At 37.2% G+C, this 279,697-nt stretch overlaps 6 protein-coding genes across 16 annotated transcripts in view; 2 read left to right on the forward strand and 4 right to left on the reverse strand.

The window, feature by feature from the left end:
* Positions 1-14,678, forward strand: part of COCH (cochlin) — a 20,618-nt gene extending 5,940 nt beyond the window's left edge. The window contains exons 3-11 of the mRNA XM_062494801.1: positions 142-298; positions 6,508-6,641; positions 7,807-7,872; positions 8,724-8,768; positions 8,856-9,003; positions 9,911-10,014; positions 11,392-11,618; positions 13,296-13,812; positions 14,503-14,678. Coding sequence (XP_062350785.1) covers positions 142-298; positions 6,508-6,641; positions 7,807-7,872; positions 8,724-8,768; positions 8,856-9,003; positions 9,911-10,014; positions 11,392-11,618; positions 13,296-13,812; positions 14,503-14,678 — 1,574 coding nt within the window. The remainder of the gene's footprint in view (positions 1-141; positions 299-6,507; positions 6,642-7,806; positions 7,873-8,723; positions 8,769-8,855; positions 9,004-9,910; positions 10,015-11,391; positions 11,619-13,295; positions 13,813-14,502) is intronic.
* Positions 14,679-24,800: 10,122 nt separating this feature from the next.
* Positions 24,801-84,154, reverse strand: STRN3 (striatin 3). 5 transcript variants are annotated; one of them, XM_062494645.1, is made up of 18 exons: positions 83,774-84,154; positions 64,506-64,609; positions 58,485-58,558; positions 57,778-57,859; positions 57,311-57,490; positions 56,737-56,844; positions 55,266-55,429; positions 49,959-50,069; positions 45,068-45,208; positions 40,084-40,217; positions 34,564-34,739; positions 34,384-34,431; positions 32,556-32,677; positions 31,340-31,507; positions 30,962-31,102; positions 28,916-29,023; positions 26,609-26,695; positions 24,801-26,490 (listed from the first exon to the last, which is right to left on the reverse strand). In XM_062494645.1, the coding sequence occupies exons 1-18, from the start codon at positions 84,092-84,094 to the stop codon at positions 26,321-26,323; spliced, it is 2,439 nt and encodes an 812-aa protein (XP_062350629.1). In that variant the 5' UTR covers positions 84,095-84,154; the 3' UTR covers positions 24,801-26,320. The 5 variants fall into 5 exon arrangements, with proteins under 5 accessions (XP_062350629.1, XP_062350628.1, XP_062350632.1 ...); XM_062494644.1 differs by having other exon boundaries at positions 55,266-55,407; positions 56,712-56,844; XM_062494648.1 differs by lacking the exon at positions 83,774-84,154 and adding an exon at positions 83,148-83,242 and having other exon boundaries at positions 55,266-55,407; positions 56,712-56,844.
* A 6,709-nt stretch (positions 84,155-90,863) lies between these two features.
* On the forward strand, positions 90,864-106,364 carry AP4S1 (adaptor related protein complex 4 subunit sigma 1). The gene is made up of 5 exons (XM_062494776.1): positions 90,864-91,541; positions 93,045-93,131; positions 94,084-94,152; positions 97,263-97,274; positions 105,970-106,364. The coding sequence occupies exons 1-5, from the start codon at positions 91,404-91,406 to the stop codon at positions 106,096-106,098; spliced, it is 435 nt and encodes a 144-aa protein (XP_062350760.1). The 5' UTR covers positions 90,864-91,403; the 3' UTR covers positions 106,099-106,364.
* A 1,540-nt stretch (positions 106,365-107,904) lies between these two features.
* HECTD1 (HECT domain E3 ubiquitin protein ligase 1) lies at positions 107,905-173,796 on the reverse strand. Of its 6 annotated transcripts, none has more exons than XM_062494668.1 (43): positions 171,026-173,795; positions 169,373-169,476; positions 166,442-166,719; positions 150,891-151,125; positions 149,734-149,961; positions 146,897-147,178; positions 146,345-146,615; positions 145,944-146,020; positions 145,757-145,855; positions 145,316-145,430; positions 144,580-144,754; positions 143,038-143,176; positions 142,676-142,846; positions 141,373-141,595; positions 138,625-138,888; positions 138,432-138,508; positions 136,460-136,594; positions 136,093-136,239; positions 135,644-135,738; positions 135,155-135,260; positions 134,164-134,298; positions 133,939-134,078; positions 133,108-133,431; positions 132,522-132,688; positions 132,169-132,345; positions 128,583-129,419; positions 124,770-124,991; positions 122,927-123,060; positions 120,669-120,825; positions 119,617-119,839; positions 117,121-117,175; positions 116,699-116,881; positions 116,138-116,348; positions 115,968-116,053; positions 114,254-114,381; positions 113,696-113,897; positions 113,414-113,551; positions 112,533-113,140; positions 110,949-111,027; positions 110,745-110,838; positions 110,282-110,432; positions 109,277-109,421; positions 107,906-108,884 (listed from the first exon to the last, which is right to left on the reverse strand). In XM_062494668.1, the coding sequence occupies exons 3-43, from the start codon at positions 166,579-166,581 to the stop codon at positions 108,747-108,749; spliced, it is 7,713 nt and encodes a 2,570-aa protein (XP_062350652.1). In that variant the 5' UTR covers positions 166,582-166,719; positions 169,373-169,476; positions 171,026-173,795; the 3' UTR covers positions 107,906-108,746. The 6 variants fall into 6 exon arrangements, with proteins under 6 accessions (XP_062350654.1, XP_062350652.1, XP_062350651.1 ...); XM_062494667.1 differs by having other exon boundaries at positions 146,345-146,633; XM_062494666.1 differs by having other exon boundaries at positions 138,613-138,888; positions 146,345-146,633.
* A 15,625-nt stretch (positions 173,797-189,421) lies between these two features.
* Positions 189,422-242,092, reverse strand: HEATR5A (HEAT repeat containing 5A). The gene is made up of 35 exons (XM_062494344.1): positions 241,967-242,092; positions 240,741-240,952; positions 237,911-238,019; positions 237,242-237,391; positions 236,810-236,981; positions 234,650-234,810; positions 231,906-232,161; positions 230,635-230,790; positions 229,679-229,929; positions 227,177-227,288; positions 226,197-226,349; positions 224,813-224,912; positions 224,036-224,145; positions 219,626-219,789; positions 219,324-219,499; positions 217,849-217,954; positions 215,395-215,585; positions 214,808-214,967; positions 213,537-213,726; positions 212,806-212,975; positions 207,700-207,838; positions 206,681-206,860; positions 205,615-205,854; positions 204,721-204,902; positions 202,972-203,040; positions 202,369-202,548; positions 200,189-200,423; positions 199,552-199,800; positions 197,808-197,935; positions 196,765-196,912; positions 195,797-196,069; positions 193,195-193,419; positions 191,604-191,758; positions 190,001-190,214; positions 189,422-189,723 (listed from the first exon to the last, which is right to left on the reverse strand). The coding sequence occupies exons 1-35, from the start codon at positions 242,090-242,092 to the stop codon at positions 189,422-189,424; spliced, it is 6,144 nt and encodes a 2,047-aa protein (XP_062350328.1).
* A 17,749-nt stretch (positions 242,093-259,841) lies between these two features.
* DTD2 (D-aminoacyl-tRNA deacylase 2) lies at positions 259,842-267,758 on the reverse strand. 2 transcript variants are annotated; one of them, XM_062495215.1, is made up of 3 exons: positions 267,603-267,758; positions 262,117-262,186; positions 259,842-260,167 (listed from the first exon to the last, which is right to left on the reverse strand). In XM_062495215.1, exons 1-3 carry the CDS (start codon positions 267,657-267,659, stop codon positions 259,842-259,844), a joined length of 453 nt encoding a protein of 150 aa, XP_062351199.1. In that variant the 5' UTR covers positions 267,660-267,758. The 2 variants fall into 2 exon arrangements, with proteins under 2 accessions (XP_062351199.1, XP_062351198.1); XM_062495214.1 differs by having other exon boundaries at positions 267,561-267,758.
* Between the last annotated feature and the right edge of the window lie 11,939 nt (positions 267,759-279,697).

Below are 279,697 nucleotides of genomic sequence, written 5' to 3' on the forward strand. Positions count from 1 at the left end.
AGAGACATCTTTGTAGGCAGTGTACCTAATATCAAATTCAGATATTGCTTTAAACTTGGAAACTGTAGTGATACTAAAAAAAGAAACGCCAGCAACAAACCCTTAAGATTTTCAGGTCAAAAGTTCTTCTTTTCTCTTTAGCTTCTACTGCTATTACATGCTTTACAAGAGGACTTGACCTTAGAAAGGGAACAGAAGATGTCCTTTGCCCAGCTAACTGCCCTCTGTGGCAGTTTTATGTCTTTGGGGATGGAGTTTATGCCTCTCTTTCAAGTGTCTGTGGAGCTGCTATACACAGGTAAGTCAGATCACTGCTAATCCATGTGCTGAGCGAGTTTATGTAGTCTTTGCCACACAAAGCAAATCTTAGCCTTTTTATGACATCATAGTAAATATCTCTCTGGACTCTGGGTCTTATTATCTCAGTAGGAATGCCACTGGGAGAAGAGAAAACAAGGAAAAAGAAGAATGTCTGTGCAGCTCACAAATTACTTGAGTTGTGTTTGAGTGTTCCTGGAAACCACTTAAACATTCTCTGAAATGGCCCAACATTGTCCACAGATGGACTTACACTGTAAAATCACTGGTATCAGCAGCAGTTATGGAGGAAGGATGCAGTATAAACAGTAACTGAATATAAGAATGCAGTATAAGCAGTACCTAATTGAAGAATAAAAGCAGATTAATTTTATGACTTGATTAAAAGCTTGCATCAAACAAACTGTAAAAGAAATGGAGGAAAAGTGGTTTCAATATTTATTTTTTGCATCAAGCAACAGATAAAAGCTCTTTTAGAATATATTGATGTGATGCTGCAGCTATCAGAGTATTTTTTTATGTTAAAATACCCACAACTATAAACTTAAAATTTTACAGAAACATAAATGGCTGGACAATGAGGAAAATAAAGTGTTCTTGAATTAGTATTCATTGCTTGACACTTTAAATGCCATAAAAAACTGTGCCAAGCATTTGAAATAAAATCTAGGGGCTGTCATTACCATCTAGAATTTTATTTAAAGTGTCAATTAAAATTTTATAACTTTTAACAGGATTTATAAAATTTGGGCTACATGTACCTGTATTTAAATGCTTAAGCAAGCTAATTTTTTTTTTTTTTCAAAAATTTTCCTAAGGAGGGGTTTTGAGTAGAAGCTCTAGAGTTTATCAAATGCTGTAAAAGAATCTAAGGGCCAAGGTACTATAGGAGTTAGAAGGAGCTTCGGAGGATTTATGGGTGTCTCTTTCTACTTGTTTTTAAAGCCAAAGAGTTTGTCTCATGCATGTTTCCATGTGTATTTTATTGCTAGACAGGCTTCCTTCTGATGCTCCTGTAAAAAGAATTAAAGTTTCCATTTGATGTGTTTTAAGAGTCTTCATGGGTATTTAAAAAAATATATACTTCAGTACTTCACTCTTCCTATTTAAGGTATATAAAGAAAGTTTGTGAAAGAATGTCTAGATCAAATGCAGGTAGTGAATTTGGATTTGCTTTTTTAATTGTTTTTCTTTATTTGAACTGAAGAAAACTGAGATTTCTTTCCATTGTCTTTTTTTTTTTTTTGAAGAAATGGATTTGTATTTAGTGATGTAGCCATTTATTTTAACATACCACTTATTTTCACATTTTATTTCTTGCAAAAGGTATCTTTAAAGATAGAAAAGCTTTTGCTGTCTAGACTTTTTTCTAAAGAGATTAAAGACTTAAGCATTTTGAAAAGACATGGAAGTTTATGACCAGTTCAACTAGGCAGTGCTCTTGAACCTCCCATGCCAGGGCTGTCTGTGTCTGTTAGCAAAGTCCCACCACGAAAGCTGCTGGGGCTCAGTTTTGTCACAGCTGGGAAATACTTCCACAAAAGGAAGAGGCACAAGAAATGGCAGATGCCTATTTCTTTCCATGATTTGCATAGTCTTGCCCTAGATAATAAAGCACAAGCTTTATTTTATGTTACATCGCTTAGCTCTGCATGAAGTCTGTACCTTAGAAACAAACTATGCATACTGCTATTCTCCAGCCCAGAAATGAGGCTATAGAAAAATCTGTACTTTCCCATTAAAATATACTCACCTTTCTAATCTGTCTTCCAGACTGGATTTAAATTAATCTTGTTTAAGTCTTTGAGTATGGTAGACTGTAGTAAGGTGTTTTGAAAAAGCAGACTTAAGGTGAGAAATTATCTGTTTAGGAGAGCTGCTGTTTGTTTCTTTAACTTGGGGGTTATTAGTTCTGCTGGCCTTTCATACTCAGAATAGAATTTGCTGTGTGAGAATATTCTGATGGTTTTGCTGCAACTGTTAACAGCTGTAACTAGTCTTGGCAAAAAAGGATTGATGTATGGAGGAGAAACAATAGCTGTTTAGTTCTCAGCTAATCTCAGTGCAGGCTGCAAAAATCCAACAGAAACACAGAAAACATTTGCTCCTTTTTGCCCTGTATTGCAATGCCTAAAATCCATATTGGCATGGAAGAAACTTCAAGAAGATATTCCCAATAGGTGATGGGAGTTTGCAGTTGTTGTGACATAAGTAGATCTGTGCTTTGAAAATTTTGTAAATTTCTTCCAAATAACCAAACTAACCCCTCATTTCAATCCAGGTGTACCCTCCATTTCACTGCCTGGTGAGGGCAGGTAGCTCTGTACCCTTAGCACTGTTGGGTCCTAGCCCTGTGTCACCTACCATGTGTCAGACAACCACTCAGCATTTCAGGAAACATCAGTCAGGGGAGCAAGGCTCTTTTAGTTTTTTAAACTGAAAATGGTTGTGTGAGCATGGGTCTCTTCCTCTTTCCACATACACGTCAGTTTATATGCCAGGTCTATATTGAGGCTGGAATCCTTAACTTTGTATCAATCAAATAGTGTTTAGTCCTATGAGTAATTCCACTGCTGTGAAACAGTTATTAATGCAAGAAAATACTATGTAATGCATGAAAACAATTTAGCAAAATTCAGCTACAAATAATTGCGTACTACAGATGAATAATCTTTCTGCCTCTTTTAGATTGTTATATTTGGCTTTTTCTTTCATTATATATGTAATTACTCTCAGGAAACAAAATATTTGTTTCATATTTTTCTGGGCAGAAGGATAAAATATTTATTTGCTGAGGGAAGAATGGAGAACCTCCTACCAGGCTGACACCATGTAGGCATGAAGAACTGAGTTAAAACTACCACTGAGTGATTAATTGGATTAATAATCAGAAGGTTAAATGAAGGCCTAGGTTCTCAGCTTGCCAATTCCACTAAATTGGAGACCTAGTCCAATGTGGTAGTATTGAGATGTTAAATAGGCATGTAAATTTTTTTTCATAACCTTCCTAACTTGTTCTAACCTGAGGGTGAAACCAGTCCTCATTAAGCATTTGGGTTCCAGAGCTAGAGTTGAACAAAAGCATATCATGGTATTACCGAGCTGGCCAGAAAGTGCCCATAAACACAAATGGCACCTGAGCTGCCCCAGTGTTTGCTAGAAGAATATTGACAAAAAGGTTGTCTGGCCAAAGGGATTTCTGAGCAGCTGTAGATCCCTGGGAAATTTTGGTACCGTGCCTGCTTCTGCTGCTGAACTTCTTTCCTGCCAAAAGCAGCAGGGATGCAGAGAAAGCAAGCAAGAAAGGACACTGCTTAGGGGTCCAGAGGATGCTGGCATGAAATCCTGAGCAGCTCTGTGTTGGTGATTGTTGACAATCACTGTGATGGTGACTGAGGCAGCAGCAGGAGACCAGTTTAGAGATGAGGAGATAGGCTTGTTATTTGGAAGGAGTTTGCAGTTGGTGATAGTAGGAAGGAAAGATGGGAATTCAGGCAAGTCAACTGTCTTGTCTGAAGTCCCTGAGGATAAACTGATGCAAGTTTATATATAAGGCTCACCTCCCATGGCCAGAAGACACTTTGTGGTCTAGGCATCAGTTTTGATGTACAGACTCCTTGAAAAATTCATTCAAAATTCAGCAACACCCTGTATCTCTTACTCCAAGAGTGCAAATAAACAGTTCTTGCACACTGAGTGCATGGAGATCTTAAAAAGCTTCCGTTTAATCTGGTGATTTTCCTCAATTCAGTTCAGATTTTAAAGTATGTTTTAGCTGAAATTGCTCTATTTTATAAGGGCTTTCTGCTACCTTTGGCTGGTATACTTCCTTTCATGAGCAACTGTGCAGTGAGGCACTGGATTACTGCCTTGTGTATCTGCTTTTCTGTTTGTGTCCATTTTTGAGTGAAAAAATCATTTGGGTATAAATTGCAGGTTGTTATTAACAAGCTAGGCAGGAGAATGGACTGAAAGCTTTTGCATGAAGTCCCTGTTAAGCAGCGCTGACAGTAGCATATAACATAATGAGTAGGGATGTGAAAGCTGTTCCTGAAAAATCTGCTGAGTTCCAGTTTAATCAAAACAGCCATGGCATGCAAGTCAGTCACACAGGAGCAAAGCACAGCAATGAAAGCAAAGCAGACTGCAGTAACATAAGTAATTCTGAGTAATGCATAGGCACTTCTTCACTCTAAAAACCATTGCAGACCCACACAGGATGAATCTTGCTTTAAAAGTCAATCATAAACCATTGCAGAAAGGAATTTGCCAGTCTGGTTCAGAACACAAAGGTAGACTGGCAATATATGGTTTGTTCCACATCAGCATATATAAACATGCACTCTGAGTAGACTTACCTGAAGAAACATCCCAGATAAAACAGATGAGATTGTAAAACATGGCTTTAAACCATTAACTCACCTACAGAAAAAAATGGCAAGAAAGAAGGAATAACTTACATAAGGCTATGGGTCATCTTACATTCACATGTAATATCAGCCCCCACTTACATTAAGAATAGCAGAGTTGTTGTAAGGAAAGTGTGTACCTTCAGAAGGTAGCATGGAATTTTGACTTGTGTTCAAATACAGAATCAAGTATTTTCAACAAGGATAAGGAGCAAATAAATCTACTCCAGCTTCACTGTGACGCTTTCAAATTTAGTGGAGATTATAATTTTTCCTCTAGTATTATCAATGACATTTTACTAATTATTACTGTTGCAATTAAAATGTAAGGACCAATAGACAAAATGGAGTACTTTAGCCAACATTGATCACAGGGTGTCTAAAATAATCTGAAATCATTGTTTCCAGGAATACTTCTTAGGCTGAGCTTTCATTCTGAATGTTTTTCTTGAGTTCAGTTCAGCATTCAAAGTTGAGTCCACAAACAAGAAAGTGGGAAAAGATATTGAGCTCTTCTTAGGAGCTAACATGGACATGGATCAGGTTTGCTTTTGTAAGCCCAAAGTCTCTTCACTAAAATTGACAGTACAAACTTAAAATAGAAACTCTTCCAATTAAACACATTCTATTTGACACATTTCCTTATCCATTAAGACTGAGACACTAGTGAAGGCTTCAATGCCTAAGAGAAGCAGGTACTGGAGAAGAAATTCATATTCTAAATAGACTGAAATACTCTAAGTACATTTATGTGTCATTTTTCTCAAACATAATTTTGACTTACTGTATTTTCCTGTCATTTAAAACTAACCAATTAATTGCTCTCATCTGATTTTTCTCTCATTGTTTTTTTGAAGAACTATAAGGTGCACTTTGTATTTGCCAACTTTATAATCTGATTTTAAATTCATTTGGGGTAACCTTACTAAAGCTCTTTTGTCTATATACTCTATGAAGTATTCCTAGATGAGGACATATCTGTAAATTTTGAAACTGTTCCAAGCTACAATAATTAAAATTATATAATCTCAGGTCAATTTAGAAATGCAAGTCATATCCATGAAGAATGTATTTTAACAGCAATCCACATAGAATTTTATGTGGAAGTTGCCTTTGCCACAGATATCCAGATCTCATGTTATCAGAAACCTATGTAAAACTTTCTAAACTCTGGTCTTGATTATTCTACTTTCACAATCTCCTAAATCAGATTAGGCCAAGTTGTCTTTTCAAGCAGGAGGCCAAACAGAATCAAAAAGTAAGCACCAAAGCACACATTGCTCTGTTTAAATTATTGAAGTGATTGCTTCATCTGCCCATGGACTGCAAGGCATCAAATTTTCAAGTTTTGCTCTCTCTTAGAGAAGTTCAGCTTTGATTATTGGCCTCTAAAAAGAACTGTTCTTTCAGTAGTACATAAAAAGAGATCTGACAGTTCTGATGCTTCTTACTGTCACTTAGGAATTGATATGGCCTGAAGCATCACTGTTCTGCATTAGTCTAAATGACAGAATTTTAGGCTTTCCTCAGTTTTTTTTGTTGTTTTTTTTTTTTTGTTGTTGTTTTTTTGTTTTTTAATGAATCTGTGTGATGATCTGTTGAATAGTTTCTTTGAAAGTCTTTTCAGCAACTTACAGATTGTTCTAGCCTGAACACAACTGCCTGCCTCTATTGCATCTTTTTGAGAAGGCTGCTGGCAAACATTTTAATGATGGTATTACCTGTATTTCATTTTTGTGAGTGAAATGTCTGATTTATACTAATTCTGTTTGAATCTTAGCGGGGTGATTACCAACACAGGAGGAGCTGTAAGAGTACAGACTCTCCCAGGACAGGAAACCTACCCTGCTGTAAATGCCAATGGGATCCAGTCTCAGGTGCTCTCTAGATGGGCTTCATCTTTCTCAGTGACTGGTAGGTGGATCACACTTGCTGTTTTACAACCTGTATTTGTAGCTCTGGCAGAACTGTAGGATGCTTCCTCAGTGCTTCTGTATGCATAAAGAAAGTGATTGTTATCTGGTGTGTAGCAACAGAAGTTTTCACTTCTAATTATTTTAACTTCATTTTCTCTCAGTTACCTAAAGAAGAACTATTCCAACTAGACCAGCTAGTCTCTAACAGAAGCTGATACCTAAAAATGAATCAGTTATTTAGAACATAATGACATGATAGCAGGCAGTTGACAGCTCCATGACAGCTTAAGCTGATCAGTCAATGCTTCAGTCCTGCCATTGCAGTCCAGTCCTCCTGCCACTTCCAGCCATTTAGTTTTATCCCTTCTCTCCCTCTGCCTGTATTGGTGCAGGCAACAGCACTTTGTCAGGCCCTTCAAATACCTTGTGCAGCGTTCCATGCAAAGAGAAAACTGACCCTCCTAAAAGAGTAATAACATCCACTTACACGTGATGTGGTCATTAAGCTAAAGTGTTAGTGGTTTTGTCCAAAAGTTTGTCCTCATTGTTGAGATAGTTGTTAATTATTAATTGTCTAATTCATGCCTTGCCACTCAGGTGAGGCTAAACTGCCCTCATAAAATATTATGCAGAAATATATTGATTGTATATGCTGTGGTTTCAAAAATATTGAAGTGTGTGTTTGCTGGTATAGAAAGTTTGTGAAGCAGATCTGTGTAATGTGTTCTTACTGTTTACACAGCTAAAATTTAGCTACTATCTCTAAGATACTAGTACTCCTTGTATAGTGCCCATTGCAAGTTCTAGCTAAGAACTTGGACTTAGAGGTGCTTTTAGTGAGGGTGAATGTGAAATCCAGTTCTCCAGATCAAGTCCTCTCTTTATCTGCTAGAAATAATGGCTACTACAGCTCAAAACCTCTCATCAGATATATATGCTGTAATTACTCATCAGCTGCTGTTGTTTCAAATGCAGAAATTAATTACCTGTAAAGCAAGGACTGCAATACCAGATTACACCACAGGTTTGTTTAGGCTCATATCCTACTCCCAGAGTAGCTAGTGGCAATGACAAAGCAAGGTTATTGCAAGTACAGTAATTCTTCAAGCACTTGCAACTTAATCTAAACACATTAAAATGCAGTAAAATTGTTCTTACTTTAGCAGGTGCCAAGAACACAGCACTTGAAGCAGTTGGACGTTCGGTGTCAACAGCACGTCCTTCTACAGGTACAGGACCTCCACAGCCAGGGAAGCCCCTGGGGATGTGATGCACTGCAGCCTGTCAGTCCCTGGCCAAAAGAACAGGTTTCATGAGGCTCAGTTATTTATAAAAAAGGAAACAGATGCAGTATCTGGTTTTGCAGAGTATCTTTCACCAGAAAAAAAAAGAGGAATCATATGTAGTCTTGGAGACTGATTCTGATCTCACTAATGTTTATGCAAATGAAAAAAAAGAAAACAGGAATTATTTTTGAAAAGTAATACAGATAAAACAAAGGAAGGTAAGGGTTCATGAGGTCATGTGTTCTTCATTCTTTTTAAGTGATGGAGTTAATACATTCCTTCTTACAGAACTACTGAACAGCTGAGTGCTGTCAGGACATGCATATCATAAATTTAGTTATGTGAATTTCACTGGAGAAAATGCTGCATTAAACCCTTTTTATGAAGGTTAGTGCTATATAAATACTGGACTTGGATGCTGTTTGTGAATAGACCACCTGGTTTACAGTTTAAGTCATGGTTTGCTTCCAAACCATTAAAATTCCATTGTACAGCAGGGTTGCTGAGAAACGGTAGCACTTGGGAAGGTGAGGTACAGAAATCCACCCAGCTTTGTACAGCTCAGTAATCAGTCAGACAGATGTAGAAAGGAAGGTTAGGCTGTTTCATTTGAAAAAGAATATTCTCCAAGGAGCAAAGCACAAGTAGTAGCGCAAGTTTAATAATTAAACTGATTGACAGCTCCTACTGCAGATAGATTGCACTGTAATTTATGGAGACAGAGTTTTCTCTGGTTTACTCCAGTCCATTCATCTTCTTGTTCTTAAATAATCCCCACTATTTTTTCACCAAAGGCAAAAGACCTAAGAAGACTGTTGATAAAAAGGCGGGAAACAAAGGTAAGAACACATAGATTTAACTTTTTTCAAGGCAGAATTGTAACATTTATTTAGTGTTACAAGTCAAATTATTTTGGATATTCACAGACTGCAAAGCTGATATTGCATTTCTCATTGATGGAAGCTACAACATTGGCCAACGTAGGTTTAACCTTCAGAAAAACTTCATTGGAAAAGTAGCTGTAATGTTGGGAATTGGAATAGAAGGACCTCATGTTGGAGTCGTACAGGCCAGGTAAGAACAAATCTACACAAAATATAATGGGGTAATTGATAAGAGAAATCAACATATCACTTCACATTTTGCAGAACAACATCAGTTAATAATGGCTGATGAACAGCAAGGGAAAGAAACTCTTGAGCTGTAGCACTGTTTGCTCTGTGCTATACTGAGATGTGAATAGGAGACGACATGACAAATTTAAACATCTTCTGTCTCTGATATTTGGACTTTTCAGACCCTCTGCTGCAGCTTTGCATCTCATCTTAGCACAACAGCAGGAAACAGAGGAGAGATTCTGGTCTCTAAAAATTGTAGAGAGAGAATAGTCCCTAATGGCTACGTACATGTACAAAACAAAATTCTGCTCTTACCAACTGATAAAATATTACAGCTGATAATTTTCGAATTGTAACTGGTCACTTGGTTTTGCTTTCTGCTGTAAATTAAAAATGAAATCTGGACACAGAATACCTAAAGTCTTTAATTTCTTAGTAGCTAGCATACCTTGAACTCCTCAGATCAAAAAACTCAAACTGCATTTTGCAGGAATTCTTTATAAGGAAAGTATTTGTCATGCAAATAGCAGAAGACCTGTCAACCTTTAATTGCACAGATGCATTTTAGTTTAACGTCTGGCATGCTCTTTTTTTTTTTTTTTTTCTGTGTGTATTTTCAGTCTAATGTCTTCAGCTGTTTGATAAGCATGAGAATCAGGCTGTCCTTAATTTACCCATTCAGGCAGATAATTCCTCTTGCTACGGATTGCGAGACCTACTAAGCAAGGAGCATGCTTACATTTTAGTATTAAAATCCAGAGAAGAATATGTATTATCAAGAGCAAAATTATTCCAAGCGTGCTTTAGCTTGCTAATGCCAGTGTGAAAAGTGAACCTTATTACTCTGTTTTATTTTTCCACAGTGAACATCCAAAAATTGAATTCTATCTGAAAAACTTCACTGCTGCAAAGGAAGTTTTATTTGCTATAAAGGAATTAGGGTTCAGAGGAGGCAATTCCAATACAGGTGAGTTCATATTCCCCCTAAAACAGAAATTAATTCTTTATGTATTTTTATATGTGAAAATATATGCATGTATATATATCTGTGTGTGGTAATGTTGACGTTCTTATAATTCACATAGGTCAGAAAATGTTTTAGATGCCACACTTACCTTAATCAGCTCAGTGATTTTTTTTTTTCTTTTTACTAGAACATTGCCACATCTCACACTTAATTTCTAGAAGCTAGGCATGCTTATTACACATTGTATTAGAGTACAACTGTTTATACTTCTGCAAGTGCTTCCTGCATCTCAGCAGTAATTGATTTTTTCGCTTGTAAGAGAATGGTATCTTGAGACAAATTCATAAAAGGCTTTGTGTTTCTTTCTCGTTGGGTGGCTAATTAAAGAGTTAGACTAACAGTAAGTATTAAATGGTTGTGAGAAGACATTGTGGTTTAGCCCCAGCCAGCGACCAAGCCCCGTGCAGCTGCTGGCTCACTTTCCCCTAGTGGGATGGGGAGAGAATTGGGGAGAGGAAAATGAGAATTTGTAGATTGAGAGAAAGACAGTTGATTAGGGAAACCAAAAGCCACTCACACAAGCACAGAAAACAAGGAATTCATTCACCATGTCCCATGGGGTAAGCAGGTGTTCAGCCATCCCCAGGAAAGCAGGGTTCCAGCTCATGTCACAGCTCATGCCAACACTCTAAATGTCCCCTCAACCTCATTGTTCTTCCCACAGCTTTGTATGCTGACATGACACCATGTGGTGTGGAATATCCCTATGCTCAGTTGTCAGGGGTCAGCTGTCCTGGCTGGGCACCCCCAGCCTTCTCACTGGCAGGGTGGCACAAGAAGCAGAAAAGGCCTTGGCACTGCGCAAGAGCTGCTCAGCAATAACAAAAGTGTCCCTTTATTATCAACACACTTTTCCACACAAATCCAAAACTCAGTCCGTAGTAGCTAATCTGAAGAAAGTTAGTTATCACGGACAAAACAAGCCAGATATTTAAACTAAGTATCTAATGATGTTGCATTTCACAAGCTAAATTTAGGTAGCTCCTGAGCTTTCTTCCTTCCAATCCATTTGGCAGGTACCTAATTCCTGATGGAAAACTAGACCCATGAGCAAAAAAATCCCAGGAAATTCTACCTCAGCTTTATCTGTGGGAATTTTTTGGAGGAGGAAGGGTGTTGATTTGGGGTAATTAGTTTTTAGCTTACAGGTTGCCCAAGCTTCATTATTATCAAATTTCCTGGGACATCAATTCAATGCAACATTGGCTTAGTCCCGTAGTTGTAACAAATCCTGCACAATTTCAGAAGGGAAGCTGATCAGAATGTACCATCACTGTATGCATTATTTCTTCATATTCTATTTCTGTTCAAAACAAGGGAAAGCTTTGAAGTACACAGCTCAGAAATTCTTCTCTTTGGAAAACGGAGCACGGAAGGGAATTCCCAAGATCATCGTAGTGTTTCTGGATGGCTGGCCCTCAGATGATCTAGAAGAAGCCGGCATAGTGGCCAGAGAATTTGGAGTCAACGTGTTCATTGTGTCTGTAGCAAAACCCACAACAGAGGAGCTGGGAATGGTACAAGACATTGGTTTTGTTGACAAAGTAAGAAGGAATGTCATTATTTGGTTTTCAGTCATGAATATCATTCTGGAGAATTTACTTTACAGTAAAATTCTAATGAACTAATGTATGTATATATAATACTCATATTAAGTATATATAATAACTCATATTGATGTATAGACATAAAAATAGTCTCTCAAACCAGCTGATTAAATTATCCCTGCTCATAAGCGAGTTAAAAGCCTAGGAGAAGGAAGGTTAAAGAAACACTGGAGATTTTTCCCTGCTAAAGGGGCCACAGAAAGGTACCATTGTCCTCCCAGTTCAGAAGCTTGGCCAGGTTGTAGCTCCTGGAATTTGCAATTGCATGAAGACTCTGTGCAGTAAATTCCCCTATGTCAGGTATGGTTGAACATGCCAAAGCAATGAAATGCTGCTATGATACATTGTCTCTCCCAAAAGGCCAGACAGGGAGGTGCTTATTTCTTATCTGCTCTGTGGATAATTATTTACTTACTTTCAGTACTGAGGACAGAAAATATGGAAAAACATATCCTAGCAAGTCTGTGTGCAAGACTTTGACCTTCTATGCAGAGTTTTAGAGCTTGTTCCTTTTGAGTTAGAGCAGGAAGTCAAACAACAATCACATACTCTCACATTAACTTTCTGAGCAGGGGCTCATTACTCCTTTCTCACTCTGCAGTGAGAAAATCAGTCATGTTCCACGGGAAGGTTGTAGATGTCTTAATTTCATCAGAAATGGCATGAACAGAATGAAGCTCTGCTTCTTCTAGGGTTAATCTATACCAGAGGTATTGCAGGCAGGTCCAACCCTTACACACTTACAGCAGCACCACAGAGTGGTTTGGGTTGGAAAGGACCTTAAAGGTCTTTAGTTCCCAATAGACCGTGTAGCTCAGGCTTGGCCTTGAACGCTTTTGGGGATGAGGCATCCACTACTTTAAGTAAACTGTCCCAGTGCCTCACCTTCTGCACAGTAAGGAATTTCCTCCTAATATCTAATCTGGATCTCTCCTCTTTTAGGAGTTCTCTTTCCCTTGTTGCTATCAGTGTCTGTCCCTGTAGAGACACAGAAAAACATGACATTAAGTGGCTGAGGCCTGTCCTCCCCTTCTGCATTTTGATCTTAGCCAAATTAGTTGGAGAGCTGATTTTGAATTTAACCCCTTTCTCAGTTGCCTTGTACTTTACATGCATCTGATGGAAGCTAGGGGAAAAGAAATTTTACTCTGAATGACTTGGAGCTATATTTCTACCCAACTCTGTCTGTGTTTGTGACACAATACAGATTAAAAATCCAAAGGTCTTACCAAGTTCACAGGGAACTCACAGAGGCATAAGCAAAAATACAGAAATTTGGCTATTTAACATCGTGACTTTGTTCACATAAACAAAATTACAATTTTCAGTTCTTGCACTTATTGTGAATAAAGCTAAATTATTTGAAAACTTCAGAGCCTAGGAGGCAGGGTTGGCTTTACGACTGGATAAAATGAGCTGTGCTACAGCTTTCACTGACTTTGAGTGCAGATGTTTCCATTTCTTTATAGACAAGCACACAAAAACCCATCCTAAGATCCCACAATGAGGCTTCACTTCTAACCTGCTTCTAAAAGAAAAATCGTGGGTGTCTTGAGTATTATCCATTCAACTACTCTGTTGGCATTCACCTGTTCCGTTTATGTTTTCAAACAGGCTGTCTGTCGAAACAATGGTTTCTTCTCTTACCAAATGCCCACCTGGTTTGGTACTACCAAATACGTGAAACCTCTTGTCCAAAAACTGTGCTCACACGAGCAGATGTTGTGTAGCAAGACTTGCTACAACTCCGTCAACATTGGTTTCCTGATAGACGGCTCCAGCAGCGTTGGGGAGAGCAACTTCCGCCTCGTGCTTGAGTTCGTGAGCAATGTGGCAAAAGCTTTTGAGATCTCTGACATCGGCTCCAAGGTGGCAGCTGTGCAGTTCACCTACGACCAGAGAACCGAGTTCAGCTTCACGGACTACATCACCAAGGACAAAGTGCTCTCGGCCATCCGGAACATCCGCTACATGAGCGGGGGCACTGCCACTGGCGATGCCATTTCCTTCACAACCAGGAATGTGTTTGGGCCTGTGAAAGATGGACCTAACAAGAACTTCCTCATCGTGCTGACTGATGGTCAGTCTTATGATGATGTTAGAGGACCTGCTGCAGCTGCACAAAAAGCAGGTAAGTTATGTATTTTGAAAAGTGGTGGAAGCTGATCCATCCTATTTCTGCTGCATGGCAAATGTGAAGATTTTAACATTTGGAAAGTATCGCACTTGCTTTGAATTCAGCAAAATGTAAGCCCCCCCAGAATGTTTTCCATTAGGGTGAAAAAAACCCCAGCAACCACTAGTACAGAGCCAGGTATGACTAGACTCACTTATGGCAGCTTGGGGATCAACATATACCCAGTCTCATTTCCCTAAACAGTAGAGTAAGAATAACTAACCAAGTAGCTCCATCATCTGGGAAGGGAATAAGCAGTTGTGGCCAAAAAGCTCATTGGGCTGATGATGCTTGAAGTATATAAAGGCACTAAATATACACAAAGGAACCAAACTTAGTTTCAGAATCATTTTACACAGTGTTACTTGTGTTTCAAGACTGACATTATATGTGTCACTATGACATCCTATGTGTCACTACAAGAACAACTCAGACATTAACTCTTATGATACCTCACATTTCCTTCACGATTTTTCCTGAGACAAATCTAATTCCTGGTATTAAGTGGCAAAATCTAATTATCTTTTACAGACTGCAGCTGTTGAAACATGCTATTCAAATGCACATTGATTCATTAATATAGAAATGGCTGGTTTTCTTGTATCTACAGGCAAAATGTTCTCTTTTTTAATTTCCTTTTTGTAGGAATAACAGTCTTCTCTGTTGGTGTTGCCTGGGCACCGCTGGATGATCTGAAAGACATGGCTTCTGAACCAAGAGAATCTCATACTTTCTTCACCAGGGAGTTCACAGGATTGGAGCAGATGGCTCCTGATATTATTAGAGGCATCTGTAGAGATTTTTTGGACTCTAAACAATAAAAAAATCTGCTGTTCATTATTCCTATTTACAAGTAAAAATCATGAAGTTGGAATGGTCCCTCTAAAGTAAAGATGTTTTATTCTTATATATGCTATCATAATAGAGAGGAAGAAGGGCTATTTTTTTTTTGTTTCTGTGATCAGTCAAAGATTCTTGTAAGCTTGTTAGAAGTTGTACCTGATACAAAAGTGCAGAATTTGGCCAACAGTTAATATTTTCAACAAGCATATAGCATCCCAAAGTTTAAAGTTTTGCATATCATGTACTTAAGAATAGCAGATACTCAGAGGAAATAATACAGCTCTGACATTTTTTCTGCTATTTGCTAGATACCTTCTTATGAGTTAAAAATAATACTACTTCAAATACAAGGTACTATCATCTATAAGCTTGCTGTGGCTTACAGTTCTGTATCTTGTCAAAGAGTTCTGCTGATAACACAAAGTACTTTCAGCGCTCCTATTGTGCAACATCTGTTCTTTCCAGGCAGCTTAAGAAAAGGTATGACAGACTGTAGCTGAAAGAGTCTATTTTTACTAGTTGGGGTTTTGTTGGATCTGGCAGCAAATTTTACATCAAAAGTCATTTAACTTCTACCCACAGATTTCTGTGGATCTAGTTGGTTGGTTCTTTCAGCGCAGAATTTTAAAGGTATTTAAGGCATAGTAGTTCTTTGAGGATCCTAACATATTAGCTACTACTACTGCTTTCTGCACCACTGAAGTCAACAGTGATATTCCAAATATAACTGACAACCGGATATTTCCTGTCTGCTGCTTTGTACTGTCTTGATTTGACAAAGTTGTTATTGGCCAGACAGTTACAGAGACAGGAATCTTGGGCCAAAAGATTAAATTAGACCACACAGTGGGAACTGAAAGCATTCAAGTCCAGAGGTATCTCAAACCTTTAAACCTAATGGATTTATATCAGATTACATGGTCAGACAAGAAGAGAGTAGACAGACACATTAAGTGGGATTTACTACTTCACAGAATAACAATTTCATAGTAGTAGTAAAAAATCTTTATAGATGTGTGGTTTTCTGAAGGTGAAAGAATAGTTTTCTTGAAAAAGGCTTTCATTTGATTATATACCTAGCAATGTTGATATATTTATATGCACACACATGTGGTTAAAACGATGTGGTATTCACCAAGTTATTCCAGACTCCTCCTGTGACCTAACATACTCCAAATATTCTTGAAAAAATAAATGGGGTTTGCAAATAAAATGTATAATAGAAAACAAAACAGTAATTTTCCTATCAATCTGGGGCTTCCCTTTTTCCTCATTCCCACTATTGATTGTAAAATTTCTAGTAGTTGTGGAGTGGCACAGAAGGGATTGTATTCATTGGGCTTTTGCTGTGCACTTTTTAATAACTTATAACTGGCTATATATTACTCAAAACATAAATGGCAAAGATGCCTTGTATTTTTCTAGTAATTGTTATTCTTAATTTTGTTACATGTTTATAGATAAGCGCATTAAGCTTTTGCTGTATAAATTCATATGCTGTATCAACTTTGTGCAAAAATGTAATTAATTTAGTTTATAAACTTTTTATAGAAATACATATTGCAAGAAAACTGGAACTGCTGCTATCTGTTTTAATATCGCATAACACCAAAGTCTGTTATATGATGAACCTCAAATAGTATAGCTTGAGTAAGTTGTGTGTGATGCTTCCTAACTGTATTATCTTTAATTCCAAATAATAATGAAGGTATTATTTTTACAAATATTTTAATTTGAATGAGTCAATATCAAATTTTTAGTCATTGTTCATATCAGGTATGATGCTAGTTAAATCATCTGAATATAAATTGTGTGCTGGCTGCGAGAATCACATTTCCCCTCCAACGTTGTTTATACTATTGCAAAGAAATAGGCACACATACTTCACATCATTCATTCATCAGACAAAAATCAGGTTTGCATCCCTGGGCCACTGAAAGCTGCAGATCTACGTATCCACATATTTCTATTTCACAGGAATGGTGATGCCATGTTACTTGAACCCTTCATATATGCTTATTACACTCAGGGAGTATAGAAAACGCTTTTAAAAGATACAGTATTTATTTGCCAGCAAGCATTTTTGAGCACAGTTTTGATCTGAGAAAAACATTGGTGGGATACAGAGGCAGGGTGGGAAGGATGAGGACTGTGCTGTAAGTAGAAGGCAAATTTGGAAGAGGAACAACATGGCAGAGAGAGGGTAGCAGGCACGGGTTGAAGCTCTGGTTTGTTAAAACAAGGTAAGTAAAGCCAGACAAGGATTCAGTTTTACACTGCTGGACCAAGCAGTACACAGACCAGGAAGAGAGCTGCAGCTACTATCAGTAATGCAAACTCCAATGGGAAAAACTGCTGCAGATTTAAGCCTGTCAGTCAAGAATTTGGTCTGCAGGGGCTCAATTCTATTTTCTTGTGAGACCAACAAAAACCATTGTAAAGAACCTGAATTTACACCATCTTTAAAAGGTCCCTTCCAACTGAAACCACTCTGTGATTTTTCTACGCTATATTTCCCTGAACAGTACTCAGACTCAGGTGGCCTCAAATTTGCAATCCCAGTCCTGATGACATATCACACCAACATAAAAAAAAATAGGATTCCTTCATTTAGAAAAAGAGTAGAAAACTCTGAGGTTAGGGGCTTAACTGTCTCATTCTGCTGTTTTGAATTTTATATGAAATAGTAGTTAACGTAGTTCAAAACTCATCCTTTCCACGTAGAGCAATCTAAATTTACTAAATTGTATTAGCTTGCTGTGCTGAATAAAGTGAAATCCATTTTTGTACCATGATAACTTCCAGGAAGAGCTACAACATATAGCCATGCTTTGGTTAGGACACATGCCTGAGCACTGGAAGCATTCCCTGCTACACAATCTTTCCTGGGTAAATTCTCCACTCACAGGCTATTTTATAGCAGAAAGGACCATGACTTCCTTTGTCACTGGCAGTATCTCTTTCTCATTCTTAGAAGGAAACTCACACCAGTGTCTCTGATTCTGCTTACAAATTTTCTGCACCTCAAATTTTGCACCTTGCACAAATCTTAGGCATTTAGGTCCTCACTTTACCATGAATCACCTTGTATATATATACATGTCTTGATAGCATGGCTATTTCTAGCTCTGACAAGTGCAGTATATATGAAAAGCAGGTATACAGCCTAGGACTGAAGGTCAGTAAATTGCACAGAAATCTTCATACAGCCAGACCTGCCACCTGGTAGCAAAAGCCTTCTACATTATATCCTTAAGCAGAATGCAAAATGGGTCTCAGAAATTGACCAACCTTTATTATTATTGTGAAACTATTAATATTGAATAGGCAGGGAATGGGGAAGACCCAAAAGAAAGACCATCCTAACATTCTTAAGAGAAAACAGTCACTTCAAAAGTGCTATTAAAAAAGTACTACTCTGCCTTTTAAAATCAATTCCAATAAAGAGCTAGGCAGAAATGAGCCAAAAGAATTTGCATCAAAAGTCAACAATTATAATTCTCTACAACTTATAAAGCAATTTTGAAGTGGGATGAGAGAAAGAACTGGATTGGATTTTTTGGCACATTAGTATAGTCTCATCAGAACAGTAGATTCTCCTATGAATATTTTAATTACTTCCATTTGCATTTCGTATTAGTGTTGTCACGTAAGCTTTCCTTTCTATGAGGCATGGCCTCATAAAATACAGTGTTTTTACATTCCCTGGTCTGAAGAAGAAAAGCGGGGACAACTGCTTATGCCTTGCTTTTAAGCCTTTTACTTTTGGGGCAACTCTCAATATCACTACCTAGCTCCACCAATTTTGTCAGCACTTTCCTTCCTTTCATTAGCCTGAAGGGCAAGTCAGCTCCAGAAAGCACCAAAGCCACAAAAATGACAGAAAATTTCTCTGTTCCATGCAAGTGTCACAGAAGGCTTGAGCGCACGGTCCAAGATGATAAACATTATTCTTAAACAAACTACCTGGAAACTGGGGACTTAAATCCCCAGCCTAATAAAAGCAATGGTTTTGGTTTGGTCCTGAGACAGTAAACGTAAGTGGTATTTTTGGGAAGTGGAAGCAGAATATGGCTGAATATCTTGTCAGCACCTGTCATCCAAACAGAGATACCAAACACATGGAAACTTCCAGTGAACAGTTTAAACTGAAGTACAAGCCACTTTTCAGACTTACATGTCTACTAACAGGAGCATGCATTCTTTTGCCCTCATTGGCCTCAAAAATGTTGCCTCTCGCTTCAGCGGAAGGAAGAATAGGTTCTGAGTATTTGCTGTCTATGATTAAATCCCAGGTTTTAATCTCTGCTTTGAAGCAAATGGCCACTTTAAATTTAATCTCATTAGGATCAAAATTTCCTTTCCTTTCAAATAATCAAGTCTTGTTAGTGAAGTGTCCTTGATGGTAAGCTGCTTTCATGAAATGAAGAGCGTTTATTGTTTTATTGCTCTCTAATTTGTTTACATTCATCTACATCTATACACAAACAAATATCGTCTCCTATTTGTCTCTGTTCCACACCCAGAGCAGAATCATGTAAATAGCAGCAGGGTCAGCTGATCTTTAGCCATCCCAGGACCAAGAAGGGAAGGGTCAAGGTTTGCCACAGCCAGAAGGAGCAGGTAGCATCACTCCCCACTGCCAAGCAGCCAAGGCTCGCACTGCGGGCACTCTCCTGGGAGCCCAGCGCTGGCAGCTTGGACAGACCCTCAGCCCCGGGGCAGAACTGAACCTACAGCTGAACTTCACACTGGACCAGCTCCTAAGACACCAGCATGGGAATCCCGCACTGCTGTTTTTGCTAGAAAATGTTAACTAAACTTTCCCAACCTTTGCTGAGGTCAGATGCGGCCTTTACTACTTAACAGCAATTGGAGCATGGCAGAACGTAAGCAAAGGGATATGAAACTATTTTTCTGCCCTGGTGGATGTGATCAAATTACAAGTATGATAAACAATTATCTGCCAAAGAATACAAGTCAGAGACAATAAGAAGTCAAAAACTGAGGAAAAGACTGGCAAGATTTACGAAAATGCTTTAAATTAGATGGGAAAATCACAAAAAATACTAACTTAGCACTACTTTCAAATTTTTGGTAAGTTCCAAATCAAACAAACTATATAATTAAAACAGTAATTTTTTCAAATGAAAAGCAAATTCACAAGTATGTGGTTTCTGAAATTTTCTTGATACAATTGGATATTTTAAGAATATATTTCTTGTTCAGAAAAGGTAGATAGGAAAACAGCTTTCTCTCATCTAAACGCTCTAAATTAGGTGAGATAGACAAAATTGTTGAACTAATTCTTCTGAGAACTAGAAGCCAGTTTAGGAAAAAAAAAACAAACCTGGACCTGTCTGGCACAGCATGTTCACAGCAAATATATCAACAAGAAATGGTCAGATTTGCTCAAATCTAAATAGAGACTAGACTAACACAATTAGAAGAAAGTGACCATGATCCGTTGCTTCTGTTAAGCCCAAATATCTGCCAAAAAAAGGTTTCTGACAGAATATAATGCATGTGCACCATGGAAATTGTCAGGTGTTAGGTCACTCAAACGAGAAAATATTTCCAACCTCTAAGAAATTCTTCTGTACAGCAGCTGTCAGCTAAATCTTTACAAAAAACTATGTTCATTAAGATTAGCAGACTCAGTCACCTGGGTTATCTGAGGCAAGGGAGACACATCAGTAGTTCAGAAGCCAACACAGAGCTCCTGTTTTTGCAAACATCTGCCCTGGTAATGAGGATGTACCAGTATTTTTAAAAACTTGCTGTTGTTAAGGTCCTATAGTATTTCTAACACCAGAACACTCCAGCAGAGGGAATCCAGGGGAAACTTCGGGCTACCAGCCAGTCCACCAAAAGCACCAGGCACCTAGGACAGAGGCATGATTCAAACCCCAACACAGCACCAGTACATGCAGAGCAGATACAGGTCCTTCCAAGAGCTTCTGCTTTTGACCTCCTTCCCCCAGCTTTACCCTTCTCCAAGAGGAGTGATACAGAGCTGAGCTGCAGGAGCCTGGTCTGCACACCCAGCACCCTCCTCCCTGCCTGCTGCACACAGGTTATTCCCTCAACAGAGCTACAGTCTGATTGTTTTCCTCCCAGCCACTGCTGAGATTTCAGAGAAAGAAGATACAACTCCTGCATGAAGCAAGAGCTCTTTATTCCTACTGCATTTTAAGTCTCACAAGAGCTTAGATGCAAGATGCCTCTAATTAAGCAGCTCTTTCTTCAGAAAGAAAAGCCCCACGTATTAAGAAACAAATGAAAAAAAACAGATACGCACCCACTTCAAGATACAGGAGATGAACTGGAAAGATACCCTGAAACAATAGAAAAAAGGAAATGAGGCAGACACCACAGAGTCACTCAAGAATACCATCACCTTGGGCAGGCCTCTTTTCGTGAAAGAGAACTACATCCCTTTGGCCAGCTGCTGTGCATGAGCAAAATCCCAGTAGCCATTAGGCATGGTCTAGCACACCAGGATCAATGACAGCTTCCCAACAGCCATATGGCAAGCCAAGGTGAGGTGGAGACAAGCCTCAGGAAAACGACAGTGGACAACACGAGCAGCTCTCCCTCTCTGCCAACACCACAATGTCTGAAGGCAAAACCTCTCCTGCCCTGCCTCCTCACAGCTTGCCGTGGGACTCCTGCACTCCTGCTCTGTTCCAGGCCAGAAGTGGCCATCACAGCCCATCGCAGCCCCAGCAACTGCCTCCACACACGGCAGGTGGGCTACAAGACTGCAGTGAGCTTATGAAGTCATCCTCTCAACTCGAGTCAGCTGGAACATGACACAGCCTTCCAGGAGGAAGGGGCAAGAGAGAAGACTAAAAAGAAAGCATGTTGTTTTACATTATCAACTCAAAGTTTGTTTCTATATTAAAAATCAAAGACAAAGCAATACATTTTTATGACATTTTAAAGTTTCTGTAGCTTGAACTACTTCTCTAAAAAAAATCTGTCATTTAACCTGCGTAAGACTCAAGGGTGTACACTTTAAAAGTATCAACAGAGCAAGTATGAAAATTAAGCATTCTTAAACACTTTCTTGCTCCTCTCAGAAGTAGCATTTCAAAACAATTCTGAAGCTTTCTGCTTTTGTTTTCTTTTTTTTTAAAAAGTTCTTAAGGGAAGAACATAAATTCATGTGTGTGTGTGTATATGCACATGTATATAGACAGGTATACACACACGCACTGCAGTGACAAACTGCCACTGTGTGGTCAGCACACCTGAGGGATGGGATGCCATCCAGAGGGACCTGGACAAGCTCCAGGAGCAGGCCCATGGGAATCTCATGGATTTTCAGAAGACCAAGTGCTGGTGCTTCCCCTGGGACGGGGCAATCCCCAGTATCATCAGCACAGGCTGGGGATGGACAGATGGAGAGCAGCCCTGCCCAGAAGGACCTGGGGGTGCTGCTGGCTGAGAGGCTGGACATGACCCAGCCATGGGCACTGCCAGCCCAGAGAGCCAAGGGTGTCCTGGGCTGCATCCAAAGCAGCGTGGGCAGCAGGGCCAGGGAGGGGATTCTGTCCCTCTGCTCTGCTCTGTGAGACCCCACCTGCAGTGCTGCCCCCAGCTCTGGGGTGCCAGCACAGGAAGGACATGGACCTGCTGCACTGACTCCAGAGAAGTCCAGCAACATGACCAGAGGGATGGAGCACATCTCAATGTTGGGGCTGGCCAACCTGGTGAAGAGCAGACTTTGGGCTAACCTAATGATGGCCTTCTAGCAGCTGAAGAGAGCCTGTAAGAAAGCTGAAGAGGGACTTTCTACATGAGCATGTGGTGACAAGACAAGGGGAAACTACTTCAAACTGAAAAAGAACAGGATAATCTGCATACCAGAAAAAATTCTTTACTGCAAGGGTGGTAAGTGACTGGCACACGGGTTGCCCAGAGAAGCTATGTATGCCTTATCCCTGGAAGTGTTCAAAGCCAGGTTGGATAGGGCAATAAAAAAACCCCTTCTTATTGGAAGCTGCCCCTGTCCATGGTGGGGGTACAGGCTTGGAACTAGATGATTTTCAATGTCCCTTCCATCCCAGGCTTCCTATGAGTCTATGAAACTAAACAGAACCAAAATGCAAGAAGCCAACATTGTATGAGCAAGGGGCTTTCCACTGATGTGAGATGGGAAGTGCTGGAGCAGAGTGCTATCAGTTTTAAAGCAAACTGAAGCATGTAATAATAAGGGCACGCCTGGACAGTGTGTGCTATCAGTTTCAAAATAAATTAGCATGTAGTATATGAAACCAATGGCCACTGATAGTGCAATTTCAAGCCCACAGTTTTTGCACTTGGAAAATCTACCAATTTTCTCCTGGCAAATAAATCTGTCCTTATTATTTCTAAATTAGGGAAGGTTCTTAACCAGGGCTTGTTACACTTTTTTTCACATGCATTTGCTATTCATGTGGACAGCATTCTACTATTGACGCTATAGTGGACTATAGTCACCACTGATCTGCTTAAAACAGTTCCTACAATAAAGGTAAGATGGAGACCAAGTCTGTTAACATCAATCACACCCTAAACACTAAAGGTATTATCAAACACATTCAGATTTCTTTCCATTCAGGTTCTGACCAGTCCTTTGGGTCTCACAAAAGAGAAGTAAATCCTTTTGTAAGCTGAGGTGTTTTTGCTAAACAAAACCATCTCTTTCAGCATTATCATTTTCCCCATCACCAGTATTAGAGCTCTTCCATTCTAAAAAACTCAAAATCAACAAATAAAGGTTTCAGCATGTTATACCCCACAACAAATAAACTAAGACATACTAAAAATAATTGGTAATATTCAACAACTGATGCCTCACTACAGCATTTGATCCACTATGCATTAGTGAACTAAGATGATCATTAAGATTTCAATTAAGGAAAATAAGCAAATATTTTTGGTTTTATCATTTCAATTTTAATACAATTAAAAAAAAAAGTAAATGTTATGCATGGCAATGTTTATTAAACAATCACATTTTATTGAAGCATTAAAATGCAGCAGTCTGGAAAAGCTGCCAGAAACAATGTTTGGCTTGAGAAAAGGAGATTATGAAATTACTTCCAATAAAATCCAAATACTCTCTTGTCTGTTGATTAGTTGAATGCTTTAGACTGGAAAGAACAAAAAGTGCAAATCAGCTGAATGTTACTTTCAAAAGTAAAGTCTTAGTGTCCTACAAGCAATTACTGGAAGGCCTCACCTCAATCTTCATGATAAAGGACAAAATTCTCCAATTCCTACACAATTATAATTTACTGTAACATTCCAAGCAATGCAACATTATTACTAAAACAAAATTAATTCCAAAATATAACTGCAGTATTTTGCCTACCTCTTTCCTTTTTTTTTTTATTTTAGTTCAAATTTGCTTGACATGAGATGGCATGAAACACATTCTTACTGGAAAACTGGAAACTTACATGGAACAATGCAGTTAAACCACTTATAGGAACATGTTCTAGCTTTAGTTAACTTATACCTAAACGTACTACTTTACATGAAAATATTCATATAGTGGTACTCTGTTTCTGCTGATACACTTTGAGCAAAGTGACTCATCACAGAACAGGCAAATGCTGACCTTCAGTTTAGTTTTTTTATGCATCAACTTTATGAGAGGACTTGGAAAGAAAGGGACAAAGGTAAGATATATGGGCAAATTTTAGGCATTTAGAAATTTTTTTTTTGAATTCTACACAACTATTCACTGGCAGTTTGAAATAAAAACAGGATACCTTTCTGGCTCCTAAATCACTTCAGAATCACTTCATATGCGAAGATAATGAAAAATACTGATTATCATCTTAGAAGGGCTGTAATAATATACTAGCAATTTTTCTTGTAAAAATTTTTTAAAACATTGTGTAAACATGTTCTTATATGTGGGTACTGCTGTTTGAAACTGAACAGTTGCTCAACATCCAGACAACTATTACAATCTTGCAAGAGCAAAGCATCTTATAAGCGTAATAAACAAATCATTTTGCTAAAATTGAGACCTAATTTAGTAATTTGTAGAATGACTCTTTCAAACTGTGCAACACAAAATAATGTAGCCAACAGTAACATACAGGTACACCATTTAATATTTATTATATGCATTTTATATACATTATTTTTCAACAGCTGTACTTTTGCTATGTGGTACAATCTTAAAAATTTGCTGATTCATAGTTTGTAAAACAGAAACCTTACAAAACTCATCAAAACTCGCAAACTGATCAGAAAAGTTTTGTGGAAGACTAGAAAAAATACTTTTTTGTATTAATCATGCATTACACAAACAAAATTTTTAGTTACACCATAAACTGAAGCACATCTGAAAAATAAAATAAAAGCAGGGAATAACTAGTCAAAACACAGCAGAATTATGAATCCTGAATTAACTACTTTTGTATTCTATTTGAAATGCAAATAAAATAATTTTCACTCCAAAGGTTGTGAAACAAGATTGTTTTTTTGGAATCAATTCCACTCCAGGTACTTAACCAGAAGAAAAATAATTTCTTGGTTTGCAACTTCAGAATTATCAAATGTCCCATTTTCTCATCTATTTTAGACTGTTCAAAGAGTGCCATAACAGATATACAGGGCCCTTTAACACACTACATAAAGGATATAAAGACCAACAAAAAGTGAAATAAATAACAATAGGCCATTAGCAAGATGGGTAATCCTTGATAAATAAACTCGTAAATACAGTAAGATGTACAAAATATCACATAGTGATAGGATGCCAAGATTAAATTTTTTTTAAGAGTTCATTCAGGGGTGTTAACCCCTCTGTGTTTCATTTGAACACATTTTACAGTCCTTTATTTATGAAGACAGTTATGCGATGATGAATTAGCATCCTTAAGCAAGGACTTAGCTGAGCTGTATTAGGCAAAAGAAGGGAAGATTGTGGTTACACGGCAGCGGGTCAGTGAGATCTCTGTGTTTTAGGGTTCTATAATGCAGAAAAACATTATCAATACAATCTTGAGCACTGTTGTGACAGGCTAAATATATAAAAAGACTTATAAAAACTAGAATTTTATCCAAACATTTTGTGCAACTAATGCTAAAATATTTTAAGTTAAATTTCCTTTTCTTTAAAGCAAAATAAAAGTTTAAAAGGGGAATCTGTGGCATTCAACTGATAAACAGAAGATTACTAAGAGATGAAAAGAAAGCTACTCTTGGAGCTCACTTCCCCCCACAAGAGCACCACATTCCTAACCCTAAGGCAGCACACAGAGTCCAAAATAAAAGTCTTTTGTAAGATCAGACTCCACGTTTGCTTAAAGACACCTAAAGAACAGACATACGCTCAGTTCATATCCAGTCAAGGCTACAAATACTGGTTCTTTTTTTGTATTTGTCCCCACCCCCCAAAAATACAGTAATTACAGTTAAATGAATGAGCCTGACATTGTTCAGGATGTGGTGACTTTTCACCCACTTCTACCTGCCCCACTTAAGAGCCTTCACCCAGGCAGATCAGATGTAGTGTCTTATTGGTAACCTTATAATTGATGGCAGTGACGCATTCCCTCTTTTTTGTCCCAACAGACCTGCTGTTATGATGCAGGTTTGTTCTGCTGTGTCACACAAATACTTTGGCAAGGGCATCAGCTCCTGCACTGGCAATATATGCTTTTGATGGATGAAATGCTACATCATAAATTGATTCATCCAGCTTTTTCCTATGAGCTGTTATTTCTTGCACACATGTCTTGCTGTCCAAATTCCACAACCTAATGGAACAATCATGGCCTGTTTAGGAAAGAAAGAAAGAAAGAAAGGAAAAAGACAAGGTTATAATAGTCAGAAATTCAGGGCACCATAAATGCATAATTTATACAGAACATATAGAATATGAAAAAACCCTTACTTCCAGACATTAAATAGATTCCATTAGGATCTACAGCTAGACTTGTGACAGCATCCAAGTGAGCAACCATAGAATGGATCATTTTACCTAAAAAAAAAAGAAACAAACAAAAACAGTGAATTTCCTGTGAAGTAGTGTTTATTTAAAAAACCATCAAACCATTCCCCTTAAACACAATATGAGATAACATGCTTATTATTTAGATTCCAGTAATATTTGAATGGCTCTATTCCATTAGAAAATATGAAGTTTCAACTGCAGACTCTTGTATAAACATATGGGCAAATGACAACTCTCAAAAAGGTATTCCCATTGTAAGCAACCTTTTTATCCACTTGGCATCTTTACTTGTAGCAACAACAATCAAGACCTAATATGACTGGGTGAGAACCTCTGTCCTAATAACTGTCCCAGTAAGACAGTGTTGATGAAGCTTTGTAAAACAAGACTTATTGTGCCACATCAATTGTCCACCTATCTCTGTCATTTCTAGGAGAGGAAAATAAGGCAACTAGAGGTGATATTTGTCTAAAATACTCTCCAGCTTCTAACAATTAACTGTTTGGTTATGTCACAAACCAGAACAGTTAACTCCGCATTCAACTACTCTTAATGCATTTCTTTACATTGACCTCTACTCCTGGACTCCTAATAACATCTTTTAGCAGTTCATGATGTTTTTTGGAAGGAGTTCCAGAATGTTTAACTGCACAGAAGAACCACTGTCCCTCTCCTGTTTTGAGCCTGTCACCTCTTGGGGATTAGCAACTGAACCTCAGTTCACATGTTGAAAAAGAGAGCAAATAAACCCCTGTAAGACCATGACCAGCACGAAGAAAGTCTATCAGCTAAGATTCTTCATGAAGAAGCTAAAATCTACTGAAGATCTTCAACCATCTTCCTAACCATTCTCTGAAACATATTAATTTGGCTATATACCTTTTGAGATAAGGGAGACTTCAAAGTATTCATACAAAGGTATTAAAAATGCTCCCTTTTGCTTTTTACTCCTTTCCCTCCTTCTAACATGCATTTTGCTATTCTGACTGCTAAGCAACAAACTAGTATTTTTATCCAACCTCTTATTATAACTCCAAGGTTTTTCTTCAAATAAGAACAGTCAGTCCAGTGATTATTATTTTCTATTGCAATGTTTATTTTTCCTTACATGTATCATTTCACATTTATCCACATGGAATTTAATTTGCCTGCTTTTAAGTCTCTTAAGATCTCCAGTTCTTCCTCGTCAGCCTTCATGCTTAATAATCTGAATTAATGAATATCCGCTAATATACTGTTCCCTGTTCAGATGACTCACTATGCTGAACTACTGCTGATCCCTCCAGATCCGCTGATATTTTATTCCACAAAAAGACCATTTACTTCTACCCTCAGTTTCCTGTCTTTGAGCTAATCATTTTCATGCGGATTTTTAAAAAAATTCTGTTTCTGTGAAGTAATAAATTTTAATTTTGACAACATCAACACAATGCATTTAATGACAGTAAGTCAAATACATACATTTATGGCAGGTGCAAAGTGGAAAAAAAGTCCAGCTCCTTTGTTTTAGAAAACAAAAACCCCAGGAACACCATCTCCTACTAGGCCCAAACCAAACACACTTCAAACATGGGTTTAGCACATGCTTACTTAAAGTGAGCTTGATTTTTTTTCCTTCCAGTTTGGACAGGTAACATGTAGGAAGTGACAGGTAATTTCACAAATAGGAAGTTTAAGCTTGTTCTTACAATTATTTTAATATTTTTGTCACGACAGACAGTGAGTGCAGTTTTCTCCTACAGCATCCTTTATCCTCCTTCTTCCAGATCCTTTTCTGCTTTATAAACCTTATCAACAATTTAAGTAATACACAGGATTTCATTACCACGATGAATTTAGGGTTATTTCTTGCCCTAATAGGTACTAAGTGATCTTTTTTACTACTGAGAGTTGAAAAACATAACTGACAGATGCTGAGAGTTAAAAGCATGGAGACGATGAAAGAAGGAACAAAGCAGACATACTCTATAAATTAGGAAAGCTCTATATTAAAGACCACTTCCTAATCCCTCACAACTATCTCTGCCTGTTTTGAGAGTGTTTTCTGACTTCTGAAGTAACAAAATTGCAACAGCTATCACAAATTCACAGAGAAGGTACCAAAAAGGTTTTATCTTAGAAATACCAAAAGTTATGTTTTCTGTAAGACTACATCACTAGTAAGTTTTCTACAAATGGATACTTCCTATATATTTCAGATCTCTTAAATATATGCATATGTACAAATTAGGTTCTCTTTATCCTTACCCGTTTTGTTATCAAAAAATTTGATGTGTCTATCTTCATGTGCTGTAATCGTAACAGGAAGTGTGGGATGACTTACTACCTTGTTAATATGATTATTTGATTGTACACCTGGAAATAAAATAAAAGAGTATTTATCTGTCTTAAAGAAAATGTTAAAGTTAAAATGACAGTATTTTAACATTACACTTTAGACTGCCATATTATTTAATATTATGTAAGTAATATTTTAGGACCAATCGATCTTCTAAGCAATAAAACTTCTTGCTTTACAGGATGGGGCAAAGTGAGGTAGACTATGGCCAAAGTACTGTAAGGTTAAAGCTTACAAGTAGTTTACACCCATGAAAGATTCTTGAGAAATAAAACCCAGCAAGTAGTGTAGGGTAGCATTAGCCAAGTAGAAACAAACTGTAGTATGAGTAATGTATGTTTAGTACACAACTCTTACACCTCCACATCAAAAAATATTTAGTCTGGGGGGGAACCAGAAGCACAGGGGAGTTTAGGTTAGAAGGGACACCTTCTACTGGACCAGAGAATCCAAGTAACTGAAGTCAACCTAACCCTCCTCTTAGATTCTGTCAGATATATTTGTGTTCTCAATTTCAATTTAAACAATGAATGGTTTAAAATCTCTTTAGAAGTCTACAGGGTACTTTAAAAAAAAAAAAACAACAACCCTTATCTTGGTATCTTAATTTCTATGCTTAATTTTTCTTGACTCCATTTAAAAGTTAATTTAATTTTCATTTAATCTCTCTTCAAACTAGAAAAGGTATTTCTCCAAATTGTGATGTTCCTTCTCACTTCAACGTCAGGCTTTGCAGAAGATATCTACAAGACAGCTTTTACAGTTTTGTAACCTGTGTTGAAGTCTGTAAGTTTAATTATTAAGTACACTACACTACTTAAAGGGGAGAAGCAGATTCTCCCCTTGCATTATTCTTTTAGATCGCATTTAACAGAAAGGAACAATCAGAAACCTGAGGTTTTCCTTATGAAACACTTCAGAAAGTTCACAAAAAGTTTCATCAAATACATGCACATCTTGATGAACTACCTCTCTTATAGCACTATTTGCAGCAACAGGATTTCTCAAAAGTTCCACCAGGAAGTGTTTTTAATCCCAACCTGTACAGAACTCTACACTGAATTAAATATTCTGTTTAATTCACCTATTATACACCTACTTTTCTTAATATCTTCCATGTAAAGCCTATATAATGAAAACTGTGATTTAATATACAAATCAGACAACTGAATCTCAAGAAATCTTAGATAGCAGGAACTGTTGTTTTCACTATCTCTAACTACTTTCAAGTCCTGCTAAGAGTCATACAATGGCTTGGATGGAAGGGACCTTTAATATCATCTATTTCCAATCCCTCCTGCCACAGGCAGGACCAACATCCACTAAACCACACTGTTAAAAGCCACATTTAACCTGGCCTAGAACACTCCCCAGGGATGGAATATCCCAAATTTCTCCAAGCAACCTGTGCCAGCGTATCACCACTCTCACAGTAAAGAACTTCTACCTAATAGCTAATCTAAACCTATTCACTTTCAGTTTGAAGCCATTCCCCCTTGTCACCACATGCCTTTGTACAAACAGGTTCCTCTCCAAGTTTCTTGTAGACTCCTTTAGGTACTGGAAGATCACAATAATATCTCCCAAGAACCTTTTCCAGACTGAACAACCCCAACTCTTTCACAGCCTGTCTTCACAGGAGAAGTGCTCCATCTATCTCTGGGATCATCTTCATGGCATTGCTCTGAACTCAGTCCAACAGGTCCACGTCGTTTTTATGCTGGGGCCCCAGAGATGGATGCAGCACTCCAGGCAAGGTCTCACAAGAGCAGAATAGAGGGGTACAAACACCTTTCCACAGTGTTGGTCTGTTCCAAGCATCTAACCATCTTTTAAACTGTATGATGCAGTAGAGGAGTAAAACTTTTTTCTTTACTACACCATACAATGAGGTACCATAATACAACAGATATCTCATTCAAGATGGGTATTTATTACAGAAGAGCTTTACTTACCAGATTCTACTTGTGATGAAAACATTACCACCGACTGGGATGTTTCTAAATCATAGATGACTGTGCTGCCAGTGTTAAAAGATGCCACCATATGAGCAGGGTCACAACCTATAAAGTCGACTGATGTGGGTATTCCATGCTCTAGAATGAGCAAAAAACAACTTTAGAAATAACAGAACACGTCTAAAATTCCTGATGGTTTAAACATTTAAGGTCATACTTAAAGAAGATATTTGCTCTTTTCTTTAAAGTCATGCAAAAGCACCATGATTATTTTATTACAAGTTATTCCTTTAGCTGTGTTACCCAGTTTGGATAAACAGAGATAATGAGCCTGGATGCATCATCAGCTGCCTCATAACCACTGCTAAAAGTTACCTTTCTCTCCATTGTAAGTGCAAATACAGGGATTTTTTTCCGGTGGGTTCCATAACCTAATAGTGCCATCTGCTGAACAAGAGAGTAAGTGATTCTTTACACCACTGTAAGCAAGACCCCAGACTGCATCTGTGTGAGCAATTAATGTGCCAGCTAGAACGTTTGGCTCTGGAAAAAGAAGTTCAGAAAGGAAAGCTTTTTAGTTAAGAACCATTAAGTAGTTCTTGTTCCTCAACATAAATTAAATTCCACATAAGCCAGCTGTATGTCCCCCCACCTTTCCTGTTTAAGCAACAGCTGGAATATTACACAAGTCACTTTGCACAACTATTGCCATCTTTCTCCAAAAAACCAACCAAACATGAAAAACAAACAAAAAAACTACCAAACCAGCCAATGAAAAAAAGCCCCACAAACAACTCAAACAACTATGTCCCTTTTTCCAGAATTACACACTCTTGTTACCACCTCCTCTCTTATTTCTCCCTTCCAAATTCAACCCCTTAAAGATGCTTGATCACAGCACTTCCTTTGTACAAGGTGCAAAAAATCATCTTTCCACTTAAACACTGGCTGCTTACTTGATGCAACTTTTACTCAGCATATTCTGCTGACACATAGATATGGTCTAAAGCTCTCAAGCACATTAATAAAAACAGGACTAATTTTTTTCCTGCAGAGCTGGGAATCTTATTTTCAACTCCTGGATACTTTATAGTTGTCTTTTATAGAGGATTTTTAGATCTATGCAAAATTTTCCAAACAGTTATCAGCTATTTAATTTTAGAGACATCAAAAATTAAAGATATCTACAGTTAGGGACCTGAGATGCAAGTCAGAAACATGAGACATAGAATCTGAGCACACTTATCTTAGTTTTCTGGCCAATTTCCATCAGAAGAAATAAATAATCATTAAGAAGTTGTAATTCTGGTTCAAAATTTTTTGCTTCTCAAAAATATAAATGATGATTATTTTTTTCTTTACTGCATAAATCTCAGGAATTGCTAAGTCTCCCTATTACTGTTCTACACAAAGTACATCACCAGTACAAGCGAGAATAAATGACGTTTGCAACATGTAAGTAGTTGAAAACACATAGCTGAGAAATGGCAGTAATATTTCACAAAAGCTCTAGAAAACAGATTAACATCAAGTGGAAAAATTATGTTCAAGACAATGATCAGAAGTCGTTTACCTTTTAAAAGGTACTTACCATAGGTATCATATGGATCCACATTAGGGCTAGGCATGTTCCACCACTGGATGGTTGCATCAATACCACCACTGAAACACTGTTCTCCATTGGAACTAATTGCCAATGACAATACAGGTCCACTATGAGAGACAGAGAGAAAAGCTGATTGGTAACTGCCTACAGGACAGAAGTGAAAATCTGACTATTTTCAAAAAAACCTCTGGATTGGTTTAAGCAGTTAAGACCCCTTAAGCTCCATAGAAAAATCCTATTAAACCATTTTTTAAGTTTCAACAATTGATATCAACCTCTGTCAAAATAATCATAATTAACTAAAATGATACAAACTGAAGCAAGTCAACAACATCAGCGTGTTTCTAAGAAGCAACAGTAACTAAAACCTACAAATGGTGGGTTTTTACAGTGTGTCTATGCCAACCTAATAGCTAACTGTGCAGAGAGAGGTGGCTGTAGCCCTCCTACCTGGCAATCATTTCCTCATCCTACTTTTAGGAACAGATGGAACCTATGCCTCAGGAAACTGGTTCAGAGAAATGTTCCTAAAAACTGTAACTTTTAGCCAAAGTCAGATTCCTACTGATTTAACTTCTTCAACCTGCTTGCTGTGATACCAGACAAGCACAAGTTGCAGCCCAAAAGAAGAAACAGGTCTACTACTTTGGACACACTACTACCACAGGTTTAACTGTACTATAAAACCACATCCCCAAAATTAAGCGTCTGGGTCATTTGATGGCCATGCTCATTTTATAAATGAGTGCAGATAAACAAACTAGAACTACATATTTGAAGATGTTGAAAAGGAAGACCACTGGCTGAATCCACCTATATACTTGGTAAAGTGAAGAATAAAGATGGGCAGAAAGGTAATGTGTCTCAATAACAGCCCAAGGGGAAAAAACAGTAAAATTATTTTGTTTCATCACATTAGAAGTCACAGGGTGGGGATTAGTTCTCTATCAGAATTTCCCCAAACGTTACCTTTTGGTATTCACTAACAAACACACAAGTAACAGCTTAAATTTGGACAGAGATCTGGAGAATTCAACTGGCCAGTGACCCTCTACATCACTCACAAGAACTTGCATTTCATGAGGACAAGTTGGTCATGCAATCCTGAGGAAGTGTTTTATGCTTTAGGTAATAAATGAGAAAGTAAGATATTATGTTCTATCATGTGGTATGAAGGAAGGAGATAGTAACAAGAGCATGTGCAAATTTCCTAATATAAACTGTGAATTCATTTTCTTTTTTGCTGTTTTTGAGGCCAGCAAAAGAAGTGCCATCCATTTCCATGCTTATCAAAGAACCCTCTTGAAGCTTACTTGCTAACTGGGTTGGAGAGTGGATCTTTACTTATATAAGGAAAGTAGTACTCTGGCTATCAACTGTGTGTTTTTATGTTGCCTTCTTATTGAAAGAAAGCAAAATTCAAAAGTACCAAGTGAAACTCAGGCAGTAATAAAGCAGTTAACACAAGCTGAAGCTACTAGCCAACGCCAGGCTCTACCTTTCTCATTTTTTCCCCACATATTACATATAAAGTCTATGGTCCAAGATATGTCATAGCTGATTTCATTATCATCATCTATAATCTCTTCTTTCCACTGCAACTAATCAAATTGCCACTTGCTTGTTCTTCTGTTATCATGGACTCTGCAATTCATGACAGAGATTTGGTATTAAGCTGCTTTACAAAGTATAATGGGCCTTGTCTGAACAACGTAAAAATAGTATAATTTGTGGCTTTTACAGTGAAGTTTTTTATGAATACATGAGTTAACGACAATATATTTATCAGCCATGAATAACGTCAAATACTCACATGTGGGCCCTAAATGTGTAAATGGGTTCTACATCTAAAGAGGCACTCCTGAAAGAAAAAGAACAGTTAGTACACCACATGAAATCTCTACTGAAAAACTCTGAAAATGTAAGAGTTTAATAAATTTCAAAGGCATTTAAAACACAACGGATGTTTTATAAAAACTCCTATAATACTTGCTTTTTGGCAGGAACCGTTTTCTGCAAATTCCAAAGTTTTAGAGTATGGTCCTCAGAGGCTGTAACCAGCACAGGCTCTACAGGATGAAAAGCTAAAGCTCGCACTCCATCAAAATGACTGCGTAGCGTATACTTAGGGTTCCATGTCTTTCGGAAGGCATCTTTATTAGCCGGCAACTTAAAAGAGAAAGGGAAAGGAGTCATTTTATCTTGGATTTGAAAATACATGTTTTATATCTATCCCCTAATATTTTTGGAAAACAGCTTATGCTTGATTCAGCTAATATATATTCAAACTTAAGTTTGCATTTATCTATTGATTTATCTATATACACCTACAACCCCATCTGGCCAGCCAGCCAGTCTGCAAACTTTTCTGTTTAACAGTTTCCTTTGGCCCAGGCTGGAATGACTGATACATAATGCTTAACTCACAGAAAAGAAGACTTGATTTTCAAAACCGATTTTAATTCTTTTGTGCAATGTCACTAATTCTTCCTTGAAGAAAGAGAAACGTGTCACTGTGTATCATGTTGTCTGAACCTCAGAAACAGATTACATCTGTAAAAAGCTAATTTGTCACTTAAACACAATAAAAGTGAACTTGATGTGCTTGGTGAGTCAACTTCCTCAGATGAGTAACTTGACCGAGATTGACAAGAAACATACATAGTTCTTGAATACTTCTACAGGAGAAGTGATGTACACAGAAATAGCTAATCAAAATTTCAATACACATTTGTCAGGATTTTAAACATAACATTACACAAATATTTTTAAGTCTTTAATGAGTTTCAAATATATTTGTGAGACAACAACTTAGCTGCTTTGTGAAGCAATATATGCGAACTATACATTTATATACTGTGAACATCCAATTCGTAGTCTTAACCTATAGACTGTTATGCTAAAATACAATAACTTCAGCTGCTTAATATTAATTATAGGTAACTCAGAAGAGTTACCAGAAAAATTCAAGCCCTTCTAGTGATTGTAAGAGACTAATTTACAGCTTTGAATACAATTTATATTTATGCAGCAAGTAGACCCTTAAAAGACTACACCCCATCCTAAGCCTTCATCATAAAGTAGTAACATGTCTGGGTACTTCTCTCTTCTCCTAAAGGTAAAGTTCAGAAAACTGACTTGAATTAGATGAACCAAATAAGCACACTAAGAATGAATGGAAATTAATTGTAGCCTTTGCCTTACACAAATGGAAAGTAATTGTATCCTTCATCTTACACACTATCTATTCAGCATGAAATTGCTACAATATGTTTCTGGACTGTAGGCAAGAACAGCTTGAGGTCTTGAACTAATTTCAGCAACACTAATAAGAAATTAGAATCTCCCACAGGTAATCAAATCTTACTACCTTTTTATCTGTCAAGGCTGAAAATAATCAGATAATAGTGTATCATGGACCATAATAGGTATTTTTGGACCAAGTCTGTAACCCAGACTGAAATATCACTATTCACTCAATATAATTCAATTCTAGCTAACAAAACAAAGAAGTTCAGACAATGAAATTAACTGTTCTGAGTTACAGATGTGCAGTCATTTGCTCTTCTGTTAGATTACTGTAAATTTCTGTAGTAAGTACAAACTTTACCAAATTCCAATCAAGTCACAGAAACTTGTTACACCAGACATGTAACCTGAATTTTTTAGGGTTTTTAAAATACCAACCAAGAAATACATATACTAACAAAGCATATTGTTTGCAATCTTCCTACTTCAGAGTACACTTAATACTGCAATATTTTTACTGAGATTTAAGTTATTTAGCACTACACTGCATATTATATATAAGCTTCATAAAAATCTTCACAATCTTTTGCTTCAGGAAACAGACCAGAGTGGAATTGTGGAGTTCTGCATTAAACACAATTTGGACCAAACTGCGGATTCATTTCCCTCCCCAAATGGAAAAGGGAAGGGGGGGGGGGGAAGTTATTTTCCTAGGAAAAAGAGTCCCTTGATATTTTAAATTCTCATTATGTAATGTATTCACCCACCTAGATAACTTATATTGCCTCATATATTTGTGGTGATCTGGGGCTTAGAGAAATTAAAGCCAAAAACTTGAAATAGCAATCCTTAATTTTAGCACATGATGTGTCCCAGATTATGGAGAAGATTTTCAAATTTTTGGGTGCAATGTATATCCACACAACAATAATATCTACTATAGCTGTGATGAAAAGTCATTAGAGAAAATCACAACTGGATACAGTGATCCTTATTTTTCAAAACATGAAAATAATTTATTCTCTTTTTTTTTTCCTTTTAATCTTAAAAGGATTGTTAGAAAGGTAATTTTGTTTTCGGCCATACAGAGAAATCTGCTGAAATGCAATGTATAGAATTAGCACAAGTTATGAAAAGCTAGGTATATACATTTCATATTTTAAGTATTGCTTTGAAGTTTTAATTTTTTTTAATGAATGGGAAGACCTTGGTTCTTTTAGAAGACACCATATGGACTTTACTAGAAGTCTAGTTACATATATACACATCAGTTTTTAAAAATTCCTTTCCCTATCCATGTTTCTAATGGATCTTGATAACCCTTACTGCAAGAGTAAGAGAACAACTGACATACCTTTAAAGAGGTCCTCGCAATCTCTAAGAAAAAAAAGCTAACCAGTAATGTATTTCAAAAAAACAAGCCAAAAAACCCAATCTCACCTCAGAAAAAACACAGTCAAGGACTTGGAAGAGAGATTTGAGGATTACAAAGGATAAATGTGGAATTATTTCATATAATGGGCCAGAGGAATAATGGAAAAGCAGTGAAATGCGATGATATATATCGATGTTCAGAAGTGTGACATCTCCAAAGCCTCTCAAAACACAAGGCATAGATGGACACACTGTCCCACCGAGTCTGGATGCTCTACTGTAAGTGTGCATTTATACACACACACTGCCAAGGTAACCCAAATCATGAGAAGATGGACTATGGAACCACAGAACTACACTACCTGTTCCTCCCTTTTTCCATGGACTTTAGTGGACTCTACTGAACACCAAGAAGGAACAACAACCCATTCATTCTACCTTGTAAAGCACAGGCCAACCAGACTGCTACACCTGAGCTAAACAAATGCAAACAAATAAAAAACAGCTCCCTCCCACCATAAAAAAGGCACTAGGTAATGAAGATCTTCCTTGCTCCTGCAGTGAACAGAATCCTAACGTATTATAAGGAGACATGCACTTATTTCCCTCTCACGCATTCCCCAACAGCAAACAATAATTTTAGAAAACAATAATTAATAACTGCAGTCAGTGGTTTTTTTATGCTTTATTGCTACTTTTTTCTTGAAAATATTGTAACTTATAGCAGATTTTTAAATTCACATGCTCTGATAAAGGAAAGCTTTCCATTTTTACGTCAGTCCTACTGCAGATAAACACCATTCTCTGCTGCTATGGCATCTAAAAATATAGAAAAGGGAGCATTTGGTTTGGCAACATTATTCCCCCAGCATACAAACAACTACACACACTGAGTTCAATATAAGTAACTAGATAATAAGAAGGACATGACTTGAGATGACTACTGTTTAACAGATGACTAGTCTTGGAGACAACTTGTGAATTTAATCAAACATACAGAAATTTTTTGAGTTATAGTTGAAATTCCTAAGATTTATACTTAACCTCCATCCTGTATTCATATCTTCTCCTTTTCAAAACACAACACTCATCAAGGAGTGATACATGAAAGCTGGTGGAAGCCTGTTGTGGCTTTATTTATTCATGCACTCTAATGGCTCAAAAAAGCTATTTAAAGAGTATGGACCTACTGGGAACAAACACATTAAGTGCTCTGGTTTGAAGTTTTTTCATTGTTTTTGTTTTACTTACACATTAACTTACAGCAAAACACTTCCTTGTCTGGAGATAGACTGGAAAAGGAGGTGACTTCAGCTAAGCTTACAAAGGCAGCAGACTACAATGCCCTAAGTACTGCTCTACAGGTACAAGGTAAGACATGGTCCTACTGTGCTGCAAATCTATAGCTATGAGGGAGCAACTTCAGAAATTGAGAAAACTATCACAGAATTTTTAACCTAAAGAAACATTGTAATAAAAAACATAGCATCTGAATTTCAGTCTCCTCAAAGTCATGACAGGACAGGATAATCTTAAATATGAAAAAAACCTGTTGCCATCTGTGTTATTTTTTACTTTTTTTTCTGACACACAAAGTCAGAAGTGCTATGCTTTAAAAGAAAAAATATCCTAAGACTACTGGGAAAGAAAAACTAGACAAGAATAACTGGACAAGAAGCAGGGAAACCAAGTGACAGTTATGGTCAATCAGAACTCATTTTCTGTGAATGGTCTAGTAAGAAAACAAAACTCTACTTCTATCTTTCATCTCCTGTATACACCAAATATTAGAGCATGAAATAGCCTCTTTCCACTCACCGCCCAAACCAAGCTGCAATTAAAGAGCCTCTAGTAAAAGGTTTCAGTGAGAAAATCCAACTACATTGGAAAAGTAAGATCAACTTAATCTACAGGATGATTAACACCTTCCAACCTTCAACAAATGTGTGCTTCTATTGCAAATTTATTTATTAGCTCAGGTAACACTTCTTATTTGTGTATTTATCAGCTACTCTGTGATTTAAGTTTCCCAAGAGCAAAGGTAACCTCTACTCTGCATCACTTTTCGTAGTACAAAAAATTGTTTTGTCAGGTTTGTCACAAGTAGCACAAATTGTCATGTAACAGTTTGATTAGTTGGTATCAATTATATTCATTATGATGCCTTCCTGGCTTGCCTCTAAGTATCCCCCCCATCTCAGAATAAGTAAAATGGCTGCACACTGTTTTATAAAGAATTCATAGTTCATAAAAGACAGCAATACACTACAAAGTTGCAATCTGCAGACAAGCCAATACAAGTCATTTTAAATACAATACTGCATGCAAACACTTACCTGAACACTTCCCTAACCAGCCATCCAATGTTACTAGCCAATGAAAAATTCGTTTAACACTACTGGTAGAAGCTTAATGAATATGGTCACAGGAATGTCAGAACTCTGGATTATAATAAAAATACCCCCTAAAAGCTTACATCTGGAATATACTACTATATATACAATATATGCTGTTAACCCTACTTACTCATCAAAGGGATAGCAAATAAATTAATATCAGTATTTGTGTTTCAGGCCATGTCTACTCAACACTCCATTTCAATGTGCAACTGTCATTTTGATCATGTTAAGACATTAATATACATTTTATGTCATAACACATTCCCCATCAATGACAAAATCTGAATTATATTATTAGTGTATAAAAATCCCAAATCATCTCATTTAATTCTGGTTACTCAGATTACTTAGCTCATTCACAAGGTGCTCTTTCCTCCCAAGTAACAGCTTTTACCAAAGAAGTGTATCAGTAATGTTAAGGGTTGAGGAGAGGGGACCCAACTACCATTGGTTAAACTGTATAAAGAATTTTAAAATAAAATTGCACTTACATCATAACTATAGTCTGCATCATTTGTTACTGTCAAGTCTGCAAGGTCTCCAAGGCCCAGTACACTTAACAACACATCATCAGAACCCATAATAAATGACTTGCCTCCTCCAGGTGGAAACGTTATTGGCTCAGCTACAAAGAACAAAACAGTTTCTTTAAGTCTCAATAGAGTAATTCAAACTGATGCAAAGCTGCATTATTCATCACTTAACAGCAAAGCAGAGCTTAAAACTGAACTTAAAACTGCACTACATACAGCCCCAACCAAAAAAAAACCCAAAACAAGAGCATGAAGACACGCACACATGTGCAAACACACACACACACATTATATACACAATTCTTGTACCATGCTTTATCATTTGATTTCAACTTACTTTACAGAGATTTTGATACTGACAAATGAATTGACTGACATTACACTACAATATCAAATGCATATCCCAGGTCTCCATATTCTCAGCTGAGTTTTATTCATTATACCATGCTTCCGGCCTTTTATCCACTCGCAAATAAATCTTTGTGCTTTATACTAGTCAAATATTTCTACTTGTATACTGACGTATTTTTAAATCACTCAAGCAAAAGACTCCTGCAAAACATCTCTTCCACTTTGAGTTTTTTCAGACAACTGAAAAAATTAAAACAACTATTATTTATTCATTTCCTCTCTCAGTTTCTTGGCATGATTTTGGATTCTAATTTTGAAATACACTCAACTGATACATATGCTGCCTAGCTATGCCTTCCTCAAATTAAAATGTAACATTTCTGTTAATTATCATTTAGAATGAATAAAAGTTATATATAGCATTCACTATGAATTCACATCTGAATAACAAAGTTCAGAACATTCATCCATATTTTTATCCTCTTCAACAATTCTGTAAATCTCCCTTAACCCACAAATATCAATTCAGCAGTAAGGAAGAAGAATGAAGGCTTAAACATTGTGATGCTTCAGCTTTGGGAGCTACTTTTACTTCTCAGTTTTCTTCACTTTAAAATAGCAACACTTGTTAAGTAGAGTATGCAAAATTAAGGTATGTGTGAACTTTTAGCTAAGTATAAGCATCAGCAAAATATGTTAAATGATATTTTACATCTTGAAAAATTAAACTTGATTGACTTTTGAATTTCACTGATCTGGCAGAGAGAGTTATGGCCTCACTTTAATACCACTCTTTATTTCTAATCCTCCTAGAAAAACCCTTCAGTCTCACAGAAAATAGTTCCCAGCTTCCTGTGTTTTTTGTCTTCTAAAAATAGTTCCAAACAAGAGGACTAATAATTAACACATTCCTATTTAGAACACACATCTTCATTACGCTGTATGGCCACTATTTGAATGGTAACATAGCTCTAATCCACTCCTGTTGAGGCATAGTGACAGAAACCAGGTGAAAAGTCACAGATGTCTGGCACCAGTGCCAGGACTAGGCAAAAAGGAGCCAGTCCAGCTAGATCAAAATATATCACCTCTCAAGGATAAAACAGGTTCTAATGCTTCAGAACTACGGTACTATTAAGAAATGCAACCTCAACAGCACCATCAACACAATCAATTGTGAGAACCTAAGAACATAATCTATGTAATACAAACTGCTCTTCCTACAATTGCATAAAAAGAGCAAACAATATTCTAAATATGCACAATCATATCCTGTTAAAATATTCAGTCCATACAGAGGTTTGACTGATAACAATGCTACATTACATTAACAGCCCAAAATGGCTTATCATGCCCTTATATTAAGTTTTTCATTTTCATTAGTAATTTACTAAAACTCTACATTTGACAGTCTACTAAAAACCACTTATATTTCAAAAAAGACATATTCCTACTAAACATCTATTTACTTTCTTGTTACTCCTATTTGATCTTTAGGACAGGCCCAAAAGGTTTAGGCAAGCCTCCGTAACTTGTCATCTTTGTGAAATTAATGTCACCTGACCTAACAGGTCAACTTTGCTATGCTTTATAATAAAAATTAAGGACCACCACATCAAGAACCTATACTACAAATTCATCAAGTTCTGCTTGCATGAGTGACTGTCTCTTGATTTAAACCTTCAAAATTAACGTTTCTCAAAATTCAGAAGATGATCTCTCAATACTAAAGTTGCCCATATGCATGTACAGTGTGTTCTATAATTTATTTGTGAATTTTATATTCTAAAATCAAGCATATTTGAGAAGTTTAAATAATGGCTGCAAACTGCTTTTGTAAAAAGGAAAAGGCAGAATAGTAAGACAATGAAAAATGCATGATGTTACAGCTACTAAAAATAAAGATCCACATCTTCACATACCAAAACAATGCATCAATAGACATATGCAAACGATAGTTAAATAAATAACTTTTTAATGCTTTTATCTAGAAAAAAAAATCCAATTATTTTTCTAATACACAGTACAATATTATTCTCATGGCATAATATAAATGCTTAACTGAGTTTGCAATCAATAAATATAAAGTAAAAATGTGACAGTACAAGTTCCTTCGTAGGTGAAACTAGGTGAAATAAATACTGAAATATAAAACTGTATAATTAAATATTTGCTTAACCAATCCGAACCAGTGCTTCTTACCTTCATGTTCTTGACACCATACATATTTAAGTTAAAAATCAAGCAGTAATACAGGTACAAACTGGAACTGCTTTAATCTCTGATCAGACAGGCCTGTTACTACAGGCTGTTGTACAACAGGGACACCTTAATCTTCTTTCCCACCAATAGGTACTGCAAAAAGCAGCTGCCCATACCCAAGTAATTAGGTGTTAACTGCTCTTTTTTCTGTCAATCTGTAGATTGACATCCACAGTCTATAGACATTACAAGTGAAAAACAACCAGTGAACAAAGTAATCCTCTCTACACTGGATGGAAAACTACTTTGATACCATTTCTGAAAGTAACAGAATATGTTGAAATGGAAACTCCAATTTCTCATGGCCAAAATTATCAAGTATGATTACGGCATAACATCATATTTACCCAGGCAGTTCAGAGTGAGAGGGGAAGAAAAAAAAAAAAAATCTCTCACACCTTTAGAGGTATGAAAGAGATATTCCGAAACCCCCTTGAAGAAAAAATAATCAACCACTACCTCAGAACTGTAATATTTCAAAGTGTAGCATAAAACTTCCATACAGACACAAGAACATTTTGATTTTATGAAATTCATCAGCATAGGCTAGTGCATTCCAGGAAGAAAGTCTAAAGTTATCTGCAAAATCTTAGCTTTTAGAACACAGCTGAATAAATGAGTAAAATCTGTATTTGTACTGCATGGTGCAAAAATCTATGTTTTATGATAATTAATTATTTGGCCTTGTAACACACCTAGAAGGAATTCAAATACAACATTGTCTGTTTGCAGCTTTGCACAACACGGTACAGACAAAAACTCAAAAAGCCACATAGCATTCGGGACAGAAATAGCAGAATTTGCACCCTAATATTCAAGCTTTAAAACTATGCAGAAACCACAATGAGCAGAAAAGATGAAAGATCTTAATATTATTACTCTTAATAAAGAGCAAACTACACCAACAAATTAAAAACATATGGACACGTCAAACAGAAAGAAAATATTAACATGAAAGCAGTCTATTTGAACAGTATGAACAGTCTTTACTTGAAGGGTAACACAGTGTGTGTGCTACAAGAACCAGGCAATAAAAGTCAGTCCCTATCAAATTCAAATCGAGCATCTATTTCTTCAAAAATATTGTTTTATCCAGTATTATTTTAGATGTAAGGCCTCTACCTGAGACAGCATGCTCATCTATAACAAGGTCTGTGTCTGTGTTCCTTTGCACAACATGTATGGCCTAAGAAAAACAGCCTAAGACAGACCTAGAAAATTGTAACTTAGGGTCACATGGCCTTAATACCTAAACATGTCTAAAAGGCAACCTAAAACATGTAAACACTAAACCTAAAAACAACCTGTTTATATGTCTACAAGTTTCAGCAAGTCAACTTTCACCTGTAGATTTTTCAGTTGCACTCCACAGGTAAACAAGATACTGCTTCATCTTGAAGATGTAAATAGAAACAAAGATGAAAAGGAAGACAGCAAAAAAGATGACTGCTGTAAAATGACAGTTTGGGAGAGCAACAAAAAAACCTCCGTGAAATGTGGTTTGGGGTTTTTTCCTACTTGCCTTGTGAGGCCAAGGGTGAAAAAGAACAGATTCCTAGAACCACTAGTAACGCAAATTCCATTTCTGCTGTAATTGATACCATGCCACAACTTATGGGTCAAAGATCATCCTAAAAGAGCCAAATCTGAATACACCTGAGTATTTTTAATGAACATGTTCTAACTACAGGACAATTTACATAATGGTATTCTAAAACAACAACAACAAAAAAACAACCTTAGAAGCCAAGTACAAGATTTTTGATCTCATATATTACATCATGCCTCTAATTTTCAATGCCAAAGATAATCCTGAAACTTAAATAAATACTTTGTAAAGAAATAAAGTGTCTCTGTAAACTTATGTATGTAGACCAAGGGAATTTTCTAGAAGAGAACGTTAAATTTGAGGAGAGGAGAAAGGAGACTAATTAGTCCTGTAACTTAAATCACCACTTCTCATTTTAAAATCCAAACTGTGCATCAAATGTTAATACTCACCTTTTTTCCCCTCAATAAATAACAACCTATTTGTGAAAGGTTTTGCTAATGGGAGGGTGTCTCCAAACAAGGATTTAATAGAGAAGAGTGTCAAAACACACTGCTGTACATGAAGTCATTTAAAAACCTTACAAAATAATGGTGAGTTATGATAAGCCACAGAAACTCAAGCCATATTCTCATAAAACCATTTGGGAAGAATTGCAAGTAAAATAATAATATGGCAATCTGCAACTCCATTAAGCTTTACAGAGGGGATAATAAATTACAGCATGTGCTTTCTAAAAGAAATCTCCTGAAATATAGTAAGTAGCTGAATTTTTTGTACCTTCCTCTGCTCTTGCACCTTCATGATCAGTCATTCTAGAAGAGGGTGACCTAGATTGATTAATGATTCCTGAAGGGATGTGGGATATCTCATCATCGCCCAGATCAGCTATCATGTCGTGAAGTTTTGTCCTGTTGACTCCTGTAAATTAATGTCAGCAGCAAAAATTCATTTGATTGCTACCGCTTGACTTGACTGAACTCTAAAACGCCATTAAATAAGAATAATTACTGATGGGACCTCCTTAAAATAAACAGTGCTTTGCTTTTGTTTAATAATATTTTGGAAATCAAAACCAGGAGTTAATACATCAAATCTGAGAACTAGATGCAAACAATTTTAAAACCCTAAATCAAAGAAGAACTCCTTTGTGTTCTGCAGATCTATTCTACAATTTCCTGTAGGAAAGAGAAAAAAAATCATCTTACAGCCCTACTGAAAAGTCAAGGCAAATACTAGAAGAACATTCACTATTAAACAAAATAGTATGAATTAAACATTTTCTAATAATATTATGCAACTTTAACTATACTAAACAATTTAACATTAAAAAACAGAGTGCAAATGAAAAACAAGCTTAAAAATGAGAACAAAAGTACAGACAACTCATAATGGGGGTGCAACGAACAATTAACTTTCCCTGCTTTGAATGGTATTTAAATTGTATTAAGTGTTTGTTAAACACAGGAGCAAGAATGCTTCCACCACTGTATGAAACTGCAGATGTAATTACAATTATTATAAAAGTGAGCTTCTACAAACAAAGCATTCCGAATTATATGTACATTTAATTAATATGTAGACATTAGCAAACAAAAAGTATAATTTAAAGTATCTTTAAATTACTAAATCCATTTCTGCTTTCACCTTTATAGCTTTCACATCAAAAAGTCAAGCTTCAATCATAAAGTGTATTTCAGTGAGAGCACCTCTGTGAAGAAAACAATACATAATGATGAAAGACATAACCAAATTTTAACCAATAGAACAGGCCTTCCTGGGTCTAGAGATACTGTAGACTGTTTAGTAAAGGAAGGATTCATGAACAGCTTATACTGAGGTGACATCTCACATTATTTAAGAGGAGCAACTGCTGTTCCGAACATCTTCTGTGCATTTCATGCTGAAAAATGTGCAAATATTCAAGACTGTGCCACCACTACAGAAGACTGCACGAGTTTCTGCTTTCAAGTAAGTGAAAGTATACTTTCATATAACTGTTCAAGTATTGTAAATGGTACAAAGAGATTTTAAAGAAAATAATGTGCCATCTCTGCATAAGCAGCTATGTTCAAGGCACAAAACGGGATGACCCTTTTACCCTTAAAAAAAGCCAAGGACAAAAAAAAATTGCTAGGCCTGGTATGAACAGAAGCAAAAGTAAGTATACAATCTCAGTGTACTGCTCTTCAGAGACTAAAAGTGAAAAAAATAACTGAATATTTAGTGATGAAAAGTTTTAGTCTGAAAAGCCTTAAGCAGAATACTATTAGGTCCAAGATGTATTAGCCCAAATGTGAATATAACACAGAGATTCTTGTATATCAAGAACAGGTGATGGTAGTGAAGATGGTAAAATTCAGATCTGTTTTTACTCCTATCAACTATTATACTGTTTCCAGAATGCAAGGGTAGGAAAGTGAATGGGACGGATACTGTTTTGTAAGTACAGAACAATTAAACTGAAGGAAAAGAGCAGGAAAGTGAAAAAAGTGCAAAAAGCTAAGGAAAAACAGTAAAACTATTTTCATTTCAACAGTGATCTATACATATATACACAAGACGTGAAAATTTTCAAACTGACAACACATTATGCTGACCTGACTTATGCAGTCCTTCCCTGACTTACCTGCCAAAATTGATCTTATCAAAGTTAGGCAAGAAACAGGCCTTAAGTTCAGCATATTACTGAAAAGAGAAGCCTGCTTTTGTAGAAATCAAACCTAACTCCACATCTATATATCACAGTAAATCCAGGATAGGAGTAGATTGTTTCTTTGCTTCTGGAGTTTTTTCAACACAGGAACTCTTCAATAAACAGATTTTGCATTATTTTACAGCTGTGTGGGGTGGTGGAGTTTTGTCATTGTTTTGGTGGGGTATTTTTAAAGACTAGAGAAGTATCAATAGAGCATCAGATCTACTTCTGTTCACTTATTTATGTGTACATGTGGAATGAAAGTTTCCATAGCTGGGGCCAGGGCTGTGGCTGCCCAGGTATGCTACAGTGTAAATACAGATTATAGCAGTTACCAGATGCATATCCAACAAAAGAACCCATCAGAATATCCTATTATGCTGTCTTCAAAGTATTGCAAGAGATGACATTTAATGCACATTTGTTTGATGTTTATGATGATAAATACTACCATGCAGATAAGTTGAGGGTACTCAAAACAAATTCTGATAGAAGTCAAAACTCTGAAGAGCAAAGGAAGAGATGTGCACACAGAACGAAGTTCCCAAGTGACCAGACATGAGCAGCAGGGGGAAAAAAAGCCCTTCAACATTGTTTTCAGTTTCAGAATGTTAAAAAGATGAGAAAAAAAAAAGTCTACAAAATCGCATGTAAATAAATCTGCCCAACCTTGAATGCATACTTTGACTCTGTGTGTAGAATTCTCTCATCCAGTTAGCTAAATTATAGGCTAATTTTTAATCAGGAACTATCATAAATGTGACAAGCAAAGAATCTCACAAACCACCTTGTAAGACTATATGTGTTCAGGGTATCCCAAAGGAGAATTCAAACTTAAAACGCTAAACAATGACTTATGTCACTTCTCAGCATTGTCACACACTTTAGCTCCTAAATACAGGTCTCCTTCTATGAACCAAAGATTCCAAAATTCCTTTAGATGAAGAAAACTTTCTGTTACTTTGCAGCCACTATGGTTCAAAATGTCTAAAATGTAAATAATTTAGTGGAAAAAAAATGCAAATAAAAGAAGTCCATTACAGTATTAAAAATAAATTTCTAATCCTACCAAATACTCCTTGTGAATTTGATATCAACTGTTAATGTGCATGCTAATGATATACATTAGCATGCAGATGGGCATACCATAGGCTCTCATTAAAGCAAAAACTAGGTGAAAATCTTTGTTTTGTCAAAGCATTTATGTGTGTGTACAAGTCATTCAGAAATGCTGAAAACCAACCAACAGGCACTACCTGACCTGTAATTGTTAGGTGTTACAAAGTAAATTCAAATCTTAATTACAGAATTGTTCAGAAAGTGTTGTATTTTAATTATCACTGAATTTAGTTAGTGTATATCCATACATTTTTCAAACTGAGGAAAAAATTTTAACTAGTTATCTCCAGAAATTTTTAAAAAACACTTCCAAAATAAAAGCACAGCAATGATGGGAACTTCTCTCAAGTGACACGGGACGCCATCCAGAGGGACCTGGACAAGCTCCAGGAGCAGGCCCATGGGAATCTCATGGATTTTCAGAAGACCAAGTGCTGGTGCTGCACCTGGGTCGGGGCAATCCCCAGTATCATCAGCACAGGCTGGGGATGGACAGATGGAGAGCAGCCCTGCCCAGAAGGACCTGGGGGTGCTGCTGGCTGAGAGGCTGGACATGACCCAGCCATGGGCACTGCCAGCCCAGAGAGCCAAGGGTGTCCTGGGCTGCATCCAAAGCAGCGTGGGCAGCAGGGCCAGGGAGGGGATTCTGTCCCTCTGCTCTGCTCTGTGAGACCCCACCTGCAGTGCTGCCCCCAGCTCTGGGGTGCCAGCACAGGAAGGACATGGACCTGCTGAAGTGACTCCAGAAGTATGGAATGGATTTAAACTAAAAGGATAGGGTTAGATTGGATATTAGGAAGAAATTCATTACTGTAAGGGTGGTGAGGTACTGAAACAGGAGTCCAGAGAAGCTGTGGGTGCTCCATCACCTGTTCAAGGACAGGTTGGATGGGGCTCTGAGCAACTTGGTCTGGTGGTTGTCCCCACCCATGGCAGGGGGATTCAAACTAGATTATCTTTAATGATCCTTCCAAGCCAAACCATTCTATGATGACAGATTTAATACCACTTTATGCACTACGAACTCTGTATAGTTGATAACACAATTTCCAAAAGTATTTTTATCATGTAGTCCAACCCTGAAGTTTGGTTTAAACTATATAGTTAAAATAGGTCAGCTGGTCAGAAAACTCAGATAGTAAAGGGATATCGAATAAAATGTTGGTAAATGCACAGAAAAGTGAAGGGCACTATAAAATAAAGATTATTTCCTAAACAAAGCCACCAAAAAGTTCAAATTTACATTACAGGCATTTCCTAGTTCTCTAAGCCTGGAGCTGTAAAAATAATTACAAGCCCATAAATAGCAATTACAAACTGATTCAAGATCATATTAAAAAAAGCCCAAAAGCAAACAAAGAGCAAATAAAAAAACCCACCCCACCACTCCCAGAAAAAACCCCAACAACCACTAGTCCCACAACAGTATCACAGTACAATACTTTAAGAAGTAGATGAAGTTTCAATCTTTCAGAAGACTACTCCGAGTAGGAATGTCCTCAAAATGCAAGTTGTTCATTATTTTTACACTAACATTGCTATACATTTAATTCTTTTCACCTCTTTAACTTCGAATTTTTGTCTTTTCAACATTTGTCCTTTATGGAATGGCTGTCAAAGGCTTTGACATATTCACATTCAGCAGGTAGAAAGTTAAAGTTGGTTGCCCCCATTACAGAAAATGATGCTTAATGGAGAAAACAAAAAAAAAAAAAAAAAACAAAAACAAAAAAAAAAAAAAAAAAAAAACAAAAACAAAAAACAACAAAACCAAACAGAACTCATGAGAAAAAATGTCTTCTATATAGATAGGCAAAAAAGTGTTGCATTACAAGATTCAGAATCTGCACTTACTCTTTACCCCTTTCTTCCCCTTTCGTTCCTTCTTGTACTGTTCCTTCAGTTTACTTATTAGCCCCTGGTCTACATCCCAAACCTCAGCAGTTGGGGACAGGTCATCTTTGTCTACATGCAGCATATTATTAAAAGAAAAAAAATCAGCAATTGGCAATGCAAGCTGTTGGTGATTTACTGTCATAGCTGTATAAGAGCATTAATAAAAGTTATTAATCAATCTTTATTTTAAAGGTGCAGTCTCAGTTTTAAGTTTATAAAAGACCAAGTTTCATTTCATACAGTTTCCCAAGGCACTGTATATTATCAGTTACATATTTGAAAATTGTATGTTAATTTGTTACCAAGGAGCAAACAAATTAAGCTTCATAAGTAACTGTTTATGTCAGATACTTCAAAATACACAAAAATTCATTGGTGTTCAGAAACAATTACTGCATCTTTAGAAAGACAGTGTTAAGAAATTATTCAGCCAGTGTTGAATAAGCAAATAAAAGCATTCATGCTATATCTCTCATGAAAATGCAAGCTGAGTAAGTCAGTGCCAGTTTATTCATGAAGACTACCATGCATCCTTTCACATTCATTCTACATGCACAAGAAAGAAACCTTGGTCCTACATATAACCAGAGAAACAAGTCTATAAATACAGTTCTTCCCATAAAGATGAAGAAAAGTAATTTGCACAGGTGGGCATCCCCCTGCATTCCAGAAATTAAATTATAATTAGCAGAAATACAGCATTCCATAGTAGTTTCAGAAGACATATCTTTTTCAAGAAGTTTCAGAACACTTATCTTTTTTGCAGAGTTAAATATTGCAGAGTTAATTATTCTTTATGAAAAGTCAGGTCTCTGCTTTTCTAAACTATCCATCTCAATCGTTTCTGGAAACTTAGAATTAGCAAAAAGATAAGCCTTTCTAAGGTTTCTAACTGTTTCTAAGACAAGGCAAACATAACATTTGCAGAAGCACTTTTGCTAATAGACAACCAGGCAGCAACCAAACCTGGTTTGTATGCCAGTTCAGCTTTGTACTTACAAATTCTCTAGGCATAAAGTCACAAGACTTAGCTCCTCAGTTCCCAATTTCCAATCATACTTACAATATGATTGTACCCATTTTTGAAGTTATAACCATTATAATCATGAAAGCGTACAAGAGCAGTCATACACAGCAGAAACAAAGTAACATGCATTTAGAACAAAAACAACAGGAGTTATTCCAAGTACCTGTTCCATGACAAAACATGACAACAAATGAGCAGACAGATACCCTAGGACACTGATGCATCTACCACCACTCAATGACAATCTTGATCAAAGAGGTGGAATACAGAGATGACAAGGAGAGTGAAACACGAAATGGGAGCATAATGGCAGCATCCCCTGAGCTGTTCACAAAGAACTCTGGCAATGAGCAGGGAACAGTGACATCCTAGACCAAACTGCAGCTACATCTACCAAACTGCAAACACAAAGACCTCAATCTTCCTGATCACTGGGCCTAAGCATTGACAGAGAGGAATAGCAATTATCCAGGAAACACAAGAAGCACATGAAAAGGTAAGTCAGAGAACATGCCCAATCAAAGAGGAAAAACATTAAAACTGCTAAAACTCAAAAGAATATTCCATTATAAACTAATGAAAATAAATTAATAAAATTCCAAAGCACCATTAATAAAATGAAAATAATCAGCTAGATTGAAGCATGGCAAAAGATTAGGGAATTGAACTGAACCAGAAGATGACCACGTGTAACATCAATGTAATGCTATTCTAAAAAAATGTCATTTTGGTGCATTTTAAAAGGTGCAGGACAAATTAAACCAGACAATGCGGGTAATGGCAAAATTGAAGTAACAAGCTCAGTCTGTGTTCTACACTGGAAATTTAGGCAACGTCTGTAGAGTGCAAAACAAACAGGGCATTAAATATCAAGACAAAGAATTTAAAGGAACTGGGCTCATTCAGTCAACAGAAAACAGGAAAAACACAAGCCTGCAAACATAAATATTCAAGACCAATACTGCTGGCTGCAAAAATGTAGGCTGTAAGTAGAAAACTAAATAAAATACAAACTCAGATTATCTAGGTAGGCTGTGAAATGAATTTCAAACAAGGATTTTAGGAAAACCCAGCAGTGCTTCTCTCCAGCATGCCTAAATATATTAGGCTATTTCAGAACAGAGCCACGTAACTAGAACACCTCTGCAACTACCTTAACAGTGACCTTCCCTGCACTAAACTGACCAGTATAATTGAGTGAAGAAAGGTTAACTTGAAATATTTATTTTCTGAAAGTGTTTTGGAGATGACCAAGAATTTCAGTCTCATTCTGCCACCCAGAATGCTGGGCACAGTCAGTCATACTCTGACTCATGGTGCATCAGTAAAGAGAACTTTTGTGTTTCATGAGGAAGTGAAATCCAGTGACGAACACCGGAAACCATAAATAAACAGAATAAAGAGACTACATAATATGTTAAGTCTGCAATATGTAGCACAATATGCAACAATATATATACATTGCTGTCTGCTTAAGCAAACTGAAGATATATATATATATATATGCATTTTTCTTGAAACTAAATCATCATAAGGAATTCTAAATTTTTTTAAATCTAAAACTGTACAGTCTTCTTTAGTATGTCACATTCACAATTTTGAAGATAAGCTGTTCCTAAGTAAAACATATTGCATGACAAGACACTTTAAATCACAATGTCTGGATTAATTTAACACTCAAAGTACGCTACCTAAGGCACTTACATAAAAAAGAAGCTGTAATACAGAAGAAAAGCCATCCAAACTTTGCAAAATTCATTGACAGGTTTGAAGAACTCTTCAACAACAAAATCTAACTGTCAAATTTGGTGCTGAAATATTTCAGGATATTGAAAGTTGGACCTATAGATAACACTTTGCAATTAAGTACTGTATATATTAATAAGACTAGGCAATATATCTAGAGCCTAAACATCAGATGTTTTCCAGATAATAAATAAAAGCATTATAACTAATTAGAAATGCAAATATTTACTTTTTTTGCAGAATGCTTAAATGTTTGAAAAAGTAAGAAGTGATAGAAGGAGGGGAGGCTAATGACAGGAAAACTAAAACATGAAAAAAAAGACTATGAAAACAGAACAGAGCAACTACATTATGAAGAAAAATATTTCAGTTAAAATTCGAATTTAAGTTCATGATTGATGCAACTGTTTAGGAAGTAACAATACATATTCATTTAAATTAAGTTTTTCCTCAAAATAAATAACTAACTGGATAGACCTGGATATTTCAAGTAAGGAGTTTCACAGTGTTCAAAATAACATGACAGGCTAAAACAAATTGGGTTAGGCAGCATGTTGTTTTATTTTAGAAGGCATTTAAGTGGAACAGTATTTAAAATACTATTTGTGATAGTTAACAAGTCTTGTCATATTTATACTGAACTTTAAAAAGTAACACAACCCCAAGACGTGATGGACTGTATCCTTAAATGCCCATTTAAGGAAAGAACATCTGTACTAAAATCAGTGACATATTGTAAAAAAATATTGCTACTACAGCTGTAGGCATGTCTTTGACTGATTTAAATAGTAAGTTACAAAATATATATAAAAAACTTATTAAAATTGTCTTCATATGGCAAAACTTCCCACTTTCTTGTCTCAGATATGAGGTTTTTAGTAGCAATGGGACTGCTGCAGTTAAATCAGATGTCACAAGTGTGCACAAGCTCCTAAAATGCTCTGCTTCCCTTTGCTATGGGTTCATTTAAACTGTAATAAAAAACATTCAAACAGTTCTATGAACAGCATGGTGGGTCAACTCAATTTTTAAAACAGACTTTAAAGCTGGGTAACTACTTGAGAACATGCCAGACATAGAACACACTGGAAAGTAATCTTTGGAAACAATAACTTGGAATTTCAATGGACAAGCTAGTTCAATACAGTAGGTTTCATCAGTCTGCCATGGATAAATCTTTGACTGCATGAATCACAGTATCAAACCATCTTGCCTTTTATTTATATACAATAGTAGGACTGATACTAGAGCTACAACTTTCTACATCACTATATATTTGAAGGGATGTTGCAAGCAAAATCAAAAACTGTTGCTTCAGATTGTACGAGACATCTTACACTAAGAGATCTGCCCCTGTATCTAAATGAAAAGATCAAGAAACTGTTCAAATAACATGAACTTCAAAAGGGAACAACAGCAAGCAAATAAAATGCTACTAAAAATTATTACAAATTATTATTACAGTTATTACCAAAACTAAAGATAACAGCTTGTTCAGCTTCATCTTCCAACTAGAAATAAGACTGCATTTTAAAAAATAAAGGTTACTAATCCTCTGATACTAGTTTTTAGAAAAGAATGCTTTTTGATCCTTGGTACCTTCAAAAGCAAGACTGGATTATTTTCCTGGATGATGTGCCATTACTTTAAGTTTTGTAAATCTTTATATTTTCTTTGGGTTGTCCATTGAAGTATGATTTCGTTGTCACAATGAGAAAATGCTCAAACGTGATCTAATTTTGGGGCTTACAATTTAAGACTTACAGTATGTAACTACAAAATTTGTTGTTTCACAGTTCAGAAATTAATATAGTCAATTTCTCATTTAAAGGCAGATATCAACTACTTGGGTAATTATTCTTTTCCTTATATTAATTTTCTCCTTTCAATCTCCTCTTTTTAAACATGTAGGTTGCAGAAGTTACTGACTTAAGATATTTTTTTGCATCAAATTACTAATAAAAAGTTGGGCTATTAGAAATGGCTTGGGTTTTTTTTTTTTGTTTTACTAATACAAGCCATATTAGCAACAACATCTAAAAATCTCAGTCAGAAAAATAAAAAGGACTAAATGTCCATTTCTCAAGTACACCAAAGAAATTAATTTGAATTAGGTACAAAAAGTTTGAAGGTTTTGGTAAGAAACAAATAGGAAAAAAGAAGAAAACTCTACTTTAAAGCAAATTTAATCAAGGTAAAAAAATATTCAGAATCCTAGCCTTTCTTATCTAAGAAAGAAAATATTCTCCTTAGTTCTGAAATCAAAAACTAAACCTGAAACAAATGTAGCTACAATCGTACTTTCGGCACCTACAAGAACATATACATGTATATATGAAAGTTTCACCATACAATATATCATTTTCTAAGCATCAACATTTGATCATCACATTCATCCACATCCACACCATTTTAGTAGGTATTACAAAATTCTTCGGAACCATCATGAACAAGTATTCCCTTATTTTTAAATGCTTTTATTAGTGTCTTACCCCACTCTGTTCCATCTCCTGAACTTCGAGCTTCTCCAGCTCCCTCACCATCTTCAGCTGTCACTAAAAAGTCAAATTCTTTCAAAGCTTCTTCAGTATCAGGGTCATCTGTAAGGTCAGCAGCTAAACCTTCATTACCAATCTGCAAGAAGATAATTATTTTCCTGCATTTGAATCAAACAGATTTTCTAGTCAAAGATTAGAAGATATATAGGCTGCTCTCACTGAATAATTTGTTGCAGGGAAAAACATTTTTCAATTTAAAATGCAGAAAAAGAAACTTAGATCTCAGTTGGTTTATCAAAACAAAAAAAGAGAGCACCACAGCCTAGTGACATTAGGAAAAAAAAAGAACACTGACACTAGTTTTAGGAACAAAAATCCCAACACAGCCCAGTCTTCAGGTTCTTTTATTCAACACATAATAATCAGAAAATTTTGTTGACTTTCTTGCCCTACCAATAGCTCTGCAAAAAAAGCTTATGAACTAAGCTTTCTACTGGTCCAGAGGCCTTTCTTGTTGCTTTCCGTTTCTATTTCAGTGCTAAGCATAAGCTTGGAATATAGAGTACTTTAAGGAAGTGGTCTTTTTACTATTTCTAACCGTATCTTCACCTTAAACAAAACAAATGACTAATCCAAGAAGTCCAAGGTATGGTTAAAACCCATTCCTGACAAATCAGCTTGAGAAATTTAAGAACTGCATCAAGCCAAGCTCATACTGCCCACTATTTAGGAAAATCCAAATGCAGCAGGAGGGTCATCATGCTACATAATACTGTTCTGAGCAAAAAGTAACAAACTGTTTTACAGTATTTATAAATCAGTAGCTCTAAATAAAGAAACCCCGAAGACGGGGATTCATTACAGGAGAAAGAACTGAAATGGGACACATAAACACTGTCTATCATACCTAGAAAGCTGCCCATAGAATGGAAAACTAGACACAAAGAAAACACTATCAGTAGAACCTTAAACAAAAGGTTATTTGAGACAAGACTCTGCTAGGTTCTTAATACATTTAGTAAAAAATGCCTAAAAGAAAGAATTAAACATGTAATTGATATGGAAGCAATTTTTTTTTCACATTACACATTTCATTTCCTCTGAGGAATTGTTTACACCTTGTTCAAAATTCAGAATGCATGCACACTGTATTGTGCTAAATTTGCCTTATAAAGAGACTTAAAAGTATGCAGACAAGATGAAATGGCCAATTCATTAATTAATTAATATCTCAAACAGCTTGGTTAGCTGTTTCAAAATTTGCAATGTAATGTATTAAGTAAACCACCGAATTATTAGTAATGCATCTGCATATAATCCACTCATATAATAAAAGTGCAACAAGTACTTTGACACTACATAGCTATAATCTCCAGAGAAAAAATTACTTTTTTAAAGGGAATTACAGATCGATTAAAAAAAAAAAAAAAAATCTTTTACTTTGTGTTTCTTATTTATCCGATGCTTTTCTTTTCCTTCTGCAATATCTTCTATCATGTCATTCTCCTCTTCTTCATCACTATCATCGGCGTTTTCTAAGAAATTGAATGTTTCAAGAACATCGCCAGAATTCCTATATAAATAAAAACATTAAGAGAATCCATTTTACTTGCAGAAGAGATTTAGAAGATTAACCAGATTAAACAAAATTGCTACCTGACAGCTTAAGAGCTTTTAAACCAGCAAAACAAGAAACTGCTGAATGAAGAAGTTTCTATATCTGCTTAAGTCCGTATTACAAAAGCACTGCTCAACAGACTCTTCCCTTAAAATAACAACTCCAAAGTGATTATATTACATAATTCAACATCAACACGTAATTTTCCCATAGATCGTGTTAGTGTAACATACGTGTATGTATGTAATATGCGTATATGTCCTTATGTATAATCAATTTCAGTTCAGTTCATAATTGTTTGTGGTCAGCTACACTCACAGGTGTTTACAGACTCCCCAGCCATGAGTTCAATGTGAACTGCCCAGTACATACCAATGACTAAGCAAAACAAACTTCATGCATTTCTTATCTCTTCACTTACCTTTTGATTTCCTGTCCCTTTTGTTTTGACGAAGGAGATTCACCCCCATTCAGGATCTGTTCTAAGTTCTTTGTCTCTACTGAACCATTTGGTTCTGAATTGGAGAGCCCAAGCAAAGACCTTACCCGCTGGGAGCGTACATCCAATATTGTATCTGTATAACCTACTTCCTGAAGATACCTAGATATGTTAAGAGAAGAAAAAAATAAAGAGGAAAGGATATATGATGAAAAATGAAACTTAGCATTCACTGCTAAAAATGAATGCCACTGTTGTAACATTTAAGGAAAAATAAGCTTCACGATCCATCTCACATGGAAAACTTTACTCTCTACTGCTTAAAGCCCAGGACTCCAAGGTCCTGAAAAACAAATCATTATCTGACCACCCCAGTTACTCTGTTTCATAGAACTCCTCAAACTGTGAGGAAAAGTATGAATACACCAATATCCAACAATGCTACTTACTGTCGCAGTAACTGTCTGCCTTGCTTCCAGGTCAATTGGCTATTCTGAGGTACTGCAGGAACCTCTGTATCTTTGGTATCTTCTGAAAGATACAGTATCATAGTCAACATCTAACTTATACTGCTTTTAGACACAAACAAAAATTCCCATCAAGTCAGAAATGAGCATCGTGATCCCTAGCTTCAACTGGGTAAAAATGTACCCAAAATGTGGTATGTTAAATAGGGAGGGGAAAAAAGGGAGGGTGTGGCATATAAATCTGCAGACCATAATTTTAAGGTATGCTATGCAAATACAGGCCGAAAGACTGCCCAAAGACTTCCCAAAGATCAACATTTCAAAAGAAGTAAAATGCAATTCTACTTATTAAAGAGTCCAGCACTATTAGAAGAAATGCTTTCTTCCATCTGCAATACTTTGAAGTAAAACCGGTATTATCAGCTTGACATTTGCAACTGCAAAATCAGGTGCACTTCAGAAAAGCAGTAAGGATAGGCTATTTTTTTCTTCTCTGGGGTCTTTTCCTTGATTTATGCTAAAAATATTCACAGCTTCTTAAAAAGTCAATCAGTTTTGATTTTCAGATTTAAAAATATTTACCCCATGCCCCAACTTTCCTAGATATAGTCTCTATAACAGACCTAAGATGGGGTGCAAAGAAAGCTGCAATAAATTAAACAGACAAAAATTTACTGTAAAAAAGTTACCTGATTCAAAAGTTGGCATTTTCAAGTCACCTTGGTTCAATTCTGTGCCATATTTTAATTTATGATATTTTGCCCTGAAAAAGTATGCAGATGTTTATCAAATTAGTAGACAGGACTTTGATCAACTCAAAACACTCAACAGTTCCCATTTAAAGCAACATACCAACACAGTACAATGAATCCAGCTAGAACTGTTGTAAGAATTCTTGCATCAAGCAGTTATTTCTAGTCTTTCAAGAACTTAGTTTTGAGATAGTATTCTGACATTTATTCACAATTACCAAGTAACTTACAGACAAGGGTTTGGTGTGTTCTCCAAGAACACAGAGTTTTGTCCTGTGTATCAGCTAGTAAGAAAACCTTTCAAAAACCAGCAGCTTCAAGAACTTAGCAGGAATAGTTTTTCTAGTTGTACCACTGTCATAGGTAGCCAACCACACTACAACAAATGAACCTCTTATTTGGGGCTCCTGCCTATCTGCCACTTTCAATTTCCACTTCAATATGTCTCCTGCTCTGTGTTTGCTCATGACACATATCCCTCTGAACAACCATGTTAGCAGAGTGGTTGTTTCTCTCATCAGCTGTATTCTCTTCTGGATTTTCACCTCCTCATTGACCAGAGGCTTAGCTTCCAATTTCTCTTTAGTCCACCTATGCAAATGCACCTCAGTCCTTCCCATCTTCTGATCTCTGATGCCCTAACCCTAATCTCTCCTTCTCCATCTGATATGCTCAGGCCTGAACAGCAGGCCTAGGTCTGAGCTGATTTACAAGATGAATCTTGAGCATGATGCGATTAATACCATTCAAGGTTCTTTAGTTAAAAATAGATTATGAAAATATTTATATTAATTGTTTGTAATGCCAAACCAGCTGTTTAGAGATATCTGTATAACCTTGTGTAAGATATATTAAGAGATTCTCCCAACTAATGTCACTAAAAGCTTGTTAGTAGACAAAATCCTCCCAATCTATATCTCTAGAGACTTGTTAGTGGAATATTTCAGGCAAAAAGCCTCCCAGCCATGGCTGGGCTCTGGCCCTGGCTGGCTGGGCAGCATGCCATCAGAACCTGATGTTTTCTGCATAAAAGGCTAACAAGTCATATGGACTTGTTGATTTGGTTGGGCCTATAAAAGCTGGACCCTTTTCTGGGCAAACCTGAGATCTCACCTACAAGTGGACACACACTGCATAGGATTTTCCCAATTACCCGGCAGGCTTCTCCAGGTCCTCACTGCAAAAGGATTGTGACCCTGGATGATGGTGAAGTATTTAGGCAATTGGTGATGTATCTGTCTCAATCACTATTCTCACTCTCATATAGTAATGATTAGATGTACTTGTACTATCTTGCTTATTTTTGCTTGTTGCTTAAGCCAAATGAGTAATATGCTTATTGTTTTATCAAATGCATCCTCTTGCATCTACGTTGCCTCAATATTAATGGTAAACCAAGACCATTCTTTCCACTGGCGTCTGTGTCCATTCCACCACCCTCACCGACCAGCAAAACACCATCACTTTGTAAAATACTGGTTCTGGTGATACTACTTCCATGAAAGAATGCATGAGCCTTCAAAATCTTATCCTCTACCCAAATTGCCTATCAAAATGTCTTCAGCTCCCTCTACAATCAGGAATCTCATCTGAGCTACCTATGCCTATATCTCAATTTGAATTCTCAAACTTCATAATTGATCTTTCACAGTTTGACTTTTACCTCATCAGCTCTTGCCAAAAATACTCAAAATCTCAAGGTAAAGAGCTCTAGGTGCTCTGCAGTAGAGCCAAAGCTTCATAAAAACATTAGCAGCCATATTTTAAAGAACCCTCCAAGCAATACAGTTGTCTGTCACTCTAAATGAAATATTTGACCACAGGTTTAAGAATAACTGAACAGCACTTAGCTCCCATCAATCATAAAACCTGTTCTTGAATATGAAAATCCTCTAAAGTCGCATAATGGAACACATGCTGGACAAAATCAAGAATTTCCAAAAAAACTTCTCCAATGCCTGAGCCACTATTGCAAGTGTTTTCAAACTGAAAGTACACGAACTTCTCAAATGGTGCTTTATATATTTGATGGCAAGAATTTTCTTCTAGATTACAAAATTTTCTGCCAGAATTGCAATTTGGAAGTCTCATTAACAAACCGTCAGTAGATGGCACTATTGACCCTTTCTAGTAAGATAAAATCCCTCATTTCATTGCAATCACGTAGTAACTGAAAAACTGTAAAGCTCCTGAAGACTTTTTGTGACCTGAATCCGTCTGCCAACTAAACAGAATTGTGTTTTTTAACTATTTATGAATATGTTTATAGCTCATCCCTGCACTAGTTAGACTATTTACCTCAGGTCCTCTCTTTAAACTGAAATAAAACTTTGTGCCACATCATAATAGGGCAATGTTCCACCAAGTTTTCCAAATATGAGAAACATGGTGAGAGACTGGAGAAAATGATTATTGGCTCAAGACAACCGAAGTGTGTCTGGTTAACTCAAAGTTGGATGGATTAGAGTTTGCTAAGCCAGTGCCTTGTGGAATGCTTTCTTTTGATTGGATGTTTGGTTTAAAATTTGCCCTTATTTTCTAAATTTTGCCAGTAAAAGTCTGTTGTTTAATCTCCTGAGAACTTTGTCACATTTTTCCATGCACCCACCTCAGGATATAAAAAAAGCCTAAACCCCTTTAAGAAACTTGTCAAACTAGTCTGGGGCTTTACAAATACATACTACAATTTATATGCCCTACAAAGTACTGCTCATTTGGGCAGTAAAAAACACCAAGCAACCTTAAATAACAAAATGAAAATAATTCAAGTTAAATCAAGTTGACAAAATATTTTTTCTCAATTCCTAAATGAAGTCAAAGCACTATAATTGAAAAGCCAACCTAAATTTGTTTAATTTAGAGCTGTGGCATACTATTTAGGAGCAGTTGTTCCATTTTGGAGTTACAATTTCAAAACATTAATTAAAATTATACTTTAATTGTTCATTAGCACAGATAATTATGTATCTGATCTAGAATTATACCAATGACTAGCCACTACAAATAAGACAAAATACTGCCGCATGCGAAAACTTCAATTTCACAGCAAGAATTTATCTTATTAAATTCCAATGAAATATGTATTCGCACACCTATTCCTTTCCCTGTTGCGGCCATTACTATAGATCTTAACAAACACTAACAGTGTCATTGACAAGCCACTGACAATACTCCTCCACACCACAGAGTAACTGAATTCTACAGAGGGCAATGTTTCAATCTTTATCTAAGGCTAGGTTTCCGTGAGTAAAAAAAAAAAGAATAGAAAAACACCCTAAGCTGATTTAACTGCTTCCTGCTATTCAACTGTTGAATCACCCCACTTAGTTGCAAGGGTGTAAGTTAGCTCCAGACCAAAGCCCATGAAGCCCAAAGACAGCCACAGCTTTACTGATTACAGCAAATCTCATTAACTTAAGCACAACACTGTGGTAACAAAGCTTGGAGTAGAGTGGCTCCGAGTACAGACAATATTTGGCTGGGTCTGCAAAGCACCATAAAAGAATACACACTAGATACAGTCAAAGAAACCCCATGCATGTAACTGCATAGGAACTAATTTTATACCAAAAAAATTTTCAACTATCAAACCACTTAAAGACACTAAAATAATAACATTTTACTTGTCTAAAACAGTATTACACGTAATTAGAGATAAATACTAGAAATATGAAACTACTTTGTAACAACTATCGCATTTTATTTAATCTTACACACTGATGTTATGCTTCATAACCTTTTCCTGAGGAATCACAACAGCTGTCTGGATGAGTTTGCTCCTGACTCCTTCTAATTGGTATTTCACTGCATGAAACTTTTTGATGGCATCAGGGAGTTAGCAACAAGAAATGCAACACTGAAATTTGCTGTCAACATTCTTCAGGTATGAAATTCTCAGAATTTGTTTTGCTATGGAGCTGGTCTTATTTTCATTAGTCATGACTCTTCACTCAGCGGAACAATGACAAAAAAATAATGTTTATTATCCTGAATACCAAGTGCAACAAGCAAGAAACCAACATAATCATTCTTGGATGATTTACTGGCAAGTCAGTACCTGCTTGCTTTCAATTACTCAATCTATCATACTTTCACAGTTAGATCTCCTCAAATTTCTGGGCATTTGTAGCTTCCTCGTTGCCTCCTATACATTCACCAGTCAACTCAAGTTTCAATTCCCACTTCTAGCAATCTTCATGAGAATTATGGCTGGAACTTAAGTCAGGATCTTCCTCTTGGAAACTACTGCAGTGCTGGATTGCACCGCTAGCCACAAGAACTAAAGCAAACACTATGTTCCTGCTGTTAGTCTTCCAGTGTACATGTTTACATGTTTCATAGCCATCAGATGAATTTCAGAATTTCATGGGAAGACTATAAAGGCAGCTTCATTTCAAGAAAGGAATGAGGTTTCACCAATGAAATTCAAATTGTGCATCCTGTTAAAGGATGACTTCATGCTCCAGCTATAATTAAGTGCCTCTGATTTATCTTAATAAGCAGACAATTCTCACTGCTTTATGGTGTACATTTGCAAAAAGCCCCTGTGCAGCACAGTTCATTACTGCCAAAATAAGCAAAACCTTCTCCTTCAACTTCAAAAAGTTGCTTACACCAAGACACCTGCATCTGCCATAACAGCATATTATTTCTTTGATATGCCCAGTGCTCAAGACCCTGAATACCTTTCATCTGCCTTGAACCCACAGTGACTTACACGTTACCCGTAGGATATGACAATGCAACTTTTAGTCACACATTGGCTGGAAACCTTGAGTTACTTTCCATTAAAAGGACAGGGTTGAATGAAGTAATAGATCCTTTCTACCTATTACTTCACCAGACAATAGATGATGTGCTGATATGGCTTTCTGTATGAACATACATTTTTCTGAAGTACCTCTATACTGGACACTTCACACAGAAGAACAAAGCCATCTTCCCTAAAGATGAGGTTTTAATATGAAAACAACTGAAATTTATTTCTGTACTAGTTCCTTACTCATAATAGTGATCCATAATGTAAAATACATTTAGACATACTTAAGCTTGGGCAACTAACTTACAAATATCCAGGTGAAATGTCACTATGTTTTGCTACAAAATTTTAAGTTTACTCTGGCAGCAATGTTCCCCCAAAATCAAAATACACAAATAAAGATATTTTGTTGCCCGATTGTCAAGATGTTTCACTATTGGATTCAACTGCTTTTTAGGAGAAAGATAAAACTAGAAATAAGACCCGAGTCCTCCACTGGAAGTATAGGCACATGGGAGGATTATTTTCCAAGTGACTTAAAAAAATTAACTACCAATTGTCGTTAAATGAAATAACCAGGCAACAAAAGAACTTTGTAAAGGTTTGAAGGACATTAGCCGGTATAGACGGAATGGAATTTTACTTTTTTTTTAAGAAGCAAATTAATGCTACAGAAAACACATCTAGTGAGGCTAAATATGCAAGCATCTGCCACATTAAAAAAAAACAAAACACAACTTCAAAATGAAAAAATTTTAAAGCATTTTGTTGCTTTACAAAATACAGTTTTCATTATGCCACACATACAGCATAGCTAGAAGGTATCAAGAGAGCTGTATTCTATCATCCTTTTCAGTAAAATACAACTGAAGCACAGATAAAGGTATAGTAAAAAGGTATGAACCCTTAGAGTATGTTCAGTCTTACTCAGTATACCATAAGTCATATCCAGAAAAGGGAAACTGTCCTGTTTGTCTATTTAAGACACAAGTCCAAACATTTTGAAAATTATGCAACTTTTTATTATAGAAGACACTAAGGTTTGTTAGAAAACACAAGGTGAAGAGTACAACCTTAAAGACAGTTTACATAAAGCAACTCGGAATCATCTAATTAAGATAGTTCACTTAATGTGAGCGAATTCATCTTAGTTAGTAAATTTTTCAGGTCAGAAAAAACTAAACAATTTGTATACCTACCTTTCTTGTTTTAATGCATATTCTAACATTTTTATTCTTCTCACTAAATCTTTCTTCAAATTTTCTTGGCCCTTTCTTTCCCCTTGTAGAAACGCTATCCGAGCCTGAAAACAGACACAGAAGAAGCAAAAACACATTTTATTCCTTCTGTACCCAAAATAAAGCAAAGTCTGTCACAGAAAGAAGAAAAGAAAAAGGAAAAAAACAATTTTGAATTATTTCAGCAAATCAATAGTAACAAAAGACATTTCTACCCTAGACATCGAGTATTATTTTCTGTTCAAGACGAGCAGGTACTAAAGCCTGTATTGTAACTCTACAAGAAGGCAAAAACCAGCAACCATATGAAACATTTTGATATTTGCACGCTATTTTTTCCTTACAGCATCGCTAGCGTAAGTTCTATTATACATTTTCTTCCAAACCAAAAACCATATTAAATTAGGTACACTGCAATTAACAATTCAGCTTTTAATGCCACCATACTGAACAGATTAGGAAATGATTACATAAATTCAAATACAGAATTTACAAATCCATTATACAGGAAACAACTGTTTTATGGAGTCACATTTTACTTACTACTGAAAACAGCTAAATGTTAGAATATCAAGGGACAACTGCGTTTAGTGTGCTGCTTTATATGAAGAAAAATTACTTATTTTCAAAGCATCAGTCATATAACCCACCTAATTTAAAAAGAAGCTAGGAAGATTCCTACTTGCCTGCTAACCTAGTAGCTGATAATAAATTCAGCAGAACATGTAAGCCATGTCAACTAGCACAAAAAAATCATAGCTGAAAAATAAAGATAGAAAGTTTGCTGAGGATAAAAGTAGTGTCTTAACTACAAAGTGAAAGGACTTGTGTTTTGACTTTTGCAAGCCAAAATCCTAGGGAAGACAAGTGAATTAGCAGATGGGAATACAAAATTTAAACAGTTAATGACACTAGTACATTAGCCATCATTACAGGAACATTATTAAACAAACTCCTTTGACATCTCTATGACTTTAAATTGACTGAAGTCACTGAGCAGCTAATTCAGTACTAGATTCAATATAAGATATCTTGGAAGAGGGATTTAGAGTAAGTAGAGACCACACTGCTCTACTGAGCTCAGGAACAGCACCACCATTTCATTACCAAAGGAGGCATGTGGGGGGGAGGGAGGGAGGGAGGGAGCGCTATAATTGGCACCTAATCTATCCTTGAAGATTTTTGTAAAGGGCGTGGTTGCACATTTTCATTACTCAGTGGTTACAGCCTGACACTGTTCTAACCAGGGTGATAGCATTCTTGCATAGCTCCTTTCTTGAGCCCAAGTGATATCACCACGGAAGACTTCACACATCAGCCCTGATTTTAGCCACTCTGGCCTTGTGCTCAATGGTGAACCAAATTAAAACATGTTCCTTTACCTTGCATAAGATAACTACTGATTTAATAAATTAAAATCCTAGTGTGAATGAGGCAGTTACGAGTATTTCAGTTAAAAGTCTGTCATGAAAGCACTCAACACACCACTGTCACCTGGTGAGAAACAGTGAGGAACAACACCAAGTCGACACCAAAAATCTCCAAACATACTGTAGTGATTGCAAAGACATTTGAAGATAAAAGGCAGAGAACAAGATCCAGAATCAGCAAACCCAGCAAGCCAAACAAACCCAACTATACTCAACTGTAACTATGCTAATCCTAAAAAACACTCCAAAAATTACTCCAGTCAAATAGCAAGTTAACAGCCTTCTGCAGAAAACCACAGCTGCATGTAATTTCCATTCCTCCAGTACCTAGGGCAGCAACTGACCAATTTCACAAGCCTAACATACTACGATTTTCACTAGTCAATGCAGAGTAGTTCCACAGCACACATAAGAGTTACAAATGTGGCTTTTTAAAAACATACACACAACTGCATACTACAACATTTGGAAGTTACTGGCTGCTCACAGACTCCATCCACTAAAATAAACTCAGAACTATTTTGGTAGTTATCTAATGAGGGTTACAAAAGCTCCTAGGTCTTTTGACTTGAACGCAATTCTCAACTCTTTCCAGAATTAAGAATAATAATAAATAATAATAATAAAGAATAATAAAATTAAGTATTAATTAAAAATAATTCTTAAATTAAGAATAATAAATAATAATTAAGAATAATTAATTATTTCTGTAAGTGATAGGCTTCTCCCCTTTACTTCTCTTCCAATGGCCAGCACTCTTTTGTAACTGTTTGACAAATCTCAGTGGCAACTGTTGAGCCAGATTTCAACCTCAGAGAGGAAAACAATGTAATTGTAACCTACACCGAGGGAAGCATCTGCTTCCTAAATGCTCACAAAGTTTTTCCTTATGGAAATGCTTCTCAAGTATTTGGCCACACAGCACCAAGTCTCCATACTTAAAAGGTAATGCCTACATCTCATACTTTTAAGCCAAACAATTTAATGAGCTACATGATCTTGAGAAATAATATACTACAGAATAATGGTATAAAAATGGAATTTAAAAATATAATAAAACAAAAAAGATTGCTTTACAAAAAGAGCCTAAAAAGCACTTTTATATACAATAATATTTATAGCAATCTTTACAGGGTCCAATAGGTTGAACAGAAAGATTACCACACAAGAACACCTCTGCAGTTGAGACTGACATTTTTGTCAACGTTATCAGACTTCTTTTATAACTGCTTTCTGTAATTGTTTACATACATGTTTGACTGATTTCAGGATTTATTACGTTTTCTTATTGTAACAATCACATGGCTGAAACATAATAGAAGCTGGCTATGCAGAAGTTAAGAGCCCAATCTGTAGAAACACAGACAATCAATTTAGACTTGAGGAATACTTAGTCATCGGGACCTTCAATACAAAAAAAAAGAAAAACAAAAATCAGAACACCAAAAAAATGCTCTATAAATTAATCAGTTTGCTTCCTTCAGTCTTGAACTGAGAAAGGACAAGTATCAAAACTATCCCCTGACACACTGTATGACCATGAGCCCTATGAATTAACACACCTCCTTTTTTGAAAAGTAGCAAATCTCAGGGTCGATAAAAATACAAAGTAAACAAATTATCCTCAGGGGTGCTGAACTTAGGTTCCCTACACAAAGACAAGTGCTCAAATAATTATCTCTACATAATACAGCTTTCACAATCCTTACATATCCATTTCTTTGAAACAGTTCTCAGGAGAGATAGACGTGATACAATTTGTACATATACTGATGACTTAAGCCTGTGTAGCACAACAACTGCGAAACAGAAAGGCACACAACAAATTTCCTACTCATCTTTCCACCCCGAACCCCACTCTCCCCAATTGCAACAAATGCTTTCTGCTGTCTTTAATTTGTAAATCCCCAAGCTGATACCAAGAGCAGCAATCCTCCTCCTATTTCTGTTCCTTCTACCGTGCCAACTTAGGTGCTTATGTTGACACTCATCAAGTCTACCAAGAAAACAATTCTATTTATTTTTTACTTGGTTCTGAATTACATCAGTTTCCTGATCCTACTCTGTCTATAAAGCCACGGGAGCAACTTAGGCTGGCACAAGGGATGCAAACAGGACACTGAAATAACAAACCCTTTCAGTGACAACATTGTCTTAGATCAGCCTACACCGACCATGGTATCATGACCTGCACGTCTAGGCCTCAAGGGTTTAAAAAACATGAGCATTAAATGTATTAACAAGAACACTTAAGGGGGAGAAAAACACATTCTTTTATAAAGCATGTAATAATTCAGCAAGTAAAAATATGGCCACTCATGGAATAAAAAAATCCAGCTGGATTTAGTGATGCACAGATTCTGTTAGAACAGTTTTCAACTTCCAATTCTTCAAAACCTAACCAAGCCTTTCATTTTCAGAGCAGGTTCCTTGTCTTCTCCCAGCCTGCACATTTTTATATTTTCAGTATTTTCACAAAGCTCTGAGATCCACTATGTTTCTACAAAATTGACTTAAATAACTCTGGGCTCCCTCTACATCTTAGCCCTCAGCTAGCTGCAAGTAAGGGTACCACCACACCAACTTGTTCAGCTTTATTATGGAAGTGAACTCAGGGTGCTTTGAGAAGTACTTAGAGTGACACATACTTTGTATTTGTGCAAGGATGCATTAAATAATGCCTGAAACTAGGCAAGATAGAATTCAAGGATAAAAAGAATTACTGAATAGCTACTTGAAAAGTATGGATCCCAGGACAAAGAATTGTCTGAGGTTTTAAAACTACAGAATACACATAAAGAAAGGAACAAATAAAAATTCTAATGTGTAATATTCTACACTTTGTAAACTTAGTATTGTTTCAATAGCATGTTGCATTTCAGACATACATGCATTTTGTAGTTGAAAGGTGTTTTATCTTTGAAATAGGAAGTCTGACCATACTCAAGGCAGTCAACAGTCTTTCAACAAATCTCTAAGATCTCAATCAAGAAACTTTCCCTTAAATTACAGGAATAATTAAAATCACTTATTTCACTCATACTCCACATCCCTAGTATGCAATTGTACGATTTGATGAAAGTGCAAAGGAAGACTTAAAGCAGTTTACTAAATTACTTCCACAGAAATTTCAATTATTAAAAATACTGTATATCATTTGGAAATCCATTTATTAAAATTTAAAGCTTCCTGCGGGGGGGAAAAAAAAAATGAGGACCCTCCCACCACCCCCCCCCCCTTATTTTGAAAGACTCCTAGAACTTCAGAATCATTCCCTACACTTCATACAGCACCAACCATGGCAGTATTCACATTAAAATTGCACTTTATTGCTTTAACTGCCCAGAAAAGCCTGACAAACTGTGCATCGATCAAATGTATTTCTCTCAGCCACTGAGGAAAAAAGTGGGAAGTTATTACAGTATTTTGGGAAGGTAAAACTGCATATGTAACCTAAAGGTTATATAATAGTTGGGACATCCATATAGAATTTGATAGTCTTATTTTATTAATAAATTCTGACATGCAGTATTTAAAATACTTGTTCAGCATCTCAGACCAAGTGAAACGTATTAAAGGGAAAAAGAGGCATGAAATAAACCTGGATTATAAAGCATGGAAGACTGATTAAAAGTCTTCTCTTCCACTGTTGAAACACTAACACTTTCCTATACAATTCAAACAAACAAATTCTAATGAGTTTACCAATACAGAACCACACTCAGAAAATACTTTCTTTCCACTTCAGTTTTAAACACTCTTAGTCTCTATAAATTTATTTTCAAAAAAACTCAACTATATTTAAAGTAATGCCAGCTATGCACTGCTTGTGTTTTGTTTTTATCAAGTCCATCCAGACTTCTGGAAGGAAGGCAGGAAAGGCATGCAGTAATTTTGAAAGAAGTGCAATACATTGAAACTACTCAGTGCACACATTAAGCATATGCTTATCCTAGTAGGGCATGTCACAAGCCTCAAAACAACAGGAACATTTTATCACACAATAATACTAATCTAATCTATATTTTTAGATGTTTATTATGGGTGAAGTAGAACAGTTTTGTAAAACTAAAAAATAGTGGGGAGGTGGAAGATTTGACTCCTAACAGTCATTTAAGAGTGAACACACCTGTGCAACTATCAGTGTTCCAGTTCCCATCCACAAAAGAGAAACTGAACATAAGAGAAACCTTGACCTTCTGTTTTCAACAAATACTGTTTGAAACTTTAACTCCTTGAGAACAACTAAAAGCATGAGTTCTAGTGCATTCTTACAGATCTGATTATTTTTAAATATGTATTGTGAATGTGATTAATCCTTAAACTGTCAACTGAGGACTAAAAAAAAAAGAGCTCTTGACTATTATAAATAAATATATATAAACAAAAATACATCTTTATTTTGTAAATTAAAGTCTCGATATTCTCTCTCTATTACATTGCACAGTACAATAGATGTCACTGGCAACATCAGTATCATCCATGTTCCAAAGACACATTACTTTTAAAGACCCTGTAGAATAAAAAAATAACTGGAAGACAAAAAAAATTATAGAACCAACATCTCACATATCAACAGAAGATCTTTGCTTCATAAAATAAGCTCAGGTTAATGATGTGGGGAAAAATAGATTTTAACAACTAGTTAATACCAGTGTATATTTGAAAAACACTTGCAAATAAAGAAGGTAATTTTCTGCACAACCTTATGAACAGTCAGTTCATAAGGGGATATGGGGATAGTTAATCACTACTCTTAGAGCAGTAAAGCTAAGATGTTTCCTGAAGGTTACATTTTTACAGGTCTTTTCTATTTGAACTGATGATCATTTCTCACTCCCCAATTTATACTTTTTTCAAAGACTCAAGTGATCAGTTTCTGATTGCTTGTTAAAAGCAAATCCTAACCACTAGAAAAATGACATACTGGAGCAACTTTTGGACAAGAGAAGCAGAAACAAGAAACCCAGCTAGCTCTAAGGAGATTAAAGACACAGCTGACATATGGATGAGTAAATCCTCTTATAAGTCCACATCAGTCCTGTGGTGGGTATGGGAAAGACAAGGCTTGCAAAACTTTCTCCATTGCTTAACCTGTCCTTCCCCTTTCTAACTCTCACATCAGTCACAGTCAAAGGTTTGGCTCTTCATTACAGGGCCAAGTACTGTCAAGTTTAATCAGCTTCTTTGACCAACTTAGAGAAAATCCAGCCATAAATTCCATCCTCTTCTGTGTTATGTTCAAACTTCTAAATTACAACTTACATTCAGCATATGACTGCCTTCATTCCATCACCCTTCCTTAGAATTTTTTCACTGAATCATTTTTTTCCTAGGATTTTTACAGCCACTCTCTTAATCAAAATGGTATTTAGAACAGTACGCTAACAAAACTCATACAATTCATAATTGTGTTCTTAAAGTCTAACGGGGGGGGTTAGACTTTAAAAAAAATCATAGTTTATAAAACAAAAATCATAGTTTATAAACAAAGCAAACCAACTCTCTGTCCATAAATTTGTATCCAGTACAGAGAAACCAGTGGATGTGAGGGGGGGAAAAAAATAGACTACATGTCCAAAAGAATTTGACAGCACTAAAAACAATGGAGTCACACCCTGGTAGCATTCTCCTCAAGGACTAAAATGCACAAGTCTAAAAACTGGAAACTATAAAACCTTTTCTTTAAATAACAAATACAAGTATCCTGGGCATTTATTATTCATTGACCACTCTTGCAGTAGTATTCTTCGTGCAAAAACAGGCTTCTAAAATTTTGTCAGTTAAAAATTTACCAATGAGCACAGTTTAATTTATATATCAGTCTTTCTTTTCAATTTCAGAAAAGTAAGCTCCTGCCTAGGAATGTGTAAAAGAATTTTCATCTTCCTCAAAGCACATTCTACTCTGTAACACTCAATTATAACACTAACTTCAGGAAAAGTAAAATTAATCTGGTCATTGCCATCAACAGACTGTAAAAGAACTACCAAAATGCTCCATGCCACAGTCACTGTCCCTATATACCTGCTCTCCTTCTCCCCACAATCAGACATCAGACCCAAGATCCAGCAGATTTTATCTCAAAGCCATTAAATAGACATTATTTCTTTATTCAACAGACAGTTAACAGGAATGCTTGGAGTCACTACATTACCTAAGCAGACATAAATGCTCATTTTGACTTCAAAAATGCTAACTCCAAGCACTTTTATAAACTTTTATCTAAAACTTTATCTCAAAGTTTCCTTCACCAGTATCAATATAATTCTACTGAGGAATTACAATCTTTCCATTCAAATATCAAATGTCATGACATAAGATAATCAAACAACCAAGTAAAAAAATAAGTAGCAGATGTAATTCTTACTGGTTATAAACACTTACTATTCTACGAAGTGTCTGAACACTGCATTTCAACTGCACTTTTTAAACAGGTAGAGCAATCCATGAAACATGTTTGAAAGCAAGCTCCAAGGACTTTAAGGTAGTCCTGTTCCTAATAATAACTTAAGAAAGCTCTGCAAACAAACACAAACTAAACTAATTCTCTTTACAATTCAGACTGACAATATAAGTATCCTTCCCCAAAGAACTCCCTGAAGTTCAAGTCACCAAGTAAAACTAATAATCCTAAATCTATTTTCTTAACAGTTTCTATGGAATTTTAATTTGTTTCACATCAGCTTTTCCAATAAAAATACAACAATATAAGTGTTCATATGCCTTTTACACAAAAGTTTATGCAAGACATTAGGTGATCACTCATCACATGATATGTTTACCCAGCTGTGTGCTTTGTCCAGAAAGATCCTACAAGGGACAGTACCAAAAACTTAACTCCAAAAAGATTACATCAACTGACTGCCCTTGATCAACAAGGTGGGTTGATCAACCCAGTCATAGAAGGAAATCAGGTTTGATAAGCAGGACTTTCCTCTCATTAAGTCATGCTGGCTATGACCAGTGACTGTGTTGTCTTTCAGGTACTTTCCAATGGTTCCCAGAATAATCTTCTCCATGATTTTATCAGTCACTGAAGAGAGACTGACAGGCCTGCTGTGACCCGGGTCATCCTTCTTGAAAACTGGGATGTTAGTCAGCTTCCAGTCAATTGGCACATCTCCAGATGTCAGCCAAAAATTAGCATTTTTTTTCACTGATGAGAAGAAATTCTTCCTGGACTATTATTTGGGAAGAAATGATTGAAGGTTTGCACTTTTTAAATCCAGTAAGTCATGGTACCTTCCAAATGTCTGAGCTGGAAAAAATCCACAACACAGCTTCAACACCAATGACAAAAGCTGATTCTTGCCAAAAATATCAGCTATGAATTCCAATTAACAAGACTGTATACAGCATTTCCTACGTAAATTTTCTATTTTTAAACATTTTGTACATTATTCCAGCATGAAGTGCTTAAGAGATGCAAAGCTTGTGAGCAGTACCTTCTCTGCAGAAAAACTAATGAAAACAGACACAAGCAAGCTTGTGGACAAGTATGAGTCAAGTCACCAGGTTTGACAACCAATAACAAAATACCCTGTAACCACAGACTACACAGTGTTTCAAACACTTGAGATCACAAACCATGACATCACAGTGCAGCACGTATTCTGAAAACATTTAGCATCATCACTGATGTCATTTAGTAATGACATGTTCTACATAAAGTAATGCTAAAATACTGCCAAAAGAAATTTCATTTAAGTTTGAAGTCTCCAAAGTAGTTGCCCGTCCTGACCCAAACTCTCATATTTAACCATGCAACAATAATCAGAGATTCAAAAGAAACTGTTGAATATGCTTCTATCTTCTCTCTGTATTACTGAAATACAGATAATAAGGGTGCTCAAGATGGCTCTGTAATTTTTACATCATGCTATGGAATGGTCCCAACTTACAGCACAAACTGATTGCAAAAAACAGATTGAAGTGCAATGGAACAAAAACAACTGTACGGAAAATTCTTCAAGAAAGGTCAGGATTACTCTGCAGTTGTTGAGTCTTAGAATTTACACTGCAAGGGTTCTTACACATTTTCTTCTACGTTTAATTTTTCAAGAACAACTTCCAGCCCTGGACAGGCATATTCAGCAACCCAGCAACAAACTATCAAACTACTTGTACTTTGATACTTGTTATCAATAACCTGTTGAAGTCTCTGCTTTAGTGATTAAACAAAAAGGTCATTGCCTTTCTTAGTAGATACTAGCTATGCTGACTATATTCCACCTACTACAATAGAGATAGCACTGGCTTCCTTATGATTTCACACAGCCATTCTTAAGAATCCCTTACTAAGAACCAAGAAATCCCTTAGTTCCCTCAGTTCCAGGGGTCCGGTTCTTCCTTTAAGTCTGATGCCTTAAGAAAAAGCATGGGAAGAACATACAAACTTAATAACATTAGACTACAGAGTAATAGATAGCTTCTTGTGAATCCACTTCAATTTCCTCTGTGTCTCCATGCAGAAAGGATTTATAAATTTTCACAGTATAAAAATTATTTCAGTATGTTTACACTTGTTGCCCAATTATTTCTCTGGCTGTGGTACTACCAAGACAAAAAACAAGAACTCAAAAAACCTAAATATCAAAACAAAACAAAAACACCCCAAAAAACATCCACACAAAAACAAGAAACAACAACAAAAAGCAGTTACCAGCTTAGCACACATATCTATCACACTATTTATGTACTGTCACTGGGATTTTTTTTTTTTAAGGTAAAGTTCCAGTCTGCTGTCATACCCCTTAAACAAAACAATTTTCTACTGAGAATTTAAAAACTTCTGAATAAGTCTAAAACCCAGTGAGGCACCTAATAAGGCTACCTCTCAGACTGCTTTTTGATTCAGCAAGAAGACTGAATTCTAAATGCATCAGTCTTCAAGATGTTATTTTCAGACCTCAAACTGGTTTTATGTCAAATTTTAAGCATTCTTTTCAAAACTGTTACTAAACAATGGGACATTATATTGCAATGTTGAGTCTGCCAGTTCTGCACAGATCACAAGACAGAAATAAATTCTCAATTTCTGTATTTATAACTCATTTATAGCACTTATAAAGCCAAGGATCATTCAGGAGTTTTATTCTTTTGGCAGGAAATTCATGGAAGTCGTGGAAGAGAACAACTCAACATGACTATTTCAGCACAAGTTCATCCTCAGTTGCAGTTGCTCATTCTGTCATTATCATCTCTATTTTCTGCATTCCTAAATGCATGAATCTTGCAAATAACATCTTTGAAACAAAACCCAAAAGTAGTTACACACCTTGGACCATTTGTACCTAAAAAGATTCACACACAGTCTTTTAAAACACTTGGCATTTTTGGGAATACATTTTGCTAGTAAAATAAATTTCTTTCCAATAAAGTCACAACTACAACCAGTAAGACTGATTTTATACATACACCAAAAAGCAGAATTTGAATTTAGTAAAATTAAAAGTATCTTTCCTGTCAGTACCATTTTCCTGTCAGTGCCACTATATTGGCACATTATTGCATTAACATGAGGCTACTTTTGGACAAAGTGCCACATTTGGAGCTTCTTTAGATACTTAATACTAAATAGAAAGTAGAATACTAAGCTCATTCTCTTTACTATTACTAGTATTTGTAGTACAAGAGCACATAAATAAGAGTGAAGCTGTACACTTTGTAGTGCGGCAGGTTCTTACCATCAGAGTTCGAAAAGGAAGGGAGGATTGCAGTGTGGCAAACATCCTCAAGAATGTACCCTTCCTCTCCAAAATGAGGAACTTTTTTTTTTTTTTAAAGGAATAAAGACAAAAGCATAATTCACAGCAGACTGTGAACACAGCAGTTTGAACTGATCTAGGCTGTTCAAGTGATGAACAGTCATGTCAGTGTTCATCAGCTGCAGGTCAGTAGCACACATTCCTAAGGGACCATAGAAAGTGAGAACTAATGAAGTCTTTGAATGTAAGAAGCCATACATAAATATATATAAGAATAAAATCTTATGGAGTGTACAGAGCTTTGCATTAAGGCAATGGCAACACCAATAGTAACAAAGTTGAATATAATCAAATTAATGGAATTAAAGTCATGGAAGAGTAAGACAGTCAAAATAAAAGTGTATAATGCAGAATTTTCAGTGAGACATGACAGAAAGTTGACAAGGAGCAGGTATTTTACACCACCTAAATGCTAATCTGGCTTCCTGGCACAGAACATCACCAGCACTGTCTAATTCACACCACTTCCCAGGGCGTTTTAAAAAAGACAGTAGTCCTGCCTTCTACCAACACAACTGTATTAACCTTGCTGAAGATAAGAAACAGAATTGGTGTTATAAAATTTGTAAACCTGTTTAAATGCTCTGCTTAAACTTTCTTCTGAGACTTCTGTTCGCCAAAGCAGGATCTTTTCTTTTCCCAGGGTCTCAAGGTGCAGGATTCTTCTCCGGCACCCTGGGATCTCATCCTCAAACAACACAAACCACCACTGCTTCACTCCAGTATTTAGCTTGAAACTTTCTCCAGTTTTTTATAGTGGTTACTGGCATAAAATCAAGGGACTTGCTTTGGGTTTTTTTTCTTCTAGGAGGAGTACTATAGGATCATCACCTCAAATTTGGTAGTGCTTAAGGAATGACCGCATTTTGGGTGAAAAGAAAACAAGGTGAACAACTGGAAGAAATTTTAGAGCAGTCAACCCATTAAAAAAAAATATATATATATATATTAAATCAGAAAGACCTTCAGGCATCTGGACTTACTGAAGTTCATTCTCTATTTCAGGATCATTTCAATCAGCATTCAGAGAAGCACATTTTTTTCAGAATGTTACAGATGACACATGCAGGATTTTTGCATACACAGTAACTTCAAATAAACCTAGGAACACACTTCATCTCTCATTAAGTGGAATTTGTTCTGGAATTATGAAAATGTATTTTTACCTTTAATTGTCAACAGCACACTACTTCTAATCAGACATTTTTATGAAGATACTACAGTGGATACTGTAGAAAAACCTACAGACTGCTTAAATTTATGCTGTACCTTCAGAACTGGCCCTGAAGAACAGCCAACTTCATAACTGGCACTTAATACCTGTTGGAGTTGCACTGATGAAGGCAGAAGATATCATTAAACTAAGTACCTGGTTAAGCATGGTTTAGGATAATTCAAGAACAGTCTGAGTGCCAAAAAGTAGCCATCAGATAAGACAAAGCTCTTGCAACCATACATTTGTCCTGAAGACACATCAAATCACCAGAGGATCCAACTTTCCTAGGCATTTTCTTCATCAGCTAGGAGAAATAAATCCACTATCACTTCCTCCAAATTTCTGAAATGACAAGAAGAATCAAGAACACCCACCACTACCTCAAAACCTATTTTCAGCATGAAATAAATAATTATACCCACAGATACATCAACCCTCACAAAAAATTCTCTGACATGAGATTTCCCAAAGAGGCATTACATATGCATAGGTATAATGGCAATGAAACTAAGAAGTAAAATGCATACCCAGCATTTAAAAAAAGAAGTAATTCTTCACCAGGAAGTGTTATATAACTTATCTGCCACACACTTTTCTACACTGCCTAAAAGAAAACCTCACCAGAGTAACTGTTATAAAATAACAGTTCTGTGCATTGATTCTAAGTAAGAGTACTATTATTGCAAATAATAATTTATGAAAAGGCAATTGTTACACAGTAAAAAACACTTTTATACCAAGTGTTGCTAGAAGGGAATTATTTAGAAACAGTATTCCAGAAAAAGTCATGCAACTTCTACACTGACCAATATCCCATACATAAACCTCACAGATATCCAGGTATTTCCTGTTCCTGTTCTGGCATGGAGCTTAATGTAACTCCATGTCCTGCACTCTTTTATTGTTCTGCCTCCATGAGGTGAATACTGTAAGAAAGTGTTACAAAAATGTTAAAGGTCTAAATCAAAAATTAAATCGGAAGAATGAGGTCATCCATACACAAAATGGAAACATCTCTGCACACTTGAATTTGGAAGTCTTGCCAAGAAGCCTATGAAGAAAGGCAAGATTTACCCAGACACACAGAAGAACAGATTTCCAACCTTCAGGGAACAGGCACCTGAAGTTTTACCAAAAGTGATGTGCCTCTCAATGCAGTTGACTAAACAGCTATGGAAGCCAGAGTAGAGAAAGCCTTGATTATGTCTAATTGCTCTCAAGCCAAAATACACAGAGCTCTCAATTCAGTGCTTTAAACTTAAAAAGGACTTAACTCTATAAAGTATGCAGCTGTTTTTGTCGTTACCTTAGAAAAAAGATTAATGAACAGAAGCTTCTGGGTTTAAACTTCTTATATGTATGCTATTTTATACAGAAAAAGTGGTCACCATAAAAAAAGGTATCAAATATTCAAATATTTTATCATGTGAATAAACATTAGTTATTTGGACCATGATACTTCTGCACCCCCACTAGAGCAAGCACCAGAACGGTTTGCACAAACAGGAGTTAGACAGTTCAGATGGCATGCATTACCCACATACCTCGTGGCATTTACAACTATCACAAATAAGAACACTGACCAACTTTTAACAACTTACTTCATCTTTTCAGTCAGTGTTGATCAAATATCCCTTGGGGTTTTTTTTAAGGATTGATTTCGATTTAGTTAAGCTAATTTCATAATAAATATGGAGATTCACCTGTAAGATCCAATGAAATTGCCATTTATCCATTAACCCTATTTCCACCTTCAATTATCTAGAATGCAATTATGTTAGATTAAAATACACTGTGCATTTCACAACAGCAACATCTCAATTTCCTGCCTTAACTTTGCATATTATATCACAATTAATGCCCCTGATATCAATCAGCGTTTGTTTTTAAAGAAAAGCAGTATTGAAACAGGATTAAAACAGCACTAAACATATTGTCAAACATTCAAATCAAAGCATTTTCATCCCCATGGCAGAGAAGTTAGAACTACATGATCTTGAAGGTTCCTTCAATCTCAAACTGTTATGTGACTCCATTTCAAAGCTACTTCATTGGTCAAGAGAATAAAAGAACAGCTTGCCTGGTCAGACCAACAGACTACCAATCTCAGTATGCCACTCATAGCCACGTGCTAACAGGCAATTCCATGGGACTAGCATAAAAACAAAAGAATAACCTCACAAAACATTTCAAATCTCAGAAAATTTGTAAATCAACAGACAGTATCCTAAAATTTAGACACCCACAGGAAATTTTCTTCCATGAACTTACCCAAACGCATTCTGACCCAAGAAAATGTTAGCATTTACACTAGTCTCCTGCACAAAATGCCACTAATTCCTGAAAAAACAGTTTGTTTGGTTTTTTTAATACTTATTTTTACTGCATGCTCCCTAGCTGCTGAGACACAGATTCTGGCCAAGAAACTAACAACCATTCCACAACCCCCATAACTACTTCCACTTGCAATCTATCATCAAAACAAAATATCTGCAAGCCAAAAGCAAGGCAAAGTCTGTTATGAAAAGAATTAATTGTTCCTCCAAGTTTAAGAGAGAAACATTCCCAACATTATCCTCATCCCCCTTTCAAAGCTGCAACAAACTAAAACAAGGATATGTACTTCAGTAATTGATTCTTGCTACACCTTGGAAATGCTGAATTACAGCATGACTATATATACACTCTGAACATGGTCTCATTCTGTTCACAATATCAACACTTTTACACGTATTATCTAAAGATACATTTCTTTATTAAAGAACGTCCTGTGTCACATTCTTTTAAGGAGTCTGCTCCATCATCCCCAGCAGAAAGGGAAGCGGGAAGGCATGCAAGTAAAATTCTGAAATTTATGGGGTTTGGTGGTTCAGGATTTTTAAACACCCAAATAAAGAATATTAGAAATTATGCTTCCATAATGTCTCTGAATATTTGGGGGAAAAGCATTTGTAAAATAAGAAACAAGCAGTTGTGTGCCACCAAAGACGTCATTTTAGAGGACAGAAAACATATTAACAGACATAGTAATCTTTATGCACACCTAAGTTACTTGAGATCCTGTATGCTTAAACCAATACTGTATATTTTGTTGAGTGTTTATGTTTCTTAATTACTCTTACTATTCATTAAACCATTTGGAAGTAGCATCTACCAGCAATTCTCTCCCAACATATTCTCGTGTGATTCTGAAGTACCAGAGAATATTCAATCTGGTTTCATCTAGTTCAGAAAACCTGAATAAACTGCACAATTGAGACTTCTATTCTAGACAAACTCTGTCAGCCTTCAAGCCCCCTAAGAAAGTGGATATCTTGATTTTCCCCCCAAAGTTACAAGCTTTCCTATTATACTCCTTTTTGACACAACTTTATCTTCCTTAAGAGTTTCTGTGCATCCCTACAGTGTTTTCCCATCCAAGTTGCTTTTTCTTTTAGGATACTATATAGCCACTTACCACCTTGAACAAACAGTTATTTCTAACAAACACATAACATTCAATATAAACTTGCTGTAACTCCTCTAAAGTGCATACATGTCTTAGAAAAGACCATTTATCTCAGCATAACAGCTAGTCATTATTGACCAACATCAAGGCCATTGGATTGGAAGATCAAAGTTACATTGCTACAGTGAAAATCTTTTAGTTCACTAAACAGTGAACAGATCGTGTCCATTACTTCCAGTGAACAAGACACTATGCAAGGCCAGACAGCTTATTTTCAACACAGCAGCCAGTGAACACTTAAGAAGTCACTGCAGCAAGCGGTACTACAAGTGAAAGGAATGAAGTATACTACGTTTCAAGTACTGCACACCTGATATTTGACATTTCTGTACTTGATACTGGTTTGCACACACAGATTTGTCTAATGATTATGCTGCTTCACTTCTGCACACAAGCAGAACAGCATGCATCTGAGGATTTGGAAAAACTGTGTAAAACTATTAACACTTTAGATTCAAAGTCTGATGCAAACGTGGATCTAAGTCTACGAGTACAAGACTTCAGATCCATAAGGCTTGAGACCTCCTGTCAGGCATTACAGCCATGGCATAAACCCCAACCCAATGAAGTAACACGTGCTTTATTTATAAAAATGTGTCCCATAGGTGGAACAACGACAACAAAAAAAAGTCATTTCAAGAACCCAGAAAGAATAAACTGTTACTGCAGATCCTTTCTCCCTTCACTATCCCCCTTCCATGCAAAGAGCGTTCCTACTAGGAGTGCCAATTCCTCCAGTCACTTGAATTACACAGGTAAAGAAAGGGGCTGGGTGGATAAGCTACACAGAAGGTCCATTAATTCATACCACATATAAGAAAGTATCTTATTCAGAATAATAAATTCTTTGAATCACACATACTGTTAAGTCATTCGATTTTTCCGCATACTTGTTATAAAGTACTGTTAGCCAAGTCATAAAGAACTTGCAATAGCCAACACTGAGAAGCAATGTTTATAGAGTTTACTGTCATTTCGAAAGAATTAAGAAATAAGAATGAAATTACCTGCACCAGGAGAGTTGCAGCTAAATCATTCAACATCCACTTCCATACAAACTATCTACTGTCATGCTATGGAATTACTTTTTTCCTTTCAACACAGGAGGCCTCAATCATCAAAAAACTCACACTAGTACCTAACATCATGATTAACATTCTCAACAGTTTAAACAGAAAAACTGTTGGGGTCCAAACTATTAACAGTTTTACTGGTCACAAAATATGCTGTGACTTCACAACTTAAATTGCAGAACCAACAAAAAAATCCCACAGACCTAGCAAACATCTATCTTCAAAAAATACTCACAATACATTCCTGTATCAGTCTTCAGCATTGTATAAGCTGAGACCTAAACTGCAAAGGTAATGTCCTACCCCTCTTCTACCCTGGGCCTCTAAAGTCACAAAAAAACAACCAAAAACCCCCTCCTGCACAGGCACTGAGCAGCAACTCTGATGTCCCAGTCCCATGACATTTGCACATGTATGTGAATCAACACATACATCATCAGGGTCAGAACTGCTACTGTACCTCCACAGACATGCAAAAGAAATGGTATGGCCACAGACAAAAAACAGCAACCAGAAACTTTGAAAAGCAGCAGGTGGCTGGAGTGCATCAGGGAGTCTAGAGGCCATGTGAGTTCAGAGAAGCACTTTATCAGTCACACGCAACTTTCCAAGTCTCCGGACTACTCTTCCTGTTCAGGTACAGCAGTCCCTCGTTTTCAAGTAACAAGCCCATACCTAAAACAAATACTTCAAGGTGGTTTTGTCTGATAATGAATAAGCACTAAGCAACTTATTTAAAAACATAATGCTATATAACACTAAGACCCCAGAGAAAACAGAAGAAACAGCCAATTGCTCTCCTAAAAAAACCCACCCATGTCCACCACAGATTTTAAATCCAGCCATTTCACGAGGTTTAAAATGGTAAGACCAGCAGTAAGCAAAAGAAACAGTAAAACCTCTTCAACTGTTTCCCTTGGTGGTTTTGGGCTTTTAAAATTCTTTCTTAATTATAGTTGTAACAAAAATAGGACAAATTATATGTTTATTATAGAACCAAGAAGTTCCTAAAGAATTGGCCAGGCTCAGGTATACTTCTTGGTCCTAAAATCTAAAAGTAAATGCCTTGCAAACGTCGGCTGCTGTTGCAGTGCAATTTGACAGAATGCTAGTTCTGACCATAAACATTTACTTAGTACAAAAAAAATCAGAAAAAAATTATTTGGAAGCAATAAAGTCTGCTGACGTTTTTTTCACATTTTTAGTATGTACATTTCTGTTCTATAAAAAAATAATGGCTCCTGTGTGGATGCCTCACATTCAGTGGATTTCGTAATCTGTTCATGAACTGATAATAATCTATGCATGATCTTTCTACTTGCAAAAATAATTAGCAAAGTTATCCTATTACTAAAAGCAAACATTAGTGGCAAGAAACGCATATCGCGACTCCTTCACTAGCTCTCTAGCCTAAAAACTTATTCAATTTTCGTTCCCGAGACGAAGCTGGTATTTTTTTGTACACTGAAATGACCACACCGCACTTATCGATTCCTCACTCTTCTCTGATGTGAAATCTCCTAAGAAGCGACTCCGAAAGCAAGAGAGAACAGATTTGACCTGTCTCAAATTGCACGCCTAGCTAAGTCTTTTACTTACGATTTACCTGAACTCCTTTTCCTCGTCCTGCCCTTGCTCGGGAGGCAGGCACTCCAGGCGCCTCCTAACTCCCTCTTTTCCCTCCAAAGGCAGAGCTTGCCGAGCTGCAGGGAGGCGTCAGTCCTCCCTGCCAGGATCGGAGGCTCTTGCTGTCGGTAACGCACACGGGGCCGAGAAGCCCCGGAGTCATTGTGCTGCGGGACCCGACCGCAGCTGTCAAGGCGCAGCGCAGCTCGCCCCGCCGGCGGGGAGAGGGAGGAAGGGGGAGGAGGGTCACAGCCCCGCGCCGCGGCAGCGCCCGCCCGCCCGCCCTTCCCCGGCCGCGCTCCGGGCCCCGCACCGCGGCTCCGGGCGAGCGGCCTGCGGGGCCGGGGCCCTCCGGAGCCGGGCGGGCGCCATGCTACAAACCAAAATGGCTGCCCCGGGGAGGGAGCCCGGCTCGGGCCTCCGCCGGTACCGCCGCTCCGCCCGCCGGACCTCGCCCGGGTACCGTCCCCGGGCCTCGGCGACCAGCTCGACCTCGGGGGCCCCGCGGACCCCGCTCGCCCGGGCAGCGCTGCCCCCGCACTCCACGCGCGGCCCGGCCCCCGGAGCCAGCCGGGCCAGTCCCGGATCGCCCTCGCCCCCCCGTACCTGGAGCTCGGCCCGCTCCACCTCCCAGTGCGCCCTCTCCATCTCGAAGCGAGCCCACTCGTGCTGGATGTAGTGCAGGATCCCCGGGATGGTGTAGTGCTGGGGCCGGGACAGCTCGGCGGGGCCCGCGGCCTCCTGACCGGCCGGGGCCGCGGGGCCCTGGGGCTGTGGCTGTTGCCCTCCTCCTCCGCCGGCTCCAGCCCCCACGCAGCCCCCACCCGACTGCAGGTTCATGTTCCCACCCGTCTGCGGCGGCGGCTGCTGCGGTCTCGGGGCGGCCGCCATCCCACCGCCTCCTCCAGCTCCAGGGTGCTCGTCCATTGTCTGCGGGGAGCCCTCCTCCTCGTCCCGCGGCGGGGGCCGGGAGCAGGGGCCGGGGAGGGGGCGAGCGGCGCTGGCTGGGGCGGGGAGGAGGGGGCGGGCCGGGCGGGGGGGCTGCGCCGAGCGGGTCCGGGTGTCAGCGCAGCGCGGAGCCGCCGCCAGCCGCCATTACAGCCCCGCGGCCCTCCCACCCGCCCGGGCGGGGAGCGAGCGGCGCCTGCCGGGAAACCGCGGCCTGGCCGCCGCCGCCGCCTCCCGCGGCCCCACGCGCCTGCGCGGGAGCGAGGTGAGCGCCGCGCCCGGGGGGAGCGGGACGGGCCCGGGGCAGCCGGCGGCTTCCTACGGCCGGGCGGCTTCGCCCCCGCCCCGCCTGGGCCGGCCCTGGGTCGGTCCGTGTCGGGGCCGGCGGCTTGGGGCCCGCCCGGGCGGTTCCCATCTGCCCCGAGTGGCAGTCGAAAGTGGCGGCGAGGCTCGGTTCGCCCCGCGACTCGGGAGTACCGAGCGCCCTGGGAAGGTCGGCGGGAATGCGGCCAGGCCCGGGCCTGCGTCCTAAAGCGGCGCGCAGCCGGCGCAGCGCGGGTCCGACACTTCGGTTTTTGAGACTCTGCGCCGTTTAATGGTGTGCTGAGTTTGCCCTACAAGGAGGTGGTTTAGCATAGACATATTAAATTTATGATACGTTTCTAGAAGCTGTCCAGTCTCTGGTCATCATGATACCTTGGTTGTGATGTGTGTAATGTATTTCCCCACTTGAGGAAGAGTGCCCCATGTTCGCTATTCAAAACTTCCACGTGAGAACGGTTTTGTAAGAAATTGCTGGTCTGTTTTATCTGGCTCAGCTTTACAGCGATAACAATGCAGTGTTTGAGGCTGCAGTTTGCATATGGTGAAATTGCCTCCGTTGCAAAATACTACTCTGAAATGTAATACTTAGAAATTATTGTTACTATTTCAAATCATCTATAGGTCACCCATTTTAAGTAAGGTAGGTCTTTGGTTTTGCGTCTCTTCAGCAATTTCACGTGTTGTGCTCATTCACTACATGGGTAGCTTCCTAAATAAGGTCCGTTCTTGACAGACCTGGAATTCTGTTAATTACTGGAAAAAAAAGTTGTTGGTCTCAGTACTGGTATTTCCTTTCTTTACCAATCTCTCCTTAGGTGTGTATTGATGCTTCAGTTAGTTCATCCAGTCCTTCCTTTCTTCTCCATTAAATCATTTCCTACTAAAATGTCATTGTCCATTCTTCCTGATTCCACACTGATTAGGCAATCTAAACCCAGCTCCTTTCCACCAGCTCCTAACATGACAGTTACCTAATCATTATTAAAAACTGAGACTTAGCTCATAACTGGTTTAACCTTTTGTTTACCTCTGACTGTCCAGGACATTCCTCATTCCTGAGTATATGGGAGTTATAGGAGATTAATTTTGTGACTATATTCAGCCAGCATTTTGACAACAGCAAAGGAAAACATTTTTATTCTTTCCTTCCTCCCTTGACTTCCCTAGATAATTAAGGTTGCTTTTTAAAAAACCCCTGTCCTGAAATTGAACGCAGTGTTTTATTTTAAAGCCACACGGACATACTTGTTTCATCTTTTTGATGAATTGTTATGGGCACAGTAATAAACTAGAATGCAAAAATTACTTTTAGTGATAAGTTTAAAATAGTATGTGATTTTATTAAATCCTTGTCCACTGACAGAACAAAAATAGGAAGACCAAGGGTTCTGGTTATGTGCGTGGTCTTCATTTGCTGCATGGTTTGGTGCAATAAATCTATAGGAAGCACAATAAACAAAAATATAAAAAATACTTGTTCCTGTGCTACACCTGCTGATGCTTCATGCCTCTATCATTTAGCCATTTTTCAATTTTCATTAATGTTTTAATTCCAGTTTAACCCATTTGGTTCTATATTTGGTGAAGGGCCTGGATGGGAAGGCATATGTGGAGCAGCTGAGCTAACTTGGTCCGTTCAGCCTGGAGGAGACTGAGGGGAGACCTCATCACAGTTAACAATTTCCTTTTGAAGGGAAGAGGAGGGGCAGGCACTGATCTACTGATCTCTTCTCTGTAGTGCCCAGTGACGGGACACAAGGGAATGGCCTCAAGCTGTGCCAGGGGAGACTTAGCTGGGATGTCAGTAAAAGGTTCTTCACCCAGAGGGTGATTGGGCACCAGAACAGGCTCCCCAGGGCAGTGGTCACAGCGCTGATTGAGAGTTCAAGAACCTTTTGGACAATGCTCTGGGGCTCAGGGTGTGACTTGGGATTTTCTCTGCAGAGCCAGGAGCTGGACTCAGTGACTTTTTGAGTCCCTTCTAACTCAGAATATTCTATGATTCTACATGCATAAAGTGCCATGAGATATCTGCATCCAGAAAATCAACTTGTTTAGAGTTGGGCAGTGCAGTACATTTTTTCCTATAGTTTTATCTAACATTTATTTTTAATTCTTGCCGAAGCAGTTCTGTAAATATGTAGTCATGGCATTTCTTCTTTGTGAGGTTTTTTTCTCTTACATTCTAGATAAGAACTCTAGAATGTAGCAAACCTTTCTTAGACTGAAATAACTAAAATACTTCTAAATCCGTAGACATTGACTGGAGTGGTTTTAGTTTGAGAGATGTGTGTCTAATTAGCTGTACTGCAAGTACAATTCAAACTTAGGTGTGTTTCTTTTTTTATAATTTATGCGTCAGACTATGGATAAATATTGGTGAAATCTATGCCAAACTAAATTCAGTGCTTGTATCTATACCAGAGGAATAATTAAAATTATATTTAAAATATGCTTTATATTACTGCATGTAGAATCAGCTGGGCTGGCCTCGTGGGAGACTTAAGATCTTCATATCTGCAGAACAGGTATTGCAGGCTTTGCCTCTCTGTGAGGTTTCAGCTGTTACCTGAGAAGGAGTGTCACCCTAAAAGGGACAAGTTACTTTGAGGTGTCTCATGTGGTTATGCAGCCTGCAGAGCTGACATGTCCTAGAAGCAGCTCCTGAACCATGTCAGCCTGGCAGTGTGAGTCACACAGGCCAATCACTCTGTGAATCTTCTCATATATACTTATCTGCAAGAGATAGTTTAATGAGGGTGAGATCTAACACACTGTAACAACTCTTATTTAAATCGCAGTAGATGAACTGTATGTCATCGCTATGTGTGCCAAATTATCCTTACAGAAGATGTATTTTGTAAGGGAAGTAAAGGAGAATGCTACTAAGTCACTCCACAAGGTAATTTTTTTTGAAGGAAAGTTTGCAGTTTCCAGACTTTTTACATCTTCCCCAAACGATACCTTCTGAGGTTTTTGTTTATAAGGAGCTTCCATTCAGTGATGAAGTTACATAGGTGTTTTGTAGATTGAGTAGCCAGGACATGCAGGAAGTATATACCATAGGCTCTTCTAGACAAAATTTCTAATGCATGATTGACTGGGATGGAGAGAGTTGGACTTGGCAGCCCATCAGGATCTTGATAGTCTCTTCCAGTCTTCAGTTCCTCAGCACATTTGTGATGCAGATAGTTGTCCAGTGACCTGGAATGAGAGAGCCTATTCATTTCTGACAAACAGCCTTCAGATAGTAATGTCTTTTCATCACTAAAATGAGCAAAATAATGGCAGAGATATGAAAGGCTTGCATCTTGTCACCAATTCCCCTGAACCATTTGATTCTGCATGCATAAAAGCATCGTAATCTTTGTGTGTGCATGGATACATGCAGACATGTGCGTGAGAATGCTCAGAAAAGCACATAAGAGTTGAATCAGAAGAAAAGTAGCTGGCTTTTTGAGTACTGATTATTGATCATGAAAGGTAGCTTCTCAAATACAAAGAACTTGAAGGAATGGCATTTCAATACCCATCAGCATGCACAGATATGCTTTTTGTTTGTTATACTCCTCAGATTTCTTCACATCCCACATATGCAAAACTTATTTTAACATGTTTTCAGTATCTGAAAAGCCAAGATGAAAGGAGAAGAAATAAATTTTGTTTGTTAGAAACAATACTTGGTCATTTTCCTTTTTTTGCCTAAATTGTGCAAGCAAATGCTTTTACAAGTGATTTTTTTTCAGAATTAATTCTAAAGGCGATAAAGAAACAGCTTAAGATGTTTTTAACACTAGCATTATTCTCAAAGCCAGCTATGCTTGCATACTTTTTGTAAATTTTTATGAAGTTATTATTTGAACTTGTTAATTTATTCCACTTTTTCTGCACAAAACTGTGTGTTTGTGATGTCATTTATATGGGCAAAATTGCTGGTTAAAATCTTGAAAGCTATCTTTGGGGCTGCTGGGAAAACACAGAAATACCTACAGAAAAAATGGACCTCTTTCCTACAGATTCAAAACCTTTTGATTATGTTTTCCAATCCTATGAAGAATAATGGTCTCATAAATTACAGATAATACTTTTGAGTGCTACTATGGCTCTGCCTGTGTTACAACCTTATTCATTTTTTCTTTTTTAAAATCTCTTCTGGATAAGAGCATTTGTGCAGATTAAAAAAAACAAAAACAAAAACAATCTGGTCTAAATATTTTCATCTGTAAAACAATCCAGGCCATTCATAAGGATACATGCAGATAAAATAGTCATAACATCAGAAAGGGATTAACCATGTACAAAGATTAGGTTAATAAAAGAATAATTAGGATTAGGAGCCAATCCTGCAATAGGCTCATATGTATGAATTTGTCATATGTTTTCCTGTTAACATATAGCTTAACAGTAACTCAAAGTACAACAGCTCTGTCTGTACTCCTGGGGCAGTTGTACTGTTCTCCCTGTCCTCAAGCCCTTGGAACCATTTATTACTAAATTATTAAAATAGCTTGGATCAAAACAGAGAAACATTCTTGTTTCAGCAGTGCCAAACACAAAGATGAAGTGTAAAACTCAGATGAAAAAAGAAAAGCTGCCTATGCCACTGTTATTATCTGTTTAGCATGGACAGACATCTTTTTCAGTTTGTCTCCCGTGTCTGAGCTTGCTTAAAACAATCGGCAGCGTTTCCTACATTGTCTTTCACGCCACGGCTCCTTCTCAAGTAGCTTTAAAGTTTCAGGTTCCTTCTGTCATGAGGTTGGCTCTTGCTACGGGGGGTCTCATTTCGAGCTGTAAGGAGTTGTTCATTCTTGTCCTTCTTGGAAGGTTTTTATCAAAAACTGACTGCCTCATCTCAGTATTTCAATTTTATGCTTAAAATATTAAGACCTCTTACTGCAACTCTAACTTCAGGCAGCAATTCAAAATAGAATATTGGGGGAAAAAAAGAGTAATATACTAAACTCAGCAAAGATAGTATGGATGGTAGTCCATTTAGTCATCAATGTCAGTTTACTTGCCATCCAACAGTGACGATCCCATGATCCCATCATACGTTTCTATCTGGGCCTTTTTGTTCTCTTAATGACCTTGTTCATTCTTTCTCAGAGACACACTTGTGCTGATTCAGAAGCCCTGGGTGCAGTGCACAAGCCTCATGCACCACGGCAGCAGCACTGACCAGCGTCCACGACTGCTGTCGCAACAGAAGTGTGTTCCTGAAGAGGCTTTGTGTGCCTGGAGGAGGTGAGAAAGCTCTGTGATTGTCATGATTCCAAATAGATTCTGTTATCTTGAGGACTGATCCTGAACTATGTGTCACATAACTAAGAATGAATTCTCAGTATTAAGTCAAATTAGTAAAAATGCATTTGAAATTATTTATAGAAATCTAAACTTCTTTGTAGATAAGTAAACCAAAGTACTCTGAAAGAGAGTCACTTTCTTGAGATCAAAGCAATGGTAAAAGAAGTGGCTTCTCTTTCATAAAACAGTGACCACTGTGAATCAGAAGTAAGCAATCATTAATGTCAGCACAATATACTGGGACTAGCTGCATCACGGCCATGAAAGATTTGTCACCCATGGATGGCATCTAGCCAGCTTATTCAGGTTGCTATTAATATGATGTAGCACCTGTGGAGCTTGCCTTGTATTTTTTCCCCTTTTGCTTTTCTGCATTAAGATACTGTTTTTACTCAAAGAGCTACACTATATTGTATTTTGGATTCTTGATAGTTTTTTTCTGTTTAGACTTTGTCATAGAAGCTATGAGACCTAAGATGCACCAGGTAAGGACCAACTCCTTAGAACTGGAAAAAAAAGGAATACCTTTTGCAGTAGTTGCTGTATTTCCAGTGCACAAACCTCAAGATTATTTGGGCCAATAAATCTGGGATGCAAATAGAAAGTCAGATGGAAAACATTAGTGATTGTTCTCAGGCATTAAAGAACATAACCCAGAACTTCTATTTCAAAAAATTACATCTACAGGTTACTCTATTTTCATGCTTTTCAAAACATCAGAGATGTCAATTGTTTAGCAAGCAGATTCTGACATAGGCTGTGCTCTTTTTAGTGGCCTTTTTCACTGTACATTGCATGTGGTATATTTGTATTATACAGCTAAATTTCAGTGGTGTTGGGTGGATTCATATTTATTTATATTGAGATAAAGCTCTCTCGAGTAATTAATGTGAACCAATTTCTCTTTAGCTACTGAAGACCCACAATTAGTTTTCATTAAGTGTAGAACTTACCTTTTGCATCAATGTGGGAAATCAGACAGGAGAAAACAGATTTCATTAGCTCCTGGTGCAGCTCAAGATATGTGTTGATACTGCTGATACCCAAATATTTAGGAATCTCTCATTCTGCATTAAAGAAATGTTCATGTGTTGTGGCCCATGCATGTCCCTTTGTCATCTCTCCATTCAATTTGATAAGACCATGGTATGAATGTAATTGTTAAGAGGTCAAGGGGGGAAAAAGTGCTTATAGGCAAATTTTGCTCTTAGGAGCTATATTAGTGTGGTTTGGTACTGGGCAAGTTTCTGATGTTCTCAAACCAATTAGCATGCAGGAAGAAAATGGTGACTAGATGTACGGTTATGAAGAAGTAATTATTTGCTTCTCCAATTTCCCAAATCCTATAAAAAATTAATTTGATTGAAATGTGAACATTTCAAATTTGAAAGCTGTTATTTTTGAGCTAGTTTGTGAATAGTTATGTGGGGGGAAAAGGGAGTTTTGCCATGGGATGTCTGCAAAAGATTTGAGATTTTTTTTTTTTTTCAATGTTCTCTGTTTTGGCAATAAACTCAGTCATAAATATATGCATACCTCGGCTGGATAGCTTTTGGGAAGTCTTTATTCCTACTTTTTTTTTTCTGCTCCCAGAAATACTCTTCTTGATTCCTGCACCCAAAATTGAAATCTACCACTGAAATCAACAAAGAAAGAAATGATAAAGTTTTTTCTTATGGTTAACAAACAAGGTCAAACAAGACTGTCCAGATATTATGAGCATGTAGAAATTAATAAACGGACAATGCTGGAAGCTGAAGTAATCAAAAACTGTCTCTCCCGTTCAAAGGATGAGGTAGGTTTTTTAGGTTTTATTTTATCCACATCTCAAAACTTTCCCATATATATATATATATATATATGTGTGTGTGTGTGTGTGTGTGCATGTGTGTGTGTGTAAAAATACATATATATATTTCTCCCCCCCCATCTCACAATATTACTACTGATAATTCTGAAACCTATCAGTTTCTATCACAGGTCATTATTTTATTTGTACCCATGATAAAAAAGATTGTGTTTCTAGATTATGGGTTCAGTCAGCTGAGCTGTTATTCTGGTATTGAATAAATATGTTTTTCTGAGGCTTACAGAGATTTTGGAGTTGTGTGTATCACTGTCATGAAGATTCATCTTCTTTGTTTGAAAAGGCTCAGAAGTGCAGGAAAAACTAATTTTATCCTTGTATTGCTTGTCTGATAGAGGTGAATGGAGGGCTATTACTGTTTTGCCAGACGGTAGAAGGCAGAGTACTGAAAACTCCGAATTTAAACGTAAGGTAGAGCATTCCAAATCATGAAAACATTATCTAAAGCACAGGGAGGGTTGGAAACCCAAATTTTAGACCTCTGTATTAGACTTTTTATTCAAAAAAAAGTGTTCACGTGTTCTGCAAGAAAATCAGAAAACATAGTAGGTGGAAAATTTGTTGGATGAAAGTTGAGATTTTCATTGATTTCTTAATTAAATCATTGGTTAAGAAAAACACCAAAGTTTTGAACATTAACTTGAATTAGAGGAGAAATATATGACTTGGACAGTGAAGTTTTCTGTTTGTGTTCTGAAGTCAGCTTCTTTTCATTAATGAAACGTGTTCTTGCACAGCACTCCTCACATACTTACTCTAGGAAATCTCAATAAAAATAGCAGTTCTTATAAGTCCCTTAGTTCGCAGCTTTGACGGCGGCTAAAGAAATGAACGTTTTCCTGCTGATCCTGCGAGGACATTTCCGAGCGCGGGCTCCAGCGCAGGAGCTGCCGGCGCTGCCGCTGCCATTTCGGGCACCGAGAGAAATGACACGGACAGAAAAGGCGGCGACATCTCCTCTAGCGGCGTGAAACGGCGCCATCTCCTGGCTCCCTCCTGTTGGGAAAGACATGCTAATTCCCCACTCTCTCTGGAAGTCTAATATTCTTAATTTTTTAATTAAAATACTGATTTTTTTTTTTTTTTTTAGTAGGATAGTGACCTTTAGGTCTCTTTTTGAAAAGGCTTGCAAATGAAAATTACGGGAAAGTACTGGGGACCTTTATAACCCCAAACAAGTCACTTCTGTTCTGCATGTTTTAGTTTATCCCTTTTAAAAGTAGTGGCATGTTTTCTGCCAGCAGATGGAATGTGTGGTGTAGCAGTTACCATACAAAATTTCTTTCAAGTTAAAATTGATGGATCTTGGGAAATCCATGTTCTCTGTGGATCTTACCAAGCTGAAAGCTCAAGCCCTTTGAGCAATGTGCTTTACAGTGTTGTGTGCTTAAATGGCAGCTGCTATATTTGACTCATTTTGCTTCTGCTTAGTGCTCTTTCATTGAGTATAAGGACTTCAAGCTGGTGTACCGACAGTATGCAGCCCTTTTCATAGTTGTTGGCATCGACCAGACAGAGGTAAGAAATTATATGCCCTCTTGCAATGAACATTTATAGTGATTATCACAGGCTAGATCTCAAGTCTTCACCAGTTTCGTTTATTTGAAGTAAGAGAGGTATGAAAGGAAGTGTGCTATGTTTGACTTTGGTCTTTCGCAGTAGAATGAACTGTTACCATGAGGTAGTCTTCCTGACCCTTGTACTGATTCTGCAATAATTTTTGTGAGGTGGGGTTTCTCAACAAATGTTAGCATTACAGCCGGGTCCGCTGTCTCATCTGTGAAGACTTCCCACTGCTTTTAAAGTCCTTGGCCAAAGAAAAAATTCCTATACTGCCAATTTATTTTGCTTTTCAAAAAGGAAAAATAGAAAGGTATTTGAAAGCTGACAAGTAATGTTATTTCATTTGTTCGGGTTGCACCTGGGAAGCCTTAGTGTTTGCATTGATAACTGGTTCTCAGAAATTAATTCAGCTCTTTATGTTGGAGATCTTAACAGGGTGGTGTGGAAGGTAGCTGCTGCCTACCACAGTATCTTTGGGTCAGGGTTATCATGGCAGGCAGTTTGGGACAAATTATTTTGGCGTTGCTAAAGAAATCGCCCAGCAGAGGCTGGCTCTGTGCTACAGCTGGCTGGTGTGACTTCAGCATGGGCAGGCTTAACCTAGTTAGCCATGTGTGTCCATAGGGCTGAACTGGGAGGAGGTGGAACAAAAGCTGCAGTGGGGTGGCAGCAGCCCGGTGAGGGAATCCATTGGCTGTTGCAGAGCTGCTCTGTGTGGTTGGCCTGGAGCATCTGCCCTGAGTGAGCACTACCCAGCTCTTGGCACCTCAGCTGGGTAACTAGATGGCCTGAGCGGAGGGCTGACTCTATTGTCTAGTGGCTTTTCATTCCACAGACTGAATTAACACAAATAATACTATTACATTTTCCAGATATTGATTTAATATTCAGTTGTTTTTAATTTCAGAATGAGATGGCAGTATATGAACTAATTCATAATTTTGTGGAAGTTTTGGACAATTACTTCAGCAGAGTGGTGAGTGAAACACTGAATCTGTTATGAAATATTTTTTCTCTTTCAAAACTTTGATGGAGGTGTCATTGCAGAGAATAAATCAAAGGAGAAAAATAATTAGTATTTTAGAATTTTGATAAATATTATCACTGTGGGGAAAGGCAATATGAGCTGATTTTTCAGAGAAGTAAAAGTATACGTGGGTTATAAATTATCAGACAAGGAATACCAGAAATATTTCTGTTGGAAAAGCATGGGTTTATAGGTTTTATGGGGTTTCTTTGGGTCATATACTCTTAAATAAGCCATGGGCATTTTATATATTTTTAAGAAATAAAGAGGTTTTACTTTGCAGTTCTTATGCACTTTATAGCATTACATTCCCCAAATGAAAACTTCATTCATGATTAAGATGGTGTAAGCATGAAGCAGGGAACTGACATCACTCTTATTGAATAAGATCAGAGGAATGGAGCAAAAGAAACCTCAAAAACCAGTCTGTACTTGTACTCCCCCATATTGTTGTCAGGCAACAGTGAATATCTGATGAAACAGCTATTACAGAGATAGTAATTTTGTTAAAGATTCAACATCAGACATGGCTCCACTTAAAATGACACTGTTCCTTTTCGTGGGAGATTTTTTTGTTTGCTTGTTTTTATGAAGTTTGAAAATGCAGCATTGTAATTCTGGTTTGGATATTTACTGTTTAATATAGGGTTTGTAATAAAGTTGTTACAAAAAAAAAATAACTGAAGTCATATTTTGGCACAGTTTCAGTTAACTTTTGCTGAAATGTGTTGGATATGCCTCTCAGAAAAGAGGACTGGATAGTTTCCTCTGTAGTCCATGTACTTGAGGGTATTACACTGGTAACTGTACATACAAGTTATCAGGATGCATGGTCTGTAACTGCTTTCTCAGTTCTAGTACCATAGCAGGCATGGCAGAGCTCCCTCTGTGAATTCAAGGACGCTCTTGAAAAAGTCATCTGCACCCTTCACTGTTTAGATGCTTGGCAAATCTTTTAGGCTGTTATCTCAGTTGATGTTCCCCAGCCCACTGAAACTGCTGGTGCTAAGTATATAGCTTTCTGACTGCACTGAGTTCAGATTCTCTTAAAATTGCTGATTGTAGTCCCAACCTAAGCAGTGATAACCAGGAATGGAATTAGATCTCGGCAGCACAGGAATACACAATAAAATTTAGTCACATTTTATTTGTCTGACTGAGCTAATAGTTGCCAACTACCTCTCAAATTTTATTCAATTAAAGCAGAGCAAAAATAGATATAGTTATTATACATATAAATATAGTATACATATAATCCTTTGACCACACACATAACCCAACCACTGATAGCTGTTAGAAATTTGCTGAGTTCGTCATACCAGAGTTTGGGTTTTTTTTTCTTCCACAGAATTTTGGGTTTGAGACTAGAGGAACCTAAAAGGGGGGCGGCGGGGGGGGGGGCATGCTAAAAGAAATCTCATGCCATTTGATGGTTGTGGTTCTAATATCATATAACATGGTAAATGGTAGAGTACTAAGACAGGGGCTGTAATTCTAGCTGGGGTTTCTGGCAGTAACCACAGAGCAAGAAAGTATAAATTTGAACTTTTACAGATTACTGTTTAGGATTTGCAGATTTTTAGCATAATCCCAAATTATGATGATGGCAGTGGAGACAGAACTCTGGGAAAGGAGAGAACGTGTGTCCCATTCTACAAGGACATTTTGTCATCTATTATTTTTAGACTTGAGAGCTTTAAACATACTCACGTACTCTATTTTTATCTAACAGAGTTTACAGAGTTTGAATTCAGATAGGAGAACAAACATTAATGGAATTAGGGGGAAAGCTTTCAAAGTTGCTTGTGAAATGTAATTCTGAGTCCCCTTCACCTCTATGTGGCTGTCCTGGAAAAATTCTGCATACTTTTCAGAATAATTCCAATGTTTCCAACAACCTTTTAATGCTAGAAATCTTAAACTGACTGGGCCCTTAAAAAGCAATTTTTGTGATGCATTAAAAACTTCTAATTGAAGAATGGCAGAGTCACTCAGCAGAGGTCTGTAGACTAGAACCCGTCCAGTTTAGATCATCTTTAGACCACAGAAGTAGTAGCAATTTTACCAGTAAAACTTACCAGCTTTACTCTGCCTTAAAACCAGGTTTAGACCATGAATGAAAACTATTATCACACTAAATTCTCTAGATAGCAAGTGAAGATTCCATCTTTTAGTAGAGACTGGGGAATCTCTACCCAACTGTGCATGATCTTAAGTGCTAAGGCTGTGATTAATTCTTTCTAAGTTTAGCTATTTAACTGAGGCACCTAAGTTAGAAATTTGGTCATCCTAAGCTTCCATTACTGGCAGTGGAGACCAATGAGTATCTCAAGAAAGTGAGTCATGCCTCAAGTGTGCCGAGTCAACTGGTGAAGATCCCCATCCCTTCTGCTGACTGCAGAGAGACCACGAGAGCTTCTAAATCAGACATTTTGTTTAAATGATTACTACTTGGGGAAAATCCAGAAATAGAAGGGAAATGATGACTAGATGAAGAATTGTGTTGCTGGGGCTGGAGAATACTTAGAAGTGCTAAGGGTCCAAAGCTTGGAGTTGCCTTGCATTTCCTAATATATGCAGCCACTACCACAGCCATGGGTATCTACAGGGTCTAGATTTTGCTGTTGAAATGATCTGCAGCAGCAACTTCAACTGTGTAAACTTGGCATTAATGTCCTGGTTTTGCAGGAGGAAAAGAGAATATAGGGCTGGAACTGCCATGATTAGAGCTGCTGATGAGTGCCACCCACTCATTCTGATGGCACTGCCTATATTCAAATTGTTACTTGTAGGTGACCTCAGTGGGTTTTTAAAGTAAAACATTAGCTTTGTTTACAGAGACAGGGAACACGTGTAAAGCAAAGCAGTGTTGCAGGAAAGACCATGTAATTGTCCAGTCCAGAACAGATATCTGAATCCCTCTAAAATTTTCTACTGTTATTTTGAAGACTTTCTTTATCCTTTGAAGGGATGTGTAATGTTTAATGATTAAGAGATGAGATCATCTGAGATAAGAGATCAAACTGTAGCTAATAGCTGTCTATCTCTTTTCCTTGCAGAGTGAATTAGATGTATCCTTTTCAGTATCAGAAATCAATTTGTTATCGCTTTTTGGTATATGTTCCAGTTCATATTGTCTTCGTAGCACTGACTGTCACTCAAGTCAATGCAGATGTTCACCAGTTTGCACTTGGAGTAAGTAGCACTATTTTGGCATCTTTCTGAAAGCATAGCTGATGTTCAAATGGGTCACCTATTTAAATCCTCCATCATTAAGTAAACCTGGTTCCATTTAAAGTAAGACACAGAGAGCTTGCTTTGAGAGAACTAAGTACATGAAAAGTTAAATTCATGGGGAATTTCAGGCTTAACTAGTTAAAGGTTTCACTTTGAGTTTACAGTAAAATAGATATTGAAATTACTGTAATAACAACTGAATGGTACAGCTGTGTCTTGAGCCAAATAGCAGCACTGTTTGCAAGATTATGTTTGCAGTTTGATCTTGCTTCATGTAAGCAAGAAGCGAGTTTTACTTTCTGTATCTTTGCAAGGAGGGAAAAAACCTGGGATGAGAATATTTAGGAAAGCAGGTGTTAACTTCTTTTCCCACTCCTCCTCTTACACTGCTGTATTTTCATGTGTGTGTTTTGCAGGGTATTAATCAAAATGTGATTTAAAACTCGCCCAAATACAAATACTAAAATACAGTCTTGAACAATTAAACATGAATAGCAAGTAAATAAAATACAATACTGGAAAAATTAAACCAGGAGAATGTAGCACAGTCTTCCTTCTCACTTCTTCCAGTTCCACTGCATGTTGACTCTACTCCAGCAGTTCTTATGCTTCTATTTGTTGTTGGTTAAATGCAGATCTGCTGGTACAAAGAGTTTCAGTTACACAACTGAAATACAATTGCCATCTTGCAATCAAGAACTGTCAAGTAATTTAGTTTATTTATTTATTAATTACCACTTATGAAGAACATAGGAAAAGTCTGTAATTTTTCTTGTTCTTACTTCTTTACTGAAGAAGGAAAAAAGGAAATAAAAAACAACAGGAAATAATTAATTTCACTTTTGAAAATATTTTAAGGCTTGCTATGTGCTGTAACTGTCTCTATTTGCTGGCTATATATATATATACATATATATATGTGTGTGTGTGTGTGTATATATATAGACACTAACACATACTGTCTATGTTTCCTTCCTGAAATTTAGAAAATGCTGTGGTGCTAGTAAAACACCCTTAAATTCACTGATACTATGAAAGAGCAATAATGACATTCCATTGTGAAGGGATACTTAAGGTGTGTGAGCAATTACAGAAATACATTTTTTTGTCTTCAGTTAGTTCTAATCCTGAACTGTGTTCATGTATATGAACTTTACCAAATTAGAGACTAACCTGACCTATTTAGTAATTACACTGACCTATTAGTAATTAAAAAAGAATCCCTATGTTTCCATATAGTGTACTTTGAACATGCAATTGCCTGATTATCTGAGTCATTTGGTATACTGACAATTCTAAATTCTGCTGCCTCTGCTCACTGATTTCCTGCCAAGAGAGAGCTCTATACCTTGAGTTACTCCCACTAGCCTATTGAATAGCTGAGAAAGGCCGCTGCATATCATAGAATGGTTTGGGCTGGAAGAGACTTCAAAGGTCATCTAGTTCCAAACCCCTTGCTATGGGAAGGGACACCTACCACTCATCCAGGTTGCCCAGAGCTCCATCCACCCTGGGTCTTGAATACCTGCAGGCATGAGACATCTATGACTTCTCTGGGAAACCTGGGGTAGTCCCTTACTACCTTCATAGTAAACAGTTTTTTCCTAATATTTTATCTACATCTGTTCTCTTTCAGTTTGAAGCCATTTCCCCTTGTCCTGTCACTACATGCCCTGATAAAACATCCCTCTCCAGCTTTCTTGTAAGGCTCCCCTTAGGTATTGGAAGGCCCCAGTTAAGTCACATCTAAATAATCTCTTTATCCAGGCTGAATAATCCCAATTCTCTCAGCCTTTCCTTGTAGGAGAGGTGCTCCATCCTGCAACCATATTGGTGGCCTCCTCTGGAGTCATTCCAGCATGTCCTTCCTGTGCTGGCACCCCAGAGCTGGGGGCAGCACTGCAGGTGGGGTCTCACAGAGCAGAGCAGAGGGACAGAATCCCCTCCCTGGCCCTGCTGCCCACGCTGCTTTGGATGCAGCCCAGGACACCCTTGGCTCTCTGGGCTGGCAGTGCCCATGGCTGGGTCATGTCCAGCCTCTCAGCCAGCAGCACCCCCAGGTCCTTCTGGGCAGGGCTGCTCTCCATCTGTCCATCCCCAGCCTGTGCTGGTACCAGGGGTTGCCCCGACCCAGGTGCAGCACCAGCACTTGGTCTTGTTAAAACTCATGATAATCCCATGGGCACTCTTGAGCTTATTGAGATCCCTGTGGATGGCATCCTGCCCTTAGTCTGCGCTGTTTGGAGAAGTTGTTGCATTACAGGCCAACACTAGCATTGGCAATGGGTGCAATACCCTGTCTGAATGATTCATGAAGAAATTCATCTACATGGGTCTCATCTGCATGACAGTATGAATATAAATATTTAGAAAATAGGAGTGTGCATTATTAACTTACTTGGTCATAGTTGAAGAAATACTGGAAAAACTCATGTCTGATACATCTCTCCTTAACACATATGATATATGCATGAAGTATATAGCTTTAGCATTCAGAAGTGCACTTTTTTAGGATAGACATTTCAGGAACAACTTTACAATAAAACATTTTACTTCTATATACGTACAAGATAATTCTCCCATTCAGTCAGCCTTAATTCTTAACTTGAAAGGCTACCTAAAGTAGTCGAAATGAGATACCTTCTCTTATTAAATGTAAAGCAGAGGTGTAACTAAGGAAGTGGATTGTTCAGGATTGTACTTTATTTTTGACAACAGCTTGAATAGCTGACCCAGAAGAACAATCTGGACAAGTGCCTTTATCTATTATTGCAGGACAAGAAATAAACCATCAGCCTGCCTTTCAAAATGTGAAAGAAAATATTCTCCCCTGTGATTAAACCATTGCCTTTGACAAATGGTCTCACACTAACTCTTGTACTCAGTGCAGTTAGCTTGGATGCAAAATACCTGCTGGAGAAGGTATCCTCTGAAGATCTGCAACAGTGCACACCAAGTAGTATTTACAGAATCTTAGTTTACAGAGTATCTTGCAGGAGACTCTCATAATTTCCTGAGTGTCTGCTATTATTTTTGTGTACAGATCCATAGGAAGTTTATTTTAATTGTGATAGTGGCTATTCTATATAGCCAGTGGTGTTTATTAACGTGAAAAAAATAGCAGGAAATTACATTAATTCAAAACCCATTTAAAATAGGCTATTCAGAGGCATAGCTACTAAGGCTATTAATGCTTTAACAGAGCAAAGCCCAGTGAAATCCAAAGGCTGAGTCTATCATACAGTTGAGATGTCCCTGGAGCCCACACCAAGCCTGCAGCATGTGCAGTGGTTCTTGCAGCTCCCAGACACAGTGTATTACCCCAGTATTCCTGGCAGTTCAGCTCCAGCAGAGGCAGAACTCCAGCTTTCGTTTAGGTCCAAAGCTGAATTCATCCAGTACATCCACACTGTAGCTCATGTCATGTCTGTCTGGAGTCAGATGTCAGGAATGGTGCCTTGGGCACAAGGCAGGGACTGGGTCCAATCTGAATCCTTCCCAACAGGATTTATACATCATGTTGGTATGTATGACATAGATAGGTATGATGCTAAATAACGTATGAACTATTGTATAGTTCTCTCATGTATCCTGCAAAAATGAACACAGATTACCTGTTGGCTGACTAAATACTTGAGAATAGCCAGCTTTTTACAGAAGCTTTCATGTGTGAACTGTGAACCACTTATCCATCATAGGATGTCCATTTTCATTTTGAGAGTCAGTTGCACACTTTAATAGAGTACCTAGGCTGGAATGACATTACATTCCTAAAGTTGTTTGGATTGTTTTTAAAATATCAGTAAGTAGTGTTGTTGGGCTAGCTGAATGAACAAGTACAGAAATTGTCCTCGGGCTGTTATGCCCTAATGTGTTAATAGCACTGGATAAGCCTCACTTTGCCTATAAAATAAGTGGGAAGGGTTTTCTGTAGTACTAGAACTCCAGCTTGGGTGGTGTAGGAACTACTTTCTTGCTATGATGAGGACAAAAGAGATTAAAAAACACAAGTGTTAGGACAGTAGCTTTATAGGGAACAAAACCCTACTGTGACAGTTTCTAAAATTACTAAAGGTTTCTAAAATTACTAAAGGTAACTTTTCTATTGCTTGAACTGGCCAAGCAAAACTTACTTGAAGACACATTGTTAATTTCTAGAGAAACAGATACTTATGCTCCCATTGTGGGAAGGGAGGGGGTGAAAGAGTGCTCTAGGACTAAGCATCTGAAGAATGTCTTCTTGATCCAAAAAAGCCATTACATTCCATTGCAATTTGCTGCTGCTGCTCCTAGGATAGATAAAAATCTTTGATACAGGGCATACTTCATGTGCATCAACTATTCTTCAGTTCCCCATGGGATAACAACTGAGAATACAGTGCATTTAAGGAGTGAGAAAACTGAATGATGAATTTATTCTGAGAATTTATAAGGATACACTTCAGTTTACATTGTAATGTAAGTGGATACAATGGAAACCTGTCAAAACTAGCTTAAAATTAGCTTTGTTCTAGAATTTCACAGAACTTGAAGGCACCTTTGTCTCCTATTTCATATCAGCATAGTCATTTGAGGAAAAAATGGTTGAGAAAGTATTTAATGGGTTTCAGTGCCTTAAACATGCCTGCCACTAGATAGGCTAAAAGTTATTGAATGTGAACATTGGCAAAGATAAGTCAGAATCTGTGAGGCTAGACTATATAAAGAAGCAACTCCAACTAGTCCCTAGTTGAAGATGAATGTACACAATAGAAATCAAGGGTTTTTAGTACTGTATATTCAGTAGCAAACCATCTGCCCCATATGTACCTATACCATAATCTACAAAGCGTTTGTGTGTGCTCCTGGGTGTGTTCTATGATCACAAGGTGCACTTCATCATCTCTTAAGCCTAGACACATCCTTAAATTACTTGCCTGGAAAACCCAAGATCTCTTAAAGTGCCTCTCTCTGAAGAATTTATTTATTACATGCAAATCCTAACTGTGCCTTTCCCTCTTCTTTCCTTCCCCTCTTCCCTGCTCAACTGTCTGTATAATGTTTTGGGAAAGGAGGCACAATACTCGTGTCACAAGTACTTCCTCTGAGTATGCATTTGCCCTAAAAACTCTGGGATAGTAGAAAGTACCATTAATGTCTTTAAGAAGGGGAGCTCTTTAAGTTACCAAAACCCAACATAAAATTTAAAATGCCAGCTGTGTAGGTGCATTGACTTCTGATGCTTGGTATGCAGCTGTTGCAGCATTGCCATAAATTGGGAAACCAAAGCAGTGGGGAGGGGGGGTGTCTCACCTGTTCACCTTTGCCCAGGCTGGCATGCAGAGATTAACACGTTTTCCTCTTCATTCTTGTTTTTAAAAGTCCTGCTATCCTCTGCATGGATCTAGTGAAAGTCCCTTCATGGTCTTTTTGTGGGCAATCAGGATTCTTACTGGAAGCAGGACCTTAAATGACAGCTCTGGGTGGAGCACATGGCAGTGCAAACACCAAATACAGCTTTTTCCTGTTGCCAGCTGCTCAAACTGGTTTGCTTTGCTCCTTTCAGCTGGGTGTGGATCTATGACTTCAGGGCTTTAAACCCTGAAATTTGGGGTCACTTGCCAAACAAGTAACAGGTGAGGAGGATGAGCCTTGCTAAGGATAAAATACATATCCCTCCCTGGGCAGGGCATTCAGACATGAATGACTGAGCTGTGTTAGGCAAGATGTAACCATAAAGCGTAGGTGAAACTTACAGGAAGGGGAAAAGAGTCAGGGTTGCTCCCTGTACAATCCAATTGGTAAAGGGAGGTGGGATGTTAGGTTGAGGTTAAAGAATGCTTTAGGACCTCTTCCAAAATCAAGGTGATAGATCTTTCCAGATGGTATTAGTATCCCCATTCAAACTGCAGATTTAATTACTGCTTCTGGAGTAATGACTGTGAGATTACCACATTTGAGATGGACAGTAGTCATAACCACTTCTCTGCAATGGAGTAAACCCATTTGGAAATAACCTGGAATGGCCTGCAGGGAAATTGACATCCCACAGAACTACACTGGGTCTGAGTGGAACAGCTCCAATATTCTTACTGGCATGGGTACAGTTTTCCTTGACATGGTATTGGCTCTTCTGCAAATACAGCAGGGGAAAAAACAGTGCTAGATGTGATTTAAATGTTTTCTTAAACAGGATGATGAAGAAAAATAAGATGGGAAGGTCAGGTTGTTGCGTTGTTACTGATCCTGGTTAAGTCATCTGGGTTTTAGATTTTTGGAACTGTTAGAGGAAGAGAAAGGTCTGGTCTCTGCTATGGGAACTGGGGCAGTGTAAATCAGTGGTAGAGTGCAAAAATTAAAAGCCAGGAGGAGTTGGCTTTCTCACTTGTTGAAACATGAATGGAATGTTATCTAATTTCCTTAACAGATACTGTAGCCCAGTGCAGAGCAGTGCCAGAGGTGAACTAAGCAGCAAAGCAGCTGTCTTTCTAAAAATTCTCACATTACTGTAATAAAGAAATCCTAACTTCTCAGATTAAAATATTTCTGTAAAGGCTGATTTACTTAGTAAGTTTATCACACCAAGAAATTTGTCTTCCATCTTTAAACTGCTAAGCCTAGTAAAGCTACCACCTTTGTCTCTGGTAGCACAGAAATGGTGACTGTTTGAAGTTGTAAGGACTGCACTGCTTCTTGGTATTAAAAGGCACAAGTCTAATTTTTAGAAACAGTGCAGGCCTATGGTCAGATTCAGGAATAAGTCTGGTATTTAAAAAATAATTCAGAATTAAACTAGGTAGTTAAGTTTAGGTCAACAAATTAGAAACTCTATGATGAACCATGGCCATCCCGAAGATCCTGTTGACAGCTATAGTTTCTCACCTAACTCTAGTTTCTCTCTTAACTAGTAGAAAAGTTATTTGGGGACCTGAATTGTGCTATTGCACATACCTAGACATGCTGTGCTCTTAGTCAAGCAGAACACTGCCACCGGAGCAGTGTTACAATTGCTTCCCCTTCTACACAAATAGACAGTAGCATCAAGTTCAGCCCAAAGCACTCACAGCAAGGAGGAACGAATGCATAGATACCTGGCTCCTGAGCTGTTGTCATTTGCAGTTCAGTACTGCTCCAGCTCTTTGGCAAAGCAGTATGGCTGACTGCCAAAGTCAGATCCAGTGGCAGTCAGGAGACAGAGCAGTCTTCAATGCCTGAGTCGTGTTCAAAAATAAGACTGTGGTATTTGTCACACTGAGCAGAGGGAACTCTTGATGCCTTCAAAAACCTGATTCTTGCAACTCCACTAATTATGTTAGTGGACTTCCCTGCTAAATACAAAGACTACAGCAAAACCAGGCTGTCTTCCTGAGTTCAATTCATAGTGTCATAAATAGAGTGGTAGAGAAGGCACTCAAGAGACTCATCAAACTGGGGGAAAAGTATTGAGAGGTGTATTTAGCAGTTACTGTATGAAGTCTTGCTAGCTCCACTGCAGCAGTCCTCAATACATGGGCAAGATTTAGAAGGTACAAAATGAAGGCAATGCAGATCTGTTGTGCTCAGTGTAGAACACATGTAAAGAGCAGCAACAGGTGGAGAGTAAGGCAGATAAAGTGTTATTCATGCTCTGTGTGTGTATGTATGTCAGTGAGGCATAACAGATGCACCCAGCAGGCTGCTTTGCTGTGCCCATTTCCACTTCAAGTTCTAGTGATACATGGCAACATCTGAGTATCTTTTCACAGCATAACCCTTGGCAGTTTTTCAGTGGATGTGCTGGACACTCATGTTTGCATGTATGCACTCGTTTCATGAATGCGCACCACTCTGTACCCCTGGAGAGTCTGTCATCTTTTTTTTTTTTGAGACAGATGCTGTTAGATAAAGGAAAGACAGATTTGCTTATGGACAAATTTCATATATCACAACTGTACAAATTCATATTGCTCCAGTTTATTTTCCTTTGGGTGAATATTAGAGATGATAAATATATTTAGGAAGTATTTAAAATATGAACCATTTATTTACTTTTGCTCTTCTTTGTGAGATCTACTGCTAGATCAATGACTCAACTTCATGTATCAGCATACTCCTCTTAAGCTATGTCCAAGCAGCAGGACAAGGAAATTTTGAGAATCTAGTGTTTAAGAACTTGGTAATTACTCTTCTTTGAAGAATGCAGAATTTTTGCATCTTCACACAGAAGATTGTGATCCCCTGGTAACACTTCATATCCAGACAATACATGGTACTCAGGCAGACAGTAAAATTAACCACCTACATCTAAGTGCAAGTTTACCTGGCTTTTGTCACTATGTACTACTACTATATTCCAGGAAGCTGGGGCTTCAACTTCTCTACTTCTGACCACTCTGTGATCAGAAAAAGATGTCAGTCAAACTCTTTCTCTAGCTTTATTAACATAATGGTGAATAAATTAAGAAATACATATTTCTGTAAATTTTTATTAAAGACTCGGGTGCCTAAGATTTTTTTTTTCTGAATTATCTTCACATTGTTCAAAATACACTTAACTTGAAATGTTTCTAGATCATGTTCAACTTGGACAGAGTGCACATCATTTTGGATGAAATGGTGCTAAATGGTTGCATTGTGGAAACGAACCGGAACAGAATTCTCGCCCCTCTGTTTGTGCTTGACAAAGTGGCAGAAGGCTAGGAAGATGCAAGCGTGACTAAGGCATTTTACAAAACATAGCAAAAGCATCAAGAATGTGCCTGTAGCAGTTTTCTGCTGTTGCAAGACTGACTCATGGAACACTCAAATTATTTGGAAAACATTTTCCATTTTTCTTATACTGTGTACCCAGTGGGAAAGATACAGCTAAACATGTGGGTGCATTCAGTTGCAGCTTCACTGACCCAGCAGAAATTTTCCTAGAGTGGTCAATAATTTTAAAACATTTGAGGATGAAGAAATGGAAACTTACCATGACTGACTAGGTATCACTTTAAATTATGTAGTGTCATGTCAGACCTAGAAGAGAAAAACCGAAGAAATATAAATTCAAACTGAGTTTCAGTCCTTTCCTTAAGCATCAACTATTTTCATACAAATTTACTGTTAATAATGGTTCTGTGACTTTTATGCCCACTTCTAAACTATATTCATCCTTCATCAGATTTCCCACCCTTTGACATGTAAGTCATGGACACAAAAAGAAATGTACAGATGTGTTAAATATTTTTGCATACTTTGCAAGTTGTAACTGGAATTATTTAGCACTTAAATATTATAATATTAATAAAAGATTATTCAAATCAGAAGTTTAATGCTATTTTGTCATGTTGGCTTCATAAACTACGCAAAATCTTTCCCACTTTGGCACACCAGTGTATTTTTTTCCCTCTTGTATATGCTGTATATGCATCAAGATTAAAACTCTTACAGAAGATGAGTAATAAAAGATATGCATGTTCTCAGGTCCGGGTAGGTACCGAATGAAATCTCCCTTTTTGAGCAGGAAGCTGTAGCTATGCTAAGTTGCATGCCCAGGCATCCAGCATGCTGATTCACACTGCATACTACTCTGTAAGTCAGGGAACAGTTGGCAGTCTCAGCTTACTTCCACTTACCTTTCTAGAACTGTTATTGCCTCCATCTTCTTAACCTCCAGCCCAACCCTAATAATCTGATACTGAACAAGCATATTCTTGTATGTGAAAGCACATACTGGTCACATAAATACCACTCAGAAACCAGGGTCTAAGAAGCAAAAAGTGTTGTGTGTGACAATAATCCACAGTAACACGTTTATCAAAACAAGATGATGTTGGAACTGGAGCAGAGCTGCATAAACCTGGACAGAGGTGTCTGAAAAACAACAGGCACAGGAGTGGGCAGGATGGTGGATATTCCCCTCCAATTAATTCTGCGTTAGGGAAAACCTCAAAAACAATGCTGTGAAGTCCTACAAACAATGCCATGAAAAGAAATCTGGCACCAACCTGTTGTGATGTGCAAGGCAGAGTCTTTTGGCAAGCCCCTCTCAGCAGTGCTCTGAGAAAAAGTTGTTACCAAAGAAAACTGGCACAAAGCAAAACTTACTACATACAATAGCCTTTCTTCTTTCCTGGTATCAACTACTTTAAATTCTTTAAAGCCATAGTGTCATCTTGCTTTATCTTACTGTAAGCCACTTTTTTCCAATAAATATCACGTGCTAACACCAAGACAGCCAGTCCACCTCAAGTAAAGCTGAATCAGCTGTACCACCTGAGCCAGATTTTTTTCCAGTGTAATGAAGAACTATAGTCTCAGGTCACATGGGCTCACTGAAGAGCACCAAAACCTGCCACATGCAGGTTATCACTGCCAGATGCATTCTTAAGAAGTTCCATTTACTCTGAAAAGATTTGAACACAGAGATGAATTTGTGAGATAGGTAGTTCTCTTATGTAGTTCTTTGAAACCTTTAAAAAAGCATGGCCTGTTGTTCAGAACATGTACAGAGATTTAGTAAGTATTAATAAAGTATTCAGAAGAGACATTTTTATATGTTGCAAACATTTTAATGATTACTTTTGAGCTTACACATTGGGTGCTTTTTTTTTTAAACTTCAAACTGCAACAAGTTAAATAAATGTTTATAATATACAAAGAAAATACAACCGAAAGTCAAACTTGCTTTAAGTGTGCCTTGCACTAGGAACCAGTGTTTTTTAATAGCTTTATTGTTGAGCTGCACAAACACACTTAAGGATTTGATCTTTATAGCAGGGCATTTGAGAAATCAAAATATATTCCCACTTGAAAGAAAAAAGAAGAAAAAAAATGGTTGTGCATGATTATACGCAAAAACCCACTAAAATACTCCAACAGTGCAGGCACCATTAAAAAAGAAAAGGCTGGAGATGCCCATTAAGTCTAAATTTTAAAGGAAGCAAGTTTCTGACCAGTTAGCTTAAAGCCAGCAAAACAGGGATCAGTGATGGCAACCGTAGTGTACAGGGTATTAAAAGACAAACTTTACACAATACGCTGTTAGAAATTTGTATCAGTGAACACTGAAAATCTGATGATCTGTTCTTTGGAACAGTCAAACAGAAACACCTTAATTTCCAGTTGTGCAAGCCCTTGAAGCATCACACAATGTTCTGTGCCAATTTCTTGCTGGCTGTGTAGTTACAAGGATTTATTTTGTCATTAGCAGCTAACAAACATTCCGCATTTTCCTAAAGCCTCACAGGTGAAAAAAAGGCAAGTCTCATCAGAGCACAGCGTGGAGATCGGATTTTTTGCACACAAACACAAGAGGCTTCACTAGTATCAAAAACACTTCCGTGTGCCAGGCTGCAGTCAGCGGCTCAGTTGAGGTGGAAGCCTTTCTCCATGGTAGCAGCTAGCAGACGCTCCCTCATAATCTCCTCAGAAGAATACTCAGGCAACTTTAGGTAATGCACACATGTGTTCACAGATGGATAACTTGCATCTGTAGCATCAACCTGAGGAAAAACAAGAATTTTACTGCAGCTGTTCACAGCACTCAGTATGGAAGTTAAAACTTGTGAAGTCCTCTAATTCATGGCACTTGCTGCATACCTAACACCAGTTGTCAAGAAACAACAGCATCAGCAAAGCTACAGGGCAATTTATAAATATATTTGCTTTATTTGTACATTAATACTTTTATATTTAAATATATGAATTATATGTGAAAATATATTATATATATATATGGTGTCAAAAAGCAGACCTGAAACAAGAGGTTGCTATTGAAACCTTAGGATAGTGCCATAAATTAACAAAAATAAAAATCATTGTTGTTAATGTAAAAAACTCTTTGTGTTGCCAAGCCAAAGCAGCTGGATCAAAGGGTGGCCTGGAGGTGCCGTACCTTGCGCACAACAGTGAGCCGAGGGTGGAGGTTTGCCAGCCCTCCTGGTGGGAGTGTCGAACAACCAGTGGTGAACTGCAGAAAAGCCTTCCTCTCATCTGAAGACATACCACACAAGACTCTCACAAATCGAAGGAATCCAGGGCTTAAAATAAAGTAAAAGAATTAGTTCTGATAACACTACAAGAGAGTGTGGAAATTTTAAAATTTCTCTTAACTTGACATAGTAGAATTACAATCTTTAGTCATGGTTAAGCAGACATTGTAAGATTCTAGAGCCTGTTGAATATTAAGAAAAAAACATCCTTAAATCCAAAACAATAGTCTTCAATCTCCTTGCAGAGTATTACACAAGAAAAATGTAGGTACATACTTATCTTGGGGTCTTATTTGGGTATCTTGCATTTGAATGCATATGACTGCGTGGAGAAGTAGAGCTTAAACATTTCAGCAGACTTACACAGTTCCAGAAGTAATTTGTATGTTATTGCTAGCAAACATAAAAAGCAGCAAAAACAAATCCCAAACCAAACAAACCTGAAAACATCAAGACCACCTTCTGATAGCCAACCACTGCTAAGTATATCTGTCCCTTGCATAGTACACTTTCTTTTTTAACTACACCTCAAGAGAAAGGAATAAGAAATATAGGCAAACTAACAACTGTACACAGCCAGAAAGAAATTATAACTACTCTCAAACATGAGAATAAAAACTCTAAAATCTTAATGTTTAGTAATCTGTATTAGCTGACATTACGTTTTCACTAGTTACTTGCATTTGAGTAATTTCTTCTCTCATCACAAAACTACCAAGAACCTTTTAACCTATCTATTGTAACACATGGTTATCTCATCCAATTTTAGACAATCATCTGCTCTTCAGTAACCACCAGTTTGATCCAATTTGACATCTTCATCTAATAAATATTCTGGACATTGTATCACTTTATCACTTGACATTTTCTTTTAGCTACTATTTTAAAATCACTCTGAATAAAAGTACCTATCTCTTGTATATCCCAGTTTGGGTTCGGTGTAATTGATGATATCCTCAGCTGCCCAAGAAGGTGATTGATTTCCACAAAGAATCATCTGAACCTCTTCATGGCTGAAGGAACTCAGCTTCTCCATTGGAAAGACTCTATTGAAGCCATCTTTAATTTACATAAGATACAGTTATAAACATGAATCCAAATAATGTTTATAAAATAATGTCAGCATTTAAGTCGTATTTTAGTCAAACCAAAATCAATCAGTAGTTTCTAAATTAAATTAAATGAGACATCTTCACAATTAAAAACAGCATAACTAATGCAAAGGTATTTTGAACTTAGTATCTCACCTACTGTATTCTTAAATAGAAGGTTTATTTTTGAAAGCCATTCTATGCCACCACTTTAAATCAGCATGCCCTAAACACCCATTATTCCACCTAACTTTACATATGTTGTTATATTTGCAGTTACCTCTGAAGGCCTCCATTTGTTTCTGTATACCAGTATGCATGCAGAAGTCAAACATGAGATCTACATACTCCTCTGCATTATCCATTGTTACAGTCTGCAAAGACAGTAGATATATACTGTAAGAATTCACTGTTCATTAAAGTTATTGTTGAGACAATAAAAATTTAACTGCTCGTTAAATTGTAAGGTAGGTTATTTCCTTACCTCATCTTCACCACCTGGTTTGAGATCCACAGCTGTAAACCCATATACTTTGGATGAAGGGCAAAACTGGAAATTTAAACTTCACAACACAAAGGTAGTTAATAATTGAAAACAAGTGTGCTACTACTTTCATAAACACACCAGATTTATAATCTGTCACACCCAAAAGAACCTTACTGGATTTCAAATCATTGTGAGTACATCACTTTGAACCACTGTTCATGTACATACAAAAGCACAGAACTACAAACAGTAATGGACTACACAGATAATGTTTCAAACATATGGTATGCAAATATATTCTCACTCCCTATTTAGATTTGATAACCACTGAAAATTTTAGAAATTTTATATCTTTAAGCTATCAGCTTCAAAACTACTCAAAACCATTTAATTTAGTTCACAAATTCAGAAAAATAATTTATATTGAATTCCAGCAATACCAATTACAGAGCCACTTAACCTATTAGGCCCTTCAACAGCGAGACTTGCTTTCTCTCCATAACAACCCAGGCTAAATTCCACAAGCCCTTTGAGGATATAAAACTATTACAGATCACTGACAGAAGGACTACAAAGATGGGGAAGGGTCTAGAGAGGGAGCCGTAACTGGTTGAGGTCACTTGGTCTGCTCAGCCTGGAGAAAGAGACACTGAGGAGAGACCTCACTGCAGTCACAACTTCCTCATGATGGGGAGAGGAGGGGCAGGCACTGATCTCTGCTCTGCGGTGACAGGGACAGGACACGGGGACTGGCCTGAAGCTGTGTCAGGGGAGGTTTAGGTGGGATATTAGGGAAAGGTTCTTCACCCAGAGGGCGACTGGGCACTGGAATGGGCTCCCCAGGGCAGTGGTCACAGCACCAGCCTGGCAGAGCTCAAGAAGTGTTTGGACAGTGCTCTGAGGCACAGGGTGTGACTCTTGGGGATGGCGCTGTGCAGGTTGTTCCCTGGGGGTTCCTTTCAGCTCAGGACAGATGATTCCAAGGCCATAAATAATTACCAAACTTTGACACTACACAATTTTCATGGCACAATATGAATATAACAACCTATAATATCAATGGTAGAAAAACTGTTGTTGCAAAGGAAATATTTAAAACTAGGGAGGATGACATCCTGTCATGGGTTTACACAGGTATGAGTACTTTGTCTTTTACAGTTACTAAAAGTCAATACGTGCTCTTGTTCAACATGGATTCAAACACTGCACTAGAAACACAATCTGAAATGTCATTCTGTCCTCTATAAAAGCTCCAAAAAACTTAATACTTTTCAGTTTATCATAGCAAACAAATTACTGATTCACCCTTTTTTTAAAGCTGTGATTTTACAAGTATTTGTGTTTACAAGTATTTATGTTTCCAGAGTCATACACCACTGCAGCATAGCCACATTTAAGATTAGGAAACTGAGCAAGTGAGGAGACAAAATCCTCAAACCAAGGAAAAAGAATATGGCTGCATCTCTATGGATTCCCCGTTGCAATGATGCTATTTTAAACTAAGAAATCTTCATTTGTAATTACATGTTGGCTTCTAACACAACACTGTTTGCCTATCTATAAATAAATATGAAAACTTACCCCAAATCCTCTATGCTAAGAGGAGGTCCTGAACCTGATGGATTCTTCAGCATTAATTCCTGCAGTTTTGTGTTCTTTTCATCTTCTGACAGATTTTTGTTGCTTAAGATTTGACGTCTTTTAATTGCAAGGTCCTTAATTTCTTTTAGAAACCTAGCTCTATGTGGGTTTACTAATTCAAAATCTTCCCACGTCAAAATTCCATTAAACCAGGCAGGAGGCTTAGGTTTCGGTGGATCAAGAATAAATTCTGATTTGGAGTCTTCTTCCAGACTTCCTACTGACAACGAATCATGTCCTTCTTCTGTAGAAGCCTCTGACTGACTTTCAGTACAGTGCAAGTCTCTGTCACCCCGTGATTCATATATCAACTTACTCATGTTACTTTTAATGTCCCCCATACACATGAGTTTAAAAAAAGGCTTAGAAATGGGTAAATCCACAAGTCTATTGTCCTGAATGCATTTAGCCAAGAAAATTCCAAGGAAATGAAAGAGTTTGGTTATTCTTTCAAGTTCATCACTATCTTGTGGGAATGGTGCTGTAAACAGTCCACATGATCTCTGTACATAGTAGCCAGGCGGTTTCAATCCACCACCAATATCAACCTGATTTAAGAGACAGACAAAAAAAGCAGGCATGGATAAAGCTGGATTTAATTAGATATCTGCACTGTCTAACCACTTATACTCCACTGCTCTCTTAAAAATAGAATAATCAGAAAAAAGCTGTGGACCAGAGCAGTCATTCTTGACCATGATGACTAGCTGCTGTATGCATATGTGTTCTTCCTTCCTGAATGTCTAGCTCATTTTTCTTTCTTTTTTTTTTTTTTTTTTTTTTACATAAGCACTCAGTTTAAAATACGAATTAAAATATACCTGACGGGACTCATCATCTGGAAAATCATCATCACAAAGCCAAGCTCCCAAATCTGTCCTCTGAAATTCTGCTGCCACCAATGCATAAAATTCCAAGGTAGGACCCAGGCCTGTTCCTTCCTCCCCTAAAAACTCAACCTAGAAAAACATAAGGAAAGTTAATAGTAAAAGAAAATCCTAGTGCAATGGTCAGCGTTGGTTATGGAACAGGATATTCAATATCCTGTCCATTACAGTAGAAATAGCTATCTAACCTCGCTGTGCTAGGCAGATATGCTTTACCTCTAGAACAGATTTTCTGTCTGCATGAATCTGCATGACATTTTCTGCCCATTCCATCAAGGATTCACCTCGCGGAACTTTCACTCTTTCATGTTTGAGGCGTCCAACTCTGAATTCTCCTGGATCATCACGTCGCACTGTGCTTGTGGTCCTCGTCCGTTCAACAGTGGCTTCACGTCTGTTCTGCAGCCATACAATTGCTCTGGAAAAAGCCAAACACCAGTTGTATAAAACTTTTATGTCTTCCAGCATGAAAACCTGAAAGCAGTAATCAGTAGAGTACTATTTTATAGTTCTTTATGCAATGAACTGCAACCCAGACAAATTGGCCAATAGGATAACCTAGCTGTAAGTACACAAGTAAGTCCTCAGCTGAAGATAAATGAAATTCCTTGTCATTCTGAGCTTTTCCATCTTCTTCCTTACATTATCCAAACTTATTCAGATTTGGCAGGAAAAATTTGTCTTATTAGGATTAAGGTCCTTCTGGAAATAAGCAATTTAGAAACTATTATATGTAAAAAATTAAAAGGAAGCAGTCAACATTTATTTTTTTACCTTGATGCTCCAAATGCTGTACATGTGAAGTACAACTGTCGTGTTTCAAATGGAATTAAGAAAGGACACTTGCTTGTTAGTTGCTCACACCAGTCTGGCAAAGCTCCACTTGCTAGTGCCAAGGGTTCCTGTAGTTTGATGCAAGGAATAAAAAAGCCACCAGTGTTAGTAATGTTTGACTTAGGTGGTCCCAACAAGTTTGTAACTAAGTACAAACACAGCAAAAACACCCAAGTACAGAGTTTTTACCTGTGCTTGAATAAGTTCCTTTCTTCTCAGTAACTGAGATTTCCCCCCCCCTTTTAAATGCTATCAACATAGAAGCTGTATGATGAGCAGCTGAGCTTACTTGGTCTGTTCAGCCTGGAGGAGACTGAGGGGAGACCTCACTGCAGTCTATAACTTCCTCATGAAGGGAAGAGGAGGGGCAGGCACTTATCTCTTCTCTGGGGTGACCAGTGACAGGACCCAAGGAAATGGCCTGAGTCAGGGGAGACTTAGGGTAGATATTGGGAAAAGATTGTTTACCCAGAGGGTGGTTGGGCACTGAAGAGTCTCCTCAGGAAAGTGGTCCCAGCACCAAGCCAGGTGTTCAAGAAGTATTTAAACAGGGTTCAAGAAGTATTTAGACAATGCTCTCAAGGCACAGGGTGTGACTCTTGAGATGTCCTGCACAGATGCAGGAGCTGGACTTGATGATCGCAATGAATCCCTTCCAGCTCAGCATATTCTGTGATTCTAAGTTCATAAACTTTCTAGGACTTTAGAATAGACACAAGGTGCTTTGACACAGACACTAGAAGCCGTAGTAAATCTCTGGGATATACACTACTGAAAGCACTGTGGGGAGATTAAGTATCCAATTACCCAGAAAGAATTACTCCTGAGTTTTGCCCAAAAGAAATTAGATACTACGGTTTCAATATCAGAAGAGGTGAAAGAAACTTGATGGTAGGAAATTATCCCCTTGAAATATTATTACAGCTCCTTCTGAAATACAATTATAATAAACTATACTACAGAAATTATTACTAAAAGGTTGTTCACGGTGCCAGAACAGTCTTCAAAAGAACAAGAAAAATTGTACATTTTTTTAAACAAATAATTATGACAATGTAACTGTAAAAAAAAATACCCAAACCTCAAAAAGCACAAAAGGGCTAATGAAACTGAGAATCTTCTTTAATATTTGTCTAAGAAAATGTAGTTCTACTGAAGAACTACATCCTAAAGTTTTCCTTTCAATGTATCTAACTAACATGGTACCAATAGGATGTTTTCTAAATGCTGTTTTTGAAAGCTTTACGTAGAATGTATGGATAATAAAATGTATGTGAACCCTAACACAATCAATTGTCTTTTATACATTATCATCAGCCAGACATACAAACACTACATTATAACATCTATGTCTGGTACAGAAAAAAATTATCATCATTATTATTATTATTAATATTCATAACCAAAATGTATCAAGTAAAAAAAGTTTTGTATGCTTTGTACTGAAACAATCTGCATGGTTTTATTCAGACTAGTCCATACTTACAGAATTTACTCATTCAAAATATAAGGAAGAAAATATGTATGAAACAATTCTAAAATCAAAAATGGCCAAAAGACAATAATTTCAAACAGTTAAGGTACAGAAGAGAGTAAGAGAGTTCTAAAAACAATACTACATATATACACTGCATATAATGTATTAGTGTAATACCTCAATCTGTTGCAGAATCTTTGTAGTAATTTTTTTACTTGTGAATTCATCTGGTGGAAAGTTAAACTGAGGATGCTCATCTCCTTCTGAAAGTAACCAAGAGAAAAGTTTTCCTTTACTTTTTTTTCCTTTAAAATATTTCAGAAGCTCTGCAAAATAAACTAAGTTACCTTCTTGAGAAGTCCGTGCTGTGTAAGGGTCACTGGCAACTATATACAAAATTCTAAGTAATTGCAGAACATCTTCTACTCCACAGGAGTTCTGTCCACTGCCAGCTTTGGCCTGGGGTTGTTCCTTAGCCAAACTAAGGATATCAGAATTTTGAAGAGTAGAAATAGCCCCTTGACTCAATCCAGATTTTGACCCATGTTCACAAAAATCCTGTAAAAATAGAATGGTTAAGAATGAAAACTGTGTGTGTTGCTGTCTTTAGGACTGTATTCCAAGTTGATTTGAAAAAAAAATCAAAACAGTTACTGTGTATAAACTCGACATTTAATCAAATTGTGCAAGATGCAAATCATGATTCAAATGCATTTTAACACAACTACATTTAACAGAAGATATTAAAATAAAAAGGCAAGAGCAGCAAAACCTAGACTTGAAACTGGCTTTTAGACATTCAACTTCCCTATAAATACCATGGCTCTCCCTCCACAAGGATCTTTAAAGCTGCAAAACAAAGCACACAGCCATTCATAATAAAAAGAACTTTGGGTGCAGACATATACCTTGTATGCAGCTATGAGCTGGGAACAATTTCTGTTTTTCCTAATACTTTTATTAGTGCCGGTTAATTTCCAGTGGCGCAGGAAAGCTGAGTCTGCATTCTTCTGCAGGTAGGTTATCAAGTCATTCTTTGGTAATTCATCAGTGCCAAGGTACTGCTCCACATGCTCTACTGACCAGCAACCCTACAACAGGAACCACCAAATGTTGGTTTTTCCTGATTGTAAAGTCTTTAAGATTTCACATGCAAAATATAATGTCTTTTTTTAAAGGAGCATGCATTTACAAATATACTCACTAATATTCTTTAAGTAATTGAAAACTGTTAGTTTTTTTTAATGTAGCATTTCAAAAACTGCAATAATATTTCTTTTGCTTTTCTTAAAGCAGCCATAAAACACAAAGGCACAGAAGTAGGTCTTACCATTTTTCCACTTTCTTTCTCCTTATCAGAATCCTTCATTTCTCTGTACATTATTCTAGACATCAAAACAATGAGTTAGTATTTCATACTCACAGCACATCCTCTAAATTCTGAGGTTATATATTGACTTGTTAGGTGACATTTAGATAATGTGATGTAAAACAGCAACAGCAGCTGCTCTTTGCTGCACATAACATCTGAGATGCCCTGAGGCAGCAAAGTTCTTAAGATCTATTTTCATCATGTTGGTATTTATCATGCAAAGTATTTATGTTTCCTTAAGTGAGACCTGAGTAATCAAAGAACCTTCATTGTACCAATTTCCCAAACCAACTTGAGATTTTTCAGTTCACGTGCACCAACTCCTTTAAAAATTTGAGGTCCTAGGGAAGCTTGCTGGGCATTAACTTAGAAAATATGCACATTTACAACTATTTCTCATGTTTTCTAACTGGAAAACAGTCTGTTACAGCATGCAATTTTTGACAGAAGGCAACTCAAAAAATAAGTACGACACACAAGCACGGATGAAATCTGAACTACAGTTAAAAATACTGCACCCCTCCTTACTGCAGCTGTTGCTTTCATACAAATTATTCTTCTAGTATGACAGAAGTTACATTGATTAGGGTAGTAAATGTAAAACACTTCCCATGATTTAGTCTTACAATTTCTCTCTATTACTATAAAGCTAGTATGGTCAAATTAACATCGAGAGAAAGTTGAGGTAGGAAGGGCCCTCAATATCTCATTTAAATAGAATTTCCTGTGTTTCAGTTTGAGCCCATTTTTCTTCTTGTCCTTTCACATGTCACAACAAAAAAACTCCACAGTCTGACTTCCCAATGTCCTTCCATCAGGTATTCATACACATTGGTAAGAGCCCACAGGTCTTTTTTCCTCCAGGCTAGACAAATCCAGATCTCTCAGACTATTTTTTGTATGAGAGAAGTGATCAGCCTTTTAACCATCCTAGCAGCCCCTTGCTAGAGTCCTCCAGTGTCCATGTCTCTCTAGTACTGAGGAGCCCTGAACTGGGACATAGCACTGCAGTTGTGTCTTGCCAGTGCTGAGAAGACGGGGATGATCACCTCACTCAGTCCTCCCAGGGTACGGCTGATCTTCTTTGCTATTGGAGTCCATAGTGGGTCATGTTTAACTTTATGTCCGCCCAAACCCTCAGGGCCTTTTTCACCAACCTCTTTTCCAGCCAGCTGGCCCCTAGTCTCAACTGGCACATGGAGAGTTACTTTTCCCCAGCTGATAGACTTTACATCTCCCTTTGTGAAATGTCACAAAGCTCCCATTTCTCCAGCATGATGTCTCTTAGAATGGCAGCGCAACCATCTGGTCCAACAGTGACACCTCCCCAGTTTTGTTTTGCCTGGAAGCTGAGGGTCCATTCTGTCCCATCATAACAGTCCACTAACATAGATGCTTAAACATCTGAATTCATATCAACCCCTGGGGTACACCAGCTGGCCTTTACACCAACGACCACAACCATCTGAGCCCAGCAGTTCAGGCATTTTTCACACACTATCTAGTCCATGCTTTTGAAGTTTGTCAGTAAGAAAAAGTGTTGAAAGCCTTCCTAAAGCTGAGGAAAATAACATCTGCTGCTCTCTTCTCCTCCACTGACCTAGGCATATAATAGGAGGCTATAAGGCTGGTTAAGCAGGATTTTCAGCTCATAAATCCATGCTACGTACTTCCAATCACCTTATTCTTCATTGTTTGAAAATGGTTTCCAGGACTATCTCCATCACCTTTCCAGAGATGAAAGAGTGACTAGTTTGCAGTCCACTAGATCTTTCCTGCCTCTGTGGGAGGCAGGAATGACACTTCCTTTTCTCTGGTCCTCAGAAGTATCTCCAATCCTCATGACCTTCCAAAAATAATAGAGAGGGGCCAGGTCCAGTGGGTATATTCCATTGAGTCCCACAGACTTGTAGGCTGAGTAAGTGTACACTAATCTTCTGCCATTCACATATCACAAGATTCAACTCCAGATATGCTCTGGCTTTCCTAATACTCTGCCTTAAAACTGGGACAACTAGGCTTCCTCCTAGATCACCTGACCCTTCTACTTGATCCTTGCATGCTTCTCTTTCATACTTTTTTGTTCATCCATACAGGTCTCCTACTGACTCTGCCTCACTTCTTATGTACTGTGATGGACTGTTCTTGAGTCTGGAGGAAGTGATCTTCAGAAAAAAAAAAAAAAAAATCAGTGAACTCTCCTGGGCTTCTTTTTTTTGCTAGGACTATAACCCCATGGGATTTTTCCAAGCAGATCCCTAAATGTTATTATTTTTTTCCTTGGTTTTGCAGGCACAGCTGTAGTTTTAAAAACAGTAATAACATCCTGACATAAACACACAAAAAAATCTAATTTTGGCATTGCTTATTACAGTGGAGGAGTTTAAAAATTAACATCCATTTCCTATTCAGTCACAGTGTTCTCTACACAGAACAATAAACTGGTAAGCTTACGTGTATGTTGGCTCCCAAATACGTCTAAGTTTGTCAGATTTCACACTGCCATTACAGGAAAGCTGTAACAATTTCTGTACATAGTAAAAGATGGTAGATCGAAAGTTTGTTAGGGGCAGTTCTACTTCTCGAGTTGTTCCAAGACCCGAAACTTTCAAGGTAAGTGCTAAACGTGGCGAAGGCATGCACTCAACCTCTTCCAAGAGTTCTGAATGAGGTGTACCTGCAAAAATCATTTGAGAACCCTTAACACAAAATACACAATGCATGACAAAGTGGCTTAAATATCAATAACATGGTTCAATAAGGAAGTATAATGACTTACTGCACACATGCCAAAGAGAAAAGACAGAGTGCTAACGATGAACTGAATTACGACTGAACCATTTCTTTACGGGAGTAATATTAACACGAATTTTGAAATCCCTACTGATCCCTATATCTTGGTAACATCTTGGATATTATCACAGCACATGTATGCTTCTTTTCCTACAACATTCCTTCCTTTCAGTTCTTCAAAATAAGCAGTGGCTTATTTCCACATACACTAAAATCTACTTATTTCTCTCTGTAATTAACATTGAGTACATCCACAGTGCTGAACACAAATGAACTAAGGAGCCAAGGAGCAAGATCTGGTGCTGTGCTGCTGACCATATACACTGCTCCATCACTGCATTACCCCGCCCCTGCCTCAGCTTTGCACCGTTTCAGCACATCCTCTCCAATCAAATCTATTCTGGGTACCTTTAACACAGTTAAGTCCCTGCCGGTCAAACCAGGCATCTTTATCACATCTTTAACATATCAAGAGATTTTATTATTTATCATAGTAAGAGATGATCCTACTTAAATTCCTAAATTTACCTCTTTTAAACAGCACTTAACTTACTTTTCCCTCAATAATGCTTAGATCTGCAGAGGCAGATGAAACTCTCATTCAAACAGAGAAGAGCCACACTGCCACAAGAGCACGTTGTACTGATTAATAGTGGTAGAATCCCAGATCCATCCTAAAGCCAGATTAAGCATCACATATTTTGTCAGCATACCTGGTGGAGGGATTTCTAGGTCAGTTGTCTGCTGCACATTAGTACGACCAGGTCTTGGGTCAAAAGCAGGAACCAAAGCAGAAAACTGCCGTTTCAGTACATAATCATCATCCCATGTTCTTCTACGGCCTCCTTTGGTTTCATACTCCTCTTCTTCCTAAACAATCAAACAAACGAAATGAACAACCCTAGTTTTTTTTTTTTTTTTTATTCTGCTAAAGAGAATAATTTGACAAAAAAATTGAGAGTTCATGAATACAGCAGTCACAATCTAAACTGCAACTCTACTCATCTCTGCTAAGGCTGCATCTGGAGTGCTGTATCCAGCTCTGGCCTCCTCAGCCAGGAGAGACATGAAGCTCCTGGAGAGGCCTCACGGAGGCTACAAATATGATTTAGGAACTGGAGCATCTTTCTTATAGGATAAGCCTGAGGAAGCTGGGCCTGTTCAGCCTCAAGAAGAGGCAAATGAGAGGGGACCTCATCAATGTCTGTCAGTATCTGATGAGACAGTGTCAAAAAGATGGATCCAGGCTCTTCTCAGTGGTGCCAAGCAATAGGACAAGAGACAGAAACTGACACACAGGAAGTTCCACTTGAACACGAGGAAAAACTTCACTGTGTGAGTGAACACACACAGAGACAGTTTGTCAGACTGGAAATACTCAAGAACCATCTGGACACAATCCTGTGCCATGTGCTCTAGGATGACCCTGACTGAGCAGGGAGGCTGGACCACATGACCCACTGTGGTTCTTGTCAACCTTTCCCATTCCAGCATTTCACTATCCCTTCATTATGTTAATTTTCTCTATAAAATCAACATAAAATAAATCAAAGCTGGCACAGGTGTGTTTATAGTTTCTGGAAAGAATTAAACTTTCTGTGAAGCACCAAAACACAGGAAAATACAGAGTACTGTAGACCAAACTTGGTGTAGATGTTTTCTGTATTCCACAAACTTTACAATATACCAGAGGTTCAAAAATATCCAATGACATAAAAATAAACTTTTTTTTTTTAAACAAGAGGCACTTTTTGCCAAAGTATATACATATACTGATATATATAAAGTATACACATTTTATCCAGAGATTAAATCAGAACTAGAACTATTTTGCTGGGGAAAAAAATCTAAGTTTCAATAAGCTTTAACAAGTACTAATTGGTTATTAATTTTCTACAACAAGCTTTTAACCTGTTCAAATTCTCATTGAGAAGAATTGCATGGCATATCAGAGGGAACAGTACTGGAACCCAAGACAGGAAAATTTTCTTTTCCAGACCTGCTTCTTGCTGTGTAATCTAAAGTAAAGTCTATTTTAGCTATTTGTGACACTTCCCATGAACAGCAATAGTAACTCCACTTAATAATTTATAAGAACTGATCAATATTCTACAAATGAAAGTTACTGTTCGCATTGTAGATTGTAGACTTGTTTTTTTCCTAACTTCGTATCTTTCTGCAGAAGGTGAAACAAGAAGTTGTTTAGTCATGTACCTGAGTTTCTATTAAAACCATAAACATACTAAGTTAAAATGCTGAATATTTTGGTTCAAATTAAATAAATATTTGCATATAAATTACAAGATAAAGCTTCTAAAATTCCATAAAACAATATTTATATTTGTTCTGTAAAACATGAAAATAGCATTAGTGAAGCCTTTTATTTTTCCTCTTAGATCTTGCAATATTCATTTTGACCACTTCAGTAATAGTGGAAGACCAAGCACTATTTACATCAGTAAAGAACAAGCAAAAGAAAAGCCAGAACTCCTGACAGTGTAGGCAAGAACCATGTGAACTACTATGCTAGGTTTAGCCCCCACCCCATAGGTTTTTGTTGGGGTTTTGGGGGTATTCTTAAGAGAGAGATTTCCTCTGGCAAACTCTTGCTCCATACAGGCCTACAGTTAAACACAGCCCAGAACTGAACCACTACAAAATGCAGCAGCGTATCACAGTTACACCATTTCATCAGCCTGCAAACTAGTGATCCATTCTTTCTACTGTCTATCAGCTTGTTCCCAGCCCGGTTTTAAGATGTTAATTCTGAGCTGTAAGGTCTTGGGTATGCTGCTGTTTAAAAACAGTTTTGTGTTTTTGACTATATGCAAGAAACTAAATAAATCTAAATAAATTTGTTTTAACTAATGGAGATATTGTAGCTAGGACTTCCTATTGTAAAAAAATATCGGTGGCTTTTTAAAGCACCTGTCAGTCAATTAAGATACCATCAATGCTAACTATACTATACCATAACTTCTTCATATTCTTGATCCTCTTGGTTGTCATCTTCATTTTCATCATCTTCTTCATCTGGTTCGGGTAGATCCTCATCATCATCTAACTCTGCCAACAGAGTACTAGCTCGGCAGCTATCAAGAAAATCTATAACACATACATATATTTACACATAGAACAAAAGACAAGAATAACTTTTAAAGCAAATTTTTTAAAATAAGGAATAGAAGCATTGGGAAGAGTGAAAAACCAAATTTCACTTAAACCAGAAAAAGAAAACTAAAATACTGCTTATTGCATAACAGGAATAAAAGCTGTGATGAAATCATACACCTGTTAAAAAGTCCATGCATCTAGCCAATAGAGTAACTATAGAAACACTTACTATTGGAACTATTAATAGTGATCAGCAAGAGTGATCTGTTTCTCATTTGATTATAACATTTTATAATTACACTTATTTTAGATTACAGATGATCACCAGAAAATTGTGCACAAATGCACACTGTCTGCTTCTGTCTCAGTAACTTAAGAACAGGTTAGTGATGTAATTTCCACTAAAAATGTGTGGTTTAGACCTTAAATTACAATGTAAAGGATGTGTAAGATGAACGCTTAAGAGTGATACTGTAAAGATTCAATTGCTAATTAATTACTGTAACAAAAGTTGAAGGCCAAGTTTCATTTTACTCACTTAGTACAAAGATTTAAAAAACAACCTCCCAAAACCAGAAAAGAAGTTCACAGCAATCCAAGTGGAGTGGGATGAAGCTCTGAACTTTTACATTTTTCTGTGCACACAGAAACCATCTATACCACCCAAACACCCTTTGTAATGTTGCTACCACCCCTACTGATAGGTGAATGCACTCCATTTGTTCAGTTGTTGGGGATAACTTTTAAGATGTGTCATTCATATCAAACAGGACTTTTAATTAAAAGAGTAAAGGGAAATGATATGTGCAAATATATTAATCAACTACCTCTGAGCAGTTCAATTCCAATACCCATTGAAATGACCAGAAATTTTTCAAGTAATTTCAATGGGCAACAAAATAGAACACAATCTTAATCCAATAACATTTTAAATAAATCAAGTATCTTTCTTTCAAGAATATCACATGATTCAATAAACCTTAAATTAGGAAACATTTCTCCATATCCAAAACAGGATTTTCTTAACTTCATTTTATCAGCTGTATTCCTATATACTACTGACCAAAGATCTAAATCTTTTTTCACTGTATTCATATGCCTCAAGTAACTTCTGTCCTAAAGTCTGTTTTGTAGGGTATAGTGTCCACACAACTCTGAATCTGCTTGTCAAATGTAATATCATTCTTCCTGTAAATTTTTGTGCGCTTTTTCCAGATTTCTTTGCAATAACTATTAATGTATTGAGATACCTGAAAGCTATTTTAAAGGCACAATGTGCCTAATGGTGGATGCTTTACAATCCTAATAAAACAAGGTATCAGAGTGTGCATGTAGCATGCCTATACAATACAACAAAAAAAAATAACATTTTGATTGTAATTGGAAGTACATATACAAACTACATTTGGAACTAAACTTGATGAGGGAAAACATTTAAGTGCTTAGATAAACTATACTATAAAAAATAGTAATATGGGATAGAAACTGCTGAAAATAAAGATTTGAAAACATAAGAAAATATTACTACATTAACATTATTTTACTTACTGCCTTACAGAACTAGTAACATATGAACAGCTCAACTTTCAAATACTTTTCAGTAAATAAACTACTATATGAGAAAATCACAACAACAGGATAAAAGGAAAAGTCATTAATGGGAAGTCTAATGCTTATGTTCATTTAAAAATGAAACTTACCATATAAAGAATATTCTGCCTCCTGCCCTGTATCGCTCTCACTAGATGTTGATGTTAGGCTAGTAGTTAGAGTATTACTAAGCGACTGACCAACAGATAAAACTGTAGTTGCTGTAGCTACATTGCTGCTGCTAGTAACACTGGATGTAGACATGGTCACTGTTGATGTGGTACCAGTTGTAGTCAGATTAGGAAAACTTTGGGCACCCATAAGAGGAGAAGCTATAGATAAAGATATGGTAAGATAAAATAAATTATTTGATGACTTGAAGAGTACAATTTACATGCATGACTCCTGTGTTGAAAAATATATTTGAGGTTGAAAAATTATCAGTGTGTTATTTTATAATAAAGAAAAACAGACTATAAAGGGAAAGGGTTTCCAAATGCAAAAATGCACCTTACAACATAGATGCCCACTTCTGAGCTTATTCCCCTGTAAACATTTAAAATAAATATTTTTATCAAATAAATCCCCAAAATCCCACTACAAAGGTGAAAATACTTAATTTCATTTTCAACATATATAAAGAATTTCTGAAATATGTTACTCCAACATTGTGATCTGTCTTTAAGCCTAAAATGAAATTTAACATCTAAATTACAATATGATATAGTGCAAACAAGTAAATTATATATAAGTGAATTGGGAACAGAACATAGTAAAACAAATGTGAAACCTGTGATTATTGTGCATTTTTTAAAGGTTTCTAAATCAGCTCTGACTTGTTAATTTTTCACACAACTACTAAAATATATCTTCATCACAATCAACAAGCCTAAACTGACAGTACTGTGAAACATGACTTAAGTTGGATTATTTATAATTCTGAGAATAAGCAAGCAACAACTGAAATGCTACCTTACTGTACATTCAAATAAAACAGCAAATGCATTTTAGTGAACAACTGAAACAAAACTGAATTCACTGTAGACTCAACAGAAATAACTTCAGATATACTCAGGTATGTGCACTAAGTTACACTTATGTGCAACTACACATTTATATCCCAATCTGCAAAACATGTTCTCACACACTTATCTTTAAACAAGGAGATTAATCACAAGCTTGTAGACAAAAAGTTGAGGGGTCATCTATACTAAGAACTTAAGCCTTAAGTTTTTCAATAAACTTTTTCTGAACTTTATCAAATACAAGTTTTTCAGTTTTAAATGAAAAATTTTCATTATTGACATTTATGTAATCTGAGAAATTGCTTTAAAAAAACCCCAAACAAACGGAAAAAAAACCAACTCTGCATTTCATATCATTACTGAAGTTTGCAAAGGTTACTACTCTGGAAGAATGATATAACAAAGCTTCTTCCCCTAAGTGAATTTGGTAGCTTTTTGTGAAAAACAAATGTTATTGTCTCTGTTTCATACAGTTACTTACATACATCCCTGCCCCTTCAAAACATAGCCAACATTATACAAATAAAAGTATAACAATGCAGGGGTGTGTGAAATAAGAGTATAACACTTAATGAAAGTGCAAATTTTAGATTTAGGGTTGTTAATAACCTTATGTTTTTCTCTATGAAAGCATGGAAATGAAAAACCAAAGAGTTATTTTGTTGTTGAAGAGCTTGAAAAGAAGTTGCTCAGTATTCACATTTTTCACCCTGCTAATTAACAGCAGCAAACTTTTTGCTGTTACAGTAAACAGAAAAAGCCATTAAGCATCAGCATTTCATTTGCTCTGAATTTAAGAGCAAATGGAAATTGGCTACTCTAGACACCACTTAGCTTCTGGCAAATACTCATGTTTTCAATACAACCAGTACAGAAAGTCCAGAAAGACTTATCTCACTAACAATGATTTCGGTCTTTATTTTTGTGGTGTTGGGTTGTTGTGAATGGTTTGTTTGATGGTGGGGTTTTTTTGTTTGGTTTGGTTGGTCTTCAGTTTGGTTGGTTGGGTTTTTTTTTAACCTGAACAGGCTAGAAAACCCAAAAAATAATAATAAAAAAATATATATATTTTATATCAAGTCTTTTACAATGCTCTAAGTGAACACTGATGAGAATGCTCCAATTTAGTCTCTGATCTCTTTTAGGAACATGAGTTAGTTACCATTTGCAGTTTCAGTTCATGTAAAAAGTATAAGTCAAAATAACTCCTACATGAAGAATAATATAAAGTATTACTATTTTCATCACAGAATTAAATTTTTAAGTTGCCCCATTCTTATTTCTAACTTTTGCAGTGTACAGTATCAAAACATCCATTTAAATATGCTGTTGAAATATTTTACCATGTTTTTCAAAGGTGGTCTCTTTTCTCTCCCCTCAATACAGAACTACTTCAGAACCAGAGCCACTATCTGTCTATAGGAGGATCAATTACTGGAAAGATTTCTTTGAGTATCTTACTTATATTTTTATTGCAAGCTGCAAAAGACTTCGCCCCCATCCCCAGCATCACAACATTAATGTAGGATACATTAAAAAAAAAAATCTCCCCATCAAAAAAAACATTCAGTATTCAAAAATATTTTAAAACGCTAAAAGCAAATACCACATTTCTAAATAAGGAAGTACAGAATCATAGAACTGTTAAGGTTAGAACAGACCTCAAAGACTGAGTCCAGATGTTAACCCAGCACTGCCACGTTCACTGCTAAACCATGCTCCCAGGTGCCACTTCTACACAACTTCTGAACACTTTTAGGGATGGTGATTCCACTTTTCTGAGCCACTCATTCCAGTGCTTGACCACCCTTCCAATGAGGAAATTTTTCCTAGTATCTAATCTAAACCTCCCCTGTCACTTCCTGCATGCAAACAGAGCCCCCACCTCACTACAAATTTCTTTCAGGAAGTCATAGAGTAGTAATATGTCTCCTGAGCCTCCTTTTATCCAGGCTAAACAACCCTCACCTGTTCCTGAGGGAACAGCTTCACGGACAATCATGACAAGCATGAAAGCTTAACAAGAAATTTTTGGTTTTTTCTAGCTCGGGTAATTTCACTTTTTCTAACTTGCCTACCCCCATGACATGCAGTTCTCTGTTTAAAATACTGTCACCATCAGAGAACAAAATAGGTAAGAAGTAACAACTTCAATAGGAGCATGCTCAAAAAAGAGTGAACTCGCAATAAGCAGGTTTACAACTTACCTTGCTAATAATACCTTGCTCCTACATATAATCTGAGAACATGCAAACGTTACAGTATGTACATAAGGTCATTTTAAAACACTTAACTACAAACTTTCTTGCATTTAATATGCCTGAATAGTTCACTGAATCTAAGCTTTAACGACAATGCCATCTCTAGAAAACACACTCAGTATTAGAGTACATTATGTTAGGCAGGTTGACAGAATCAGAAATCTGCTAATATTTCATAATACTGTAGTTCTTTTCCCTTTGGACTGTGTTCTTAGCTCCTATGCTGAGACACTTCACAATATGCACAGACTGCTCTTCCTGAGGAAAATGGAAAAATAACAGAAATACGCAAAGTCTACACATATCAGAAAGCCTAAGTACCTGACATTAGCTACTGCTGCTAGACTTCCACCCTCTTGGTCTAAACCATACTCTCTCGTTAAACATATAATTAACATCAATTTCAATCATCAATTTCAAATTTCTTTCTGTCTGATGGGTACCTGCAGTCTGAGATTACAATGCAATGTAACACTTCAGCTGACAGAAACTTTCACTCCTTCGCAAGTTCTACAGGTACACCCAAGGTCAAGGCTGCTCTAATTACATTATTAGGTCAACACAATCCAAACTCAAGTGTAACAAAAGCCCAAGAAACAACAAAACCCTCAACTAAAAATAAAAATAGCTTACTTACTTGCAGTACTCACAACATTTCTTCCCAAAGTATTAGTATTGTTATCACTGCTACTCCGGCTTAAATTCATGTTGTTTGTGGCATTGGTACGTGCTATGTTTGCCACTCTTCGTACAAAGGACTCCAGGCTAGAAGTTTCTCGAGATGATAAGTTTGGAACACTTGCACTGGAGCTCATGGGTGCCCCAGCAGCCAACAAAGAACTGACTGAGAGTCTGTTACTCGCTGAAGAGCTTAGAGGTCGTTGGGAAGCTGCTTCTTTATTAGTCAGTTCAGAGACTGAACTCACATCAGGAGAGCTTACACTAACAATTCCCATGGATATAGCACTGGACTCCCCAGGAGTACGTATTGAATTATCAGGACCTAACTTCCTCTCTGCATTTTCGTTTCCCATGTCCGCTGTTAAGGTGCTGGTGCTTGCACTGGAAGATGACCCTATGTCAGCCTGAGGCACACTATCAGCAGAAGACAGAACAACAATTGGTTCATGGACATCAGTGCCTGAAACTATATTTTGTTCCAACACACTTTCTGATCTCCGCTCCATTTTGGTCGAACCCAAGCTGATGTCGCTGCTACTTGCCACGCTACACACAGAACTGCTGCTTCCTTTTCTACTTGAGGAGCCTGCAGCAGCAGTCGTCTTGTCTGGACAGTTGTTTTTCACCAAGCTGCTCCATGACTGCGTTGTGCCTGAAACAGTGGATGAAACAGGTTTGGGTGATGCCGCTGAATCAGGGTCGTACCCTGGTGCAAGCTTGAGGTCAAACTTTCCTTCTGCGCCCATACGGTAAGAGTTAGAGCCACCAGCATCCCAGGTGACATCAATCCAGCCTGGAAAGGGACAGGAGTTTGTGAGATCCAGCAGAAAGCAGACAGGAGGCGTGTCAGACAGTAGCTCCACAAAGTGGGATCAGCTTCTCATAAGGGCTGTATGTCTGAATCAATGAAATCACTCAGTAACCCTTAACGCCAATCAAAAAGGAAGTGTTAAATCTAAACAATTCAGTATTTCATAATGTTGTCAATTTAGAGGCTGCTCATCCTTGCTGCCTAATTTTCAGGGTCACAGAATCCGGCCAAAAAAGTAAAAAAGTTTCCTTCAGGAAGGGACTTGACCTACTAGAATCTCTGAAAATTTTATTAGCATCTATCAAAATTGGATTATCTAATAACAAAAAATGTATATTAAAACATATCATTACTAGCTTCTGTCAAGAAGCTGTAATTATTACAAGGACATTCAATAACATTTTCCTTTGTGGGATGCTTGTGGATAAGCATATTTACCCAACAGAAGACACGTCATGAAACCGCTTAATTTGAGATTTCTTCTTCTTAAATTGAAAGAACTAATTTAGTGATGCACAACTTTTTAGTTCAGTAAGTCACACATACTCGAGTACTCCTTATTCATTAAAACAAAAAAAAAAAAAAAAAATCTTACGGCAATCAGGTAAGGGCTACCGCAAGTAAAATTTCAGGGTTGCAAAGAGAATATGTTTCATAGAAAAAAACTATCCTGGGAGCAGAACAAAACTCCAAAGAGATGATACTCTACAGTTCCTTTATTAAATGATTATTTTGAGCAGCAAAAGTTTTTAACAGCTAAATATAATAAATCTGCAATAATGAGGGTAACATACAAAATTTAGCTAACTAGGACAGAAATGGGGGCAAAATGACTTATTTTTACTTGTCTAAATATGTGCCACAACCTAAGAGTCACCTAAAAAACTCCTTCTAGTATTTTTCACTATATCTTAACTGCAACAAATATTGATGTAGCTGCTTTAATTGAAATACATTTAATCCAAAAATGAAATCTCTATAAAGTTAAGTAATCTTCTGCAATCTTAGTCAAAGTCAAAACAAGCATCAGGTCCAGATATACACATTTTTCTTCATTAAAACAGAAAAGAGCTAATATCAAGTAAAATATTCTTTTTACTACGGTCATGTGCATCTTCAGTTTTTAACTATCCAAAAGTCACCATTCCTAGACCAAAACAGATGATCACAGGCAATGTGCTATTTACCAATATCACTCTGGAGGAAAAGTAGTCAAAAATGGAAAAAGTTTTCAGATATAATAAGTAGATAGCTCATCCCCAAATGAGCAAGTTTAGATCATGTTATTCTTGTATGATTTTATTTCTTCTTCATGAGCTATATTGAGTAGCTTCATGTCACTAAACTTTTGAAGGGTAATGTTGCGAAGCAAATCTGAATTTTTTTTCCTCTACAATATATTTGCCTTTTTTATCAAATACAAAAAGAAAGCTTAATATCGTAGCTCAACAGTGTAATTTTTCCCCTTGATGAATAGCTGAACCAGGTATTTTTTTCAAAACATAACTAAATAACTGGTTTTGTTTTGTATAGTTCCTTTCCCTAAAGTATTAATTAGAAGTAGTTTAAAATCTGAACAAGTTTTAAGTGCCTATTATGTACTCAAAGTCATACTGCTCCATCATTACAGGCCTAAAACAAGTCAACATTTGTCTACACTTGTGAACAAGAACCAAAAAAGTAAATTAGATTCAATTTTCAAAATTCTATATGAAAAAAAGCTGTGACAGTAATGAGATAGTTTGGTATCACCATTTGATAAAGAAACCTCTATTTGACCTATGGTTAAATGGGAAAGTTTTACTGGAACCTAGGAACAAAACCACTGATTTGGTAGAATACTACTCATCAATAATACCTAAAGTCTTCAAAGTTGTAATATAGCTATGGATACTGTTGAATCTGATAAGAAAAATATAGGGATGGTGGAAAACTTCCCCACAAGCTGTACTGAACAGCTGAAATAAAGTTCAGTTTCAAATCATTTTAAGGGACTGTACTTGGGAGATTTCTTCATGTTTGAGAGCTGGCTAGAACAAACTAGAAGAAACTTTCAAGGCTAACTAAAAATGAACCTAAAAGTGGCTGAAGGCACTTCAGAAACAAGGCAAGTCTTATACCTCAAAATAGCAGGAAGAGAAGGGAAATGGTGGAAAGCATGTTCAGCTGATAAGATCACCACATCTCCTGGAACCTCTTCAATAACTTAACTCCCCAAGTACTGACTTCCCTGGCTATTGCAGGTTTTTATTTTGCTCCTTAAGTTAATGAATTTTCATGCTTTAACTAAAAGACAAGAACTTGATCGCAAAAAAGCTTGCAAGGTAGGAAAGGTATAGGATATTACAGAAGTCAAGAAAAATACTGCAAATGCTTAGCTAGAAGAAATGAAGAAGGTAATTATAGATTTTGCAGGCCCAAAGCTTGATTTATCAGTTTGCATCGCTCGCCTTCATATAGTTTGTAACAGATGTCTAAGTAACAGTTTAATATTTTAATTAACCAAAGCTGTATAAAAGTTCCAATTACAGCAAGAATTTTTTTGGTGCACTCAAATGGAATTTCACAAATGGACCCAAACAGCTGTAGTATTTTAAGCTTCTTCCCTATAAAGTATTTAAACTTTTATCAACTTTATCAAGGCATTACAAAGGAAGTACTTTAATGCTACCCATTCTGCATGATGTAATCACACAACAGACATTTGTAAATTCCGGCAACTCATGCTCACCATTATGCAGTTCTCCTGTAACGGTGCCTTCACCCTGTGGGCTTCCATCCTGATCTCTCCATTTCCAATCAATTCCTCTGATTACACGAGCTCCTGGAACCATGTATTTTAACACCTGAGAACGGACCAGACGTCTCTGCCTTCTCAGATTTGCTTCAGCTTCTTTAGCAGCTTTTCCTACAAGGAACATAAATTGAAAAAGAGTTAGAAGTATTGAAGGGGGAATAATTTTGAGCTTATTTCTAAGCAAGTTCAACTACAAAAGTTAACCTCCTTTTTCACACTGATTTTTATATTGTATGTTCATAAGCATTTTAAAGGAGCAAACAGGATATACATGTTCTTTTTCTTACCCAGCTGATCTTCACATACTCCATTCACAGTGCCATAAAGTTCAAATCCAGACAGGGAGAGGTAGTGTGTTTGCCCACTGGCATTCTTTCCCATCTGTTTTATTCTAACATGTCGCCAACCTTGTTTCTCATCTTTAGGTGGATCTAAAGGCCATGTTGCTGTAGACCTTTAAATTTATTAGAAAGGTATGTTGGTAGGTAACAGGAGAAAAAAAAAAGGCAAAATCAAAAAAATCTTAGTACCAAAGCAAACAAAACCGTAACGCCGATCATGTATGTGTATTATAAGATAGATAAACCTATTAACACCAGGGCAAACTTTGGATGAGTGTTGGTGTTACGATTTTGTCAAAAAAACAAAATGCAATATTTACAGTGATGGAAAAGCACAAATACCATTATGTGAATCACATAGAGAACCTATAAATCACTTATTCTCCAGCCCATCTTTGATAATTTGTATCACTTACCACTTCTCTAGATAGGGACATTATTACAACCACAGTACACATTAGATTAGTCTACAGTCAAGTACATTTTTAACTGCACTTAGTTTTATGAAAAATGATAAAATACACTGACATACCCTGGTTCATTGAGACTACAGTCATCAACATGAGTATACAAAGTAGTCCAGTTCTGTCCATCCTTAGATACCTGGAAAACCCAATTTCTGAGAGCAGATCGCCCATAACCTCGAGCATGGCGTAATGTGTAGGCTGATGGTACAACCCAAAGCCCAAGATCTATGGCAAACCAAGCATTCTTATCATCATTAGTGTGACAATTGAGAGCTGAACTGTCACGGCTCAGGATGTCTTCCAAACGACCATAAGGCAGATTTCTTCCTTCTGAGGATGTAACCACTACTAATCCATAGGCTGCTGGATTTACCCACTCATATGCAGTTCTGTATTTAAAAAGAAAAACATACTGTTCAATTATTACTTAAGTAAAAAAACTGGTTTCAGTAACATTTGACATTTACTGTAAATTGTACATAACAGCTGAGTTTATCACACACCAAAATTACCAATATTATTTTAGATAATTAGGTAACTTCAGGTATGTTCCAAACATCGCTCTGTTTGTGCTTTTTAAAACACTCTAGCAAATGAAAAAAAACAAAAACAAACCAACAAAATCCAACAGAACCACAGCAAGAAAAAACAAAGACCCAAACTTCCCCACTCCATCTTCTTAGGGAAGCATACAAACAAATTCTCAACACAAGTGATTAATATTTTTTGTATTATTTAGGAAGATCCAAAAGAAAGTAATGCTATTGATTAAAAGATACCTCCAACTTCTAAGAAAATATCCGATTTAATTTCATTATTAATTCTTTTCCCATTCTGGCTCATGGATTATAATTTACTGTGTCTGATTTTAAAGTATCTAGCTTTGAAAAACTCACTTTGCATTTGTTCCAATCCAGTAAATAATTCCATTTTCATCAAAATCATGTTGATGCCTGAACACAAATGTCTGGCCTTCTCGTAATTTCCGTACAAAAACAAATGAAGCCCTATCAAAGTCGTACCATTGCTTTGCTACCTACATATGAAAGAAAAGAAATCAAATATTAAAGAAGCAGAATATAACTATTGCCTGTGAAGTCTGTGTGTGGTATGCAGCTCACCATTTTCAGGAGATACTGTTCTAGAGATTCAACAGTTGCCAATGGCTCCATCTTCAGCATTCTACCAGTTCGATCTATTAAAGATGTCTCCCCCGAGGCACGTTCCAAACGAAACCTCAAGCGCCTTGTCAGTATCTGAAAGAACAGCTAAACATTAATAGAGGCTTTCCCTGTTTAGGTTTTGGAATTCCAATAAAAACAGTATCTCACTACAACTGTTCTAGTTGCTCTAACGTAAGCACTGTATTCTAACGAAATGCTTTAAAAAGTGATTTCCTACTACCCTTTTTCAATTAACCAAACAATTCTTGACTATGACAATGAATAAATCAATTATAGTTCAGCTACCATTTTCTCATTTTGCCTATGTCTTAATAGCTTTTATTTGTTGATGAGCAAATACAACAGAAACTGAAACCTATTTTCAAAAATACTGAACAGCAACAGTGGTTTTGCAACTTTTGCAACTATTTCCTAGATATTTAACATGAAAACAGAAATATTTGTACTTCCCTACCAATGTTGCAAAATCCTGAACTGTGCCTTCAAATGCAAAAAAGTACACTCCACACAAACTGGGAAAAAACAAATAATATTTTTAGCCAAACTGCCAAGTTTCCTGTATAAGAAGCCTGGAGGCATCTTGCATTACCAATTGAACACGGAGCCATAGACAGGACCTTTTAAAGTCTATCCCCTGTTCTTACTAGTAATTGTCTTGTAATCAGAGTGACACGCCCTTTAACTAGATGGCATGTTCCTATATAAAGACAACAATAAATGAAGACAAAAAGAACAAACACATTACCTCTTCAATCAAAATTTACTTTTGCTTCACAGTGTTAAAGTGACAGCAGAGGAACAGCCATGCATTTTGGTTGTTCTTTACCTAATTCCACAACTACAAAAATTCTTGCAGACAAGGTGCGCAACATACAACCTTCAGCTGTGCACCACTCAGTGTGATATGCTGTTATCACTGTGCATTTACCTGAAGATTGTACGTAGATCCTGGCGTATCGTACAAGTGGAGAGGTAGACGTTCAATAGATTCTAACACTGCTATCAATTTCCGAATTAATGCAACTGCTGGACGACTGTGAAAGAGAACAGTTACTATGCTACCACAAAACAATACAAAGAAAAAATTCTACAGTATCTCAGAAAACAGGAAACTATCTCAGCATGCTATTTCTACTGATGGTATCTGTTCTACTCCCATGATGACAACACAGTAAGAAAGAGAGTAATCTACACAGTGATGAACAAGTCACTTTATTTTGTCAGTAGATGTTCTATAGGTTGACTCTTGGAGACAAAAATTTTCAATTGCTACTTCAATATTAGATGATGTTTTTAAGATCAATTTTCTACTCCATTGAAATGGAAAGAACAGGTAATTTGTCTTTAAATTACTTTAAACATACCATACTGCTTCACAATTTCAAAGGGGATTGTCTTGGTTTGGTATTATTTTTACCTTTCATCATCCTCATTTTCACTGAATGCTGTTTTGAAAACGTTTATCCTCTCTACCAGTTGACTACAGTCTTGTTTCACATCCAAATCAACATTCTAAAGGGAAATAAAACAAGTTACACTTAATATAATTTATTTAGTTTTAAACCAGCAAAAACACCTATGTAGTCTCACTGAAATCCCAATTTAAAGTCTGTATGTGAAAAGCTAATCATCAGCCACTAGACCTTAACAGAGCTGATTTATAGATTTTAAAGGCTCATTCAAGCTCAAGTCATCTATTGTCATAGTTTATCTTCAGTAGGTAGACAAGTAACTGGAACAAGTCTGCCCAATTTTCAAAAAGACAGGATAAACACAGATTTACAAAGGATCTTTCAAATTACGGCACATGCCTTAACTTCATTTTTTAGAAAGCTTCTCTTTAAACACTTATGTCAATAAACTCACATTGTTTAAAACTGTCAGCAGCGATTGAACTAAGCCACTACTGCACATCTCATATGGAGAAATAGTATTCTCATCCTTCAACAGTACAATTAAGTTTTCCAGAGCAGTCTTCATTAAATCTCTCCAAGTATTTTCTCCCTCAATGCACTGAAAGACAAAAAGATGATTATCATGAAACAACGTAATCTGTCCACTTGCTTCAGTTGAAAAATAATGTCCTAGGAAGTACCTAACTAGGTAATACATGCATTAAAACTCCCCGCATTGCAGACATGCTATGACTCTTCTTCACATCATGACAGACTAGTCTGAACATGATCTGATTTCCACTGATGCCACACATTAAAAATAAAGGAGATACACTTACCTGCCTGTTTGCATGAAGTTCCCATGCAGACTCTAACTGTGTTGCTATGTTCCTCAGTGTTACAACTACTCCTCGAGGCATACTTTCAACTGCTTTAAAATGATCATCATATAAATCTCTTGCCATAGTGCGTACCTACAAATGGATTTTGATAATCATAAGTCAGACCTTACTGTAATGACTGTTACTATACTCCCAGATACTGCAACCTTGGTCTTTTTTTTTTTTAAGTAAGTCCACAACAGGCAGACAAATAGAGAAGAATAAAAACCCATGTGCATCATAAAATGGAAATGGCTGTGAAATGAAAAAATGCAAAGGAGTAATAAATGGAAATACACAAAGTCTTACTGACAGAAATTAAATTTACTATCATGTATTAAGTTACAGCATAAAGGACAGTAGGAACAGATATGATTCTCAATCTGCCAATCTCACTTTTAGAATTGCATCACGGAACAGGTAACCTTGTAAAATGTAAAATTAAGCAGGTTTAGTATGGTTTCTGAATGCTCTATCCACATTCCTTAAACAAACTCAAACAAAGTCCCTATGATGTCTCTAGTTTTAGCTTTCATATTTTTCAGATTCTGTACTGCCTTCGTATGTAACTCAGAACTTCACATAAAGTGTTAGCAAGTTCTCTTCACAGCTCAGTTGGACAAAACAACCCTTTTCCAGCCTAAGCACCACGGACACCATTGCAACTTTGGGCCCAAAACTGTAAACAATGGCAAAGCTATCTAGGAGGATGGGACTTTATAACCTGAAGTTGTAATTTGACAATTAACCCCAATATGCAAATGGACCAAAACTTATAAAAGTGCCCAAACTTGTGACTAGGCATCCATCTTGGGTAGATCCACAGCCAAGCTCTTGTACTGCACAAGGTGTATCCTTTGAAAGCCTTTTAACAAACACCTACTTTATTCCTTTAACATTGTCTATCCTCTGTTCCAGGTAGCCTCTCACAGGCATCACCTAAACAACTTTTAATAGTAAGAATTATTCTTTCTACAAAGTATGGTTCACACAACATACCGATTAAATAAGTTCTTATTAAGCAACATTTTTCTTTTATAAGAAATTTCTCCAAAAATTGTTCCTTTTCATTATCATTCTATGTGCGACAATAATACACTACACAAGCTTCAGAACTACACAGTGCAATCTCAGGTTTAAGAGGGCACTGCTTTCCTTTTATCATCCCACCTATTAACATTCACACACAGTATTTCAACTTTCAATTTAGTGTCACATTTCCTAAGATATACGTCCTTAAATGCTGCAGATATAAGGTACAGAATACATCAGCTGCACTGTTAGAAACTGCAAGACAGTTTCAGACTGAAGATTAGCCTGAGTCCTTGGCATAAGTGGATCACTAAATGTACTGGTTTTTTGTAAAGAGCTTAATACTTAAATTCTTAGTTCCTCTTCATTCCCCTTCATTTTGAGGAGAAAGAAGAATTCTAAAGATATCTAAAATGAGGGTGTTTACTTATTTTGTGTCACTACCACAACTTTTAATAATGCAGACTCTTCACTTCCAGCACCCTGTCACAATATTCAGTCTGAAATTAGCACCCAGGTGAACAGAAGTATTATATGCCTCTGAAACAATTATACCATCGATTTTAACGTCTTTTCTTATAGCATAAAGACAAAAAAACAAACCACAAAACCTAAAGAATTATATAAATGCAAGTCAGGAAGATTGGATTTTCCTACTTTTTTTAAAAAAAAATTGTTTTCCTCTTAAGGAGCACAGATACTAAGACTGTTGGATAAAATCACCCAAAGAAGTGCTTTCTTCTGATTGTAGTTTTCCCCTTCAAGCCTCACAATATCCTATCTAGTTGAAATCATCGATTTTAATCCTCTAAGAGGAAACTACACTTCCATAAGAATATTATAATATAAAACAAAATCAATTAAAATCTAAATATAAAATTTACAGATGCTCACCAACCTTTTGCTTTGTCTTCTCCAGTTTAGATTTCAATTTTCTTCCTCTTTTGCCTGTCCAGCCAGTCACAAATTCTGACCCTGCAACATATATTTAAGAAAAGTCACATTTTCTCATAGCTACAAAAAGCAACAAATAAAAACTCTCTCTTATACACTTTTTCCTACCTGCACATAACACATACCTACATACTTACCCAAGGAAGTTTCAGCTGTAAATGAATGCTTTGTTCCTCTGTTGGATTCAAACACAAAGCCTGGCAGGTCTTCTTTCAGTATTGTAGCTTGCTGACCATCAGAATTGTGAATAGCAATTTCTCCTTCTTTTAAACAGGTCAGTGACCAGTTTCCTACAGTAAGTTTAGTTGGCCCTGGTGTTGACAAAATTGGCTGGCTTGTGGTAGATGGTTTTACTTGGCTTCGAGCCCTCTGCAACTTCTCAAGGAACTCACTCCTACTTTCTATTTAAAAAGAAACAAATTTGTTTTTTTCCAACAACTGCTTCCATCTTTAAGCATCTTTCTTTTTTTTTCAAGAGCAAAACAACTGAGTACATTCAATGCAAAATTAAGCTTAAAATTAAGGGGTTTAAAGAGTCCTAAATTTCAGTGTAGTATATTTCTGTACTTCAACAGTCATTATTCTACAGTCACATCAAAGCTGCAATGCAACAATGCAATTCTTTCTGAAAGATGCAATTTGGATGTATTAATTCATTATTATAATTATAATAGGAAGATCAAAGAAATTCAGTATAAATTTTTAGTCTTTGAAAAAGGGGTGTCAGAATGGGCCAGCAAAAGTGGGTTTTCAGAAATAATAAATTTTAAAAATTATTCCAAAAAAATCAGCTTTTATTATATATTTGTATTTTAATAATTAAGAGTCTGAGTATATAACTTTTCAGAAATTCCATTTAAAGTAAACATGGAAACACCTAATTAAAGATCATTGCTGCTTGCCTTTTGCTGCAATGACAAGGTCTAGACTTTTTAAATCTGCCCTTTTTTTTAATAATACAAAATAATGCAAAAATAAATATGCACTCGAGGCACAACATTTTTTATTGCTTAAATTTCATAGCATACACAGAGAAGGCTTATAAAATAATTGAGATTTGATATGCAACATGAAAATTCTGTTACTTAAAGGTTTTCAGATTTCCATAATTATATTGTAATAAATGTATTATATACCATGTTGCACCAAAAGTTCTATATTTCTACATGGTTGGGAATAATTCCAGGTTCCCTTGGACAGAACTTTGAGACTTACTTAAAGCTTCAGAATTACCATTGAATTTCAATCTTTGCATTGAATTTTTTTTCTAAAAAATCCAAACAAAACACGTGTAGAGTTAATGTGGAGAGGGGTGAGTACAGACCTTCCAAAATGTTCACAGTATATATGCTTGACCACCCACCCCAACTTTCATCATGCAATACACACTAACAGATTTCACTACTCAACCCTCTATATTCTTGCCAGTTGTGAAGTTACTAAGAAGTATACCACGAGATTAATCAGTAATGATTTAGGACAGCAGAACATATAGCACAGTTCAGGACTCAAAGATACTCTTCTGAATCTACACTGAACTGCAGTCATTTTAGTTAACAAATATTAATTTTTTAAGTAAAAAAGGCTGCTGCACATGCTTAGAGCTCATGGTTAAAGTTCAGGCAAATTACACTGCAACATCAGCAATCTTAGTAGATGTCTATTTGACTACATACTGCAAGAAGCCTCATTTAATCCTACATTTAGCTCCTTTCCCTTCATGACATTCAGACTAGGTACCTTGTTAAAACACTTGGGATAAATTCAATCTTTTTCAAAAGACTGATTTGAAGTAACATCTTAAATGCTCAATCTGACTTCTCTTTTAAGTTCTCCTCACTCCAGATTCATCTGAGTTGTCACCATTCCACTCATCTTATACAGAAATAGTCTCATCCCCTTGCCCAGACCATTCGGAAGAAAAAACCAAAAGATCTGGCATACAGGGGCTATGAGAATTTAAAATATTATTTTCATGAATCTTCTTAAAATTGTATTGTATGATAAACAAGTATCTCAATACAGGATTTGTTCACCTTTTAAGGTATTAATCTTATTAAAAAGAATGCAAAGACACATTTTCTGACCAAAAAAAAAGCAATAAATCTGTAAGTGGCTTCCAGCTGCATTATAATCAGAAACATTGTATTGCATTTTGTCTTCTGGCCCCAAACTTGATGCATGAAGTCATTAGCACTTCATTTCCATCCTGAATCATAATATGTTCTGTTATTTCACTCAACGGCTCATTGAAAACATAATATTGCAAAGCATTTTATGTCTGCAGGTTCATAAACGCACGAACTGCTGCAAAAAAATACGAAACAATAAAAGGAGAGCTGTTTGTGCATCCAGAACAGTTGTGTACTCTGTACAGAAAATCAGAACCAGCTGTGCATTGCCAGTGAGTAAGGTCTGTTCCCTTAGCCTCTCTCCAACAAACAATTAAGACACTGTAATTTGTTTCCCAATCTCGATGAGAAACGTTCCATTACTTTGTCTTCAAACACATGCAAATTCATTCTGCTAGCTAGAAGCAAACGACAAATCACCATTTCAACCTGCTTTTCTTGGGATGGCCACTACAAAGTGCTTTTAATGACTAGGGTGAAAAAAATAAGTATGCATGGAGAAGAATCAAAACAAAAAGTTAATACACTTTTACTGGCAAGATGTTTACTTAACACAATTCACCAAAAAAGTCAAGTTATGGCCACATGCTATCTGGTAAAATGCATCACAATTAACTGACCACCTTCCACCTGTTTACATCCTTTACTATTTAGTAAGCCAATTCCTGCAAAACAAAATAGCTCAAATCAAATTATATAAACAAATGTAACAGTCTCAAAACTTAACCTGGACTTGAACTGCAAAAAGTCTACCTGAGCTATCAGATCCTCCTTCAGGGCTCCCACTGGAATACATTGTGGCCAGCTTTCCATCCAAGATAAATCTGAACCATCCATTGCTACCATTCGATAGCTCCAGGGCTGCAGCATCACTCCAGATATACAGGCAGTCCCTTCCCCTAATGATTGACCAGTCTCTCCAGTGGTATGGTTTACCCTGCTGCAGTTCTTTAGCATCTTCCTGTGGTTCATCCTCCTGTAATAACATTGTATTAAGTAATAACAAGAACCCCAAAAAAATCTCCAATCCATTTAAAAAAAGGAAAAGAAACCCCAAACAAACAAAAAACCCCAACAGAAAAAAAACACAGACATTCTTAAAAGGAGGAGACTATCTCTCTCTCTTTAGGAGAGAAAAATTATTCAAACCAAAAGAGTAGGATCTATACTACTTCTGACTGTAAAACATATCCTTAGAAGTATTCTTTAATAGAATAACATATGTCTTAGAAGTTTGCTTTCACAGTTTTATCTACTCAACAATAACAACGGCCTACTGCCTGCAACATCGACCTATGTTCAAAACTTGAACTGTGAGAAAAGAATCACAAAATTATTGAGGTTGGAAGGAACCTCTAGAGGCCATCTAGTCCCAAGCCCTGCTCAGGCAGGGCCACATATAACTGGTTATCTAGGATCACATCCATATGAGTTTTAATATCTAACCAATAAAAAAAAAAACAAAAACAAGTGCCCCTCCCAAGAAACCCCAGAAAACCCAAATTCCACAGTAAAAAATTTAACTACACACTTAAGAATTAGCTAAATTTAATTGAATTGGTGACAGAAGAAGTCTGTTACCCATTCAGTTCATCTGACCAGCAACAAGACTTGGAAACTGATAAATAACTTCAATATATGTTTACGGCTTTCATTAAGCAGAAAATTATTTTCTTTTTTATATATATATTTGATAACAACATTTAAAACATCTGGAATTATTTAATGCATGAACATTGAAAGAGGTACACTTTTGACACAAATACTTTAGGAAGGATTCATTTTGTTTACCAGTCACTTTCTAAACACTAGACAAAATCAAGCACCAAACAACTTGACCACAGGGAAGTATGAATAGAAAAACTCAGCAGATAATAATATGCTAACAGAAATCACAGGTAGAGAAGAAAACTATTAAAACAAGTGATATAAAATAAGCATTAATTCAATATCCTATCTTCCTTGCCCTGGCGATTTTTGTAACAATGAACATTTTAGTAGAAGTATCAGTTTTACTGTAATAAATAAAGCTAATAAATTAATTCCATACACTTGCCTTCTCAGGTTTAGACTCCTCTTCATTTTCATCATCAGATGACGGCCCCGCCAAAGTTGATACTTTACTAATTACACCAAGTCTAGCCAGTTGGTCTAGAAAAAGATCACCACCTTTATCCACTAAATCCCTTATGATTTGCAAGGCTAACAAATGGCCATCATCATCATCCTGTAACACATTGGGGTGAAAAGAAAATAACAAAGGCGATCTTGTTACTTTATACACTGAACTGCAGATGTGGTCACAGATGGACACTGTAAAAATTTTAGGGTTCTTTATTAACAAATACATGGAATCAATTAGTATAGCCCCCTTTTTTGTACTGGTGTGATAAAGGATAACATTTTCATTCTTCCTACCTCTTGATCAAGCACTGTGGCTGTGATCTCAACCAGTATTGTGGGAAGGTTGTGGCCAGCATCAGAGTCACAAACCTCTTTCAGCAGCGCCTCAGAACAAAAATGTATCATTTTTCTAATGAGCGCAAGACTTGCTTTCCTTTAAAAGATTGTAGAAAAAAAAAGGTTCTTACAGTGATAAAGCAAGCAATAATAAAAAAAAATATGGTTCAAGATAAGACTTCTTTTGCACTCTATTCATGCATGTTTTCAAAACACAAGAAATTAAATCTGTTTCAGTTTTTGTTATTGGTACCAAAAATTAGTTATTGTTACTACGTCCTAGATTATCTTTAAGAATAATGCACCTCTGGTATTTTTTTGATTCTACAGCACTATCAGTCTAACATATACCTTTCTCCTCAACCCTTTCCTAGGTAAACCTATTCTATGTCCTGTCTTTATCCACTTCTAATGCTGGCAATTCACTTCTGCACACTCTGTCACCCTCAGGTATTCAGCCTTTCACTTCAGTCATACATTTCCCATGTTTCGAGACCCCTATAACTTTCAATTCTAAACATATTATTAGATCATGCAGTTTTCCACACCAAGAACCATAATTAATCCGAAAGCAAATCACTCCTGTAGGGGTATAGATTAATTTTTTGACTGATTTCCAAAAACACAATTTTTTCTGATTCATAAAGATAACTTTCAAGTAGAGAGCCAACTACTTCTCTGTACAATCTGCAACAACAATTAAATCATGCATAGACTGTTAACATAGATACTTATTTCTTTTATTTAAAATGACCTAGTTTAAGCTTTCTATCATCAGCTCAAACGGAGCCTGTCTCCACTAGAGACCTTTCTTATCTTGCATTTTCACCCAAAGTACCTGTAAACCTTAGGAACAGAAATAAGAGATAGGAATAAATGTCATATTTGTACTATGAAAGGCTAAGAGGTTATAATCACATGCAATTTATCACAACCATTATGCCATGCACAGTACTCCCTTTGAAGTAATAAATTAGACTATATTTTTGCAATTCAACAGAATTACGAGGAGCATCCTCTCCAGTTAATATGCTGTTAAGTACATCTTCTAAAACCTTCTAAAATAGCTTTTTCTAGTCTTGCAGATTTTCCAATGAATGTGTCTTGGTATCACTTTATTAGTTTTTCTCTACTAAATTACAGCTTTCATTACAGTGGCAACAAACAGATATAACCAAATCCTGATTCATAGTGTACACAACATACTATGTGAACATAGCATTCTTTCATCATGCTGCTATAGTCAAGAGTATGCTCTGCTCTCATATGACTAACCAGTTTTTTTTCCAACACATCACTAGAAAGGGAAAAAACACTACTTAAAATGCTAAGTAAAAATCACTCTTACAACACTTCCTAAACAACCACTTCTAGTCAAACATACATTGTCACTAGCATTACTTAAAACTCTTAGATTTACTTTGCATTACTTAAAATTCTTAGATTTACTTTGGCTTTTTTAAACATGTATTAAGATATTGTCTCTCATGATAATATTACCTAATTGAAGGCAACATAGTTTGTTGAAATGTTTGTGCAAACACAGGCAATAGTCTTTTCAAGTATATGGGTGCCATTTCTGGATCTCCTTTTGGTTCATTACATTCCTCCTCATCCTTGTTTGCATCCTTCTTTTTCTTCTCATCCCCTTTGTTGACAGGACACATCCAATCCCCTAGAAAAATTTTTTCCTCAATACCTTCAATTGCAAAAGTCACCTAACCATACAAAAACCCCTTCAAAACATCCAAGTTTCCTTTATTAACATTTAAGTACCCGAACTTGAACAAGCATTCCTAAAAATATGACATTTACACATGCATGACTTCTTGAATAAAAGTCTTTAATAAGTATCACCTGTGGCACCAGAATTCTCAGGTACATGGAAAGGGCAGTTCCCATGCAGAAAGAAAGGGTACCAGAGAAGCTACCAAGGCTGACATGCTCTGAATCTACAATAAAATCCCAGTTTAGCCTGATTCCACAGCTGAAGAGTAGCACAAATGGACCTGATCATGCCGGTTCACTCAGTTATTTCTTTGGTAATTTCCTTCACTTAACAACATCTTAAAATACTAAGGTTTTTTATGCGTGCTTTATGGGTTAAGGAAGATGGTTTACTTTTTTTTTCTTTTTTAAATAGCCTTAATAGAGCAAAATTCTAAAAACTGCATAACTTAACATATATCAGCATTTCTACTATAGCAAGTGTTAGGGAATTCAATATTTCACTCACCTGGAGACTGAAGAATAGCTACTACTTCACTGTGCCCCCTTTCCCGAGCTTTGTCCAGAGGAGTTTTTCCATCTTCATCTCTCAAATCAGGATTTGCTCCGTGTCGTAAGAGAGTCTGAGAACAAATATTTTTATGTATGAAAAAAAATTAGGATTTCTTCTTCCAAAGTAGCAAATGAGGCTTTCATACGTCACTCCCACAGTCTTTTCATGCTTGTAAATATTCTGTGCTTTTTATATCTGTAGAGCTAATATAAACTATTTTTATTCATTACTGTCCTAATTCCCTATAATGAAAAATCTGTGTTTTGACAAACACTGTAAAGAATATGTAAATATTTGACAGTGCATGTGTCCACCATATTGCATTGAAGATATTTTGAACAGAACAAGATGAGGAGTCAGCAGGTAACACTTTTTAAGAGTCAGTTTAAATCATACCTTTGCTACCTGAGGTCTTCCAAAACATGCTGCATAATGCAATGAAGATGACCTCTGACCTCTGTTAACATCAGCACCCCTTTCACAGAGGAATTCTACCTGTTAGACAAGAAAAACAAAAATAGTTTTTTTTAATCTTCCTTTACATAAATAATGCAACTTCTTAAGGGTCTATTAATCAATTTACCATTTCCTGAGTTCCAAAAGCTGAGGCCCAGTTTAAAAGAGTTTGTCCTACATCATCCATAAAATTTACTTCAAAAGCTGGAAGATAAAATTAAATAACATAGTTAAAAGTTTCCACAACTATAAACTACAGTTCAACAGTGTTCTTTAAACAAAAAGCAGGTCTTAAAAAAATTAAGCATCCTCAATAATTCTGGAGAAGCATTTATGCTCTTAATTGCAATAAAAAAGGTGGCATAAGTAAGATTAGTAACAAGATCTACCGAGTATTCAACAAAGTAAGCAAACATGTATATAATTATTTTCAATGAACTACCTAAGCATTTCTTACGACACGTCAGATTATAAAAATCAAAGATAAAGCCAGCATCTTGTTTTCTTTTTCCGAGTATTTCTGCTTACCTCCTGTGTCAATTGCATCTATTAGTGCATCAGTATCTTTACTGCGGATACAATCTATCAGTTGCCGATGAGAACGTTCCCCAGAACTATCCAGCCTCCGCAATCCTGGGATTCTGCCTGTAGATCCAGCACTAGACTTTGGCAGGGCTTTTCTGCCTTCAAACAGTAGCACCAAAAGAAGATCAACTAACCGCATGGTATCCAGTACACATCTCTCGTCACCCTGCAACGCACTTTCTATAGAATCTGGAAGCTCAGATCTTAGGAGATCCTGGAAATAATTAAAAGTCTGAACAATAAAAAATATACAGGGCTTTAGAAAATACTATCATAATTGGGTTTTTATTTCCATATGAAATGTTTCCTTTTTTCCCCTCTTTAAAAATAACTTACATGTGCATGTATCTGTACATATACATATCAAAAAAATAAGATCTATAAATATGTATATGTATAGCTATAAAACAGTAATATAAATCTTATATGCATTGAAGTATATGAAGGGGAAAGCCCCATAAAAACAAAACGCTGTAGCATGAAAGGATTTCTTACATGTGTTACTACTGGAGAGCCTCTACACAGGGTTGACAACAGGCTTACAATAGTTGACACCTGATTACTTAATTTAGAGTCTGCAGCTGTAGAGGGTGCTCCAGTGCTGCTCCGTCCAGGTTTGCAAGCTGAAGATGGTCCTGAGGCTGTCCCACCAGCAGCTGCCATGCGAGATAACAACTCCTCAGTTAATCCATGTTTAGCTAATGGGGCTGGGTCAACTCCACGCCGTGTGAATCTGTCAGCTAATGAAGCAAAGCATCTCAAAGCTCCATCTGAAACCTAAGAAAGATGTGCAAGAAAAACCAATGAAGTATCTTTTACTCACGATGAGAAGATGCTAAGGGGATATCCACAAGAATACAGGACACATACAAGAACTTGATTTTCCCATGAAGCTTGATTGTTCAAGTTATATTTAAAGGTCTACATATTTCTCTTAACAAGAAAGTTTTCAATTAGACCAAGCCTAAAAATAGGACAAACTGGGAAAAGCAAATTTTGCACTTGGATAACTCAGATTATCCACTGAGCACCTCATACACAAGAATTTTTATGACAGTAAGCTATATAAATATATATAATATATATAAATACAAACTTCCAAATTTAGGTTTGTCACTAAAGTCAGGAAAAAAACCAACCAACCAACCAATCGCACATAAAAAACCTCAGTGACACTGTAGAAACAAGGCTTACTGATCATCCTCTTAACAGTCCAGTAAAAAATACTGCTGGCCAACTGCCCAGGAAAGGATTCAACATCTTTTCATGTCAATACTGAAAATAAAGGAAGGTTTTGCCTTTAACATCTTTCTACCTATACACTAAAAGTGTCTCGCTCAGTCTTTTGGATCAGGAGGATTTCACCAGTCTATCAAGATAACTTGCTTCAAGCACATTTGCCTTTAAAAAGACGTGCAGTAGCAAACCAGACTGATGTCAAGAAATACTAGAAAAACCCCCACAATACCTATTCTCTAATCAAATTCTGAATCACTACAGTTCTTACTCCCTAAAATGTCAACTCAGGAGTCCATTTTCAAAACAACTGTCTGCTATCACAGAACAAGGACTTCAAGACAGTAACTCATCAACACACAGAACAAGATTACAATACTAGCCAGACTCCATGAAGATAAAAATCTTACATCTCCATTAAGTGTGCAGACTTCTGATATGGTTTGTACATGCCAAACATTCTGCATTATCAGTACCCTTTTGCACCAGATTTTTTTATTAAATGTGAGTGGTCACTGTTCATGTCCTCTGGCATTTTGCTCCAGTTCTCTGACAACACAGATAAACAATTCTGCCAATCTTTATGCAATTTGCAAATACTCCATTGATCTTTACCTTAGCAGCTGTCAGAAATACACAACAAAGTCCACTTGTTTTTTAACACACTGTGTTAATGGCATCAGCTTACAAGGCAAAAGAGCACTTGGAAAGTATTTACATTTCTTCTCCCAAATTGCAAGTGTAACACAAAGGTTAAAAACCCAAAATTATACGCTGGTCTTGGGGCCACATTCATCTGATCTAAACTTATCCATCAAGTGGTGTTACTAACTGGCAGCCCACGCAACAAGTGATCAAACCCAACAGTGTAAAAGGACAAGGTAGGGAGCAACAAACTTGAAAAGGGACATTATTGGACAAATCCATAATACACATCCAACATCCACTGTAATCCTGAGGCTTGTTTTATGCATAACCTATTTATCAAGGATACCAGTACGGATTTATTTTCTGTCATCTGGGTCCTATCCTAAGCAAGTTTATCTTTAAGCTTAACTCCTGAAAAATTAAGTTAATTTGAACTCTCATTCATATCTCCAACAGACCCAGCATCTGCTTTTCTCTACCACCTTATAAACTGGGAATTAAAATACTAAAGACTTAATGGTTTTAATGTTTTGAATTTCAAGATTACCTTGCCTCCGATGATTAATGTCCTAATAAAATTATTTAATGGCTAAAAACACGATAGCTTGTTCTGAAATAGCTAGTGTATGGCAGCCCCCTGAAAATTTTTAAGATCTAAAAATATATTTTAAAAAAATTATCTCACAGGCAGGAAGATTTAGTTTCTCAAATATGCTGTGCTTAATGAACCACACTGGAGGCTGGATTTGTGCATGTAGAGAAAGGAATGAGGACAAAGGTCAGAGTGAAATGGGGACTCAGTTCTGAGTATAGACAAGAAGCCTCGCCAGGCTACAGCAAGAATTTGGCTTAATGGCTATTCCAGAGCATTAGTATGACATACACAGCAAGATTCTACTAGCAGAAACATAATTTCTCTGGGATTCATTTTCTAGATATGACAGGGACTACTTCATCTCGTTAGTAAAAGTGCAGTAAATAAGTACAGCATTTCAACTAGTATCATTTAAGCTGGCTTCCAGTGTAATGCTTTAGCATTGACTATGGATGCTTCCATTGCTTCTCTTAGTCCAGCAAGAGAAACGCAAACCAAATTAATTTTTGCCTCTTATGCTCAATTTTATAGCGACTGAGGTGCAGTCACAGAACAACAAGTACATCAGCTACTGCCTCAAAACTCACTGAAAAAAATTAAAGGATATTTTTTCAATAGAGTTTTCAGAGGTTAAATAAGACTGTATTCAAACACCAGCACTTGGAGCCAAACACTAAGCAGTATTTTTATTCTCTTACCACTACAACTATAAAGGAAACTATCGTAATACCCAAATATAACAACTTCTGTGTAAACATACAGTTAGGGAGGCTGCATAAAGTTACCTAGTCATTCCTTTATTAAACACACTGAAAGTTAAATTCACAGCACATTGAGCCAACTATTACATTACCTGATGGTCTTCATGTTTTAATAAACTAGACAGTGATTCCACACAGATCTCTAATGAAGAATCCTGAGGCTCCATTTTGCCACAGAGTCTGGATACTACAGCCATAGCTGAATGCAAAGTATCTTTATGAACAAGGTGTCCACTGTCACGAATGAATGTCAGAACACAGTTCAACCCTCCAGCTTCAAACACAGCTCCTGACTCACGGGTGCAGATTAATTCTAACACCTATGCCAAAAAGAAATTTAATTTGAATGAAGTTCACACAAAAAGTCAGTTATTTATATCCACAGCCAGATACTTATATCAATCTACAGAATTGCTTAAGAAAATGAAACAACAGGGAAAAAGAAAAACCCCTCTCTTCCTCAATGCCCAGAAGGGGCCAAAGCCTCCAGTACTCTACTAGTTAGTAGTTGCAGCTTTCTTCAAAAATATGGGAGCCAATACAAGAACATCCCCCAAAGGCATGGTCATAACAGGTGTTCATAAAGACAGGTAATAATCACCCTCTTCCTGGAAGAAACACACAACTGAGAGTTTTGAAACCTGTAAGAGCACCATTAGCCCAGTGAGGTACTTCTGAGTCAATTGGAAATAGTACATAGGAAATACATGCATAAATTCTGATGCCACGGAAATCAAGAACCCCAACTATATGTTACCCCATGGCCATGAGTTATGACTTAAATGAGAGACTGTAAGGGTCTTCTAAATTTCTCTAAAAACTTCAGAAGGGTGCAGGGGAGCTAAATCTAGTGCTATTGAAGAGGCAGCAGACATTTTTTTACCAGGTAATTTATCTGTATCTGGAGCAATTTATCTGTATCTGTATCTGGAGAAATTATTATTTTCTTTGGTAGCACAAAATCAACCTTTGGCATTCTATGAGCATTCTAGTCATACAAGATAAACAGGAAATTTCTTCTAATATTTTTTGTTTTATTTTCTATACTTTTTTTAAAAGAAGATTGAGCTCTGAAGAGCACCAGACTGACAGTAAGGATAAGCAGCAGTGTCAGCATGGTACACTTTTGTCATAGTCTATGTTTTTGCATCACATTTTAATTAAGAAAATAGAATTGGAATATGAGGATGCCCCTTGGAAATACAAAAGTATTCAACTCCTTAAACAAGAGGTTCTGAAGTATACTTACCTTGACACATTGCTCAGCCAAATCTCTGCTCGTTCTGTTGTTAAGTTCAACAACTACCAAACGATTACAAAGTGCTTTGATAGCTCCATCCACTCCCACAATCCTACGGGTGCATTCAGCCGATACATCCAGGTAATATGTTATGGCACGAGCTGTTACTTCCAGTACATTGTCTGGAGCACTTTCATCAAGAAAAATTTTGCACAGTGCTGGCAAAAAAGTTCGAGGAGGGCATCTGCGGGGGAAAAAAACACAACACATTACTACTTAGGTTGTGCACACTTCTCTACAATTAAGCAATTTCATATACTTCCATGTTAATGCTTTCCATGCACACATCATTTGCTCAACTAGTTCACTGTGGGTTCAGAATGTTCATTTAGAACACTGTATCTCATATACACGTGAAAATTCAAGTAGATAATCTGAAAAGATATTGCATTAAGAAGCCAGCAGAAAAAAGATACTCCTGAAATGCTACCATCATACGGGGGGAAAATTTATCTTTTTGAGATTTTTTTCTAGGAATTAACTTCACACCACTAAACAGAATGCATGTTTTCTTAACAGTGCTTCAAAGTTCATGATGCTTACTAGCTACTTAATCATGAAATTTCATATACAAAAACTAAAGATTTTGGGTTTAATACACAATTTGATTTTGAGTGGTCCTTTTCCCCTATCTTTTCATCCTATTTAAGTCTCCTCCCGCCTGTCCCCTGTCTGCCTCATTTTTACCCCCTAATCACACTGAGAACATATTTAATTAACATAGCTTATGTCTAATACATTTTCTCTCCACATCCATGTCTCAGTTAGCCTATGACTCTCCTCTTTATTGCTAGCCTCATTTCCATATGCAAGAATGGTGAAGAACATCCCCAAAACTTCAAAACAAAAAAGCAAGCTGCACTGGTCCTCCTTCTATTCCTCCGATATTACAGAATATAAACTGAAATAATACTTGTCATTATTAGAACAGCTGTGGATAAGATGGATTTGGATCAAAAATTCTAAGACACAGAGCTATATTTTAAGTCAATTTATCCTGCAGCAGCACATTTAGCATAACTTAGCATTATGATGGCTCACCACAGTGGTGAAAGACTTCCAAGGTGATAGTGGGGTATTAAGTGAAGGGGATATATGCTGTGACAGTAGTCAAAATAGTGGATACCTCAACCCTAGATGTAGGAGACCGGACTAAATCTACGGGAAGCAAATCTAGCAACTTTTCCTTCAAGTAGGGTTTTGGTTTTCAAAAGATGGCCTAGAACTTTTCTAAATCCAAAAAAGAACAAATAACCACATGTTTTTTAGTCTGGAAGACAGGTGAAGCACTTGTTGATGAATCATTCTGAAGACTCGGAGGTCATTCAGTATCCCATCTGGTATGCAATGACTCACACAAAGACACCAAATCCTGGGACAGCAAAATGCTAATAGTTTCCTTCAAGATCTTACTATGCTTTATGAAATAACTAATAATGCTGCCTTACAAATAAATACATTACCCAACAATACTTAATGACAAATTAATAAGTGAAGCTTCAGTAAAGCTCAAATCACACATGTACAACTTATACTGGCCTATCCAGCCTATAATGTCTGTTGTTCTTAAGAAATTTGTTATTTAAGAACCCATTGTTAAGAAGGGTTTACACAGTAACTTTGCATTTTAGACATTATCCATTCACTGGGGGGAAAAAAGATCTGAAATTTGTACTCATTATTAGATGACCATCATATGCTGACACAAGAAGCATTTCAGTACATAAAATTTCAAGTGGACAATGTATTCAAGGATTTTGGTGTTGGACCTTTTATATTGAATTTTATGCAACACCAGGCAGATCACTTAAACACTGCTATGAACAATGTTCTTCAAACTATACTGCAAGAAAAAAATTCCAATAAACACAAATCTTAAAAAGCCCCAAACAAACCACACCAACATATGTATTACCAAGTGGAAGGTAGGGAGCTCCACTATCTATTTTAATACTAGCAAGAGCAGTACACCATTTTTCTTAGATGGCCACACAGCTGCAGAAAGTTAAAAGCCATACTTACCAAATCTAAAATTTACTTTTCTTTTCTATGATTTAACATCTTATAAAAAAACACAAGACAAAAGGAACTCGGGTGTATTTTTTTTAAAGAAATTTAAAAAGGACATTTAAAAAATTAAAATTCCATCCTTAAAACACCTATCCACCAGAGCCAATTACCCAGCAGACACAATAAAATACTAAGTTACTAAGAGCATATCATTTATATTGAATTCTTTGTCAGCACACAAATGCCAGTGCATTGTATCAGCAATGCTGTTGTTATAAAAGCACAGCTCTCTAGCACAAACTTAAGAGTGGAGGGTTTTTCCTTTCTGCCAGAACCTCTAGCTACACTAATCAGAGACCACCTTTTCAACCAGCAGGTACAGAACAATCTCCAGTTGATGTCAGTACATTTGTTTTCTGACTTAGAGGAACAATTTCCAGTCTTCCCATAAGAAAACCAGGCTTCATCACAAAATCACAGAATGGCCTGAGTTGAAAGAGACCTTAAAGATGATTCAGTTCCAGCCTTCCCACCATGGGCAGGGGTATCTTTCACTAAACCACATTGCTCACAGCTCCACCCAACCTTGCCTTGAACACTCCAAGGATGGGGCATCCAAAGCTTCTCTGGGCAACTGTACCGGGTTTGTGTGACCAGCTTTTGGAAGCAGAGAGAGCTACAAGGGTGGCTTCTGTGAGAAGTTGCCAGAAGCTTCCACCATGTCCTGCAGAGCCAATGCTCCAGGATGGCCTTGCTGCTCACCAAGGCTGAGTCAATCAGGAATGGTGGTAACACTTCTGTGATAAAATATTTACATAAAAAAAAAAAAGAAAAAAAAAAAACAGAACAGACAAAAAACAGTCATTGCACAGATGTAATTGTGGCCAAAGAAAAGTGGGGTGAGAATATGTGAGAGGAACAGCTCTGCAGACACCAAGGCAGAGAAGGGGCAGGAAGTGCTGCAGCTGAGATTCCCCTGCAGCCCATGAAGGACCACAGGGATGCAGAGATCCATCTGCAGCCCACGGAGGAGACCCAAACTGGAGCAGATGGATGCCCAAGAGAAGGCTGCAAACCCAGGGGAAACCCATGCTAGAGCAGGCTGTGCCTGAAGGACTGAACCCCATGGAAGAGTCACCCACACTGCAGCAGTTTGTGGAGAAATGTTGCCCATGGGATGGACTCACATTGGAGAAGTTCCTGGAGGACTGTCACCTGTGGAAGGAACCCCACACTGGAGGACTCCTCTTCCTGAGCAGCAGCAGAAACAGGGAGTGATGAACTGACTGTAAACCTCACTCCTCATCTCCCTGCACTACTGGTGGGGGAGGAAGTAGAGATTAGGAAAGAAGAAAGGGTAGGGGAAAAGGTGTTTTTAAGATTTATTTTTCCTTCTCATTATTCTGCTTTGATATTGTTAGCAATAAATTCAGTTAATATCCCCAATTCAATGACAGTGAGTGATTTTTCTCCCACACCTTATCTCAACGATGAACCCTTCATTATATTCTCGCTCTTCTGTCCAGGTGCAGAGGGGAACAGAGCAGCTTTGGTGGGTGCCTAGCATCCAGAGAAGGTCAACCCATTACAGTAACCTTGTCCTGTCACGACATGCTCTTGTAAAAAGTCCCTCTCCAGCTTTCTTGTAGGCTCCCTTCAGCTATTAGAAGCCCATAATTAGGTCAGCCCAAAGCCTTCTCTTCTCCAGGCTGAACAATCCTAATTTTCTCAGCCTTTCCTCATAGAAGAGGTGCTTCATCCCTCTAATTTTCATGGCCCTAATCTGGAGTCAGTGCAGCAGGTCCATGTCCTTCCTGTGCTGGCACCCCAGAGCTGGGGGCAGCACTGCAGGTGGGGTCTCACAGAGTAGAGCAGAGGGACAGAATCCCCTCCCTGGCCCTGCTGCCCACACTTTGGATGCAGCCCAGGACACCCTTGGCTCTCTGGGCTGGCAGTGCCCATGGCTGGGTCATGTCCAGCCTCTCAGCCAGCAGCACCCCCAGGTCCTTCTGGGCAGGGCTGCTCTCCATCTGTCCATCCCCAGCCTGTGCTGATACTGGGGGTTGCTCTGACCCAAGCACAGCACCAGCACTTGGTCTTGTAAAAGTTCTTGTTAAACTCATGAGAACCCCATGTGCCCACTTCTCAACTTTATTCATCCCCCTGGAGGGTATCCCACCCTTCAGATGTGTCAGCCGCGCCACTCAGCTTGGTGCCATCTGCAAACTTGCTGAGGGTGCACTCAATCTCTTTGTCTATGACATTAATGGAGATATTAAATAACACTGGTCCCAAAACAGATTGCTGAGGGATACCACTTATCACTGAAGTCCATCAGGACTCTGAGCTATTGACCACTACCTCTGCATGTGACCATCCAACCCATTTCTAATCCATCTAACAGTCCACCCAGCAAATACTTCTGTCTCCAATTTAGAGAGAATGATGTTAGGAGGAAGCCTGTCAAAGGCTTTACAGAAGTCCAGATAAATGACAACTGTAGCCCTTCCCCTGTGCACTGACAGTCATCCCATCACAGAAGGCCACAGGGTTAGTCAGGCAGGGCTTGCCCTGGGTGAAGCCATGATGACTCTCCCAAACCACCTCCCTGTTCTCTGTGTGCCTTAGCACAGCTTCTAGGAGGATCTGTTCCATGACCTTCCCAGGCACAGAGGTGAGGCTCAGTGGGCAGTAGTTTCCAGGGCCCTTCTTTCTACCTTTGTAGACAGGTTCAACATTTCCTTTTCCAGTAACTTCAGACTGCAATGACTTTTTATGGAGTCATGGAGAGTGACTTGGCAATTATAAGCAGAATGGTTGTGGAGTCTCCTCTGGAGATATACAGATTACACCCACAAGCACACATAGACCATACAGATAAATTCAGATTCTTTTGGCTTGTTGAAGTTCCCTCAGGCCTTATCAGTGTAAAGTTACCGAAAACAAGAGACCAGAAATACAAATTCTGTCATTCACACACAGTCTAGATCAATAGTTCAGCCTGTGATAACAGGCAAGAAGGATATATGGACACATCCCCAGTACTCCAGCCATGATCTTCTCAAACAGGTGGCTAAACAATTACAGAACAAAATTGCCTAGCTGTCAATTTGAAGTACTTCAGTCTTTATGCTGTAGGTAACTCTCCTATCAGTAACTGCATACAAACAAAAGGACACTGGCCAGCTTCATAGTGACCACCCTTTAATCCCCGAATTTGCACTAAGCGATGACATGTGTCTCCTGCGGTTGAAACTATGAGCATCAGCTCTACATTGTCTCAGGGAGATGAATGTGCCTGTATGAGTAATGCCAGAGAAAGAACTAACAGGGGTAGGTGGGAACACCAGCCCCATGATGGGATGGGGTGCAACACCATCAGAGCCATAAAGCAAATGCCTCCCTTCTTTTCAGGCAGCTCCACTGGGGATTTCTCTGTGCAAGCATTTGACCAATAAAAGGAGAGGGAAAGTGCTGCCCTTATTCAGTGGATGGTCTTTGTGCCTCAAAATTGCAAAAATGGGTTTCAGAGTAGCCCTTGAGTCTTCACTCAATCCAATCCCAAGTAAAGGCACTAAAGCATAAGCAAAGGCAGCAGAGGGAAGGGAAATCTGCTGCTTACCTAGAAGCAAATTCCTGCAAACAGGCCAAGCACAGCACCTTCTCAGGACCAGCTCCTCTTTTTAATGAAGCACCAAGTAAGCAAATACAGTCAACACCAGCAGGAACCAAAGAGTGAATCAGACGCATCATGTTATGTATGTGTCACTATTACACCATAATTTCAAGGTAAATCCTTACTGGCTTTCTTAGGCAGGCCAAAACAGACCAAAAGGACCTAAAAATGATTCAAATATTGGCTGAGGAAGATTAGGGTGCTTTAGTAATATAGACCTTACTGCTATTCCAACTAAGGTTATGCTCAGAGCTACAATGTATTTTGACACGTAGCAAATCAAACAATTCCAGGAGTGTCCATAAAACAAAGGCTGAACACTGGACTCACCTTTAGAAAACAGTCTACATGGGAAAAATAAGGCTGTCAAAACTTCCTGGGACAGAAGAGAAACTGAGGTCAGAGCTACAGCACTGAATGAACTGATGTGACAGGATAGCAACCAATGGTCAGCTTTTAGTACACTTCCATCTACTGACAAATTATGCTTTTGATTTCCAAGAGAAAAATACACCAATAAACCTGCCATTACTGTAAGCATCAACACCTGCCAAGGGAAAAAAAAAAAAAAGCTAAGTGTACAATTTCTAAATCGCCCCAGTATCAAAACCGCATCCACATGCTTTTATCCATTCCACATATTAATTAAAAACAATATATCTCAGAAAGAAAATAAACTATGACAGAAAAATTCCTGAAGTTGTAGGTGAGCAATCACTGTTCACAATCACCTATATGCACTGAAACAAGCAAAAAGATAGTGGTGAACATTCTTTAATACAGAAAAATCTCTATTTAATAGTGTTTACTCTTTCAAATCAGAAAATAATGGCAAATAGGTACTTCAGAAGTTCAGGTTTCTATTTAGGCCCTTTTAATAAACATGAAAATGAAAGGAAAATCTTTGCAGATTTTTATTTCTAGGGAGCTGTATTAATATCACATTGGGCACTTCCTACAGTACTTCAAATGTGTACTTTAGAAGAGTGATTAGGGACTACTTAGTGAATTAATGAGGTCGCTCTGTGTTACTCCTTAGTAAAAGACCGACTTCAAGTTAATGAGGTTACTCTACAACCCACACTAGAGCTCTTGCTAATTACTTTTAAGTCTTGTAGCTCTCACAGTCCACCCAACTTCATTCCTGTACTTCCAGGAGAAGAGCTGCTGTTATTACTATCTTCCAAGTTTTCCACCCACCATGTTTCAAAGAACTTGCTGAAAGATACATTTGTCCAAAGTAGGTAATATTCCTTATCAATATTTCCCATCTATAGTATAATCTATTAAGATTAGGGTACTGGAGCATTCTCTGTTTCCTGTACTGACATCAAGAAGTAAACCACATTAAAAAGTGCTGATTCTGTATGATTTATATTTAAATAAATATATTCATACTTGCAGTGTTAAAATGAGTTATTAGGTTGTAAAGAACATAATACACAAATTCTTTAATATGTATTCTTTCTCTGCAAAAAATATACTTGAGCTAAAAACATTTTCTAAATATCATAATCATCTTGATGTCAAAAAAAAAGCTAAGAAAATTTGTCAGTATAGTTATATTACTACAGAATTTACAGCACTATAATCAGCATAACTCCATATGCTGACACACTTCCGAACCTTTACACACACACCCACCTGTTTAGGAACAGAAATATCTATAGGGATACTCTAAAATAGCTACAGCAGTAATCTCCTGCCAGTGCTAATCCCTTAAACTCTAATGAAGTGACTCAGCTGATTTTACAGCTTGCCAATGTAAAAAGATACCAAGGAAGTAAAAATAGGCACTGTAAACTCATTTCTGTAATTACATTTCATATTTTAATACTTAAAATCCTTAGCTAAAACAGAAACAGTAACAGTGAAGACTATACTACTGCCATGCTTGAAAAAAAACTTAAAGAAAGAAAAAAGACCAGTTCAGTTAATTCTCAAAACACTTAACAACTGCTGCTAGCATTAGGGTGTGTTACTCAATTCCAAAGTAACCACTGGATTCAGTTGATGCAGAGCCCCTGGCATGTGAAAAAGCCTTCAGTGAAGCTGCTTGGTCCAAGACATGTGACTTGTGGCAGAAAACCAAGCTCAGCTGCCTGCCAGCAATAGCTGGATCTTTAATGCATACCATCTGCTGAGACCAGTTAAAAGTCACAAAATAAGGAATTATATGTGTGTAAACTACTTAATATGCAATAATTTAAAATAAAAACTAAAATACTGACGTTAACTCTCATTAATAACAGTTTTTGAGGAAAAACATACCAGATAAATAGATACAACAACACATCACACAACTCTGAAACTTTTAAGAACATCCTGCACAACTGATTTTTCTTAAAGCAAAAGTAGTTTCAACTCATTTCTGATTCATCATTTTTTTCTTTCTGTAGTTCTTTCTATGGGAAGAGATCTCAGAGTTTCCCTCATTGTTTCTTTTGCTGGAAGACTGTTTTGTTCCCATAGGTGAACCAAAACCAACAGAATAGTAATCAAGACCATCCACAAGAGAACCCATACACCTGCTTTGCCTGTATGTATTCATTTGGATTCATTACCAAAACACAATTTGCACTGTTTTCATATAACACTGTAACATTAAAATGAAGCCCACAAAACACAATTCATGTATAAGACTTGAGTCACACCATACTGTATTTTAATAGTACAAGGTAAAAGCAACTAAAAATTAACTGGCAATTTAGGAACTTTTACCAGACTTAAAAAACATTAAAACTTGCACAGCTCTGAATCTCTGCTCTTATTTGCAATTACAGTCCAGGCCAATAAAATCAAACTGGAGAATTAACAATTACATCTTGCATTCATTCCAGTAGAATCTCCACTTTATTAGGAATTAAAAGACATTAATTTAAAATTCAAATTTGACATTTAAAAATACTTTCAAACTTTCTTTTAGCTAAAAAAGTGACAGCTGAACGCTCTTCTGAGAGTTCATTATTAGACAGGAAGACAATTAGTATTGGACACTTAGATTCAACTACACATTCAATAAGTATCAGTTGTGTAGAATGAAAAATAAGGAAAATCCATGAGGAAACAACTTCCACAGGATAGGAAACTTCTCTATTTCTAAATAATTTATCATTTGCATTATTTCTGAATTTATAAAGCATGTGTTAGGCTGCTTTTGCATTTTTCAGCATCTTATAAAAGCTATGCCATACGTCAGAGTAATAATTCCATGTTTGTTCTCCAATCTGCAGCATTTTGTAAATATTTTATAGACACTTAGTACATAATAGCTGAATAAATTAAAGAATGTGAAAGTACAGGTCTTTCTGCCGATGATTTCCACTAGTAGCAACCTCAACTGTGCAAACAGTTAACACTTTGAATACATCTGTCAACATTCCAAAAGGAAATAAGCAATTTAAACAAAAAGTAGGATTTTCTATGTGTGCCTAAATATGCACTTCTCCTCACTAGCTTCTACTGCATTCCCAGGTGCTCAAAAAAAAGAACTGACTTACACAAGAAAACCTCCACTTCCCTATTAGCAATCTAGTTAGCATCTGTGCTATCTATACCTCTTCTTACAAGGCCAATATTAAAAATCACTCGACCAGTAGTCATGCAAGAAAGGGAACCCACAATTTGAAATTCCTGTAACATCTTTTATTAGTCTCATCTAATCTGTTAGAAGCTGACACTTTCAAAAGGTCATTAACCCGATGCCTCAACATTCTGCACCCATCTTTTGCACAATATTTGCAAGAATCAGTTCAGTTTTATCTCACATGCAAAATTCCGAACAAAACAAAGGATACTTGACAATACCACTAGAAAAAAAAAAATTAAATGCCAGACTAGTAAATAGTGACAAAGTGATGAGTTGTCTGGAATACCCAGAGGCACAGACTCATATAAACAAAATGTGCTTTAATACACACAAATGCCAAGTTACATATTTTAGTCTAGGTAATACATCAAGCCATACCTAAGCAGCAAGCACTCATACCCTTGAAACCAACTCTGAGAACAGATAATTAAAACCACACTTACTGTAAAAAGTTTTGGAAACATCTAACTCAACTTGGCATGTTTAACAGTTAACAGTAAGTCAAAGGCACTACTATAAACAGCATGGATGAAGGCAACACTGGAAAGTATTTCTGAAGAACTTGTAAACTCAAGAACTAGAGAAGGGGAGGAAGACCAACAGCTGATGAAATCTTTACGTGCAGGTACATTCACAGTAAGAACACTAATACCTTTTAATCTAAACAGGAAAAGGTGAACTGAGTGCTGCCTATTAAATTCATCAGACTGGAAAATTTTTATGGAAAAGAGCAAGTAAATTTCAACAAAGAGAACTTAGGCAACAGATTTAATAGCAAAAGAGAGGGTAAAATTAGGTAGGATGCCCTCTCAGAAGCATTAGCTACACATCATGCTTGTATCAAACAAGATGCTCAATCCAGTAATAACCATATAAAATATAAGGGCCAGGACAGAATACAGGATGTCAATTTAGACTTAATCTTCCATTCTGACCTTTGCAACCATTAAGATTCCCAAAATAACTAGACAAGGTTAATTAATCTCCATACTACCAGTGACAATGAGGCCATAATTCCCATTTTACAAAGAGCAACCAGAAAGACATTAGTATTTTACAATTTGTATAGCTGAAAAAGAGGAAAAAAAACCCCAAACAAACCTAAAAATCAGGAATAATTCTAAACAGTATGTTGTAACAAGATTGCTCCCTGAAAAATACAGAGCCCCCCACTTCCATCTTAGAAAACCACTCTATAGGATGCTGAAGATCCTGTTACAATGGAGGCCACGGAGTAAATTACTCCAGTGCAGGTATTTCACTGCTGCCATACCCTCTGCCTTCATTAAAAGAAAAAAAAGCTTACTAAGAATCACATGGGACTTTAAAGGTTACAAAATTTCATTTGGGAGAGATGTCTGCATTAATGTAAACCAATAATTTACTAAGAACATATGCTTTTCAGGGCTTAAAATAATGAAAACTGTTGTCTATTGCTGATAGCAATACTTTAATTTATTCACTGCTGCACTCCAGCACAAAAGTGTAACAATGATCTGACTTTATTTTTTCCTTAAAATAACAAAAAGAGCAAATCTGTAGGACACTAAACGTGAAACCACCTTGATACCAAAAGAACTGCTCACTCAGCCTGCTAGGTTTTCCCCAATTGTCAAACCTGTTAAAGGGCACTTCACTGTCTGAATTACAAAGATGCTTTGTAAAGACAGCCCAAGACCGTAAATATATTCCTGAAAATCAGCTCTTTGGATTCCTATCCCTATCTCTAAAGGAAAAATCGTTTTTCTCTATACATCTAATTTTGATTTACTGGAGTTTTACAATCCTGATAAACACAGGAGAATGTAATTTTAAGCAGGAGGAGGTAAAGCTGAACCGTTCCACGTTACTCTAAGTCTCACTAGCTCACATCAACAGTTTTGGGTTCACTAGAATTTCTTCTTATGCTTGTTAGCAAATACAAGATACAGATATATACTTTTCCCCTAGTGCATAGATACTTTGGAAAGAAAAAGGTTTAATGTGAATGAAAGTAAACATGTTTGATCTTAAAAATAAACTGAAAGGATTACTATTTTACACATTAGAACACTAACATATGACCCTTAGTACAATTTGGTTTTATTTGTCAAATGAGCTGATAACTCCTGATCATTTTTTGCTTACCAAATCTGTTAAAGCCAAATATACACAGGTAACTTACAGAACAGCCAAAGAGGAAGATGTTTCCTCCTTCTGAGCGTCAATAAAGCCTATTTCATCTGCTGTGTAAAAAAGGTTTTAAGCAGGTCTTATTTTGTTATACTAGTGCCTTAGTCTGCAAATTTTCATTGTAATTAATTGCTAAGTACTTTTACTCTGACATACAGCAACACAAAGCCTCACCAGAAGAGCTCTAATTTTATTTCACAAAAAAAAAGTAAAACAATCACACTAGGCGAAAAAATAATAAATTGAAACACCTATGCAAAAAAGGGCTACATTTATGAGGTGAGATTGCAACAAGGGGCATGGACATAAACTGTTACAGGTAATTTAAAAGACAAAAAAAAAAAAAAAAAAGGCCATCATTTCAATTAAGTTTATATTAAATGCATTCTTTAAACTCCTGTTCAAGTGGATTTTATAGCACACAGTTTAACTACAATTTGGAACTAACACCTATAATCACAACAGTTTTGCTGTTTTGTTCAAACTCAACTACTTAACCAAGCCATTTCTCCTCATTCATTAAGTTTCTGTAGTTAAAGCTAGTGGCTTTTGCTGCTGGTAAAATGTTAGTATTCTTCAATGCCAAGTGACTAGCAGTGTCTGTGACTCATTATCACCAGAAGATGAATATGCCACTGATTTTTGTAATGTTAACGTATGAGTAACTTCCAAAATAATTTAATTGGATGTACTATGTAAATCTGGGAAGAAGTAAAGAAACATCAATTATTTGGCAGCACTACCTGTTAATCAGCTGCATACCCCGAAATCTGCTGTGATGCCTCTAGAACTCCACAAGAATATTATGAAATACACCACCCTGCACGTGTGCCTGCCTCTGGTTTGGAGCTCAGCTGAAACACTACTTTCAATATCCATTACTCTTGTACAAAAGCAAATTATTACCTTTATCATTAGCTATATCATTTCCTTTAGAACATGTCTGTAAAGTAACCATGTTACTTTACTGCAAAAATGAAGTGCAAGATTCTGAATCCAACATTGCAACACTTCTTTCTTCTGTTCAACTTTGTGCTTTCTTTGCTAAGTAAGATTGTGTATTGCCCTTAACTCCTTAAGAAAGCAGGATAGATACTGTGTTGTGGTTTTAGAGATGGTGCATACCATTCATGTCAATATTTTAATGTGGTCTTGTTTCACAGCTTTGCCAGCCCTCACCATATGCAGATTTTAATCACCAGAGGTACTTCACTAAAATGATAGGATTTTTTCTTAGCTTATATCACAACAGCAAATAATTTCTTATGTAAAAGTGGACTAATACCTAATATTTAATGTTACTCTAATTAAGTGTGAAAAACACCCCATTTCATTCTCCAAGAAACTGACTGTTTTAAAAAGTCCATCTCAAAGTTGAGTTGAAATGAAACATTTTCTTTAAAGTTTTGTCAATATATAACTAATAGCAATGATCAATTCCAAGATCTTCAAATAACATGCACACAGCAGTCAAAAACTTGGAAATTCTGTTCTTACTTAGTAAAAGAAAAAAAATTGTAAAGTCTAGAGGCTGGCTTTTTTACCAACAGAAAAATACACCCATATTCTAGATCAAGCATGCACTGAAAATACTTTCAAAATTAGTTCCTGAAAAATGGGGGTTGAGCCACCCTTCTGTCACACAGTAAATCTATTTCAGCAAACAGCAAGTCCTTTAAAAAACAAACTGAAAAGAAACTGCAAAATATTATCCATGATCATTTTAGTCATACCTTCTCTGCACATGACAATTTTGGCTATCTGAACTGTCATTTTAAAAGATTTTAAAAACAATTTTCAAGATATCATCTGTTTCTTACAGAGTTCCAAAATAAGTGAAGTCACCTTGAAATGCAGACACCCATTAGCACCCAAGGTAACCACTGAGTTCTCCACCAAAGACTGTATACCTTCCTCTGCTTCTCCCATACTGCCAGTTAGTTCCACCTCCAGTGCTCATCAGACACCTCTCTATATGCTGCAACTCACTCTAAGAGCAGAAAACTAACAGTTTTCTTCAGCAGGTTTAAAGAGCAGGTTGCACTTGCAGAGTATTAAAGGAGTTCAGTAAGTCCTGACAGTAGCAGGAACAAGAGTACGGTCAGAAGGAATAAAAAGGGTGGGTGATAAATGGAAAGAAGGCAATGAGCTACCATGTCAGCTCACCAAATTCCATTCTACCAGACCATGTACTTCAGTATATTCGCAGAGCCAAAAATAAGTAGCAGTTTCAACATTAGTGCAAAATCACTTCAACAGGCAGAGAACTTTGGTAACTTCTTCCCCTATTTACATTTCATTCTCTTCTTTATGAGGACAACTTACAAGAGCAAAAGAACCAGAGAACTTAGAAGAACTTAGAAGTAAAATTAAACTACACCAATACTCAAAAGAAAAATTAAACTGCCAAATGGCATTTTAAATATTCCTTCTTTCAGACATAAATAATTTTAAAACCACAACACTGCAATAACAGAGCATTCATTATATACACTTTCAGAAAGTGTATTAAAAAAGTACTTGGACTATTTAATTCATTTATACTGAAATAAAAGTAATTCCATTTACATTCAAATAAATAAGATACATAAAACCCACAACTGTTTTGTATTTTTTAAAGTTGAAATTTTGTTCCTGACCCTCAAACACACAGAAGATAATGTTAAAAATGCTTATGCCTAATTCTACACCAGTATATCCTGAAGTAGGCAGCTCACCCTGATCCATCAGAAAAATTCATTCTTAACTACCAATTTTTTTCTATAATGCTGAATTCTGAAGCTCCTCCAGTATCAGAAGAATGAGAATATACAGGGAAGTCAAATGGATCTCACTACAATATGGGTCTTCAAGTAAAAAATTTTACCTGTAAGTTCACCAAGGCAAAGAACAGGCCGGTTCAACTTCAAAAGCACTGTACAAAACTGTGCTCAATGCTCTGCAACTACTACAAATCCAAATGTTTGAGATGTATGAATTTTACATTTCCTGTAATAAATGCAGTCATGAGAACAGCTTCTAAGAGGTAAATCCGAAAACTGTTTCCTTCAGAGCTACAAAACTAAACACTGTAACAGACAGTTACCTTCTCAAATGCTTCTAAATCCATACTCCTAAAAAGGGAGGATGTATCTGAAAAACACTAGCTGTATTTTATTATGAAAAGAAAGTGAGAGCAATAAAAAAAATCATGGCAAGGAAGAGAGGCAAGAGCATGAAAATCAGAACTGAAGAACCCAACTAAAAACATAAAAGTTGTGATTGCTTACAAATTCACTACCTCTTCCATACTAGTGGTGGGCTCTCACAGGAAGTAGTGTAACACAAGCACAGCAACACTCAAGTAACAGAAGTGATTACATCAGCATTTTGTGCTGTGAGAAATATAAAGAGGATTGAGCGCAAGGACTGGGCTGTATGACGTGTACAAATGCAGTTGAGAAGGAGGATGGCAGGAACAGCAACATGCTCCAAAGAAGGGGCAAAATATTTGTGTGAAGAGAGTTTATTGTTTGTGATTTTTGCTTGGATTTACAGAACTCAATAAAAGCTACTATATCCCTCGACAAAAGTCCTGTGAGAATATGGATGCTTAAATATATCTAGGTGATCATCATAATCCTAGTGCAAAAAAAGCTTTTCACTACCAAAAAAAAAAAGCAAAACCAAAACAAAACACACACAAAAAATTCCAAATCCAAAAAACAACCCCCCCCCCGAAGAAAAAGGAAACAAATTGAAAAAACACACAAAAACAAAACCAACAACCCCCCCCCCCCCCACAAATACACATAGTTTCATTTAAAGAAATATATTAAGAGTTGCAATCAGCTCCTGTGTCAGAACAGGCACTGTGTATCACCCAAACAACTCCACATTTTTAATCAGACAAGGGTACTTCATGTGACATTAACAGAAACACTTGATTTTAGTGATCTAAACTGAAGTTCAGTTTGTAAAAACATTTTTGAGGCTGAAAGTTTCTAGGAATGTTAAATATTACAGAAGAAAGGGGAAAATAACATTCCACAAATGAAAGCCAGAACTACTTACGTTTCAAAACAGCGATCCACGTTGTCTGACATCAGAAGCAGCATGCAGAGTTGTTCCAGTGCTATTAGCTGCATATCCCTTTCATCCCCCTGCCCCATCTGCAGCCATTCCAGCAACGTGTCTGGATCCACATCTGCCATGGTTATTTATAAAAAAAAAAAAGCCGCCTTCACTTCAATTAAAAAATACCAAAAATATCCTTTAATTGTTGAAGCTGGACTAACTTCAGCACAATTAATTTCTCTCTTCAGTCAGCCTCGCACTTTTGCAGTTTTCACCTGCAAGAAAAGTTAAAAAGTAATCATCATCACCATTTTGTTAAACTTTCTGTATTTGCTCCTCTCTAAAATGTATAGCATATCTTTGGGCTGAAATTAAGGAAACTTTCACACAGTTTATTGGCAAATAGGGTTTTGTCCAAGCTTTCTAAGGAAGTAAATAGCAATGAGTTTTGTTCTGTTTTGAGGATTACCCAAAATTAAAGCTAGAAAAATTGTGCTTAACCATTTTGTGTATTCTTAAAGCTAAGAGAAAGTGATGTCTTGCCCATCGTCCTCCTTTAATATCACTTTATTATAAAGTGTTCAGCTATATGAGAAATAGATTACCTCCTCATGAAAATATTCAAATACAGAAAGACACAGAATTTCATATTTTAAATAAAAATCCATTAAATAAAAAACTGATACGTATAATTACAGACTTGCAGAACTTTTGGAGACGTTTTATGAATCCTTCATCTTTTAAAACAGCATTCAAACATAAGGAAAATAGACTTTTTATGTCAAAGGATAAAAAAAGACAAGAATCACTTCCATTTTCAAGAATCAGGGGTTTGTTGGGTTATTTGGGGACTTTCTGGAAGAAAAATATTTAATTCATAACTTTCAAAAAGAAAAGGGTGAATACGACAAATAATTCACATACATACAAGGAAAACAACTTTATTTGCTGGCCCAATGCCACAGTTGCATATGCAAGATGAAGACCAAAAAAGTCCCTTAAAAATGTTAACATATTTTTGGCATATGTGCTTGCTTTTTACATTGTGTTTAACAAAGAGTCAAATTCACCTCTCCTGCCTAAAAATACAGCAAACATGACTATTCTCATGTAAAAACTAATGGGTTACAAACCAATCTCTCCAAATTAGACATACAAGAAAAATAATGCTCTTTTAAAATACAGCTTAGAAAAGAAGAATTTGTTTATCAAACTCATAGGTAAATATGAAATGCTGGACAGTGTCCTCACAGACAGGGGGAAGGTGATGTGGGAGGAAGAATCTTGATCTGGACAAAGTCTGCCTACTTGTTTACTTGCTGCTAATGAGTTAATAGTTAAAAAATAACTCCATCAAGGGCATGCCTACAAAACTGAATCAGAAATTAGTATTATATGAAGAAACACACACTGAATCAGCTCTTTCACAATATCTTCAAACTCAAAGATGTGACAGAAGTACAACAGATAGGATTTTTATATAATTTAGGGCAGTAATATTACAGATCACATAACTACTGCTTGGCAGTTATATATTTAATATTAGTAAAATCATTTTCTGTCTTTTAAACAATGCCTACGATTCTCCAAGATGGTTACAGACTGCATTTCCTGCTCTAATCCTATAGAAAACTACTTTCAGACAGTAAAAGCGGGATCGTGTTATAAGTATTCTACCTCTCCGTACTTAACACGACTAAATCGTTATTTCCGGGAGCGGGGAGACGGGTGATAGCGAGAGAAACAAGAAAATTAAGAGACAGAGAAAGTGAGGTAAGTTCAACCCAGGCACCTGCTGTTCTCACATCCCAGACGAGCTGGCTATGCAGGAACCACCGCTCAGAACACGGAGCGTGGCGAGCGGCCGGGACTCCCGGGAGAGCCGCCCCAGAGCAGGGGCCAGGCCGCAGCCACACTCATCCCGCGCCGCCCGGGCCTGCTCGCACACACCAGGCGGGCCCCGGGCCCGCGCGGCGCTTTCGGCCCCCTCCCCACACGGCGCCGCCCGGGGCAGGGCAGGCACCGCCTCCCCCTCCTCGCCGCCCCCGCACGGGGCACCCGGCGGAGTGAGGGGCTCCCCGGCAGCGCCGCTCCGCTCTGCCCCCGGCCCCTCGCACAGACTTTCCGGCACCCGCCGCCTCCCCCCCGCCCGCAGCTCCGGCCCGCTCCCTCCCGGCCCGACAGGCCCGGCCAGCGACGCTCGAGTTCCCGTCGAGCCGCAGGCCGCGCAGGGTGACCCGGCCTGGCTGCTCGGGAAAGACGCCGTCTCCCAACGCGAGCCGGAGGGGCCCCGCGCCACCCCCGCCGCTCACCTCGCCCTCCCGCAGTCTCCTCGCCGGAGCAGAGCCCTCCTCAGCGCCACGCCGAGACCGGGGCAGCGGCGCGGCGGTGGCGGCGGCAGCCGGAGCCCCGCGGCAGGCGACGGCCAGCGGCATCCATGGCGCTCCGCCCGGTGCGGGGTGGGCGGGCGCGGCAGGAGCCGCGCTCGGGGCGGAGCTGAGGCGGCGGAGCGGCCGCCGGGGGCGCTGCGACAACCTCCGCGGAGAAGGGGCCGCTCCCGGGGACCGCTCGGCTCGGCTCTGCTCCGCTCCGCCCCGCGCCGCCGCTGCGGAGCTGCGAGCCAGGGCCCGGGGAGCCCCGGTCGCGGCCTGGCCGGCGAAGGGCCCTGCCCGGCTCGGGTGGCCTTTCCTTGGCTGCCTGGAGATTTATTTTTTTATGGTTTACAGGTCATTTTATTTCTTGGCATATTCTGGTTATTTACTTCAATATCATATTCTTTACATTTACGGTGGGGCTTATACTTTACAGGGGCCACTCTTGAAAACACTTTAATCCCCGTCCAGCACCTCCATTAAAAGGGATTTGATGGGCGGATTTAAGCGTGGCGGTGCTGGGTCTTACAGAGCGGAGATTTTAGGTTGCTCTTACCGAGCAGCGAGTTTGAAGCTCTGCAGCTACGCTGTGTAGCTTGACACACCTTTTGCAGTAGGGTGGTCCGCTGCCATATGTGCCGCAAGATGCTGTGCAATTACCTTGCAAATGATTAAAAGACAAAGGAAGCAAACCGCTAGAAATTTAAAATGAAGGATTTTCAAAATAATTTCATTCTCTGTAGTATGACATGTTTTGCAAAGGAATTTAAGCCTATTAATATAAGTACAGTAAATAAGATTATTGTACATTTGAATGTCACTCCTACCTACATCATAGACATTTCCTGTAATTAGGAGGCTAAAACTACACACTGAAAAAAAAGGCAATAGCAGTCATGCTTGGTTAAAACTTGCCAAATGCCAACATTTTTATTGGTCGATGTTGTAATAACACCTCTAGAAAGTGTTATCTTTATTGGTGCAGGTTTTATTCAGAACACAAGAACAGCAGTTCTTTTGTCTCTGTTTCTGATTTCTAGGGCAGCTTAGCCCTTCTGTCTTACCATACTACATCTCTGTTAACTGTGACTTGTTCCAGCTTAGCCAAGATTTACATGTGTATCCTTTGCTTGTGCTCGTCCTTCAGAGGTCAGGAAGACTTCTGATATGCTTAAAGACACAAGGCAATAGGACGACTGAGTCTACAGTCTTTTAATTTAGAAACTTGGTCTTTAACTTTTCACCAGTACAGAAGCAGCAGAATTAGGCCAGGTTTATGAGACCTGCATATGCTAAGTGACCTTGCTCCTGTTGCATGAGGCTAGAAAAGTTGCCTTTGCTTTTTTCGTGAAGAAAAGTGTCAGATAGAGAAATATTATTTTCTTCTGAAGAGCAAAAAAACTTTGAAATCAAACAAACATTTCATTATTTTCACATAGAATGCAGCTTCTGGTTCAGGTCTCTAGACAGATACATGGTTATTTGTGGACAATATGAGGATATAAAAATACAGATCAATTTAGGAACAAAATCAAAAAAATACCGTAGCTTAAAATAATATGATTAATGTACTTAAAGTACTATTAAACAGGAGTACAAAACTTAAATATTGGAAATATCTTTCAGTTACACAATTATTTCTAAAAGGAGAAATATAAATACTTCTATGTCCTGTTGCATGAATTGCCCAATTTCATATATCCATTTTTTTTTTACTCAAAGAAGTACATTGAGTAATATATTACAGCTTCAATCAGGATCTTTTTGCATTCTGATAATGCTTACAGTATTTAGGAGTTTGCTAGTGATTTTTGTTCCTTGTTATGTGATTTCTTCTCACCAGAACAAATCTGAAAAAGAATGCTGACTAGATAATTTCTGTTTCATTGATTATATACTTCATACAATTTATGTATGTTCATTGACTAATTGATTAATACTTTTTTTTCACTTCCTGTGCTGATGGGCATTCAAGTTATTTTCAACACTCTCTTTGTCATAGTACTCTACTGAAATATAACACAGCAAGTGATACCCCTGAAGTTACTGTTTCGGACTCCCTCTGTGTATAGCACTGATCCAGACTAGAACTGCCCCTTCAAAAGTGGCTGTTCCTTACTACTTACCAAGAAGGAAATCAGCAGCAAGTAAGAGTACAACTTAGCAGATAAGAAAGACATCAGAATTGCATTTGTATGGAATTACTCACATTCATTTGAATTTTCACACGAGTGAAGGTTTGTTCAGGCCCCCAAATTCCCAGCCCACGTCTATCATTCCATTAGCGCTGGTTTTAAGCCTTCTGAGAAGCAGAACTTCATGTGGATTAGTGCAGCCAGATGGGGAAGGTAAGTGATGGCATATATTGAAGTGACAAGTAATGGAGCTTGACTGTTGTAGCTGCTTTGAAGAAAACCACACTGAGCATTGTGTGAAACTTGCAGAAACAGCTCCCGTTCCCCGTGCTTGTGCAAGGTACATATTTTTCATTCGGTTAGAAAATTACCCAAATGCTAACACTAGCTGGCAGACGCTTCATGTATGACCTTGGCCTAATCCCATAATCATTGCGTGTCTGTTTCCTCCTTCACAAAATAAGGAGATAGTAATGCTGGAGTCAGAAATGTCTTAGCACTTATGGAATTGGGAGTTGCTGAGGTATGTTAGTATATTCAGTCCTAAATAATGCCATAAATTTATGACTACACTTGAGCAGGCAACGTGACTGACAATACCTTTGGAAATTAGGCCATATAGGGTCAACATAGATTGATCTTTGTGTTATATTGAGCAATTACCATCATTTTTTACTGAGTATTTACCTGAAAATTAAAACCTGGCATTAAAAGAGAAAATGTCAGCACAGTTACTAGAATAGTGTCAGGGACACATGAACATCAGTAAAATATGCCACGAGGGTAGCAAGGGTCAGGGATTGGGTTGCAGACACAGAGAGATTCTGAGACCTGCTGTAAAGGACACCCCACTTGAGACAGCTTCTCAACAAGAAGACATTGCAGATGTTCTCAAAAGGATTTGATTCACTTTGAAAAGAAGTCACTTTTGGCTAGGATTCTGCAACATCTTCTCATGATGGGAAAGAATATACCTATGTGTTTTTTCACTTATAGCTCCAAGAAGAATAACATTTATTACTGCTTTTATATTATGTTCAGGCTGGTGTTTTCTGTATGGTTTCATCTGATAGCAGAAGGAATGTCATGGTCACTCTTAATGTCACTGTGTGATAGTAAGTTTTGAAAACTTCAGAGTGGAATGATTGGGCTTCTGTTACAGAAAATACAAAACTGACCAACAATCAAGCTGAAATACACCTACAATTCAAACAGTACAAAAAGACTCAGATTCCTTCATGTTTTTTTAATTGATACAGCAACTAGAAGCCAGGATAACTGATGTTTTTGTTAGCTATCTGCCTACTTCAGTGTATATGCCAAGTTGATGATTCCAAAAATATTGCTCTTCTGTAGTAAATAGATCAGAGGGTGATATAAGCAGACCCTGAACACCTCCATAAATTTAAGGGAGTAGTTTATGCTGAAGACCAGGGCTGTGCCCAGTTAAATAAACTGTTAAGTTATTTATGGATTGTTTATTCTTTTGCTTTAACACTTTTTTCTCTGCCACCCACCCAATAACACAGCTGAAAACACTGAAAGTACCTACTCCTCCAAATCCAAAAGATTAATAATTCCATACATTTAATTTTTTGGATGAATACTATACTTATAAACAAAAAGTTACTAAATGTTTATGACACATTTCAAAGCAATAAGGTCATATATTACAGAAGCTTTCTTGCTATATCAAGTAGGACTTAGTTTAATAGAATGTGGCTATTTAACTATATTGTTAAGATTTTCTTATGGAAAGCATATTCTTTTCATAAATAAAATGCAGTTGTGAAAAACTTTTTTGATTTAAATCCTCCTACGTTACCACAGTCTCTTCTTAGCCACTCCACTGTTGCACAAGCCTGGGGAGCGCAAACATAGATAGTGTCAGCGTCTTGCCTTTCCAAAAGTACGTGGCAGCCTTTGGAGGCCCGGCAATCGGCAAACAAGTCCGTGTTGCTGCACAGCGAGGTGTGTTTACGATGTGGCTCTGACGCAACCCTGCAGCAGGAGCTGGGTGAGAGGTTTCCTCTTTGGGAGGCCAGCTCTTGCAATTACTCGTCCATGTGCTGAGCACACGAGCGGCGCTGACGTGATAAATATGTGAGTGACATGCTGGTGTTTACTGAGGTACGGGGCTGAGTCATTGCTCAGCTGGGAGGACTCCTCCTCAGCAGAGCCTCAGCTTCCTGGAAGCTCCTTCCTCAGTCTGCTATCCTCAGAGCTGACTACAGAAGAGCGAGTTTTTCAGAAATCGGCAAATGCTCTCAAATTATCTTTTCTTTCTGAAATTACTGCTCAAAATCATATGCATTACAGAGTTTTTTTCCTAAGTAAACTCACTTATGTGAGTTTTTGTTTGTGGAATGCTCTTTATTTCAAATTTAATTTTTTTATTTTTTTTCTGTTCCAGGCTGAAGAGTGAGAAACAAGTAAACTTTCTATCAGTTAACTACTTTCTACCTCAGTTTAGCTTCAGTTATATCAATACTTCAGACAGAAAATAGAAATTAAGCTGCTATTACTCATCTCCCTTCTACCTCCAAGTGCCAAGGGGAAAGTGAGACTGAACTTAGGCAAGAGTTCTCTATTTCAGGCTTCTAACTCTACCCTGTCCGCTAGTACCATAGGCAAGAGCAATAAATCTTGATCCAAGGCAAGTGCAAGGAAAGATCAGTGATTCACGTCACAGGACTTCTTACTGTTTTAATGGCACAATCTATGCTATGACTTTCTGAATCAGAAGGTTAATTAAGATTTGGTATTTGTTCCTCATAGTTCTGTTATGTTGTTACAGGAGTAAAACATATGCAATCCTATCAAACATTTGATGTGTGTCCCAAAACTTCGATGAAGTATTATGAATTAATTTGAATTACCTTTGCTGATGAGAAGACTTAGAGTAAGAAGAAAGTGTCTTTTATTGCAAAAATGATTCTTCTGTATTCTGGTGTTAAAAAAATACATCTTAGAGTTTTATTGAAAAGATTGTAAATTTTCCTTAATTAAAAGCGTACTAATGCTTTTTACTATTCTTGTCATGAAATTATGCCCTATTCACCACCACTGAATATCTTGACATGCAAAATGAGGAAACAGTTTCAAGCTTCTAAAATCTGAATTTCTAGATTAATTGCTAACTGAAAAGAGCTACATTGTTCACTCAAACCAGGAAAAATAATCATAATAGTGTGGTAGAGCATGGCGACGTTCAATAATAGCTCCGTCCTAGGGCACATGAGTCAGACAAGAAGAAAATTTTATCATTTACTACTGTAAACAGGAAAACTTTCTTGCCCAAATGATGACAGTGAGGAAAAATGGGAAAGTAGTATACATTCACTGATGGTTTGTTTGATCAGAAAGTTAACACTCTGCAATCTCAGCTGAGCTTGGATTGTTGGGTTTGTATGAAAGGTGACATTCAAACAAGTTAAATCTATACTTTGTTTAGAATTGTTCTAGAGATGTGAAACCAGGTTTCTGCAGATCTTCAAGTCTATACTTCTGCAAGGAAAGAATGCAGATTCCTTGAGAAATATATTACAGGAAATAAACTGTGTACCAAGTTTTCTCCTCATTAATTTTTATTAATAAATGAAGATCACATGGTGCATATATTGGGATTCATCCTCTACTGTAACCTTTGAACTTACTCCCAGGCTACAAACTGTATTACATAGAACTGGCTGAAAATGTAGAACTGATTCTGCAAAGACAGAAGAAGGACTTTTCATATCAACAGAATTGATTTTCATTCTCTACCCAATGCTAGTGAATGCAGAAAATTATGCTGTGGGGATTTCTCCTATTTTCTTAGCTTTTGTTTTCCATTTTTTTTTTTTAACTTCCTTAACAGAAATATTTTTGGAAAGACCAGAAATAACCCCTAAAGATCAAAGCCCTGAAATTCATTCTGTTATGTTGAATGTGAGGAAGAGGATGAGAAACACAAAAAGAACATTCAAAACAAATTGAAACATTCCTGTTTAGGAAAGATCTTAGAAGAAGTAGGTTGTGAATGAGAAACTCATATGTCTCCAATGTCCTTATACTAGGCTGTGCTGGATTAAACAGCACTTCTGGTGGGAGAAAGGCTATTCAAACTCTATCTTTGCTCACTACATTTCAAACTGTGACCCAGTCCAATTAAGGAGATATTTTTGATCTGATAGTAGATAGCTTTGTGATGGAGCTGCATTTTTGTAGGAGAATAAGTGGCCATGGAAGAAAATTGGTATAATTATCATATCTTTTGCCTAAGAGTTTTCAGTTAACTAACATAAACATAAGGAAAACTGCAAGTTGCTTCTTTTTAAAGGCATGGTTATTGTATTTTTTTAAAGTTTCATCACCAGTGTTTTAATTCCTTAGGAGTTCAGAGACCCACCTGATAAGTAAGCGAGTAGCAGAGGATAAACAATTCATATCCATTTTTCTTTTTGTAATCTACATTTTACCCATTTTGGACCCATTGACTTATGCTGGTAAAACTGAATATCCATGAACAGGTTACAGATTACTGCCACTAGTGCACAGGATTTTACATCTCAGTTCCTGTGCTCCTGGTACCAATACCTCAAAAAATGAAGTCAGCTGTAAAGTAGTTCCAATCCAATTCCTGCCCAAATTTCTGCAGCTAAGCTTTTAATATCAGTGTTCCAATTGCATTGACTCTTAGTTATGTAGAGTAAGACACAAGCATTATTTTATTATCCAAGCATATAGCTTTTCCTATCAGTTCTGTGTTATAAGACTATATTTTTGTACTGCAAAACATTAGCTCTTTGGGGCTTTGCTGTCTGCAAAATTTCTGTGTAAACACTGGTCTCAGTGGACAGAGGTTCCCTTATTAAAGTGATTGTATGTCAGTCTGCATCAAAGCAAGAATGCACTCTACCCATTTTTTCATACAGTGCCAGCCTGTAGATCAGCAGGCCAAATTATCTTTGTAAAGAAATACCATTCTACAGATGTCAGTAAGGCCTTACCAGTCTGGGCCAGCATGCAATTGGGCTCAAATACTAGCCTGGACTATAGGAGTTTAGCTAAACTGAGTCTACAGAAATTTAAAGTTTTGTTCAAGATTCTTAGCTGGCTTGACATTTTCAGGTGAGACCCAGACCCAGACCTAGTGGCAGTTCTGCTCTGTTCGTTTAGGAAGCAGCAAGTTGAAGATCAAAAGAGTACAAAGAGCTGATAGACTTTTTGCTTGTATTTCTGTGAGAAGCACCATTGAGATTGCCTCTTGCAAGCTAATTTATAGGGAATGTTGGACAGTTATTTTGATAGAGAAATCTTATCTGCTTACAACATGTTCTCAAAGTAAGTGGTGTTCTGCACTGACAATGCCAGCAGTTATTTTAGGGGAGAAACATTGTCTATGTCATTTTTGCCGTAATATTTCACATACAACAATTAGTCTATGTCCCAGTCCCTACTCTGACCCTGATGAGAGAAGGAATAGCTTGGGGCTGCTGAATCTTATGCTAATGATTGCCAAGTATTTCACAGTGGAGGACCAGTGTTGTTGATAGGCATTTTAAATATTGAAAGGCCCTAGGGAAAATTCAGGCCTCTCTGTACATATGAGATAAAAGACATCTCCCCCTCAGAATTAACAGTAAACAGAAAATTCAAAGGCTACAAACCAGATCAGAATAACACAATCAATGGTTTAGCTCCAAAGTCTACATATTAGTGGTCTCCCAAGTCTATTGAGCTAACTCTTTTGGTTGTGCAAAGAAAACCAAGAGGAAAACAGAAGCTGCTCTGCATTTGCACTTCTATATGGATCATGGCTTCAAGTTAACCTGCACTCCCTGGCCATGGGGTGACCCACAGACAAGGAACATGCACTCAGAGGAAAGGATTCTGTCTCAGCACTGGAAAGAAAGGGAATATAGGTGGAAGGGAGCTGGCCTTCCCAATGTCACATCAACTCAATTTCTTCCCTTATTGGGAAACTTAGACAACAAACCAAAGCCAGAATCCAGCCCCATCTCACAGGCAGGGCTGGAGGGTTGTCCAGTGTTTACATCACTTGTAATTTGATAGGAAAGCAGTAAGCAATGTTTTGAGAAAATCAATTCATTACTGGCCATAGAAGTTACAAGCAAATATACCTGCAAGTTATCTCAAGCAAGTAACCTTAGGAAGAAGGCTTAAGACTGATATTTGGAGGTAAATTGTGCCCTCCATAGCAATATTGTACTCCACCAATGTATAAAATTGGTCGGTGCTTATGCATGTAAATGTAGGCAGAAATTAACCCAAAAGCGCTTTTGAAAGTGAAAGACTTCTTCCCATGGTGTTAGGCAAGAAAGATAAGATTTTTGAGTTCAGTGTTTGGTGCCTCATGTATACTTCAACAGAACTATGTTGTAGCAATAGAATATCCTGTTTTAAATAATAAAGATAATGAAGATAATGAAGACTTCAAGATTGTAACCCTATCTACTTTTCTTCTTGATAAACTGTTGTGGTAGATACAGATACCCTGCTGTTTCCTAAAACGGTTAGAAGATGCAACCAACAAACCATTCTCAGCTGTAAAATGATACAGTTTTGAGTCTCCTCTATAAATATCTAAATATCTGACTCCTTACTGCCTTCTAGTTTTAACCTCTGTCTAACTGTACCTAAGGAGATGTGCTCTGACATAGCAGTTTTAGACATCCCACATGGCTGCTTTACTTGTGCAGGAGAATTTGAAAGGTAGATTTTCTGTCATTATCAACTGTATTCTGTCAATCACAGTTGACTAGGGACATAGTAAGACATTCCAAAATAAGAGGATTTTAAAACATCAGCACCATTACCATACATCTGCATTCATTGTTTTAAATTAAAAGGTAGATCATTCCAATTGTACTATGAGGTACATTACATATTTAGCTTAAAAAAAGAGAAAATGGCACCCTTGGTCAGTATGTAATTAATATGGTGGTGCTGTCTGTGCATTAACTCCAGACTTGTTTCCCTCCCCACTCTGCTTCTGTAGCTAAATTGATCAGCTTTTTGCACTGGCAGGATCCAACAAAGTGCTGGTGTATGCTGACACTTCTTGGCTTAGCTCAGTGATGCTTTATGCTGTCAAGAGTAAGCACAAATCACAGATGAGAACTAAAAGTAAGCTTAATAATTAAAATTAAAGGGCAGTCCTGCCAGTACAAGTTGTGGTTTATAAAAGCATAGAATAAGAAAAAAAAAACATGTAAAACGAATCTATCTTGTACTACTGATCTGAAATATGCAGTTGCATTAGAGAAGGATTCTCTTTCTGATGGCATTAGATGGTTATACATAAGACTGACAATTTAAATATTAGAATTAATTTTATTAGTAGAAATTATGTAAATAGAAACAATAATTTCAGTATCACTTCACAGTGATGCTGCTGGGTTTCCTTTCAGATAGCCTCTATTCTTAGAGCTATCTGGCACGCTCAATTTAAGACCAAACCTGACTGATAAAGTATTTTGATCCTCAGGGCCTTTCAGATGTCAGATGTAGAGCATTTATGGGACTGCAGCAACACCTGCTCCAGTATTCCTTTGAAAGAGCTTCCCATTCTCTCTCTTCTTTCCCATACCATTAATACCGGCTCTCTGGTGCAGTTTTCACAGAAAGTTAGAAGGATAAAGGATTTTTAAGGAAATACATTTTGGTCTCCAGAGTGCCTTAAATAAATTCCCAAAGTTATAGCTTACATGGAAAAAGTGGTTCATTGGGTTTTCCATCTTTCAAACAGGCCTCTTCCACCTCATCCTTCAGATGACAGACATATCCTATACATAAACTTCTATTAAGCTCAAGCAGACCGGATAGGAGGGAGCTGGGAGTCCCACAGTACTCCTGCACTTGCAGGCACTCCTAAGTACACTCTGCCACCAACCCACAAGCTCCTGCTTTCCCTCCTGTCCCAGCAGGAACCCCCTGGAGTACTTCATTCAGGCCTGGTGATGGGGGCAGCAAGGCTGTGTCTATCTGACAGGCCAGTGCGAACACTTCTCAAAAAACCTCTGAACCAGTTCAATAACGCTGATACAGTACTTCTGAAAAGTAGCCTCCCATACTATTTTTTTCTCCCCGGAAATGATGCTATGTCTAAATCAAATTTGCAGTAAATTCAAAATTTTCCTTGACAGTGTGCCCAATCTTTTTTCCTCTCTCCCATTTTCACTCCAGACTTACATGCAAGTACTTTCACTCAAGATTTACATGCTAAATTACTTGAAATTCCAGGAAATTACAGTATTTAAAATCAAGGTTGGATTTTAAAAATCCAGAACATTTTGATTTTATTTAAATTGTGTTTAAGTGTTGCTTTCAGCTTTCAGAGCTATGGAATCAGAATGTTCTTTGTAGGATAACATTAATCTCAGCCTTACATCAAAGTTCAGGTCACTCCAGATGTCTGAAAAATGCAGTAAATGGTGGACCTACAGGGAAAAAAAAGGCACACATTTTTGTGTGTTTCAATACTTAAACAGATCCACAAACTCCAGCTTGAAAACCAAAAAAAATACAGTGACTGATCAGATACCAAAATGAAAAATATTAAGTTAATCTCATCACCACCCTTCGATAAATGTATCCCACCTGGTTTTGAGTCTAACCTACTTTGAAGAAATGGAGTAATGTGATTTTAGACCAGAAACAAACCAGGAAAAAAGCTTCCCTACACTTACTTTATATAAACATTTTACCATGTAATGATAAATAGCCAATTTTCTTAAGTTTACAAATAATATCAAATTTTTATTAAGTTTTTGGAGGTTTCCTGGGATTATTTGGTTTTCAGGATTCTTACTTGGTACAATGTTTACCTCGGTAAAATGCTAATTACTGAGAATTTATTCACCAGTTCTAGTGGTCTAGTTAGTAGAATAGGAGCCAACACTGACAGTTCAGCTAAGACGCAGGAGAATCTTGGATTTTGAAATGAGAAAAGTTTAAAACCTCGACCACTCCACAAACATTATTTTGCCATGGAACAACTCTGTTATAAATGCCAGTTCACTGGCCATGCTGTAGCTATGAAGAAATTCAGAAGCTCTGATTTCTAGACAGCATTTGCTACCAGCTACTATTAGTACTTCTTAACTAGACAACCTGTACAGCAAGAATCTTATTTGCATGACAGTGGTCCATGTGGCCTCAATGCATGTCTGCCAAGGTCGATAAGGCTGGCACTTTGCAAGGAACTAGATTTTCTTTTGTGGGGTTGGGTTGGGGAGGCACAAACAAGGGCACAGTAATATTTATTATTCACAGAATGTTTTCTCTGGCACCTCCATGATTTGTTTCCAGTGCCTCTCTCCCCAAAAGGACAATAAGCATATTTATTTGTATTTTTAAAAACAGTTCCCATCTCAGGCCTACTTTGTGCAGACTGTGTTATCAGCAGCTTCCATTTCTTCTTAAGTGGGGAGAAAGAATAAGCTATAATTAAATGAAGGTATTTATTCTTTCTTCCCTGCCCTGAAGGGAATTGCTGCCCTGTTGCCAGCAATTACAGGCAGCTAGCAGTTCCCTGGGATCACAGTAACCAGGAACCAGTAAATGCACTCTGGTCCCATCTACCCACCCAGGAAAAATTCCTCTGCACTGAACAGAGACACTTCCCAGCTCTGCCTTCCCTCTGGCCTCTGAACACCCATCAAGGAATGGTCTTAATTTCCAAAGGCTACCCACCCATTGAGGTCAAAATCCTAATCTAAGAAGAGTGGTGAAGATTTTGCCATTCAATTCACTCCTCATAAGCAATTTCAAAATCTGTAGATGTAAATATCCAAAGCATGTGTGCACAGGTGTTGTAACCAGAACTGTAAAGGCAATGAAAACCAGGGCGTGTGGCTGCTCTTGCTGCTGATGAGTTACATCATTGCTAACTTGTCCTCCTGCTTTGCATAATATATAACATTTTCCTTTTGTGTGTATATAAGAAGCAGTGCTTTCTGATGAAGTTTCCATCATTGCAGCGGTTATTTTCATGGTTTACTTGGAGACTGTACAGAATGTGAACCTGTTGTGTCAGCTTTGCATATTTTAGTAACAGGTAGAGACTCCCTGTATTGTATGCAAGTAACTGCATTACTTTCTATAGTAACGTTGTTAACTTGTCTCATCCTGCGCTGCTACTGCTAAGTGTTTTTCTTTGATTTACATGGCTGGTTGGCAGTCTCTTCCTAAATAATAGGCACACAAAATAGAACAAGAAAATCTCATGTAACAGAAAATTGTGTGAACTTTACAAACCAGAGCAGCTTAATTTCTAAAATATTTTTTAGGATTCCAGTTAACTATTAAGTTATGATATTTCACACAAGCTGTTTTGAAGCAATGAATCAACAAGATGACTGATTTAATTATTATTTTCTCTACCTTCTTTTACTAGCCATGTGTGTGTCTCTTGTTCTGCTTCCCTGTTCCTTCCTTTCTGTCCTGCCCTAATCCTTCAGCACTTGTTTGATTTGAAAAGATCTCTCTAGAATGTCGTTGCTTCCTCAGCAGCCTTTGTATTTGCTCCTTTCCTGCTGCTTTTTCCTCTGAGCTGTCCTGTCTCCACAGCCATCTCTCCTGGCTCACTGGAGCACATTGCCCTCCAGCACTTGGACTCAGCACAAATCACTCAGCAAGTCATGGTTGGGTGTTGGCTACCTGAACAAAAGGAACACAACCCGAAAAGATCTCTAAGAGCAAGTTGCACATAGTTCCAGTTCTGGGATTTTAGCAAGAAGAGGAATTGGATTTTAGATACTTGCATGTCTGCCTAACTCCTTCCACTTACTAGAAATACACAGATTTTAAAACAAACAAACAAACAAACAAACAAATATTCAATTGTTCTGGGAGAATTCTGTATAGTCTAGGTACAACTTCACAAACCTAGAGGGCTAGGAGAGAACCCCTGCTAGTTAATGTATTCATTACCTCCTGAAGGAGAAAATTATGGCATTGAAAGCCATTCATTTAGGTAAAGTCCAGAACAAACCAGTGAAGAATATAGTTTCAAATCCTAACCACCAAAAATAAAGTTGATCCAGCCAAGATGTACCACAGCCTGGAACAGCCAGTTTCCACAGGCATTGCCTGCTTCTGTAGTCTCTCTGCTCTTTAGCCAGTACATTCAACAGCCATTTCTCTTCTGTTTTAGCCAAGAAAATCTCCAGAGGCCTTTAGTGACTGCTGCTTATCCTAAATCATTGCAGTTCATGGTTCTGAATGTTGTTGCAAGTGCAGAGAACAAGCAGGATATTGTGTGGATAAGTACGTATGTGTTGACAGGCTTCAGCAACCGCTGCTCTGAAGGATGCCAGGGAGAGACATGCCTATACTATGGCCTAGAACAATGGGAAGATCAGCCCAGTTCCACTACTATTTGAATTTATCCATAAAGGCTGGTAGCACTTGACCAGCAACAGTTTCAGCACAGATCTGGGCCACTGTCAGTGACTGTGCAACAAAAAACGACAGACACACACACACAGAGACACACAGACACAGACAGACACACACACACACACACACAGACACAGACACACACAGACACACACACACAGAGACACAGACACACACACACACACACAGACACACAGACACAGACAGACACACAGACACACACAGACACACACACAGAGACACACACACACACACAGAGACACACAGACACACACACACACAGACACACACACACAGAGACACAGACAGACGCAGACACAGACACACACACACACAGAGACACACAGACACAGACAGACACACAGACACACACACACAGACACAGACACACACACACAGACACAGACACACACACAGAGACACAGACAGATGCAGACAGACACACACAGAGACACAGACACACACACACAGAGACACAGACAGAGACACAGACACACACAGACACACACACACAGACACACACACACAGAGACACAGACACAGACAGAGACACAGACACACACAGACACACACACACAGAGACACAGACAGAGACACAGACACACACAGACACACACACACAGACACACACACACAGAGACACAGACACAGACAGAGACACAGACACACACAGACACACACACACAGAGACACAGACAGAGACACAGACACACACACACAGACACACACACACAGAGACACAGACACAGACAGAGACACAGACACACACAGACACACACACACAGAGACACAGACAGAGACACAGACACACACACACAGACACACACACACAGAGACACAGACACAGACAGAGACACAGACACACACAGACACACACACACAGAGACACAGACACAGACAGAGACACAGACACACACAGACACACACACACAGAGACACACATCTCAGCAGTAGCTGCACTGACCGGTGCCATCCCAGAACAGGTGCCTGTGTGAGCAGGGGCTACAGAAACCTGCTGGAAAGGTAGAAAACTGCCTACTCAGAAAAAGTTGACTCATAGCTTCTCCAGGTGCAGATGCCCTCACAGATGCTCACTGACTATCTTTGCTTCCTGTACCTGGACAGGGACACATTTCCAAAATTATGTGGGAAAATCAGGATAGAAGACTCAAGTTTTTAAGCCCCAAGGGTCAGCATGTATCTACATTTACTGTATGGTTAAGAGGGTGCCAGGAAGTACACTCCAACTGATTGTGGCTCAAGACCAACTAAAGATCACTCATTCTTGAGACTCTCTCTCCAACCAGCTTAAGAATTCTCAATCCACAAAAGTAAATTATACCCAGATTTGTTGATTTCAAAAGGAAACTGGGAGGAATGGACTAAAAATAAGCCCATCTACCCTCCCACCCTCCCGCTGGCCACATTACTGTGGCTGGCAGCTTGCCATATGCCTCAGATTGGAGGGGAAAATACATTCATTTGTATTGCCTCTTCTATTTCCCCTCTTCATCCCATCCTTGATTATTTAATAAATGCGCTTGAAGAAGTACCTGCTTTTTTCTTATAAGCAAATTATTTTATTCCCTTAACTGAATTTCAGGTTAATTTGGTGGCAGCAGCTTGAACCAGTTATCCTTGTATTTCCCATAAAACATGCATACATCTGTGACAATTTTTTCTTGGTGTCTGAATGAATTTTACATGAGTGAAGATGAGGTTAAGAGCATTTGCCTTCATAATGATAGGCTGTAATTTCAAATTGCATAATATTTCTATTCTTAGACATAAATCAAAATTGTTTCCAGAATACTTGAGGCCTGTACTTCATAATGCCACAGAAAATGCGTCTCTTACAAAACCTTATTTGTTTTTTGTGGAAAAGTATGCAGAGAACTGATGCAGTGGGAAGAAAAAAAGGCTTACAAAAAATACCATAAACAAAACTGTCCCAAGAGAAGGTTATAATAAAAAAAAATTACCACTAGTAGCAAGAGGGATTCTCAGTAATTCTGTATTGGCCGTGAGATAGTTCACATAATTTTAATACATGAATATTAACACTGCATTTTTTCTTAGGCTACACAATTGCAAATTATAAGGGTGTAGCTGAGAATGGCACTTTATCAATCTTGGTCATTACTAAATTTAGCTCCTTATCAGCAACTTTTAGAAACAGATTTTCTTCATCTGCAAACCTCTTTATACATGTAAGTTTTTCTGTGCAGTAAGTAGGCAAACTGGCACAGGCACACATAATGCACACACACATCAGGCTCTGCTCTGGCTGCTCCTCATCCTCACAACTTGTTTCCTCCTGCATGTGCCACCATTAAGCAGCTGGAACGCAAGCACAGAGGAAAGGGATTTGATGCTACATTCTTCCTTTTAGAATGAGAGTTTGCATTTCAGATAAACAGGAGTATGGAAGTGACATAAGGACCATAGACCACAACAGCTATTTGGCTATAGAATGAGTGAATTTGGGTTAATATACCACAGGTTACTGCAGGAGGTTTTAAAAGCCTGCTTTTGCATTGACCAGATTCTCTGACGATATCTTCAGCCTACTTTTGCTATATTTAGATGCAACTTCCCCTTTCATTGTTATATGGAATAAACCACTAATTCTCCAGAGAATCCAGAGAATATTTTAGGGGAAAAAAAAAAAAAAAAGCTTAAAAAATCCAGAACCACACATCAAAGTCAAAGTAAGAACCACACATTTTGGCTAAGTTGGTGGTGTAACCCTGACATATTCAGGGTTCCCTTGGGCGGATAACATCATGTATCAAATGCAGCAGGCTTATTTAATTTTGCATCATCAACTTCCAGTATTCATTATTTTGAATATGTTAGAGGCAGGTAGAGCATGTCATGTGTGGCCAAATATGCCTTTTAATTTTGATGTCTTTGAATCTATAGCCCACTGTCATTAAACAGCTTGAACTGCTTGCTACATACTTCAGCTAATTGAATGGGAGTCCTCTGTGAAATGTCATTGACAGCAACAGCTCCAGAGTTGTTCCTGCTGAAGTGCCATGGACAAATCTGAGCACTTCCTTTAACACTTGGCTGCAGAAAGTCAATTTATTAGCCAGTTTTTAGAATTAGAGGTTCTCATGTGCAAAAAGCAGTATCTAGGAATACCCACAGGATCAGGGCTGGCCAAGCAATGCTACTTTCAAGACAAGAGTGGAGTGACTCTTCCAGTGGCTTTTGATACCCCAGTGCAGAGAAGTAGACAAGTAATCCACCTTGCTGTATGTTCTTCCTAAACAAAGTGCTAATTGTCTAAGATTTTTCCCCTTTGCTTTCTTGCTTAGTTTGAAGTATCATTGGCTAGGTTTTCCACAGGCAGGAAGCACAAGTGGTTTATTAGTAGATCAGTACTGCTCAAGAAACATCATGTTTTTCTTGGAAACTGTTTCTGACTAACTGCCTACTGATAAGAGAGTTACATTTCAGGAACCTGGAAACAAAACATGTATACCTAGTGCTGAGATTAGGGACTACGCTTTAGAGGAGACTGTCACAGTGACCCCTCATATGTTGTTACTGTCACAGATAAATCCAACTTTATTCAAATTAAGGCTATATTGAAATGCTGCTGAATTCTCCACCTGATTCCCTACTAAGCAGCATTACTGTTACTCCTGATAAACCAGAAAACGATCCTGGATCCCTCCACCACTCCTGCAATTGCAACAACTCACTCTGATACTGCTATGGCAGTCTTGAAGGGAAAAAAAGTCTTTTCGGAAATTCCAATTAGTAGCTGACATTCATTAACAGAAATATCTAATATGCTTCCTGTGTATTTGATAATCCAATTTTATGGTGATATGTGCATCACTAGACTGTTACCTCTGTCAGCCTGAAGGTGACTTGTGCACCTTGGTCAGGTCAGTCTCAGATTTAATTCTAGTCTAAGCAATAGTAACAGAAAAGCTGCTATTTCAGCTGCAGTGCTACAGACTTGTATCCAGTTAGAACCCGCTACATCCCAGCTGTGTGATGCTTTTGCAGTTTTGACCAATTCTGGTTTGTTGCAGTCAACAGAAAGTTGTCTGCAAATAATTTTTGCACAGCACTTAAATAGCACATCCCATGATGTACTCGTATGTGTATATATGCACTTGAGGTTAGACATAGACAGGATCTTGTGTCACACAAACCCATTAAACTTCTTGTATAAACAGTGGAAACATACAAAGTAAACAAGCATGCAGGCCACATGCTTCATTGCAAAGACAATTTACTGGAAAAAAATGTATTGGTTCTTGTAGAGAAATGGCACAAAAAAAACAATCAGAAAGAAGGCAAGGGACACAAGAACCAGGAGTGCTGAAAATGGGCCTCTGATTTATGGCTAAACATGTTTGGCTCTTTTTGCTTGGCTAAACATGAGAGGCTGCATGTCAGGCAATGCCTAAAAAGGATGAGTGGAACTGAAGCCAAAACTGCTCTGTGGTCTTATTTCTTCAGGAAAAAAAAAAAAATTATGCAAGTTCCTTGTAAGACTGCATCAAAGACACATGATATCTAAAGGCCAAATTTTTTAATAAATGAAACAAGGTAGTATCTCTAAGATACCTTTTACAAATTTTAAAAAGAGTGGTATCATTCATGCAATCCAGCTCATTGTTTATGTGTATGTACGAAAGTAGAACTCAGGGCACAGGTATTTTTCCTATGTGAATAAATTAACTATCTGGATAAATAAAGCTCACACATTTGTCCTAACTGACAATTGACATTAAGAATTAGCAGCAGATCTCTTTATTGGAATAAGTTTTGCTTGTGCAATACACAGATATGTTGAAAATGGTACTTTCCACATGTGGCCACAAGACTTGATCAAGAAATGTCAAATCACATAATTATGGCACTTCTCAATGGCTCAGCTGTGAGCTACTGCAACAAGACATCCTAAGAAATCTAGGACTAAGCTGCCCTAAACTTTAATTTTTGGCTTTTAGCAGCTTTCCTTGATGCTCTTGCAATTTGAATAAGCTTCTTAAAAGTTTTTGAGCAAAGTAGGTTTTCAATAGATTGCCTTCTCAACATAAAAAAAAATGTTGGCACATTGCTATACATGACAGAAAACAAAAAAAGTAGCCACAAATACCTTTTGTAGCAACTAACTTCCTCAGCAAATATATTTAACCATTTTGACAGCAAACATGACTTCAGTTTCATTTAAATGTTTTAAGTTTCATAAGAATCTATGATTTTCCAGAAGCAGCCTTGGGGAACAAAACAAAACAAAAAATCCCACCAGTAAGCCTGGAAGGGTAAAGGAACATGATAAAAAAATACTAACGAGATAAAGATGAGCAAATACCAAATCTAATATAAATCTCTTTTAACACAGCCAGCAACGACAGATTTGACTTCAATGAAGAGATGGAACACAGGACTTCTGACTCTCCAGGGAAAGATGGAAGGCACCTCATCCATCTTCCCACAGTTTGCACATTTCAGCATTTGGCACAAAACAGGGATTTATAGAAAAAAGTCCCTACTTATTTACTCATTGTGCTACTCACAACAGAGAAGGACCTGCAATGTCAAGTCCTTGATGCATCCAACCCAAACATTTATTATTAGTTTCCTTGAGGCAGCATACAACAATTTTTTTCTGATACACATGTACTTAAGAGTTCCTCTGCTATTGGACAAAATAACTAAGACAAATATTAAGTGAAGAAAATTAGCTTTATTTACGTAAATTAGAAAAAAGAATTGTTAGAACTTTGGTCAAATTGTTAATTATGTACAATTTACAGTTATATTTATATACAAAACTTCTAATAAAATACAGTACATCACACTCTTCCTGAGTCACAGTGTGTTTCTCAGTTCTGTAAATATTTTTTTCTTCTTCCTTTTAAAGCAATTAGATTCAAGAAGGAAAATAGTATCCTCAGTTTGACAGTGTTTGGTTTAGGTAATACTGCTGTTAAGAAAGGAGTCAATACATTGTACTTAGAAAATACTTCATAGCCATTGCAGTTTTGATGGTTATTTTTCTATATTAAAATATGTTCCTTGCTAAAAATGTTAATTACATACTTCTTATTATTATGAGTTTGTTGCACTCTATTTATAGATACAAGACAAGGTGACTTCAAATACTTCTATCTCTCACTGCAGAGATACAGAAATTAAATTACATGTATGTATGTATCAGCGATCATTCAAAGATCAGGGAACATCCATCCAGATAGAGCAGAGGTCTGAATTGAGGCACAGTACATTAAAATTGCTGTCCAGTCCTGGACAGGATATGTGATCTATTGCCTGGCTCCCCTAATACAAACTTATCAAAGTACACATCCTGAAAAGAGGGACTGTGTCAAGCAGCAAGGCACCGAGCCTGTCAATCCTTACATATGCATGCCAGTCCCACTCTGGAAAGGACCACAGTCCCCAGAGAGGCACTGTAGAGCTGTATTTCACAGCATTTGTTACATCTTGGCCAGCTCAAGATGTTATTAGGATTAAAGCTATCCATATTACCTTTATTGAGTTGAATTTTCTGAGATTAACAATAAACTATTATAAGGCTTACAAGGATATTTAATCTGTTTAATGAATGATGCAGTGTGCTGAATTAGTAATTAGCATAGATTACAATCTGTAAGTAAATTTATGTCCCTGTTAAATCCAAAAACCAATTGCAGTAACTTATTTTTGACAAATACTGATTAAAAAAAAAAAAGTTAACATTACTTAATGGCTAAGTGTGGGATGCTCCTAAATATATCTATGGTGAAGTTCACTATATTTTTTAAATATAGGCATGTACATTTCTGATATTTTAGTCCAAAATAATTTAAAAAAATACAGATTTGATGACCTCTGATTTGCTCATAGTGTTTAGAGATATTTAAGAAGTCTTACACTAACAGAAAGTTATCTAGAGACTTGCTTTCTCTTAAAAACTTTCTGTAATACTTCAGCACAAACTGAAACACATGACACTCCTTTGTGATTAGAAATTAAAAGGGACTTTTTGGCTGTTGATATCAAAGTACATAAAATGACAATATGGGGCTTTAAAGAAAATTGGTCTTTAGCTGAATGCTTGAACTTTTCCCAGGATTTTTTGCATGTTTAGTAGTCTTCACTTTGATGCTTTCTTGATTGCCTTTAACAGCTGACTCAAGCCTGGCTTTCATGGTTGGAGAGGAGGCCATTAGTTTTTTAAAAACTGATGAGTACTGTGGACCAATCTGCATCAGAGTTTGCAAAGCAAACTCATGTAGATTTTTTGCAGAGATTGTAGCAGAAACCAGTGCATTTTCATCCAAAAGAAAGGAAATAAGGATGGGAAGAAAGCAGGTCACCAAGTGAGCACCTATAAACATTGAAAACAGAACTTAAAAACACAATTTTTAAAAATAGTATCAAATTCTAACTAGAAGTATTTCTCTAAGTTAAGATTTAATTCAAACTGTAAAGCTGCAAATGTTAGCTGAACTGCAGGGTAAAAAACCCAACAATCCTGCAAGAAATTTTGTTAGTAATTAGTGTTCAGGACTGAATTCCTAGTGGTTCTTTTTGTTTTAGTTTGTTATTTATGGCAACTTTGAGCATCTTTAATGCTCCAGGCACAAAAAATGGAAGTAACTTACGGTGTTGTTCATCAGCAGCAGCTGTCAGAGCTGTAACCACCTTTATTCCCTCCTGAATTACTTGAAGTTCAGCAGCATTTTCAGGTTTTGCTTTTTCTGTTTCCTGCAGTTTCCCCACAATGGATGGTGCTAAAGAATGGATGTAAGGGTATGACACAGTTTTGTTTGGATGCTGAAAGATGGAGAGCAGCAGCTGGTAGCATTTACACTGTACCTAAAGGGAAAACCAAATTTGCAGTTACCAAGCATTACAGTTCAAAATACATCTCTGTGTATTCTAAATCTGTCAGCTTGTCAGATAAAATTTTTGAGAGGGAGAAAAATGTGCCTCACAACTTGAAAATTCCTCAGGCTGCAGGTTGCTCATGTGTAATACTTTACAGGACCATTAGAACTTGTAATAAATTATTAACAGAAACTAGATCATGCTTTCTGTTCCTTTCCATCAAGTCTTATATCTTCTGACATTTTTTAGTTAAGGAAAAAACCCCTATTTTTGTTTGAAGATTAGTATTATTTTGAAAATACTCTCTTCTTAGCAAAAGTGCAATAATACTGAAAAAGTGGTACTTAAAATGTAAGCAAGTTCCCTGTCAAACTGTAGGCACAACTTTAAAATGCTTTAAATGGTGAAATAGCTTGCATCTCTTTGGAAGTCTATAGGACTGAAACTGCCAAGTTCCCACATAATTTCTGAACGGCTCTGATGCCTAAATACTTGGATGAAGTTTGCAAATGCATGCTAATATTTCCTTGTAGTCATATTTGGCATTTTCAGTTTCCTAACAGTGAAAACCAAAGTTTACAATATTAGGAATGTACTGATATATGAAAACGTCTTGTCTTACAGTTATTTCTCAAGTAAATGAAGCCTTGTTTATTTTTTTATTACTACACAAATATATATAGATAAGATGCAAGAAAAGCAACTTACAGTGAATTCTAACAATCATGAAATCTAATTCATGCCATTTTCAGAGCTGAACGTTGAAAATGAGGTAGTCCAAATACCTAAAAAAGCCATTTGTATAAAAACTTTTTTTTCCCCTGATACCTTCCTTTTAGGTGAAGGACAGTAATACATGAACTGTGGGACTATAATCTAATGCCACTTCATGAAAATATTTATGCAAGGTCAGAAAAAAGCATTAATCTAGTTCAGTAAGCTGCATCCAGCAGTGGCCAGGAGCTGATGCTTGTGGGACAGCAATGGTTTTGTAGCGGTACTTGCTCCAGCTCTCAAAGACTCACAGCTGAGGGATTTCCGGTGCCAAAGACAGCATCTTGTGTTGAAGATAAAATGAACAAACAAAATTTGACACGTGCCTGAAATACTACACAACTGTATTGTGTACTTTGCAATGTATAAAGCACTGAGTCTGACACAGTAAAAAAATAAATAATAGCAGTAAAGAATTGCATAGAGAACAATGATTAAGTACACTGCTGGACATGGTCTTGTTCAAACTGTGTTTTAAAATACAACAGATATAGTCAGCAGAGAATTAACTTCCATCCACACACAGGACTAGCAACACAACTAAAATAAGCTATTATTCATTCAGTATGGTAGTGACATTCTAATAACTTCACCAGTACTTACAAGAGGATCTTTTGAGTCAAGTGTTGCTTTAAACTTCTCAATACAACGCTTCTGAAGGCACTCTACAGTAGTAACTTCTGGGCTGGTAGACATAACAAATACTGCAATAGCAGTGAGAAGGCTGACTTCATCAAGTTCTTGCAGAATGCCATCTACTGTCAACAAAGTAAGGAAATTGTTAGATTTGCATTAAAAATTCTATGAGTTCAAGTGGTACAAAGAGGTGGAATAGAAATATCAATGTCTACATTTCTTTAGGAACATCTTTTTTTCAAATACGTGACATCCTCTGACACAGTGAGATGGACTTTTACTGCAATAAAACCCAAGGCCAAAATGGGAATTCAGGGGTGATCTATGCCTATTTAGAAATTATAGCATACTCCTACTCCACTGTTTCTTTGTATAAAGTACAATACATATCTTTGAGGATCTAGTGTGACATATTAGAGTACAATCGATTTGAGAATAATATAAAATTTGCATTTAAAATATATATTATTTTGCTAAAAGTTTTGAATAATTTTGTAAACAAAAGTTCCAACAACAAGCTACAACCTAAGAGATTAAATGTAAGGAACAACGAAAATACTACAAACTCAAGAAGTTGAAGCAGCAGCACACAGTAAACTGATTAAGACAAAAATTTTTTCCTTGCACGACTGTTTTAATACCCTTTGCTTCACTAGAGCTACTAACTCAGTATACAGCTGTCTTTTATGCTCAGCTGTACACTGAAGCCATAGCTCCTGTTTATGCCTTCATACCATAGAACTACACTGTGGCACTACACAACACAGGAGTAAGCCTGCAAACCCACTGTCCTCGTTTCAGCTGGGGTACAGCTAATTTCTTCTCAGTAGCTGTTGCAGTGCTGTGTTTTGGATTCAGATTGAGAATTGTGTTGATAACACGCTGATGTTTTGGTTTTTGCAAAGTTGTGCTTCTCCCAAGTCAAGGACTTCTCCCCTTGTCTCATGCTGTGCCAGTAAGAAGATAAGCAAATGAAACTGGGAGGGAGCATGGCTGGGATGGGTAACCCAAACAGACCAAAGGGATATTCCACACCACAGAACATCATGCCCAGTAAACAGACTGGGGGGAGTTACTTGGAAGGGCAGATGATCTGGGTTCAGGAAGGGCACTGGTCAGAGGGTGGTAAGCAACTGAACAATGCATCACCTGTTTTTCTCTTTTTGCTATCACTATTATTATAATTTGCCATTATTACTTTATTTTATTTTAGTTTCAATTATTAGACTGTTCTTATCTCAACATACAAGTTTTACTTTGATTCTTCTTCCCACTCCACTAGGATGGGGGGAAGAGGGAGTGGAGGTTGAATGAGTGGCTGCATGGTGTTTGATTTCCAGCTGGGCTTAAATCACGACACCCATGTTTATACTTTTATAGATGATTTCTCATACGGACTGTAGAGACAAGATCACACCAGAATTCCAACAGTACTTGGTAACCAGCTAATTCTCTTGTGACTAAGAGAGAAGTCTTTTGAATTCAATTTAAATAAAACCAAACAACGTTTCACACAAACATTTCTCATTTTTAACTCAAATCCAATACCTGTGCTTACCTTGATCCCAACAGTCAAGCACTGTGATCAAAGCACTGCGTAGAAGATCAGTCCAAGCATTCTGACTCTTCTCTGCTCGAGCCATTGGAGAAGACAAGAGTCCTTTAAGAGCTTGTAGAGATGCAGCAACAGTCAGAGGTAACTGGCCATCTCGCAATTTCACTGCAGTTTCTTTAAGTACTCCAATAATTAGGTACAAAATTGTAGGAAGAACTGAAACACTTCCTGTAAAACAATGCAAATTAATTTCACAGAAATAAAAATGCAGGTACCTTTTACATTAAAAAAAGGAAGCAGTTTTCTTGGATTCTCTTTTCTATTTATAATTTATCATTTTAAAGAATATCTATGAATAGAGGCACTGGTAATTTGAAGAGAAGATCTGAAATGCCATGTGGCCTGCTAGAACAAACAGGGAGTCAGACTGTGAACTTGAACTTCTCCCCCTTTAAAATAAGCATGGTACATATTTTCCTTGATGGTTTTTACTACATAAAGTGTGGATTTATGTAATTCAGAGAAAAGTAAGAACAGAAAGATCAGAACCACTGAGGAGATGGTTCTCATGGAAGAGAGCCCATGGAAGTATACTATGTATACCATGAAGTATACAAAGTGTGTACAGTATACACCAGTATATATACTGGTACACAGTATATTCTTTGTATATACCACTACATAGAAAGAAGAGTAGAATACAAAGTATAAGAATCTAAGTGTATTTTGAAGGTGAAGACAATACAAAGAAGGAAATTAACAGGGGGTCATTTCAAAACTGGCAAGAGGAAACACTTCTACCACATGATGTGTGGTTAGCTAAGGATGCCATTGCTCCAGGAAATCACTGAAGCCAAGAATTTAGTAAGAGTAATAAGAACTTCAGAATAAATATATGTCTAAAACCCCCTAGAATTTAAGTAGAAGCTTCTAGAAAAATATATTGGAAAACAGAAGACCTAAGGAGAGAAGCAGATTGTGCCTTAGGCTACTAAATAGATTTTTTACGTCTGAGAATCTGACAGTTGACCAGTCATAAGAGACCACTAAAAAGGCTTTAAAATTCACAGGAATAATGTGGCATAGCAGTTTCACTTATTTTTATATCTTGGAATCTAACAGTAATGCAGAATTCTGCATATACTGGAGGAAATCCAGAAATTCTGCTTACTTACGTGTTGCTCCTGTCCTAAGTTATGACTCAGCAAAGCACAGAGTTAAACATATGGCTTAATATGCTTATCTCATTTGCTTAAAAGCAAAATGCTTATGTTTTTAAGATTTTAATGTACTGATATTCATGAGAGACCTGCTGAATAATGAGGATCTCTGACTTAATGTACAAGTATTTTCTGAAGCTGAGGACATCTATTTTCGGACAGCAAACACTCCGAAAATTTACTGTTGGAATTCAGTAGGAAATGTAGGTCATGAACATAATTTACTTGCAATTTTTTTAATGCAAACATATCATGACAGGTGTCTGAAGCAAGAGACATGGCAGTCACTGTAACTTCAGTTACCCACTAAAGGGGAAAAAAAAAATACAATTCCACAGAGGAATTCTCATCTCTTTGAATATGTGAGCCAACTTTTGGAGCTGCTTCCATATCCAACTGACTGTATAAGCAAGCTTAAGTTCCTCTTTTTAGTCACCTGAACAAAATGTTTATCTTCTCTAGTGTAAACATTCCCTGTGGTCTGATCCTGAATAATAGGGACAGCTAACGACACAAACAACTACAGTGAGAAAAAAATCACAGATTATTTTTTACACAAGACAGTTGTCCTCAGATACAGGGGATGCTATATTTATTTCCTTTCACTTTGAACTGATAAATAACGGGCTGCAGATGGAAATAAAAAGGCATATCAACACCTTACAAGGACTACAAGGGCTGCCAGATATTCCATTTGGGGTATCATATTTCCCACAGAAGAATCATTTAACAGAGAACAAAGTTTTTTTAAAAAGAATAAATTTTTAGGGGTGGTAAATGCCAGAAATTTGCATAAGGTGTAACAACAAGATTTAAGGTGAGAAGAGAGTAGTAGGGCAGAAATGGTTTGTATGTGTGGCTGTATCAGTACTGAAAGATAATATGTATAAATACGATATTGAGGCTTGGTGGTAGGGAACCATCATAAAGTTTAGAGTGAATCCAAAATGAATCACGGGTAAAAGTCAACTAATCTGAGAATTCAACCACAGCTCCTTGCAGCCATTTGTTAATGCTCAAATGATGGAAACGTAACATCACCCATTTCCCTTTAAAATTTAATTTATGTCTTCATTATAAATTCCAGAATAGACAATTCAAGTAGCATATAATCATGTAGCTGTTCTATATTTCCCAGTACAAAATGAATCTATTAATTGCACTGCTATAGGGTGGGAAGAAAAGAGAAACTACTCATTTAATTGCTTCAGTTTTGTAACTTGCTTTGCAATTTGACAGTCAAAAAGTAATTAGAAAAGGAAATTGTCACAAGCAAATCAAAACTTGCTGCCAGACCTAGCCAGCTAAGAAAACTAGGTAATAACAAAGACAGAGAAGGGCCTAATATTCTTTCATTTATCTTTTCTTGTAATGAAATAGCATACCTTCAGGAGAGCAGATTGCAGGAACATCAGAGAGAATAACTAATGCTGCTGCTACCAGTCTACTTCCATCTTCTGACAGTAACAGATGTTTTCCAGGTGGAACTGCAGGGCTACAAGTTAATTTAGGGTTAAGCTGGGGAAGCTGTCTGACAAGAATACAAACACACAGCTCCAGTGTTGCGAAGACTAATGATTTCCCAGGCACCAGTCCCCCTGTGTCTTTCCCTTCTCCAAATTCTGGTAATGTTTCCTTTTCTGCAGCACCATCATCAACTGAAAGAAAAACAAGAAACATGGCAGAAATCTGCAGGCTCTGACTTGTTTCCAAAAAGTTTACTTCTTAAGACTCTTTCAGCACCAAATTATAATCTTGACACATATATATATGCTTGGGTACGTATTCAAAATTCTACTAGCAAACACACAACCTTCTGAATAAGCAAACTATGCAGTGATTGCCAAAAGGCAATCCAAGGCACCCAAAAGGGTGCACAATAGTCTTTGACATAAGAGCTCCTGAGGCACCAAGCCAGCATGACGTCACCTGATACAGGCATTTTGATTCTTCTCCCAGTTTTTTCCTTTTAGAAAATGGATGTTAGGAAGTTACAATCAGAGTAACTATTGGAACCTAGCTTGCAAGGGCTGTGTGTGCTGAGTATGTCCATCACTCAATTACAGCTGACCCCAGCTTTCCACTAGGAGTCCTCCCTCCCTGATGCCACCCAGCTGCAGTTTCTGCAGTTTTTCTCCTCACTTTCTACCCTCTGTTCAACACCTAAACCAGCTGCTATCTATCATGACACCTGAATTTCTTATGTCAGGAACCTGGACTGTTTTAAGTAAACTAGAATTAGAATCCAACTGTGAAACACTTCAATTAAGACACATCTCAGAATCTAGTTTTCCAAGAAAGAATTGCTTTGACCCTGATAATAGGTATTCAAACATCTCATACAGTACTGTACCTTCTGCACTTCTCCGCTTTTCCTTCACATGTTCCTGGGCTGCAAAAAGGATCAAGCGAACCACTTCAAGAGCAGCAAGCTGAATATCAGGTGACTCTCTGGTCAGTATAAGTCGATGCAAAACATTCAGCAGCTCTACACCCAACTCCTATAATAAGAAAAACATCTAATATATTTTAAATTTAATGCAGGAGTTTTAAGAACTTGTTAATACTTGTTAAAGCCAACAGTATTACTCTGATTGGTCTCACTAAGGAACACAATGTAATGATACAATCAGAGGAGCTGGCATTTTCTTCAGCTCCTAGCTCCCAGTAACAGCTATCAATTCTCCCAACAGAATAGTTATCACAGCTATTTAATATATAGGGCACTTAAAACAACAAAAAAAGCCAAAGTAATCTTTGTCTTCTTAACTCTTGAAGGTGGGGACACTACATTGTATCCCTCCTACACTACATGCATTTCCTTGGACAGAGCATCAACAGAATCAGCAGAACTTAGCCATGTCCACAGGCTTTATCATTTTCACTGGGTTAGACAATTGTATGGCCCGTGGGCTGGTATAAACCTTAATTTAAAGGAAAAAAAAAAAAAGAAGATATTTCAGAATACTACTTTTTTTTAGGATCCCTGTTGTGGTGTGGGTCTTTTTTGGGTCTGGCCCTTTTTCTTTTTTAGTAACACTGTTTTTGTCCAGTCTTCTTTTACCAACTTAGATTTTTGCAACAAAATTAATTCAACTATGCCTTGATGGAGAGAGAGTAAGAGAACTCTCCTTCCCAGAATTTTGTCTTTGCCTGGCTCTTATCCTACTCATCTAATTACTCCTTACTGATGAAATGTCCTCAAATTCTCTGCCCCTCACCTTACAGGTGGTTCTTTTTTATCTTCTCCCTCTACAGCTTTGGATTTCAGTAAAGCATACAGTTTACCTACGACCTGTATGTTGAAGATTCCACAAAATACAAGAGATTGTAGAGGTACTGTTCAGACTAAAACTATGTCTTAATTTTGGGGGGCATTTGGTCATTATGCATTACCTGATCACCACCTATTTTAGACCTTGGCCACGGAACATCGAAGAGTGCCTGTAGGGCATGTAAGCAGGCAATAATGTTCTCCATTGCTGCATCTGATCGAGGAGAGCACAGGAATTCCACACTAATTCCTGTAAACATCAAAAGAAAAAAAAGCGTACTTGGGATTTTAAGAAGAAATTTTTTCCACTACTAAGTAACCTCACAGAAGGTTGAACAGCCACAGAAATAGCATTTTAAGTGAATTTATCTCCTATTGCTAATATGTTTGGGCAAGATCGCTATTTCCATCAAAACAATGAAAGAAACATCACCTTCTAGACAGTAAAAGACCCAATTATAACTGGCTACTAACATAAATAAAACCCCAGCAATTTCTGAATAAAATACGAAGCCCAATGAACAGACAGGACAATTCATAATGAGTATATAGCAGAATATTTGCCTAATCACTCTGATTTATGTAACAGAAAGAAATTCTGAAAGTAATAGTAGTTCACAAACTCTAATGCTTTATCTTCCCATTTAAAAAAAATGCTAAAAATCCCAACTACCACAACTAGATAACCAGCAGTAAGTAAATTACATGAAGCCTATGCTTGTAAATCCTAGAGCAGATAAGAGCTCTTTTTTCTCAACTTTCAGGAGTCCTCAAAATATTGGAGATAACCTTCATATAAGATGCAATCCATACTCTCATCCCAGTTATACAGCTGTAATTCCAAAATGTGTGATGACTTGGGAAACCAATCAGTGTCTACTAAACAACAGCTGTGCAACAGAAAAGCAGTTTTAAAATCTTCCAGTTTCTCTGCAGGGAATGAAAATTAAAATACTATTTTATTCAAAAACAGAATAAACAAGCCATATGCCCATGGTCAAGTACATGGAATCTGATGCACTAAGCATCAGCAATAAGCAATAGAGGAAGCAGGGAAAATGAACAGCTTTTGTATCAGAGGTCCCACTTCTACCTGAGAGAGCAATGGAATTCAACAGGGAGCTGGCTCTCTGCAGAAAGACTGGGAATCAAAAGAAGACACGTGCAACCAAGTCATACAAACCCATTCCAAAAAGGGATTACAAAAGAGGATACAAAAGGGAGACCAAGAAAATAAATATAACCAGAAATCCCTAATTGTGTAAACTTAGAGAATTGGGACTGAATTCAGCTACCTGATTAGCTCCTGCAGTAGTAGAGCCTTAAAAGAGCTTTATATGAATCTAAGGAAACACTATTTTTACCATGTGGGTGACTGAGCACTGGCACTGGCTGCCCAGAGAAATTGAATCTCCATCCACACAGATATTCAAAAGCTGTCTGGACATGGTCCTGGGCAGCTGGCTTTATGCTACCCTGCTTGAGCAGGAGGTGGACAGTATGATCTCCACAAGTCTATAAGCTACTGTGTGATGTAAAACTCTACTTCAGTGAAACTAACCCATATACTCTGTAACTGTACTGGCACAAACACTGTAAAATCCACCCCTGGACTTGCATGTTCTTGAGAAGAGCAATAAATATTTGTTTACGGCTTGTTTAGCTCACAGTGATTTTTGCACCACATTTGGGAAAATGCCTTAGAATTTTCTCACTAGGACTTAAAATTCTTCTGGCCATGTTTTTCCAAAAGATGTGATATTGAATGATACAGTTAAATTTGAATAATTAAAAAATTATTTGTTAGCAGTTTTATCTACATTTTGAGTTACACCATTGAGGCAGACTATGCACTCACACACTAACCCAAGATAAGATGAAATCTGTCAGTATTCACATCCTCAGGAGATTTCACCAAGGGCCTGGTAGAAGAATCTTGACACATGGTAGTTGGGGTAACAGGTCTGGAGAGATTTGTAACTCCTTCATCTGGATCAACAACAATGAAACCTGTGCTAGTGAGCCATAAAGCTGTAGCATAAAGTATCAGTGCCCAGGAGTTGTAGTAATGAGGTCTGGAATTTTCAATTGTCTCTGCTGTGTAAAATGTACCACCTACAAGAAAAGAAATTAGTTTTAAGGGTGTAATTTATTTTCTACTACTGTATTTTCTCATTCTTTAAATGGGATTATGTTCTATGTCTGACTTTTTTTTAATGTTCAGTACTAAAATTCAAGCCAATGAGGGCATTTCATTTAGATTTATTTGGACTAAATGCAACAGATTACCTATTTCTTCTTTCAACCATAAAAATAGCCAACAAATAAGAATACCAAACCACTCTTCACATCCATGAAACCTCTGTTCTCAAAAGCAGTTCTGATCTTTAAAGAGGTCCATAAGTAGGCTTATTCTCTATAAAATTTAATCTTACTATGATCTTAACACAAGTCAGTTTGCTTACAAATGACTTAGGAAAATACAACTCATTTGCCTTTTTACCTTCAGCAGGTAGCTGTGATGCATACTCTGGAGGCAAAGTTAAGAGAGCAAAATCCTGAAGTGCAGCAAGCCAGAACTTGCTCAGGGTTCCAAGATCTGCCTGAACCAAGTCCAGAAGACCACTGGCCGAAAATGTTACATCTCTGTAGCTGTCCTCGGAGGAGTTTGCAATTTTTAAACAGTGCTTGTGCATATCACTTTGATTTTTCTGCTTTTCAACTGCAACTATGTAAACCTGTTGATACATTTAGATAGAGAGTTACAAATAACACTTGGAAAACAACTGGGATCACTAGCATGACTGCCTGTAAACGGGCATGAGATTTCCTAGAATCTATTTCTGCTTCAAATCCAGTAAGCATGGGTGAACAAGCACTTATTTTCTATTCTTTCTCCAGCTAATCATGATGCAAGGATCCCCCAGAAAACGGGAAAACTACTAAAATTCCTACCTGCAATTAAGTATCCTGCTCTTAAAAATTAATATATTATTTGTCCAGTTACTGCTTCCAACCATCAAACCCTGTTAGGTTTGAAGGCTAAATAACTATAAATAATATATCTATAATAATGATTCGGAAACAATACTTAACCCACTCCTAAATATTTTTTTAACTGAAATGCTATATGGCACGTAGAACTGACTTCTCAAAATTATGTGTTATCTCATGTTAGCAGTAAAGAATGAAGAGTCCAATCTTGCACAGTTTGCAAGCTTTGGGTGTTACCATCTATAGGTTAATTTCAGTGTCAATTTACCTAGATACCTCTCTGCTTATCAAGAAGACAGAATTGAGAATGTTTCAAACAAACAGCTTTCTGTAGTCTCTCCAAAATGCCCCTGGAAGAAAGCTCTTCTCAACTATAAAGCAAACATCTAGATTCAATGAATCTCAAGTCAGCTTTGTTGAATACTAGTCTCCTGCAATTATGATTTCTGCATCTTTTTCATGTTTGCTAGTTGTAGTGGGTTGTCCCAGACCAAACATTCATCAAGTCCTTGCCTCAGGCCTCCCTCCAGCAACAGGATGGGGGAATTCCTTCAATTTCTGTAAACTAGAAATGGGTAAGATTCTAACGGAGAAGGAACTGCCTAGGGCTCAAGTGAAATATTTGTAAATTACAGGTCACAAAAGCTTATAGGAAGCTCTACAGAGTTCCCCCTGAAGAATTCTAGTGATCTTAATTATAGGCTGGAACAATCTACAGATCTTCACTTCAGACAGTTGAGACTCACATCTAGTCTGAATTTTGTCCTGGCTTCTGATCAGTGAAAGGTTGTTATATGCTATTAAAAATCTTTTCTTCATGTAATGATTTTAAATTGATCACATTACTTTATCATTTCCTGAATAGATAAAATAGACCAATCTATTTAAATCTTTCAATGTAAGCATGTTTTCAAGATTTTTATTCCTACCTACTGCTTGCTTGTCTCCAAGGGCTTTGCTATTTAGTCAATATCTGTTTGCAAATATGCACATGAAACATTGGTATATTTTTCTACAAATGTTTACATTAAAACTATCTATTGCCTACTTTCTCCTTCAAAGTACCTACCTGGTTATACACTGAAATGTCATCTACCTTCACAGCATGTTCATCTTTAGCCGGTTATCAACCATCAGCATCCAAGGCCATTATTACTACATTCTAATACTCATCTTTTGGAGGTGGTGTACATGGTTCACATTTTTGACTTTGAAGTACTTAACCTTGCATTTACACATACTAAAACAAGTATTCACGTGAGCTCACATCAATTTAACTAAAGCAGTTCTGAACTGACAGTATTAATTTAAAAGATCTAAGATATGAAATGCCAATAGGCAATGAGAAAAATGACACCTATTTAAAATAGTACATTGACTGAACCATCACCATAACCATTTATAACATACAACTTCAAATCAATATTGAACTATTCAAATACATTAAGGAATTAATATTTTTAAGAATGACACATTATTCTTAATGTCTAGTATAATAAAACCAGTTTAATTAGCAGTGCTTTTGTCAAGTTTACAAAGTTCACGTACTTTTAGAGGTAACAAAGCACAGCAAAGGGTCAGCACCCTCTATTTAAAGAAGCATGTTAGAAATTCCTGAAAATTCTGTCTGAAAGGTTCTAACTCACCTACCCAATATCAAGGCTAACACTGCAGAGCTGTTATACTAACCTCTGCCCAAGCCTTAAGGACAGCTAGTACTTCCATAGTTGAAGTGCTTTCATTATATTGTTGATTTTGTGCTTCTTTTCCAGCCTGCACTTTGAGCAAAGAGGACACAAGCAACTGGTGAACTCTTCGAAGGTCATTAAGATCACTTACTACACCACTTGCTATCCAGGCACTGCATACCTAGCGTTGTGAAACGGAAACAATGAGGAACAAGAGAAAAACACCACTGGACACTCTTTTTTCTGTCTGTAAAATTATGAAAGCCAGATTTAATTTCTACCAAGGTACAGTTACTGTCAGACAATACCAAATGTTAAATGACTTCCCAGTTTAGTACACTTAAGCAGTGAAAACCAAAACATTAGTGGGGTGTCACAAATATCAGCCAAACTATCAACTTCAACAAAGTTTCTCAAAAGACTTTAAAGTGACAAAAATCTTTGAATTGTCACAATATAAAGGTAACATAAGTGACATTATCTTTTGTGAATGGAGGATTTAAAGTTAGAGGATTTATTTCCTTTTTCTTGTGTTGGATATCAAACAAAAAAAAAAGTTTCAGAGGGTCTATTACCTAAGAGATTTCTGACTTTCAACACTTGCCTGACATGCTTTTGCTGTGACATCAGGAGGAGTTTCGGGAGCAAAGGCAGGCCTAAGTGCTGCTCCAACCTAAAGAGAAATTATACAACATTTAATACATAGAGAACAATTGACTAAAGACTTACTTTTCATAATCAGACTTTGTTACAGTATTCCTTTACAAAGCACAGTTCCTTTGTCATTTTTTCACGGACTGATTCAGCGAGATTAAAGAGTACAGAAACAGTTTCAGTCAAACTTTCACTGTTTTGCTTACACTGAAGATACTGTTCTTTGAGAGAGGTCTTCAGGGTTGACTCTATTTTTTGCAGAGTCTATAAAAGAAATAGTAATGTCTTCCTTCCTGAATGCTTGACTTGATGAGGAGGCCACAAAGAAAAAGCAATGATCTGAACAATGAAAGACTTGCAAGATGCCTACTGAGTGACATTTCCTTACTCAGAAAGAATACAGATTTAAGAAAACAACCAACTGAAGCTGGCCAACTTTGGAAAGTGAAAAAAGGAGAAAACACAAATCCCATTTGCCTAAGAAAGAATACACAAACACAAAGTTACCAGGCTGCAGAGGTTTTACCTACTCTCACAGCTGAAAACCATTTCACTAAAGGCTAATAAAATATTCCCTAGCTGCTTTAGCATGTATTTGAAAACTCATATTTAAGTTTGATGTATTATACTTTCATCCCAAAGAGTACGGACTACAATTAAATGTTTGTGAAATAAGTGAAAAGGATTTGTTTTTAACGGAAATTTATGACAATTTCTTAAGATCCTCTCAAGCTGATATTTTATTTATGGAACTACTGAATAAGATTTTAGGAAGTCATTACCTAGGTCCAGAAAATTTTATATCCATCTTTTTCTGGATTATTATCATTTTTTAAGGAAAAAATCAGACAATGTAGATTTGATTTTTAACAGTTTCACATCTCTTAAACTTACATGAAATAGCTCATGAGATCTGTGCATGGTATTAAAAAAAACACTTTAAAGGTAGTGAAGCTTAAAAGAAAAAATATTAGCTTTACTTGATGGTTTTGGACAGCAAGGACAGATGGTTTATTTTTTTTCCCTTGATAACTTCAGACTAGACCAAGGCACTTCATTCCCACAAAGGTATGCCAAAAATATGGAATTATAACGGCAAAAGCAAGATCAAAGTATGTCAGGACGTCTTCAGTCTCTCCAATTCTATGAGAGAAAGTGATCTGACCTATTCAGTGTCTGCTAGAAATTAAAGCTATATGAGGCTTAACACAGCTGTCTGTCATATTTAACACAAGTGTGGTCTGGAATGCTAAACAACTAGGACATCTTTTCTTTAAATCTAAACCAAGACTTAACTGAAATGGACCATTTGAGTACAGTCCACACTCCTCTAGCTTGTTTATTCGCCAAGATCTGCAAACATGATGGCTGCTGTGCAAAGGCTACTTATTTCTTCACACTCTGAAACCAACGACTTCAAAAAAACCCCACCAATGATCTACTTTGGTTTCGTTGTACTCAAGAGGGAAAAATGTTGAAATTTGAAAAACTTTGGAGATAAAAAATTATATGCCAACCAAAAAGATGATTTCTAAGGAAGTCTGAATAAATTAACAATACTTGAGTAACAAAGTAACTGAAACCCAGCTCTATACCTACACACTGCAACTGCAAATTTCTTCAGTAACTGACTGTGACTGTAAACTTTTCTAAGATATTAAATTACTATAACTTTATCTAAGTTATTAATGGTGCTTACATTGGCTTGATATTGCTCCAGGATGACATGACCTGGAAACTCTGGTTCTGGAACAGCTGCAAACTTCCGAACAATAATTTGCAACATTTGAAGCCCAGAAAGACGAAGCTGGTCACTGTGATCTGTGGCAGCCATGAAAGCCATACGGACCAAGTCAGCTAAATGCAATACCAAAAAGTCATCTGAAACAGAAATTTAAAAAAGAAAATAATTATAATAAATTTAAATTCAGACATGATGTGTTTTATAAGACTGTTCCAAATGTTTCCAAAACACATATTTTACATTTTACCTTAACACGTATCAAGGATTCACTTCAGGCAGCTCACCCACAGACCAATTTTACTTGGCTACCTTATGTTAGCTGATCTAGTCTGCTTTCCATTTAAAAGTAGAAAAAAAATATTTAGAAGAAATATAAATATCTTCATGTATGAGACAGATTTTTTTTTTAAAAGTGTTGAGGAAAACACCTCCAGATAAACACAGAGAGGTACTGAAAAATGGCACTCTACTGGTGATTATGTAAATTATGGAAAGAAAAGAAGTGGCATTATTTAAAGTCATACTCCTAGACACCAAACTGTGATGTTGTAGGCTGGTGCCAGCTATCACTTGTGACTGCCAGTGCTTATACAGAAACAACACCTTCCTACACATACACCATGGTACTATAACCAGGAAACTGAGAGTAAACGCTGCAGCAGGATACCATTCTTTCAGCAAATAAAAATTTCTCTACACCTGAAATACAGGCTTCCAATAAGAGTAATTAGAGGCTTCATTGGTTACAAGCAACAAATTTATGATGAATTTCATTATGATGCAAAGAGCTAATACTTACTTTAAGCATACTTTGCATTCTATGAAAACCTTATGGTGCTTAACACCTACCTCTTGAATCACGTTGTTTTCTTTCCTGAGCCAAAGTTATGTCAAAATGTGCACTGCCTGCATTTTCACACTGGCTTATAATTTTACAAACACACTCTGCAGCAAAAACTCTGGTGGACCATCGTGGATTCCGGAAAGGATGGAACCTGTCATCACTGTCAGATGTTAATACAGATACATCATCTCCTTTGGCAGTTTCCTCTTCTTGAGTGGTATCTATTGATGCTACTGTATTGAAATCTGTATTTAGGACACAGAGAGGAAAAAACCAACATAATATTCTTTCTTACTATAACTGAAATCTACAGAAAGAAATCTCTTTGAAGTCTGTCTCTAGCCTCAAATTCATAGTGACTCCTTCAATCTTGGTATCTCACAGTAAATGCTAGAATTCAAATGTAACCGATTTCAAATATAAAGCTAACATTCGGTTGCTATTACTTGCTGGTAGACAAGATCAATACCATGAAGGTAAATTAAGAACTGCAGTGAAAGAAGCAAAAGAAAAAAAAAATTCAAGTAAGTATAATGCATTAGAAGCTAGTACTGTTCCAAATCAAAAAATCTAAAATGCAATTAAGTTTTCCTCCTGCACCGCAGGTACAAGAATTTCCTTCACTCCTGCATATTCAGCACAGTAATTGATTTTGCATGCTCAAGAGTTCCATTATGATATAATAGGCCTGCATCCATTCCATTACTAAGAGAAGAGCAGGTCAGAATACTTTTCTTGCAGGTAATTGCACAGGACTCACAAACTCAAACCTATTCTCTATTTCCATTTCTGATATGGAAATGAATTAACATTAGGAGTATAAATCAACAAGAATATGAACAGGCAACACATCCTAAGATGTTTACAAGAACTTGTTCAGTGGGGAAAGGGAAATCAGAAGAGAGAAAGGCACATTCCTCTGAAGGAACTCAGTTAAAGGATCCAATCTTTCAATATGAACGATGACTATACAGTCTATAAATGACAAACATGCATTGAACACTTCATCAGTGGCATAGTGCACTCCTGCAGGCCTTATTTTGATTGTGTTCTCAACTACAGTGTACTCACCAGCAGAGGCAGCAAGAACATCTTTACAAAGCTTCAGCCAAAAGGAGAGCTTCTCAACTGCCATTGAAGTAAGCATGTGAGTCAGTGTCTCTCTGATATCTTGGCTCAATCTTGGATCCAATTCTTTGTCCAGCAAACCCAGCAATGCCCCTTCCAGGCCTATTTCTCTGATGTTCACATCTGCTAAGAACAAAGTCTATGAACTGCGCACTGTACATCACAAAACTGCATTAATGACAACAGAAACCCCACTGGTGGTTGCACACAGGGTATCTTGTGAAAAAGTACTTACTAGCCCTGAAATATTTTTGAAACAATTACACTTTTCACTTTAAAACTACAACTAACTTATGAATACTAAAGGAATGTTGAGTTTTTACAGAAACATAATAACAACAGGAAGAAAGTTACTCCAGCAAAAAGTAAGACTCCTACTCTGAATTTCACAGCATTTCCATCACCACAGCATCTAGCTCCTGAAAAAACTTATTTCGCTCACTTCATAAAGTAATTCTAAAACAATGTATTCACTTGAAATGGAAGTTAAAACTATTCTCCAAAAAGGCATAAAACCAATCACATGGAAGTAATTAGTTAAATTAATCGGCCCAATTTTTATTTGGCCAATACTACAAATTTTAAATATCAGCAGTTTTTAAAAATGGCTATATAGTCTATCTTTTCTGAAAATTTCCATATGAGCTTGAATTGAAAGCTGAAGTGAAAAACATTTTTAACACAGGCACATGAAGATGAACTGGTGATCACTCTCAGGCCTTTTAGCAGAAAGTTAATACAACAGCTACTGGCTAGATAGGCTTAGATTTCCTTGGAACTCCCCTTGCATTTCCTCATTTTATCATTATTTGGTACTATAAAGACAACTGAGGTAGAAAATGTTTTGAGTTTGAGTTTAAGACTTCAAGAGTGAAGCAAAGTTTTCACACTCACAGCAAAGTGTGTTTAAAATTCACTGTCAATATGTCAAGTTCTTTGATCCCCAAATTTCAATATATTACCTGGAGTAAAATCTTCTTTGCTCTCTTTCACTAGTGCAACAGCATATTCTGATACTTCAGCAGCTTCTCTTTGCACAAGCTGACGTAAGCAAGCTACCACTGCACGTCTCAATAATAAGTATGAGCTACAGAGATTCATCTGAAACATGCAAGAAGATACAGTAAGATGGCTAACAAACCTCTGTGGCAATACCTCAGCAAGGCTGGTATTTTCTGAACACTTGCAGCTATGGCAAATCTGTTAACTCAATACACCTGCAATTAATGCTCTTTTTGCTCATCTCTTCTTTTTTTTTTTTTTTACCCCCAAATAAAATGTTTTCCAAGTCCTGCAATCAATTTTATGAAACATATTAGTACTTTTAGCATTTTCTCTCCAAAGACAACTTACAATATCAGTTTGGGGCTGAATCCACGTCTCAACCAATATTGTACAAAAACCACCATTAACTTCAATGCCAGGTGAATCATGGTCTCAATGAACAACTAACTCTGACTACTAGGTATATGCATACAACAGGCTTGAAAACTCACTACAAGTTATCATCAGATGTAACTAGAGAAATGTCAGTGAAACCTAGGGTGAGAGAGTCAATCAGGATTTAGTAAAACACAATTCCATGCATTAAAGGAAGTTCGTAAGAAAGGGTAAAGGGAACACTGCTGCAGTTTAATTGGAAAAAAATTACTCAATTTACATTAAATTATGTTTCAGAGAAGTTGAGAGAAAAGGTAAGAGTTACTGGTGAATGTATAACACTGAGACAGGTCAGCTCTCCTGAGCAGTCTCCAGCAAAAACGTTCATAGCACCATCATATTTTAACACCAACAGGCCACTGTGTGGGTTATTTTACTAGAAAATACACAACAGATTCACTATTACTGGAACAAGGAAAAACACTTAAAAAACCCCATGACATAGCCACAAGGGTTTTTCGTTAGAGTGGATCTTTCTGATTTTTATTTGCTTCTATAAATTTTAAGACAATCCTGAAGGGAATCCTAAAGATATGACAAACTAGCTGTGTGGTCAGGCAAGACAGCTAAACCAATATTTACGTGTCTTCTTCTAAATTAAGCTTACATTATAATAAAAGAATTGTTCTCTACAATTAAGCAGCTATGCACACTTAGCTGTTACATCTTTAAAACAGAGCTGTGTCTGCTGCAGGAAAACCTTGTGTTAGGCTGTGCTCCTCATTTGTCAGCAACAGGCCAATATATGTTAGCCAAAATGACTAATATATATTAGTTAACATATGCTTAAAGAAAGCAACTTAAGGAGAAAAAGAATACGCAATACAGAATTTTAGCTTTGTTAGATTAACAAAACTAAGCTTCATCTTTGGAATTTCTATGCATGCACATGAATCTACAATATTCAGAATGACATAATTAAACACAAAAAGATAAACTCTGCATAATTCTTCTACAAGGAAAGGAACCTGACTCAATATTATGTCTGCAAGGTACTTTAATTGCAACTTCAGAAACAAGTGAGTCTTAATGCAACATTTATGCAAGCAGGCTACACATTCTACTTCAAGTTGGACATGCATAAATTCCGTGCTCATTTTTAATAGGGAAAAAACAGAGGGCCCAATGGAGGCTACCAAAATAATGCAAGATGCACATTTTTAATTTCCCACATTCTAAGCAGGGGGCAGGACTAAATGACAGACACAAAATGCAAGCATCACATTAAAACTTAAACGTACAAACAGCTCCCTTTCTTTACTTAACACACTCAAAACAAAATTATCCCTCATTAAGCACATAAAGGAAATGTATTCCTGCAATTTCCAGAAAGTTAGGAAGGCTCTGGTTAGGATGACAATAAAATATCACTTGACATGCTAAAAGAAATTACATTAAAATGGTTAAAAAGAAAGATAAAAGATGAAATAAAAACACCACTGCAAACTGCAAAAGTTTAGGATTAACAAGGCACAGGGACCTACCAACACAGAATTATCCAACAAGATTTCCTGCACAAAAACAAATGACAACCAGTCATGACAAAACCAAAATAGATATCACAGTGATATCAACCACACATGGAAATTGTAACTTGTATGCTCAGCATGTAATAGAATTCAGAATCTTATCTCAAACATACCAAAAGCCTAATTTGCTTAGTTAATTTCTCTTATTTTTCATGTTGAACACACTTAAATTCCAATCCAACTGCCCCTAAAATTAATATGTAAACAGTATCAAGACAACAGCACAGCATAGTTATTAACATTGTATGCTTATTGTGTTTCATGAAAACTGACATTCATTGTGCTCACAAATACTACGTCACAAGCTTACAGAGATAAGCTCTTTAGAAGTCTGTGCTCACCTAAGTTAGTTTGAGAGCTAATTTTAGACAAGATTAAAAGCATACGATTTGTATTCTGCTGGAGCCAAGAATTCAAATAGCAGGACAAGTATGCATTATTACTTGAAGCCCTGTGAAAAATCCCATTGACAAACAGGGAACACTCTCAGAAGCTGAAGAATGGAAGCTAGATAATGACAAGCATATGTACACAGTATAAACAAACAAACAAAAAACCCACAAAACATGAGCCAGTGAAGCAGTGTGTCCATTGCCTCAGTCATGTTTTACCAGTGCTTACTGCAGTTACAACCTGAACTGCATAAATATACTGGAGACCTGAACCATCTCATGCTGTAGGGGCTGGGAAGATGGGTGGAGGAGGCAGCTTGCAGCTGCCTGCACAAGAAATTGTGTTAGTATGCCTAATGATGAAAAAAGAAATTAAGAGGGAGGAGAGGGAGAAGAGGGAGGGTTATGAGAAAGTGGAGGGATGTAAAAGAGGAGGCAAAGAGGAAATGGGGGAGAATAGCAGGAGAAGGAGAATTTTAAAAAGTTAGAAGGCATAGCCATTTAACAGAATCCTTGGGCAAAGAGGGTGGAGAGGGTTGTTGGCTCAAATGCTACTAAAAAAAGTTAAAAAAAATGTTTGCACATTTGTTTTCAAGATTTTATGAGTGAAATTCATGTTTCTATGGATGGAGGGGGGAAAGATCACTCATCTGGCCGCAGATTCTTTGCCTCTCCTGTTTTTCTTCCCTAAATAAAGAATGCAATGGTGAATATCCACATGATCTAGGGCCTAGCTTTTGGATGCTACTCCCCCTTAAGACTTGAAAATGCAATGCAATGGAGGACTGTCACACCTTGTTCTCCAAATTGCAGACATTTAAACTCATGAAGAAAAACTGGCTGAGCATCACCTTGCAAATAAACAGCACAGTGAACTGCAGATTTCAGACCCAATAACATATTCTGCTTCCCTAATGAGATGGTGATTTAGTGGGTGGAAACTACAGGGATGGATGGCGAGTTTTACAAACACAGAATTCTGCTTGTGCAATTATCTTCTCACAGACGGGCAAAGCACACACTTGAAAACCCTTGTATATAACACTCTGTTCAGAGACATACTGACATTACTGCACTGTCAGTGCCAGGAACATTGGCTTTAGTTGTACAAGTTCATGAGAAAAGATCACCCATGTGAGGCCACTGACTTGGTGAACTCCTCTCCCAGGAAGCCTACAGTCATTTCTGGGATAGAGAGGAACACATTCAGATGCATGAACACACACACTCAAGCCATGACCCCTGCTTCTCAACTGACTAATTAAGTATTGCGAAGTTCATAAACTTCTGTATGAAGCAATTTAAGACAACTTGTAAAAACAATAAAAATCAGTAATATTATATAGACAAGACAACTCTGTCATGGCATCCTCTTTTTATTGATATTAGTAGAGAGATAGAAGCGATTGCACATGGAATTACAAATGCTCCCAAGTGCTGCCACACCCTCCAAGTGAGAGATTGACTGATGGTTTGTTGTGATTTTATCAATGTAAGAAAAAATATGTTTTACCCAAAAAACAGAAAATAATTGTTAGTGGATGTTAGAAAAACACTTCAGATTAGTTCCATCTCTTCTGCAACTAGCACATCCATACGTCCATAGCACATCACAGTGTGGGGTAGAAATACCTTCTTCAGTTTTTCCTAGCTCCCACAATCATGTTTCTAGTCAAAGTAAATAAAGAAAATATAAAGAATCTAAACCTTAAACAAAATTAATATACATTTAGTACTGATACACAAGTGCTACCCAACGGAAGATGCGAATAAGACCTGTATTGAAATAGATGACATTAAAACAAAATCCAACCACACTTTGCTGTCTGTGGATTTCTGTTTCTCTCTGACTGACAGTAAGACAAGACAGTATTAACAAAATAAAACAAAACAAAACACTCAAATACCTCAAACCAACCCACCCCTCAGCTAGCCCCCAAATCCACCAAGGCTAATAGCTACCAGAAAATTATTTTGGGTTGGTTTTTTTTTAATAGAACTAAGTACTTCAGAACAGTAGCTATTCAAAGACAGAGAGATACTGGGTCAAAACAAAACAAAACAAACCCAACCCCACCCAACAAATAAACTGTCCCACTTCTTGTCAAATAGAGCTGAAAAAGTTTTATTTCTTCCAAAGACCTGATTGGACTATAACTTAGGTGTTAGAAATTTTTATACTGACTGCCAAGATGTCAGTACACTGAACTATAAATGCTACAGAAATTACAAAACAGAGAAATCTACAGTTTTTCAGCATAACTAAAAAACAAAAAAATAAAATTCCCAGTAATTAGTACAAACAATTTTTAAAAAATCAGTCCTTCAATCAAGGCATAAAAAGCAGCAGATGGAAAAAAACTGGCCAACATAAACCAAGCTGATAAAAATCCAGCAAAAAAGTTGTAATGAATGGTATATCCTTCCAGACAACTGGCCTCAATAAGAACAGCAGAATGTATTTACAAGCAGTTCAGAAGGCCAAGATTTCTACAGACTGTGCTTATCTTGTAAAGGGGAAGTAGAAACTGAGGAAAAAAAAGTGAAGATATATAGAATACTTGCCTGTAGGAGAACATGAAACACTTCATGCCTACACAATGATCAGTTTCTCTGCTTAGAGAAACATCTGCATTTTTAAAGGGTTTATGAAAAATATGAACAGATTTTAAAATAATAGGATATAAACTAGTAAATATATACTCACACAGAGGCAGCTTACAAGGTTAGACAAGTTGACATGTCGAGGAGCAAACATGTGAAGCTGCTGAAGGCAAGAGATGGCTTGAGCTTGAACAAGGCAGTCAGGATTATCTTGCATCACTGCACAGCCCAAAAGGCAGGAAGTTCTTAAGGCTGACACTGCTGTACTGCTGCCTACATTGAGAATAAAGAAGGTATTTTTTGTTGTTTTAAAAACATATTTATTTTTAATAAACATAACCTGTCTTTTTCCCAAGCCAGCCAGAACATTCACCCTTCTAAAGCCAGATCCTCATATTTGTGCTACACTTTGATATCAATGAGTAGTTGATCACATTGCTCTCTGGTGATTTAGACATAAATTTTAAAAGTCTTCATCATAACTAAGACATAGACAGGCTCCTAACTCTTGAAATATTAACACCTTCCGTTCTCATGCTAGACTTGTAAGAGTATAAGAAATGTAAATGTAAAATTAACGTATGAAATTTCAGACCAAGTCAAGGCTCAGAGAACCAGTTCAAACAAAGGAAATATGTCAAGAAGCACTATTTTTGGAAAACTAGCAGTCATGTCATCTTGATTGCATAAAGTCATGGCCTATGAAATATTATCTTACAACTACGCAAAGAAACTTAGATCTGCTTACTTGTTACATGTGCAATCACACACATTCAATGTTTAGCAATTTGGTTGCTACAGCAAACAAAGCTGACACATTTCTATGCTATATACCTTGCAGCTCAGGGCCCAGAGAGGTAATAAGTGTATTTAAACAGCGACCAAGGCTTTGATGAACTTCAGCATAAGCCGGAGGCACACTCAACAACAACATGAGAACAAGAGATAAGGTAGGCTCCACATGCACATGATACAAGGGCCCAGCCAGATCTACTACTAGTGACAGAGAGTGTAGTGCCCATGCCTGTAAAATAAGAGAAGCAGTAATGTAATCTCTATATGATATACATAAGAGCTTTTAAAAATTTTATAGCTGAAAGTGAAATTCAGTGAAGTGTAATAGAAGTTGCACTTTCAGGTTCCAAAGGAACCTAAAGAGAGGTTATACAAAGAAACTTTATGAATCTGTTGTTGAGCAAGCAGTTTTGAATATTTTACAAGGAACTGTAAGTTATGCAGTGAAACAACCATTTTAAATTTGTCATTGTTAATAAACAAAAAACTGAATGTAGTAGTAAATTGGTTAAACAGCGATTATTATTCCTTTATTATATTCTATTACTTCAAAAATTTCTTACAGTTGCTTTTGAAAGAACAGAATTGTGAAACAATACTAGAGTTTCTGAAAGAAACTATTGTTTGGTGTTAACTTAGCACCAATAGCCACACTTGTTTCATGTCAATAAACAATACCCCTTTGTGCAAAGATATTGTGGAAAAACCTTTAAAAATTCTTTAACTGGTATTTAAATAAAAACATTAAATACACTCAATGTCTCTTAAAGCCATTCTGATAGATAGCAGTTTTAGCCACAGAGAAATAACATTAATTAGTCTTCAAGATTTCTTGTCCTACTCAAGGATGTATATCCACCAAGTTCTAAAGCATTCAGGCTACAAATCCCTTTTATTTACTATATGACCCTACAACAAAATATGCTGTAAGGTAAACACTGTAAGACAAAAAAAATTCCCCCATGAACAAAAAACCCTAGATACTATCTAGTCAAAGTCAAGATATAGGTGAATGTGAAACAAATCAGTCCCTAAAACATCAGATACTGTTTTTGAAGTGAGCCTTATCAGCTTCACAGATCATTGTATAAGAACCTCCCACACCTCATCATACTTCTTTCTATGGAAGTTGTTGAAGGTGGATTTTGAGCAGCAGCAGTCTTCTACATGGCCACTGCTGCTCCAGCCATTACCTGTGAGGTATGCCTACGAGGTTGTGAAGTGCTATTCTTACAAGAAAAAGAACCTTAGACTCCAGAAGAGAATTCAGTTAATTTGTAACATAACATTTTTATATAAGTGACAAGTACCTGTACATCAGGAGACGTACTGTCCTGAGACAAAGTATAAAGGATTCCAACACATGCATTCAGGTGCTGAGTAGAACCTATTCCTCCTAGGTACCTATACAGACATCCCAGAGCCAAAGAATGACCTGTTCTTGATACCACATCCCTAGCAGATTTTAGCCTATTAATTGAAAGAAAGCTGTTAGTTTAATCACCAAGACGCTTACTATGTAATAAGCACATCTACAAATGAAATTTCTCGTATATAATCAGCAAAAAAAATTATTACACTATTATATTTCCAAAATTCTAAGTTCACACATTGTCTCTTATCTGAAGAAAGAACCAAAATATTTTAGATACACTTAAATGATATTGCTAGAACAGCAGCCAATTTAATTAATTTGAAATTCTACACACTTACTTAGTCTTACAGTAAGAAATACATGCAGAATTCAGGCAGTGCTTTTTCCTGTTAATTTCTGAAGTGATATTAAATTCACAAAGGAAAGCAGCTTAAAAAAATTTACTATAATAGGTGTCAGGTAGATTTCTCAAGCATTTTTATAAACTCAAGCAGTATCTTTTAATGCTTATTGTGAAGTTACCTGTCAAAACTGACTTGTGCCAATCCAGCAGTGAAGGCACTGTCAGAAACCACCTGGGCCAACCTGGCCAAACACTCTGCAGCAGCACATCTTAGAAGTGGATTATTGCTTTCCAAGGCACCCATTACCAGCATCAGGGTTGATCTTCTAACTTCTTCTGAACCTAAACTTCCCTTGCAGTTAGCCAAGTGCTAAAAATAGACATTAAACATATTAAGCAGTTAAGACAGTAATCAGTGTGCTTTTCTGTCACTCGTGCAAAAAATACAAGACCTGCAGAAGGATTTTGATTTTCTTCCCCTTTGTCTGAGGAATTCCTCTCTTTCAATTTGCTGTTATGAGAGTTACACATCTAACACTACATAATTGTACATCACAGCACAACATTATAGTATCAACATTATGATTTTAGGAAATACTGGATAAATTGCAGTAGAACCAGATAAACCAGCATATTAGCATAAAATTCAGGAAATAATATCAAGAAGAAAACCAGTGAGAACAGAATAACACACAAAAAAAATTGCAGTCTGAAACACTGGCCTAAGATGAGAAGAATGAAAACTGCACATGAACAGAGGAAAATATGAATAAAGCATCAGGGAAAACGAACAACAGCAGATAATAATCACTTCATTTTACCAATTGTTACTTTTTTATTTATACAGTAAGAAATACAAAAGAGAGTGACAAAGACAGAAATTATACTAACAGAATTTTTCCCTATCTCTCATATCTGAATGACACTAGTATGGATGCTAGTACACCAGAGTGTACTAGAACATGTTTCCTTAAAACTAGTATTAGAAAAAGGGGAAAATTAAACAGTGATGCATTTGCACTCAAGAAAGGTATGACATTACAAAACAATATATTGCCATAGAAAATAGGACTGATCACCTTAATTGTTAAACGAAACAAGAACTTCTGTGTACTGTGCTGGTTTGGACTGGGGTAGAGTTAATTTTCTTCACAGTAGCTAGCATGGTGCCATGTTTGGGATTTGTGCTGAACATGGGGTTAATAATACTGAGATGTTTCGCTGTTGCTGAGCAGTGCTTACACAGAGCCAAGGCCTTTTCTGCTTCTTGTGCCACCCCACCAGTGAGCAGAGTGGGGGAGCACAAGGAACTTGGAGGAAACAGAGCTGAGATAGCTGAAACCAGCAGACCAGAGGGAGATTCCATAGCACATGGCTGTCAAAAGAGATAGTTGTTTAACATAAGTTTTAAGTAGAATGAGTTACACAGAGTTAAATTACTCAGTGATTTAGGATGTTGTTTGCCCAGCTTTACTGGATTAGCATGAATAGCTGGTTTAGATGAAGTCTTAGGCCCATAGCTCTGAACTTAGGTCTAGAGATGTTTCCATCTGGAATGGAGTTAATTTTTCAAGTAATTTTCCTAGTAGCTGGTTCAATGCTTTGTTTTGTCTTTAGCACAAGAATATTGATATTTTAATTGTTGCTAGGTAATGGTTATCCTAAGTGTAGGGCTTTTTTAGTTTTCCATGCTCTGCCAGAGAGCAGATGCATCAGAAATGGAAAACAGAAGATCAGGACAGCAGAAGCTACAATTCCTCAGGAACTACCTACCTGCAGAGACAGGGAAAAAGAACCCAATAACGTATTAGAAGACCCCTTACCAAAAATCATCACTGCTCCCAGAGACATGTGCAAAGCATGTAGAGAGCATATGAAGGGTAGATGCATAAATTGTAAGGGTATAATTGCCTAAGGATCTTTGTTCTGAGTACCTCTCCCAAAGGCACCCAGCTTGAGCTGACCTGCTGCTGTATTAACTCTATTAAATGACTTAGTTTTATAAAATTGATGCCTGACAGTGCTACAGGAAATCCAGAGTCAAGATGTAAGAAGGAGAAAGCACACCAGAGAGTGAGTGTATATGACAAGGAAGAGACAAAGGGGACCTGTCTGCTCACTGGGGCTGCCAAGTGCAAAGGGGCTCCTGTCCCAGCAGCTAAAGTCTTGGGTGGTCTGTGTGCGATTCCTCAAACAGAGAGAGAATGGTCCAGCAGCAGCTCTCCCTTTAACATGGAATCATGCTCAGCATGTAAAGGAGGAGGCAAGGGAATATTTGGAGCAATGTTTTTTTTGTCTTCCCAAGTGACTATTAGGTATGACAGAGCCCTGCTTCCCTGGAATCAGCTGAACACCTGCCTGCTGATGGAAGTAGGAAATGAATTCCTTGTTTAGATTTGCTTGTGTGTATGGCTTTTGCTTTCACTATTAAACTGTCTTCATCTCAACCCAGGAGTTTTTTCACTTTTACTCTTTCCCCCATACCATTGAGGGGGAGTGAGCAAGTGCATGTGTGGCTGGGTTTAAACCACAGCAATTGATCTATTTGAATCAAGAGATGCCATGGTTTAGTAACAGAGAGAGAAGGAGAAGAAAAGGAGAGGAAACAAAGGGGAGAGAGAGAGCAGATTTACCTTTAAGGAAGTAGAAATGGCTGCCACAACATGGAGTTGCACTATTTGTTGTCGAGATCCTTTTGTTTGCTTTATGGTATTCAACAACTGTTCTAACACCTGAAGCCTTGAACAAAAACAGGAAAGAAACCACATAATTGAAAATTAAGGAAATTAATTCAGCTTTTTTATTTTATTTTAAAATCCATAACAAAATTTATATATAAAACCAGAAGTGGAACAAATCAACCCTCGAGCATTTTCCTTCAACTGGCATCCCTGTCTACTACAAAAGAAGAAGTACAATCCATATTAGAATATGAACTTCCATACATGAACATGGACTTTTAAACATTTGTTTCATTATATATATATATCACAGATAATCACTTAAGTAACATTGTAACATTGAAGTAAGAATTAAGTAACATTGTACAGATATTATTAAAAGGAACTATGTATGGGAATAACACATTTTCCAATTGAAAAAGGAGGAGGCAAAGGAAAAATAAATGAAAATGCATTTGTCTGCAGCAATTAATTCAAGTCTTGAGAAACAAGTGAAGAAAACCAACCAGCAAGCTGGTGACAGATGGGATAAAAAAAAAGACAAAAAAAATCCACAATAAAAGCAGTCATTGAAGTCAGAATTAAAAAGTATAGGCAAGTCAGAACAACAAATAAATCATGTGGCAATTTTATTGGCAGGTATTCTCATATACAAACAGCTGTTTGGAACTTAGACTAAACCCCAAGCATTCACCATTGTGAAGCCACCAAGACTCAGAACTCAAGTCTAAATATTCATTTTAGGAAACTAAAAACCATCACCAGCTAAACTGATCATGATCTAATGATCTAGGACTAACTACAGCAAGCTTTGAAAATATAAAGCTATTCAATTTAAAAATAATTCATCTGCTCTAAAGCTGCATTCAAAAATATTGCGATCACATGCAAAAATCTTCAGCAATTTTATGCCTTAGCAATCAGTGTGCTTATAAATAGGAAACAAAACAAAATGGCAGGTATGCAGTGAGAAAATACATAGAAAAAAAAACCCAAGAGAAGTTCTTGATCTCTTTCAAGCATTCTTGTACCTTGACAGAACTGTGTTGAGACATGCACTCTTGCTTATCCCCATCCACTTTTTATAAAGAATGTATTATGTATTAAGCACCACAAAAATTATGTAACATCTCTCAAAATAGCTCCCATTTTGATCTGGCTATCAAAACAAAAAAATTATTTTTCTGGGTCCACAGATTTGATATGATAGTAACCTTTTACTGGATGTGCCTTGTTGTGGTCAGTAACTTTAAAGAGAAAAGTCCAATAATTTGGTGGTCTGAATAGTGCTATTCAGATGGTTTACAGACTCCACTCATGCAATTCATTAGTTTTTCAGAACTGTTTTCTTCTGCACTCAATGTCAAACACCTTGACCATCTTACAAGATCTCCTAAATTCCACAGCAGTTACAGTTACTACTTTACCTGTGAGATTCTGTTATGTGGGAAAACACAACTCCAAAAAGACGAGTTGCTGCATTGATAACAGATAATGCAGGAGGTAGTGGTTTAGGTACTGAATCCCCTTTTGCAAATTTCTCATAAATTGAGTAAGGGTCATACTCCAGGCTGCCACCAGCTATGCTGTTACCTAAAAGGAGCTGTAAGAAGGAAAAGAGTGATATCCATATTTTTGACCAAGGCTAAATGAGCACTGACCTAAATAACTACAACTGTATGAAAATACAGTAATACTGGAAATACAGTAATAGTAGAACAAAAAGTACCTGCTCTTCAATAAATCGGTGGTCAGTCTCCTGCAGTAAGGGACCAAGTAAAAGGAGATCATTCTCATGACAAAGGGATGGAAGCAAGACTGCAGAGGCATCCATCTGGCTATCTGAGACAGTCAAGTCAGTCACTAACTCCTTTAGAACAGCACTGATGTTTCCTTTAAATGAAAGAAAAAATATTCAAAACTAATGGTTAGTTACTTGCCACAGGCAACTTTCGGAGCAGTATATTTATACTGAAAAAGAAATATCCATGTAATATTTCTCTTTAATCTTCATATGGTTAATTGGAGAAGACTGTTAGCGGGGAAACCACAGAGCAGTATCTGACATAAGCAAACTAAGCACCCACAGCAATCTAGAAGCTGAAAAACAGAGACGTTTTTTCTTTACAGAAGGCATAATGCTATACAAGTGGTAAGCCAGTAAATTAGTTACATTTACAAATAACGTTGAGAGGAAATGGCACTTATGAACACAGCCATATTTTCTTCTATTTCCTGAAAATTAATGCTGTGGAATTTATTACATAATCACAAAGGAATACTTGATCTTGGCAAACAGAAGTAATTTAAAACATCCATAGCTTTGATAAATAAGCAAAAAGTGATGAATGCAGTCCCCATTTTATGAGTTTGCATGCAAAAAACCAAAGCAGGAGAAGTCTATTGTAGGCTACGTTATAATAAATTTCACTGGTAGTTGAAACTTCCACATATTTTTGCACATGAGATTTCTGACAAGGTTATACATAATAAAAAAGAAAACAAAACCAAACCAAAAACAACAACAAAAAAACCCCAAAAAACCCCAAAAAACAGACAAAAAACAAACCCACAAACAAACGGAAAAAAAAGCCAAAACACTAACACTGGGCATTTTGAGTCAGACTTTTTAGGTTATTAAAATAATCACTATAGTGAGAGAACATTTCCAGTACTGAATCGCATGTGATGAGAAAGGACTGCTTTGTAATTGTGTTGAAAAACACTGCAGAACTGATCTTAAAGAATGTACTCAGTCTTTACACAAGTATTATGTAAGAATTTACCTCCAGAGCATTAAGACTGAAAATTAATTGGGAACTATCAGCTCTAAGAAGTGGGGAAGGGGGAGAGACAGGCACTTAACACCACATATCCAATTCCAGTTCCCTGCATTCAATTTTGTTGTTAGCTGATCACACAATTACGTTTGCATTAAAGTTGCTTTTAATTTTACAACACATGGAAGTTTCAAAAAGTGGGACAACACAGTTTTGAGCACCTCATGAGCACAAGCAGAGTTATTAGCATAGTTAGAGCTGATAGCTGCAACCAGCTATTCAACCCTTAGTGGAAATAGAATCTATTCTGAGAAGCTGACTTTCTCTCCCCTACTCATCAAACTCCTGGCCCTATCAGCCTGTCTCCCCTGCTGGCATCTTTTGCTTTGCCTCCCTGATTAATTTAAGCAAATATACAATTTTTCCAAAATTCTTTTCTCAATTCTAATTACAAAATGTTTGCACTATCAAATATATTGCAATGTGCACAGATAATGTGTGACAGGAATAGAAATTGAGTCTTTAAAAAACTTACAGTAGTTAACAACTACAAACTGTTCTTTCATTTTTACTCATCATGACAAAAATTTGTTTTCAAAATCCCCTTCCTATGAAAAATACCAGCTTTTGAAATAAAATTTCATGGAGATGCCCAGCATTTTTTAACCAAATAAAGGTTTATTTTAGTCCCAGACAGCTGGCAATCCTCAACACTTCAAACAATATTTGCCCAATGTAAAGCAGTTCAAAATTTTAAGCCAGAACGCTGTTTCAGCATTCTAGCTACTCATCTCATGCTATTAAGGAAGAGAAGTGAATGCCTGTATTCAATTTTGTGGGTTAAACAGCGGAACATAACAAGCACAAAAAGCTGAGGAATGAAAAGTATCCTAATGAGTTGTCTGACAAAACATATTAATTTCAGACAACATCAAGATATCTAACAGAATTCAAGCTACTGAAATTATTTTGGTGAAATTTTCAATTTGGACAATACAAAACTTTTTGTACTAACTTGCAAGAAATAAATGTTTAGCCTTGAAAACATGAGCACATTATAATCCAAAACTAATGACATATGAAAATGACCACAAATATGATTTGTCATCTTAGAACAAGCTTTCCTCAGCTTAAAAATTTCATAGTTTGGATTAGATAAATTACAAGTCTTATCCATTCATACCCAACTGAAGGCAGCAACTAAAACATGTTAAATGTTCAAGTTTACCTAATATGTTCTTCTCATATCTGTCACTGCTGAAATAATCAAAAAATCAATTACGACTCACGCAAACATGGTAAAACTTTATAATAGTCTGCTGTTTGAGCAGTTATGATTTTTAATGATGACAGAAAGCAGTAAAAGAAACATCAAAGAGGCAGAAGGTGAGCAGTAAAGGACTAAGAAGAGCCTAAACAAGTCATAGTATCTCAGGCCTCAGAAATCTAAAGGCATGCATTGACAAAGAAGCTTGGGTATATGAATAGTTTGTTTTCAACTATTTATTTTCCTGGCTATTTTGTTTTGTTCCTCTCGTACTAAAGAAAGCAAGTTTTGCACATTATTTACAAATACTAAAAGTTGAGTTACAACTTTTCTCAAAAAAGAAATAACTTACAGTGTTCTATCATCTGGCTAACTATCTGGACTGAAAACAACAAACACAAAAGAAATAAAACCATGAACTCGTGAAAGCTTCTCCATCAGTATGTCACTCGGAGCCATGTAAAATGAGCCCTGCTGTGCAACACAAGAGTACCCCTAATATCATTCATATTTATAATGACTAAATTTAGACACTGAAAAAACAATCCTGAGTTCCATTGTGATATTGTTTACCCAAATAATTTGTTTTTAAAATTCCCAGTATTTGGAAAGACATATAGTTTCTGCATAAAGCTATCATATAGGAAATAATATGGAACAAGTTCCACCTTAGAAACTTTTCATTGCATTTTTAAATGATGCATACCTATATGATAAGATATATAAAAACAAGTTCTGGCAATGTATGCATTTCCATTCCTTCCCTACTCTCATACTGCTGTATTACACATGAGTGGACACTTTTAAGACTACACTTGTCAAATTACTATTTTAATTCTAAGGCTGTTTTTAAAGATTTCAGCAGGGTGCCCACTTACAAATAACAAACTTTTCAAGCTTTTTATTTATTTATTTATTTACTTATTTATTTATTTATTTATTGTACTAGAATGCAGCATCCTCAGATAGACTTCTCTCTCACAAGAGGTACATTTTGCAGGTTAGACTGTAAAACACTGTATTTTCAATGAAGTTAGAACATATGCAAAAATCCCAAACACTCCAAGAAACTGCCAGTCCCAGCCATACCCATATATTTTTATTCTGCAACATGTTGCTCCTGTAATACAAGAATAAAAGGAATAACTTGTTCTCAGGGGTGGAGGTGTAATTTTCAGTCAGAAATGAGTGTTATACCCCATGCTTCATTATATACATACTTCTAACATGACAACAGCTTTAAGGCACAGGTCAGAGATTTGGCCCGATTCTCTTAGCAGTTACCACTAGATGGAGCAGATTTTTGAGTAAGGATTCCCTCCGAGATACAGAGGGCACAGCTAATTTAGAGCATGGTTGCTCCATATTGTCTCTGTCCTGAAAAGTACCCTGTAGTTCTCTTTACAGCTGACAAAAACACTATGGTTCCTCAGTGCAGTCCATGAACTACTGTACAGCAAATGGTTTAAAGACAATAAAGATATTAAATACTTCAGCTGAGAGTTAGACCCATCCAACTACAGTGCATAGTTAATGGGTCAGAGGCCTAGACTGTTTTTGTTATTTTCTCCTGTAAAAAGTAAGTCAATCCCCAGATTTTTTGAAATTGTTCTTTAAATACAAACCTTGTACCCACAATCTGCCCAGGATCAGATTAATATATCTATAAGATATGCTTAGTTAAATCAATTAATTTGAATTATTTTAATGGTATATATGCAATTAGTTTAAGCTAAATTTACACCTTTGGGAATCTGGATTTAATGCAAAAGTAAAACAGGCATGGAAGAAAAGAAATTTTTCAACTACTTTGAAACATTGTCTAACTTCAAATTTCAACCAAAAATAGAGCAAAAGTGTCTATTTGCAACAGAGGTCTGTACAGGTATTAGAAGGGAAAAAATATCATGAACACTAGCTTTTTGAAACCACTGTGACTGTGCTACAGTTCATTAAACTTAAATAGAGGGAATAAAATTTGTTTTTATGAAAGGTGAAACTAATTTTTGCTGGCTGAATACGTGTTGGACAAAAACTTTAAAATGAGCCCCTAGTATTTTTAATGGATTTCTCCTTGTATGAAAATACATACCTTCATAGGCCTTTGGGGGCAATACTGCTAGTAGTTCATAAAGTTTCTGTCTGTAAACCGTTGATGGTGTTTTTAAAGAATTTCCATATGGTTTGTGTATTGAAGAAAGCCTTAAAATATAAAAAGCACATCAGAGATAGTAGAGACATAAAGTTTCATGTAACACCCCAGTTTCATTTGCACCACACTACCAAATGCTTTAAAAATCTATATACTAGAAGTATACATTCTGATTTGCATAACTAATAGCAAGAGAAAACCTATTTATTTCACATGTTCTCAAATAATATCCGTTGTCCATTTCCAAGAGTTAGTTTCATTTCATACTAGAAAAATAAACAAGCTTTCTATTTCCATTGATTGTACCTATATTTATGACAACAAACCTTTGTGAAGATTCTCTAAGTTAGAGCTCAAAACCCAAATGCATTAAATTGTGCTATATTCAAAAGGCAGAAGTTTAATAAAACCCTTTCCAGCTTAGATCTGAAATTAAATTAAAAAAAAATCCATATTGAAAAGACGTTTTTACAGCATATTTTTGAACTTAGTTTATTATTTAATAAAAAATAATGGCATTAAATCCAAATGTGAATATAAAAACTAACTTTAAAAAACCATTGCAAGAAAGTCTTCCTTAGATTTTTCATGACACTGGAATCTGCAAACACATAAACTGTAATTTTTGTCCCTTGAAAAGAAAGTTATTTAGAAAGTGTACTAATCAAATACAGATTACTCTTGCCTTTCAAATAACAGTTTAATACACACACTTACTGTGCCAATAAATCAACAGCGCTAGGGAGAGGAGGTAGAAGTCTCTGAACAACTTCATCCGTAAGAAGACCAGCACAGTGGGAAACAAAGCTTTTAACAGCTACAAAAGGAATTGGATTCCAATTTACTTAGTGTGAGATATGTTGAAGAAAAAAAAATCACTTTTACAAAGTAATTACGATACTACCTCACAAATAATGTATACAAGTAGAGATGAAAAGAGTCAGATGCACTTAGTGTCTTAGCTTGGACATTCATATCCTGACTTTTAATTGAATACATAAATGCAATTTATTTTTGCATTTTGTTATGAACTAAGTGATGGTATGTAACTTAACTTCATGATAATTTAATAATAATAACAAAAAAGAAAATAGGAGGATGATCAAGTGACCTACTGCTTACTTTACTAGTTTTCCATTAAAATTTACTTCAATTACTGTACTCCAGGAACCAATTAATATATATATATAATTTACAGAAAACTAAACTTGAGTTTAATTTCCAAAAGCACCTAGAGAATACACTGTATTAAATACTTATTTTCTAAATAAAAATATTTAAAGTCTAATTGTTTAGGTACTTCTGAAATGAAATTACTATTGAATTCCACACTTTGTGACGTATCTTAATAATGACATAGAGGGATGCTTACTATACCAGGGCACATATTTCTGGAAAGCAAAGTACCCTTCAGTACTCTAGAATACAAGATTGAAACACATTAAGTATTTGAAGATCACTGTGGCAATCTCTTGGAAACCCAAATTCACATTATTTCTTGATAAAAAATTGCAACCTACCAAAGAGCAGTCGCATTCAAAGTGCTCTTTCCTGGCTGAGAATTGTAACTACTACCTAATTGTAATTTTTACCCAAGTCCTTCCAATTTCACAAACATGTTTGAATGAATCACCAATTCTATTTTGTTTATAGTAAGTTACCTGGTAGGAAACAGAACCACTATTTCCCAAATACAATAGACTGTATAAACAACAGAACATACTCTGCTTTGGATCTTAAGTCATTATTGTGGTTTGCTTGCTAAACAAGAGAAGCAACCTTCCTGCTTATCATTTATTGCTTGAAAATCAACTGATTAGAAGAAGGAGAGGAAAAACTCCTGGGATTGTTTTTCTGGGAGGGGTTGTTTGTTTGGTTTTGTTATTGTTATGTTTGTTTGTTTTGCTGTTTTTTCCACAAAAATGAAACTTATCTTTATCTGTAAATATTGATATACAAGCATGTAAGTTGGGGAGTGAATATAGTCTTTACCATCCAATCTGAAAAAAAATCAAAATGAAGTGTCTTTGTTCTTTCAGACGGAAAATTAACTAAGAGCCCCATTATAAATATTCAGAGAAAGACAGTAAATCCTGCTTACCACTGAGGGCACCAGCACGACCTTCCAGTGTTACTTGCCAGGTAAATGCATCTCCTCGTGTCTTCTCTGTTTCTAGGTCTTTAGGAGATGATGGAAAAATGCATTTCCAGAGTAACAGCACTCGTGGCAGATGATGTTGGACAGCTGCAGGACCTGTAAATTTTGGCAGTTATCAGGCCAATGCAAGGATTAATAAAACTCAATTTTCTTTCCTTCTTTTTTTATTGTGTTCACAAAATCTTTACAGGAGTAAACAAAACCATTTGCTACTTTCCCAGCCTTCTCATATATAATTTCTCAAATATTTACTGTTTTGGTACTTCATTTTCATATATAACTACACACCCATTGACACATTTATTAGTATGTTACCAAACCAAGTACCATGTCTGTGGATCACCAGAATAAAAGAGATGTAAGGATAAATAGTGATGTTCAAAGAACCAAACATTTAGTTTAGGCTAATATGTTGAGTATAACAATGCAAGAAAAAAATGGTAGTTGTTGAGCAGAAGTAATACTCAAAACCATTAAAAGTATGATCAAAGCCAATAAAATACATTCTTCATCAGTAATTTACTGATCACAGTCAATAATCTGACCACCAATACATCTTAGAAAGTTCTTTAAGATTTCAAATGCCTGGCAAGATGGAAATACAAACGTTTAGCTCATTTTTTGCTGTGACAAATAATTTAAAATTCTTCATGACCACTAGGACATTGGGTTAGATTTATTATCTACGTTTAATTAAATGCCCACTCCAATCACGATTTTTCAGACATTGCTCCCAATGAACTAATAGCAAATTTGAAAGAAATAACATTTTTGTCTCAGAAAGTTTTTCTAAATACGCCAACCTTTGGGATTTTAAAAATTATTTTGCAGCAGTAAATTAGACAATACCTCAAACTAAAAGTCAGAGACAGAACACCAAATACCTTAATGTAGATTAAGAAAAAAATGTAGAAAGCTACTACCTAATGTCATGAGAGCAGCTATCAAGAGCCATCCAGCCTGCATTCGCTGAAGTGAAATGCGACTGTTCTGAGAAGCAGAACACAATAAATCCTCTGCTACTGTCATGATTACCTTCAAAGTAAGAGAAAAACAGAGCATCAAATTTTGGTTACTACCAATTTTTTCAATACTATTTGGTGTAAGACTTTATCTTATTCTCTCACTCCCGGAGGAAGAATGCCATCCTCCTCTTACACTATGGCAATAAACTCAGGCTCATGAAGTTGCAATTCCTGACTTCAATACTAGTCTGGGATGGCTTCAGCAGTTCTCTGGAGTACTAGGGAAGTTACTTTGCTGCTTTGTACCCTCTCTTTTATCAGTAGTAAAATGACAACTGATCGTTTCCACAGGAACACGAATTGGAAGGATAGAAGTGTTCTGATATTCTATTTATGTCACAATGTATGCATGACATCTATAAATTACAGCTCAGAAGAAGGGGTGAGAGTGGTAATTATCTTTTTATCCTTGTTTCAGAATAAAGTCTATCATTCTCTCTGACTGTTTTTCAAATCAAAAAAAGGTATGACTGACAAATTAATTAAAATAGCATAGTTACAATTAATCCTATTTTAGCTGCTCCAGAATAATTGCACGTGCCCACTATGTGCTAAATGCAAGGTGACTCCACTTGTCACCAAAAGGTACCTGCAACTTATGTGGAGGAACACCCTTGTGTCCATGCACAATTACCACAGTGTGGCTACAAATGCTATAAGCACTCCACATATAGTTTGCTTCAATTATGTTTCAAATATGCTAAAAAAATCTTACAGCTTCCATTACGTCCAGTCTCCAAAACAAACTGCTCTTAAGTCGGTATGCCAAGTAAGAAGTGTCATTATCAAAAGTATCATTAAAAAGCTTCAGTACAGAAAACATCCTTATATAATTTTTTTTCACACTTAAAATGTCACGAAAGGTTGCACATGAAAGTTTGTTTCATGAACGTTTGAGATGTTTACACTTCATAAACTTAATTTGAAGTGTTTTTTTCAATCTGAAAGTATTAGTTTCCCCCATTAGCTCCATAATGCTACCAGGTGGTTGTAAAAGAAGAAACGTATTTGTATAGATTCCTGATAGAGTTAATACATTTGATTCTAAAACAAAACAAGTACCTTTTAAAAATTATACTACTAAAAATCACTAAAAACTTAGTACACTTAAACTACCTGTAAAGCATACATACTAGAAAGGATGCAATTTAATGATTTCTGACAATTTTTCCTCTGTGTACTAGGAGGAATGCCTTATATTTGAAGGATTTTTGAAAACTGAATTATAAGCAGTAGGACTGAATGTTAAATATATATGAACTCACAAATTATTTTAATTTCTTTAAGTTCTACCTGCAACTCTAAATGACCTCTAAAAGAATAATCCATTAAATATAAAACAGCTTCTCTACAGATCACTGTTGTCTATGTTTGATATTTCCTTTTCAAAACTTCTCTATTTAACACTGGTCTCTTTCCACTCCTCAGAAGAGGAGCTAGTCTGGAATCTGGCAGTGTTCCTAGGAGAGAGCAGAAAAGGGCTTTTGTCAGCTGTTCTGTTCTTCTCCCAGCCACCTTAGTACAGAATACAGTGTTCCTCCCGTAATTTTTTGTGCCTTCCCATACCTCCTCCCTAGCCCTATTTCATGCTATTATATTCCTCTAAGATAAATATTTGTTAAGAATTAGGTTTCTCTGTTTAAACAGAAACTTCAGCTCTACTTAGGTGCATAGTATTTGAATGGCACTTCTTATCTATGTATATGGACAAACTACATTAATTTTGTTCTCTCTGCATGATCTTTCAGCAATCACAAGGAAAAGTTCATCAGTCAGGACTCTGAATGTCCAGAATATTCTTAATGTCCACTGACGCAGAAAGTTATTTTCAGAAGAAAGAATGTAAGTTTCTACATTATGCAAAAAACTAGCATGTACTGCTGACATCCGTGATCCACCATATTTTTCCAAACATGAGCAACTCCGTGGATAAAGTTCTCATTGATGGAAACAGCTCCTTCTCCCAGCCTTTATTTCTACAGCTATGTATCCTTAAACCTTCAGAGCACAGCATCATCTATCTGCTAGTGAGGAGATTGTCATCTTAGACTGAGCTAATGCAAGAAGATGATTTGTGCTATATTCTGTAAAACAAAAGTGTGTATCTGTTGGACTTGACCAAAGATTTTCAAGATAATACATAACTGCAGTTAGTGCTGTAAGCACTGACTAACCTGTATACTTGAGAGTCATTCCCAAGAAACAGGAATTTCAGCTCCTGATACATGTGAGAAAAACACATGCTTATTTGGGTCACAGTATGCTTCAAAGTCCTCTTCATGAGGAACCAAAGTATTTCATCAGTATCACTGGGTATTGTGATCATGTTACAAAGAAAACATGCAAATACCACTGCAAAAAATATAAGAACAGCCTATATGTAAAGTATTCAGCCCATACCTTCCCTTTTCCATGTGGAATTCCTAAAGGACAATGTTTTACTGCACCTAGCAAAGCAGCAACAGCAAAACTATAGCCAGTTACTGCTTCTGGGCAGGATTTCAATGCACTGAGACGTTCAACGCAACGATCCAACAGCAGGGACACATAAGAGGGCAGTGCTACTGCAATACAGCGCAAACACCAAGCTGCTGTCAGTCTAACTGAAATGCTGAGATGAAGAATGACAGAGATTACTGCTTCCAGAACGCCTGAAAAATAAAATCCATAAACACAGTTAAGAAAGAGGCAAGCATATTTTCAAACAAGTAAAAGTGTATACACAGAACTGGCAAACATAACACAATTTCTATACTTCTTTTGAAAAAGTACTATTGTTTTTTATTTTTAAGTAATTGTAACAAATTTAAATAATTAAGTTCTTTTTAGAAAAATTTATCCTGGATGAAAAGTAACATTATGGACAAAACCTAACATATTACACAGTTATCACCCAACATGCATAGAGAATATCTGTAAGCTTCCGTAAGGAAGCAGAAATCCATGCCATGGATGCAGCTAAATGAGAACAATAAAGGTACCCAGATCAATATAACTGCTTTATAATAAACATCATGAAGTGTTGGACCTTAAATACAACCCTTAAAGGAGTAAAATTTGATAAAGATGTTGGTTTTTCTTTTTAATTAACATGCAGGTTAGGAAAGATACAGTACTCTTTGGGCAATGTCTGAAATTTCTCTACAGCATGTAAAGCAGTCAACTTTGCTCCTCCCCCCTTTTTATATTTAAATATATTGGAAGAAGACAGGAAATAATACAAGAACTATGAAGGATCCTGGTTAGGAGATTGAGCACCAGAAGAATAGCCGTAAGAAATCAAAGAAGATCGCGGTGAACTAATTAATATAAATTTAATTTGCACTCTGGTTCACAAAATAATTCTGGGCTTGTACCTGTACTGGAGTCTTGCAGTAATGGTGCTGCTGTAGTTCCTAAGCCATGAATGAGACTTCCAAGCTCCTGAAGTGCGCACACAAGCACATGCTGACTCGCTGTTGCATCTGCTGTATTACTTTTTATTTCCAAGTTACTGTCACTCATTGCAGCATCTGATAACACAATACAAGAAAATCACCATGAAATCATTCCCAAAATCACACAAACAGATGGGAGAAAGGTTTTTTCCAAAGGAAATTGTTTATATTACTAAATGAGCTTTTACCATTACCATTTTTATGATTGTTTTCACAAAGGGTTACCTTCACTGAGACAAGTATATTTCTTTTACTGAAAGGATGGTGTAGTAATATCTGAGGTGAGGGCAAGAGTATGGATAAATGGAAAATAGCAAATTGCTTATCTTCACATGATGGGGAACAGTAGCTAGCGAGAACAGTGCTATCATCTGCCCCACCAAAAGTAACTTGAAGAAGACACATTTTGATATAACTTGCCAGATTTTACTGCATCATATTAAAAAGGAAAGGGAAGAAAAGAATGCAACCTTGCAAGAGCTAGCAAATGAGAAGACAGAGACACAGAATGAAGAGGGAGGGGAAAATACAACGTTTTTTGAAAGTTCATCTTTTGAGACACAAATTATGTCTGTTTAAGCACAAAATATTTAGGTATTTAAATCAGATACAACATGCAGCTGTACACCAGAGGACAACAGGTAATGACCAGGATACTCTTTCTTATCCTCCAGAAGGAGAATGGTGGAAGGTCAGAGGCTTTTTCTGGAAGCAGAATACCAGATGCTATCATGAAAGAGATCTGTTTTCTCCAGGAGAAACGCTTGTTTGTCATCTAGGAACAAATGCTTCTTTTTTGAACCTTCAGTAGTGTCAACTGCTCTGAACAGAAAGTCAGGATCTGACTAGATATGCATTATCTGCCAACCTAACCTACTTTACAATACTATCTGTATACTATTACTGCAATTACTTCATTTGTTAATGGCTAAAATTACATTTGCCAGGAATGAAGTGTTAAAAAAATCTGTATATACTTGCATGGGTATGCACGTACAAAAACACTGTCACACACAAGCAAATAGCTAGCTCAAGCTAAATCAAAGCAGTCCATCAAAAGCCCTCTACATTATCATGGTAATAAATCAGCACTATATATCCTATTTCTGCAGACTCTGGATTAGGTAGATGGACAATCACTAAAAAAGGAAAAACAAAGGTCCGAATCCATAATCTTGTTAGACCCATACCTACAACTTTCTTCAGTTTCCAGATGGCCTGACAAATCTCCTTGGCAGCTGCAATCTGAGCCTTTTCCCCAAGCAGGCCTCCTACTGTAGCTCGAAGGATGAATGAAACACAGCGGCGACAGCCGACAGCATCCATGGGACTCTGAACAGCCTTAGGGTGAGACTGAGACACAAGATCTAGAATATGGGATAGGAAGACAGAGAAGTTCCTTTCAAGCCATTGCGCTCCTAACGTAGAGACAAATACCACATATGCCTGAAAGAGATTTGAAAATAAACATATTTTAGAGCAAAATACCTGAAAGTTCACTGCTAACTATCCTACATACTTATTTCTTCAAATCTTCACATTGCCACAACTAGAACACTGAACTGAAATGATTTATACATTTATGCATCCATAAATCACGTACATTCTCACCTTTAGCTAACTGCAAACTTTGTGGATCTAAATACTGTTTTAATTTTTAAAAATAATTTAAATTACTTTAAAAGCTATTATGGGACCCTTCCAACTCTGTGTATCTAAAATATTTTTGGTGCTTGCTTCAGATAATATTCTGTGATTCTGCACTAGTAATTTTGCAGCCTGCTTTAAGTTATTTCAAGCTGCTTGCCCATGTAACTCATACCAGAGTATGAGAAATGGCAGTTTACCCTGCACAGGCATTTGTTATGTAAAACATTGTGTTTGGTCTCACTGAACAACAGCTTCCAGCTATTTAACATTCTGCACATGAAGCCCAAATTTAATGTATGAATGCATTTTAAGAACTACTATGTTACAAAACTATAACCCATAACCCAGAGAAAATTTGGTTATTAAAGGGTCTGAATCAGGGAATATTTGCAGCCCTCAAGCACTGTTCTTCAACCCAATGAATTTTAATAGTTTGCCTTGCAATGGAGGTACCATAAAAAGACTATGTTTGTCATCACAAAGAGAAAGAATGCACAATCACTTTACAAATCTAATCACCACAAGACCATTTATTTTGCCACATAATAAGCTCCCCTACAATTGCCGTTTATGTGCATATGTTGGATTTTTTAAATGAATAGATCAAGAAAACGGAATATAAAAAATGAGAATATGCAAATGTGCACACAAAATTCCTGATAAGAAAGTTCACAACTACTGCTTATATCAATCAATTTCTGTATTTGCCTCATACATAATTTGTCTTGTGTCTAACACTAACAACAAAATTACTCATGTAAAAGAAAGGGAACTATTGTAAACAAAATAATTACACTATTAGATCTTGTCAGCAGGTTATTGTTCTTCACAAATGCTACTTAGGGTTCATAATGCATCAGTACATTAACCTGGTTTTATAGATTTGAAACCTGAGGAAATTAATAGAAAGACTTGTAAAGTCTTTATCTGCCATGGCTTCATTTTAAACTCTGTCTTGAACTTGGCTTGAACAAATATAAAATCTTCCATATGTAAGAAGTCATCTTCAGAGCATTTCTTATTTTTAAATTCATAATAAGCTGCAACTCGTCAATTAATACATTTTATAACTGCATTATCTATTCACGAGCACTGATAAATCCACAATTTTTCAAGCTTTTTTTGTAGAAACATTGCACTATTTAAACTGTTCTGGTACAGTCTGAGTGCACCATCTAGCACAGGTACTACTGTGTTAACATAGACATGCATGAGAAAGGAGACAACTTCCAAAAACCAGCACAAATAGTCAAAAAATTGAACTGAGATATCTGATACATTCCTAATATGGAAAACTAATAAAACTACCATAAAACTACTCTGGCATGCATTTTCTAGGCAAATAGCTGTCAAGGAATTATTGTTCCCCAGCTTTTCTCTTCTCTCTGCCAAAAGTTAATGCTTCTACTCAGCATGACCTGACCACAGAAGACCATTTGTAGCACCTTCTAGCTGTTTTACTGCAATACTGGCAGCTTGAATCAGTAATTCAAACTAATTTAAAGATCTTTTGCACAGAAGTTGAAATGTACTGACAAACTGCCTTCCTGGCAAAGGTGGTTATCATACAGCTGTGGGACTGTAACATACTAAAATAATCACAATCATTAATGTTCATCATGACCTTCAGTCTTGTTTCCCATTTGAATATCTACAATTCAGCATGTTTACATTTAAGATAATATTTACAGGATATAGCCAACCTGATATCTGAAAAATTTATGCTGTTCTTACCAGCAGGCACTACATGGCCTGGCTTCAGTCCTGTTCAGTTTACAAGATTCTATGCTTTGAGCATTCTGGAACACAGCAAAACAGATGCTGGGCTTTTCCCACTAAATTCTGTTTTCCTTACTTTTCATGCACTTTCTTAAAGCAGAACCATCCTTTCAGAACTAGACTTGGGATTCCCTACACAGAAGGAAACTATTTCAAGTTCAAACATTTTTGTAACTTCTCCCCTTCATTTTCAAGGGTAAAGAAAGAAGTTTTAATTTAAAATTGAGGAATTCATTTATACTTCTCATTTGAAATTCATGTAATATGAACCTTTCACAAGTAGCACATATCTAATTTTAAAAATGTCAAACTCTCAGGTAAATAATAAACAACATCAGAATTTTTTTCTTTTCTTTCTAGAGTGACTCAAGACCTAAATCCTTATTTTCAAATCAATACATTTCATTACAAATACAAAAAAAATTAAAGAAGAGATATATATAGAGCAAAGCAATTATACAAATGTTTAGCAATCTCATAAAATCGTAACTGATGAAATCCAAACCTGGGTGACTCCAACTCTAACATGTCTGCTGACTGAACTGGTCCCTTTCAACATATCACCACTGGCTCGTAGAAATCCACAACTTCCACGCAGAAATCCAGTTCCCAATAGCTCCAACACATCTTCCAAAGAGATTCTGCGGAAGTTATGCTTGGTGGATGCTAAGAACAGATGCGCATCTTTAGAGGAATAGTTAAAAAATCTTGCTACTTTTTAGAAGTAGAATTTCAAATCTCTTAATTTTAGTAAAAATAATTTGGACAAACTCAGCTGCACAATCAAATCCAAATACTGTTTGAGCATAACTTCACAAAAGAAACTAGGACATTTTAGCTCTCAGTGCTCCACTGAAGCACAGTATTTCTCAAGTTTTTCTGCTTTAACTACCTTTAAGTAGTTTACACCATTACTTAATATGCATACTTACATTTACCCACCCTCACTATTTACCATCCATAGCTCCTCTGCAAAAAGGTCTGTAAGGTCTACTCCTACCACCCACAGCTTCATGAAAGCCCTGGTTCTTACATATTCCACCTTACCAGCAAAGATAACCTCTGTTTCAAACCGCACACAGGGCAGATCCCTCTCTGCTACACTTAGCCAGGTAAAGGCACAGCTACAGATTCTCTTAGAAAAAATGTCAAGTCACCTCAGCATTAAGAGAGGCCTCTAAAAGAGTGAGAAAAACAAAATATGCCTGCAATTGTTTAGGAAAATTATCTATCCCCAATTCCTATCCCAATGTTTTATTTCTTGATAGAAAGTTAATTTAAAATACATGCTGGGACATGTACGTGTAAACTTAGCACGATGACAGCACACTGTGCGAACTGACCTAAAACTTCCATTGTATTTTTCATTCTCTTTCAAGGATTCAAATGAGAAAAAGATAAGAGGATTTGAGATAAAGTTGTGCAGAAAAAAATTAAACAAAACCCCCTCAATATCTGCAGGTTATCAGACAAAATGCACAAGTTTCAGGACTACAAATTTCTTCATGCAATACTCCCTCCACCTCTCCCCCAACCCCTTCTAGTCCCTATCTAGCTTCTGCCCCACTTAGCTCTAACTTCTTTTTAACTAAAAATAACTAAAATAAGGACAAAACTCCTTGAAATAGCCAACCAAATAATTTATAAGCTTCTTATATAACCTTATCTCAGAGCCTTAGAAATAACAAGTACATTGCTTACATAGATTAAAGGAAACTAATGAGTCTATAAAGAGGTCAAAATATTTTTTTTTATTTTATTGAGAAAAGATAATCGCTCAATTTTTTTCTGTAACACAATAATTCTCTTCAAAAATTTCTGGGGAAAATACTTTGTAAACCAAGACTTCAAAGTCTACAACACAAATGCACAGCCTCAAGTATTTTGAAAGACAGTAGGTTGGGCTTAAAGGCATGTAATTTTGTCATTTGCTGGTTGTTGCACTAAAGATCTCTGTTGCCATTAAAAGCAGAATGGTCAGTCTGAATCACAAGTATCCTGTATCCTATTATATTTTGCATAGACTACAGTTAGATTATTTAGCTTGGGGCTTCTAAGACAAAAACCACTCAGTCTGAATCACACAAAGTATTGGAGATGGTAACTTTGTGCCAGGATGCTTCAGTTAATTCAAGTACTGTCTGTGGGAAAAACTGATACACAGTTGTTGCGTGAACAAAACCGCCTGCTAATTTCTGCTTCTCATCATATTTATACTGCTATCTGCTGACAATCCAGATGTTGTATAGATTAGTGCAGAAAAACAGCTTGAAGGTATCCTTAACCTTTTAGTTCGACAGAGAGACTGCCTCAAGTCTTAGCTATGTCTAAACTGCTTATATTAATAGTGCTTTTAAATTCCTGAAGTTACTAATTTATCTCCATACAACAATCTCATAGCAGAGGAAAAATTTTATTACTTTCCATTGTTCATTATTTTATAAAGATAGATAGATAGATAGACAGACAGACAGATAGATATACACAACCAAAACCACAGCACTTCACAGGAAAAAAATTAGAAGAAAGACCAAGCCAGAGATATGAACAGTTGGAAGAAGCTTTCAATGTGATTTTACTTCAGGCTTCAACAGAACTTGAGAGTTTCTTATCATCTGACAGATTTTTACAGATGAGGAATTAGCAAAAAAAGCACATACTTTACCTGTTATCTGCTTAGACATTAGAGCTCTAGCCAGTATTGTGCCTAAAAGTTTTGAAACTGCTAATCGTACATCATAATTGGAACCTTCAAAGGATTTAAAACATAAGGTAACAACACTATCCAGGTCTGTACTCCACATAAATACTGCTTCATTCTGAAGTTCAAGAAGACACTAGACAAAAAAAGGGAAATAAAAGTGTTTTGACATGGGAAACCACTCAGTAAACATTTTAGTTTGCTATATAATACACTGAGTTCTCCCTAACAAAACAAGCACCTTGCTTCATACTGAAATTACTTGAATTTTTTCTGCCACATTAATATCAAAGAAACACAGATAAGCAAACTATGTTTTTACTTCTGTGTTCATTAACCATTAAAAAGAATTTTATGTTTAGGGAGCTACTTAAAACAGCCATTGGAGCAGTTTACCTTTGCAGCAGCACAGCGGACAGCCATGGATCGATCTGTTAAACACGATCGGGCAGCTTTGTAAATATCTCTATGACAGGGGATAGCAGCAGCTCCTAAACCATTTAATATATTTTGCAAACTAAGCATGATTTCATAACGACCTTGAGACTGAAAAATGAACAAGAGAAATGTTAAAGTTTTGTAGCCCAAAGTTCTTTGGAAATACAAAACGCCAACTAGTGAAATAGGTAAAAAATGGCTGTGACTTTTAGAGATCTATTTATTCTGAAATAAGTTAAAGCACATAACTCACTCCAAAACTCTATAAGCAAACAAAAATAGTAATTCTATGTTCTATTGAAAAGCAGTAATTACAAGTAGAAAACCCAAAACATAAAGTATGAGCTATAGAAAAAAATGTTCTCATTAATAATGCAATTACATTTTCTAATTTATCAAGTATTTTCATGAAACCAGATAAAGAAAAGCTGTGATCCATGCTTTTATAATCATAATCCATTAACTCTAGTACTTCTTTAGAATTTAGATGCTGATTTTTATCTGACTTTTCACAACTATTTTTTTGTATTTTGGTATCATGCATTTTCTCTTATTCATTGGTCCAGCTACCAACAATAAAAATCCTTTTATTTTTCCAATCATTTTTTAAACATGCTGTTCCAATACCTCTGCATTCTTCATTGCTTTAAGCACATTCCCAACGGTGTCAGTAAAACTGTTTCCCAAAATTCTTCCCAATTTTTTGTATAAATAGCCCAAGCATACCACCGCAGCACTAAAACAAAAGCAAATCCAAAGATGCATGAAAATGGATGCACTAAGAGATGAAAGGGATTAAGACGACTGAAGTAATCAATGTGCAAACAGCAAAATAACTAATAACCAAAAATGGTTTATCAAAGCGTATCATCAAAAAGGAAAAAAAATTGTCTGTATGTGGCACATATCTTCTATAAGAAATGCAGATACAAGAGGTGCTAAAGTAACTTGAATAATACAGGAAATCAGCTTATACAATCTTCCAGTACATTTTACAAGAGGAATACAATTTTCATATCCACCTTTGAACCTTAACATTAAATTCTTACTAAGCATGCTCTGTGTCATGCTGCAGCAGATGATGCCAGAAGTAGTCTGGGACAGGTTTCTTTACTACTTGATGGTTGACAGTAGTCAGATGGTCTAGTAATTACAATTCTGTCATTTATCTATCACAGTACATAATACGGAAATACCTTGAAGGAAATAAAACTATAAACATATATCCTTTTCACTGTAGACAGATTCTGAATTTAACTTTCAAGTGAAATACCTGACAACAGGAGTCTCTGCTCATTGGCCTTTAGAAAGAGGTGCCTAATGAAAGAGCATTCTCCTTTGAATAATTAGTTAATGAAAACACTTTGGTTTTATATTGACAGACGTATAACTAAATCAACTAATTTCTTAAATACAGGGACAAAAAGAATTCTGTATTTAATCAGCTTTCAACTTTTTTCCAGACCTATTTAAATATGTAGACATTACTCAGCATCCTCTTCAACAGAACATTTTGCTTGTTCCGCAACTGAAGTCAAGTTCCACATATATAATTTTAAACTGTCATACTGAATATATTCTAAATCTAAAAATAAATTTAATATTTACAGTAATTCTCTAAATGCACAGTAAGAAAAACAAACCTAGTATCCTTTATCTCTTATCATACTACAATATTACTTTATTAAATACTCGGTTTTTGTTATTGCTTTTATCCAACTCAGTACACACCATCAGTTTGGATTTAAATTTTGTTTATGGTGTGCCTGGGCATAAAACCACAATTTTCCAACTTCCCTTCTAAACTGAGCATCTGATGGTCACAGGCACTCTCAATAAAGCAATAAGTTGCCTTCATGCTACATGACCTGTTTATCTGATTTGGGAGAGGATTCATCTGATGCCAAGTTTTAGTAGCAGATGAGCACCTAACTAAGGCTGTGTTCAAAATGCTTGCCTTAAATATTTTCATCTTCCAACTACATGAAAGAAAAAACATGATAATCTATGAGATAAAAGACCGATTCACTGGAATCTGTATTTAAAGGAGTTCCCAGGTGTATCAACATATTGTGAACACTGCCAGTGAAGTGTTGCTATGAGACAACATGGGCATGCATGCTAAATATGGACAGATGGCAAAGACAACACCTTAATCAAGGTCAAAACAAAACAATAAAAAGCAGTTTTTCTACACTGAACACCAAGTATTTCATATATTTGCAGCCTAGGAGGAAAGAATTTACACAACACACAGTTCTGTAGTTCCAATTATTTTATGTAGCCTCTTGCCTCCGTGTCAATTCTACCAGAAATCCCTTAAACCAAAACTTGATTGAAGAAAATAATATTTTACAATTACCTTTTTCTCCATCTCTTTCTTCTTCTCCTTACCACTGCTTACATACATTCTGTACATTGCCACCTCTCTCTCCCCTCTAGCTACTACTCTGCACTCTGGCCTTGCTTATCTCCCATTTCTGCTTTACTGCTAACAGCCTCCCCCATCTCTCCTCGCTGTGCTGACATCATCCCACTTCCTCCACTGTAGCTCACCACAGCTGAAGCAAGACCTGCAGAGCTCTGTCCCACACTACAACTCAACCCTAATGTTAAAGCTTTTCACTGTTAAGAATGTAGCAGAGCAGTAATTTACTTTCTAAGACTAATACCATTTACAGCAAACTTATTTTTAACTCAAAAGACTGCACAAGAGGTCAACTGGAAGAAGAAGGAAACAAAAAAACGGTATTAGAAAATACAACTGACTCATTGCAAAATCCATTTTCAGGAATCTTTATTTGTGTTGTCAGAAACTGTTTAGTATGCGCAGTAAAGGAGGAAGAGAGATCCTGCTTTGCTTTCAATTCTGTATCATTAATGCACAAGGATGTTTTACTATCTCATCCTTACTACCTTAATCTTTATTTTTTTTCACTACAGTGAGAGATGTGCATAATTTCAGGAATGAAGGTTATTCATAACATTTCTGCACATAAAGATTTGGCTTCACTTCCTGAATTAACAGTTCATGTTTCTCTGCTCTGTTGGTTAGGCTTTTGGTATTTAGTTACAAACATTTCAGATGTTTTTAACTATATCTGATTTCCCAGCTGAATTAAGAAATGTACTCAGCAACTGTCTTTTATACCTGGAGTAGTACTTGTCTGTTTTACTGCTCTCCTCAGCACTATTATTACCTCTTCCTTGTTTTTGAAGAACCTGCCCTCTCATAACTCTGTTATCCATTGTTGGTATTCCCCCTGGCCTGATTTTCAATTGTCTGGCTGGAGACCACCAAGTGTCTTTTGGCTCCTGATGCACATATACAAGATGGATTGCCAGCACAATCCTTGTTTTATTACATATTTTGTGGCAGTGAACTCAGACGCATCTCACCACTTAAACCTGCCTTGCTATTACTGGATTTGAAGCTTGAGGGTAAAAACACACTTACAGTTTTGTAGGCAGATAACTTGGTGAGTCATCTTTACTCCGAATGAGTTCATTGCATTTGTCAATTGTTTGGTAAACAGAAAAAGTGTCTCCAGTGCTATAAAGTACGGCTAAATTCTTAGCAAGAAGCCGTCTGGTAGGAGGTCCCGGTGAATTATTTAATAAAGAAGTCAATTGTTCAACCAATTTCTTCTGGTTTTCCCTTATATCAGCCTGGAAATAGAATAAGTATCCAGTTAAAGTTCAGTTAAATTTAAAAGCCAGTTACAGGTAATTAATATAAATTATTTTTACTTTTCATTATTACCATTCTGATAATGACATTCTCAACTACAAATGAACACTTCATTGCATTTTTATACTTAAAGAAAAGATATTTCAAGTACATTACTATTTTTTACAACACATTTTTAGAGCACAATTATTGCTAGCAGCATTTCAAGTGTATGTTCCCTGTGGCCTATACTTCCATCTTTCTCACACAAAGCTGTTTTTTCCCTTTTTTATGCCTGCTTTCAAAAAAAAGAATTCATATATATATATATATGCATAAGTTTCATAAATATGTAAGTTTAGTAGCAAAGAAGAACTTCAAAGAAGCCGAGTTTCAAGAATTTAAGCATTGGAAGAGAAAGAACTTCCTTTAAAACAATTATCCAGTCTTATATAAATTTTTAAATACTCTTAAAGAAAAAAAAACTGGCACTGTTTTTCATTTACATATTTTCACAAATAGCAACCCTTAAATAGCATTATTTTGGTTTAGTTTACTCTTACATATCTACCTAACCTATTTAATATACACTGAACAGTGAATCAAAAACTAGAGAGTTGGCTGGAAACAGACCTTTTATCATTGGACTGGGAAAATTCAAAGAAAATTACAAAGAGCTAGATGTTACATTCCTGCTTGGTAGAGAAGCATCAAATAATTGTGCAACATTAGGGGGGAGCATTACTGATATTATTTATAATGGGGCTGCAAAATCTTGCAGTAATAATAGGAGTTAAAAATCATTAAAATTCCTTTAATTGGACAAGTAGGTCTGTCACTAAAAGGGCTGTGACCAAAAACTTATAACATTTAGAAAGCTGCTGCTAATACTGAATATGCTTTTGCTCCTTGTACATACAACACATGAGGCAAATAACATTGCATGCTACTCTTTGATTTCAAACAAAGTAATAAAAAGACAGGCTTTTCTTCTCAAGTCTCATTACACTTACTTTGCTAGTTACTGGTAAAAGCTTTTCCAAAAACTGCAACCATTCAAAAATGAACTCTGTTTTTTGAAATTCACCAAGCTGGTTATATGCTTCTTCATTAAGTAGCAAGCTGTGAGCTAACTCCATTCCTTTAATTCTTCCTCAAATCTCTCAACAGTGTGGAATGAAAAAAAAATCCAGTGAACTACCAAAACTGCATTAATCACTTTTCTTCCTCATTGATATCTGGCAAATAAGAAGTTTGAACACCTAAACAAAAAGAGTTAATAAAAAATCAACAATCACATATAATATTCATGCTTGACTTACTAGAATGAAAATTTCAAAGGAAAGCCTAATATAAAAAGGAAATTACAGTAGTTTTATTTAGATGTCCTTAGTAATACCAAATGCTTTTGAAAATGAGATAATAGTATTACTGTAATATGCCAGTTGAAGTTAAATATACTTCTGAATATATCAGGACTGATTTTCCCTCACCTTGTTTAGCATGAAGTGAGGTTTTCTAGTCCTTAATCATACACCTGAAAGTAATGACCAACTGACCTCAAACGTAATGATTTTGTTATGAAGAACAAAGCGCAGCAAAAGCTGCAGCCAACAATTAACAAATTCCAGTTAAACATATTCACAAATATAAATGCTGACATATTATTCAAGCACTTCAGGTATTCTCAGTGCCAAACCAGGTACAGCCCCCAGAATTTCACTGCTGAGCAAACCTCTAATAACTCTCTTTTGGGAAAAAAAAAAACTCAAACCTGAAAAGATTCTTTCAAAGCTCAGAGTTCCAAAGAAGTTGTGTTTTACTTATGTCTTTCAGATTATTTTGGGAATTTCCTCATTGTTAATAAGCAAACCAAGATGGAAAATAATTCTAATGATATCTGAACCCTCACACATCTAAATGCCATACAGCCTCAAAATACAAAATAGAATATTCTGTAGGCTTCACAAATAAAAACAGTCAGGGAGATACCGGTAAAATGTCAACCATATTTTAAACTCCCAAGCAAGTTATCCTTTTCAGAGGTGACAGACTGCTGAACACAGCTTTTCCTATGCAGTAACAATATTATACTGTAAAATGATCCCTCAAATAGTAGATGGGCAATATAAAGCACTGGTAAATAATTCAGTACTCAGGTTGTCATCCAACACAGACAGAGCAGACCACTTTCTACACATTTTTTACGTAAAATTTACAAAAAACATTAGTCACATTTATTATAATGAACTGTCACTTCAAATCTACCTGAAATACCAAGCAGTTTGACAAGGCAACACACTATAAAATGGCAAGCAGATGTAAATATACACAACACATTATACCACTACATATTTTTTCTGCCTAGGTGTGTAGAAGTTCACAGTTTATCAATTATCTCAATCCTAGAACACTCACAGAATTTAGCTCTATCCTCACATTTTTTGAAACAGACCAAAACAAATTAAGGATTAAGTGTATACTTTCATCACTGCTCAGAATGAAAATTACATGTATAGGTCACAAATGCTCCTTTTTCCCCCTCACCCAAGGTCTGTTCTAATGTCTACCACCTCTAAACCACCTACTGCCACAGCAACTTACCCAATTTACATATCTACCTCAGGATTACAACTCACAGCTGTTTTCCCCAACTGCAAACATTGCAGTGCCAGACATTGGCACTTTACTTACCTAGCAGGTAATTTCTCCTCATTGTAAAAACTGTCTCTCTGCTGCTCCAGGTTTTTGGATAAAGGATGTTAAGAACTCAATTTTCTGGGAAAATAATTAATACAAAGATCAATGTTTGAACCAAAGTACGTAAGATACAAGTGTTTCTACAGAAAACAAGAATTCCAAAGTCTTGCAATATCAACAATGTTTATTAAGTAATAGCTCACAAAAAAAGACTGAACATCCATTAATATTAGTAGCTTTTTATACGCTACCATTTCAATTTGGTAGACCCACCATATACACCATACAACTGGGTTCATTTAACTACTGAAATCACCTTTCTCATTTTGCTTTTGTTGACTCAGTTTAATTCTAAACCAGTAAACAATAAGTTCAAGCAGCATCATAACCATAACAATTTTCTAGAAAAACTTCCAACAACCAGCAGAGCTGGCAAAGGTGATTCAACTGTTCTGAAAAATTCTTGTACAATACTAGCAATACAAGACATGAGGATTATCAATCCATTCTCTTAGCCTCCAGATACAGTTTTAATACTAGAATTCACAGGCAAAAATATTTCCTTTCAAAAATTCAACTTGAACTTATTCTGGTAGGACATGAAATACAGGTTGCATGTTATTCTAAAAGCATAGACTTTTCAACAACTCTTCAAAAGACTGGCGCTGAAAACAAATCAAAAGTACATGTACATATCAGAGTAATCCAAACTTATTTTCACCTGGTGAACCAGTGTTCAGCCTGCTGAAGAAAAGGTTTAAGATGACCTCACAGCCTTCAAAAGGGAAGGTCACCAAGAGGATGAAGACAGATTCTTTACTTCATAATTAAAACAAGAAAGCTTCCCTCTTGATATCAAAAAAACAAGATTTTCACTGTAATGATTATCAGCCACTGGGACTGGTGTTGAGAAATTGCAGAACCTGTACCCTCAGAGGCTTCAAATACTTGACTGGACAAAGCCCTAAGAAACATAATCTGAAATTATTATTGTAACTTTTTTCTAAATGAAACACTTCAATTACATAAGCACACATTTGCAAAACCTATATAAATGTATTTATTTAATTTTAGCCTAAATTAAAGAGAGAAAAATATTCTGGTGAAGATGTGAATCATTATAATGAGTACCTGCTAACATGGCCAGAAACACTAGCATTTCTCAAAGACTATTAGGACTGAATTAAAAAGGCTAACTGGGTATTATGCAAACTGGGTATTATGCAAGAATTATTTTTGTAGAAACAGAACTGTCCATGCAGAAAAAAAAAATAAAATCCCCTGATTTCCCAGACCTGATCTCTCCACTGCTGATCAACAAGCAAACCTGGATTCCACACAAACCTGTATAGAAAGCAGCATACTCCCTACCTTACATGCAAAAAACTTATTCCAAACACTTACGAAGGTTCTCTTCAACAAGCTATAAGCCTGCACACCAGGGATACTTATGAAGTTTCACACATAATGATAAAAGCAGGGCACATGCATATAAACTTGGGAGAAGCAGGGCGAGAATGTAGGGCATTAAGATCTCCTGCAGCATACTGGTATTGCAGAGAACACAGCAAAAAGCACAGTGCTCACAGTGCAAAGCTGAACATAAGAACAGAACTTGGGGATGAGCTGCACACAATCTAGATGAGGGTCTAAGTTCTTCACACCTACTGTGTAGTGAAGAAAATAAAGTACTATTTAACTTACCTTAATAATAATAATTATTTATATTTTCTCATTTCATAAGTATTAACATAATTCTGCACTAAATCTGATACAAGATAATAAACACATGGATTCAATTTTGTTCCAATAACTAATCTAGCAGAGACATAAGCGCGTATTATTCCTCTAAGAACCTGCTGCTGTTACTCATTTACAGTAATGAGTAAAAAAGAATAATGAATAATAGTAATGATTAAGACAAAAAATGACCAGTAATAACAACCAGTGTTTTCACAACAGCTGCCATTGGGCTGACTACACCATCAATGCCATAACCATCCCACTGCTGAAAAACAGAGCTGAAGTACATTTATTTGCTAGCTTCAAGATGACCCTCTCTGCACCGCAGTGATATTTCAACTTTTCTTCAGAAAGCAAGATTTATCACTGTCTGCCTAACAAGCGAACCAATACATTTAAGAGAAAGCCTTCCAGCCTGACACGTTTGATTCCAGCCATTAACAGATGAGATCAATGTTGCTCCTGCAGCACTGTTTAAAAGTTTAATGGGATGACTGTTAGCAGTGCATCTGAGATGACTGCAAGGAGAGACATCGATGCTCAAACCTTTGTTACATCCTTGCACATACCTGTGTAATGTCCTCCAAACATAAACAAAATTCCTGCCCAGCTCCCCTGGACTTACTTCTGACAAGAAAAACTCAGTATGATGGTCTTTGCCAGCTGGCCAGAAAAACCTTAAAGCACCAGCCAAAGGCAGCTACTAATGAATGAAACACAGGCCAAAACCCAATAGTTACAGTATACTGTTTATGCTAGTAGGCAAAAATAAAGAGGCCCCCCAGGTCTGCAGAAGGCAAAAAGTGCAGGTTCAAATTCCAGCAACCTCAAATGGGAGCTATGGCTGCCCAGCAAATTTATAGCACAGACAGAAATAATCTGATTTAAATAAACAACAATTACAGAATTTCAGTAATTTCATAAGGAATAAAAAATAACTAAAATTTCAGCTTAAATGAGTTTGGAGTTTAGACACTGGAAAGATATCTGAGTGGGAATATTCAACAGATAAATATGTTTATAATTATTAGAAAGAGAGAGCAGCCTTTGTTTACTTACTGACTTCTACAAACTATTACCAATTAATTCACAGAAGTTGCCTCAAAATCTTCAGTTAGAGAAGGTAAAGCTAAAAGCATCAGTGCAAGTGAATCAGTACTTCCACATCCTCTGTGTGGCAGGATCCCCATCATTCAGCCAACTTGTGCCTTTTTTCTATAAACACAAGCTTTAAATTTTGGCTTTACAGAGCTACAGAAAGCAAGAGCAGGTAACTGCAGGTCCCAATGTAACAGTGACCCCTCTGTACATTATTTTATGCTCAGTAGTGCTTATCACTCTTGGCTTTTCACTCAATCTAAAAAAAAAAAAAAAAAAAAAGTTGGGGATTTCGTGTGTTCTTTTACTGCTTTCTTTCAGCACCAAGACAAGAAGAAGGGAGAGGAGGAAGAGACAAAGTTAACTCCCCTGAAGACTTTAGCAGAAACACTGGTATGTTTGACTGACTAAATACTTCATGAAGAAGTTGAAGAACAACTTACAAAACCAGTGCCCAATCTTTCAATGCATATACACAAATACTTGAATTTGTCACTGATCGGTCTCATCAATTTGAGCAAAATTACCCTTGCCATCAAACTGACAAGTGCTTTTCATCCAAAAGTAATACAGAGCCATAAAATCATCATGTATTTTGGAGTGTTACATTACGTTGATCAGTGGTAGAGAAATTTGAAGCCAAGCACAGAGAAGATGGGACCAACAGTTTGCAAGAACAAGCCATGAGAGAAAGTAATAACAAGACCACAACTCAGAGCACATGGAAAAGAATACCAGGCCACAGAGAAGATCCAAAATTTTAAGACCTTTAAATCAAGCAGAACTATAACTCTTAATATCAAATTTTGAGTGCATTCGCATGTGAAAAACACAGGAAATAAATCTCATGGTTGAGTACTCATATGTTTTATTGTATATTTTATGCTTTAGTTGAATTCAGGTTCCCTCACAAATCTTCTTTTATAAATAAAAATACGTACACATTTGCATCACATGTTTATCTCAAACAGCAAAAAGCAATGAAGAGTCTGTCTGACTACAAGCAACAAAAAATAACAGATGATTGCAGAACCACTTCCTCTAGTTACTGCTGAAGATTTGAGACTAGGACAACTTCCACTTAGATCATATTTTTATATGCAATTATTCTGCTTAGAAACATGACTCTGAAATCATAGCTGTTTAAATAAGCCACTTTTCTTTCAGTTTTCCCTCTAAATAGCACTCTGGATGAAGAAATTTGCCACAGGAATGCTATGTGTCTATTCTCTCACTGAAAATTTGGTAGTATTTATGCAGGGACTTGTAAAAGATGCAACCCAAATTAATATCCATATATTGCATGCTCCACATATGGAGGATTTGCAGTGTTCCCACAGTGTTTCAGGCTGTACTAAAGAACAAATATCACGCAGCCCAAAGAGAATTCTTGTTGACTTCTCAACTACTTCCATTTGTGTTGCAAAACAAAGGGGTCGTATGTTCATGCTTTGCGAACAATGACGCTCACACAAAGTACTTGTTTACTCCCACAGAAACAGTTCCAAATGACTGGTTTTCCTACCAAAATGCTTATGAAGTGTTATTGATTTCCAAGTTTGGGAGGAATTACCCTGTATCTGAAAGTGCAATAAAGCTCAAAGGCAACAAAGACCTATGTGAAATCTATCAGAATTCTTGCTCCGGGCTTCCTGGTTTTAAAAATATTCATTCAAAGAATGTGACCACCCACAATCTTCACATATAACAGTGACACTGACAAGAACTACGACACAATATACATTTGCTGAAGTGTGAAAGAAACAGCAAGACAATGACTTCCAGGAATGTGGAATGATTTCTGTGAAGTTTGGAGGACAAAGCTTGACAAAATTAAAGAAAAATACCCTGAACAAAGTGCGAGAAAATGCAGTAGCTGTTTTAGTAATGCAAAATATTAAATATTTTTTTAAAAAAAAGACATTAATTCATTCTTTGTGTTAAAAGTACATACACTTTGATTTCACATTTCTTATTATCACTTTAACTTTTATCTCTACATGAGAAGAATTATTCCAGGAAACCAAGGAACAGCAACATTCAGTTACTGAGAAATATAAACAGCCATTTCCTCAGCTCCACAGTGGGCACTACTGGCACCCTCTGACCCCTCATGCCTCACAACTCTTGAATATTATTAAGGTTCATTTCTGAAAGTTTCAGTCAAAAGATAAAAATTGGTTCCATTATAGGGATCTCAGAATATTATTTTGTTTACAGTCAACTGGGCAAATTGCATATAAATAATTACCTAATACTTCTAATACTCAAAAAAACAGTATCACATCTGATACTGACAAAGTGACTTTAAAACATTTTCTTTTTCCCCAAAACTGGACTAAGTAAACTTCAAAAAGCAATAACTAGCTTCAGTCTGAATAAAAAAAGCATAGAATACTTTGGGTTTATTTCTTTGCAGATTTGAAATCTGATGTGATAAGAAGGCAAGTGCATGAAAACCACAGGAGTATAAACATCCACCTACTAACAATAACCTATAACCATTTCAATGTATGTCTGAACATAGCTTTAGTCCTGAGAATGTTGTAGACAATATTGTTCATCTAATATAGACAAAATATACCAAACTAAGTATGCTGACAGGGTGGGGTTTGTTGTTTGTTTGGGTTTTTTTTTGTCACAATGACAGAAGTTTCAGGAAATGAAATTACTTGTTAAAATGTTAAATTGACTTACAGTGATATATATGTCAGCAGTACGTGATATATGCATATGGATTATCCAAAAACCAGCTTGATTTTAGTTACCAATTTTCTGTTAAGGTAAATACTGAATTTAGTCTAGCTTAGCATTAAATTAAGCCACAGGGAATTTTTGTTGCATATATACTGAAATCCCATAAAAGGACACATATTTTTCCTAAAAATCACTATAGCTTTTACTGTGATGACACTTCAACTGCACTGGAATACTGACACAGAAATTTAGCAGCAGCAGCAGAAGCCCTCACAGATGCAAACTCTGCAGGAGACTTGTTTGGCAAATCAGAGATCACTATCCGGGCAAAAATCACTGACATACCTCACTGCAATGGTTCATTCTCTAGGTATTTTATGTGGCTGTTCCCCAAAGAAAACTCCAAAACAGCTCAAAAAATGTAACTGCCTAGAGGTTTCAAGCTTTTTTTGTCTGCAATGTAGATATAAATATACTGTGTGTCTTTGTAAAGGTTCTGCTACCTGAACCCAGTAAAAACCAGATAGGTAAAAGCTGAATAGAGCAAAGAACCCATAATCTGAAAATGTTTTTGTGAGGAGATGTTTCTAATTTCCTGCCTCATTAGGGTATTGTGAATCTTAAAACAGAAGATCATCCTGCATGTAAAGTTTTTTATGTGTCGACACACAACATCATGAACTAGTTAGTAAATCAGATATTTCACTGATTATGATATTTCACAATCCTATGTTCAATAATCAAGCTCAAGTTTTCTATGTATGGCTAGACTTAGTGTAACAGTAAACTGGCTTCCTACCCCACCTCCTTTTCATTGTGTCAAACCGTCACGAAAAGAAACCCAAGTTCCATTCATCACACAACCAGAAGTAATCTATTTTCTATGTCTCAACTGTTATTTCATACATTAATTGAAGCTATTACATATCCTGTAGGAAAATACTAAAGCATACAATATAGCTTCACTGTTTCTGAAGACAGGGAAAGCATTTCTGGCACGTGAGACTAAAATAAATATACAGTTCACATCACAACTTCAAACACCTAATCCTACTAAATCAAACCCCAAACTCAAGGAAACACTACAATTAATTAATCCAAAATTCAAAAGATAGCAAATTTCACTTACAGAAACACAGAACTGGACACAACTTCCATATACCTTCCTCGTCTTCTACCATCCTTCCACCCATTATCTCAATAAACTTTACTCTTAAATAAACTTACAACACCTACTACTCTTGCCCACACTCGAAAATGTCAACACTAATGCAACTTCACAGGTTTTACGTCCCTGTGCCAGGTTTTTACCAGTTATATGGTATAAACTTAGTCACTGCTCTATCCAGACAACCAGGAATTCAAACCGCAAAAGCTTACAATAACATTTCCAGATATCAGAACGTCCAGTATTTCTACCCCCCACCAAATATTCTTAATTACCAAGGTTTACAAGGAAATATAAAAACAGACCCCAAAATCATGGAACCTCGGAGCGAGTGAATGCCGAGCCGATGCCCGCAGCCTCAGGATCCGTACGGCCAGGCAAACCCCGACGCTGGCCCGCCCCGAGCCCGGCGGCACGGCCGCTCCGCCGCCGCTCCCCGTCACACCCGGGCGGCGCCCGGCTTGCCGCCCCCTTCCCTCCCCTTCCCTCCCCTTCCCTTCCCTTCCCTTCCTTACGGGGCTGAGAGCTGCCGCGCATCCCTGGGGAACGGGACGCGACGGCAAGGGCTAGGCTAGGCTGGGGGAGCCGCCCGGCCGCCGGCTTTAGAGCTGGCTGTGTGTGTGTGTGTCACCTGCCGACCCACCTGGCGGCTCCGGGGATGATCCAGCACTTTTCGGGCTCAGGCCTCGGGCAAGCGCAGCCCCGTCGGACTCCCAGCTCCGCTCGGCCCTGCTGCCCCTTCACACAGCCCCTGCTGCCCCTGGCCTCCCTCAGCCCGCGGTACCTGCCGGCCGCAGCGCTCCCGCTCTGCGGGCTCGGCCCCGTCCGTCCGCCCGCCCGCCCACCTCCAGCGCGGGGGGGGCGGCGGGTCCTGCGCCCGAGCTGCCGCCGCCCGCCGGCGGGGAGGGGGGAGGAAAGGGAGGAGGAGGAGTACGAGGGTGATTCCGGTGCTCAGGACTGTGCAATCGGGCCCGGAGCCATCGAGCGCCTGCGGCGGCCGGGAGGAGGGAGGGAGCGGCCCGGAAAGCGCGCAGCCCGGGGCGAGTGTGGCGGTGCCGGCGGGGACAGAGTGAGGGCCCTGGGGGCGCTCCGAGGTTCCGCAGCCTCCGGGACGATGAACGGCTCTGCGTTCGGGGGGACGGCCGGGGGCTCGGGGTCGGCCCTGCCCCACCAAAATCAGCAACAAAGATCCCTCTTGGTGAAGCTTTGTGAAGGTAGCTCAGCTGGCACGGCTGGGATTTATACCTGGCTGTCATCAGCGTCTGCCACGGCTTCAGATTTCCACTCCACCCCTCCGGCATCCACGTCCGGACTTCCCTGGGAAGGCCCCTGGGAGCTGCACAGAACAGTAACAGGAACACGCCCTTTATGTGAAGCGTTCGTCAAACTCCGCGTTTGCAAAAGTTGTTATTCCTGGGTTTCGTCAGTGTAAACTGTGATCCCAAATCGATATGGAATCCCAAGCCAAGGAATAATTCTGTGTCTTACAGACAAGGTCAGCTGAAACTCCTCCAGGAATTTCACCTCGTTTCTCCTACATCATAGGTGGTCCAACTGGAGGACGTTGCTTTGTCACTGGGAATTACTTCCACCCTTCCAAATTTTCATTAGCGAACTCACTGGTCATGAGAAAATATCCACTGGAAGGATTTTCTTTAATGTATTCTGTGATCAGTTTAAGTTCTATAATAATAAGAGGAAAGTATACGTCTCTCAATCAGTTTTAAAATAAACAATAATCTTATTGTAGTTTTCCAGCTGATGCCCAGCCATGTTTGGAATTCAGCTCCCAGAATTCTCTCCACAAGCCTGTGTTTTCTGGGAATATCTTCTTTTAACTTGTGCAAACAGAATCTCAGAATCATTAAGATTGGAAAAGACCTGTAGGATTGAGTCTAGCCTTTGACTGATCACCACAATGTCGACCAAAACACAGCACTAAGCACCATGCCCAGACATTTCTTGAACACCTCCAGTGATTATGTGTTCCATCCAATCTCCTCCCTGAGCAGTCCATTCCAATGTTTAATGACTCCTTCCATAAAGAAATTCTTCCTGTTATCCACCCTGAACCACCGCTGGCACAGCTTGGGGCTATGTCCTCTTGTGCTATCACTGGTGGCCTGGGAGAAGAGGCTGATTCCACCTGGCTCCAACCTCCCTCCAACCAGTTGTAGAGAGGGAATAATGCCCAGGACACAAAACCATAGGACCAGAAATTGTGTCTAAATCTTGCATAAGCTTGTACATTCGACTTCACATAGGTTCAATATGTAAAGTTTACGTGCAGGGGTCCTCTGTGAACATCTGTACTCAGTTATGCAGATGATACTGCTGAGAAATATTTCAAAGAGCACATGCAGGGCTGCCTGGTTACATTTTGCTGTAGATGCCATGAGCATCAGGCTGCATTACCATATATGGACACTTGTTTCATTTTTACTAAACTGACTGTGATAAAAAAACATGAGCACTGATGCAATGACCTTTTAAAAAAAAATTCTGGCAATGGATGTGGTAATGAAGAATATGCCTCACACCTGAAGCAGGAAATTATTTACATATTACGTTTCACAGAAATCGACTCCACAAACTCATACTCATATAAAGGTGCTAATCTGTTTTCAAAAATCACATACATTCCCAGGAAAGAATTACTTGCTAAGTTAACCTCATTTTGATCAGGGCCTGAATTGCTGCTACTAATACAGTGATTTGCAATTCACTTGTGAGAAAGGTTAGCTGAACAATTTATATTCCAAGACTGTTACAACTTTTTCCATAAGCAACTCCAGAAAAACAAGGGCTCTCTGACAGTCCTGAGGTACCAGAAACTCCTGTCAATATTTGTGAAGGATTGATCATGGTTAACTCAGAAACAAAAAACCCCAAATCTAGAATATTTTTTGGAAGATTACTGCTGTTATTGTCATTACTATACCTATTATTCACTTTGTTATTGTAGCAGGCAGAGACCCACTCAAAATTAGTCTCTCATAATGATGAGTGTTACATGAACACAGGGCAAGACAAAACATCATTCATTAAGAAGTAAAGCCTCCATTTTCCCCCAAGAATTATCTTGCCCGGCCACCCAGGACACATGATATCAAATCTAAGTAATGCTTTGTTAATGCTAAACTGATATGAATCAATTGGGAAATAAAGGCATGTTGATGCAGGATGCTCCTTCCATCTCTGAGTACATTCAGCTTTGGGGTTGCTTTGTGCCAGCAGGGCTTACATAAGGGTAAGAGTCTCTCTTCATTGGATTTATAGCTAACTTGGATTTTTACTATTATTTTTCCTTAAATTGGTCGACTGTTAACCATGCACTGATTCAAATTAGCATCTACTTTAGCAGTTATGCATGGCATTTTTATTTTTCCCCTTTTCAATCTGAAATTAAAAAATATATATTGTGCAAATTTATAGAAATTTGTTCTGAAACAGAAAAAATAGGACAATTAGATGCATTCACCATGTATTAATTCAATTTCCCTTTCTCCATTAGTCCTGACTGTGCTTCAATAATAAATTACTTAATAAAATAAGCAACTGGCAAATAACTGAAATGCTCAAACCTACTGATCAGTCTTCTCATTAGTCTATTTTGGTAAAGTGGGTTGACTGATTTAGAGCATGAGTCAGTTCTGCCATACAAATTCCAGACATAGTAGAATATCTATACAGTCACATATGCCTCTGAGCTAAATATTTTCATTCTTTCAGCTTTATAATCCTCAGTGACTCTAGAGGAAGAAAAAAGAATGTATGCCTTTGAATGCAGTGGGACTGTCCATGCATGACTAAGAATCACAGGACTTGGGCCTTGATTTGAATAAAATGTTACATCACCAAATAATTAAATAGCAAACAAAACCAAATTCCATTATATTTTAAAATCATTAAGAAGGGATGTCTTAAAATTAATTATAAGATTAACCATTTAGTTTTACTTTCTGGAGGCACGTAGAACCCAATACCCAATTGATGTGTCCTAGCTTTTGTAATATTTTAGGAACCAATCTTGGGTTTTTTACACGTTGAATATCAAAAATAATGTATAGTTTTGTGCTACAATACTGTTAGGCTTCTTTTTATTCCCAACACAGTTCCTTTTTGTACTATCTCAGAATGCAAGGCCTGAATTCCTGCCAAGCAATTACACAGTCCTACTGTTATTTTAAATCCTAAAATGCAAATAAAAGTATTATGCAGGCCTTGATAATGTTAGATACAGCTATCAAAATGGAAGGGAGAAATAAGAAAGTTAGATCTAGGGATGGATTGCCGACTAAATACTAAGGTCTCCCAAAAACCTTTTACATTCAATGTTAATCCAAAACTTTCATTGCCAGTCTCTTTTCTAATGGAGCACATCTAAATAGCATCGAGCTCATTTCTTGCACGTTCTTAACACATACTGATGTAATAGGGCATCTATTTTGGCACTTACACCAGTAAATGTAATTAAGGTGAATGGAAAGCAGTTTTAAATTCAGAGTAATGAGATACATATGAACTAGAACAGTAAGACAGGAATGCCATTTATTTGCTTTCCCATGCTGTCTGGATCACTCCTATTTTAGAAATAGTATGAAGTGTTACTTGTACTGATACCATTGAGTGCATTGAGGTACTCAAAGTGCTCTGTGAACATTAGCTTAAGTCACATTTGTGAGGCAGAGGCTGAAGTAGGAGGTAGTGAAAGGCAACTTCCTGTAGCTCCAGCAAAGCTGAAGAGATGTGCAAGAGTACTGCCTTCCAATAGAAAGAGGATCAGAGGTGATTCTTTGCTTTTAGAGAAAGGGGGAATACCCAGTGGTTTTAAACCTCTTTCCCCCCCATTTTCACTCTTTCTTTCAGATCACAGATGGAAAAAGTGGAGCAGAAAATTGTTTTGCCCAAAGCCACACACTGGCAGTAATTGAACTAGAAGACAGCATTGGTTTAAATAGAAAATGTGCAATACATTCATAGCATTTGGGCTATTCTAACTGCTGTTTCTTTTTCTTGTCCACATACACCATTTACTTTTCAGCTGTAATTGCATAGCACTCCTGGTAACAGAACCTTTTGGGAATCTCAGGGGGATTCCCAAATTGTGAGTTGCTTTCAAGAAGCTTCAAGAAACTAAAAAGGAACAAATAGGAAATACCAAATTCATCAAATTCTTGAGAGAGTGTCTCAAATTTTGGGTGCTGTTTCCCCAAGAAAAACATTGAGGAAGCTCTGCTTTCTGTTCTTGTCCAGCAATTGTGACTGATGCCTAGATTAAAGCAGCTGGTGGATCTCCCAGACAATCCAGTCCTGTCCCCCTGTGCGGTGCAATACATTAAAACAGTGGTGTTCATTGTTTTGTTCAATGTATGGTCTTTGGTCAATATACGGTGAGGATCAAGACACTGAAAAGAAGAATACATAGCCATTTATTAGATGAGAATTGAGACACAAAGAATTTAAGAAATTAAGTCAGTCACAATAGAGTTTGGTGGGAGACCTCAGGTAATGAATGCCTGTGTATTTGTGGAGACCCCTCTTAGCCCTCTGTGGCATATTGCTACGCCAGCTTCCAAAGAGAAACAATGTGTTTGAAGGAGTCCATATAGAAGGAAGTAATAGAAACTAAAAGAAAAAAATAGCAGAAGCTTAAGAGTCATCCCTCCTTGTCCAAAGAAGCTGTTTTTGTATCAGAGGAGGGATTGAGGTTCAGCAGATCATCCTTTTAAATCCAAGTAGATGTGGAACTTTGTTCTCAAAGAGAAGCTAAAGAGCATTTGCTGCATTGAGTCACAATGAAGAATTTTTGTGGAGTTTGTGTGGTAAATGAGATCAGACATCACAGATGCATTAAAAGACCTGGTGAAAAGCACCACAAAGGCTGGCTGATATCCAGCAGCCCATCAAGTGGCTGCCATTTCAACATGGGGAAACAACTGTCTGCAGAAACTGCAATGTGCAAAATCTTGTTATAGGCAAAAAGAAATCCACCGTATGTTCAGAGTCACACCAAGTTTACTTTAATTGCCATCGTAGCAATTTAATAAAAGAATTATTATCAGTCCAAATCTAATTATTGCAGAAAAACAAAGGAAATAAACTATATAGAAAGTCTCAATAATAATAGTACAGTAAAAATTGTTATGCATGCACTATTTAATACCTGCCCTTACCCCTCTTCCTGGTGTCATGCTTGCCCTTTCGCCCCCTTATGGCTTCCACCTGGTAGAGGGAGCACAGTGGATCATCAGCATCTGGAGTCCTGTGCCTGCAGGAGTATGATATTGATGTTTATAATTTCTTCTTTCTCCCCTTCTTTTTTTTGAAATATCTCTCACTTGGGGTTCTTTTTATACATTTTACAATAAAGTTTTACTCCTTGCTTTTTATTCACTGGCCTGCAACTATGGGGGGGTTTTTTTGTTGTTAATCTTAAATGTTTTGCTTTTTGCTTATCTCCTACACTCGTTCTTTCTTCTCTTTTTTATCCCTAAGAATAGTTTTGCCCAGCTCCAGCTTAGTATTTCTTTAACTGACCATTAGCAAGTTGTTTATAGCCTTGGAGTCTCCAGTGCCAGCCTGTGCCCTATCTCTTACTATCTCGTGCCTCTACTTTACACTGCAGTTGGTGTCTTCATTTCTCAAAGTTCCTGCTGTTTTAATAGGCCTGTATTTCTGTACCCTGTAACACCATGTTAGAGTCTTAAAAATATAATTCTACACAGAATAAATACTAATTATCAATATGTATATAACAATTGTGGTTACACATAAAACAAATTAGCCATAGTCTCCTGCCCTTACAAACAATTTGTTACAGCCAAATCAAATAAAACCAAAGCTCTGAGAAGACTGGGGAAAGTTCCTGTATAACCCTTCATCCTGAGCTCTTGGAACACTTGGGACAAGGCCTGTGGACTGTCACTAGCAGTAGCAATACAGCTGCAAGTATTACTGGGCTACATGCTGTTTATTAACTTCCAGGTCTGGATTAATATTTGTATGTTGTAAATCCATATGTTGCACACTCTATATAGCAGCAGGGGTAAAAAATTTTCAGAAAGAGCATGGGAAGGAAGCAGGAATACTGCTGACTAGCAAAGAGGCCTGTTGCCCCTGAACTCATTAGTGAGTGTTTATGAGCCTAGTTCATAGTCCACACATGCTCAGCTTCAGCACACTGGGTGTGTGTGCTGCAAACAAGGTCACAAAAACCTGATATTGCAAATTTCTGCGTGGCAGATGAATTGGAAACATAATAGCATAAGGACAACTCCTCACTTCATAGGTTATTTCAAGGAAGTGGGGAATATTAAGCATCTTCTAATGGATATTCTCTAAGTATAGAACAGGATAATTATCTGAGTTTTTGTCTAGTAATATTACAGAAACTATTTAAAGAGGAGTCAGGTCATCTGTTTAAAGCATATATTCATGGCTGAAGGGAATAAGTCTTTGGCTTTGAAAAAGTAATTTTAATCATTTTTTTTTATCAGCATGTTATTCAGAAATGGCTTCCTTCAGTAAATGGATTGTGAATCAATAATGGATATAAATAAAGCAGTACAAAGGGTGCAGCATTCACGAAACATTTTCAAACTTCTCTCTCTCAGAAATCTTAAGAGTTCTTTAGAGAATGAATTTCCAGGCTGCCAAAGATCTTTCTGGAGACAGGAAGTAAATTAAAAGCTCAGACTTTTTATTATACCTCAAAAGGTTAATTCTTGACATATACTAAATACCCACAATTCCTGTAAGGTCTGTGAAAAGTGGTATTACTCAGCACTTTTTAGGATTTGACCTCCAACAGAAAGAGGAGTTACAATGTTTTTCCAAGCACACAGATCATCATGAATTTGTATTAGTCATTTGCATCAGGACAATATTACTTGAATGTTGCTAGCAGGAACTTTGAACATGACTCATATTGTGTCTGTCATAACTGTTAATTATTAATGAATGAATATGTCATTTGGGTCTAATAGCTAATATTTGCAGGCCATTTGTGTAAATGGTTGTTTTCAACTGTGAGAATGTCAGTTGCCAGGAATTCAATATCCTTACTTACTTCACAATTATTAGCCATATATTATGCTAACCTGAAAAAAATCTCATTACTCTCTTATCAAAATTATAAGTTCCATATCTGTTTAAAAAATTATTCTCATGGCATAGTTTGAGCCTACAGATTATACATTCAATGTTTTGTACAAAAGAACGATAAGGACAGATACTTGTAACTACTGGCCTACAATTTAGGATTGTGCAAGCTGCCATCCTCACTAACCATAACGTTTTATATATCTTCCAGAATAAATTCTTACTTAAATGGCAATTCTGGATAATTTCTGCAAACCACATAAATGTCTGATTTCACTTTGAACCCTTCTAAACCAAAATGCTGAAAAAAAAGAGAAACTTGAGACACAGGATGAACACATTTGAATCAGTTTTGTATTTGCCACATTTTAATATAGCTGTTCTGCTGTTACTGCTTTTGAAGACAGAATTTCCCATGATATCTTCTTAACACCATCTGTTAATAATGCTTATAACAGAACTGCTTAGGGGGTCAGCTGGGAAGGGTGGCCCCAAATGAACCAATTCTGTCTCTAAAAGGAAAGCAAGTCTCTGCCTAGCAGCTTCAATGGACAAAAAGCTGGAAGGAAGCAATAGGGCAGAGGGAACAAAGAGATGGCAGTGTACATTGTGCTATCTTTATTTTTTGTTTTCATTTGAATGTCCGTGTTCTTTTCCTGAGGCTCTGTTATGAAAGAATTGAGTAGACAGCAAGACCACAGTAACAAGGACATAGACCAAGCTACTGCAGGCAGCCTATCAAAACACATCAGAGATTTCAGAATGCAAGCTTCAAGTAAGCAATTCAGTGATACTGCTGGTTTCTAGATGTGCCTCACTTATTGTCCCCTGCATAGCCTATCATCAGTCCTGTACTACCCTGAGTCTCCCACCGTTACACACTCAGGTTGAGGGGGATTGACTTTCTTATTTAGTACTTACTCTCTAAGAGACTACAACTCAGTGAATATTTTTCCAATATATTAGTTAGAAAGCATTGTCATTGCACAGATAGAAAGCATAAAGGCAAAAATGGATGTAAGTACATCTAAAGTATTAGGTTTTTTTATCTATAAACCACTTCTTCAAGCTATACATGTAATACTTCTTTCAAATATGATTTCAAATAAAAAATGATTGCATTATTGGATCAGTATTAACAAATATTTTGAGCACACTTCAAATGCGTATGAGCAAAAAAACCATACTCATTATAGCAAGGCAGTCTCAGGAATCCTTCTACTCAATGGGATTGGTAAAACGAGTAAAGATGAGTGAAAGCCTTTTTTAAACTACCTCCCAAGGTAATCAAGCACTTTAATGCTTAGGAGAAAAAAAACCAAACCAAAACAAAACAAACAGAAGACACCAGTACTGTATTTGGGATACAATTTATTTTTTCAAAATTCAATCAGATGAGTGTAAGGTCCATTTGTATCCAGTTTTAACACCTGCCTGTTTCCATATGTGCCATGCTTGACAAGAACACCAGCTTCCATGCATTTGGCATTGGCAGCCACCTCTTTTTCACACAAAGTCACAAACTGAGAATAAAGTTCCAACCCTTTTACTTTTTCAATGTTTGCATGGTACTGCATCTTTCTTCCCTTTGGTTTACCACCTAGGGTAGCTTGTGGTATGATAAGTACATCACCTGGTAAATCAAGAACAGAGACAAGCTCGCCGTTTTCATTTTCACTTAATTTAACATTCAAGAGCGTATCAACTGCAAATAAAAATAAAGTAAGAGTTAGTCTAACTGAAGTTAATTGAACACGATATCATAAACAAGATCAAATATTTTGATGTGTGACAAATCACTGAGTAAAAGAAACTGTTTATTAATGAACTGAAACATGGACAATCAATACTTAACCAACTAATATGTCAGAGTATTGTAAGGAATGTGAAAGATATTAATATCATATGTCTAAAGTTCTATGTTTTGGGGAAGTGATTGCTATCTAAAATCCTAAAGCTGATTCTAGTTGGACACCCCCAAAAGAACCCAGGATGCAATTACTGAGCCTTTCTTAACTGCTTGATACTCAAATATGCAGCATCTGCACAACATTCCATGTTGTAGGACACACCATCTTCAGTGCATTTTGGAGAGCATTGTGCCCTGACTCTCTTTTCAATCTGGTTGCAGCAGTTTGCAGCAGGACCCAGCACTGATCTGAGCTGAAGGCACAGCTCCACAGTTTGGTCTCAAGTACAGCAAGTGTCCTTCAGTGCTCCAGTTGGAGACATGCAGCTACCAGTTTGTCACTTGAGACAGGAGGTGGGCAGGAAGGTCAGATGCAATTTGGCTTACAAGCCAGAACATATAAACTTGCAAATAAAATCAATGCATTTACTAACTTTAGATTTTCTGGTGTTTCTGTAACAAATCAAATCATTACCCCAACTCTGTAAAAGCTGGGAGGATACTAGTCATGCCTTCAAATCCTAAACATAAATGTTTAATGTTGTTAGAAGCAAAAACAGCTGAGTTGTGATTCAGGAACCAAACCCACACACTTAAACAGATTCAAAATATATTTATGAAACAATATTCTCTAAGACAGGCACTCAAGGAGGATGTCCCTAAACAGATCTCCCCATAGGAAAGAGAACTTTCTTTTTCTGACCTGTTTTAGCTGTCCCACAGCTGAAAATGTAGTTATTCTCAGACAACATTCTCATTAAATTCTCACTAGCACAAAATAATTTTTTATATCATAGATTTAAATATTTAGCATCACAGAAGCACAGTGCCCTCCAAGATCTCAGGAGCTGCCCTCAGCATTTTTAATAGCACCTGTACTTGTGCACTGCTGATCCCAACCAGTAGCCTGAAATAGACTGAAATAGTGAAATATTGTTACACAATCTTAAGCCAATTCACTAGTATCTGCCAGCCATATTAAAGAAAAGGGACACTTCTTCCTGGAATATGCAGCATCACAGGATTTCTCAGGGGAATCAGTGCTACTGATAGAGGAAAGGAGGGAGAAGAAATGCCATCAAAGTAAAAAAACTACAACAGAACAAAAAAAAAAAAAAAAAACAGGCCAAACAAGCCAAACCAGGACTGGCTAAAGACAGAAATAGCTACTATTTGACCTTATCCACAGCATCTTCTCTGCTTCAATGTAAATGTTAAACTGCATGTGGAGAGGAAGACAAAAATTGCAGACGTTGCTCTTATTGCCTCTGAACCAGAAAACTGCACGTTAACAGTGCAAGCACCACTGAAGTGAGATGGGGAAGACACTGTTTCATTATCCACACAACTCCCTCTACTGGCTATAATTTTAAATATTCTGCACATACAGTGAGATCAGTGTTAAAAAACTTTTCAAATCAAGCCATGAACTATTTGAAATGCATTTCTGTCCTGGACTGAAGCCACTGCCCAACACATGTAATATGTTTAACAGGAGGTGCAGCATTTTCTGTGTTTACTAGAATGCTGTCAGGGGAATTTGTTTTCTAGGCTGGTCATAAACAGACAACGAGGCATGGACAACTGTCACAAGAAACAAGACAGACCAAACAGTTCTTTCAGCCAGGTAAGTGATACAGAATAATGCCATCTCATGGCTTATCCAAACGGTTGCTACCTTCTCTGCCTCAACTGCTTTTCTTCCTTTTCAAACAATACAATAATGTATATGGATTATATCATACCAATTTTTGGGACAAGATCCTCATCAGCACCTTTGAAGAAGCATATGTAGATGACAAGTCCTCTCTGGATCTACAAAAGATTACAGACAACGACATCAATGTTTTTCATTATCCACAATGCATGCTTATCATTAAAACTGGTATCAAAAATTACGAACCACATAACAAAGGTTCAAAGAATAGCTTCACTTATTTAGTATAGCTTCAGACATTGAGTTTACACACCACACTGTGGAAGGCAAGGTATATATATACTGATTATCTGCACAATACTTCTACATACAATTAAGACAATTTATTAGCTCCATGTGAAGTAAACTTATTTGGAATGTAGAGTGTACTGTATTAACATAGATGAGGTGACAAGATGAATTAGTATACTTAAATCCAGCATAAGAAATACTTTCAGCTTTTTTCCTATCAAACGTACAGCTAAAATAATCTTCAGTGTGAATGATGATATTATTTCCAATTATGAATAAAGAAAAACACCACAGGACTTGTCAAAGAACTGAATTTTATTCGGATGTTGAAAGTAATCTAGTACAACATAAATCTGAAAAAACCACAATCTGTCAAATATTATGATCAAAAACTGTGAAGTTGTTCAGAATATAATAAAGTTGTTCAAAATACTATTTATCAGCTTGGGTAAAATCTAAATGGCAAAATGGAACCTTTCAGTACTGGTATAGAGTAAAGGGTATGCCACATCTTTAGCATTCAGAGAGACTATGTATTTGAGGGAAGAATTATGTATTTGAAGGAAGAATTAGGCCTCCACTGAGGAGAAGGCACAAGAAAACTCTTGCATGGCTTTTCTGCTCACTTGGTTAGTCTGTAAGGAATGCACGTGCAACAACCCAGGCTTTATTAAGCCAAACTGATAGGCTCTGCAGCCAGCAGCAACTATGTCTCACACACAAGTACACCTGCATGGCTTAACTTCTCCAGGAAAAAACCCCAAAGTATCCACAGGCAGACAGGATCCACAGACAGACAGGATATAAAGAAACCTCCCTGCTGCTTTATCAAGATAAGTATCTTTTAAATTTTGTTGGAGGAAACATAAATGTCAACTTGTGAAATACCACTGAAAAGATGTTAAATAGATTGGGACAGGAAGGAGTTATTAATACCAATGCTATCAAAGCAAAAGGATAGAAAAATGTGAATAATTTCTAAAAGACACTTAAATATTTTCCTCTATTTGTTTTTTCCCAAAATGATAAAGTTTTTGGTGAAGAAATCCTAGCTATACACATGATATTTTGCCCCTTTGTTATTGCAGAGATTAAACAAAATGCTCAAGGCAATGAATGAGAAAAGCTATGCCTTCTCAACTACTTTTCTAGTGACTAACTTCTGAAAAAAAGAGAATGTTCTTTGTAGCCAAAATGTCACATGCTGAGAACTTTCAAAAGCTTTAAATGGCTCCTTTCAAAACTCAATATGACCACTGAAGAATATTATACAGACTCCCAAATGACAGCCATGTTTCATAAACACTGTAAGAAATTTGATGGCCAGAATCTCAAGTGACATTTCAAATTATCTGTTCAAATAAGGGAGAGAAATGCAGACTGCCAAACATTAGATGTCCTTACATGTTTAGCTAAATATTCATTCCAGAAACAGACTGGTGTCAGGATACTAATAGTTAACAATAATGTACAAATAACTACTAATAAAAATATTTTTGATAAAATAGGCCAAATGTATTTACATTGTATACATCTAACCCCAGCATTAGAAATAAGTGACTGTGATACAGCACACATCACAGAAAATAATTTTAATTCTGAGACTTGTGGTTTTTTGTACAGCCTCACAGCAGTAATGATATTCTGCAAGCAGCTCATTTAAAGACACAAAAAGTAAGTAAAGTGACCCCTGGAAGTCCTAAGGCCAGACAGATAAAGTAAAACAAATCATGATTTTTCCAGCTTCTGCCCTTATTTGATGTCTGGTTTTGAATAAACTATTTATCACAAGATGAGACATACATACTGAAGAAAATTAGAGGGACAGGAGGTTAAATGAGAAAACAATTAATTCAGAGACAAGTTAAAGCTGACAGAGGGTGCTTCTATTTATGCTGCACATTTATGATCTTCTGGAACACTTTACAACCATGATACAGATGGAAGCTCTGCAACTACTTGTAAGCTGAAACTTATGTTTTCAACTATGACTGAAAACTGGGGTTCAATACGTGCAGCCACGTTTCAACCCCTTGTTAAGTCTTTGTTCTTCAGTTTTCTTAATTGAATAGAAGATGTAAAATTGAATGCAATTACAAGACCAAACCTAGCAATAACATGTGTCAGTCTGACCTTAGCTCAGTATTTCAGGTGTCCTAAGACTTGTGCTCATTGTCAATGTAATGTGTAAACTTTCTGAACCAAAGCAAAACCATTGCCATTGCTGCAGGTCCTCTGTAACCTACCGAAGCCTAGCTGACTGCTTCTCAGACCTATATTTAATGCATAAAGATTTGAGTGAAATAACACAAACAAGAAGATCATAAATTCAACATGCTGGTGTGCAAACAGCCACTGCAAGGAACCTACACAGTGACAGGAAAGTTGTGTTCTATGTGGATGTACTGTCAGCAGTAAAATGTCTACATAAATAAACCAGCAAAGCAAGATACTGTGCAGTTGTCTTAAGTAATCATCAGATCAGGCAACCTGCATCAAGAAGGGCTGAAGTACCCAGCCCTAATACCCATACAGACAGCCTTAGCAACACTGCCCTCAAATGCTGTTTTTTAGCTCTTTTGCTAGAAAAAAAAAAATAACTGAAAAAAGGAAAAAAGAAATAACTGATTCCTCCCTCACTCTCCTTACTAACTACATTCATCTGTATCTTTCAGGATTTCATTAGCAAAACTGAAATATATTCTGCAAAATATTATCTTTACCTTTTATTATTTTTTTCCTCCAGGAAAATGCAATAGATAATAGATAAAACAGAGATACTTTGTAATTCTTAGAAACTCAGCTTGTGAAACTTGCTTACATAAATTATTCTGCGACATTTGAAGTTCAGATTTACTACCCTCTGGGAAGATTTCCTCATATTTCTTATACTCAGTGCAGCAAAGAGAGACTACATCATCTGCCACAGGTCACAGAACAAGTCCATGCCTGGTATTTTGCACCTTTTTTTGCCATAGTAACTGGAAAATTAGTCAAGGGAAATAAGATAATGAAAAGACAGTTTTCCTTGCATAAAGTGTAGGCACTTACACTTTTTAGCTGAATATTCATTTTATGTTTCTTTTCTCACACAGTTATGAAATACACCAAACATTATTTCACCCTTAACTTTACAAGAATAATTTCTTTTTTTCTTCCTACGTTGCTGTATACCCAAACCTTTCATGGAGAGTATATAACCAAAATTTTCCATAAACAAGACATCTATGTGACACCTATGTGCAGTAACACTCAACAGGCCAAAAATCTCAATCATGAAAACACAACAAAGGCAGAGATTCACGTATAAAATGTACTCCTAAACTTTTTTCAGATAAAGAACATCTGCTCTGAAGATCCTAAAGTACCTACAGGGGTCTCTTACAGCTCAGAAGCTATTGAAAGCCACCTACATAATATGCCATTTATAGTATGCTAGAAATGTCTTAAGGTGAGGTCATACTTTTAATTGGTCGTAAAATATCAGGAACACACTGGTCCACATAAATAATAGTTGATGAAGTGCGTATTTTTTATTTTTGTGTTTTTGCGTTGACATGCAAAAATAAGGAGTAAAGTTACCCTATCAGAAAATGTCAGCAGCAAAATTTCCTTCCAACGACCTCTAAAATATTACAGAAAATACAAACTTACAGTTGGGTTTTTTTTTTCTGCATGGTGACTAGTTCTTGTTAAAACATACTTCTCTTAAAAAGCCCCAGGTACCCAGGAAAGACTGCCAAGGACCTACGATAAAGTAAGGTGCATGTCTGAACAATATCTGCTGGAGACCACCCAAATCTCTTCTAGATTCCTTTAGCGCTATCTATTACTCTTCCAGTAATTTTGCAAATTAGAGAGATGAACTACACAACCTCCTTACAGCAAAGTTATTCATAGCTCTCAACCACAATATGTACCTTTTAAGATAGCTTAAAAGAAAGACAGCAAAATTACATTTCTGCTTTCCTTTACTAGATCTACAATTACTTCCATGATTATCAAGCTAGAAACAGGCTATGTCTCCTGTAGTTAATTTATGCTGGGCTGAGTGAATTTTATTGTAATTTACATTATACTGGAGAGGCCAATAATGTAATGTACATAGCTGCATTACATCTGTGAAACACAGCATCTGTGAGATGACACTTATTTCCTCCCAGTAAAACATTCTGGCTTCCCAGACTGTACTGCAGAAACTAGTTCTGCTGGATCCACCTGCCCCTTCTGAAAAAGGAGAGAAATGTTTTAAGGCTGATGTGAAAGGCAGACAGTGAACTCTCTTCAGATGTGCTGAATGAATGCATAAACCCTTTAACCATACTAGAACTTTTTAAAACTTGTGCAAGTGACTGTATTAAGCCCCTTCTGTTGTAATAGTCTCTAAAAGGAACAAAAGACAAAACCAAAAAACCCATGGGGGCTAAATAGTTGACAAGGGCAGAAATGAGTTATTCTAGTGTAGTTAACTCACAAGCAATGACAACTACAGCAGGACAGTGCATTATTCCAAAAGGCAGCCTTCATGCTTTGGTGAAGAGCCCCGGGCTGCATGCACAGCACATCCATCAAAGAGTCCACAGACCTACCTACCTACCACGGCAGAAGACTGTGGAAGGAAAAGTAACCTTAACCTGTGTGGTTATCTATATGCTAAACGTCGTTTTTAGTTAGTGCCCTGGAAAAAAACAACCCCAAACATCAGAACCACTGCTGCTATAGTCCCATTGCCCCACCTGGCCTCTTCTCTCCAAGTTCACACTACCACACAACAAATAAACCCACCGGCCAGGGTTGTAGTGTTTCTGTGAAAGCGTGTTTAAGAAAAGAAGGAACAACACAGCTGGAAGGGAAGCGTTTGGCCGGGGAGCAGTCATGTTCCTGAAGAGACTCTGGCGTGCGGAGGGAGAAAGGGGAGTAGAGAGAAACCTCTGTGCGCCGACCTCGGCCTCCTGCTGCTCATCCCTTTGCCGATAACCAGAGGTCGAGGACAGCGTACCGGAGCACAAGCGAGACTAGGATGTAAAACTGCCCGAAATCGAGCCTAGCCCAGGAAAAGAGCCGCGGGAAGCTCCCCAGGAGAGGGGGGTGTTCCCCTCAAATGTCTCAACGCCCACCCAGCCCTCGCCGGCGCACGCGCGCAGGGAGGGAGCGCTTTCCCGCCGGCCGCCCCGATGGGCCCCGCTCCAAGGGGGCGATGCCGAGGGTGGGGGGCGGCCCGCGGCCCACTGCCCACGTTACCTCCACCCACTGGGCCTCGGAGCCGCGCTCGGGCGGCCGCACCTGCAGCCGGGCGGAGACGCTCTGCTGCAGCAAGGCCCGGGCCCGCGTCGCCGCCATGGCTGGCCCGCAGCGCCGGGGGAGGGGCCCGGCCCGGCCCGGCCCGGCCCTGGGTCACGGGGAGCGCGTGGTGGGGCCGTGTGCGGGTGGTTGAACGGGGGTCTCTGGGCTGCCCACTCTATGGAGCTTTGGAGCAGAATTAAACCAAGTATTTCTACAGCTCTGCTTCCTCATGTCCCTATAGCTAGCAGGAAGCAGGCTTTGGTTTCCTATTTTGATGAGAAATTGAAGATCTGGTCTTCTGGTGGGGAGGTGTTATAAACTTGTGATAAGAGCAGCATGCTGCATAGTTTATGCATAGAAAAGGAAACCTGAATTTTGTTTGTTACTTGTTCGTTACTTGTTTGTGTTTCAGGTGGCTGAGATCAGTATCAAGTTGGAGTATTTCTCTTCACTGATACTGCATTGGAGCAGAGGGAACAGAAGACGCAGTTAAAAGGGGTCTGGATAGCTAGGGATCCAAATCATCGGGGAAAATAAAGTGCATAGTTTTGACATGAACTCCGACTTCTAATGTAAAAGGTTAAAATATTGCGAGTGGTTAATTTATTATCTTCCAGGTTTTTGGCAACACACCCTGATACTCTGAATGGCTCCAAAACTGGAAGAGTTATGTCTTTCTCCCATACATGAATTCTGGCAGAGAAAAGTTTTGAAGCAGCAATGCCTTCATTCAAGTCAAGATAGAATGATGCAGAATCGTCTCAGTATCTCTCTCCAAATTCATTTTATGACCAAAGATTTTATTTTTACAACTGTGATTTTCAAATATTGTATTTTTTAAAAAGTAATAAGTTTATATATAGCAATATGAGTAAGAAGCTGATTTTTAGTACCTGGAGTCAATCACAGTGTGATATTACCAGAGGTTCCTATTGAACAGCAAGGGCCAATATACACTTTTGAATAATCAATGTTACACATAGGGATATATTTCTGTCTGTCATCTTAAAAGAAGATCCTTGATGTGTGTTCAGTGAGGTTGTTCTTCCCAAAGCAAACCTTCCTGGAAGAACGGGAAATTGCACCAGGTGGTTAGTGTATGAAGTAGCTCATTTTTGCTAGCTGTAAGGTATTGTAAAACATGATGTTTTTATTTAAACTCAGCTGATTTTATTTAAAACACCTTATGTTCATTTACTTGAAAGCTGTATCCCCAGACTCATTAAGAAGAGTTTAATGAGGTAGAAATGCATTTAAAATGAGACAGTTTTCCATATATGTTTGTGATATAAATTGATTGTTAAGGAGAATGGATTTTACTACTGTCTGAGCAAATTATAATAAGCAGATTATAGAGGGATATTAATATATAAGGCTATTGATTGTTATTTGGTGCTGTGCCATTATTTACACCAGGATATGATGGAGAACATTTATTCATGTGCAAGTTTCAATACAAATACCTGTGAAACATTGCATAGAAAAAAATAAGTGTGACATAATTGTTTTTTTATGGATTCTTCATGGAATTACGTAGTATTTTCCTTGGGAAGCCAAATAATTATATTGCACCTTGAATTTCTTGAATTTAACTGGCCTATTGTTAGATTAAAGGCCTCTCTTTTTATGCCAAAGAGTAATATTTTTGGATAAATTTGTTGGATAAATTTGAGGCGTGGATTTAACTGTTGGTTTTGTATTAAGAAAACCTACCTTTTGACAACTAAAGAATATATCCCTCAATAAAATATATTGGTATTTTTAGCAGGTACTATATAAAGGCATTTTTCTGCCTGTTTTGGATTTGATTGTTGTCCCAGAATACTTCCTGTATCCTCTCTGCTTGTTGTCACTGGATCTGAAAGTAGATATTTTGAGAATGGTACCCAGAAGACATTTCTGGTTATTTTCAGATCATTTCTCTTTCAGAGGGGCAGATGGCAGTCTCACAAATTGCAAATGGTTCAGTGTCTGAGTTCAGGAAGTGTTTGGACAACACTCTCAAGCACAGGGTATGATTCTTGAGGTGTCCTGTGCAGGACCAGGAGTTGGACTTGAAGATCCTGATGGGTTCCTTCCAACTCAGTGCATGATTCTGTGATTATGTGATTGTATGCACATTTGGAACAAATCCTTTTGTCAAGAGGTGGGTGGATGCTGGAAGGAAGCTCTGCCTGTGTAGAGACTTGGCTTTCTCCTTGACTTTCAGTACCAAAATGATCTCAAGTGGTTGAATTCTTCCCTGGGGATGTTTTTTTGAGGGTTTTTGTTATTACTATTAAGTTTGGTGTTGCATACTATTTGGCAGGGGCAGGAGTTGACTGGACCTTTGAAGGGACAAGATGTGTCCGAGATGCTTTTCCTCTGTCTATGGTGTCTAAAACATGATCAGTGGTCTTTCATGCAGCTATCACATCAGCAGAGTTGCCCCATCTGTTTTGAAGAGAAATTATACAAAGCTGTAGTGGCACTTAGATAATAGCAAAGCTACAAAGTAGGTTGCTCTCAAGGGTTATATGTGGGTAAAGCTATCCCCTTTGGGACAGTTGTAGCTGAAAGGCTCCAGAGTATCAAGAGAAGAATTGGATTTCAACATTTCATTTTCTCCATTGCCAAATTTGGAACTCTTCCCTTGCAAAACCAAAAAAATTCAATCACTTAGAATCATTTAGTACAGAATCACGGGTGGGGCCCACTACTGATATGAAAGGTGAGACAGAACCAGTGGATGTCCCTGTGGCAGCTGTTAAAGATTGCTGTTATATATTGCTCATCTTCAGAGCCTGGAAAGTGGAATTTACAACAGTGAATTGCAAACTTCCATCACAAGGTCAAGATATTTGCACAAAATAATTTGTAAGATGGGATTAACATTGGAATAATTTCAATTTGGCCATGTTGAAGCAACAAGTCAATTATCAAAGAAATCAAAAAGATATTGTGTATCTTTAGTCCAAGATGTTTAAACTGCCACAGGACAGCAGTTAGTGTGATTTGTTTCTGAAGTGTTGTTTATGATCATGCATCTTGAACTAAGTCCTTTGCTTTCTGTTGGACGATGACCTCGTTTTCTTTTTTTCCCAGTTTACTGATTCTGTTTTTCTTTTTGAGCTACTTGCCTTATCAAAAATAGCACACATAGGTTCTCCGGCTCCTATATTTGGTGATTATTTTTGTAGCCTATTTCTCAGTCTAGTTCAAGACCCAGTTAAGCCTACTGCAGCCTCAGAAATGTTTGCTGAAATGCTGATTAGTTGGAAGAGACAAGGTACTGCTCAACAGTGGTGTGGGTGCAGAGGAATAGTTGGTGGTGTTAGAATAATTTTACTGTCTAAGACACATTATGATGACTGTATTTAGTTCTGGCTTATTCAAACAACTGTCCAGAGGTCAGGAGCATGTCTGCCTCCCAACAATCATCCTCCTTCCCCCAGAGATATTTAAATCAGAAAAGCAAAGAGAGCATGAAGAATTTCTCTGGTACGAGTCAGACTGCAGAAATGAGCAGTCCTGTCAGTCAAAGACCACAATTATTGCACAATGCCTGTGCAGAATTATCAGAAGCAGCTCTTCCAGAGAAGACCTAGAGTGAACACTATCATCCGCTTTGCCTTCCAAAGTGCTCCCTAGGTCTGTTTATCATTTGAATGAACCATTGCAGACTTCTGGGGGAAGTTGATTTTAAGAGGAAGATGGTACTGTGGTTATCTTTGTGCTTTGCACCATAACTCTGAGGAAGGTCATGGCTTCTTCAGCTCTAGTTCTGTAGAATCAGAGTTGGTCACCTCTTTAGCACTTCCAGGAGAGCCAATTTAGTGTCCCCACAAATGTCAGAATTGTTTGCAGTGAAGGTTGGTATTCCTGTTGTGGAAGTACAGTTCTGTGATTTGAGCAGTTGATTTTATCTGCTAGTTGTGTTTAAAGAAAGCAACAAAAATTTAATACATGATTAAAAATAGATTAGTGTTTTGTTTAGTCCTTCATACGATTACAAAACAGACACTGAAATGTGTTATCACAATCAAGTCAATTAAACTTCTGAAAAATATAACAGATTCAATGTGAAAGCTGTGTCAGATAAAATGACTGGTTTTTATTGTGAGAAGCAGAAATTTGCATCTGTTAGGGGGAAAATAGTAGCCAGATAAAAGACACACAATCTGCTTACTTTCTGCAATTGCCTAAAGAAATAAAAACGCTATTAGTCAGTTTCTTTCTCATTGGGCCTATGACATTTAGCTACTCTATTTTTTTCCTGCTTGGGTGTTTCCTGAACCAAATCTTTGTCTGTATAATTGACAGGCATTAATGTTAAAGGGACTTCTGTATTGTGCTCCAGTGGACTCAGCAGAGCATTGGGATGGCCTGCCTGCAGTATGTACCTTGGGGTCTCACTGTAACATGGTGGACTGATTAGAAGCAATATGTTTATTTTCATGGAATTGAGCTAATCCCATATGCCCATATTCTCTTTCTTGTGCAGAGCCAATCTTGAGTGTTAACACCTCACTCTTAATTCTGGAATTCAGAAGGAAGCTGAATGGAATCACAAATCTGACTCCATGAGAAGTCCCTCAAAGCTCATCGGTTTTCTGCTTTACCATTAGGAATGGTACTGTCAGATCCACTTTGATCCCTGCAGGTGTATCCAAATGCTTCCCAGGTCTTCTGAGATTGGGATCTGGGTTCTACACAGCAGGAGCACATGAAAACAACTTGGGTGTAGGAGAGTACTGACTCAGTGGTGAGGGAATCAGTGCCCAGCACTGAGCTAGAAAAGGGCAGTCTTATGGTCAGAGGGCCTGGAGCAAACAGGGCAGGAGTAATAGAGTTCAGTGACAGTCACCAGCTGTACAGGCTGTCAGTGACAGTCACCAGCTGTACAGGCTGTTTGTCATCCCTGAACAAGCTCGGTAGGGCCACCCAGGCCACCTTTGACCAGTCAAAGTCAGCTTCAGCTTCTTGTGCTCTGTATGGAGCTGCTGACTACACATGAGTACAGAGCCTGGCACTGCTCTGGCAGGTGGGGGTCTGGTTTGCTTCAAGCCCCTCAGCTAACCCATGCCTGGCTGATGTAGATGTGTGCTGCAAATGGGGTTCCTCCTGATGGAGGAGGTATTTAGAACAGGCACAATAGAGCATAGCTCCAACATTCTTTCTTTTGCTACCATCAGGGTTTGATCTGCTGCATCCAAGGTGGATACTCCTCTTCCCCTGCCATGTAAAGCAATTAAAGTCTGTTCTACCTGAGTATTGCTGCATCACTTCTCTCTTCACCTTATAAACACTTTTGCAATAGCAACCACTACAGAATGTGGTTGTGTTACTTAATCCCATTTTTTTCATCTTCAGTGAGAAATTTTGATGAAAATATGAGGATGTTGCTATAGACAAAGATGTATCAATATCTTCTAGGATCTTAAATTTGAGGTTCCATGTTTTCAACAGATGCCACGTCTAACACCAGAGTATTGACATAAAGCCTCGTGTTATTAAAAATGGACATGAAATAAGATGTGGCTTTTTCTGTTCCTTTTACAAATAGTATGAGAGTCATTTATTATTCTCTCTGTACCTGGAGGACTCCTTGCCTCCAGTTACTGTTGAGTATGCAGGCATAATAAGGCTGCCTGTCATTTTTTTGCATTTATATGGATGACTTTTGAAATAAAACTCGCCACAGCTTCAGGCTGAAAGCTTTCTCCTTGAGTTACAGCTCCTATCATTTTTTCCCCTCAGGCATACTGATCCTTAGCTAGTCAGGGAAGCATGCACACAAATGATAGGTCATTAGGAAATTCTCTGAATGGTAAACCTCTGAAGTCAGCCCAAATGCTATTTGCCATGCATCATGATAAAATTTGTGAGTTTGAGGAGGCACTAATTATATTTTTGGTCTGCCATTAATGAGTTGTTGGAGCTGTTGTTTCCGGAACCCAGCAACCTCTTTCACAGCATAGTCAGCAAGATTGCCAGAGCACAGTAAGCCAAGCAAGGGTTGACAGATTTTGGCATTTTATTCCAATTTTATTCAAATTGGTACCTCACTTTGCCATAGTACAGCATCATATACTGATACAGTGATGTTGATCTATGGGCTTCTCTTAAAAGTATATTCTGGGAACTCATTTCCGTTAGAACAAACGGGAGCTTAAGACTTTCATTTACCATCAGCCTTTGGTTTTTGATGGTTTGTTTCAGTAATACAATAGTTATATACATATGTGTATATAATATTTTCATTATTTTAGCCCACATACATAAAAGGTGATATTGGGAGGAAAAAGCAAATGTTTAATACATTTCATACATTTAGTTTAGTGAACTAAATAATAAAAGATTGTAAATTCTAATAAATATTCATGGAGTCAAATAAGATAATAAACATGTCAAGAAATGATGTGGCTTTCTGCTATGACTTCCAGTGTAGATTAATATGTTTCAAGGAGCAGTGTCACAATTTTTTTTTTTTAATTTTTAATTTTCACACTCAAAGCACCAATTTTTTTAATGCATATTTCTGAATTCATTTAGGATGACACTACTAGTGTATTATTAGATAGCTCAGAAGCATTGCAATGATAGGATTTTTCACACATTCTTAGATTGGTTTATGTTTTGTTTAAGCTGCCAAAGAGTTTGTTTCTTTCTTGAACAAAAGATGCTAAATTGCTGCTACAGAGTGAAAGTGAAATACTTTATCTTCAATATTTGATGTTATAAAAGAATACAAAAATAGTGTTTAGTGTAACTCTTTCTTACAGAGCTTTTAATTTCACAGATAATTCTTGGAATTGTTAATCAATTTTTTGATTAGCAAAATAAAACAATTACTCTGTAACTTGGGATATTTTAATATCAATTACAGATGTTTAATATTTCCTTGGATACTCTGTTGCCCATAGGACAAAAAAATAATCTTATCTTCATAGTAACAGTCCCAGTGAGGACCACATCCAGATTAAAAAATCTTTTATTTTGGTGCCCACACATAAATTCTAGCACACTTATGACAAATTATAGCTCCTGTTACAGAAAACACATCTTTAAATAATGCACTCTGGAGCTTGAAGAATGATTCAGCTCAGTTTCAGGTGAACCTCTAGGCTGCATCTAAGAATCAACAGCAGGAAATACTCTTGGCCATTGCAACTCATCTTTACTCCCTGACGTAGTTTTGGCCAGGGCTTGCTCACTAAGAAAAATATTCAGTTTCTGTTCAGCAGTTAAGAACCAGTTAAGAACCACTGGCTCAGTGTAAAATCTTGAAGAGTCACTAACATTCACATCTGAGGATTAACCAGAGGGTTGTGCTCAAAGAACCAGTGCCCCAGCTTCACAGTGATAGAGTGCCCCCCAGCTCTATGTGACAGTGCTTCACACAGGGTGCACTGACAACAAGAAGAGTTCTTGGATCACAGTTATTTTCAGCTGAGATTGGTCCTTGCACATGAACCTCTGGAGCAGGTTGCTATAATTGTGTAAGGTTGTCATAATTGTGTAAGTGGTCCATACACACCCAAAGTTTATTGGTGCCTTCTGAAATACCTTGCACTGCTAGTGCAGGGATTTATGAGCAAAATTGAACTGGTTTAGAACATTAACCAGACTTCCAAAATAACTACACACAAAACCCAGTAAAAATTGATGTAATGTTTCAATCAGCATCATTGATCAAATAAGATTGTTTTGCTATATAGAACCTGTTTAGGCTCAGGGGTCTGATGTTAACAAAAATGTTTCATGTAAAACAAGCTTGTTACTGAGAAAAATTAATGAAGAGCAGAATTAAAATAATTTCAGAAATTGAAACTGAATGTCACTGTGACTCAGATCTGTAGTGTCAAATGGTTTACTCAGGCTTTTAGGAAAGTCACCATCTCTTTTATTCTGTCTTTGTACACTGTCTAAAGCAACAGGACTCGTTCTGCCCTGAGACTCTTATAACTGCAATTTATCTCCATTACTGAAAAAAAAAATAGGAAAAAAGAAAAGAAAGAATATGCCAGTCTTCCTTCAATGTTTGTAAACTATACAGCAAAGATTAGGAATAGTTTCAAAACCTTTGCGTTTATCTTCAAGTATGGAAATGCTGTTAATTTGTATTATTTCTATTCATGCAAGGAATATCTATGTACCTAAGAAAAATTATGCAGCTTTGTAACAGAAGGGCATATTCAACAAAATAAATCCTTTAATTTTCTGCACCACTTCCTAAAGGTTGGGAAAATTGCTGTAATGTAGGCTGCATCTTCACCGTGATGTGACTTACTATAGAAAGCAATATAAACATGAAGAACTTGATGCCCAACTTTAGAAGAGTCTAGTGACAATTTAAATAAGGTTTTCATCTCTTCTTGACTCTGAAGGACTGCACTTTTTAAAATTCCCCAGGAAAGCAATATATAAACTAAATTGGTCTCAATTCTTCAAGACCTTCTTCCTCATTTAGTGAAACCTAATGAAAGCTAACAATTTATTTTTCAGTTTAAGATTTGGCAAAGCTTTCACATTGGATGAAGCTGCTTATGTGGTCCTATATTTATGGACAATACTAATAAACATGATAAGGGAAAAAACATTAAATTGTTACTGTTTCTTGTGTGCTGTCTTTGTGCTTGTTAAAGATGTTGCATTTTCAAGTACTGCCACACATAATAAATACATTTCTTCTTAAACTAGGTAAGATTCTATGTGAAAATTCAGGTAAACCTGCCTTGTTTTGAATGGATACTTGAAATCAGAATCTGTTAAAATCCCTTGAGCCAAATTTACTTTGCAACAAGTAGACATAACTGCCTCCATGCAGTGACATCAGTGACGTTGACCTTGGTGTCTAAGTCTAGCAGGAAAAAGACTTTAGAAGAAGAATTCCAGTGAATGACAAAAAGGTAGTATCACGGCACAGAAGGACTCTCCTTATATAGACCTGCAGTTGTTTTCTCCTCTAATGCCTGAAATTCCCTATGTACACATTTTTGAGATGTGCCTTATTGATATATCTGGAGCCTGTGACCCCCAGGTGTTCCACTGTGCCCCTGTGCACAAGTTTCTTCAAGCTGATGTTGGTCTGTGTAGGACCAGATAAGTGTTTCAGCATTAAGTAAAGCAAGGTAGAAGTTGTTTTAACTTCCTTGTGGAGCATAGCAAAGATAAAACAAGGAACTCACACCAGTAGGCATTTTGGCTTGTATTATTTTGCAGCCTGATATAGTTTGTCAGCCCCACAGGAGAATGCTGTTTTGGCAAGAAATTACTCTAGTATGGTCTCAGAGCTGCCAAAGGGAGCAGGTGGCAGCTATGCTGAGACAGTGCAAGGGCTGAGGCAAGAAGTAAAGCTCAGAGCCCAAGGCTCATTAGCCAGGGCAGAGCCCTGAACCCAGTAATTATCACCACGTGACAAAAAAAAGATAAAAGGCATCATTTTAGCCTTATTTATCTTAAAGGTACCAGGGCTGGCCAACCAGCCAGAGGGGGGGAAAATATCCCAGAATCTGAGACTTCCATGGCACACATGCTTAGTCTAGTACGCAGTGGTATATCCATGGCCAAAGGTTGCAGGCCTGGTCATAAAGCTAAAATGACCTCTTGGTTCTGAAGAATCTTTTTTTTACCATTCTTTAATATAATTTCTAGTTCAAATAGTGACTGAAATAAATGGCTTATGTGAGAAAGAGTTTGCAGTTGCTATGATGTGGTTGATGTGGTACTATGCAGACACCCAGAAATGAGAATGGATACTTTTTTTTAAAGCCACTTACATCCTACTGCACACAAACCAACCTAATTATCTATGAAGTAATTTTTCAAATGTTATTTCATTTTTAAATTTTGGAGTTATTTTGGCAAGAAGTCTTTTCTAGCTATAGCTGGTACCCTTAATTGATTTTGGGTAGAGAAAGAATACATTTGAACAGAAGACAATTTAATTTCACACAAAAATAATTTATATTTTTTATCATGTTATTGTTCAGGCTGAATAGCAATTTTAGAGTCTATGAGACATTTTCCTACATTTACTTAGAGAAAACATCACTTTGCATTAAAATTAAATATTGTGTCTTTAATTTTGTTACTTTTGAAAAGTCCAAAGTGGAATTTTCTGAAAGATGCTGAAATCACCTGTAGTTTCCATCAGGACCCAAGTCTGGCAGTAAAAATTTTACTAATTTTTCGTTGCATTTTTCTAAACTCATATTTTACTACTGTACGTTGTGCTGTGTGTTGTGCAATAGTACACCAGTCAAACAACATAGAACAAGGTTTTCAGAAATTAAAATTTAAATAGGAAGCCAAGAGAAATTGTGAGAAGTGTACAATCCATAAAACTGTCTTCACAATTAGTAAAGATAGAAACACTACCCAATGCACTGCAGTGTATTCCACTAAGGTCAAGGCTTTCTGAAAATGCCTGCTGCATTGCTGAGCAAATGTAGTATTTGGCCCTCTCTAATGGCCAAATACTACATTTCATACTAATATCAATACAACCTACTGACATGTTAGCTACACTACTAACAGGGTAGTTAACAAACTAGTGCTAGAAGAAATTACTGAAATTAAAAATATTGAGGATTGTTAGCTCAATTTTAGTTTGTGCTAGATCAGCTTTGCAAAACCCCACAAAAATATTCGAGTATTATTGCTGTCGGTGTTGGAGCTGTTCTCAAAATGAAGAAGTGTCTTGCACTATTTTGCCATGTTCTTTTCTCTGTAAAGACCTCGAAGTGATGCATATCTCAAGTGTGTGTCTACCTGCGATGCCGCTGTACCGATTCCATTGATGTGACACGCACAGGATCTTGCACTTCAACACTGCCTCCAACTGCTCGAGGGGGGAAAAACAATTATGCAAATATCCTGCAATGCAAAAGGTAACATGGTTTCCATAGGCAGTGAAAAAAATCCTGGGAGACACATCTATATGTCAGTTTCAAAGTCCCTCGTTAGTTTTCAGTATTCTTTTTCAGTTTGGTTTGGCAGTAGGGTAAATTATTTGGAAGTGATTCGTCCTTTTCAGGTGTCTGTGGACATGCAAAATATAGGTATCTGTAGATATGCAAAAAATGCTCATGTGAGGACATCAAAAAAATGTAGGTTGAATGAGAATCACTTCAAGGATAGGGAAAACCAATATTTTCAGCATTCTAACTTATGTGTTGTAGCTGAGCATTGGAACATGCCTTTGAAAATGGTGGGGTTTAGCAAACTGCTTTATTAGAGCTTTTAATAATATAATTTAAAAAGCAATATTTAAAATGGTGACAATTCTACTCACTGTGAAAGAGAGGAAATGTTTATCACAATAACACTTTAAACTGATGTAAAATCCTCTGATCCATTACATATTGCAACGAATACCAACAAAAGACACTGTCTGCACTGTATTTTTTATTTGCATACTAATGACTTGAAAGTGCTAAGATCTGAATTATTTCTATATCACCACTTAGCTGAATAAGGACTATTCATGGGATTTTAAGGGCAAATCATGTCAAACCAATCTAATTTCCTTCCACAAGGTGGTTACAAGGCTTTTAGGTAGGAGAGAAGCAGACGATGTGTGTCTTAAAGCTTTAAGCAAATCTCACATGACATAAGGAACAGAAATGGGTTTTGATGAACTTTTACTGAGAGTAAACTGGATGGAAAAATCAAAACTATCACCAGAACAATGATCAGTGTCAAACAACAGGACAAGAGGCAATGGGTAGAAAATGATGCACATTCTACCTGAATGTGAGGAAGAACTTTACCGTGCAGGTGACCGAGAAATGGAACAGATTGCACAGAGAGGCTGTGGAGTCTCCCTCATTTAAGAACCATCTGGGTGCAGTCTTGTGCCATGAATGACCCTGTTTGAGCAGGGAGGGTGGACCAGATGATCCACGGTGGTGGCCTTCTGCCTTGACTAATTCTGTGGTTCTGCGCTTTACTATTAATAAAAAAAACTAAAAATCCAAATCAAAACAAGCAAAACGCCCCCCTACCAAACAGGCAGCACCTGACTCAGCTACAGGTCCCTTTGTTCTTTTAGGTAGCGATCCAAAGGAGGAAATGGGATATATTTATTATATTTGTAGAGGACACAAACC

This window comes from Cinclus cinclus, chromosome 6 (genome assembly GCF_963662255.1).
Source record: "Cinclus cinclus chromosome 6, bCinCin1.1, whole genome shotgun sequence".
Classification (NCBI taxonomy): domain Eukaryota; kingdom Metazoa; phylum Chordata; class Aves; order Passeriformes; family Cinclidae; genus Cinclus; species Cinclus cinclus.

What these genes read in the sequence shown, in the direction of transcription:
- AP4S1 (XM_062494776.1), top strand. Translation starts at nt 91,404, where the DNA reads ATGATAAAGTTTTTTCTTATGGTTAACAAACAAGGTCAAACAAGACTG. An exon ending in TCTCCCGTTCAAAGGATGAG is followed by an intron (nt 91,542 to 93,044) that starts GTAGGTTTTTTA and finishes GCTTCTGCTTAG; the next exon opens with TGCTCTTTCATTGAGTATAA. An exon ending in TTGGCATCGACCAGACAGAG is followed by an intron (nt 93,132 to 94,083) that starts GTAAGAAATTAT and finishes TTTTAATTTCAG; the next exon opens with AATGAGATGGCAGTATATGA.
- HECTD1 (XM_062494666.1), bottom strand. Translation starts at nt 166,581, where the DNA reads ATGGCAGATGTGGATCCAGACACGTTGCTGGAATGGCTGCAGATGGGG. An exon ending in AGCTATTCTTCAGTCTCCAG is followed by an intron (nt 144,755 to 145,315) that starts GTGAGTGAAATA and finishes AAATTTTTCTAG; the next exon opens with GGGATTGGATGTGTCCTGTC. An exon ending in ACAGAAAATCTGTTCTAGAG is followed by an intron (nt 113,552 to 113,695) that starts GTAAAGCATATC and finishes ATGTTTTTCTAG; the next exon opens with GTTGAGTTTTTAGGGGAGGA.
- HEATR5A (XM_062494344.1), bottom strand. Translation starts at nt 242,092, where the DNA reads ATGGAGTTAGCTCACAGCTTGCTACTTAATGAAGAAGCATATAACCAG. An exon ending in CCATTTCTACTTCCTTAAAG is followed by an intron (nt 215,586 to 217,848) that starts GTAAATCTGCTC and finishes GTCTATTTTTAG; the next exon opens with CACTTGGCTAACTGCAAGGG. An exon ending in GCACAAGTCAGTTTTGACAG is followed by an intron (nt 214,968 to 215,394) that starts GTAACTTCACAA and finishes TTCAATTAATAG; the next exon opens with GCTAAAATCTGCTAGGGATG.
- DTD2 (XM_062495214.1), bottom strand. Translation starts at nt 267,659, where the DNA reads ATGGCGGCGACGCGGGCCCGGGCCTTGCTGCAGCAGAGCGTCTCCGCC. An exon ending in CCGAGGCCCAGTGGGTGGAG is followed by an intron (nt 262,187 to 267,560) that starts GTAACGTGGGCA and finishes AATCTTTTGTAG; the next exon opens with ATCCAGAGAGGACTTGTCAT. An exon ending in GGATCTTGTCCCAAAAATTG is followed by an intron (nt 260,168 to 262,116) that starts GTATGATATAAT and finishes TTTTATTTGCAG; the next exon opens with TTGATACGCTCTTGAATGTT.
- STRN3 (XM_062494644.1), bottom strand. Translation starts at nt 84,094, where the DNA reads ATGGACGAGCACCCTGGAGCTGGAGGAGGCGGTGGGATGGCGGCCGCC. An exon ending in TATGCATTAAAACAAGAAAG is followed by an intron (nt 58,559 to 64,505) that starts GTAGGTATACAA and finishes ATACTTTTTCAG; the next exon opens with GGCAAAATATCATAAATTAA. An exon ending in ATTTTTTGATAACAAAACGG is followed by an intron (nt 26,696 to 28,915) that starts GTAAGGATAAAG and finishes TTTTTTTTTTAG; the next exon opens with GTAAAATGATCCATTCTATG.